A 288,358-nucleotide genomic window follows, 5' to 3' on the forward strand; every position below is an offset into this window, starting at 1 on the left:
TCATCAGAATGTGATGGCTCGCCAAATTTCCATAAGGGTGTTGTCAGAGTATTCAACTAAGACTTTCATGCAAAATGAGTGGCAGTGAGCCCCTAGTGTGAGGTCAGTAGAGATCACATGGGAGGTCTATACTTTTTTTCCCCATGTGTCAGTGATATGTTCCTCCTATCTCCAAAGGGATAGTTTCAGAGGAGGCCTCGGGAAACTCAGGATTTCCACCACTGCTAGCAGTGATATGGTGACCTCCTCCTCTCACACAGGACACTAGCAACAGAGGTCTAGTAGGGAGCATGAACTAGTAAAGCTGTTTCAGCAGCCTACCAGCCACCTGCCCAGCTGTGAGGAGCTTTCTTCTCTATTCAACCCTGGATGTCAAAGTGTTAAAAACTCAAGAAATGGGCTCAGCAGCAGAATGGAGAAGACAATAGAAAGAGTGACCTTGAGATGATACAAAAAAAAAAAAAAAAAATTACCCAATCTGAATAAGAGAGAAAACAGACTGAGGGAAAAAAAAAAAAAAAAAAGATGAATAGATACTCAGAAACATGTGGGAATATAACAAAAGATCTAACATTCATGTTATTGGAGTCTCAGAGGGTAGAAGAAAGATATTGGGCCTGTAAAAGTATTTGAAGAAATAATGGCTAAATATTTCCCATATTTGGCAAATGACATAAAGCTCAGATTCAACAGTTGCGAGAACCCTGAACAGGATGATACAAAATAAATGCAAGCCATTACACATCAGTCACACTTCTAAAAAATAAAGATCGGGAAAAATTCTTGAAAGCAGTCAGAAAAATAAAAAGAGGAAAAGAAAAAGAAAAAAAAATAAAAAACAAAACAACAACAATAAAAACACCTTACTACCTAGAGGGGAAAAAAGAATTTGAATAAAGGATTTGAATAACAGAGGGTTTCTCATGAGAGTCCACTGAAGCTAGAAAGAAGTGGCATATTTTTCAAGTTTTGAGGAAAAAAAAGAAAAAAAAAACCTGTCAAACAAGAATTCTGTATCAAGTGACAATATACTTCAGAAATAAAGTGCTGAGGGAAAAAAAAGGTGCTGAGGAAAGAAACTGTCAAAGGCTTCACACAGACAAACAAACAAAAAAAGGATAAATTAAAGCATTCTCAGGTGAAGGAAACCTAAGAGAAATGTCCTCCAGTAGATCTATCCTAAAAGAATGCCTGAAAGAAATTCAGTGAACAGACAGGAAAAAAGTAGGAGATGTAGAGCAATAAAAAAACAAGAAAGATAAGGAAAAGAACAAAATATGGGAAAATACAAAAGATATTTCTCTTTGTTTTGAGTTTTCTGTAAAGATTACAATGGTCTCTAACATATATTTCAAAGAAAATTTTAAGACAATTAAATTATAGGTGGAGGAAGACAAAAGGACAAAAGGAAGGTAAGGTTCTATACTTAACTTTCAAAATGTTCACTCCATTAAAATGTGATATATTTTGAACATAAAGTATAATACCAAGAGAAACCATGGGGTGCGGGGAGGGAAACGTATGTACAGAAAAGAAGAGAGAGACACACATAAATCCCTATAGATCAAAATGAAAAAAATAAAATGAAATTCTTAACAAATGTTCCACTAACTAGCATGTATGTAGTAAAATATAAACAAACAAACAAAAAAATTCCCTACCCCAGAAGAGAAAGAACAAAGAGAAAATAAAGTGGCAGATTTAAGGCCTAACCCATCAAAAATTACATTTAAATAAACCATGTAAAAGAGAATGACAACACTGATTTTTAAAAAGGATCCGACAATATGATGTCTACAAGAAGTTTTCTTCAAATATAATGATAGGGGTTGGCTGAACACAGGGTAGAAAAAAACATTAATCAAATAAAGCAGGAATGAGCATATTTTTATCAAATAAAGTAGATTTCCAGACACAGAAAGTTACTGGGACAGAGGGACATTACATTAAGGTAAAAGGACTAGTCCATATCTAGCAAACCTAAATGTGTATGCACCAAATGACAGTACTGAAAAATATATGAAGCAAAATATGACAGAAATGAAAGGAGAAATAAACAATTCCACGTTATATTTAGAGACTTAAAAACATTTATCTCCACAATTGATAGAACATTTAGACAGATAATCAGCAAGGATATAGAATAAACCAAAAAGACCAGCTACAAACAGGATCTAATCACATTTACAGAACACTCATATCAACAGTCTATTCTTTTCAATAAACAAATACCAAGATATGCTGGGCCAGAAAACAAACTTCAACAAATGTTAAAGAATTAAAATCATATACAGTGTGTTCTCTGATCACAATGGAATCAAACTAGAAATCAATAACACAAAGATAACAGGAAAATCTCCAGTTGCTTGGAAACTAAACAACACACCCCTAAATAAACCAGGGATCAAAGATGAAGTCTAAAGAATTTTTTAAAAAAATACATTGAACTGAATAAAAAAGAAAACAAACATATCAGTAACTGTTGGAGGCAGCTAAAGTAATTCCCAGAGGGAAATGTAGAGCATTAAATGTTTATAGTAGAAAAGAGGAAAATCTCAAATAATTCAAACCACTTAATGAACTAGAAAAAGAATAACAAATTAAAAATACAAAGCAATCAGAAGGAAGGAAATAATAACAATAAGGGCAAAGAGCAATAGAACTGAAAAGAAAAAGGCAATAAAGAAAATCAATAAAACAAAGGATACCACTACAGACCCTACACAAACACAGCCAAAGCATGATAAGGTCATATTACAAGCAACTACTCACATCTGACAACTTAGATGTTATGGACCAATTCCTGGAAAAGTACAAACTGCCACAATGCACCAAATATGAAACAGATCATTTGAATAACACCATGACTATTCAGGAAATTGAAATTTTAATTTAAAAAAAGGCAATCTCTAGGCCCAGATGGTTTCACTCACAAATTCCACCAAATACTTAAAGAAAAGTTAACATCAATTCTGCACAATCTCTTCCAAAAATTAGAGGGAACATTTTCCTACGATTTTTTGAAGTCCATATCATTTATCAAAACCAGAGAGAGACAATACATAAAGAGAAAAGTACAGACCATATCCCTCAAGACTCTGGATGTAAAAAATCTTAAATTATTAGTAAATATAATTTAGCTATAAATAAAAAAATATGAATTATGACCAAGTGGTGTTATTTCCAGGAATACAAAGCTAACTCAAAAATGGAAAATTAATTAATGCAATCCATTATATCAACAGGCTAAAAAAGAAAACATAATATCAATAGAGGCAGACAAAACATTTACAAAAAAATCAACAACTACTCATGATAAAACAAACAAACAAATTCACTGAAAAATAGGGATAGAGAGAGAGGTCCACGAGTTGATAAGGAACATCTACAAAAAACATAAAACAAATAATCACACTTACTTGTGAAAGAAATTTTTCCACCACAGGTCAGGAACAAGGCAAGGGTGCCCACTGCTCTTCAAGATGTTCTTCATGTTCTAATCAGTACAATAAGGCAAGAAAAGGAAATCAAACACACACAAATTAGAGAAGTTGAAATAAACACCTCTTTTTGCATATGATATATCATCCATGTAGAAAATTCCACATAAAATCTATAAACAAACTTGCAGAACAAATAAATTAATTTAGCAAAGTCACAGGATACAAGATTAACATACAAGAAGCTACTGAACTTCTATATCTTAGAAACAAATACTTGAAAACTAAAATAAAAAAAATACCATTGTTGCTAAGTGCAAGGGGGTGGAAAAGGAGCAAACCGAGGCATCATCAACATAGAAAGTCGATTGTCCACAAACCAAATGCTCCAGAAGGCTGCTTCCTGGAGACTTTACCTTAAGCATGATCATGGCACCTTGTGGACCCTCTGAGAGTGCCTGCACCTGACCATGAGGTTTTCCAGTACATGTAAGCAGCAGATCCTGCACCTGATCGTGAGACCCCAATGGCCGGTGTCTGGAGGAGGCCTCACCTGGACAGCCAGGTGGAGACCCTTCATGGAGGAGCTGTGTGGGCCAAAGTGGAGCTGAGTACTCTTGGCCATGCTAATATCACAGCTCCGCCCCAAGGCAACAAAGAGAGTACGGTAACAAAAAAAATATAAGTACTTTTGTGTAAATTCAACAAAACATGGACACAGGATTTGCATTTTGAAAATTATAAAATACTAATGAAATGAGATCTAAATAAATTGAAACACTATAAATGGATTGAAGGACTCACCATAGTAAAAATAATCAATTCTCAATTAATATATAATTTTAATGAAATTCTCAAAATTTCATCAAGTTCTTTTATAGATATAGACAAGATGATTCTAAAATTCATATGGAAAGGTAAGGGAACTAGAATATCAAAACAATTTTGAAAAAAAAAAAGTATGAGTTAGGAAGATGATTCTACCTGAACTCAAGACTTATTATACAACCACAATAATCAAGACCATTACACTCAGAGAGGAGGGATAGACACATGGATCAGTAGAACAGAATAAAGAACCTAGAAATAGTCCGACATAGTATAGTCAGTTAATTTTTTATAAAGATACACAAGCCATTTAATGGGAAAAAAAAAAAAAGTCTTTCCAACAAATGATGATAGAGCAATGAGAGATCCACAGACAAAATAAATAAATAAACCTCAAAATAATCATAGATTCAAATATGTAATATTGAACTGTAAAAGTACTAGAATATTTTCTGGATCTGGTGCTCGATCAAGAGTTCCTAGACAGAACACCAAAGAAATGATCCATAAAAAAAAAAAATCAATAATTGGATATAATCAAACTTAAAAACTTTTTTTTTAAGAAAAAACAAGAGATGAAAAGGTAAGGTAGCCTTGGTGAAAATACTTGCAAACCTTATATCTAACCAAGGACTCATATTTCAAAATATATGCATAAATTTAGACTCTTGTATTTTTATCTTTTTATAGTATATTATAATCTTTGTTGAAATTAATCAGCTAATTAGATCATGGTTGATGCAAAAGTACTATTTTTATATGAGTGCACTGGGAGGTGAACTTCAGGAAGAAGTCCAGAAAATCGATATTTTTAATCTTTTGTGACTAATAAGTAGGTAAAAACAACAACAACAACAACAACAACAAATGTGTTTAACTACAATGTTGAAACATATCTTCTGCTCAGTAGTTTGGGGCTGTTGTGACTCAATATTCCTGGCAAGTTATTATGTATAAAGGATGTGCACCCATTTATAGTTCATTCTCTGACAAAGCCTAACTCATAGAATCTTTGTTCTTTCATTTTTCCCATATAACTCTCAAGTCTTTGAGACAATGATTTGCTATACATTTTATTTTATTTTATTTGGCTAAGTGTCTAGCTGACTTTTAGTACATGAAATTTTAGGATAGGCAGAAACAATCTATGGCTACAGAAGCCAGATCTTTAGCAGATCAAGGCCAGAGTGTGGGAAGGATTGATTGTAAACTGCAGTGAAGGAAATTTGGGGATGATGGAAAGTTTCCATATCTTAATTATAGTGGTGGCTACATGACTATTTATACATACAAATATATACATACACACACACACACACATATATATATATTTGTTAACATTTATCGAGTTAAAGTTTTAAGCTGATGCTCTATCAAGTTTTGGGCTTTCATAGTAATTTTGAAGTCTCCTCCACTTACTCTCAACACTGGGAAACATTCCAGAAATTCTTTTGATCTTGGGTAATCATCATCAGTAGAAAAATCACTTATATTTCTTCCTTCCTCTGTTGGGCATTTGATACAACGCCATCCAGACTCTTTTTGCTGAGGTCTCACTATGTATTCCAACATATTCTAAGAGCAAGCAGAACCACCTCTTGTTTTGCCATCAGAGGCTGTGGCTCTAGACACAGTCTCTGGCCTTTCACTTCTTCACTGTAAATCAGACACGATCCCACTGCCTCTTAAAAACCAAAGAGGACAAGCTCTTGGAAGATTCACTGAGACCCTCCTCAACTGACTTGAAGTTGGGAGATGGATTCTCCCACCCCTCTTACAACATTTACAATAGTCTTTAAAGAAATTATTTTTCTCATCTAGAACTTCTCCCTTGTCTACATTTGGGTTTTAAAACCAGCTCCTTTTTATCTCTTCTGCAAGTTCTATTATTTATGTGGTCTAGCCCCTCATGTTGGAATTTTCTTGGACTTTTAGTCAAAATTATCATGAAACTTCCCATTTTAATATTGTATTTTAGAGAAATAAAATAGGTAATAATTCAAATATGAAGAAGATACTAAAAAAAAAATGTTTCCACCCCATCCCATACATCCTCCCCACATATAACGACCCTTCACAGTTTCTTGTGTTATGTATGTACAGGTACCCACGTCTGAGTACAGAATAAAGAACAATATGTGTCATGTGCCATAGATTATTTTGCAGCATGCTTTCTTCACTCAAGGATATATTTACCAAATTTCCAGTATCAATACTAAAGATTTATCTCAAATTTTCGGGTCCGTATGGTATTTCCTGGTATGAATATAGCCAGTCCCCTATTGCAGGGTATTTAATATTTTTTTGTCTTTTGATATTACAAATACTGCAGCAATAAAGAACTTTTTATGTATTTTCAAGGACAGATATAGGTTTATTTTATATAATAAAAAACTAAAATTAAAATTGCTAAATCAAAGGATATTGTGATTATATCTTTTGATATCTATATTATAGCTAAATTGCTCTCAAATTTGTCAGGCTAATTTACACTTACAGCAATGTCACCTGTTTTCCTGTAATGCTGTCTGATCAAACATTGGACTTTAACAATGTGAAGAGAAGAAAAGCAATAATTCCTCCTCCTCATTTTAATACAAATCATGTCCTTTGTATTGCTTCTATTTGGCTGTTAGTTTTTTTCTCTTTCTGATTTGTTCAAACTCTGGTTATATTAAGCCAACCACTTAGAGTGAAATTTTCCCTCTATTTTGTATTTTATATTACCATTTCAGGGTTTTTTGCTTTGCAGTAACTTTTGTGTCCTATTTTTAAAAACTTTTTTTGTTCTTTACAGATTCTAGGAATTTCATCTTGCTTATAAATGTTATTACCACCATGAAATAATTATGGTTTTAATGTTTATGCATATTTAATTTTATAAATCACTATATGTCATCTTAAGAAGTACCGAAACTGCACCAGAAGGCATTCCTGCTCCATTCATTTCATATATGTCCAAAGAATACCTAAGAGAAGACAACTTTGAAATAGCCTGCATTTATGGGTAAAATAAAGGTCTTTCTCTAAGTTGTAGATTTCTGACTCAATTCTCTATAGATTTTAGGCTGTTAGTAAAACATAAAAGGGGGGACGCCTGGGTGGCTCAGTCAGTTAAGTGTCTGCCTTTGGCTCAGGTAATGATCCCAGGATCCTGAGATGGAGCCCCACATCGGGCTCCCTGCTTGGCAGGAAGGCTGCTTCTCCTTCTGCCTGCCATTCCCCTACTTGTGCTCTCTCTCTGACAAATAAATGAATAAAAATATTGTTTAATAAAAGAAAAAATATGTAATAATAATTGTATTCTTTATCTCTATAATACTTTGTACATTGAAATTCCTTAAACATGTATTACCTAAATTACTCCTAATAACAAGTATATACCAAGTTAGTCTAATATAATTTTCTTTCTCTTTCTCTCTTTCTCTCTTTCTCTCTTTCTTTCTTTCTTCAGAGAGGGCGTGCATGAGGGGGTGAGGGAGGCAGAGGGAGAGAGACAATCCCAAGCAGACTCCAAACTCAGTGCCGAGCCCAGTGCTGGGCTGATCTCATGACCCTGAGATCATGACCTGAGCCAAAATCAAGAGTTGGACACTTAACTGACTGAGCCACCCAGGCACCCCAACTGTCTTTATTTTTAATTTTTTTAAATTTTGAGATAATTGTAGATTCACAGGTAATTGACAGAAATAATACAGAGAGTTAACATGTACCCTACCCAGATACCCAATCATAACATCTTGCAAAATTATAGTATAATACCACAACCAGATACCATTCTTATATCACAGTGGAAATATACTTAAAAATGTCACATTGGTAATCAATAATCTCCAAATAGGCAGATAACCAATTAGACGAATGCCAGAAAAGTCTATTTGCAAAATAGTGAAAAAACAAACATAAACTTAAGAAATGTGTATGTAAGGAAATGTCTGTATAAGGAAAACTATCATATAGTTCTAAAAGACACAAAAGGAGATTTGAACAAATGATAAAACATGTTATTTTCTCATACTCAAAGACTCAACATCATAAAGATGACTATTTGTAAATCTAATACCAACAAATATGCTACTAGGTTTTTAAAATTTTCTTCCTAGAACTAGTTAGGTTGATCATTAAGTTTATATGAAAAACTAGTAGCAAGAATCATCAAGAAACTTTTAAAAGAGAACAATGAGAACAGACTAGTTCTACCTCTAGCTAAAGGAATATTATGTTTTAGAACATGGATAGATAGCATGAAGCAGAATAAAAACATCCAAAAACAGACCCCAGAAAATTAAAAAAATAATAATTAGAATATGGTAAAGGTGGCATTTCAAACCAGTAAGGAAAAGGTAGACTTTTATATAAATAATATTGTAACAACTTCATATCTTCATAGAAACATTAAAATTTGGTCCATTCCTCACATCAAAAATAAGCATAAATTCAAAATAGATTTTTAATTCAAAAGAAAAAAAATAAAACTAGCAATGTATTAGAAGAAGAAGGTGAATTCCTTTTTAACCAAGAGTTAGAGAAAAATCTCCCTAACTTTGACTCATAACTCAGAAGAAATAAAAAAATGATTGGAAGTTAGATCCAGAGAAATGAAAAAAAAATAAATAAATAAGTAAAGAAACCTTTGGGTAGGCAAAGCAAATGACAAAATGAGAAAAATATCTGTAACTTTCCTTAGAGACAAAATGTTGGTATCACTAATACATAGGGAGGTCATGGAAATTAAGTCAAATGCCAACAATTTGGTAAGAATATGGGCAAAATACATGAACATATAAATCACAGAACAATGAATGCAAATGGATTTTAAAATCATATTTTAAAAATGCCCAATCTTGCTCATAATAAGCAAATAAATAATAATACAGAAAAAAATAAGGGAAAACTTGTTTTATTAAAAGTTTGAAAACATGTTTTTTTTTTTTAATGGGGATTCAAAATGCTGGGCACGGAGCCTACTTAAAAATTAAATAAATAAATAAATAAACAAATAGAGGGAGGAGCAAGATGGCGGAGGAGTAGGAGATGTAAATTTTGTCTGGTCCCAGGGAATTCAGCTAGATAGGGATCAAACCATTCAGAACACCTACAAACTCAACAGGAGATCGAAGAAAATAATAGCAGCAACTCTCTGAACAGAAAAGCGACCACTTTCTGGAAGGTAGGACGTGCAGAAGATCAGCAAGAACAGACAGCAAAGACCAAGTTTACCGATCAATGAGAAGGGCAGAACTCCAGTGCTAGGGGAATACTGCACATAGAATTTGTGGCTTTTTTCCCATGAGTCTTTATTTTTTCAAAGTTAATTTTTTTAAATTTTCTTTTTCTTTTCTTTTTTTGAATTTTTCTTTTTCCCTTTTTCAACCAACATCTTATCAATCCCTTTTCTAAAAAATCTTTTTTATTTGTCATTTTTAGAGTCATATTCTATCCCTTCATAGTAGTTAATCTTATTTTTGGTATATATATACATAAGTTGTTCTGTCTTTAAAATTTTGAGATGGTTTCTTCTAACAGACCAAAATATACCCTAAATCTCTAGTGTATGGCTTTTTTCTAGTCTCCTGCCTGATCACATTCTCTCCCTTTTTTTTTTAATCCTCTTCTTATTTTTTAAACCAACTTCTTATCAATTCCTTTTATAAAATCTTTTATAATTTTCATCTTTACAGCCATATTCCATCCCTACATTGTATTTACCCTTATTTTTGTACATATATGTTTTTCTTTCTTTAAAATTTTAGGAGGCACTTTCTTCTAACAGATCAAAATATGCCCACAAGCTAGTGTGTGGCTCTGAACTATGCACCAGGCTGATTGTATTTGATCATATTCTTTTTGTTTGTTTGTTTGTTAGGTTTTTTCTTTTATCTTTTTCTTTTGTGTTTTTTTTTTTTTCTTTCTTTCTTTCCTGTTCTTTCCCCCTGGTTTCAGGTCTCTTCTGATTTGTTTAATGTATATTTTTCTGGGGTCGTTGTCACCCTGTTAGCATTCTGTTCTCTCATTCATCTCTTCTCTGGACAAAATGACAAGACAGAAAAAATCACCTCAAAAAAAAGAACAAGAGGCAGTACTGACTGCCAGGGACCTAATCAATATGGATATTAGTAAGATGTCAGAACTAGGGTTCAGAATGACGATTTTAAAGATATTAGCTGGGCTTGAGAAAAGCATGGATTATTAGAGAAACCCTTTCTGGAGAAATTAAGAACTAAAATCTAACCAAGTCGAAATAAAAAAGGCTATTAATGAGGTGCAATCTAAAATGGAGGCTCTAACTGCTAGCATAAATGAGGCAGAAGAATTAGTGATATAGAAGACCAGATGATGGAAAATAAAGAAGCTGAGAAAAAGAGAGATAAACAACTACTGGATCACGAGGGCAGAATTTGAGAGATAAGTGATACCATAAGATGAAACAATAATAAAATAATTGGGATCCCAGAAGAAGAAGAAAGAGAGAGGGGCAGGAGGTATATTGGAGCAAATTATAGGAGAGAACTTCCCTAATTTGGGGAAGGAAACAGGCATCAAAATCCAGGAGGCACAGAGAACCCACCTCAAAATCAATAAAAATAGGTCAAAACCCTGACATCTAATAGTAAAACTTACGAGTCTCAGAGACAAAGAAAATCCTGAAAGCAGCTTGGGAAAAGAGATCTGTAATCTACAATGGTAGAAACATTAGACTGACAACAGACCTGTCCACAGAGACCTGGCAGGCCAGAAAGGACTGGCATGATATACTCAGAGCACTAAATGAGAAAAATATGCAGCCAAGAATACTATATCCAGCTAGGCTGTCATTGAAAATTGAAGGAGAGATAAAAAGCTTCCAGGACAAACAAAAACTAAAGGAATTTGCAAACATGAAACCAGCCCTACAAGAAATATTGAAAGGGGTCCTCTAAACAAGGGGAGAGACTAAAAGTAACATAGACCAGAAAGGAACAGAGACAATATATAGTAACAGTCACCTTACAGGCAATACAATGGCACTAAATTCCTATCTTTCAATAGTTACCCTGAATGTGAATGAGCTAAATGCCCCAATCAAAAGACACAGGGTATCAGATTGGATAAAAAAAACAAGACTCATTGATATGCTGTCTGCAAGAGACTCATTTTAGACCCAAAGACACCCCCAGATTGAAAGTGAGGGGGTGGAAGACAATTTACCAGGATAATGGACACCAAAAGAAAGCTGGGGTGGCAATCCTTAGATCAGACAAATTAGATTTTAAACCAAAGACCATAATAAGAGATGAGGAAGGACACTATATCATACTTAAAGGGTCTATCCAACAAGATCTAACAATTGTAAATATCTATGCCCCTAACATGGGAAAAGCCAATTATATAAGCCAATTAATAACAAAAGCAAAGAAACACATCAACAACAATACAATAATAGTGGGGGACATTAACACCCCCCTCACTGAAATGGACAGATCATCTAGGCAAAAGATCAACAAGGAAATAAAGACTTTACATGATACACTGGACCAAATGGACTTCACAGATATATTCAGAACATTCCATCCCAAAGCAACAGAATACACATTCTTCTCTAGTGCCCATGGAACATTCTCCAGAATAGATCACATCCTAGGTCACAAATCAGGTCTCAAACAGTACCAAAAGACTGGAATGATTCCCTGCATATTTCCAGACCACAATCCTTTGAAACTAGAACTCAACCACAAGAGGAAAGTTGGATAGAACTCAAATACATGGAGGCTAAAGAGCATCGTACTAAAGAATGAATGGGTCAACCAGGAAATTAAAGAAGAATTTAAAAAAATTCATGGAAACCAATGAAAATTACAACACAACTGTTCAAAATCTTTGGGATGCAGCAAAGGCAGTCCTAAGAGGAAAGTATATAGCAATACAAGCCTTTTGTAAGAAACAAGAGTGGTCTCAAATACACAACCTAACTCTACACCTAAAGGAGTTGGAGAAAGAACAGCAAATAAAGCCTAAACCCAGCAGGAGAAGAGAAATAATAAAGATCAGAGCAGAAATCAATGAAATAGAACCCATAAGAACAGTAGAACAGATCAACCAAACTAGGAGCTGGTTCTTTGAAAGAATTAACAAGATTGATAAACCCCTGGCCAGACTTATCAAAAAGAAAAGAGAAAGGACCCAAATAAATAAAATCATAAATGAAAGAGGAGAGACCACAACCAACACCAAAGAAATACAAACAATTATAAGAACATATTATCAGTAACTATATGCCAGCAAATTAGATAATGGACGATTTCCTAGAGATGCATCCACTACCAAAACTGAATCAGGAAGAAATAGAAAACCTGAACAGACCTATAACCGCTAAGGAAATTGAAGCAGTCATCAAAAACCTCCCAACAAATAAAAGCCCAGGGCCAGATGGCTTCCCAAGGGAACTCTACCAAACATTTAAAGAAGAATTAATACCTATTCTTCTGAAACTGTTCCAAAAAATAGAAATGGAAGGAAAACTTCCAAACTCATTTTATGAGGCCACCATTACCTTCATCCCCAAACCAGACAAACACCCAATCAAAAAGGAGAATTACAGACCAATATCTTTGATGAACATGGATGCAAAAATTCTCACCAAAATACTAGCCAATAGGATCCAACAGTACATTAAAAGGATTACTCACCATGACCAAGTGGGATTTATCCCTGGGCTGCAAGGTTGGTTCAACATCCGCAAATCAATCAATGTGACACAATACATTAATAAAAGAAAGAACAAGAACCATATGATCCTCTCAATACATGCAGAAAAAGCATTTGACAAAGTACAGCATCCTTTCTTGATCAAAACTCTTCAGAGTATAGGAAAGGAGGGTACATACCTCAATATCATAAAAGCCATCTATGAACAGCCCACAGCAAATATCATTCTCAATGGGGAAAAACTGAGACCTTTCCCCCTAAGGTCAAGAACATGGCAGGGATGTCCACTATCACGACTGCTATTCAACATAGTATTAGAAGTCCTAGCCACAGCAATCAGACAACAAAAAGAAATAAAAAGCATCCAAATCAGCAAAGAAGAAGTCAAACTCTCACTCTTTGAAGATGATATGATACTTTATGTGGAAAACCCCAAAGACTCCACCCCAAAACTGCTAGAACTCATACAGGAATTCAGTAAAGTGGCAGGATATAAAATCAATGCACAGAAATCAGTAGCATTCCTATACAGCAACAACAAGACAAAAGAAAGAGAAATTAAGGAGTCGATCCCATTTACAATTGCACCCAAAACCATAAGATACCTAGGAATAAATCTAACCAAAGAGGCAAAGAATCTGTACTCAGAAAACTATAAAATATTCATGAAAGAAACTGTGGTCTTCCAATCCATGCTTATGGATTGGAAGAACAAATATTGTGAAGATGTCAATGCTACCTAGAGCAATCTACACATTTAATGCAATCCCTATCAAAATACCATCCACTTTTTTCAAAGAAATGGAACAAATCATCCTAAAATTTGTATGGAACCAGAAAAGACCCCAGATAGCCAGAGGAATGTTGAAAAAGAAAAGCAAAGCTGGTGGCATCACAATTCCGGACTTCAAGCTCTATTACAAGCTGTCATCATCAAGACAGTATGGTACTGGCACAAAAACAGACACATAGATCAATGGAACAGAATAGAGAGCCCAGAAATGGATCCTCAACTCTACGGTCAACTAATCTTCGACAAAGCAGGAAAGAGTGTCCAATGGAAAAAAGACAGTCTCTTCAACAAATGGTGTTGGGAAAATTGGACAGCCACATGCAGAAGAATGAAACTGGACCATTTCCTTACACCACACACAAAAATAGACTCAAAATGGTTGAAAGACCTAAATGTGAGACAGGAGTCCAAAATCCTAAAGGAGAACACAGGCAGCAACCTCTTCGACCTCAGCCACAGCAACTTCATCCTAGAAATATCACCAAAGGCAAGGGAAGCAAGGGCAAAAATGAACTATTGGGACTTCATCAAGATAAAAAGCTTTTGCACAGCAAAAGAAACAGTCAACAAAACCAAAGGACAACCGACAGAATGGGAGAAGATATTTGCCAGTGACATATCGATAAAGGGCTAGTATCGAAAATCTATAAAGAACTTATCAAACTCAACACCCAAAGAACAAATGATCCAATCAAGAAATGGGCAGAAGACATGAACAGACATTTTTCCAAAGAAGACATCCAAATGGCCAACAGACACATGAAAAAAAAGTGCTCAACATCTCTCAGCATCAGGGAAATCCAAATCAAAACCTCAATGAGATACCACCTCACACCAGTCAGAATGGCTAAAATTAACAAGTCAGGAAATGACAGATGTTGGCAGGGATGTGGAGAAAGGGAAACCCTCCTACACTGTTGGTGGGAATGCAAGCTGGTGCAGCCATCCTGGAAAACAGTATGGAGGTTCCTCAAAAAGCTGAAAATAGAGGTACCATACAACCCAGCAATTGCACTACTGGATATTTATCCCAAAGATACAAATGTAGAGATTGAAGGGGTACGTGCACCCCGATGTTTATAGCAGCAATGTCCACAATAGTCAAACTGTGGAAAGAGCCAAGATGTCCTCGACAGATGAATGGATAAAGAACATGTGGTATATATACACAATGGAATATTATGCAGCCAACAAAAGGAATGAGATCTTGCCATTTGCAACGATGTGGATGGAACTGGAGGGTATTATGCTGAGCGAAATAAGTCAGTCAGAGAAAGACATGTATCATATGATCTCACTGATAGGAGGAATTTTTAATTTCAGGAAACAAACTGAGAGATGCTGGAGTGGTGGGGGGTGGGAGGGATGGGGTGGCTGGGTGATAGACATTGGGGAAGGTATGTGCTATGGTGAGCACTGTGAATTGTGTAAGACTGTTGAATCACAGACCTGTACCTCTGAAACAAATAATACATTATATGTAAAAAAAAAAAAAAGAAAGAAGAAGAAGATAGCAGGAAGGGAAAAATGAAGGGGGGGAAATCAGTGGGGGAGATGAACCTGAGAGACTATGGACCCAGAAACAAACTGAGGGTTCTGGGTGGGGGGGGGTGGTTAGCCTGGTGATGGGTTTAAAGAGGGCACATATTGAATGGAGCACTGGGTGTTATACCCAAACAATGAATTATGGAACTCTACATCAAAAACTAATGATATAATGTATGGTGATTAACATAAATAAATAAATAAATAAATAAATAAATAAATAAATAAATAAATAAATAAATAAATAAAAAATAAATAAATAAATAAAAATGTTTTGTGATTAATGCAAGTAAAGTATATAATGTGAAAATTTCAGAGAATCATACTTACAGTAGACAAATACAATGTATAATCCAAAACAAAGTACACAAATTATGAAGCATAAAGGAACGTTCCTTATAAACAATAACTTGAAATTCATATGATTGACTTACTTCAGGGCTGGATTTATGGATAGAAAATATTTCTTTTCTTTGGGAATTTAAAATCAGTCTGGATACATTGACCACTGGAACATGTGAACTTCCACTTGAAACTCCATGAACCAATGTCTTCATGGAGCATGTAGTTTTTTAAGTGTCCTGTGCATAGAAGCATAGGTGAGGTTTACTTTCCAGAATCCACCTGATTTTAGTCTACATTTTTAGTTTCAAATATCTAATAAATATTGACTAATAGAGAAAATCTTCGAATTGCAGACATTCTAATTAGTAAAAGTTTTGTCTTATTTTAGCTTCCCCCGATATTGCCTCCTTCTAAGAGACTCAAATATACTTTCAAATGGACCATCTTTGAATTGCTACAATTATGCTACATATGCTGAAATTTTAAAAAGCAGCATTTGGAGATAATTTTAATTACATTAAAACATGGTAGCTCAATGAATCTGACATGTTTTCATTAGATGGAAACTGTCCCCCTTTTGACATTATAGTGTTTAAGCCAGATTTATTAATCATACTTGAATTTGTAGAAGATTCCGATCAATCACTGTTCTAGCACAGGTCAATTACTATACAGCAAGTCAACTGAAGTGTCAAATTCAAAACCCCTAGAGAATTTCAGGTCCCAGAACAACAGAGAACCCTCGAGATACTAAAACTTGTCTAGAGTATATCAGCATTAAATTAGCAATGCTGAAACAATTCTTACAAAACTTACATTAGAATCTGGAGCTTCCTTTCAAAATATGGATAGTAAAGAAATATAGAATTTTTCACATCATCTAATCAGTTATGGCCTTTTAAATTTAATGAACCGAAGTGGAAACTTAATTCTCATTCTATATCCCTTTCCATTTTTAATTCTAAAGACAAGTTTTATAATTTTTATTTCCAAGATAAAGCTTTAGGTCTTCATATATCCTAAGCCACATTTAATGTATTAAGGTTTTGATTACGGGGGCGCCTGGATGGCTCAGTTGGTTAAGTGTCTGCCTTCAACTCAGGTCCTGATCTCAGGGTCCCGGGATGGAACCCCACGTCGGGCTTCTCTCTCTTCCTCTCCCTCTGCCCCTGACCCTGCTTGTGCTCTCTCTTTCTCTCTCTCTCTTTCAAATAAATAAATAAAATCTTTAAAAAAAGATTTTGATTACATAATTTTGGATGTCTGTCTCACTTTGTTTTTCACTTGACTTCGTAGAGATTTAACATTTGTCCCCGCTGCCAAGTCAGATCCTTCTGATGTTTTTCAGGCTCGACAATTTGGGGATTTTTAACAGGTTTTGGATTCGCTTTTTATTATTGAAATTAGAGAGTAGAATTCAGTATATCTAGTAAAGAAGTAAATTTTACTGTCCACATTGCATTTCTAGGCACAGCCATTTTGATGGGAATTTGAAAGCTGATTAGGGAATTGTAGCTGTTGTTAATTGATCTGATTCTCTGATTAGCAGGATAGACATCTGGCCATTGACTTTTTTCCTTTCAAGAATTTTGGCTGTTGGGTAACAGAAGGAACGCACTCGCTATGGGAATGGTAAACATAAATTTTGAGAGCAACTGCATTAGCAGTGTCAAAAGCAATTGTCTCAGAATAAATCGGGCCCTTTCACCTTGCCTGTGTTGCTTTGTGGATCCCTCTCAGGCCTGGTTTGCTAGCCAGAGTACTCAAGTCAATGGGAGCTCTTGGGTAACTAGAGGCAAGGCTATCACTTGCATTGTAATTTTGTTTACAATATTTATGCTTAGAGATGATATTCCCATTCAAAGATAAGAATCATTAAACTGTTTTGCATTTATTTTAATCTTTTCTGTTTTAATATTAAATATATCTAAAATATATTTTGTATAAATTTAGAATTTTATCATTTTTTTAAAATTTTGCTCTGAGATCTTGGAGTTTATTCTTTTTAAGTGTTCATTTAAATCCTAGTTAGTTCACATACAGTGTAATATTAGTTTCAGGTGTAAAATATAGTGATTCAACACTTCCATACAACATCTGGTGCTCATCACAACAAGTACACTCCTTAAACCTCATTGCCTATTTTACTCATCCCTCCAACCCCTCCCTGCTGATAACCATCGGTTCGTTCTCTACAGTTAAGAGCCTGTTTCTTGGTTTGCCTCTCTCTTTTCTTCCCTTTGCTCATTTGTTTTGTTTCTTATACCCCACATTTGAGTAAAATCACATGGTATTTGTGTTTCTCTGACTGACTTATTTCCCTTAGCATAATATCTCTAGCTCCATCCATATCATTGCAAATGGCAAATTTTATCCCTTTAGAAAAACAATCATTGCTGCTCCATGTACAGAACAATGTACCCTTTCTTTAAAGGATATTAATATGAATTGAACTGAAATTTATCTTGTATACTATTAATATTTTAGTTAAACTCATGCCAGTATTTCTAGATCTCCTCATATTTTATTGTTTATAAATTTCAGAATATTTAAAATACTGTTAGTGAGGGGCTCTTTTTTTGTGCAGTTTAATGGAGATGCCTTTAGTTTTGCCTTTAGTTTTCAAAAATAAGTAATATCTTTATTATTATTCTATATACATATTACTTTTCATGTAACAATTTTTTTAATTTTTAGCTTATGGTGAGCTTTTTTTCTATTCTGATATTTTTAGATTTTGGAAATAGTTTTTGAAACATTTATAAAGATGAGATGAAATTTATAACAGATTTCTTTATATTGGCCCATTCTTTCATTCTATTCCACCACAGTGGATTAGACTCAAAATTTCTGTGAATTGGGGGTGATTATTTTTTTAATATGAAGTAATAAGATAGATCAATATTTTTATTTCCCATGTTTTCTTTTTCAGATTTTGGTTCAGAGTTATGCAAGTGTCATGGAAAGAACTAAAAGTGTTCATATTTTTTCTGTTTTAGAAGAGAAATCATGACAAGAACAAGTGGTGCCTTAAAAGTTATAAAATAAAAACTCACCTCTTAGGTTCTCTGGGCAAAGAATCTTTGCTTGAGCAATAAAGATTCAGTAGTATGAAACCCAAAGGGCATACGGTGATGAACTGGATATTTTTTCCCTTGAATCACATTCTTCAACCATGCTCAGATCCACACATTTCAGTCTTCTGAAAGAAGAGGAACAGCAAGGCAGCATAGTGGTTAAAGACAGTCTTTGGAACCGGATACATTTAGGTTTGAATGCCAAGTTTGATCTTAAAAACCTGATTTTACCTTTCTAAACCTCAGTTCTCTCTATGTGAAATAGAATAAAAATACTTCATAGTATACATTTATATTCAATTTATATTCAAATAGTACCTTACATCAAAGATGAGTGAGGGTTTTGGAGAAAACATTTTGCTCTTTGGTATGCTTTTTTTTTTTTTTAAGATTTTATTTATTTATTTGAGAGAGAGAGAAAGTATGAGAGGGAGGAGGGTCAGAAGGAGAGGCAGACTCCCCACTGAGCAGGAGCCCAATGTGGGACCAGATCCCGGGACTCCAGGATAATGACCTGAGCCAAAGGCAGTCACCAAACCGAGTCCCAGGCGCCCCTCTTTTGCTATGCTTTTTAAGAAATCCAAGAATACTATGTCTCCACTAATAGTTTATTTAAAAGTTATCCATCAGGTAATTCTTAAAAGAACTGAATTTTGCTACATTGTCAACAAATATATTTTAAATGCTTGGTCCATACACTTACAAAGATCTCAAATATTTTTTGACCAAAGACTGTCAGTTTTAGACTGATTGAAGATCTCTATATTAATGCAAGCTGCTGTTGTCATCAAAGAAAAATAGGTCATTAATCTTTTTTAAATTTCTATCAACAAAATGGATATAGTCCTTTGAAATCAAAAGATACAATCCAAGTTCAGTTTGGGATACTAAGATACAGTTTCTCCTTTGAAAAATAGCAATACAAATACCATAAAAAGGAAGTTAAAGGAAATCAACAATGGTGCTGATATTGTTATTTAAATATTGTATGCTGACTGATAGCCACGTAAATATTTGAGTGAAGACACAATAATTAGATACTTCCTATCTTATCTTCAATATCTGAAATTTGTGCAAAGAATTCCTACAAATGAGGAAGAAAATAAAAAATGGTCAAAATGATAGTGTAAATGATTCAACAGTCATTGTGTTATTTAGCAGATTTCAGTGAAATGGAGTGTTGCAATTCCACTTCTAGTTTGTAGTTTTGCAATCCAGGAAAACACTTGCAACAGTGCAAAATGGAACATGAACAAGAATACCTATCCTATTATTGTTTTGATAATAAAGCGCTATAAGCAACCTTGATTGCAGCAGATGCTGTTGATGCCCTGACCATCTCCCCTTTATAAGGCTTTTTGTGTACCTGTCCCACACTACTATGGGTATTGGTCACTAAAAACTTCATACCTGCACCTTTCTCCAGAGACAAACCTTGGTTGACAGAAGCTTCCAACTCAGGAGATGCCTACAAGTTTTCCAAACCCACCTTTCCACTCATTTTCCTCTACCTAGTTCTGTCTCAAAAGCCATCCATTTTTCCCCTTCCTGCTATCTTCTTCTTCTTCTTCTTCTTCTTCTTTTTTTTTTTTTAACATATAATGTATTATATGTTTTAGAGGTACAGGTCTGTGCTTCAACAGTCTTACACAATTCACAGTGTAGGGGGGGAAATGGGAGGAGGAGATGAACCATGAGAGACTATGGACTCTGAGAAACAAACTATCTGAGGGTTCTAGAGGGGAGGGGGGGTGGGGGTATTGGTTAGACTGGTGATGGGTATTAAAGAGGGCATGTACTGAATGGAGCACTGGGTGTTATACGCAAACAATGAATCATGGAACACTACATCAAAAACTAATAATGTAATGTATGGTGATTAATATAATAAAATAAAAATAAAAAAGCCATCAATTAGCCTACAGATGGCTGATTGATGTAGAAATAAATAACCCAGACTCTTGGCCTCTGGGTGGGGCAGCCTCTGAAGTGTAATTCACAATCAAGAGCCCCTTGGATCAGGCTGAGACTAGATAAGTCCTGAGACCACTTCTTTACTGCTTTCCTCACTCCCTTGCAAGTTTCTCCTCAGAGCAGTCCCTCATGAAATGATTTACACACAAATTTTTATCCCAAATTCTGCTTTTTGGAAGCTTGAGATAAGAAACTCTTGTATCTGTTAAAGAACAATGCTTAGCTGAAATATGACATATGTGATGATGGGTTACTTTGCAGTGGTAAAAATAAATGAATCTACCTACATAGAGCAATATGAATAATTTGCAAAAACATAATTTTAGGACAAAAACCAAAGAAAAAAACTTACAGCCAATACCATCAATGTAAAATAGGCATGAAAATAATACTATCAGTTTCTAATTAATTGTTTATTTGGAGTCAAGAAGAATGGGGTATAAAAATCAAATTGAGTGTGGTAGATAGAGGAGAGATATAAAATAAAGCAATAAAAATTGTGCATGGGCCAGTGCTGAAAATGAATATGAACTGAGGAATTTTCTACATGAATTTCATGAGTGTCAAAAATAACAACAAAAACAAAATAACAACAACATAGTGGTTGCTTAATGAAAATTTTTACTCCCTAACCTGTAGCCCTCCCTAACCTTTTTCCTTTCCTGATTAATGGATGAAAGTATATCTAAAAACACTGTTTAATATGATGCAGGGCTTTCCAACCTAGTCCAACTTATTTTGGGAGTACACACATATAAAAAAGACAATTATTAATGATTTTCTGAATTATAATATATTTCCTTTCTATTTTTTCTACTTGCTCCCTGCTTTAGTAATCCCTCCTTTAGTAACTTTCTAGATTACTATAAGTCTATATTAACTGGTCTTCTTTTCTTCTTTTTTATTTTTTTATGTGATTGTTTACTATTTCTTTTTTTCATTTAAATTCAATTAGCCAACATATAGTACCTCATTAGTTTCAGATGCAGAGTTCAGTTATTCATCAGTTGTATATAACACCCTTAACTGGTCTTCTTGATATATTATTGGGTAAGAGGCATAAAGATGATTTTGAATGCTAGAGCTGCTATTTTTACATGTGGAAACATAAGTTCTTTGCATACTTTCTCCAGCACTATTCACTGAAAAATTGTCTCTAGACAACATTTTGCTATTTGGCTACTACTGAAGAATTTCACCAATGTGTCTGCAATAAAATTTTCAGAATAATAGTATATTTAAATGTTTATATTTTGAAAGCTATTGATAAAAACTTTGGATGCAGAAAACTTTAATAAAATTTTAATAATTTAAAAATAGGGCTACAGGAATTCTAGAGAAGAGACCAAGTCACTTGTAAAGGAAAGATTTGAAAGTGTTTTATAACTCTGTAGATTAGATTCAGAAAATTAATATTCTCCATCAAAGAAATGAGTAAGAGAAGTGTTGGTTATTAAGACTGTAAGCGAGAGATGAGACAATGTGGAAGAATAATTCATCACTGTCTAATATTGTTAGGTTTTGATTTTGTGCATGCACACTCTCCTTTTCTTAAAAAGAAAACACCTTCCTTTGGAATTTATTATTCAACAAATGATGGCAACACTCAATTCTAATATAATTTATGAGATATGATGGGGGAAATGAAGCTGATTTTCTTGTACATAAGTAGAGACACATATAAGGAATAGAATTGTTGACTATTATAATTCCAGAAACATTCTACATCATCTTAATCACTATCATGTTCAAAATAGCTGATACATCACAGGGATTAAAGATTATTGTATTGGATTCTAATTGCTGACCTTGTATAAACTGAGTATTATCATTATAAATTGATGTCTTTAAAAAGTCTAACACTTGAAGAAATACACTGAGCTTTTAGTAATTCTCAACAGATATAGATTCCACCAAGTACTTTTAATGTTGATATTTTTTAATGGAAGCCAGTCTACATACTTTCTATAACTTAGTCTTTCAAATGTCATTCTTGGGTCCTGAGAGAAGAATCTCAGTATTATTAACTCTGTGGTGGAATTATAATTATAGATCAAGTCAGTAATTAAAGTCTGCTGTATATGGAATAGACTCAGGTCAATCCTGGATCTGACATATCTGACTGAAATTATCCGTGAGTTGTCATTAATAAATTTTCATTAGAACTTGACAAAGAAGAACTGTGAATCTCCAATTGGAAGTGATTGGTTCAGGGATTTTATTCTTTTTAATTTGGAAACCATGACAATTTTCTTCTGGGTGTCCTTGAACTACTAAAATTTTAGGCGAAGATGCACATGGGTGCATTTACCAGGTAGATAGCCTATAGATTTTCATCAGACCCTTCAAGAAGATCTTGATCCAAACAACAACAAAACCCAACACATTTATTACATAACATCCACACATTCTCTGTCTTCCTCCCTCCCTCTCTCTCTTTCTGTCTCTCTCTCAATCTATTTCTCTCTTTGAGTTAAACAAAAGTCCAGAGAGATAAGTGGACTTGTCCTAAATGGGCTTGTCCTTGTTACACGATTAAACAGAGCTGGGACTAAAACTGCATTCTTCTGTTTTCCAGTCCTACACTCATTTCCATTAAATCAATGGTCTTTCATCTCTTGTCAGTATTTTGAAAGCATCGGTCTTGCATTATGGTAAGTACTCTACTAGGGCATTAACAGATATACCAATTAATGATAGGAAATTATACTGTCTTTAGTATTTAAATATGCATTGTAGCATTTTGTTTACTTTGGATCTGAAAAAAATAAATATCTTCCTTTCAACTCTGACTCCTAGGCAAAATTGTCAGGGATAAAATAAAACTGTCCTTTCCACATGTTTGATTAGTTGCCTGACAGGCTTTGGTAATTGAAACTAATTGAATCATTAGCCTACATACACCAAAAAGTAAGTCTGTTTTAATGATAGTCACATTAGAATTTGATGAATGGTTATTAGATGTGACCCTTATGCTTCTTACTCTTAAAAAGCTGTCTTAAAGTAAATAGCAGGCCATTATATCAGAATAATAGTTCAATATATTTTAAACATACCCAATAAAGCCTATACACTGCTAAAGTTCAAACTTTGGAGAAATCTTGTTACTTCCTTGTGTCTTTTAGAATTCCCAACATATTATCATTTTTTACTGTATCATATTCTTTCATCTTTTGTTTTTATTGTATCAGCCACATTACATTAAGACTTCAAAATGATTAACTCATTCAAATCATCAATCCATCTTTTAATAATGTTATATATCAAATTAGTTTTTATCATTCTAATGCATTTGTCATTATTCTTGTTTCCTTAAAATTGAAGTTGTTAAGCATACAGGTAGGTGATATTTAGACCAAATAATCTTAATTCAGTTACATTATTCTTTCCAAAACTATGTAACACTAACAAAAGGACACATATGGCTCAGTATAGGTGAAATTAAATTGTTGGGATGGAAGGACTGGGCAGGGAAACATGTGTCTGAGTTTTTCTATAAACAGTAATTTTAATATCTGATATCCTTTGTAGATTATTTTGCAAAGTTATTTTTAAATGTGTAATATTTTCACAAAATTATAATACAAAGGTACTATTAGCATATTATGCTGAATACGAAATCCTTTATTTCATAACACAGATGGTGAACAAAACAGGGAGCCAAGAACTAAAATATAGAAAGAACCCTTAGAATTTCCAGCATGGCGAATAATTCATATAATGGTACAATGTATTAGCGATTTTTAAAGTTACTTTAAATAAAACTCATAAAGAATTTTCTCAAGATATACTCTTAGAAAATTTCAAGTTACCATACATCATTGCTAACTCTAGTTCCCAACACAGACACACACACACACACACACACACACACAGGGTAAATATGTGTGGTGATAGGTAAATTAGCTTGATTGGGGGCACCACTTCACAATGTATATGTATATCAAAACATCATGTTGTACATCTTAAATATATACAATGATTATTTGTTAATAATGTGTCAGTAAAGCAGCAAAAATAAACTTAAATGAATTGAATATTGATTTAAAAAAAAAGTTTTCTCAACAGTTGGACATATTTGAATTTTCCCAGTCTATAAGTTATATTTGTAGCAGCCACACCTTTCCATGTTACAAAATTTCCTACAAACAATAGGAGTAATTCTCATTATCCAGGCTTGAAAAAATTTGAATACAAAGACAAGGACCCACCTCTTTCCACATATCAATAGAGGAAGATATAGAATACCAGAAAGATGTCTGGATCTTTAATGTGAGAACCTGAAATACTGGAAGATGATCTTGATGCAGAATTGTTCAGTAGCTTCCCGGCCGCACTGGACCTTGCATGAGTCTGAAGAGTGGAAGATTGCAATTAGGTAAACAGTAATGAATATACGGTGATCATAAATAATACTTCAAGGTATCTGTCACAAACATGTGATATGAAAAACACAGATATACTAGCATTACCATGGTTTTTTGTCTATGTTTATAATTAAATGAAATGCTAAATTTCAATTAAAGTTTAGGGAAAATAATATTGTAGTATTTTTCTCATCCAAGTTTAGTAATCTGTCATTTCTTTCCATAAAAACCAGCTTAAGTGGGGCACCTGGGTGGCACAGTCAGTTAAGAGTCAGACTGGGTTTCTGCTCAGGTCATGATCTCAAGGTCCTGGGATTGAGCACCCCCACCCCACTTCACTCCTGCCCCACATTGGGTTCTGCGCTCAGCACAGAGTCTGCTTGAGACTCTGTCTCCCACTGCCCCTGCCTCTCACACCGTGCTCTCTCTCTCTCTAAAATAAATCTTAAAAAAAAAAAAAAAAACAGCTTAAGAAAACCTGGTGGTTTCTCACAAAGTATCTTAAGTATTCTACTAATATGTATAAGAAGAATAAAAGCATAATAAATATTGTGATATTTTCTAGTTTCTCTTTACTTACAAATTACTGATACAAAAGGGGTTTAAAATGGATAAAGAAACTTGCCAACAAAAGTTGAGGAAAATAATATTCTAAATCTATACAGCATCAATAAATAGTAGTTCACAAAATGATGACATACTGAACTACAAGATTATATAAATCTTAATGGTTTCTTCTAATAGTTGGGAAGAGATAATGGAGAAGGGACTTTCTTAAGTAGAAATATTTTCACACAAAATTGGCTAGTTTAAATGAAAAAGTATAAAGGGGATCATCAAAAGTTTCCTTAAATTAATACTCAAGTCTTTTTAATATATTCTATTTTGTCTGATCATATGAAAAACAATTTGTCAGAATAAATTTATAACATTACATATTTTATATTGAAATGGGAATGATAGAACGCAAATAAAAAATCAAAATAAGAATAACCAAACACACACAAACAGCATATCAAGATAATTCTAAAAGGAATACACATATTTCAGAAAGGATTTAATAAACCCAAAAGATACTTTTTACATAATAATTACTCTGCTTAACCATAAAAGTCTTTTTCAATGACATTATCATAACTGTAAAATAAAACTAATTTTTTATAACTTATTCTACTACATTTTAAGTTTTTAGAGATGCTCTTAGTATCTAAACTGGAGCTGGTGGGAAAAGATATTCTAGATTCTACAGTGATTTTCCCCTACTTCTGTAAGATTAAAAAAAAAAGTGAATGCTAATGTTTAAATATGAGGATAAAGTTAAGTCCAACAATTAGATTTATTAGTTGTTTTGTCACCCATGTGATTGGATTTACCACTATGTTGATGTTAAGTATTGAGCTAAGTGAGAGCTAGCAGGCAGAGTAGAAGCTAAGCAAGTATCTAACCTGAAAGTATTTAATGCAAAGTGTAAATACTTGTACCCGAGTTCTGAGAAAACCAGGTGCATATTGTTTCAGAGGAGAACTGCCTAGCCCCTAATGCTGAAGAAAGATCTTGTAAGCACTAAATACTTCACGTTGCAGTCAAGGATCCTGACTGAAACTATTCATTGTTATTTTACAACAACCAATCTGTAAGGTAGGTAGAGCAGATATCTACTTTATATATGAAGAAACTGAGTCAACAGTCAGCCTTGTCCAAAATCAAACATTGATTTACTTCTGGGGTCATGATTGAAATGAACTTTCTGGACTACCAGCCCACCATTCTTTCTTTCATATTGTGTTCAATATCAATAGATATGATGACAATCATATAATTATATAATCCTTTAGCTCAAATGAGTATATTAACATAAAATTTATGTACAGTATAAACATTTTTGCTCAAATGAAAGATACTGGCTTAAACAATGATGACTCTGACTTTTTGTAATGATTCCTTTATACTAGAAATGATTTAACTTACTGCTCAGCATAATAAACAGATCATTAAATACTGTATATAACTGAGATAAAATAAATACTGTATATAATTGAGATAAAATAAATTGCTCTTGTCTGGGTTTCATTGCGATAATTAGCTTTATTAATAAAGACAATTTGTAATAATAGCAAGGATAATGTGTGCAACCTAATTCTTCACCATGAATATTTAACTGATACTTTAATTTAATATTTTGATTTAAGATAAAAATAATTCAAGGTAAACATAATTATCTTATAAATACGCAAATAAAAATAAAAAAAACAGATGGTTTTAAGTGCTCTCCTTTAAAAAATACATAACTGACTGGTCCTCTGAGGCAATTTTGCTTTAAAAAATACACTTAAATATACATACAGAGAAATATCAGAAAAGAAATGAATGGAAAATGATAAGAGAATAATCTTTAGTTACATAAAAATTTATGGAAACAATAGGATAGATACAATGAAACAGAATAGAAAACCCAGAAATGGACTCATGACTGTAAGGTCAACTAATCTTCCACAGAGCAGGAATGAATATCCAATGGGAAAAAGGCTTTTCAATAAATGGTGTTGGGAAAACTGGACAGCCACATGCAGAAGAATGAAACTGGACCACTTTCTTACACCATACACAAAAATAAACTCAAAATAGATGAAAGACCTAAATGTGAGAAGGAAAAAGTCAAAATTCTAGAGGAAAACACAGGCAGCAACATCTTTGACCTTGGCTGCAGTGAATTCTTATTAGACATGTCACTGGAGGCAAGGGAAACAACAGCAAAAATGAACTAGTGGGACCTCATCAAGATAAAAAGCTTCTGCACAGCGAAGGAAACAATCAACAAAACTGAAAGGCAGCCTATGGAATGGGAAAGATATTTGCATATGACATATCTGATAAAGGGTTAGTATCCAAAATCTATAAAGAACTTACCAAACTCAACACCTAAAAAATCAAATAATCCAGTTAAGATATGGGCAGGAGACATGAACAGACATTTTTCCGAAGAGGACATCTAGACCAACAGACACATGAAAAGATGCTCAACATCACTCATCATCAGGGAAATACAAATCAAACCACGATGAGATACCACCTCACACCTCTCAGAATGGCTAAAATTAACAACTTAGGAAACAACAGATGTTGGCAAGGAGGCAGAGAAAAGGGAACCCTCTTACACTGTTGGTGGGACTGCAAACTGGTTTAGCTACTCTGGAAAATAGTATGAAGGTTCCTCCAAAAGTTAAAAATAGAACTACCCTATGATCCGGCAATTGCACTACTAGGTATTTACACAAAGGATACAAAAATACAGCTTTGAAGTAGGGGGGCACATGCACCCTGATGTTTATAGCAGCATTATCAAAAATAGCCAAATTATGGAAAGAGCCTAAATTTTCATCAACTGATGAATGGATAAGTATATATTATATATGCATATAATATGTACTTTATTATTATTATTTTAGTAATACTTTATTAATATTATATATATATATATATATATATAATGGAATATTACTCAGCCATCCAAAAGAATGAAATCTTGCCATTTGCAACAATGTGGATGGAGCTAGAGTGTATTTTGATAATCAGAGAAAGACAAATACCATATTATTTCACTCATATGTGGAATTTAAGAAATGAAACATAATCATAGGGGAAAAATCGAGAGGCAAACCATAAAACAGACTCTGAACTACAGAGAACAAACTGAGGGTTGCTGGAGGGAGGTGGGTGGGGCGATGGGTTAAAGAGGTGGTGAGTATTAAGGAGGACACCTGTTGTGATGAGCACTGGGTGTTACATGTAAGTGATGAATCTCTAAATTCTACTCCTGAAACTAATATTACACTATATGCTAGCTAACTGGAATTTAAATAAAAACCAGAAACAAACAAACAAAAAAGTAAAGAACTTATTCTTGTGTTGTTGGTTGGAGCATTCTACAAACATCCATTAGATCTTGTTGGCTTAATGGTGTTAATGAGTTTTATATCCTAGACAGTTTTCTAATTATTCTATGACTTGTTGTGAAAGGGGTGTTGAAGGCTCCAACTGTACCTGTGGATTTGTTTATTTTTTTTCAATTCTATCACTTCTGCTTCACATATTTTGCATCTCTGTTGTTTGGAACTCACACATTTAGGATGCTATGTCTTCTTGGTTCATTATCATGTCCCACTCTGGCTCTCATTATTTTTTTTGTCTGCTAATTACATTGCTACTTCTGCTCTACTGTGTCGTTTCTCAGTATTGAGGTGCCCAGCCAGACCAAACAAGTCTTAAATTTATTTTACATGTAATACCCATGGGTTTAAATTGTTCCTAGCAAGGAGATATAAGGGAAATTTCAGGAAAAAAAAATATTTGGACATATTTTGATCATTACACAATTATTTAATTCTTGAAAATACTTTGTATTAATTGTAAAAGCTCTACAACCTTTAAACATAGAAAAATAGAAACAAAATATGTCAAATTACACATGCCTTAAAAGGATGAAGGTAAGTATTAAACTTATTAAATGTTAAATTCATTGCCTTGAAATTAGATTATAAGGCCTATAATTTAGTTTCAAAAAAGTACTAACTGAATTTTGACAAAAATTTTGCAAAACTGAAGTATGAAATTAAAAAATGAGTACTGTGTTTGATTATGCACAATTTAGGATACATTTCTTCCATTTGGATTTTTAATTTTTGTAAAGTGTTCTTACTAGTTATGACAGCCACTAAAATCAGATGTAGAAATAATTTTTTTTACCATAATTAAATTAATTCAAGAAAATTTTATTTCAGTTTTGGCTAATAATTTTAATTCCTAACTTTATTTTTTTTTTTTTTAAGATTTTCTTTATTTATTTGACAGAGACAGAGATAGCAAGAGCAGGACCACAAGCCCCAGGAGTGGGAGAGAGAGAGCAGGCTTCCCGCCGAGGAGGGAACCCGATGTGGGACTCGATCCCAGGACCCTGGGATCATGACCTGAGCCTAAGGCAGACGCTTAATGACTGAGCCACCCAGGTGCCCAATTCCTAACTTTATATATGGCTTACAATGCCCATTTTATATAGTGGTAGATACATGTAATTTATATAGTGATATAGTGGTCAGTATATGAAATTGATATGCATGTTTGTGTGTGTGAGTATGCTCAAACAATTTAATGATAGTATTATGTAAGTAAAAAATTTTCACACCACTCTGTTTTAGGTTTTACACCTATTAACTGTTGTCCCAAGCTCCATAGCTCATGTATTGAAAAAGCAATATACAGCCTGATAAACATATATGCTCTAGCAGGGATGCTTGATATCAATTTATATCGGAGTAGTAAAAAATATGTTCAACTTAATAGCCAATGTACCTTGAAATATGTATGTGTGCTTGTTTTATGATCCCAGAGATAAGATGTGTTTAGAAGTTGATAATGTTATATTATTTTTCAAATAGCTACATAAAGCATTTGATCATGTGTCAAGACTTGGAAAGAAACTGAAAAAAAAGGAATTTTATTATTTGACCAACAATTTCTGAATTATGTTTCATCTTTTAATAACATTAAAGGGTAATGCACTCAAATCTAATCCTAATAAGTGCTGCATTAACATTCTAGTCCTAACAGCATGCAATTACTGCTAAACTTATAAAATGAAGGTTTCATAAATCTAAAATTTCAACTGTGTTTTGAAGATTTCAAGTCTGTTTGTTGTTTTATCCCCAAACTGTTTAACACATCACCATGGCAGCTAAATATTAGGCCAAAACCAGATTACCTTACAGCAATCACAAGGTATATACCATTCACATATCTTCAATGCATTATCAGCAAAGGAGACTGGTATTAAACACTGATACTGCACATTATTTTTGACATCATGTATATTTATCACATCTAAATGTGTGAAGAAAAAAATTCAGTGTATATATATTTTAGGGATTTTTGTGCTCAGTTTATAGGCCTGGAAAAATGAGTATAGAATCAATTTCCATGATAAGGCATTTATGGAAAGAACATTTTGGGTCCATGGAATTATGTCTAATATTTTTATTTAGTATTCTTCACTACTAGTAAGTTTTTCTTTGTGGCAGTATAATAAATTTTCACCCCTATTAATACAGGATTATATATGCTTTCCTTTCCATAGAAATGCATAGCTATGACAGGTTCTACATATACACATTACTTTCAGAAGAGGAATCCCCACATAATCTAAGAGCTTGACCCAAATTAAAATATTTATTATCACTTAAAAGTTTATTCTGTAACTTAGGCTATAGTCATTTCATAACCGGGAATCCTACAGGATAACATTTAATCATGCCTAACAAAGTGCTTTATAAAGAATAGGTTCTTAATAAATATCAGCTCAATAAAATGATGTGATGGATATTCAGTTCTCATTCCTTCTATCTACCTATCCTTTCCTTCTTTCTCTTGTATTCTTTCCTTTTTCTCTCTCTCTCCCTCTCTTTAGTTCCCTCTTTCTTTCTTTCTGTCATTTTTTTGACTCAATATACCATGTATTAAGAAAAAGCAAATCTGAAAAGCCCAACTAAATGTAGCAATCTAAGTGTCAGTATTAGGAAAATTGCCATTAAAATGGTTGAAGAAGCATGGTTGTTTCTGGAGCATTACTTTAAATCTTTTAATTGTCTAAGTTGCTATGAGTACATTTGAGGATATTTAATACTTCATAGTTTTTTATGGTTTTGCAGAATAATTGGTTGAATGTGTTACAATCAACTTTATGTGCAGAGAAACCATACAACCTAGAAGTTACATCCCTTTATCACACACTGGATAAATAAATATATTCACCCTATATCAGGAGAGCTCTGTTTTTCACTAAGGCTGCAAATGGTAAACTGAGGCTGCATTTTAATTAGACAAAAGTCTGCAGGGAGGTTATATTCTATTTGGGTTCTATTTATAAAAGGACCATCCTAAGCCCAACTCTATGTTAGGAGTCCTCCCAGAGGCTATTTTCTTAATTGCCCCTAAAGTGATGACTCACTGCTTGAGGAAATGGACAATGGAATTCAACAATGTGAACCAAAATCCCTTTGAAAGAATTAAAATGACTAATCATTGGATGATGCCCACACATTATTTTTTTAAAAGCACATTCTCTGAGATTTTAATTTATTGCAGAGAGTTCAATAAAATACCACATAATGCTATGTGGTGAAACAAGAAATTGTCTCCTTCTGCCCCTTCCATCTTCTCCTTTGTCCCTAGTTTCCAAACTGTGGATTCAATTTGAGGAAAACTCTGAGCATCTCAGTATTTTTATTCTTTTTATAACAGATGGGATATAAGCCAAGGTTTTCAAACTAGTGGCCCAAAGGTAGGTTTATGAGTTCCACTCAGTATTAGAAAAGTCAAAAAAGTCCACATATAATGGGGATTTCCAAATTATCTCAGTAACAAAACTGACTAGAATAAGTTGGCACCCTCCTTTCAATAAACAATTAACTCTTTATTGCTATGGTCACCCACCCACATGTACTCCCCTTTCCCCATGTTCTCTAACACCTGGCTATTTCACATATTTGCATTATCATTACTTGCCAATTTTATGGAAGCATTTGAAAGTGAAAGTCTATATAAACCATGTTAGCCCATTAATCACCCAGAGTCTATTTAGAAAGGGAGGCACAGAGTTTTCTATATTCATGACAGCCATTTTTTTAAATTTTATTTTATTATGTTATGTTAGTCACCATACATTACATCATTAGTTTTTGATGTAGTGTTCCATGATTCATTGTTTGCATATAACACCCAGTGCTCCATTCAATACGTGCCCTCCTTAATACCCATCACCAAACTAACCCATCCCTCCACCCCCCTTCCTCTCTAAAACCCTCAGTTTGTCTCTCAGGGTCCATAGTTTCTCAAGGTTCATCTCCCCATCCGATTCTCCCCCTTTCATTTTTCCCTTTCTACTTTTTTTTTTTTTAACATATAATGTATTATTTGTTTCAGAGGTACAGGTCTGTGATTCATCAGTCTTACACAATTCACAGTGCTCAACATAGCACATACCCTTCCCAATGTCCATCACGCAGCCATGCCATCCCTCCCACCCCCACCACTCCAGCAACCCTCAGTTTGTTTCCTAAGATTAAGAATTCCTCATATCAGTGAGATCATATGATATTTGTCTTTCTCTGATTGACTTATTTCGCTTAGCATAATACCCTCTAGTTCCATCCACATCATTGCAAATGGCAAGATTTTGTGGGGTTTTTTGATGGCTGCATAATATTCCATTGTATATATATATACACCACATCTTTATCCATTCATCTGTTGATGGACATCTTGGCTCTTTCCAGAGTTTGGCTATTGTGGACATTGCTGCTATAAACATTCGGGTGCAAGTACCCCTTCAGATCACTATATTTGTATCTTTGGGGTAAATACTCAGTAGGGTAGCTCTATTTTCGACTTTTTGAGGAAACCCCATACTGTTTTCTGGAATGACTGCACCAGCTTGCATTCCCACTGACAGCGTAGGAGGGTTTCCCTTTCTCTGTATCCTTGCCAACATCTGTCATTTCCTGACTTGTTAATTTTAGCCTTCTGACTGGTGTGAGGTGGTATCTCATTGAGGTTTTGACTTGGATCTCCCTGATGTTGAGTGATGTTGAGCACTTTTTCATGTGTCTGTTGGCCATTTGGGGGTCTTCTTTGAAACAATGTCTGTTCATGTCTTCTGCCCATTTCTTGATTGGATTATTTATTCTTTAGGTGTTGAGTTTGGTAAGTTCTTTATAGATTTTGGATACTAGCCCTTTATCTGATATGTCATTGGCAAATATCTTCTCCCATTCTGTCGGTTGTCTTTTGGTTTTGTTGACTATTTTCTTTGCTGTGCAAAAGCTTTTTATCTTGATGAAGTCCCAATAGTTCATTTTTGCCCTTGCTTCCCTTACCTTTGGTGATGTTTCTAGGACGAAGTTGCTGTGGCTGAGGTCGAAGAGGTTACTGCCTGTGTTCTCCTTTAGGATTTTGATGGATTCCGGTCTCACATTTAGGTCTTTCAACCATTTTGAGTCTATTTTTGTGTGTGGTGTAAGGAAATGGTCCAGTTTCATTCTTCTGCATGTGGGTGTCCAATTTTCCCAACACCATTTGTTGAAGAGACTGTCTTTGTTCCACTGGACACTCTTTCCTGCTTTGTCAAAGATGAGTTGACCATAGAGTTGAGGGTCCATTTCTGGGCTCTCTATTCTGTTCCCTTGATCTATGTGTCTGTTTTTGTGCCAGTATCATACTGCATGACAGCCATTTTTAAAAAGAAACATCACAGTGTTATATTGTTATGAGAAAGGTTTAACCCTAAAAATAGTTGTTAGTACTTGACACTATGTTTTATTTTTATAAATTAGAACAGTGACAATGTTTAGTCTGAATGAAACTTTGAGTGTATATGGCCTTGTGAAATCAACAATGGGTAGAAAAATATTTCTCAGGCTTAGCATCTGCCAAGAAGTAGCTAATAATATATTTTGTGTTATGCCAATAATCAGACAGTTTGTAGATGTAACTAGGACATGTATAAAATATAAAATTCAGGACATTTTATTGTCAAAAGTTATAGAAAGCTTCTGATGATTCTACCACTGACAGTTTTAAGACATTCTGAATTTTTTTAAAGACTAAGAAAATGAATACTTGTACAATTTTCATATGAGCTCCAAAACATCTGAATAGACATATTTTATGTGAATGATCAATTTATGTCCCTGCATCTAAATATGACCAATATATTTTTTCATAATATTTCTAATAGAAATATGATTTATCTCCCTTTTTAATTCTAAAATTGTGGGCTAGACATATGTTTTTTAAAAACAACACAAATCTTAGGGCGCCTGGGTGGCTCAGTTGGCTAAGCAACTGCCTTCAGCTCAGGTCATGATCCCACGGTTCTGGGAACGAGCCCCATTTGGGCATCCTGTTTGGCGGGAAGCCTGCTTCTCCTCTCCCACTCCCCCTGCTTATGTTCCCTTTCTTGCTGTCTCTCTCTGTCCATTAAATAAATATATAAAATCTTAAAAAAAAAAAAAAAAAAACAAATCTTTCTGTATTTCTATTTCCATATATACCTTATCAAAACCAGAATTCTAATTTTAATATCTCCAATTAAATCAATCTAAAAAGCTTCTATAAATGTTTGACATCATTTTGGTAAAATGCTACCAGAATAACCCAAAGATCCAGTTAGTTTGATTTAATTACCTGATAACTATGAATTCAGAAGTTATAAATTTATAGCAATGCTATGGAACATTCAAGAGAGAAATTTATTTATGAATCAAACAGTGTTGGTATATTTCATGATGTGCAGGTTATTAATCCAAATTATTTTGTCCTCCAGCCACAGAGATTATTATCTTTTGGGGAACTTACTACTTTTATGCTTCAAAAATGTATATAACTTTTAGATTGCATTATTATAACATAAAGGTTACTTTTGTCAATACTATACTAAGATAACTATCTTATATATTTACAATTAAAGTTATTTAAAGGGACACCTGGGTGGCTCAGTTGGTTAAGCATCTGCTGTCAGCTCAGGTCATGATCCCAGGGTCCTGGGATCAAGTCCTGCATCGGGCTCCTTGCTCGGCGGAGAGCCTGCTTCTCCCTCTCCTTCTGCCTCTCCCCCAGCTTGTGCGCTCTCTCTGTCTCTCTCTGTCAAATAAATAATTAAAATCTTTAAAAAAAAGTGATTTAAAAATGTTAAGACTTTTGCTATGCCTATTCCTTAAGATGAACGATCATTGGTGCTGCAAATATATCTACTCTAATTTTGTAATTAATACAGCTTTTAAATACATGAACCTGGAAATATAGATATTATCTATAAAACCTTTTGGCCAAAACACAGTAAGACTTACGATATGCATTTGTTATGTAACATTCTGGTTACCAAGTGAAATTATCTAGTCCATTTGAGCTCTTCATGTAAATGTATCTTATACTTCCATAGTTTGTATGGTATACTGAACTAATTATAAATTATCATCATATTGCAAAATGTGGATATAATCCCAATGCCATCTTTTAAAAGCTTTGTTCTTTCAGACTCATATAGTGTCTGTCTCAGCATCAATTTAACAATTATTTTGTCAACAGTTTTATTGAAAAGATCAGGGGAAATACTACGATTAAATTTCTAGCATAGTGATTGACATAGTTAAACTTTGAAAAAAAAAACTGCTTTCAATGTTACTTTGTTTTCCTTTCCTATATTATGCAAACAATCGTTTTCTTTCTTCACTCTGTCTACACAGATGTTATTATCCATCGATTTTTAGAGCTAACCAAGTTTTCTTTAAATAAATAATAAATTTTCATGCTTAAAACTTCATGAAACAAAATGAAATGTTTCTGGTTTATGTCATATAATTTTCATGTTTCTTAAAGCAGAAAGAATGCAGTTTTAGCCTCATGATTAAAAATAAGCACTCTAATGTCAGACTGCTTGGATTTAAATGCCAGCTCTGGGGCGCCTGGGTGGCTCAGTCGTTAAGCGTCTGCCTTCGGCTCGGGTCATGATCCCAGGGTCCTGGGATCGAGCCCCACATCGGGCTCCTTGCTCGGCGGGAAGCCTGCTTCTCCCTCTCCCACTCCCCCTGCTGTGTTCCCTCTCTCACTGTCTCTCTCTGTCAAATAAATAAAATCTTTAAAAAAATAAATAAATAAATAAATAAATGCCAGCTCTAACACACTTTAGTCATGACCTTGAGCTTCATGCCCTTTCAAAGTCTAAATTTCTCACTATGTAAAATGGAGATAATAATGCTAACTGATTTATAGGGTTATTGTCAGGAATAAATGTGATAATCCACATAAAATTTATCAGGACAGTGCCTACAAAAATGTACCAAGTTAGAATAAAGATCAATTTCTATCATCATTACATTATGTGCCAGTCTTTGTGCTGTTATATTATCCAAGTGAAGTCTCTGTCCTCAAAGAATTTATCATTCTGTAAGGGGAACAGATGAAGAAATAAGCAAATCAAATACATTTTTGTGTTCACCATGATGGGGATAACTACAGGAACAATAAAAGAGACGTGTAATTCTCGTCTTGATGGTCAAGAAATTATATGTCTTAGCAAATATATGAAGGATGGAAAATAGTCATCTTGGTCAAATGGAAAATCATGTATTTTTCTGACCAGAGCACCTCCTTTTCCTTTAAGTATCATTTACACTGGCATTTATGACCCACATCATAATCTCTGGGAGTGTGATCCTGTGGTCACACTTGGTAGCATGTGACCCAAACTTTTATGAATTTTTCCCCCAAATTTTGAGATTTGCCATCAAAAAACAGTGAAAGATAGTATCTTTCCAGTGGTTGGAACAGTACGGAAATATAATAGAGTATAATATAATTAATATGATATAATATGATATGATATGATATAATATAATATAATATAACATAACATAACATAACATAACATAACATAATATAATATAAAACATAACATGACTTTTCACCATATTTCCTGCCAGGTTAAGAAATCCAGTCAGCAGAACAGAGACAGTGGTAGTTAAAAAAAGAAGAAACAGCTAAATCCTGGTGGGGTTTGATTCTAGCTTACATGTGTTCCTAAGACTTAAGTCTTTTCATGCCTTTTTGGGGTCTTAGCTTCATAATTATTCCTTAAATTCTTTTTTCTAAAAACTTCATCATTTTCCCTCAGCTAAAAACATAAAACAAATTATTTTATTTTATTGGCAACCAAAATTCAGAGTTTCTGCCAAGAACTGTAGGCAAAGATGGACTTGGTGGGTTCACAAATGTCAAAATAAGGTAATTTCTAATCCTAATTTAACATTTGAGGCCTTCTAACAATCACTCAATACTTCTTTCTGTGAAGAAGACATATGTCTCCATTTTTAGCTAAGAAGTTTTGACTTTGATTCCTCCCCACCAAATAGTTTCTTTCTTATTTGTGTTACTTGAGAAAAATTAATGCTTGCTTTGGTCAAGTTCCTACTGGTTACTTCTAATCACAATTTCACTTTTCTATTTCCCTCACTGCCCTATTTACAATTCCAGGAGAGCTACACCAGGTTTAATGTGAAATCCTTTTGGGTAATTGTCTCTGTAACACAGTGGACCTCACACATGTTCATTGCTTCTTGATCTGCAAGTGTCTGCATAATTTTTCAGCAGCCTTCCATGTTGTGATATTGTACTTTCAATACACCACACTCTTCCCCACCACTCACAGCCATGCAGTGATTTCCACTTATATAGCTCAATATTCTGGGTAAAAATGCTTTTGTCAGTTCTGACACACATGAAAACGAGGCAGGTAAATAAATCAGTATTTTAAAAAATCATAATGAACCTGAAATGCAATCTAAAATGATGACATTCCCAGTTCAAAGTCCTTCAGCAGATTTCTGTTACTACTAAAATAGATCAAAATCATTGCTTTGCCCTACAGGCACCTGCAAGATAATATGAACCATGTCCTATTTCTAGTTTCATCTCCTGTCCATCCCATTGATGTTGGCCTTTATTTACTATCTAAAATTTATCATTTTTCCCAGTTTCTGAGCCTTTGCAACTGCTGTTTCCACTGGTGAAACATTATTCTCCAGACATTCTTTACTTAGTAAACTTATCATTTAACTCTCAACTCAAACTTTACCTTCATAGAGAAGACTTCAATGACTCACACAAAGTTTTAAGTCCTATGCATTCTGTTTTATATTCTCAGATACTCTATATTTTTCCTTCAAAGCACAAGTTGGTAATCATATGATTTTGCGATTCTGCAACATATACACATATATACATACATATATACACAGCACACACGCACATACACACACATTTTCCTTTCTAGACTAGTTCTATGAGGGCATAGGTTATGTTTATTTGACCATCATTGTATCCCAGAACCTAGACCTAGAATAGGCCTGGCAAAAAAAAAAAGGCGGCGGGGGGGCGGCAATAACGCATAGTTGTTAAGATTGTGAGTTTAGGACTAAGATCTATAGGGTTCAAATACAAGTTCTGTCTCTGCCTTGGGGTGACTTTAGGCAAGTTGCCTAATTTTTCTGTGCCTCAGTTTTCTTATCTCTAAACTTGAGATTGACAGTAGTACCTACCTCATAAATTATGATAATTAAATATGTGAAAGAGCTTTAGAATGGCTGTGCTAGTCAACCCTCAGGTGATCAAAGGTAATGGTCCAAATGGATAGGATATGTAAGTCCTCAGAAGATGAGAACCTTCATTTCTCTGAACCCAACACAGTCTTTTCTAAAAACATCTCTTGCCCTGATTGTCCCAAGGGAGTCTCATGAGAAAAGAGCTGGCCCCAGGAAGAAGGAATTTAGCTGCTCACAGTACCTCACTGCAGAGTTTAAGCCCAGAATGGAGTTCCAAATAGCAACCTGGGTCTCTCTCTATGAAGCCAGGACTTCCACTTATCTGGATCTTTTTTCATAATGTCTTGGGGAATAAGAAAAGACTTCCAGCAGATACGGGCATAGAGTTTATAGTCAGACAGATCGGCCATGATAGATTATTTTGTTCACAAATGTTTGGTTTCCCTTGCTGACAGAGAGTTATATACCCCCAACCCTATGCTAGTGAACTGAGACACGGCCTTGGGATTTGCTTTGGTCAATGAACTATGAGAGGAAATAATGTGTGTCACTTCTGGGCAGAAGCTTAAGAGACTATATTGTGTTCATCACATTTTCTTTTCTTCTGACCCTATAACCCAAATACTACAGCTGTGGCCGTTCCAAAGTAAGGGAGACAATGTACACTGTTAATATAAGCCTTTGAAACTGTGAAATGTTCATGTTGTTCTTTCTCTAGCTTAGCACATGCTAACTAATACATCTGAATTTGAATCCTTGCTTCACTGAATAGCTAGTTCTGGATCATGAGCAAGTTACTTAAACTACTTGACTTATAATTTCCATATCTGGATATGAGAATAGGAAAGTCTGTATTTGGTGGCACTATTAATCTTTTTCTACCTACCCTCATTCCTTCCTATACAGAAAAGGCTAAAAAGTTAAAAACAATTTTTCTTCCTTGCAGCTGAAGTTCTGAATGGAAAAAAAAAAATCACTCACTGTAAATTAAGTACACATCTCTGAGTTTTGGAAAGCATAAATGTAGCAGAGGCTATCTTCCAGCTGCTTTGGCTGTTTTCTGTTGGCAAGTAAAGATGTGGAGATGTGTGCATTAAGTCTGAGCTTCGAGGATGTTGAAGGGAGCTATGGCAGAGTAGTAACTGCTTTGGTAGCCCTGTTCTGCTATGGGCTTGGCCTCATTCCTGGAGGCCATCCTGGAGTCCACATTTCAACATCCACAATGTTTTGAAAACATATTTCCTTACATTTACCTCTTTTTTACTACAAATATCTAGAATGGTTCTGGTTTCTGCCCCCAAATCCTGGCTGATTCTGTTTTTGGTTTTTGTGAACATCGAAGTATAGAACATGTGAAACCTTCTTCTGGTCCTCAGAATGTAATTATCTCAATAAATATTAGATGCTATTATTTTTATTGACAGTCCTTTACTTTAGATGCTCAAACACAGAAAATGACACTGTCACTGAGCTATTTCTGCAGTTCATGCATTTGACGGTATCCTAAGTGCTGAGGATAAACAAGGAAATAAGAGAAGCCAGATGGCTGCCCAACCTTTTTTTGATACTTCATGGGGAAAAATAATTTCTTCAGCATCAGCTGCCAGTCAAACTCCTGATAATTTTACTTGTACCACATATTCCTATTGGCTATCCAGTATCTCCCTTTGCAGTTTCATAACTTCAATTCAGCTGCTGGGCTAATACACCCTCCCAGAAAATACCTATGATCACTGCTAACTGTAATAAACTTGCTTATACAAGGCTAGCATCAGTTTCTCTAGCAATCTTTGTCACATGGATATTCCCAACTGCAACAAATGGGAGGGATAGAAAAAGGAATACCTTCAAAGCCAAATGATTTCCCACTAAACTATTAAATCACTTAAATGGCCAACTTGGCACCATTAAATTTACTCATGATGGTACTTCCCAATTAGAAAATGTGTTTACATGTTGGTGAGAGACATACTTAGGATTTAATTGGAATTGATGATAGCACAGTAGTTGGTAAATTTAATGATGCCAACTGGTCATTGGGGTAACTCTATCATTAGTTATACAGGCTGATAAAATCCTTATTTAAAAAGAGTATATTGCATCATTAATTATGGAACAGAGCTTCTCATTTCATGTGGATAGATGTGAAACATATTGAAGAAATTCGGGGGTCTGTTACACCAAATGTCAACTTTGAGTATATTGGTAGAGACAGGGATTCAAATGTACTAACACATATATAATAGATATTAAAATAATAATTATTCAAAATATGGCCAGCATAATTGCCTGATGTCTTTTGTGAATGGAAAATAAATATACCAGGAGATAGAAATAGTAGAGATATTCATAATTGATTACTGGAGGATAATTTATATGATTAGGGTTTGATTTCACAGTTATCATGAGTATAAATATCTATACTATTAATCAAAGTTAATAATCCCAATGGCAGGCATTTCTTTACAGCTTAGTATAAATAACTAAATGTGCATAATGTTGTATACATCAGAAAGCACTTTCACGTGCTTTCTTTCATTTTATTGTTATAGAAATTCTAAAATTATACTGATAAGGAAATTTCTCTCAAAAAATTTCGGTGACTTGCCCGAATCAAAGATAATACAGTACCGGCTATAAATATGAGCTACGTGAACTAACAATCTGGTTTTGCACCCAGAGCTCTGAGTTAGTTTTTTTAACAGTGCTGACACATGGTGAATATTTTTTGGTAAATAAGTGGGTTCGCCATAGTTGTAGCAGCATTTTCGGTAGTGGTCGTAGTGATTGTGGCAGTAATAGAGGTAGCAGTGGTGGTGGTAGTAATAGTTTCAGCAGCAGTAGTAGTATTAACAGTAATAGTAAACAGTAGGTCCTGGTGGTTGTGTTTCCACTGTACCACCTTCCCCATAGCTACTGTGAGAATATATCTGCAATAGAAGGGTAATTTAAAAACATTTTTGTTACATGTTAAACTTTCCATTCAACAGAAATACATGGCTACTTATTTCTTTCCAAGCCTACCATTCTTAATATATCTTTTAGCCACTAATTTCTAATAGATGCTTAGGTTCAGCATTATTAAAAAGATATCTATTTCATAAGAAAACAGGTAAGTTACACATATGGCACTGTTGAATTAAAGATGACATCATATTAAAAATATATGCCATAAAAAGGATCCAAATTTGATATATAATGATCTGGTCAGTGCCCACGAATGCCTTTATGTGGTAAATTAAAAAAAGGAAAACTTCGGCTCAGGTCATGATCCCAGGGTCCTGGGATCGAGCCCCTCGTCGGGCTCCCTGCTCAGTGGGGAGTCTGCTTCTCCCTCTCCCATTCCCCCTGCTTGTATTTCCTCTCTCGCTGTGTCTCTCTCTGTCAAATAAATAAATAAAATCTTTAAAAAAAAAAAAAAAAGGAAAACTAGTGAGGGACCTGGTGGCTCAGTCAGTTGAGCATCTGACTCTTGACCTCAGCTCAGGTCTTGATCTCAGGGTCATGACTTCAGGTCCCACACTGGGCTCCACGCTGGGTGGAGCCTACTTAAAAACAAACAAAAACTATCAATCATGATGAATATGTATCCACATAGAGAAAAATGAGTGAGCCTGCTAAATGAATTAATTCCTTATTAAAATGATCAGTAATTAGATATAAAAGTAATAGCACATTAGACTCGTTGCTTGGTTTGTATTCTAGCAAATTACCACCACATGGTTGCAGATGTTTTTTGAACTGCACAATAGTTTTCTTGTATCTTTCTCAAAATAAGAAAGTAACCAAGTAATCAAATGTACCTTACCCTGAACAAGGAAATTAAAATACTCTTTTGGAGTATTTTAGGAAGTGCACATCTCCTTTGTTTTACATGTTTGCTTCATTCTTCTTACAGATTAGCTCTTTCTGCTTCTGCTTGCAGATGCAGTGTCATCCAACAGATCCCGACTTTATTTCAGGTGAGCTTAATTTATTTGGGGCAAATGAACTGCAATCTCTCGATCCCAATTTCAAATTCCTAACAGAGTATGAATAGCCTAGATGGATTCCAGTGTCGATTCCTGATCTAACAAACTGTACCTGAGAAAGGACTATAACTTGGCAAGCATAACTCATATCTGTTATGGGTGATAAAGTAGTTCTCATAAAATAGGCCCAGTATCCTAGTGGTGACTAATATCACGTAATTTTAAAACAAATTACTTAACCCCTTCGAATCTCAGTTTCTTCTGTGAAATGATTATAGAACATTTTTCAAAAGGAGTATTTCAAAAAATAGTCATCATATGTAAAAATAACATGCCTCAGATAGTGCCTGGTATATGGGAGATGCTCAGGAATGGCAGCTGTTTGGATAGTGGTGGTGGTATTTTGGGAAGAGATCATATGGTGCTCATCTGTGTATTCCTCTCTAGGATTCACCATGATATCTCGATGTAGAGTTGGTTCTTCTTTTTTTTTCTTATGTATTATTTAGTTGTTTAATTGGCATTATTTAACAATCACCTAATAGAACCTTTCACTGAGGTATTTAAAAAAAAATTTTTTTTTGAGTATAGTTGACATACAACTAATGACAAATTCTAGTTTCAGGTGTACAACGTAATGATTCAACTTCTATGCACATTTATGTTATGCCCACCACAAGTGTAGCTACCATCTGTCACCATACAACGCTATACAGTATCACTGACCTTATCCCTATGCCATGCCCTTTATTCCATTACTGGAATCTTGTCTCTCCCACTCCACTTCATCCATTTTGCCCATCCCCCACCCTCTTCCCCTCTAGCAATTTTCAGTTTATTCTCTGTATTTATAGATCTGATTCTGCTTTTTGCTCATTTGCTTATTTATATGTTTTGTTTTCTAGATTCCACATATGAGTGAAATCCTATGGTACTTGTCTTTCTCAGTCTTAATTGCTTTACTTAGCATAATACCCTCTAGGTCCATGCATATTGTCACAAATGGCAAAATCCCATCCCCTTTTATGGCTGTATGATATTCGTGTGTGTGTGTGTGCGTGTGTGCATATTTACACTACAGTTTTCTTATCCATTAGTCTACTGATGGACACTTAGGTTGCTTCTATATCTTGGCTACTGTAAATAATACTGCAATAAACAGGGGTGTATATGGTTGGTTCTTAATTAGTTTTCATTAAACTGTTCAAATTATATGCTCTAGCAAAGAAGGATAAGCAGGTAGCATCTTCTTCATATATATATATAAGTCAGCATGTGATTCTGACTTCAAGAAATTCATCACAACCTTTTAATTCTGTTGGCACATAGAAGTATTTGCAAATCAACTAATTTCATAGCTTAATTTCAAAAGGCTCAAGATTCTGACAAAGGGCAACTTTCCTGATGTTTGGCATATTTTTCATTCTCAATACACACTCATTCTCAGCAGGATGCAAACAGTGCATCATGGAAAATTGCTTTATTTTCAAAGACTGTAATAGAAATAAAACGAATTTTGAAAACTCAGATATATGCACACTTGGCAGCAACAATTATGCCTACAATCATAAATATATCAAATGCCTCATTTGTTCTTGTGTTGTTTCAAAGATTACTTTTCAAATGTTCTCAAAGAGCATTCTTTCAACTTCGCCTTCTGTCCTAAAAATAGCAGTTATTTACATAAATAGAAGCATTCTTCATGAGGTGTGGAAGTTTCTGGGTTTTCTATATCCTTTTCTCTTTCTTTAAAAGGCAGGGGCTTGGACAAAAGTATGAGACCATGACTCTTTCTATGTAATATACATACACATATATACACACATATACATAAAACTATATATTACTATAAAATCATATGTTACTATATGGAGATTGTATTTAATATATATACTGATATGCATATACACACATTTTGAATAAATTAATGAATAAAACTATACGTACTAATTCATTAACACCCACCATTATATGTCAGTATTTTGGCACTAGAGATTCAGTAGTAAACAAGTAGGTAAAAATCTCTACCTTCCTGGAGTTATTCTTAATGAGAAGCTAGAAAATAAATAGGATAAAAAGTCATTTCAGGTAGTGTACAGTGCTAAAGAGAAAAATATGAAGTAAAGAAGTAGGGATATGTAGAAAGTGAATTTTAGAAAAGGTATCAAGAAAAGCTCACAGAGAAATAGTGAATTCTAGGATTTACATATATAGAGAGTTTCCTTTTTTAAAAAAATATGTTTTCCTCCTAATTTCAGAAGTAACGTAGGTTGATTCTCTAAAAAAAATTCAAACACTGTGGACATGTGTAACATAAAACCGAGAGTCTCCTTAAATTCAGGTTATGTATATGTTTACCACAACCCTCCACATAGGCTAACCCTGTATATACTGCTCAATAACTTTCCTCCTACTTCAATATGGTTTATACAGATTCCCATCAATTTTATTTAACTGGCCATGTGATTTTAACTAAAGCCGAAGTAAGCCTTGGGAGGAGAGTTGGAAAATATGAAATCACTTAGGTAGCACTAAACAAGAAGCAACAGCCCACATAGATATCTTTAAAAATCATTTTGAGTTCATGACAGATTAACACTTTAGTATAAACCCTTTCATTTATGAAACACAATTTTAGCTTGTCTGTCTTTACAAAGTTCCTAAATAATGTATTTATTTTGGATGATGGATTATGGAAAGCTTGTTCATACATCTAAAGACTGACATATTAAATCACACGTTTTCATCTTTCAGAAATGAAGTAAGTTAGAAATCTTACTGTGATACATAATATAAAGTCTTTTTTTTTTTTTAACAAATGGTCTCATCCTCATTTTTAATATAAGCCTACATTTTTGGAGTGCCTGGGTGGTTCAGTCGGTTAAGCACCCACCTCCTGGTTTCTGCTCAGGTCACAATCTCATGGGTCTCATTATCTCATGGGTCTTGGCATCCAGTACTGCATGGCATCAGGCTCCATTCTCAGCAGGGAGTCTGTTTGAAGATTTCCTCCCTCTGCCTCTCCCTCTGATCACACACACTCTCTCTCTCTCTAAAATAAATAAATAAATCTTAAAAAAAAAAATCCTACATTTTCAAAAGCATATCTATTGAATGTTATGCCAAAAGGTTTTTAGGGACTAATATTTTCAATAAGAAATGATCAAAATTACTTATATGAATAAGCACTTTGATTATGATTTTTCTGATCAACTCTAATGATTTGTTTGTTGAAATCAAATAATTATGTCTTCAATAGAATCTTTAATGTCAATAAATGATCTTATGAGGACTGGATTCTTTGGCAACAATTCAGATATATTAATATGTTCCCATTAAGAGTGAGGTAAACATGTCACATTGTCTCATAGCAGCTAACAAATTGTTCTTTACAATCAAGATAAGTACTATAGGACCATAATAATTACTGCCCCCTTTGTTCTTTCCTGCTGTTAAAATTATTCTATTCCTTATTTCTGAGTAATTGGTTTGGCAATTCTATCTTATAATTGGAGTCTTGAGGTGCATGAAATCACATCCTTGGTTGAGCCCTGTCCTTCTGCAAATAGGTATCTCCCCAAGCAAATAGGTATCTCCCCTAACAATAGCAAAGATAGGCTCAGTGGAAGTTGTGAGTCCATTTCAGGCTATTTTAAAAATTGCAGCAGGCATTGTAATGATACTCTTACTTAGCAGAGTAAATAACCTATTAGAAAGTACTGAGGCTTTGAAAAGTTTTCTTTAATGAGACATGAAAAACTAACCAAAAAAACAAAAAAAAACAAAAAAGTAACAAACCTAGAAGCTATTTTTATTCTTATTTATACACCGCTATATTGAAAATAGATTTTGATTCAAACATTATTAATTTAAACATTTTATTTAAATAATAGCAACAGATGTTTATTAATTTTTTCTAGAATAAAGTTTAATTGCACAAAAATATAAATAAATAAATAAATAAATAAATAAATAAATAAATAGATAGATAGATAAATAGATAAATAGCAAGATTAGCAGAAAAGAAGTTCAGAGTTATAAGGCTGTTAAACTCATTTTTCTTCCATTTTGATCTTATTAACTTATATATAAATGATAGAGCATTTTGATGGTGGTGGAGCATTATTTAAATAACAAAGAGAAAATATCTTCAGAAATCAGTTGTTCTGAAATACAGTAGTGTTGTGAGTGGAAAAATTCTTATAATTTTTATAGTGTTTGTTCCTTTGCCTTCAAAAATTTGTGACTAGAAATATTTTGTGATTGTAAATAATGGTAAATCTCATTACAATATTAATTACAGTAAAGGTGGCTAACCTTTTTTTTAATTACTAAAGCATTATTATAATTAACATTATCAATATTCAGTGATATCTCCACAATTCCTATATCCAAAGGGAGTGGGTAACATTCTGGTTGGAAGTTGAAGACTTAGGCATTTATCTATAATTTATTACTGTATACTAAACAACTGTTTTTTACCTGGTTTATGTATTCATTGGGGTGACTTCTGAGAGAAATTAATGGAGATAGGGTTAAATAAATCCCCACAACCCAGCCACTTCTCATTCTCTTATTTCTAGAGTCCCCATGCTACCAATTACTGTTGGGCAGTTTGCTAGATGCTGAGTGAACATAAAATAAAAGAGACAGATAATTGACTTTCAAACACCGTAACCATGTAAGGAGGGTGTTTGTGAGAGTAGGTATGTAAGTGAATAATTTCATTAAAAATGTAATGGGTGGTAAGAAGAGGAGAGCTAAGTTCAACATGGTGATTCAGAGAAAGCCTTCTGAATGAGAGGATGCTTTAATTCAATCCCAAAGGATTAGTCAAAGAATCCTCAAGAAGATACCCCAAGTAAGAGAAAAAGCACAGGCCCAGGTACAGGTCCAAAACAGTATGGATTGTGATAAGAAACAAATTCTATAAATTTGATGTTACTAGATTACAGAAGAGAAAGGAAAAAATGTCTAGAGCTGTTGGTATAAGTAGGGGCAAGCTCATACAAGGTCTTACATGCCAAAGTAAGTGATAATAAGGATATTCTAGGAAGCAAGACATTGTGGAAGTCTTGACCTGGCATGTGATGGTCTGAATTCTAGCTCACGTGGGTGACTATACGGATGGATGGTATTTGCACATTCCATGAAAGCAAGCTAGATGAGAAGAGTAAAGGAGGAATTCGGGGTACTGAAACTGTCAGGGATAAAATTTAATTTGGAGAGATTTTCCTGGTAAAGGGATGATGAAGGTGTTGATAATATGGAGAAAAATTGGGGAAGTGAATTGTAGCAGAGACAAGGAACTGAACTCTGCAGATTCACTGTCAGGTGGGTGTGGGATCAACCAAGTGAGTATGTCCAGTGGGAAAGAAGTTTCCAACTCAGAGGAGATTTCCAGCCTAATAACTTAACCTTGGGATTTATCAGTAAATATGAGGAAAAGTAAACACTTTTTAAGTGTCAGAGAGAGCAGGGACTGAACTCCAGTCCTCCCTACCCTGACTGCAAAACCCAGCGCTCTTTGGCTGCCTCCCTAAAAATAAAGAAAAAAAAAAATACTAAAACTCTATGCTTCTTGAGCAGCATATCATGCAGGAATGTGGAAGGAGGATGCTTACAGAAAAGAGGATGCTTACTACAAACACTGGCAAAGACCAGACTGAACCAGTCTGCACCAAGGTGAAACCCAGTGCTGAACTTTTCATGACTTTTCCCCTCATTATAATACTAAAATGCATGCTTGGGTCTGGAGATTTAACATTCTAATTAGACATGTGACACATGAAGAAGCATGACCTTTAAGTGTGCACGTGGTAATAAGTCCCCACTTCTACATGCTTAGACATCACCTTTTTCCCACCTCACTTCCTTTAAAAAACTCTCCCTGACCTCTCCTCGGGAAGTCATCCTGAGATTGTTTCCTTTGTGAGGCTTCCCTTGTGCTCTAGTAGTAAGTCCCAATAAAGCCTTGCCTGAAACTCCTGTTTGGCCTCTTGTCAATTTCTACCACTCAAAGAGCCCAAGGGCCAGGTTAAATATCAAGTGGATGGTATCATCCAGCACAAATGTAAAGATAAAGAAAAAGACTGACCACAAATAGACATCTAAGGAATAAACTCTTTTGTTTGGATTATAAGTCAACACAGGAAAACCTGTAAGAGGATGAGAAGAAATACAGCAACAATCCTGAAAAGTAATTTTATCCTGATTTTTTTCAGGTAAAAACTCTGAGCCTCAGAAAAATGCAACTTGCCCAAAATCTTGTTTTGTCTGAGCCAAGATTTGATCTCTAGTATTTTTGACTCCAAAAATGTGTTCTTTCTACTATATTAGGAAATTACCATGCCAAGCTATAGTGTTATTATAGTAAAAATAATGTCTTCTACTTCCAAAATATCCCTATAATGTGAACAAATAATATATGCTTTAAAGAAACACGTTATTCTAAATAAAAGCTATAATGAATTAAGATAATTGTCCTTTCCTATAATGTTAACCAGATGTATCTGTTAGTTATGTTGCTATTTTTGGTAATTTTTTTCATATTAGCATTTTGATATTGATAGTACAGTTTAAAAAAATCTATGTATTATACAAGCAAATTTAATTAAGTGATCAAATATAAATCTAATTATATTTATATAGTATATCTAATATATACATTATATAATACATCAGAATATTAATTATTATTTATCATATTAATTAATAATTAATAAGTTTCATTATTCCAAAACAAAACTTTTATTACAAAATTATAATATATGAAAAACTTAACTGTCCACTCATGAAACCAAATGGGCCCTCTTCTATTTTTTTTTTAATGTATTTCTTTATTTTAGAGAGAAAGAGAGTGCACTACCAGGGGGAGGGGCAGAGGGAGAGAGAGAAGGGAAGCAGACTCCCTTCTGAGCAGGGAGCCTGACTTGGGACCTGATCTCAGGACCCTGAGATCATGACCTGAGCCAAAACCAAGAGTCAGATGCTTAACTGACTGAGACACCCAGGCATCCCACCTCTTCTATTTTTTAAACATAGCAGGATATTTCAATAATGGATATTCCTTGCATTTGTTCATAAAAATTTTTTTCAAGAGATTGTGTTGGGGAAATATATGTATGAACCCCTAGTCTTATTGGAAATTTATCATAAATTATCAAAGTATCACAGTACCTGCCTCTCTTTACCATGGAGAAATTTTGCTATACTAAGCTATATCATCCAGAATCACATTAAAAACAAATTCAAATCCAATACAAAAATTCATGTTTGTTGACAGTGACAGAAGATTCTGTTTTCTTTGCTATATAATGCACCCAAAAGTTAATTTTTTTCAAAACAAGGAGAGTTAACAAGAACTTAAAGCAGAACCTTAAAATGATCTCATATATGCTTCCAATTGTAGATTCATGTTAAACATTCCCTTCCCCTAATTACTTAGAGATATAAATGATCTTAAACAAAATAGCAGTTATCCCTAAAACATCATGAAATTTTAGAGAGATCTATTGTTTATCCAATTCTATTAGGGATTCAAGAAAATTATGGAGTAAGCCACATCTACATACAAAATAAATTATGTAATATGTTATCTTGTCATTTTAAAAGTTATTTGCTATTTTAACCAATATAATGTAATTTTCTTAGAATTCTAATTTAAGCATTGTTCTGTAGAATGCATGTTTCCTAACTTTAATGCATATTTATTTTGTTTCATTTTTTCAGGTAATTGGACATGTGATGTGCCCAACAATGTGACAGTTTCTGTAAATAAAACAGTAAAGGCACAACTCCTGCTTCACAACTGTACCCTTTCTACAAATGGTAAAAAGCTATTATGATATTGTCATAAGTTGGGTTCTCCAGATATAGATGCTAAGACAGAGTTTGGGGTGCAAGATGTTTATTAGGGGTCAACATATGTGAAATGAAGAGTGGATGGATAACAGGATTGTCAGTGGAGAAAGCTGAACTATATAATAAGGACTATCAAAGCCATGGTCAACTCGTTGAGAGCTTTGAAGCAAGTATTGACATCAAAGTGTCCTAGAAGTGATAGAACCAGGCCTTTGTACCTCAGCAACAGTTAGTCACCAGATGCAGGCTGCATAAGAAAGCATATAACCTTGAACAGGGGTGCTTTCTGTAGCCAGGCAGCCCTTGAGGGTCTGACAGAAATTGTCTCTGAAGGTACTTCCAGTATCTGGACCACAAGTCTTTAATTAAAGGGGGATGTGGGCTGCACATCTCCATACGTACCATACTCCATCATAAAAGCATTCAGTGAATTACTGGGCTTGAAGGTTAAGAGGCCATTCTTATTTTCATCCCCAATTCCTGAGGCCATGTATTCTTCCTATTGCAGTGCAGAGCCAGATAAAATTCTTTAATTCAATGCATATACTGCATCCTGACATATGAAATCCTGTCATTGAAGTACATTGCCCCCTGGCTGCCCCTCCAGCTATGTTTTAAGTAAGTCTTTTTAATATTCTATCATGCTGGAAGCTTGGGTGATGTGGAAATGAAAGACCCGTGTCTGCTCTCCTTTGTATAACTTGAGTTACCTGATCTGACATAACATTATATGGGTTCCAGTGCCAGTCATTAAAACACTCTGTAAGTCTCTTGTATAATACTGCTGCCTGAGATCTTGTGGGCAAGAAAGGCAAACCTGTACTTAGAATATGTGTCTTTTTTTCTGATGAACCACTGGCCCTTCCAGGTTATAAGGGGAAAAATGTTGTTGACACCTCGTGCCATTTGTCTCCTCAGGAAATGGTCCCTATCAAGAACTCAGCATTGGTATCTGATGCTGACTCCTGGTAGACCAAACTTAATGGAGTGTGTGCAGTTTGTTTCACACCACTGTAGCAATTGTTCCCATGTTCATTGTGCTGGGAGAGCAACTGATAGACACAAACTGATGTCATCTGACTGGTCTATTTTGTCCACTTGAATGTTCAGAGTCTCTTCTGTGGTAGATGCTTCCTGGTGGTCACGAACATGTAATACAAAGATCTCACATTGTGTCCATTCTCATAGATCCATTCACATGCCTCTACTCCATATCTTCTTGTCCTCAGTCTCCTAAGTTGGTTATCTTCCTTTCCTTGGTGCAGTTATATGAATAAATGGGTGGGACTTCATAGCATACCTCAGTCAGTCACCAGACAGGCTGTCCCAGGAAAAGGTGTGACCTCAGGCAAGATGACTTTCTGCGCTAAGGCCTATTTTGAAGAAGCTCATAAATGGAGGCCATGTGCTGACCACACTCCTTGAGGCCTGACAACAAGCTTTTCATTCAAGGATGTGGGCAGTACAACTCGTATCTACTACAAATATAATGTGACAGCAGCTTCCTTAGCAGAAAACATGAAATATTTGAGGGGATTTTTAAACACACCTCATAGATATCCCATGATCAAATTATTTGGCAGGAATCACAGATTATGTAGATGCAATAATGATAGACTTTTATTCTATATTTTGATGAAAAATTACCTTTTTCTCCCCTCTCGACCTATTCCATGTTCATGATGGGGCCATTGTAGTTATTTAGTTGTGTATATAGGAGAGGGTGATCACACAGTTGCTAACTGAGGGGGAAAAAATGACTGAGCAGATATTTGAAAAATCCAAACAAAGGATCAGAAGCTAGGTACATAGCTCACAATGGGAGAGTGAGTTAGTGGGTGAGTTGTTAAGGCAGTGGAAAAGGCACACATGCAGAGGCCTAAAAATGAAAGAATATGGTGTCTTGGAGAACTATTAGTTGTATATTATAGAATGAGCAGCACAGGAAAGGCAGGGGATAGTGTGAGATATGACTGGAGAAATAATTTGACACCACCTTTTAAACTTGTAAGCCATGCTGTAGAATTTGAACTTATGCCTAGGAGTGCTAGGAGTCCAAGGACATTTTTAACTAGAGTATGCTCACATTTTGTATTTCAGAAAGATCACTGAAACTGTAGTTTGAAAACATATCCAAACAGCTACTCTTCTCTCCCAAACTGACAACTTCATAGGATCCTTCTCCAGTAAAAAGCTATCCTGTATTTCTGAAAATAACTGTTCACCATCCAAATGTCCAATTACCTGTGCTTCCAAATTTGCTGTAATAGAAGATGACCTTGAAAAATTTTTGATGAGGCCAGCATGTAGAGGAAATCTACTGTTATAGCCAAGAAGGAGGGTTTATGGTAGAGCCATTCTATCTACTTTCAAAATCAGATTTGGTGGCTAAAACCAATTAAAATTTTTATGACATCCATGATAAATGCATACTCTGATTCTGTCTATAGCACTAAGTAGGAAGGAACCAAATCAGGTTGAATTCCAGAATTCTCCACCTAATAATGGAATATATTATACAAGTAATCATGAAAATTGAGGAAAAGTAATGACAAATTAAATATCTTAATAATGCTGAGATAGAATAAAAATTTTAACATATAAAGTTTTAATATATAATAATCTTGCTACAAAGAACAGAAAAAGCTCCTGTCTTTATTCCCATTCTGCATATTGTTTTTCCCAAAGGATAGGATTTGGATTTTATGTTAGGATAAACTATATGCAGGGATTTTATATATATATATATATATATATCTCCTTCAGATTATTATTCCAGCACCCAAATCAAATCAGTTTAGTAAGAAGTAAAAAACTTCAATATGACTAAAGATTACTTTAGCTCAGGAGGGAGGGCCTAAAGTCCATAGGGATATATATGAAAGATTACTGGGTAAGGAGGCAGGTTATGAAATGTGGAATTAAAAGACAATAAGGATTAAGCATATATAATGTAAAACAAAGATTTGGATATACGAATTTCAGTCAAGTGAAAGCAAAAGCAATAAACTCTGTTTGCATAATTATTACAATTACAGACAGTTGATTTGTATATATTTAACCAGGAATATGCTCTCTTTAGTCTATTTATAGAAAAATAGGGGAGATAAGAAAGCATGCAACATCAGAACAGCAATGAAATTTTACACGCCATCCATGGCAATCCACAGTTGAAAAATACGACTAGTAAATGCTCACGTATTTGCTGCCGTTTTGAGATACGGTCTCATTTTTTATTCCACGTGAATTAACTTTTCCCATTCAATTAGAAATTTTCCTCTTTAGTCAATATTTAATTTTCTTTCCCTCATATTTTCCAAAACATAGGGATTTTCTCTCCACTCTTCATTTAGAATTGAGGTTTTGGTATGGTTTTTTTCCGGCTGAATAAGCAAAATGTATAAATCTGGACAGTCTAAGCAGGAGCACAGGTCCCAATGAGGACTAATGACCACATTCTTTCAACTGTTTTATCATTACTATCTTATTTATGTGGGTCAATGAAGAGAACAACGACTTACGAGATCATTTCTGTAATTTCCAAAGAGTTAAAAATGAGACCATTAGAAAATTCTCTTACCTCACTTACTGATTTTTATCTGTTTAATATGACTCAGATTTCTCTGTGTCTGAAAAGAACTTTTCTAACTCTAAGCACAGCTTTCATTGTATCACTGTCTCTAATTGTTTCTGTAAAGCATTTTATATCTTAAGTTAATTGTTATAATAGATTTAAATAAACAGCCAGGCACCGTTCAGTGTGACTTAAATTCAGGTTTGACATGATGATTTATACAGATCCACCTTCTTACTTCGGTGTCCTCAGTATAGATCCTCAATATGGGCCATTAAAGATTTCAAGATTTTATCTCAGTGACTAACCAAGCCAGGTTGTCCAAATATTTTTCAGAATAAGTAGAATTTATAGCTATATTTGATCATTACCTATCTCTGTGAATTAAAATGTTTCTATTTGGCATGACCAAGTTTCAATATATATTTCATGAATAGCTACCAATACCATGCCAAGAAAACTGAAGTTTAATATAGATGTATAGTACGTTTATTTTCACAATTTCCTATATGAAGTCAAATGACTATAATAATGTCAAGTCCTAGATATTTTTCCTTTGTTCCATAAAAATTATTAAAAATGTTGAGCAACACTCTCCAGTAGAATTGGCATTTCTTTATCTATGCCTTCCAATGTGGTAGCCACTAGTTACACCTGGCCATTGTGCCCCAGAGATGTGGCTGGTATGGCTGAGTAATCGAATTTTAATTTAATATAATTTTAAACACTTTATATTGAAATCTAATAATAGCACTTGTGTGTTAAGGCTACCATATTGGACAAAGCAGATCTATGGCAGTAAGGAACAGTTATACTGTATTCCCATTTTCACAATGTTAGGAGAAAACAATTAAGTATAATACTTAAGTATAGTATGAAAGGTATAATATTAGACATAGGGTGACTAAAGGAACACAGAAACTCATATTAGAAGAAATGGGGAAACATCAAGGGAAGTTTTTAAAAGAAAAGGAAAAAAGCAGTTGTCTTGAAGGATGAATAGGCTTTAGAGGCAAGTAGATCCTTTCCTGCACTTGCAAAGAAAACAAATTATATTGATTGTGGCCACACCCATTTACAAAAATAAATTGTTCTATTCACTGTGGTTGGTGTTTGTGTTTCTTCCTTCCAGTCTTAGGCTCCCGTGTGCAAGAAAACAGTTATCAGGAGATCCTGCAAGCTAAGTTTAGAGTATCTGCCAAAATAACAAATCGGGTCCCCATTAGATACCAGAGAGTACAGGTACATATTCCAGAGTTTGAATAATCTACCTTTTCCACACGATATTTGAATGTTTTATTGTAAGCAATATATAATTATCTACTTTTATGTCCAAAGTTAGAAAGTCATTCTTTGTTTCATTCTGCCCTGACTAAAATTTTAAAATAGGTCTTACTAATCATTCATAGTGTAACTAGGCAGCAATATTAGGAAGCTGGTACCTGTTTATGACAGTGAATAATAGTTCTCTTACTTTTCTCCTCCCTTGTTCTCACTTCCTGTTATGTCCCAGTTGAACCTAACCTGCAACATGTAATTTTTAGCTCAATTTGTGAACTACTCCTCACTGTCCATCCAATGGACTTTTAAGCTGACTCCCTCTGATTTCACTCTAAGTTCAGTACTGAGCTCCTATTTGCTCTGTTGCCCCTTCTGCTCCTGACAACAGGGGGTTTATGCACTTGCCTCTCCTTTTTGTACTCCAAAAGCAAGACCTCTGTGCCCATTAGTTTGGCTGACACTCAGATTGATTTATCGTAGTCTTAAAGTGATTTTATAGCTTCCAGAGGTATCTATTTAGTATATATTCAAAGAACCATTTAGAGCACTATCCATATTTTCTGAGTTCTTGAAAGGATTTGATTTTAAATTAGAAGCACACAAAAAACAGTATGGGATATTGCCTAAGTAAGCATCTTTCTGCCCTTTGAAAACACCAGATGTGCAAATTAAGGAAAGCCACAAATTCCTTGATGCTCCTCTCATCAAGTAGGTGGGCTTTGTGACTCTTTTGACTAATAGAATATACTAGAAGTTTTGCTATGCCTGTTTCTGGCTCCAGGCCTGTAGAGACTGGCAGCCTCCACTTCATGTTTCTTGGAACACTCGCTCTTGGAAGTCAGCCACCATGCTGTGAGAAAGCCAAAGCTGCCTCATGGAGGGGACTGGCCTGGCTGAGCTCCCAGCCAGCAGACAGCACCAACTTTCTATTCAATGTGAGGAGACTCCTCAACACCTAAACCTGATTTAGATTATGAAGTCTTGTATCCTGATCTTGAACCTGATGCTGTATTGGAATGAAAATTTGGGTTTAGGGGAGGGGGTGAGTATACATTGCATGTGGGAGAAACATAAATAATTTTTGGACAGAAGGCTAACTGACAGGTTAAAGATGGTCATAAGTTCTTTACACTATGCCTATTAACATTTGTAGTCTGTCCACTTTCCTTGCATCTGTGATTCTCTGTGACTGCTTTGAAGTATGGCAGAAGAGACACATTAAAAGACTAGAAATTTCCACGTCCTGTCTCTTGGAACACCAACTCTTAGATGATAGTCACCATGCTGGGAGAAAGCTGAAGCAAATCCTTGGAAAGATCCACATGAGGAAGAGTGAGGCCCCAAGCCAATAATCCCAGTTAAGCTCCTACCTATCAGCCAACACACATTTATCAGGGATGTGAGTAGATCTCCCAGCCCTATAGAGTCACCATAGCTGAAAATACATAGAGCAGAGAGGTACACACTACAGACCCCATTGTATTTTCTTCATCCACAAAGTCATGAGCAAAATGAAGTTCACATTTCAAACCACTAAGTTTTGGTATTATTTGTTACATAGGAATAGACAATTGGAACCCCAGAGTATTCTCAGTAACATGTTTCTGTTCTCTCCACGTGGAATCCTCTTCATACAAATCTTTGTAGGATTAGTTTCTGTTCAGCATTAAGTACTCACTCACTTAAATGCATTCTCAGTCTTAGGTACCTTTACACTCTCAAACCCAACACATTGCTCTCTCATTGTTTGTTTAAGTGTTTATTATCTGTATATATCCACTCGCTCCTAAATTAGAATACAAGTTACATAAAATAAGGAAATGTTTGCCTTGTTGTTTGTTATATCTCTTTTACCTAAAGCAATAGCTCAACATACATGTTCTTAACATTCAACATTTATTGAATAAATTAATTATTAATTCTGTTCCACTAGCTTCATCACTATCTGAGAGGATATGATTACGTGGTAATGGAGATAGAGAATACTAGAAGCTTGTAGGTTCATGCTCTACTTCCCCAAATGCTATTCTCATTGTTTCTCAAATACTGAGCCACCAAATTAAGAAACTGGATTCTAACTGAATCAGATTTCAATAAATGGTCAATCACAGTGACATTTTACACTTAAAATTCCAATGTCCAGATGGCTGTAATGTCAGCTTAGCTCATTAGAAACCAATGCAATTTGAATTGGCCTGCTTAAATGTGTAGTGATTAATTGGAAACAACATCAAAATCCCTAATTCAATCACAAGAAGGTGTCCAATAGGTGGCCACAGTTGTGTTTTGAGCATCTCTCATGGATTGGCTGCCTCTCTGTGTGCTTTACATGAAAGCTGGTTCCACACATTGTGAGTTAGATAATAGTTTTACACACACGCACACACACACACTCTTTCTTCTACTCTTTCCACATAATTTAAAGCACTGTTGCTGTCACCATCACACTCACTCAGAAACATCTATAACCATGTGTCATCCTTTTGTGATGTATGGTTTTCATTAGTGGAAGATAAAGGGTTATATTCTATTTCAAAGAAAAAAATCTAACTTTTAGACAGTAAATCATGCATGTGGAATCCAGAGGACGTAGTCCTTTACTCGCTTTACTTCCCCTTAGTGTCCTATGTGTCTTCACCAAACTTTTACTGAATGGACATCAGGAAGTCTTTCATCTTCATACCCTTCCCCTTTGTCCTCTACAAAACCCAGTAAAACTTCAGTTAATAACAATGAAATATTAAAGTTCTTATGATGTCCTCAAGGAGACTAGCATTCAGGATTTTAGGTATGGCCGCAGACCAGACCTCGAGTTAGTATCCCACTGACCTGCTGAATATATGATGAAGCATCCCTATACGGCCCATGTTATCTATTGATTTTCTGGCTATCTGTCTTTTTCTCCTTAAATATGGATGTGTGTGTGTGTGTGTGTGTGTGTGTCTATCTGTTGTTAGCTACTCTAGAAAACTCCCACTAAAATTTGGGTTGCAAAAATACTCCTGATTCAGGTCTTACATCCTTGATTGCAAAAATACAAAGAAGAAGGTCTCTTTGTTACTGAAATATTAGAGCAATCATTACAAAACTGTTAAATCATGAGGAAACATGACCCTGATAATTAGATCATGATAGGCAGGATAATCCTTATGAGTACTTGATATGCATTTTAAATATGTCTGAGCACTGCTTCCAAAGTGTTAGTTTTCTGCTATCTGTTACAACACTTACTAAAAACTATTTACAATTTGCTTGCTTGGATTTTTCTCTTTCTCCTCCATGATCTGTGAGTTCATTTCTTTTCTTTTGACATGAAAATGCTCGATGTAAAATTTCAAGGGAACCACATTATTATCTACTAGGGCCCTTGATAGAACCAAAGCAATCACACTAGTATTCCTCCAGCTTCTACTCTCAGACACTTTTGAATCCTGTCATCCAAATCATCATGGTGCTAATACATTCCCAAGCACTGAGGACTCTGAGGAACACGATGCTTCAATGTGTTTATAGAATACACTTCACGTAGACAGGCACGAAATGAACAGTTTGCATAATCATCTGCTAAAAAGAATCCATCTGTCAGAAGAGTGGAAGCTGGTATCAAACAAATTCACATTAAAAAACATAATCTCAATTTCCATTCTATGCACTTCATTTCCTTGAGCCTAATTATCAGTGTGCATATAAATGGGGAAAATACTTCTTCCTGGTTGCAGTTCAAAATTCTGGTCTTGGCCAGAGACAACAATAGCTGCTCATTTCTTTTGGGGCTTTACCATGCAGCTGAGAGCATCAGGGCTGAAAATGCCAGGCCAAATTCCGTTGTTGCCAATGTGAAGCTTTACTTTACTGCTTGTGGCAACTGTGGTTATGTGTGAACAACAGAAATATTGTCTCATTTCCTTAGTGTTAACAAATCCTGGCTTGGCTCCAAAGAAGAAACACGGCCCAGTTTCCCTGAAAAGCATTCATTTTTGTAGTTATTTTCTGATAAAGTTCTTAAATTTCTGCCCAGCTAACTATGGCAGAAACATAAGTCTTCAGAGAGAAAAAGAAAAGTGCAAAGGCTCATTTAAAAGACTATATTAAACTCTAATGTTAGTCAAAAATACAGAAAGAAAATTGAATTATTTTCTTCAAAAAATACTCTTCCCTTAAAAAATTGTTTGTACACATTCTGTAAAAACTAAACTCTCTCCATTTTTAATGTGATTTCAATCACATGCAGCTTAAGAAAAGTAAGGACTTTATGGAGAGGTAGATCTGTGCCTTCTGAAATATAAACTGAAAAATTATAATGCTGAAAAATATTTGAAAAATACAATATTTTAAAAACATTTAAGTGCTGTAGCATAAATTCCTATTAAATTTTCAAAAATATCCCAACAAATTATAAAGAAAACTTATTATTTACAGATTATAAAGGATTCATTCCTTCATTTACAGTTATTATCAAGTATCTGTTCTGTGTTGGACAATGATCCAGGATTAGGTTGTAGCAGTAAACAAAACTAAGAAAACCGGCTTTCATGGTGCTTGCATTTAATAGAATAGACATTTTTTAAGCATGGTATTGGAAGTTGTTTGTTTTATGGAATACATTGCATTTTTTTGAAGGATTTTACACACTTCCTATAAGACCTTATATGTTTTTCAAGTCCAAAATTAACTTTGTCTTCATTAACAATATAAAATACCTGAGTCTTCAGCAATCTCCTAAATATTTCTCTTGATTTCTGGGTAGAATCTGGTGGTTAAAGAGGGTAGTGAGAAGACTTACATTCCTAATGGCTGTCTACCAAATCTCACTGTGAATTGTGTCTGGCTCAAACCTCACCTAAGATGTAAAATGTTTGGTGTCAACTACAATGAAATGAGAATACTCATATAGGAAAGACAAAGAACAAAAGAACCTTCATATAAGAAAAAGTTTTTTCTTCATATAAGAAAAAGTTTTTTACAATGCGAGTACCATCATTATTGGCTAAGTTTTAAAAATTATAAATTATTTCATTTGCTACTAAAAGGATTTTACATTTTGAAATACAATTTGTTCTATTTTTTATTGATGCACATACAAAATCACATATTACATCACTTTGTCTTCCAGATATATTATTTCTGTTGAAATAATCCAGCTTATAATAGCATGTAATTTATTCAGTAGTCATACACTTATAAATAATTAAGATTACAAATGTTTTTAAAAAGCAGTATTACATTAACGTAAGTTGTAAAATGTAGGAAACAGAGTCTCCTAGTTTATGAATCTGTAACTATGTGCCAATGCATAGGTCTGTAATATTGTATACCTTCGGTTTTCTTGATTGACCAAAATGTCTCCATGACCCTCTGGAAAATTTCAATTTGAAAAACAACCAAGTTAAAAAAAAAAAAAGTAAAAGATATATAAAACACCACTGCCTAGGGGACACCAACCTAGGGGGTCTGCCTTTGGCTCAGGTCATGATCCCAGGACCCTGGGATTGAGCCCAACATCGGGCTCTCTGCTCAGCGGGGAGCCTGCTTCTCCCTCTCCCTCTGCTGCTCTACCTGCTTGTGCTCGCTCTCTTTTAAAAACAAACAAAACAACAACAAAAAATGCCACTGCCTATATATTTTTTCAATACTCAAATTATTTTTGCACACATTTTTTGATTACAATGACAGGCCAATGAAACAGACTGTACTTATTAAAATTCCATTTTGTAGTTGAAAGAATTGAGACTCTTAACAGCTTCAATGCTAAGTGCTATGTTGACTATACAGTAATTAATTATTGTGCCCCCCACCAAAATCTGGCACAGAGTTATTATTGGATTTATTTACAGTTATTGTTTCTCCTAAAATGTACTTTGTCTATTACAAATATTTTCTTAAAATCAGAACTTGTTATATTTTTCTATGTATACTTATATATAAGTATCAAACATAGTGTCAAACATAAAATTTTAATTATGTATACATTGAAATCTACTTGTTTTTCACTTTGTTCCATTCTTTGATTTTCTTTTTTTTTTTTTAAGATTTTATTTATTCATTTGACAGAGAGAGACACAGTGAGAGAGGGAACACAAGCAGGGGGAGTGGGAGAGGGAGAAGCAGGCTTCCTGCGGAGCAGGGAGCCCGATGCGGGGCTCGATCCCAGGACCCTGGGATCATGACCTGAGCCGAAGGCAGACACTTAATGCACTGAGCCACCCAGGCGCCCCGCATTCTTTGATTTTCTATTTTTATCCTAATAGCATTTTTGTTCTGATGATTCTTCTTTGTTATAATTATCTAGCTGCTTTTAGGCATTTATTTTTCAAAAAGAATCTGAGATCATTTTACCCAACTAAAAAAATAACTCTGTTGTGATTTAGTTAGAAATCACATTAAATTTGTAATATAATTCAGAGAGAATTGATAATTTCGTTGTATTAATCTTTGTATCAAAAGCATGGCATGTCATTCGATTATTCAGATTTACTCTATATTGCTGAGTAAGATTGAGTAGTTTTCTGTATATAGTGTAATACTTGATATACTTGACTTTCATTCTACTTCTTTATTCAATGTTTGCTTTTGTGTCATTTCATTGTTATTCTGGTTTTCCACTTCTATATTTTGCTGGTTTATTCAAAAGCTACAAATTGTTTTCTTTTATTTTCCCTTTAGGGACTTCTGCTTCCCACTATGATAGACTAGCTTGTATTAGACCAACTTGTTCCTACAAGAATAAGTATAAAAGCTGTAAGAAATGCCAAAAACAGCTCTTTCAAGAGCTTAACAGAGTACACTTATAGAAGTCAGAATTTTTCAGGGCAAAGTTTTCAGAGAGAAAACAAAAGTATTGACAAGATTCAGATATTTTTTGCCGCTTTTCTTTCCAGGTCTTTGCTGATTAATAAGAGAGGAAATTTACTAATTAGTATAAACAAGATCACAATTTATGGTGGTCTCATGGGATCAGGGGGACAAATAATTCCAATTCAAGGCAATAAAGTGATCTGATACTGGAGGAGAAAGATCCTGTAGAAAAGGGAACTGCAGAAAAATGAGCCTAACATTCCATACCACTTTTCTCCTTGAAGTATTACTCTTTTCTTAAAGTTCTGGGACAAAGGCTAAGGAATTGAGGGAATATATATTTACAGTCTAAACTAGATATTGGCAATTTATGACCCACAAGTTACTCAGCCCAACATCTGTTTTGTAAATAATGTTTTGTTGGAACAAAGACATACTCATTTGATTATGTTTTCTCTATGGATGCTTTTGTGTCTCAATGGCAAAATTAGTAGTTAGGACAGAGACCATAGGAGCTGATAATCCTGAAATATTTACTATTTAACTGCTCACAGACAATGTTTGCTGACCTTTGCTCTCATCCAAACACTTTTAATTGTAAAAGGGATTTTCTTGATACTTATGGTCAAAAAAGAGGCATAAACTAGGATTGCCCTAAATAAAGGCCAAGACAGAATTAACTTTCATAAAGACTGAAATATCCCACCCCAATTTGCTCCTATTTCTAGCTGCATTCTAGAATTAAAATAAATAGACTATAGAGGAAGATAGTATCTTGTCCAGCCTCACAATTTTTTTCAAATACAATGCTGACATTAAATAAATAATTTCCAGGATTGTCAGGAGATTCCATAGAAATAACAGAAATTCAAGAGAAAAAAGGTCAGACAAAAGAAACAGACACAGAAATGACAAAGATATTATAGTTTCAGGCAGTATTTTTAAATTATGGTGATTAAGGGGTGCCTGGCTGTCTCAGTTGGTAGACCATGCAACGCTTGATCTTGGGGTTATAAATTCAAACCCCACTTAGGTGTAGAAATTACTTAAAAATAAAATCTTTAAAAAATAAAATAAAATAAAAAATAAATTACTGTGATTAATATGCTCAAGAGAAGAGGGGGGAGATATAGAAATCTGTATCAGAAAACTGGGATAGGATCTATAAAAATAGAAATTCTTGGAAAATTCTAAATCTGAAAAATACAGTAACTGGAATTAAACATTTAATGAATGAGTTTAAAATCAGAATAGCAACCAGAAAAGAAGACCAGTGAAGTAGAGGCCAACATAGAACAAAATATCCAGGAAAACACAGAAAGAACAAAAAAGCTAATGGTCTATCATTCATGCAACCGAATTTGCATTAGAGGAGGACAGAAATAACAGAGCAGAACAATAACTGAAAAAGTATTGACCATGGACTTTTCAAATCAGATCAAAATCATCCAGCTGCAAATTTTAAATGCCTGTGTAAATTAAAATTGTTTAAGTCAAATTAAAATCATTGCTTTTGCTTAAAATACTTCCTCCTAAGAGCAGTATTAATTCATTAAACTGCCTTTTTTTCCCTCTTCTTTCTATCTTCCAGGGCCCCTTAACAACACAATTTTCTCTTGCTTGCTCATTAAGACTCAGTTCAAATATTGAAGTGAGGGGGAGCAATCTGGAGAGAAGAACAAAACATTGTATACCTGGTCTTAGAAGAGGCGACAGTCAAGTTGTCAGCTCCATGCCACTCTAATTTTCCCCAGGCACAGAAAACTCAACATGCCAGGGTCAGGATCCCACAGCTCCTGCAATGCAGAGTGACCAGCTGGCCTGCCATGAAGCAAAATGCAGTCTCTCCCCTTGTGGGGAATGGGATTCACGGATATCTTCAGGCCACATTCTCTCTGGACTCCATCTACACTTCCTAACCCTAAATTTCCCTCTACTTACCCAAAGTGATACCAAGACTAGTGGGAGAAATAACAGTACCAACTCTGTCCTTTAGGATTCCAGTTAAGCCTAAGGCCTTGCTACCAGCCTGCATGCTTCAGTTTAACATGTAGTACATAGGAGAGATAAAGTTGTTTGGTGGCAATTAGGATAATGACAGCAAGGCAGAAAGCGTTCAAGCTGCATCTTTTCCTATTTTCCTGATCTTGCCTCTTTCCAAATGTATTTAAATAATACTGTTTTCTCAAAAAGGCTTATTATTCCAGAAACTTCTTTTAAGCAAATCTAACTGATGGAAATTTAATGCAACTGAAATAAAAGCCCAAAATAGACTCTTATTCTTGTATGGCAGTAAACCAAACAGATCATTAGTGGAAACACCACTATAATAACTTTTCTTTTCATACACCAAACAGTTTTGTGCAGAACATAATTTTACTAACAGTATCTCCTTTTCTATGCACTCCATAAAATCTATTATAAAATCCATTCTAAAATAATTATGTTTATACATTTTAACTTCAATAGAGCGTTATAAAAATAGAATCATTTCTTCTGTTTAGGCATATTGGTAGATTTTCCATATTTTTCAAAATTCCACATAAGAAGATAAAACATGATGGCTATTAATTTCTGAGCCAACTGACTTAGTCAGATAGGTATAGTATTTAATGTCATGTGGAAGATTTTATAGAGATATGTTCAATATTCCCTAATTTTTTTCTTTTTTCCCAAAGAATATATAATAAATAGAAATAAATAAACCTTCAGAAGACTAGAATTCTTCAAGGGCTAAATATACTGAATTACTAGGATGGCATTTTTTTTCTTGTTTTCTGAATTTCAAATGTCCCTGCACTGGCTGCAAACACAGCTGAACCAAATTAACACTGAACAATGAAGAAAAATGAAGGTTGCGTCTTAGCCCAGGGGATCTTGTCAAAGGAACAGAGTTTCTTTCCCCATTTCTAAACTCATTCCACTTTCAGAGGATGAAATGGATCTCTCCTTTTCCACTCTAGTAAAAAGGAGATTGAATTAAGAAATTCTATGGGGCACCTGGGTGGCTCAGTCATTAAGCATCTGCCTTCGGCTCAGGTCATGATCCCAGAGTCCTGGGATCGAGCCCCGCATCGGGCTCCCTGCTCAGCAGGAAGCCTGCTTCTCCCTCTCCCACTCCCCCTGCTTGTGTTCCCTCTCTTGCTGTGTCTCTATCTGTCAAATAAATAAAATCTTAAAAAAAAAAAAAGAAATTCTAATGCTCATGAGGAGAAATGCTAATTATAATCATCCATATTTATATGATAAATGTCATAAATAGGTCTCAGAGTACTATGATTAAAAGCTGCTATTCTTTTAATTTAGCAAGACAAAATTTATATGCAAGGTGGCAGGTGATTATCTGAGACAAACCCAAAATTTGTGGGCAGTATTGTTAGTGGGAGTTCCAATATTGCTAAACTACAATTACTCAGCCATGAGGAGGCACCTCACAGACTTTCTATCACTCACTGAATTAATTATGACCAGTTTCAATGTTAAAAGGGCTGCTGAGAGATACTTCAATAATCTAATTATACAAATGAAGGATGGAGGACCAAAGAGATTAAAGTACTTACTTCCAGTTACCACTTAGTAGAGTTGGAGGAGATCCCAGGTTTCCAGATTTCTACTGACCCAGGTTCTATGCCCATTTAGTAACCATTATTTGATACATTTCAACTAGTTAATTCAATAAAAACATAGAACAGTTGGAATTTTCTCATACCTAATATACACACACATACATATATATTATATATATACACACATATATACACACACACACATATATATATGTAAATCTCACTCACTTTTAAGATACTCAGAGAAGACAATTATGAAACAAATTATCTGAAGGAGAAAGAGGAAAAAGCACCACTGAAAACTTTGGGGTATTTGAGAAATGAGAAATTTGTTGGGTGAAAATAATGAATTTGGTCTTTGACATGTTAAGTGTAAGGTGTCAACAGAATAGCATTTGCTTGGGTGCAATATGGGGAAGAAAAACAAATGCATCTCAGTGTGTTAAAAGCAATGGATTTACTATGCCACAAGGTCTTTGGGATGAAGTAACTCATAACACAATACAAAACCAAAAGCTGGAAATCTGTGAGTAAACCTCAAAAGTAGTGACGATATTGTAACATTAAGAAATGAAATGTGGGGCGCCTGGGTGGCTCAGTCGTTAAGCATCTGCCTTCGGCTCAGGTCATGATCCCGGGGTCCTGGGATCGAGCCCCGCATCGGACTCCCTGCTCTGTGGGAGGCCTGCTTCTCCCTTTCCCACTCCCCCTGCTTGTGTTCCCTCTCTCTCTGTGTCTCTCTCTGTCAAATAAATAATTAAAATCTTTAAAAAAAAAAAGAAATGAAATGTAAGGTGGTTCTTAGATGAGCATAAGTTTCTATTCATTAAGAAAAATGCATTTTAAAAAGTAGATTGAAGATTTATTTATAACTAATCAAAACAACACTAACACCATTTGAATTGCATTAAATTCTAAATGGATTCAACTTTGTAAGACTGCTGCAAATTGACAAATGCAGTGACAATGCAGTATGCAATTATCAAAGACTTTGTAAGCTGTGCATTGGAATTTCCACAACTATCTGTGAAACAGAAAGCAATTTTCCTATTTAATGATAGTAGATAGAGCTTTGAACAGAAATCCCTAAACAATTTATTATTTAAAAGTATTTCTCTTTTAGAAAACATGGTGAACTAATTTTCTCATTTATTGGAAAGAATGTTAAAATATAGATGACATAACTTAATTCTTGAGCCATATGAATTCCTTGCCTTGAAAGTTTATTTCCTTTACTTCATATGATTTTAATTGATTTGAAATAGATTTCAGTGACATTTACAAATTGACTTTGTTTTTTTCCAAAGTTAATTTATAAATCTGTCATTACTTTAAAACTATGTTTTTTAATTACTACGGTATTTTCTGCGAAACATAAAGAGAAGTAATTGTCATTATCCTTGCCCTCATGAAGGTTATGTCCTCGTTCAGAAGGCAGGATTTACCAAATTAGTAGTATATATTTAGTATATCTACTAAATTACTAAAAGAGTTCCTGACTCAGTAATGGACTAAATTGAAAGAAAAAAAAAAAAAAACTAAGACCAAATCATGTAAAAATTACATAAATCAGACAAGAATTTAAATTTACTATGATAGGCAACAGAAAGATATTATAGGATTTTTGAGCAGACAATTGAAATCTTTTTCTTCTGTTACATGTCAAGATAAAACTAATTTGGGGGAGATTAAGCTACCAGTAATATGAGTAAAGAACTAAAGAAAGGAAAAATAGAGGTGAAGAGACTGTTAAGAAAATATTATTGTGATCCAAGAATGAAAACAATTAATCCCTTAATTAATGTTCTGGTTGTGAGAGTTAAGAGGAGATGTGTATGTTAGTGATTTGTGATATTGTACTTCATTTTCATATATGTGAAATCTAGAGTCACAATAATGTGTAGTTAAAGGTGACTCTAACATTTTTGCCCGTAATACTGAAAGGATGATGATCATGCCAAACAGAACTGGGGAAATTAAGAAGGAATGTCTTTGATAGTAAAAGCAATTTTAGATTAAGACTATGAGGGAATGTCTAATATTAACCATTACAGCATGAAGCAAAGATCACCTACTGTGAGGCATTTGGATGAATAAGTTAGTAACCTTGAGACACTTGTTTGCATTTTTCCCAGGGAAATGAAATCCTGCTGAGCATCCATTTACCAACACAGCAAGAAAATCAAGAATGACAAACTATAAGGGAAAGGATTGTGTGTGGCTTGCATCTCACAAGGCACGCGGGAGAAGAAGCAAACGTGGGGCTACGATAAATGTTATGGTATGGTAGTATTTTCACTCCATTTCTGCACATTTTACAGGAACTCCAATCATGCCTATCAATTTCCTCCCAGTTTTGCAAGCTCCTAGAGGCTCTTTTACTTGTGCTCAAAATCTCATCCTCTTAAGTGTAAGTTCTGTGACAGCTATCATTTCCTCTAGTTACTTCCAGCTTTAAAAACCACCAAGCCCTCTGAAGTGAATCATTGAAATTCTTGCCACAGTCTGTTGAAGGGGCTGTTTTTGCTGATAGGTTCTGAAGGTACTGCGAGCGCGGCTAATGCCGTCAGCTACTGTGCCAAGAGTGCTCCCGAGCCATGTCTGAAGACAGAGGCCGGCGGGAGATGGCCCTGGCTCCCATTGTTTCTGAGGTTGTTGGCACCACACAGCTGATGCCCTGGCTTCTCTACGTGCCCTCCAGTTAGAAGAGCTTCCTTTCTTAATTTGACTTTCTTAGTTTTACTAGCATATGAATAATAAATCCATAGAAACTCGACAGGGGAACGATCTTCATGTTTTTGACTTAAAATAACTCTCTCATCCAGACACATTGTCTTTGGACCCCAGAGGTGGGCTTTAGCACTGTTCTTCCAAAGTTCCATAAGCTAAATTTATGGTGAAAGGAGATTATTCAAGCAGAAATAATGGAGCGTGAATTAGAGAGATCAGAACTGAAGACGTGGGTTTTAGTCGAACAGTGAGTGGAGAAAAGCAGATGTTCTTTTCTTAAGCACATGAAGCTAGGGAGGGGGATTTTTTCAAGAAATAAAGGCTGGAGAACTTGGTGGACGTAGTGGCTGCAATAAGCCCCTGTTGAGCTGCCAGGCATTTGGAAAATTGCCAGAGGTATACAAACTGTAAATTTCAAGTGGCACCCAGAGGTCAAGTCCCAGAAATAAAGGAACTATTGCCAATTATCAAAATTCTCTTCTTCCGACCACATAATTTCATCCCCAGTGACTAGCAATACCCTAAATCTCTAGTACAATTGAATCCTGATAAAAGGCAGGGAAGGAGGGTATAGGACACACAAACTGGATAGAGTAATTGTCACAGCATTATAGAGAAAATATTTTGATAATGAGAAAGAGCTTGATGGAACATGGTTGCTTTTGAGACAATGTGCCTACGTGATTTTTTTTTTTACAAGCCACCAGTTTAGACATGGCTGAAGAATTAACACTTTTAATGTATTTTGTTAAGCCTACTATATATCTTATTCAGTGTTTATTGTCAATACTCTAAGGCACATTCCAAAAGTAATGATTTTTCCAGTAGGAGTTTTGATCAATGATACACATAAAAAATGAGGTATGGCTATGCTTAAATATTTATTTTCGACAGATATTCTTTGTAATCCAGCTAAAAAGCAGAAGAGACTCTTGTTCCTGCTTAGAGTAGCTTTCCAAAAGTTTCTGATGATTCCTAATCCCATGACGTTATCAATTAACTATAAGGTAGTATCAATATGAGCTCTAAGAACCCTCAAAGTAATATTTGTGAGAAGAATCCTCAAGGAAACAAAGAAAAAGTTTAAAAAGCCACAAGTTCAAATATTCAAATGGTAGAGAAATAAAAATCCTAATTCCAGAAGAAGAATTTCAGAGTGATCAATATCAAATCAGAATTATTCAAAGAATTAAATTCTCAAAACTTCAAGACTTCATAACTTTTATCAAGTATATATACAATCTACTGAAAAATACAAACCACTTCACTTTGTGATACTGTGATATGTTTAAACATTTACATGCATATAAACACTGTTAAATTTTATATTTGCTCATTTAAAAGGAGTTATTTCAAGTTTTTGTGTCAGAGGACATAGAATCTGAATTTAATTCATTTTGTACCTATTCCTTCTTCCCTTTCCCCAGGCCAGTCTTTCAGAGAGGAGAGAAGCTGGTGTAAATGGATACATAAGATTTCTTCTTTATGTTTCTGAATCTGTCTTTAATTCCTCAATATCCCTAGAACTCATACCACTGTAAATATAAAGATTTTAAAACATATATTGGACTTTGAAGGACCTATTTTAATCCAAATAGCATATATGGAATGCCTATTGTACTATAGGTAGGCACTACAATTATTTGATTTTGCTTTTATTTTTGATCATTTACATTTATCTGTTACTTCTTTTTCTAAACAAGAAAGCTGACAGATTGTTGTAGTAATAGTGAAATGCTACCTATATCATTTGGTGATGAAATCTTTTCCTGAATCCAGTGAAAAAACTCCGATTTATTTCCTGCCTGAAATGCTTACCATCTTTCCCTTCATGAACCCATGAAATTCCTATATCCAGGTGCAGTAATTTAGCCTGCAGCTTAGCTCAAGAGCTGTGGTGATGCTAGGATTTTTACCTTTCATTGCCCTTCTGGTGTCAGTTCATTTCCCATCTTCCTACATGCCCCATAGAGCTGATCTGAGTACAGAAAACCCTTTGAAGTCACTTGGAACTTTGTGCTCTGATGAGGCCTGAAGGACGTGCAGTGTAAGAAACATGGCCATGCTTAAAAAGAAGGTAAAAATTCAATCAGCTTTACTAATGTGATGCTTATACCTCAAGGCATGTCTATGTGTGTGTATATGTTTATCTGCAATAAAAACAGAGCAAAGCAAATTTTAATTTTGCAAAAACAGAATGCTTACATAGATATGCTGACTACACTTAAGCCAAATTATTTCACATATGGAAAAATAGATTAAATAAATTAGTGAAAGAAATGCCTTCAAAGGCGCACATAGAAAGTATTTACTTGCACCATCACATCTAAACCAATACTTAATATATATATATATATATTCCTTTTAAAATAATGTACTTTTGAAGGATTTTGAAGCAAAACACAGTTAATGGTTGTGATATGCTGATAACCTCAACTACACAGGCTCCAATCTTAAAACCACATCAAACATAGTCCCCATTTTTCAGTGTGCCAGTAAGTGAACGGTAAATGAGCATGCAGTTTGGGGGCTGGGACTGCAAACCCCATCTATGCTTTGCCAGTCTGCATTGACAGTGAGGCTCTGCCAACAGGGGAAGCTAGAGAGAGGCTGCAGGGCTGGAAGCTATTTGCTTCCTTTGAGCTTTCTGCCTGCTTCCTGTTCCTGTCAGCTTCACCTCAGCCTAGCTTTTTGACATTTGACAGACAATTTGTTCTAGTGGCTCCGGTAATTAAATCTACTTTGCATTTTTCTTACCACTTACTGAATCAGCCCCATCACAGGCTCTCAGAGACAAGAGCACCTACTAGCCAGTGCTCTTCCTCATATACCCGATTTTCAAGTTCCTGGGATCCATTCCCCAAGCTACTAAATTGTAATAATTTCAATTCCCTCCCTTTGATTACCCAGCTCTAAGGATGGTAGTTGCCACCTGCAATTGCTATCTCTGTGATATCTTAATTAAAACAGTTTTATATTAAGTTCTCTCATGGAAAAATGTCTGGTTTCTGTTTTCCAACTAGACTCAGAATAGAGCACATATTTAGTTTAATCCAGTTATTTAGGAATTTTCTAAAGGTGACCACATAGTTTGAGTGTACAGAAGACTCTTGAGTGCAAACAGCTGTCCCAGACAAGCCAGAACACATGGTCACACTAAGATATATCACTAAATGCAACCCTAAGTGAAATTCTGGGTAGTAATGTTAATGGTTAGAATCTGAATTCTTCCTCGTATTGACCTCACACACCTAAGAGGCTAAGAATGACTACCTTCCCCTTGCCCCCACCCTTGCTGCTCAGGTTGCAATATTGACAATTCAACTCTGAACATGGCTATAAACAGTGGTAGTAACGTTACAAGAATGGTTGACATGTTGCTGATCTGTCCAAACTACACATCTGATTATATTTCTCCTCTGCTTAAAACAATTCAGTGGTTGCCCAGTTATATTGGATAAAGTCTATACTTAGATATTGGTTTCTCTGAGAAACCCCAAAGAGTATATGAGATGATTCTTGTATGAATACTCCTAGAACCCTTAATAACTTAATGATATCATAACACTCAAAATAACATTATAATTGTTTACTTGTATGTATCTCCTATTAGATTTTAAATGCTATGAAATCAGAGACTACATTGTATTGACCATTGCTAGTGATTAACACATTGTCTAGCACTCAGAATAATCTCAATAAATGTATACTTAATTTCTACCATTTCTATGTACAAAGAAATGGATAATGGCAGTACTACAAAGCATTCCCATTGTACTGGATCAGCACAATGTTTTGGGGTGTTTTATCCTGCATCTTTAAGCAAGATAATTGGGAAAGAAGGAAGCATATCATCAGGGAAAGCAAGTTAACCTTCACATAAGCAGCAGAGAGTTCTAAGTAAAAGAAATATGTGATTCCTGCATAAATAATTTAAAGCCATTGTCTCACAAGCATCTCCCTTGTGGTACCCATACCCACACAATGGTATATTGACATATTGGTGGGCTACTTTTGGAAAAGTTCAATTATAATATTTTAAAAAATACACTCAGAAAAGACCTTTTATGTCATAATATGGGAGTTATCTTTTTTCCAATCTGAGTGTTTTGGTTGAAAGGCTTATAAACTAAATGAAGTAGGGGATACTTTCTAACATTGCCTCTGGCATCTTGTAGGCCAAAGGTTTTTAAAATATTTGGATCAGGATAGAATCTGTGGCATATCAAACATGTTCACCTTTCTCTTTTTCAAAGATTTATTTATTTTAAAGACAGAGAAAGCAAGAGAGAGAGAGTAGGGGGAGGGGTGGGGGGGGGAGAATCTCAAGCAGAATCCTGGCTGAGTGGAGTCTGATACGACTAGATCTCAGGACCCTGAGATCATGACCTGAGCCAGAACGAGGATTTGGATGCTAAACGAACTGAGCCAGCCAGGCACCCCTCAAACGTGTTCATCTTGGTTAAACTTGATATTGTTAATAAATTCACCAGCTTCATAAACCATCATTCAATATGAAGAAATATTTAGCCCAAAAACAAAATATAGGAATGCCTCTGCATAGATCTATCAACTTTCCCTAGATTACAGTGATTTCGTATCTTTGCAAGATTTCAGAAAGCATTAATGGGCTAGAGAATCCTTCAAGACTATGATGAAAATTAACCAGCTCGCTCCTGGAAATGTGCATACACATATACATTATGTATTGTTTACCATTTCAAGTTGTTCAAGGATTTTCTAAAACCATCCGTGGTCTCAAAGACTTCAGAGTCATATGTGAATGGCTAAAAATTCTATATTTTATCTCAAAAGCAATGCCTATATAGATAACCAACAGCCACTTCACTTTGGCATGTCGTGAATGGAATTCTTTATCTTCTGTTCACATCTACATATACCAGTTCACATTCAATCTCACTGAATAACAACTACTATCCACCTAGGTTTATAATCCAGAAACATGGGAATTATACTTTACCCATTTTCTTTTAGTTCCCTCACCCAGTCAATTAACGTCATACTGATTCTATGTACCTTCCCTCAAATATGATTTATTCTTTTATCCTCTTATCAACACAATAAGCACTGTTTTCTCCTATCTGAACTCCCTACCTCCAGCCTTGTTTCCTCAAACCAATTCTTTATACAGTAGCTAAAGTGAACATTCTAAAATACAAAATTGATCATATGATTACATGATTTAGAACCCATCAAAGGCTAACCACTGCCTTTAGGATAAGACCAAACAGTTTATTATGATTTAAAGACCTGTTGTAGCCTCATTTCTTGAAAATTCTCTGTAAGTAATATAAGCCCCTGCCACAGTATTCAAATTTCCGACATCCCCTAACCCTGTGGGCCCTTGTTTGAATTCTTTATGTGGAGCCAGTTAGGAAATGCTCTTCACATAGGAGAAATCTCTTGGGCTTAAGGCAAAGGAACAGAACAATCATCAAGAGATCTGGGTTCTAATCTTAAATTTGGCCTCAATTTCCTCATTAATAAAACACAAGTGGAGTTATTCCTTCATCTTCAGTGGTCTATAGTTTCCTTTTCCATCTCTTTTTTCAGAACCCATCAAATATGGCCAAATTAACACGTTGTCATCTAGTGATTTTATTTCAAAGAGATTTATTGAAAATATTCAGTTTGTGAAAGAGAAAAAAGTAGATGATGATGATTACTTAAGTATCTTCATACCAGGTATGAAGATTATACTTTCATTTTTACTGATTTTCTAATAAGCATAAAACATTCATTTTAAGGCATTGAATATAATCATATTTGTAATGTGTATGATCTGTTAATTTTTATTTAGTTTTACATTTTGTATTATTAGTTTTATATTATTTATGTAATTTTATAATATTAATTTTTATTTTATATCACTGTTAGATTTCCTTTATACCCTGAGTATTTTTAGGTGACACTTATAACATCTTTTAAAATTAATGGAACATGAAAAGGTTTAACTAGAAGGGGAAAAAAAATACCCACAACAAAATAAGAAGAATCTTTGTTAGAGAACTGAGATACTTACTTACTTACTTACTTACTTATTTACAACTGAGAGAATTTAATTATTATAGTTGGATAAATAATTTTGTCTGTACATTTCTTACTAGCTAATGCAAACAGCAAAATATATTTAGACATGTCTTTGTTATTAGTGTTAAAGCTTGGACTGGTTTTTCTTCATTTGACTCCCCTCATGACCCACACATTGTCCCACTCTATTCTTCACTCATCTTTGCCCTACTCTATACATTAGGAGGCCAGCATCTACAGATTGAAACCTAATGCCCAATGTGATGTTATCTGGACATGGACCTTTGGACGGTGATTAGGTCGTGAGGGTGAGGCCCTCATGAATAGGATTAGTTTGATTACCAAAGAGATCCCAGAGAGATCCTGTCCCTTCTACCATCTGGAGAGTCAAGGAGAAGAATGCCATCTAGAACCAGAAAGTGGGCTCTCACCAGACACCAAATCTGCCAGTAATTTGATCTTAGACTTTTCAGTTTTCAAACTGAGAGAAATAATTTTCTGTTGTCTACTATAAGCAACCCAATCTATGGTATTCTGTTACTGCCGCCCAAAAAGATTGAGACATTTTGTTTATTTTCTTAATGCTGCTACATCTTTAACCCATCTTTAAAGTACATTTATTTAAACTATCTGGATGGCTTCTATTTTATGCCAAATCCTGCCTGATACAAAAACTTAAAAAACATTTTTGTAGCAAATAACTCATTAAGGTAATAATCTATTTTATTATTCTACAAGTAGCAGCAAAAAATATAATTAATATTTCCATTACTATTGTTTAGAAGTATAGAAATTATATCCAATCACATATTTTCTTACTTTAATATCTTATAAAGCCTGAATGTATACTATTAAATATTAACTTAGTGAAACAATTCTGAGGAGCTTGTGGTGGGATGAAAAATGGTTTCAGGATCATAATAGCATAGATTTGAATCCTAGCTCTATTATAGGCTAACATTAAATTAAGCAAGGAATTTGCTATTTCCAGCTCAATTTTATTACTTGAAGAACTTTTAAGATTTTTGTGAAATTAGAGATAAAATAAGGAATCTGGCACATAGTATTTGCTTAGTAAATGGTAACCAGTTTAAATTTGTCACTTTTTAAATAATGGTCATTGTTTATGCACAAATTTACCCTAAAATCGTATGTCTCAGTTGGAAATAGATTTGGCATTTTAAGATATATGGATAGACAAATTCAGAAATGTATACAGGCTATGTTGGTGGTTGAAGAAGAACTTAATGCTATATATGCCAAAAATACAGGTTGCAGGGCTGCCATTCTATTGAGTAAATTCAGGAGCTTACACTAAATCAACAGATACATGCTCTGCAGGGCTACCTTCTCCCTTTTGGTACATGCTTCTTTTTCAGAGCAATTGAATTGATGCTACCATAAATTCTTGCACCACAGAGAACTCTGATTCAGAAATCTAGGTACTGATCCCACTGATCATTAATTTGGTAAATAACAATAGAAAATTCCAGGTCCTAAAAGGGAAACAGATTCCCAAACAATCCATTAATTAAATTAGTACATTTATTGAATGCTAAAAATAATATCTGCTCTCTGAGGACATAAAGTAAAACAGTCTCTGTTTATGCTTGAGAAGATTAGATTTATATAAGGAATAAAAATCAACCTGAGAGAATTTTTATTAGCTAAGTGAAAATTTGGTGTAAAATATATAATAATATTATATGCAGGAGTTACAGCATTATTGATTATGCCAGATTTCATAGCTAGTGCAGAGGTCTACTTATATAATACCCTTTACTTACCTCCACCTTATCGTATATCACTTTGTTTTTATCATTTTGTTGGGTTTGTTTTTCTTTTCACTGAATTCTGAAAATTTTAAGAGCAGGACTGTGATATGTATTAAGGAATACACAGAATAATTACATTCATTTAATTTATAACAATGACTACATTAAAATTAAAAATAAATAGAAATTCTTCCTGACAACAAACCACCATAACCAGAAATTACAATCAAGCAACAAAAGAAGGCAAAAAGAAAAGTAACTGTTTAAAAGCAAATGGTTAAAATCTACAATAAACAAAATGCTCCTGCAAAGTGGCAAGAAAAAGACCAAAAGCCAATAGAAAAGAGGCAAAGAATATTAAGAAAAGTCACAGAAAATGAAGCACAAATGACTCTTAACATAAAGCAAGGCTAACTTCAGACATCATTTGTGAAATGTCAATTACATTTACCCTGAGATAGCATTTCTCACATTGCAAAATGATAAAATCCCAAAATATAATGCTGATGGAGGGTAATTAGGTAGTTTTTATAAATATTCAAGGGCACATACCTTTGAGCAATTTAAGTTTAGGAAGTTGGCCCATAGATATGCTTGCATATGTGCAAAATGATATGTGTAGAACATTACTTGTTGCGTCACACTGTTTAGGAAGGTAAAGGACAGGAAACAGCCTGAATGTCTATCAATAGGAAGCTGGCAAATTAAAGCATGATACACTAACATGATAAAAAATAATGTATCTGTAAAAAGGGAGTATAAAATTTTTGTAACAATGTAAGGTGATGGATGGTAACTAGATGTGGTGATCACTTTGCAATATATACAAATACTGAATCATGCTGTACACCTGAAACTAATATAATGTTATATGTCAATTATATGCCCATTTTTTAAAAAGATGATAAATTCTATGTTATGTGTTTAACATAATTTAAAATTTAGAAAAAAATAATGTTAAATTATAAAAAAAGTTAAAAGGAGGAAAATAATAGAAAGTTGTATTAGTTCACAAGCACATGATATTATTGGGGCTCTAGTTGTGTTATAGTATTAAAATTTGTCTCTATTACTTTGAAAACAGTGAGATATCCATTTCTTTTTTCAGGGTCTGGTCTAGTCAACAAGGCTTGGCTTTCTCAGTAGAAGGGAAGTGATTTATTTCCAAAGAAAAGGATAATTATCTAAAATGGCATGCCAATCCATTTATTCAAATATTTTCTAAAGGTAGCCTGATATAACAAGGATAATATGATTAATAATATTTAAAGGCCACTTCACCCAGAGTATATTCCTACTGCATGTCTCCTAGGCCCTGGAGGGTTAGGTTAGGCCTTTCTTATGGCCATGAACAACAAGGAGCATGCCAACATCCGCAGCCCCTTGAAGATAGCTTAACACATAGCCATTTCACCTCAACTTTTATCTCTGACACCAGAGGTCAGTCTGACTTTCTCCAATGTAACCTCTTCTCTGCGGCTTTGCTATATTATGGTGTCTTATTTTAAGAAGTATTGTCCCAAGTAACCAACAGTTTCTTCCCCATATAAGGACAGATTCTTTCTGTAAGTTCAAAATCTCAAAAGGGAGTCTACATGTAAATAAATTATTGAATTTTATTGGGAAATGTATAATAGAAACCTGCACAAGAAACAGAGGAGTGACTAACTCTTTTTGAGGACCAGCCAGCGAAATCTCAACTAATGAGAAATTGCACCTAACCTGGGTTTCAAAGAATATGTAGGATTTGGGGCAGGGGAAATAGAATCAAATTATATTGTTATCATGAGTTAATATTAATGGTAATATTAAATGATATTATATTTCAGATGACAGGAAACCACCAAATGTAGATACCATCTATGTAACAAATAATTTAACAAAGTGGCAAATAATCTTTTCTGTCTCAGTTAAGGTATATTCTGCTTAATAAGATACATTGAAAAGTTACTGCACTTCTAGTCAATAACTAATATAGTAAATAATTCTACAGTGAGTAACCAATCACTATAAAGCTGACTTAATACATAATTATTATATCTCTCTTTAGCCATACGGAAATGTTTATAGTAGGCAAGTATACTGTAAATTTCCTCCTCCACATTTTTATAGTCTATACAATGATAATTATATGACTTATAATAGTAAATGCACCACTAGGTATCCTCCCACCTAGCACCCTCACTAATAATATGGAATTTGGTCTATTTCTGTTATTTTTAGGCTATTTTGATAGTTCCCTAAATATTGTAATATCTTTTGATTGTTTGGTATTGAATAACTACACTAACTGGACAAAATTATTCTTAAACTGAATAGATCAATAGATAAATTATCAATTAAAGCCACAGAGCATATTTAATTGGTAGTTTCTCCTCTTATCATTTGGTGTTTGATTCCTTGCTCATTCTGGAAGTGAGAAAGTATTCCTGAAAACTAATATGGCTGATCCTATTCTCTTTTATATACAACTGTGTTCTGGATAAAGGGAATAACCATAGTAAAAATGAATGGAAAGTGACAAGAGTGGCAAAGGGTGACCTGATTTTGTATATGTTTATGGACCTATAAAGTCTAGGATATAGTTTCTTGGTTATTTTCATTATTACAGACTAGACAGGGGAGAAATTATCTTTAGTGTGCTGTTTGAGAGCATGAATCACACTTTACAAGCCATTCTTGTCAGTCTATAATGTAAACTAATCTTCTAATAAGACACTGTGTCCTTTCATATAGTTCAGTGAAGTGCATAGTGGTTTGAGCATTAATAGAAAATTATTATCTTTTCCTGAGGTGACCTTTTAACCCAAAAAACAGTCCAAGTTCATCTGTATGTTTTATTAGTGTGTCTATTAACATTGTTTTCAAGGAGTAGAGAGTATTACACAAAGCATTATTGAGCCAGATTTCCATTATAAAATAACAAGAAACAATCTTTATGGTATAAATAGTCTTTGACTGCCTACAGAGCTAATGTGAATGACTGGGCGTGAGGTAGCATCTATCTTACCTAGAACACCTGTCCACACTGTATAAATATAATAAATAAGACTTTATATTTCCCTTTGTTTTCTTTTTTAAAGGTGAGTCTTCTGTGGTTCCTTGAAAATGATGTTACTACTCCTCAGTGTGTTCGACAAGGAAAATAACTTGTACTCATATTTTAATTTTGTCCTCCCTGTTTTCACATAATCCAATTTGCTATAAATCATACAGCTTTTCTTATTTGCAGGAAATGTAGCTTGAGTCGCATACACACACACACACATGCACACTTACATGAGATTCAAACTCGGCTATACATAGGGGTGGCTGGGTGGCTCAGTCATTAAGTGTCTGCCTTCGGCTCAGGTCATGATCCCGGGGTCCTGGGATTGAGCCCCGCATCGGGCTTCCTGCTTAGCCTGCTTCTCCCTCTCCCACCTTCCCTGCTTGTGTTCCCTCTCTCGCTGTGTCAAATAAATAAATAAAATCTAAAAACAAAAAACAAAAAACAAAACAACTTTGGCTATATATAGTAATGAGAAATGGGATATCTAAATAGTATTTAGAAATATAAAAATTAATTCCTATATAACACAAGAACTAAAATAAATGAGTTTTGTGAAGTGTTCCATATAGTTTCTTCTTTTTTTTTTAAGATTTATTTATTTTAGAGAGAGAGAGAGAGAGAGAGACTGGGGAAGGGGTGGGCAGAGGGAGAGAGAATCCTCAAGCAGACTCCCCACTGAGCACAGAGCCCGAGTTGGGGTTCAATCCCAGGACCCGTTGATCATGACCCGAGCCAAAAATCAAGAGTTGGCTGCTCAACCAACTGAGCCACCCTGGTGCCCCAGGATATAGTTTATACTGTTAAATATTTCAACATATTCTTTAAGATTTTATGTGAACTATTACTATTATTTAATTTTCCCAGGTACAGGAACTTGTGCCCACGATCCTCCATGTTAGTACAATTCCTAATTAAGAGTGCATAAGTGAATGAATTTTGGGGGGCTGTTATGTCACGATATGAATTAGATGACTTTTTTATCTGTTTTTATCTTATTTCCAGGGCCAGGAACACAGACAGTGGCATGAAGGAAACAAAATGGCAACAACATGTTGTTAAATGCTACATAATGGGTTCATAAAAACAATCTATAGTTACTTATTGTTTATAGCTCTTTAACTTTAGAGGGTTTCTATGCCCTCCCCACCTCCTTAGGCTTTTATATTTGATTAAAAAGAAGAATTTTGGGGGTACCTGGGTAGCTCAGTCGGTTAAGTGTCTGCCTCTGGCTCAGGTCATTATCCCAGAGTCCCAGGATCTAGCCCCGCATCAGGATCCCTGCTCAGCAGGGAAGTTTGCTTCTCCCTCTGCCCTTCACCGTGCTCTTGCTCTCTCTCTCCCTTACTTTTGCTCTCTCTCAAATAAATAAATAAAACCTTAAAAAAAAAGAAGAATTCTCATTCTTATTTATTGACTTCCTCTGTACACCTCACAGTAAGGTAGTTCGGCTCCTGAACATAGATCAGAGTTGAAATTGCTGTGTGCCTAATAATGACAAACCTACTTCAAAACCACTTAATTGTCAGAGGCTTTAGTTTAGTGTATCTAGCTGATTATAAAGAATACATTATTTTACTAAAATAACACAGATATATTTTTCTTCTAAAAGTGCTGATTCTCACACAGAGTTGTGAAATAGCTTTGGCTGGTTTACATTCTTCACTCTATACATTTGTTCATTTGAGGCAACACTGAAGGCCTGCTATGGTTGTTCAATACATTTCCCATATCATGCTATAGTTGTTTGAAAAACTCATGCCAAAAGAAAAAAGATTCTCTCAGTACAATCTATGCCAATGAAGCTTTGATAATCAGGCCAATCACCTAATTACAAGTTTGTATTTCTACCCCCAATGAGATGTGCCAATTAAAAGGATTCGACTTTAATTCCAAACAACATATTAGTCCTAATTACCTGATGCACTCACTGCCTACTTTGAATTTTTTAACCCTTTATGTATTTCTGTGTGTATATATATATTTAATCCATGGTCTGTAAAGTATTGTTAATTGCAAAGTATATCAATAGCTTCAGCTACAGACCATGGTTTCAAAAATGAAGCTTGTTCTACCCTTTCAAAACAAGCTATTGTCTTTTTTTTTTTAAGATTTATTTATTTATTTGAGAGAGCGAGAATGAGAGAGAGAGAGAGTACATGAGAGGGGGGAGGGTCAGAGGGAGAAGCAGACTCCCCGCTGAGCAGGGACCCCGATGCGGGACTCGATCCAGGGACTCCAGGATCATGACCGGAGCCGAAGGCAGTCGCTTAACCACCTGAGCCACCCAGGCGCCCCTAAGCTATTGTCTTTATCCAGGTAACTTGAAATTTGAAAATAACCACATAGATCATTGGTCTTGAAGGAATTACTTAAACTGGTTGTCTCATTCTCCCATGTCAAAAAAAAAAAAAAAAAAAAGCATAAACCTCTGCTTCAGTTCATGATTGACACCACTGCCTGAAGTAAATTAAGTCATTTGAAATAATAACAACATGATTCGTGTACATACTGCCTACATTCATTTGGGACATATTGCAGGTTAATCCCATCACTTGTAGAAACTATTGTGTGCTTTAGTTGCATAGTAAGAACTGATTGGCAAGTCACAGTCTAACGGACAGCTATAAGAAATCTATTATATTTCTAAGGTAGTACTTAATGAAGAACTCCTAGGTTTTCAATTCTCCACTGAATTCAAGGTTTGGTGACTTTTCCCTTTGGCTTAAAGATCATAAAATGACAAAGTTGAAGAAGTAAAAATGGTTAGTGAAAGAAGGTCAAGTTTCAAGCAAAGACATTAATGTCTTTTGGAGACCTAGAGTCAAAGTGTAGAAAGAATTTGACTGTGGGGCAGAGAAGAATAAAGCCCCTAATCAAATGAAATAATGGTTCTATGATGTGCAAGCTGATGAAAACTGTAGAAATCAGGGCTGATATTCAGAAGCTAGATGAAAAGAATTGAAAAGGAAAGGGAAAAAAAAGGAAAGAAAACTGCATCCTTCCTTCTTCGAGGCATAGACTCTAAAAGAGAAATTTTAAAATTGAAGATGCTGCTTTCAGATGTGCTTAAGATCCACAGTGTAATTGAATTTTACTCTTTTAAGACACCTGCCTTCCTTCCCTATTGTGAACCTTCCCATAGTCCACATTTTATTCGATATAGTTGGGTATTATCTTATAAAATGCTTGAATCCAAGTTATGATTTAAAATAAATAGTGCTAAATAACAGGAAAAGTGGAACTAGAAATTAAATAAATTGAAACACTGATCATCGAATTAACACCAGAAAGCATGAATAATACTTTGAGAAGAAATGCAACACAGGGAACCAGAGGGAAAAAAGCATTCACCTCTTACCACTGCATATTCTCCCTCTAACCAAGAGATTTCAAAGAAACTTAAGTCCTTCTATGTTCTATAGAATAGTACTGCACAGAAAAATAGTAACCCTCTTTATTTCCCTAGGTAGAGAGCCTCAAGATCAGGTATGTTACACTTACACATTTTTACTTATTATTAAAGACTTGGTTTTAGACATCTCAGTACCAGAACACTGTAGATAAAAGACTTGTAGAGGAAGTTCAGAGAAGTGTAACAGCAATGATTAAGGGAATATAGGTTCTGACTTATGAAAGAAGATTAAAGACTCAAATTCTCTAGATCTGTGCGAAAGGATAACTAAAATGTAAGATGATAAAAGCCTACAAATATCTGAAAGTTATAAGAACAAGGAAGACAAAGAATTATTGAGCATTTCACTGAGGAGATTATTGAGGTATGGAATGAACAAATGGATTGAGTTAAAATGAGGAAATTTGCCCCAAATATCATAAGGAAATAACTCTTCAAATGTGTAATACTTCCTAGACTCCAAAAAGAATGGGAGTTTTCTACTTAGGTTATTCTACTCACCTCTTCTCTGCTCTACATATGCACACTAACATCAACACATAGACAAGCTAAAAAGAAACATATAAGAAAGGCTCATTCATGATTGGATTAAAGCAGCACAGGATTTTTCTTTATAATTTTCATGTTGCTTTTATCTCCAGTTTCACAGATTGCCTCTTAATACATAAGACTTACAATTCTGTGTCAAATAAATTCTGTGTCAGCCTATGACACTGGATGAAAAATGGTGCTAAGTAATACACAGAATCCCAGGATTTCTAGGCTTAAAGGGAAGGCACACTACTGCTAAAGAATCAGCATCCTGACAAATGACTATCAATCTCTGCATAAACTCTTCTCGTAATCAGAAATTTTCAAACAGCAAGATCACCCATGTCACCTACAGATTTCTCTGTAACGCAGGTACTTCATTTTTTGGAGCTGTTTCTGCCTCATTATATTTTATAACCATGGGTCCTAATTCTACTAATTCCATCCTTAAAATTGTAGCACCAAAATGTATTTGAAGGCAGCTACTGCAAGAAACTTAGGCACTGAGATAAATATTTCTATATTCTTCAATTATTTTTCACATCACATTATTTTGACACATCTTTCTATTTCATCATTATTATTATTTGTTGAAGTCTCTCCTTAAATTTAATGCCTGGAACTAAAAAAATACTACAGGTTTACAGACAAAAACAAGGATGAGCACCACTTTCAGATTATATAATTATTTCCATTTACATTTCTAGGAGAATATGGCTTCATAAGACTTAGGCTATCCACTTCCAATGAGATAATTAGTATAAATTACAAAAGGATGGAACACAAGTATGAGATGCTCTTTGAATTTAAATATTTTTATATAACATGAGGGTTTTGCAATTTTCTACTTTGTAATGCCTCTATAAATGATAGAGGGTGCCCACCTCTCAAGTGGGAAAGAAGTTGCAATTGGAAATCATCTGTGTTCATTATCTCAGGAAGGTAGGAAATTGGTGATGGATTTGAGAAAGGCTGACAAAACTTTTTGTGAACTAATCAGTTTTTTCTATATCTCCTAAGATAGTGGGCAGGCAGGAGGAGTCAGTCTCCACTGCTTGTGAATATATATGAAACAGTGTAAAGAAATTTGAATGAATTTCAAATGTAAATGAAATTTACTCAAACTGTAAATGAAAATTATGAATAATACCATATTACATAATTTTTCATGGATTTCAAGAATTCATGTTGAAAAACTTTATTGCTATACATTTCTTAGTGTTTTGCAAATTTCATTTACTGCTCTATTAACTGAGGACTTAGCAAAAAACCTGGAAATTCTCCTGACATTTGGACCAATAATTCACTTAAATTCCTCACATTGAGGTAATTAATGGCTGACTAAAATATCTACATTTTCGCATAAATTCTGGCACTGGTATTTTCAATGCAAACAGAGGGTCTTACACTTATTTCTGTTAAATATTATTCAGATTATTCCTCTTCTCTCTACAGTACTTCTGGATTCTGTCTCTAATTGTATCAACATTATCATCTTGAGATATATTCTTTTTTTAAAAAATATTTTATTTATTTATTTGACAGATAGAGACATAGTGAGAGAGGAAACACAAGCAAGGGGAGTGGGAGAGGAAGAAGCAGGCCTCCCGCTGAGTAGGGACCCAATGCGGGGCTCGATCCCAGGATGCTGGGATCATGACCTGAGCCTAAGGCAGATGCTTAACGACTGAGCCACCCAGGTGCCCCATCTTGAGATATATTCTAACAAAATTTGATACACAAAGCTTTATAAATCCCCATTCAAATTGTTCTGAAAAATGAGTCAGAGTCATGATGAAGCTTTATGCCATTAGAAATATTTTTTTTCCAGGTAAAACATCAGTCAATAAATTTTGGGTATCATTACCAATAACCAGTTATCACTAAATAGTTATAATCCATTTAGTTGCCCTAATGCCTATCATATATGGGGATTATCTACCTAATATATAGGATCTTGATAATATTGAGATAACTAGTGATAGAAGAAACAGTCATGTGTCATTCATCCATTGGACAAATATTTTTTTTAAATATTAAAACTAGTAAACTTATGTGATAAATATGAGATTTTGTAAACATATTTGTTATAACCATAGAGATCCATAGGTTATAAAATATATTTGTATGTATATAGGTATGTTATTTATAGTAAACACATATATTCCATAGTCATAAATAGGTTATCTTCTATATGTTCACAAAAATTTACACATTTATCCTGACATATAAGTATTAAATTTAGAGCTATAAAATATTCATTTTAATCATGAGACGATCCATTAAATATTACTGAATAATACAGATTAAGAGCATAGAGTTCAGGTCAGGTGTTTAGAATCCTTATTCTGACTGCCACAATTAATAATTTAGGAAGAAACATTGATTATCCTTGGCCTCCGTTTATTCATTGATACAATGAGAAAACTTCATTAGATAATTTCTAAATTATCTTCTTTTTCCATATAGTCTATGAGATCTAAACTTACTTAAACTACTCATATGTTGAGTTCATCTGCAAAAAAATTGTTTTGAAAAACATTATAGCATAATTGATAATTATTTTTAATGTAAATACTGCCATTTTGAAATGCATTACTGTGTCAGAGTCTTATTGTATTTTTTTAAATTGAATATGGTGAAATTTTAAGTGCCTTAATTGATTATCTTTCCTTGAAAGTTGAATACTTTATTTTTATATCCACAATGGTTTTCCTTTTTTTTTTTCAATGGACTTTGTAATACTCAAACTTTAAATGCCTTTGGCCTGAGAAAATGATATTTATCAAGTATTGAATTGTGTTATTCCACCAATACTATTTTCAATTGCAAAAATGTCACACCATCTTGGCATCCCAAATGAAATAAGATATATTTGCTTTTGCTGAAATCTCTCTTCAAGTAAATGACCTAGAAAAATGCATGAAATTGTGGATTGGTTTATGCAATATAATCATAAATTTCTTCTGTCTAATCAGCTCTATAAGCTTTGGGGAAATGCAAACTGACACTGGCTGATTCTTACTCACCCCATGAAGACTCCTTCCTGCCACAAGATTTTGATGTAATTCATCATGGTGCTTATTTTCTAGGCAGCTTAGTTTAAGTAACACCATAATGTATTTTGAAAAAAATACAAAGTTTGTTTCTAATCTGATTGCTTACATTATCTCTATTCTTCTCTACCTTAACAACATAACCTTTAAACCATAAACTTAAATAATACTAATGAAGTGAAAACCCACTGCACCTACCTATGATATTCTGAATGACTACCATCCCCAATTAAAACCTTGCATGTTGAGTAGCATCAGAAAGATGGAAGAACAGAAAGTCCTCCACTGATATCCTCTCTGGTATCCAACAATAATTTAGTTGTTCATGGACAAAAATGACTTTGTGGGAGCTTTGGAACACAAGTAGGAGATGGTGAAACCCCAGTGGAGCCCATGACTGAAGAAGGGTGTTTTGAGAAGGAAGGCCCATTCTCTGGAGATAGAATTATAGACTGTGGTCCCAGCTACAGACCCAGAAACAGCTCTGTCCCTCTGTGGACTCAGCTACAGCCCTGTTTGGCCTTGGTCTTGCCACCACACCATCTGCCAAGGAACTTGCCTGGAGTCACACCTGCTCATGCTACAGATAACAGGCCCTCCAGCTTTGGTTCCAGCTGTAGACCCTAAAGTGGCCTAAGGCCTAGCTTTAGCCACCCTTGGTCACTATTCATACCCTCATACCTGCTCAGGGACCAGCCAGGAAAACACCTACCCATGCTCAAAGGCAGCCTCTCTGACCTTAGTTCAACTACAAATCCTGAAATGGACCTGCAATTTGGCTCCAGGTCCTATCAGTCATAGTCCGAGAACACTCCTGTCCACCCAGGAACCCACCAGAAGACATAACCAACCAAATCCTAGATAGATCCATTAGTCTCAGTCAAATTATAGAAATTCAAGTAGTCCTGTAACCCAGCTCTAGTAACTTCCACCCATAGTCACATAACAGTCCTGTCTGGCTAGGGAGACACACTCATCTTTGTCCCCAGAGGTAGGCCCACTGACCTCAGTCCCAACAATGGATGTTAAAGCAGCCCTGTAATGGTTCCAGCCCCTCTCAGTCATATTCCAGGCCAATCCTACCCACCCAGGGGTCTGCCCAGTGATCTGTCAGAAACCCACCCAGAGACTCATCAGGAGCCAAACCCATCCATGCAGTGGGTAACAGACCCACTGTCTGTAGACCCTGAAGTGGACATTTGTACCAGTGGCAGCTCTACTGGAAGTCCTGTCCACCCAAGGACCAGAGAGGATCCATAACTGCTCAGGACCCTGGTAACAAGCCTTCTAAACATAGACTGCACTGTGGAATCAGCCACATGACTTCACTTCAACTCTGCTCAACCAAAACCAGTCTATAAAGACTGGAAGAAGTGTTTGTTCCTTCAAATGCACAGATACCAACACAAGGCTACATGGATCACAAAGAATCAGGCAAATGTGACATTGACAAAATACACTAATATAAAGCTCTAGTAAATGACCCAAAAGAAATGAAAATCTATAAATTACCTGATGTAGAATTAGAAGTAATCATCTCAAAGGGGCTCAGTGAGATGCAATACAGATGCATAAGTAAGCAAAATCAGGGAAACAAAGAGGAAACAATGAAAATAAAACAATGAAAAATAAAGAAATAGAACCACAAAAATGAATCAAATAAAAATTCTAGAGCTGAAGAATACAATGATGGGGCGCCTGGGTGGCTCAGTCGTTAAGCGTCTGCCTTCAGCTCAGGTCATGATCCCAGGGTCCTGGGATTGATCCCTGCATCAGGCTCCCAGCTCTGCAGGAAGCCTGCTTCTCCCTCTCCCATTCCCCATACTTGTGTTCCCTCTCTCTCTGTGTCTCTCTCTGTCACATAAATAAATAAAATCTTAAAAAAAAAAAGAATACAATGATAAAATTGAAAAGGTAAATAGAAAGCTTCAATAGCACATTCAGTCACATAAAAGAAATAATAATAAAAAAACTCAGAAACAAGCCATTAGAAACTAGCTAGTTAAAGGAACAAAAAGAAAAAAAAGAATGTCAACAAGTGAAGAAAGGACAGGGGATCTATAAGATACTACCAAAAAGACAAATTTACACACATTCTTAGAATTCAAGAACTAGAATAGAGACAAAATTTTAGACAGCATGTTTAAAGAAACAATGGCTGAAAATTTCCCAAATCTTGGGAGAAATATGGACATGCAGATACACGAAGATCAAAAGAACCAAGCAAGAGTAATCAAAGTAGATTATCCCAAGATACATTATAATGAGATTGTCAAAAGCCAAAGAAAAAGGGAGAATTTTGAAAGCAGCAAAAAAGAAAATGACCCATCATGTATAAGAGAACCCTCCCCCTGCCACCAAGGATTATGGTAGATTTCTTAACAGAAATTTTGCAGGACAGGAAGGACTGAGAGGATATATTCAATGTGCTCAAAGAAAAAAGAGTGCCAACCAAGAATAATATACCCAGCAAAGATGTCCTTCAGAAATGAAGAAAGATAAAAAAAAAAATCCCCTAACAAATGAAAACCGAGGGAGTTCATCACCACTAGACTTGCCTTATAAGAAATGCAAAAGAAAGGTCTTCAAGTTGAAATGAAAGGATACTAAAAAACAACATGAAAACATACAAAATTATAAAATCCACAAGTAAAGGTAAATATATAGTCAAATTCAGAATAATCTTCTACTGTAATGATGGTACATAAGTCACTTCTAACTCTAGCATAAAAGTTAATGGTAACATATTAAAAATAACTATAACTACACTAATTTGTTAATGGATGCAAAATATAAAAAGATATGAAATGGGACATCAATAGATGAAAAAGTGTGAGGAGGACGGTAAATGTATAGAGTTGTTTGTTTTGTTTTATTTTTTTTGCAGTTGAAGGTAAGTAGTAATCAGCTTGCTATAGACTGTTATGTTTTCCATAAACCTCAAGGTAACCACATAGAAGAAACCTCTCGTAGACACACAAAAGAGAAAGAAAAAGAAATCAGTATATGCTACCACAAACAAACCCCCAACAAATCACAAAGAAAGATGACAATAGAGGAAGAAAAGAACAAATGAATGCTAAAAGCTAAGAAACAATTAACAAAATTGCAATAGTAAGTCTTTACTTACCAGTGATTACTTTAAATGTAAATAGATTAAGTTCTTCAGTCAGAAAACAGAGTGGTGGAATGGATAAAACAAATAGGGTTTAATAATATGCAATCTACAAGAGACTCACCTTAATTTTAAGAGCACACATACACTGAAAGTGAAGGAATTGTAAAAGATATTTTGCTAATTGTAACCAAACAGAGTAAGGCAGCAATATTTACTTATACCAGACAGAATAGACTCTCAGTCAAAATCAGTCATAAGAAACAAAGAAAGTCATTATACAATGATAAATGGGTCAATTCATCAATAGGATACAATAATTTTAAATATCTATGCACCCAACATTGCAATACCTAAATATATAAAGAAAACATTAATAGAATTGATGAGAGAAATTGAAAGCAATACAATAATAGAAAGTGATTCCAATACCCCTCTTTCATCAGTGTTTAGATCATTCAAACAGGAAATCAATAAAGAAACAGACATGAATAATATTATAGATCAAATGGATCTGATAGATATATGTAGAACAATCCATCCAACAGTATTAGAATACTCATTCTTCTCAAATGCACATGGAACATGCTACAGGAGAGATCGTATGTTGGGCTATTAAATGAGTCATAACAAAATTCTAAAAGGCTGAAAATCACATCAAGCTTTGTTTCCTTCCACAATGATATGAAACTAACCAATAACAGGAAGGAAACTGCAAAATGTACATATACGTAGAAATTAAACAACACACTCCTGAACAATCAAAGAAGTCGAAAGAGAAGTCAAAAAGTATCCTGAGACAAATTAAAATGGAAATAAAACATACCAAAACTTACAAGATCTAGCAAAAGCAGTTCTAAAAGGGAAGTTTATCATGATAATCCCTCCATCATGAAAAAGACTGCAACAACCTAACACTACACTTCAAGGAAACAGAAAAAAAAAGTCAGCCCAAAATTAGGATAAGAAAAAAAATAAAGATTAGAGCAAAAATAAATGGGAGGTTAGAAAGACAATAGAAAAGATCAATGAAACTAAGAATTGTGGGTTTTTTTGAAAAGATAAAAATTAACCAATCTTTAGCTAGACTAAGAAAAAAAGAGTACTCAAACTTATAAATGAAAGTGGAAACATTATAACTGATACCACAAAAATAGGATCATATGAGATTACTATGAACAATTACATACTAACAAATAGGATAACCAAGAAGAAATGGACAAAGTCCTAAAAGCATACCACTTTCCAATACTGAATCATGAGGAGATAGAAAAATCTAAGCAGACTAATAACAAGTAGGGAGATTGAAGCAGTAAACAAAAATTTTTAACAAATTAAAGCCCCAAATCAGCTGGCTTCACAGTTGAATTCTACCAAACATTTAAAAAACAATTAATGCGAATTATTTGCAAACTCTTCCAAAAAAAGTTGAAGAGGAAGGAACAGTTTCAAACTTATTTTATGAGACTAGAATTATATTGATAACAACATAAGTAAAAGACAAGAAAATTATAGGGCAATATTCTCAAAAGAATACAAGCAAACTGAATTCAACAGCATATAAAAAGAATCATATGCCATGATACAGTAGGATTTATCCTGGCAATGAAAAGATGGTTCAACATATGCAAATCAATAAACAAGATACATCACATTAACAAAATGATACAACATATTAACAAAAAGACTATATTAATCAGCTCAAAAAACACAGAAAGAGCCTTTGACAAAATTCAACATCTTTTGTGATAACAAATTAGTTATAGAAAGAATGAACGTCAACATAATAAAGACCATATATAACAAGCTTACAGCTAAAATATACAATGGTGAAAAGTGAAAGTTTTTCCCCTAAAGTCGGGAACAAGATAAGAGTGCCCACTCTTACCACTTCTATGCTATTCAACAATACTTCTATTCTTTTCAAAATATCACTGGAAATCCCAGCCTGAGCAGTTAGGAAATAAAAAGAACCAATTGGCATCCAAATGAGAAAGGAAGTAGTTCAACTGTGTCTCTTTGTAGATGACATGATCTTATATAGATAAAACCCTAAAGACTTCACTGAAAATCCTTTGAAACTAACAAACAAATTCAGTAAAGTTACAAGGTACAAAATTAATATACAAAAATCAGGTGCATTTCTATATACTAATAATGAATTATTAGAAAATCAAATTAAGAAAATTCCATTTACAACTCCATGAAAAAGAGTGAAATATTTAGGAATAAATTAAACTAAGGAGGGCGCCTGGGTGGCTCAGTCGGTTAAGCGACTGCCTTCGGCTCAGGTCATGATCCTGGAGTCCCTGGATCAAGTCCCACATCGGGCTCCCTGCTCAGCAGGGAGTCTGCTTCTCCCTCTGACCCTCCTCCGTCTCATGTGCTCTCTCTCATTCTCTCTCTCTCAAATAAATAAAATAAAATCTTTAAAAAAAAAAAAAATTAAACTAAGGAGGCAAAATATCTACACACTGAAAACTTTTAGACACTAATGAAATAAACTGAGGAAGACTCAGATAAAGATATACCATGTTCATAGATTGGAAGAATTAATATAGTCAAACTGCTTGTACTATGCAAAGCAACCTACAGATTCATGGCAGTTCCTAACAAATTTCCAATGACATTATTCAAAGACATAGAACTAATTATAAAATTTGCATGAAACCCCAAGTAGCCAAATAGACCCCAAATAGCCAAAGCAATTTTGATAAAGAAGAACAAAGCTGGAAGCATTACACTTCCTGATTTCAAACTATATTACAAAACTATAGTAATCAAAGCAATATGACACCTGCATAAAAACAAACACATAGCCCCACAGGACAGAAACAAGAACCAGCCCAGGAATAAACCCACACATATATGGTCAACTAATCTTTGACAAGGGCATGAAGGATTAACAGAGAAAAGATAGTCTCTTCAATAAATAGTATTGGTAGGGGCACCTGGGTGGCTCAGATGGTTGTCTGCCTTCGGCTTAGGCCATGATCTCCAGGTCCAGGGATAGAGCCCTGCATCAGGCTCTCTGCTCAGCGGGGAGCCTGCTTCTCCCTCTCCCTCTGCTTCTCCCCCTGCTTGGGCTCTCTCTGTCTCTGTCTCTCTCTCAAATGGATAAATAAAATCTTAAAATAAAGTCATAAAATAAAATAAAATATCTCAATAAATGGTATTGGTAAACTAGATAAGTACATGCAATAGAATTGATTTGGACCCTTCCACCATACATAAAAATTAATTTGAAATGGATTAGAGTTAAATGTAACACTTAGAAACATAAAACACCACGAAAAAATGTAGGGAAAAAAATCTCACTTATTTTGGTCTTGGAAATGACTTGTGGATATGACGACAAAAGCAAAGGTAACAAAAGTAAAAATAAACAAGTGAAACTACATCAAACTAAAAAGCTTCTGTATAGTAGAAGAAACAACCAACAAGATGAAAAAGCAACCTATGAAATCAGAGAAAATATTTGCAAATCATATATCTGATAAGGGGTTACTATCAAACATATACAGGGAACTCATAAAATTAAATAGCAAAAATAAATAAATAAACACAAAATTGAAAATGGACAATAGACCTGAACAGACATTCTTCCAAAGAAAACATGCAAATGGCAAACAGGTACATGAAAGGGTGTTCAACATTACTAATCATCTGGGGAATTCCAATCAAAACCACAATGAGATATCACCTCACACCTGTTAGGATAGCTAGTATCAAAAAGACAAGAGATAATTAGTGTTGGCAAGAGCATGGAATAAGGGAACACTTGTGAAAAATCAATATCTCAAAGAGATATCTGCATTCCCCATTCACTATAGAATTATTCACTACATATATATATATATATGTATATATATATAGTAGAAATATTATACAGTAATAAATAAGAGGAAAAAAGATATCTGCATTCCCTGTTCATTATAGAAATATTCACTATATATATACATATATATATAGTAGAAATATTATACAGTAATACATAAGAAGGAAAGCCTTCCATTTGTGACAACATGGTTGAAGTTGAAATGCATAATGCTAAGTGGAGTAAGCCAGACAGAGAAATAAATATTGTATGATCTCACTTGTGGACTCTAAAAAGTTGAACTCATAGAACCAAAGAGTAGATCAGTGGGTCTTGAGCCTAGAGAGCAGGGGAAATGGGGAGATGTTGGCCAAAGTGTACAAACTCTCAGTTAAAAATGAATTAAGTTCTGGTTATCTAATGCACAGCATGGTGATTATAGCTGTTAACAGTGTATTGAATACTTGAAATTTGCAAAACAAGCATATCCTGCGTTCTTCCCACACAGAAAAAAGTAATATTTCAGGTGATGTATTAATTGATTGTAGTAATCATTTCACATATACATATATATATGTGTGTGTGTATGTTGTCATCATGTTTATACCTTTAGAAGAAAAACATCATGTTGTACAACCTAAAAAAATAAAATAAATCAATAGGTGTTGAGAAAAAAATAAAAATAAAGACCTACATTTTTCTCACTTAGTTCTAAAGCTATCATCACCTGCACTTGTCTCCTATTCTCTATTCGCTGATGCTGTCTTTCTCCTCAGAGTAACTCTGGAAGATAATGGTAATCTTTTTTCATTTAAAACAGAGGATTTTTGTTACACTCCTTACCTCTTTTACTCTACTATATAGCATTATAGGACTTGATTCTGAAACTTCCATTTCAAATGAACATGTTAATTTTGGAAAGAAAGTAGAAGAAAAAAAGAAAAAGAAGAAAGGAAAACATTTCAAAGGGAAAATAACTGGAAGATATTTAATCCTAATTAAGTAATCCTATTAATCCCAGTAATATCATTGCCTTTTCCTTCTAAATATTTCCCTTGAAATTCTGCTGGGCTTTTTAACTCATTAACATTACCATCACAGTATCAATTTTAGGGTTACAGAATGCTTCAATGTGAAAATTGTATCAAAATGATTTTTTACCAGCTGATACTCATTTAACACAACATAAAAATGAGCATACTGTCTATATTTACAGAATATGAAAATAAATAAATTATGTCAAGAGCAACTTTCTGTTAAAATAATTGTGTACCAGAGGAAAAAAAAAACTTGTTTCTTAAAATCAATATATTTTGATAAGCTAAAATGGTCAAATATTCTTCTGTAAAGAACCTCAAAATATGAGCTCTTAGTATCACATTTTTCTTTTCCTATGGCCCACAAACAGTAAAAACTGGCTCTAGTCCATTGTTTCACTGAATTCATCCTTAGATAATTGAATAGAACACAAATCCTTGCAATAAAACATGAAGAACTTTGCATATATTTAAAATGGTTTCAGGTTAAATACATAATTAACTTGGAGAGATTAGCTGTTGTAAATTCACAGTACTTTACAATAAAAATGAAAGTGATTATTTCCTATTATTTTGGAAGAAATAAAGTTGTAACCACATATATCACGTCAAGACTTAGGGCTGAATACAGTGAGGAAATAACAATTTTCAAATTGTTTCGATTAAGTCTTCTATTCTCAGAGCTAATTAAACAGAACTTCTGCCTTAATCTGATGTATAATATATGAAAATATGTTGACAGAGTCTGGAAAATGTGTAATGCAAGAAATTTCTACTATTCCACTTATAAAACATAAAGCTATTGCTTTTTTGATCAGCTTTGTGTAAAAATAAGCCTTCAAAAAAAAACAACTAAGTCCAAATTTAAACATTTTTCAATGTAGATCTTAACTGAAGTGGACTATTTGCCTGTGTATTAGTTTTCAAATGCTACATAACAAATTACCAAGACCTTAGTGGTTTAAACCAATAGTTTTATCTCAGTTTCCTTGTCTAGGGACAGCTTGACTAGATCTTCTAACAGGGTCTCTCACAAGGCTACATGCAAAGTGTCCATCTGAGCTTCACTTTCATCTGGAGACTTGAAAGGGTATGAATCAACTTCTAAGCTATGACTGATGGCCCTAGATTCTTACTGGCTGTCATCTAGAGGCCACCCTCCCTCAGCTCCTAGAGAATGGTCATCCACAATTCCCTGCCATGTGGCCCTTTCCATGGGTATTTCACAACATGACCGTTTGCTTATTCAAGGCCAGGAGTAGAGTGGGAAGAAGACTGCCAGCAAGACAGAGTCTTATAATGTAATCATAGGACTGACATTCTTTTTTCCGTAGTCTGAAGCAGCAAGTCACAAGTAAGGGGATTATGTAAGGCATGAATACTGGGAAGCAGGAATCACTGAGGGTCACCTCAGTGTCTGTTTGCAACTGAAGTTAGAAAAATCATATATATTTCCAGACTTAAAAACAAGTAGATAAATCAGTAATTAGGAAGTAAGAGTTTATAAATACAAAATGCTAGGTAAGAGGTGCAGCGCTGGTCACATCATTTCTTTCAAATCACCAAAATGCACTATTGTGGGTCAATGGTTGCACTATAAAGGTAGAACCTGAATTTAGTCATTTACTGTGTTGATGTGCAGTTAGAAGACAGACATAGACATACCATCAGAGTATCATGTTGCTGTAAACTGGTGTAATAATTGCCACGAATTTATTCAAGTCTCCATGTCTCTCCATATCCCTTTCCCAGAGGAATGTTCATCCTACACTGACCTTGAACTTGGCCATGTGACTTGCTTTGATCAATGAGACAGTGGCAAATAGGTCACAGGCAGAGACTTGAATAGTAATTAAGCATTGGGGTTTGCCTTCTCTCTGTTCTTGATATCTGCCATCATTATGGAAAAAAACGAGATGATGAGAGAGTCCTAACCTACTTGTCTGTTACCCCAGCCAATAGTCCATCAACACTTAAAAGCAGAGCTGCCCACCTGGCCAGTAAATGACTGCAGATGCATGAGTAGACCCAAGTTAAACCATTGTGAGAACTTCCATGCTGATTCCTGCCTGAACTGATCATACACAGAATCAGGAGCTAAACAAATGTTATTCAAATCCACTAGGTTTTGTGGTTGTTGGTTAAGCAGCAAAATATAGCTAAACAAATGATCTACTGATTATATCCAATAATTGTAGACACATACATGTATACACACATATAAATGAGTGTTGTGTGTATGTGTAAAAAATGACAGGTTCATAAATACCACTTGATACTGACTGTATTTTAAAAGTAAATAGACACTCCAGTAAATAGAGTAGATATCTTCTTATAATTACTTCTTATATTACTAAATTATAATTTCCTTTTTTAAAAACTTTTTTAGAACAGAATGACTGTTAGAACTGTGCCCAGCAAAGATCATTGCTAAACAATGAAATATTTTGAAATAGATTTTTATAAAATTTTTCCTCTTTTTGTCAAGAAGAAATTGCTGTTGCCTGGTTGTAGTGAGCAAGTCTGTAATCAAACAAGTTCTAACAAGAATTACATTACTTTAGCCATTTTTAGTAACTAGGGCATTCCAGCTGCATTTACAGTGTGTAAGAAAACAAAAATTTAATTAGCTATATTGTGGAGGGGGACACAGATGGAGATATTAAAAAAGATGCATACATCAAAGAAAGAAAAGTTGCTGTGGTTTTGTTTTTTTCTGCCAGAAAGGAAATGCTACTTTATCTTTTTATATTGCAACTAAAAGCAAAGATGTTCATGGGCATTTTTGAAGTATGTTCTCAAAACAGTAAAAATAATTTAGAAAATACCGAATATGAAAATATTGTTCGATGCCATTTAACTGACTTTACCATTTAAATAAATCCATACTAATTAAATTTAATATATTTATCTTATACTGTTACTATTTTTAAAACATATCACACTGTAGTCTTAACTGCTTTCCTCTCGCTACTCATCAATAAAATATCTGGATGAAAAGTGAATAACTATCTACGTTTCTATTTTAGAAATAGAAAATTTCTAAATCAATTTAGACTAAAATCAATTGAAATCAATTAAAAAATCTAAATCAACTTTTTAATTGATTTGCATGTTTAGTCACGTGTGCACATGAGTAGGGGGAGAGCCTGAGATCATGACCTGAGCCAAAATCAAGAGTCCCCCTTAAACACTTAAGGGCATTTTTTTGTCCTAGTAATTCCCACCATCATATTTATTTAAGGATCAATAAGCCTCTTAAAACAAAGTATTTTAAATATCCCCTATTTCCAATAATCACCAAATCTCAAAGATCCTGTTTCCTAAGTTCCCCTTGAGTCTATTTTTTCCTCTCTAACTTTCTGCCACTAACTTAGATCTGGTCCTTTCAACATTTGCCTGGATTACTGCATTGGCTTCTTTAATTATCTTCCTCCTCTCTTGCTGTATTTTGATCTTTGGACATCAGATTCCAATAATACGAAATTACTAGACTATGTTGGATACACTATTTTTGCCTCATAACTCCATGTATATTTATGTGCTAAAATATCATTTATTATTATTCACTATGTGGATGAATACCTATCTTCAATCTTCTTCAATACCTATCTTCAATATCTTCAAAAACTTGGGCCAGATATTTCCTCAAGTTATATTAAATGGTCTAAATGATTTCATAATTTTTGCTCTCTTCTGCATTTATTCCTTCTCCATATTTCTGTATTTGTATCTTATACAAATTGTTATTGTGATATAGGAAACTATTTTATTGATAATGACAGAAATCTTTCCAAATACCACAGTTAAACCCAAGCCTCAAAAGATTTCAGGAAATGGACAAAAATAAAATAATAATAAATTTATCTTTTCAATGATCTTAAGTTCACACTTGCGTCCTGTCAATAAAATAAATTGTTAACAGAATCATATATTTGGCATTTCCATTGAATGCATAATGACCCCAATTTTCCTCAGCATCTTCTCCATCTTACTTTATGTAGTCTCATTTTTCTTGCTCTCCAACCTGTTATTCTAACATATTCTCCTTTAGAAACCCCCCTGTTAAAAAGCAAAAAGATAAACTAAATTTCTCTTTTTGTGGCTCTCCTTTGATCATGACCATGAATACTAGACCTCTATCATTAAACCAAGTGATAGTGCAGTTCTTTACCTTTATAAATGATTCAATAAACATCTGCAGAGCACCAACAATGTGCACTGAGATAAACCCCTCAACTTTCTGTACCTTAAGAAGTTGCTTTTTAATCTCCTAAGTGAGCAAATACTTAAGGGATGACATTTTTATTTTGACTCTGAGATTTATCTAATACTTCTTTATCAAGATCAAGAACTCATAAATAAGAATTGTAAAACCTCAGTAAATTTCCAGGAGGTATAGAGTTACTTTCTGCTCTATACTCTAATTCACTGCTATCAGGTCCAATAGATCCTATCTTCCCTTCATTGCTGATGTCTTCACAACACAAAGGATAACCAATTGCTTTGTTTATATTTTTTGAATAAAATTTGTATTTTGATGCCCAATAATATGTAGTATAAAAAACAAACACATAACTAATTTTAGGAACATAATGTGAATGCTCAAGACATAATAAATAACAGTTCTTCTATTAGTGTTATATCTTTATCTTAGTTTAACTCCATGGACTAATAAGGAAATATAATGTAATTGCTCTTGTAAATATGGTTTACCAATCTGAACTTAAAAGATATAGGTCAGCAAAAACCACAGAATTTTAAAGTTAAAAGAGATCACTAAGTCCAAATTGTTCATTTTACAGATAAAGAAACTTAGGTCTAAAAAGAATAAGTGATTTTCTAGTGGCCATTCCAATAGACCTCAGAAAGCCAGACTGTGGAAACTTCGGACTCCAGATTCAGTTTGCTATATGATGCTTCTTATGCAAACATACATATTTGCATTTTAATTAATGTCATACATATCAAATGACATTTCTTAGTCATCTTCACTAGTGTTATTAGAAGTTACTTTGTTTCCAATGAATTAAATACTAAAACCCAGCCATCAGTGTTCCAACCTTGGGAGATTCATCTCTGCTTTAAAGACTGTGGGAGAAGTATTTGGATCACTGAGGACATCTCTTTGTTCATCTACATTCTCTACCTTGAGAAATCTTTCTCCATTGCCCTTTCTCAGCCTTCACAGAGTGGTTGCATTATATTCATGAAGTCTTGTTCACACGGTGCTTTGGAGGGATTTTTCTCATCTCATTCTATCTCATGAGGTCTTAATGATTGATAAAACCTTTTATTGAACATATGTGTGATCTAGAGTACAGTTCACATCATTGATTGGCTCTAATCTCATTGATATTAAGAAAATAAACTATTTTTTAAACTGATTAAGCTACCTTGCTATAGCCCAACAAAATTTTTCTTTTTTAAAAGATTGATTTTATTTATTTATTTATTTTAGAGAGAGAGGGAAAGAGAGAAAGCACACAAGCTAGAGGAGGGGCAGAGGGACAAGAAGACTCCCTGCTGAGCACAGAGCCTGACTCAGGGCTTGATCCCAGGACCCCAAGATCATTACCCCTGCCAAAACCAAGAATCAGATGCCCAACTGACTGAGCCACCAAGATATCCCAGTCCAACCAAATTTTCTAAAATGAGAGAGAGATACAGTTCTTCACCTACAGAAACAGTGGTGTTTCAGTGAAGAAATTTTGGTTTGACTCTATGAATTATATTAGTACAAAAATAAAAGCTCCTTTCTCATAGCAACCAAGAATATTAAATGTTCCTTAAAGAAATTAAAGAATATAATAAGCCTCTATTTTCTTTTCAGTTCTCTTCTCTTTTCTTGTAGAAATAAACTTGAGAGACAAACCCTAATAGATGCATGAAAATTCATGATTATTTTAATCTCATCATACTTAAATGTAGATAAATATGCTATAAAACATTTATGAGGAGGTGCAAAATAAAAAAAAAAAAACAGGTCCAAGAAACTTATAAACAAAACTGAGTTTCTATGAGGCTAACAACTTTTATTTAACTATTTGTACTATCAATCTAAATTTTTTAACAAAAATCCTTTGCATATATTTTTCCAAAAGTTATTTCATTCTGCATCCTTTACCATTAATTGACTACAATTTTGAAATATCCAGTGTCTTTAATCATGTCACAATAACATAAAATGAATTGGACCCTAATTTAATTACTTTTTCAATAGTTCATAAGCCATTCATAAGTTGTTTAAGAAGACCAATAAAAACTGTATACCCCAACTCCATCCCATCCCACTAGTCACTATCCTAAATTCTTTTCTCCCCTAAACTTGAGAGTGAAAATTCAAAATAAAAATGAAACTTTAAATGTATGACATGTATTATAAATGTATCTGTAAATGAGAGTGATTTTTGCATACAACTAGAATTACACATTAAACTATAATAATCACAGGGAGCAAAACCAAAGTTTATGATTGACATAAAATAATTTTTCAAATTGGCAACATTAAGAATTTCTGGTGTCATCACTTTGTGAGCAAATCTCCTTATATTTGAATAATTTAAGTATTTTGGCAAGTACTTTTTCTTATTTGACTTGTCACATATGTCAAAAGATGATTGATAATCGTGCCAACAATGAATAAGATGCCACACCCAGAACTCTGTGGCAGAGCCTTCTTATCACATGAATATATTATTTGACAAATGCATATGGATGATGTATCTTATTTATTTATTTAGCCTTCATCTATTCACTCAGTATTCATAGTTTTAGTATGTGGCTTTCAGAGTCATGAAGATACATTAGTTTCACTTATTATTTAATTTTAAAATTTTATTCTTGCTAATATTAATATGAATAAACTGCCAATATAACAGTACTGAAAAAGATAACCTGCCCTGAAAGCTGTTTCAAATCACCTAAAATATTTTCCAGTAAAACATCTGGGACAGTATCTTTAGTAATCTCCTCTTAGTTTACATTCAACTATACCTTATGCTAAATAAAATAAATGAAATATTGGCAACAAATTCCAAGAAATTAATTCAACTAAAAACATAGAAACAGACAAACAACACTAAGAACAGATATATGTGCTTACAAACTTGGGAATTATCTGTCTTAAAATTCTTTTTAACCAAATTAAAAAAAAAATGGAGATCTAAAGAAATGAAATAACTTGACTCAAATCGCACAGAAAGCAAATCCTTCTCAAATAGTTGCTGTAAATTGGTTCTCTTATCTCCAAATCTTGCACTCTTTCTTCTAGAAAATTTAGTTGATTCTTAAGCTGAATTATATTGTAATATGCCTTTACACACAAAAGGAGCAAATAATTGTTGCTATTTCTACTACTTTCAACTATCCTAGCAAATGTTATACAATATTGCATTATTTATCACACTATATAGTTGAGTATGACACTTGTGAATTAAAAATAGGTGACATGAACAACAAGAACAGCCTGTTTTGCCCAGTGTGTCAGTTACGCATTGTTGTATAAGACGCTGCCCTGAAACTCAGCAGCTTAAAAAACAATGATTTGTTATTTTTCACCAATCTTTGGTCTGATTAGGTGATTCCTGTGCTGTTTTCATCTCTGCTCCTTCATGTTGCTGCATCCAGCAGAGAAGTTGGCTGGGGTTGGGTTCAGCTGTGACATCTCGAATATCTTGGCCTCTCCCTAGGTGCCTTTTGTTATCCAGGAGACTAGATCAGTCTGGATTTCCAGAGATGTGATATCCACATTACAAGAGAGTTCAAGGTCTCAGAATTTGCACAGCATCATTTCTGCCACATTCCACTGGTCAAAGAAAGACCCAAGGCCAGATTCAAAGGGGTAGAATAGAACCCACCTCTGGAAGGGAAGAACAGCAATGGCACATTTGTACTAGGGCTTTCAGGTCATAATAGCAGGAACCATGTTTGCTTTACAGCATGAACACAAATGCATTAATAAAACTCTGTATATTTCAAACTGGGCTTTTATGAGGTAAATTTTTCAATATACACTATGCAATTTCTCCTCAACTTCTCTCAACTGTGAGATGTCTTCAAAACTTAGATACACCTCTTTGTATTCTTTCTTTTTCACTTCTTTGGAGACCCCATCCATATTTACTTTTCTTTGAAGTCAATAAAGATAAATTATGAATACATATAATGTAGTTTAATGTCACTGCATCCAACTCTAAATGTCTAAAATTAGATTTATCTCCACAGAATTCCTAACTCTCTATCAGTGCTACCTTTCTTTTCTCAGGTTCCCTTTTGATCAGTAACTCAGAATAGTGGTTTTAAATGTTGTTAGCAAATGAGCACTGTTTTCCAAACAAAATCTTACATAGAATCTCAGTAAGTAAAAATATAAACATGGCCATTAGTTAGTATAAATTTGTTTTTAAGATAACATTTATAACATATATTTCTCTTTTCAATCAATGAGAAAATCGAAAGTGCTTGGATTTAAAAAGTTGAAGACAAAAGCTATTAAATTATGATTGCTGCAGTACATTAGTCTAACATCTAATGTCTTTCTTTTTGTTTTGATTGCATAATATAGATAAAATCCTGATTCAAAGAGATAAGCATCTACAAAATATATCGAGATACTTTTTAACTAGCCTGAAATAAATGCTTACAAAAAGCATAATAGAAAAATGTGTGCTTCAAAGTTGAATCACTATCAATAGTAAAACTGCCGGCAACCTTTCTAATAAATTTGAAAGATAAGCAGTACCTAAAGTTATTATAATACAACAATGTTGATAAGACACTAATTACAAGTCAGGGCTCATATTCATTTATTGTTGATAATGATTATTCTCTGGCATAGATGATCCTAAGCCTTAACTGGAAGCCATTCCACTAATTTACCTAGACGTAATATTCATCAGAATTTACAGAAAATTGTCCTTGCTTCTCTGTGTTGTGCTCAGCATAGGGCATTGTATGACAAACTTCTTTAATTTTACAGTTCTTTCAATTTAAAAACATGTGGAGCACACATGGGTCTATAAGCACACACAGCAAGTACTCTTTCCTAACCTACAGCAATGGCAACAGGTTCTCGCCTATCCAGTGTATCATTTTCCAGACTTACCAAATATAAATATTGGATAAATCAAGATATGTCTTGAATCCCTACTATGGTTAGGGTCAATACAAACCCATCAATCTGGCAAAATCTATATCAGCTAGCTCCTTAATAACTCTCTAATTTCATCTTTTATTGTTCCTAATGCACTGCACTTCTATACAACCCATCTTACAGAACAGGTCAATATTCTGTGATGTTTCTTCCACGTACAATGTTCTTATGTTCCCCTGTCATCTAGGTATACATACTTTTTGTATGTATGTAAGCATGTGTTGTTTGATTTTTTTTATCTACTACATACTTATTTAATGAGAGGTTTGGAAAAGTTGCATCTTATATAGGAAATTAAATTTTAAAGTCAAAATTGCCCTTAAAATTACTTTTAAAATTTGTACTAATTTCTTTTTATTAGTTTCAGGAGTAGAATTTAGTGATTTATCAATTGTATATAACACCCAGTGCTCATTACATCAAGTGCCCTCCTTAATACCCATCACCCAATTACCCCATCCCCCTACCTACCTCCCCTCCAGTAACCCTCAGTTTGTTTCTTATAGTTAAGAGTCTCTTATGGTTTGCCTCTCTCTATGATTTTATCTTATTTCAGTTTTCTTTCCCTTCCCCTATGTTCATGTTTTTTTTTTCTTAAATTCCACATATGAGTGAAATCATATGGTATTTGTCTTTTTTCTGACTGACTTATTTTGCTTAGCATAATACCCTCTAGTTCCACCTGTGTTGTTGCAAATGGCAAGATTTCATCCTTTCTGATGGCTGAATAATATTCCATTACAAATATATACCACATCTTCTTTATCCATTCATCTGTTGATGGACATCTTGGCTCTTTCCATAGTTTGGCTATTGTGGACATTGCTGCTATAAACATCAAGGTGCAAGTGCCCCTTCAAATCACTTTGTATTTTTTCAATAAATACCTAGTAGTTCAATTGGTGGGTCATAGGGTAGCTCTATTTTTAACTTTGTGAGGAACCTCCATACTGTTGTCCAGACTGGCTGCACCAGTTTGCATTCCCAACAAGAATGTAAAAGGATCCCCTTTCTCCGCATCCTCACCAACATTTGTTGGCAAATATCTCCCATTCTGTAAGTTGCCTTTTAGTTTTATTGATTGCTTCCTTTGCTGTGCAAAAGCTTTTTAACTTGATGAAGTCCCAATAGTTCATTATCGTTTTTGTTTCCTTTACCTCCAGAGATGTCTAGCAAGAAGTTGCTGTGATTGAGGTCAAAGAGGTTGGTGCCTGTGTTCTCTACGATTTTGATGGATTCCTGTCTCACATTAAGGGCTTTCACCCATTTTAAAATTATTTTTGTGTATGGCATAAGAAAGAAGCCATCTGGCCCGGGCCTCTTGTTGGGAGATCCCAAAGATTTTGAACAGTTGTGTTGTCATTTTCATTTGTTTCCATGAATTTTTTAAAATTCTTCTTTAATTTCCTGGTTGACCCATTCATTCTTTAGTACGATGCTCTTTAGCCTCCAAGTATTTGAGTTCTTTCCAACTTTCCTCTTGTGATTGAGTTCTAGTTTCAAAGGATTGTGGTCTGAAAATATGCCGGGAATGACCCCAGTCTTTTGGTACCGGTTGAGACCTGATTTATAACCCAGGATGTGATCTATTTTGGAGAATGTTCCATGTGCACTAGAGAAGAACGTGTATTCTGTTGCTTGGGATGGACTGTTCTGAATATATTTGTGAAGTCCACCTGGTCCAGTGTGTCATTTAAAGCCTTTATTTCCTTGTTGATCTTTTGCTTAGACGATCTGTCCATTTCAGTGAGGGGGGTGTTAAAGTCCTCTACTATTATTGTATTATTGTCAATGTGTTTCTTTGCTTTTGCTATTAATTGCCTTATATAATTGGTTGTTCCCACGTTAAGAGCATAGATATTTAAAACTGTGAGATCTTCTTGTTGGATAGACCCTTTAAGTATGATGTAGTGTCCTTCTTCATCTCTTCTTAAAGTCTTTGGTTTAAAATCTAATTTGTCTGATATAAGGATTGCCACTCCAGCTTTCTTTTGATGTCCATTAGCATGGTGAATTGTTTTCCACCCCCTCACTTTAAATCTGGAGATGCCTTGGGGCACTTGGGTGGCTCAGTCGTTAAGTGTCTGCTTTCGGCTCAGGACATGATCCCAGGGTCCGGGGATTGAGCCCCATATCGGGCTCCCTGCTCCACAGGAAGCCTGCTTCTCCCTCTCCCACTCCCCCTGCTTGTGTTCCCTCTCTCGCTGTGTCTCTCTCTGTCAAATAAATAAATAAAATCTTTAAAAAAATTAAAAAAATAAATAAATCTGGAGATGTCTTTGGGTCTAACATGAGTCTCTTGCAGACAGCATATTGATGGGTCTTGTTTTTTTTTTTTTTTATCCAATCTGATATGCTGTGTCTTTTGATTGGGGCATTTAGCCCATTCACATTCAGGGTAACTATTGAAAGATATGAATTTAGTGCCATTGTATTGCCTGTAAGGTGACTGTTACTATATATTGTCTCTCTTCCTTTCTGGTCTATGTTACTTTTAGGCTCTCTCCTTAGAGGACCCCTTTCAATATTTCTTGCAGGGCTGGTTTGGTGTTCACAAATTCTTTTAGTTTTTGTTTGTCCTGGAAGCTTTTTATTTCTCCTTCAATTTTCAATGACAGCCTAGCTGGATATAGTATTCTTGGCTGCATATTTTTCTCATGTAGTGCTCTGAATATATCATGCCAGTCCTTTCTGGCCTGCCAGGTCTCTGTCGATAGGTCTGCTGTCAATCTAATGTTTCTACCATTGTAGGTTACAGACCTCTTGTCCTGAACTGCTTTCAGGATTTTCTCTTTGTCTCTGAGACTTGTGAGTTTTACCATTAGTTGTCGGGGCATTGACCTATTTTTATTGATTTTGAGGGGGGTTCTCTGTGCCTCCTGGATTTTGATGCCTGCTTCCTTTCCCAAATTAGAGAAGTTCTCTGCTATAATTTGCTCCAATATACCTTCTGCCCCTCTCTCTCTTTCTTCTTCTTCTGGAATCCCAATTATTCTAATGTTGTTTGGCTTTATGGTATCACTTATTTCTCGAATTCTCCCCTCGTGATCCAATAGTTGTTTTTTTCTCTTTTTCTCAGCTTCTTTATTCTGCATCATTTGGTCTTCTATATCACTAATTACTCTTCTGCCTCATTTATCCTAGCAGTTAGAGCCTCCATTTTTTATTGCACCTCATTAATAGCCTTTTTGATTTCAACTTGGTTAGATTTTAGTTCTTTTATTTCTCCAGAAATGGATTCTCTGGTATCTTCTATGCTTTTTTCAAGCCCAGCTAGTATCTTCATAATCGTCATTCTGAACTCTAGTTCTGACATCTTACTAATGTCTGTATTGATTAGGTCCCTGGCAGTTAGTACTGCCTCTTGTTCTTTTTTTTTGAGGTGAGTTTTTCTGTCTTCTTATTTTGTCCAGAGGAGAATAGATGAATGCGAGAACAAAATGATAAAAGGGTAACAATGAACCCAGAAAAATATTCACTTAAACAAATCAGAAGAGACTTGAAACTTTCAGAAAGTGGTCGCTTTTCTGTTCATAGAATTGCTGCTATTCTTTTCTTCAATCTCCTGTTGAATTTGTAGGTGTCCTGAATGGTTTGATAACTATCTAGCTGAATTCCTGGGACCAGAAGAAATTTAGGTCTCCTACTCCTCCACCATCTTGTTCCTCAGATACCTCTGTCATTTTCTTTATTGATTGGTATTTCTCCTGGTTATGGGTCTCATTAATTGTTTCTTGCATGCCTATTTGTCACTGTGTACTGGATAGTATGAATACTATATTATTGATTATTTACACGTTATTGCTTTCCTTAATGAAGCATTTGTTTTGTTCTATCTGACAGTTAATTTGTTCACACACATCCTTTACCTTTCCAAGGCTTTTTTTTTTTTTTTTAATCTCTGTTAGTTGAAATAGAGAGCAGGTTTTGAGAGCTAGAAATGCCCTACCAATAAAGCATTACCTCTTTGCTACCTATCATATTAAACAAAGTCTCGCCACACTGGCTCAGTGGAAAGACAACATCTATTCTGTGCCAGCTGTAGCAGTTGTTCAGCTCATGGCCCCCAAATGGCTGCATGTCTTTCGGTAGTCATTACTGATGCAGTCTCTTGGAGTGTCATTTGCACATGCTCAGTTTAGTATGCAACCAAAGACCCAAGGTGAGTTGTATACAGATTTCTGAACCTTCTTCTCTACATAGATATCTTTTCTCCGATATCCTGCTCTAAAAATTCTAGCCATGTCAGTGAGCTCAAGTTCTGACCTTTGTCTCCTCAGTTTGATGAGACTACTTTTGGGCTTCCTCTCCTTGAACTATAGTCAGGAATATGCATTCAGGCAGAAAACCAGAGCAATCATGCAGCTGATCTCATTTGTTTCCTTTTTCTCAGTGATTGCTGTCCCATGACACCTGTTATTCAATATCTGAAAACAGTTCATATATTGTGTCCAGTGTTGCAATTATTTATGGAGGCCGAACAGGTCTAATAGCAGTTATTTTGTAATGACACAGAGTAGAATTATAAAACTATTCTACTACATAGTTGCTGGTAACACAGTAGGGCAAATGTCTCTATATATGATATATGTATATCACAGTAGTACAGGGAAAGGGGAGGAATTTTGAAATATTATCTAACAAAAACTTGCCAAAATTATGCTAATTCCTTTTGCAAGCATTAAATTAGTATTTCTGTAAGTTTGTGGTTACGGGTATCAAAATATGCAAAAAACTGTGTTAATCTCACTCTTGAAAAATATTACTGTGTTCTTGTCTTATTTACGGCAGTCAGAATGAAAATGTTGTGCAGGAATTTGAAAAGCAGAGAGTAAAGAGTATCCATGTTTAAGTCCTCAAGTCTATATAGGTCTTGTATATATCATAGTTCCAGCGAGGTCAGGATTGAGTGAAGGAGGTCAGCTGGCAAGTCTATAGGCAAATAATCTCAATTCAGATTTTATATAGGGCCACTAGTGACTAACACAATAATCACTGTGTAGTTGTTAAATTCCCTGTGCTACTTACTGTATTCCTCTTCTGGAAATGGATACATGACTTTTTTTTTTTTTAAGATTTATTTATTTATTTTAGAGAAAGAGGGAGAGAGAGAGAGAGAGAGAGAGAGCACATGATCAGGAGGGTCAGAGGGAGTGGGAGAGAGATTCTCAAGTAGACTCCACACTGAGTGTGGAGCTAGATGTGGGGCTCAATCTCACAACTCTGAGACCATGACCTGAGTTGAAACCAAGAGTCTGACACTTAACTAACCACACCATGCAGCCACCCCTGGATACATGACTTTTTGCCTACAAATCCTAACAATGCTCAAAAGAAAACTAGAGTCCTGAAGGGAAATATGGCAAGTAGGTAACCAGGGCTAGTGTAAGCAGAAGAGAGCATATATTATTACAGTATTAGATCTTAGAAAGGTTCATTTATCTCACTGAAGAGCAAAGTAGCATTTTATCATAAAAAGCCTGGGAGGCTGACCATCAAGAAGATTTAAAGGTAAATTCAACAAGATCCTCTACCTTACTGTCAACTTGCAGTCACCGAAAATTACTATTTAAATTGACATTTAGAAAAGATTTATGACTGTCTAATAAACACATGCTCAATCTCATTAGTCATTTGAGAGATGTAAATTTAAACCACAGTGAGGGGTCATTTCATAACCACTAGAATGGCTATAATCAAAAAGACATATAATAATGAGTGTTGGTAAGAATGTAGAAAACTGGAACCTTTGTAAATTGTTAATAATAATGGAAAACAGTGCAGTCACTTTGGAAAACCTCTTGGCAGTTTCTTAAAAAGTTAAACATAAATATATCATATGATTCAGCAGTTCCATTCCTAAGCACCTATGCAAAATAAATAGAAATATATGTCCACACAAGGATTTGTATATGAATGTTCACAGCAATATTATTCATAGTGGCGATCAACTGATAAGTTTCTAAACATACAGTGGTATATCCATACAATGGAATACTATTCTGCAATAAAAAGGAACAAACTACTGATATATCATTCTATAACATGGATAAACCTCAGAAACATTATGCTAAGCTAAAGAACTCAGATGCAAGACTAAATAGTATATGACTCCATGTATATGAATGGTTCAGAAGGAAAAATCTTTTTTTTTTAAATTTTTTTTAAAGATTTTATTTATTTATTTGACAGAGAGAGACAAAGTGAAAGGGGGAACACAAGCAGAAGGAGTGGGAGAGGGAGAAGCAGGCTTCCTGCGGAGCAGGGAGCCGGATGCGGGGCTCGATCCCAGGACACCGGGATCATGACCTGAGCCGAAGGCAGATGCTTAACGACTGAGCCACTCAGGCGCCCCCAGAAGGAAAAATCTTTAAAGACATGTGTAGATTAGTGGTTGCCTGAAGATGACAGTGGGAATGAGGATTCATTGAAAATAGGCACAGGGAATCTTTTTGGGTTTATGGAAAGATTATAAAATTGGAATGTGCTAATGGCTCTACAACTCTTTAAATTTACTGAAAATTATCAGATAATACACTTAAAATGGGTGCATTTTATGATTTGTAATATATAACTCAATAATGTTTAAAAAATAGTCAATAAATCTGAAATTTAAAAAAAAGAACTTAAGTGTAACAAATTAAAACTGTATTATAGCACATAATCATGTGCTTAGAGCAGAATTTTTAAAGTCTAATGTTTTAGTACCTGGGGTTTTTCTCTGATCTTATATCCAGGGAAAAGAAATACTCTGAAAACTTCTCTATACAATGGGTGGGGAGGGGATAATTTTTATTCTAAAAAGTTAGGAAATAATCACTTTTTTGTAATAGAATATTTGTTCTAAATAAACATCTTGTAGAAGTAATCACTGGATTTTTATACTAAAATGAGAATCTGATATATATCATATATATGTACATATATATATATTTATGTGTATGTATGTATATATATATACACATACACAACATATCCTGAAAGAATAAAGTAAGAATGAGCATGCTTTGCTAATTTCTCATTAAATATTATTGGTCCCTAAAAGATAGAATGAAAGGAATAATTTACATTCTATGTGGGGTCAATACCTTTCAGACACTCCCAGATTTACATATGAATTCTTTAAGTTTTTCATGTATGAATGACAACCTAGAAAAGACTCTTACACTCCTTGAAGGGATTTGCTACAAATTCTATGCTTCATCCCCCACTCACTACATTCTAGAACCACTTGTTGTGTAATGAGACTGGGAGTGTAGAGGATACAGGAAAGGAAATACAAGAGAGGAGATATAGGAAAAAAGACTAAATATCTCTCTATGCGCTGCTCATGTTGCCACTTCCTTATGTGACGGTGTCCTATCCTTGCTCCAAAATTACTATATGATTTGCTCAAACTAGGTATATATCTTCTCCAATGGAGAAATTTTTAAAAGTTAAAATTAACTTAGTCTTACACTAGAAGAGTTCCAATTAAATCTTGCAATCTTATAAGCAGACATCTAAATCTCTAAAGAAATGTATGGCTCTTAAAAGCATTATTCATTCTTCCTTAGTACAAAACACACGAGGTCTTCGCAGTGGCCTTCAGCATGCATTGCTTAGAATCAATTGTCTAAATGTATTAGTGTTCTCTACCAATTTTCACATGAAAGAAAAACCACTATGTGATTTATGACTAGGAGGATTTTATGTCCCGTGGGTAAAATTTCCTGAGGATTTTTGGTAGTATTATCTCATATTTTCATTGTTTGTTCAGTCATTTATCCCCAAAATGCCATTGCCTATTTCAGTTTCAGGGATCACATAGCTGTGACAATCATGGTCTAAGAAAAACATGGTCTTGTGCATGAATCTTTATATATAAGTATCAGAGACACACCATCAGACTTACAATTTAAAATTGCCATCAGAGGAAAAAATTGGGTTAAAGTGAGAATTTGAACAGAGTAGCATATGAGAAGTCACTGTTAGACATTTATTTTTTTACTTATACAATACCATATTTAAAAAATTACAGTGGTTAGTAGGGATCAATAAGATATAATCAACAATAAATAATAGTAGATGAGACAAAAATGAAATATATTTAAATATAAAAAACAAAATAAAGATTGAAACCAGTATAAAAATTAGTATCACATTATTAGTAAGAGTATACAAAGTTTCTAATACATCAGTAAAGAGCATCATGCTCTGGATAAAGAGGCATTCTTTAGCCTCTAGAAATTAAATCTCAACTTTACTTACCATACCAAGCTGAGTTCTTACAGGCTTGTGTGTGATTTTCTTAACTTGGGATAAGAAAAACAAATGTCAGCAGTTCCTGAGCTGAAAGTACTGTGATAAGTACATAAAAGTAATAACTTTGTACCAGTCAGTAACTGCTGACCACAAAAATGTTTTAGCTTTGGGTGTTACTGAACTTTATATCTCACGATAAAATAGTTGAGTCAACAAGAATTACTCCCGTCTCCACAAAGCAGATGTTATAAATAAATAATGCAAAAATACTCCTGCCTGCTTCTAATGTAAGCCTGTGGGGAGAAGGAAAAACATGCAGCAGACCCCTGCATTGGATGACAGAAAAGGAATAATAACACAAGAAAAAGATGAAGCTTGGGTAACAACCTGAATCTGCTGCAGTAAGGACTTTGTTTGAATGACTTAATAAAACTCAAAAACTTCTTGGTTTCTCCACTCAACTACACTAGAAGACCCAGATACCATGAATCAAAGGTTAAAGATTCACAACCATCACACCTACTCCAACAATATCCATCCAAATGAAAGATGTCTACATCATAACATTGACCACTGGGAACAAGAACTCGGATTATTGGGATGGATGGTTGATGAATGCAAATAAACAGCCCTCTCTTTTAATGGGCTTGATGTGATATCTTTATTCTATTAGCCTGTCAGGATATTAGGGAGATTTTTGACACACTAATGCATTTCCCTCCCACCCCCTTGTTCCTTAAATCAATTGTTCTCAAAGTATGATCTCTAGAACCAAAAACAGCCGGTAAGACCCACTGAGGGGCTGATGAGGTCAACACTATTTCATAATAATACTCAGACATAATTTGCCTTTTCATGTGGAAAATCTATTTCAGTGCACTGAAGAACATGAAAAAAAAATTTGAGAACAGGACTCAAAAAAGAAGTAGGAATTTTAAAAGTACTGTACAGTGTTCAATGTAAGCTCTAACATCTAAACAGTTTGGAACATGTTAGTCCGATTTCATGGCATTACAAAATAACAGAGCTGGAAGAGATCTTAAAGATGACCTCAGTCAGCCCCTTTCGTCCTGTGATGGGGCTTCTGCTATCCAGAAGTTGAGAGACTTGTTCAGGATCACACCATGCGGGATGGCAGCTAGGATCCAGGTCCCTTGACGCCTGGTTGGATGCAGTTTATCCTGATTGTAAATGAAGATATTTCCACAGGACTTCCACGGTTCTGAGGATTGCCTTCTCTAGAGTTTACAAGTGACAGAAGAAAACCTGTCACACTGCTTTGTGGTCTTACTTTATACTTTAAAAGGCTTATCTAAATACAAAAATACTTTCTGTGTCTTTTTAAAACTCTTTGGAGCATTTTGTGAAAAAGTAAGTAAGAATAATCAGGACTTGTAATGTAATGTTAATTAGTTTGGGGAAGTCACTGAATTTTTGTCCTCGTTGGATGGTGCAGTCTTCAAATCTGGTAGTTCTTTTTATTTATTTTTTTTTAAGATTTTATTTATTTATTTGACAGAGAGAGACAAGTGAGAGAGGGAACACAAGCAGGGGGAGTGGGAAAGGGAAAGGCAGGCTTCCCACTGAGCAGGGAGCCCGATGCAGGGCACAATCCCAGGACCCTGGGATCATGACCTGAGCCGAAGGCAGATGCTTAAGGACTGAGCCACCCAGCCGCCCCAAAGATCCTTAAAAGAACAGGGCCTGGAAGCTCCTTGCAGCATTTGTAAAAGCCTATCAGAAACCATAGCTACATTAAAGCTTCAAAAGCTAATAATAAATACCTTGTTTTTAAATATCCAATGCAAATTACAGTGATTTGGTCGGGTAAATAACAAGTTCATTACCTTTGCTGATCAGAATCAAAGCAGTTGTGTCCTTTTGTCTAAGTACCTGAGAAAATATATTGGTAGACAAATTGTTTAAAAATAAAAAATCCCCAAGAAGGACCAATAATAAAAATTATTGATGGGGGGGTGGGGGGGAAAGAAGAATAAAAGGAAGGTGTGCCTGGGTGGCTCAGTCAGTTAAGTGTCTGCCTTCAGCTTAGGTCCATCGAGCCCCACATCAGGCTCCCTGCTCAGTGGGGATGCTGCTTCTCTCTCTCTCCCTCTGCTCACTGTTCCCCCTGCTTGTGCTCTCTCTCCCTCTGATAAATAAATAAATAAATAAATAAATAATCTCTTTAAAAAAGCGCATAAAGGGTTCCTGTTTGAGAATAATTGCTCTAATTAAGTATTACCCCTTTTATATTTTACCCTGACGTTCCTCTCACTTACCAACATGCCCCATTTCTGTCCTTGTGATTATATAACCCCTGTTTCATAACCCTCCCAAACTAGTGCCCCAGATCTAGGATACAGACACTTAGACAATACACCCACAGGTGCTCAGACCTGAAATAATCCCCATTAGCAGTAGCAGCGGCAGTGACAGCATTTTTTTTTCTTTTTTCTTTTTTCTTTTTAGCTAAGCAATTACTAGGTCCTATACTAGTTATTTTATTTCTCATTTCATTTAATCGTCACAATTCCTAGATTCTTGTATTACTTAGTACTAAGTAAATGAAAATAACAAGAGCTTGTCTGAATTTCAGGGAGCACTTTTATATTTAACGAAAAGTTCCAAAGGAATGAGTTCATGATTGATTGAGCAGCTTAACGATGTCATCCAGAACATTGCTCTTTTGCTCACTGATTTGACATTCTTCTGTTCTTCCATCCCCAGTCTGTTGGTTTCCTTCTTCATACTTGTTTCTAATGGTCACAACATGTCTGCTGCACCTCCATGCATCACATCCTCATAAGACAAACTTCAAAATGCAAATAATTGGGAGGGAAATAAGAGTCTCCTAATATGACACTTTCTCACTTACAAGGAAAACCTTTCATAGAACTACCATTGATTTGGCTGACTTCTCCTTTGATATCTTAGGTTATAGTTAACCTAACTCTAACTTAACTGGAGGAAAAGGTGCCTGGTCTATCTAAGCCCATGCTAGCAATTGAAACATGCATCATCCTCTGAGGCTGGGCACATTGCCATTGAACAAAGATTCTAGATTCTCTTAGGTAGGACGTGGAATGGCTGATGTGTGTGTGGATAGAAGATAGATAGATAGATAGATAGATAGATAGATAGATAGATAGATAGATGATAGATAGAAATTGATTCATGTTCTAATAGGATACATAAGTTTTCTGGATCAGAGAATATATTATTACACCTTAGCACTGGTTCCCCAAACTCCAATCTCCACTGGGAAGCAATGGTAAGAGCCTGATGTTACCCTGTGCTTACGCTGGGTTTGCACCAAATAGCAGGAACCCTGAATTTATGAGATTCTGAAGTTGTATAGGACTGTTGACAGATCTGTATCTCCTTTCCTTAGAGATAGATAGATAGAGAAAGAGAGAAAACCTTTAAGCAGGAATGTAAATAAATCTTTTCCTGAGAAGGCAAAGTCCCAGCCTCCCAAAGCGGGAACAGCAAATGGCCTCAGGGGAGAAAAGTCTCTAAATATTTTTTGGAACAATATACCAACTCAAGCTTTCAAAGCATGTTTGCTAGTAATCATCCTTTAACAACGTTTTCCAGTGATTTTTCTTCAGAAAACCCAGACCATACACAAATGTGAAGAAAAAAAGAAAAAAGAAAAGAAATTATGGAGAACTGCTCGCAACAATAGGACACTATCATTATCCCTGCTTTACAAAGGTAAACAGAGCTCAGTGATGGCAAGGAACTTGCCAAAAGTAAACCCCGTTCAAACCTAGATGTTTTTGAAACAAAACCCCTTATTCCTTCATGGATGGATATGCTACTTTTGGTAACATGTGGCAAGGGAAGGGGATAAGAAATAAATAAATGGATTCTGGAATCCTAATCTACAATTCCAAAATATTTGGAAATATAGTTCATCTTACTATTTGATATCTTTAGTTCTGTTTCAGACTCTACTTGGAATGAAATCATGATTTCTAACATTAAATATAAGTGAAAATCTTTTTTTTTTTAAAGATTTTATTTATTTTTTTGAGACAGAGAGAATGAGAGACAGAGAGCATGAGAGGGAGGAGGGTCAGAGGGAGAAGCAGGCTCCCTGCCGAGCAGGGAGCCCGATGCGGGACTCGATCCCGGGACTCCAGGATCATGACCTGAGCTGAAGGCAGTCGCTTAACCAACTGAGCCACCCAGGAGCCCTATAAGTGAAAATCTATTCCTAATAGCAACCAACCAAATACAAGTGAACTTCGAAAAACATCTGTTTTAAAGTTGTGACTATTTATAGCTGGAAACCTTTGCTTCCTTAAATATGACTTGAGAGAATACTTTTGATTATGAAGTCTTAAAGCCCATTTATCAGATATAAGTGAAAAGGGACTTTTTGTTGAAAAAATTGTCACAACATACAAAATACACACACATACAACATCATTTTTCTGCCTTTAAATATGGCTGCTATTGATCATTTACTACAGAAACTCCCACAGATGTTGGTGGTCATGAAATAAAAGATTGCAATTCTTTTCTCTCTTTTTCTTAAGAATCCTTAGGCAGTACAAAGTAATATGATACCAAATAGAATGCCACAAAATGAGATACTTTTCAATCCTTCACAGCTTCTGGGAAATACTGCCCTTTGTACTTCAGTCTGTACTCCATTGACACTCTTTTCATTAAGTCGGGGGGGAGGTGTTCAATTTCATGTCAAATATCTTATGAAAGTATTTCTCCAAGATTACTGTACTGTTCCCTATGCTTTGTATTTAATTTGTAAGTAGGACAAAGTATAAAAAATAAAACTACAAATATGGAAAAAGGAAAAAGAAGAAGGCAAAGAAATAACACAAAGTTGTGTGCAACTCTTTCACCTATTTTTTCAAAAAAATAGCCAGAATGAATCAGGCAAGCTTCATGTAGAGTTGGTTAACAGAAACTGTCTTGCTAATTTATATATGTATTTTTAGAAGTCCTCTTTCAGAAGATTCTTTTAGTTTTCATCTTCAGTTTGGAGACAATTGTGGCCATCAATGGATGATATTTGGATCATTTACATAGAAGAATATTTCCCATTTATCAATTTTAAATAAAACTTCCCTTCCATTGTGCCACCTTGGCATGCTGAAAGCATTTATTGTCACTTACTAGTCTATGATATAAACCACAGAGTAAATTTATTCAGACTTACCTGAAAGCTTAGTTTATTTGAAGATGTTTATGGCCAGAAAATTTCTGCATAAATGCATATGGAAACTACAGAATACTGATACTTTTCTTCCTGATTTTCCTGGTACTGTTTGCCTAAGTTGGTAAAGTCACACATTTAGAAACTCATCAGTTCACAATATGTATACATTTCCTGGTGTATATAAATTGAAATATATTTTGCAGAATAAAGATTTAAAAGTCCAGAGACTTTTACAAGTGTGGAGCATGTGTAGAGAAAAAAAGAAAAACTTTAAAAGTAAGAAAACACAAAGAAATAAAAATACAAATAATTAGAATTTTGAGTAAAAGTGTTTGGACACTTAAGGTGTCAAGTGATTGGAGGGGCGCCTAGGTAGCTCAGTCAATTAAGCGTCAGATTCTTGATTTTGGCTCAGCTCATGATCTCAGGGCCTGGAGATCAAGCCCTGCATGGAGCTCGTGCTCAGCACAGAGTTTGCTTGTCCTTCTCCTTCTGCTCTCCCCCCCCCACCCAGCTCACACTCTGTCTCTAAAATAAGAAGATAAAATCTTAAAAAAAAATAAAAGGTGTTGGGGTGCCTGGGTGGCTCAGTCATTAGGCGTCTGCCTTTGGCTCAGGTCATGATCCCAGGGTCTTGGGATCGAGCCCCACCTCAGGCTCCCTGCTCAGTGAGAAGCTTGCTTCTCCCTCTCCCACTCCCCCTGCTTGTGTTCCCTCTCTCGCTGTGTCTCTATCAAATAAATAAATAAAATCTTAAAAAAATAATAAAATAAATTTTAAAAATTTTTAAAAATTAAAAATAAATTAAAAAAAAATAAAAGGTATCAAGTTGAAGATCAGTTATAGTGTAAAGTCATGGTTGAAAAGTCTGTCCGCATCAGACTCTCTTTGGAATCACTGCACCTTCTGCACACTACACAGGAACATGCAAACCTGCTCTACTGCTCACCTAATTTTCAAATACAGGCTGCCTGACACAACAAAAATTAAACAAATTTGCTTTACCTTCATGTAACATGCTACAGAATGAATTCTTTTCACTCAGTGTTTTCACTATCATAGATCATAAGAACATAGACCTACATGTACTATATATTAGACAATTAAATATAAATATCAATTAACAATTAGCTATAAATCTGAAGCATGCAGAATACCAAAAAATTTATAAGAAAAGCTTATACCTATTTCCATGATTTTAAGATGATGTATAAGGTACACCATAAATTTATTAAGAGATTTTTTAAGTAAAGTGAAACTTCAAATTCCTAACTTGAAAGTTTCTTATGATTTTGATGCATTAATAATAAAAGTCTTAAATTTAAGAATTTTAAAAACAAGTAGGATTGCCAGACTAAGCAAATAAAAATATAGAACACTTACGTAAGTAAGTGTGAATTTCAGATAAACAATGGATAACTTTTTAGTATAAATATGTTCCAAATACTGTATGGGATATACTACACTCAAACAAAAATTATGTGCTGCTTATCTGAAATCCAAATTTAACTGGGCAACCTGCATTTTATCTGACAACCCTAGTGATAAGATGAAACACCTGAAAAATTTCTCTATGACCATTCAACATTGATAGAATTCTCTACTTACACGATCATAAGACCCTTATCCCATAGGCCAAACTGGATAAAATATAATTTTACTTTTATGTTTCATTTGTCCTGCCTTTTTACTTACTTCACTTTTTTCAACTGCTTTTTAAATGAGGACCTTCTCCAAATATCAGTTTTTAGGGCAGTCCCTTCTGCCTTCACATGTTTCTAAAACGCAAATGACTGACTCTCCACACTATTAGTATAAATTAATATAAAGTTAATATGATGTAAAATTTACTTTGGATGATGTATGACTTTTTCTAGCCAATTAATATTTTATTGTACCACTAATAGCATCTGAAAGAAATGCAAAATACCGAAAAATGTTGTATTAGTTTTTTTTTTTTTTTTAATTTTATTTATTTATTTATGAGAGACAGAGAGAGAGAGGCAGAGGGAGAAGCAGGCTCCCAAGGAGCAGAGAGCCCGATGCAGGACTCGATCCCAGGACCCTGGGATCATGACCTGAGCCAAAGGCAGAAGCTTAACCATCTGAGCCACCCATGTGCTCGCTTCGGCAGCACATATACCATCTGAGCCACCCAGGCGCCCTGTTGTATTAGTTTTCTATTTCTGCATCATAAATCATCACAAACTTGGTGGCATAAAACACAAATTTCCCCTAGCAGATTGATAGCAGTAATAGTAGTAGTAACATTAGTAGTAGTAGTACTAGCTACAGTTGTAGTCTGACACTGATCTTGGATCTCAGTGGGCTAAGATCAAAGTGCCTGCATTCCTTTACCCAGGCTCTAGAGGAGAATCTGTTTCCTTGATTTTCCCAGTTTCTAGAGGCTGCCCACATTTCTTGCCTTGAGGTCCCCTCACTCTCACTTCAAAGCCAGCAACATACGTCTCTGAACTTCTTTACTATTCACATCTCCCTCTGACCACAGCCAGGAAAGAATCTCTGCTTTTAAGGACCCCTGTCATTAGAATGGGGGTACTCAGATAATCTAGGACAATCTCTCAATCTCCAAATCTGGACATGTAAGGACTTCCATTTTGCCATGTGAGCTAATCTATGTACAGGTTCTAGGAATTAGGATATGGTCATTTTGGGGAGCCTGTTATTCTGTCTACCCCACACAGCTAAATCACAGCAAACCACTAAAGAGGATTTAACCAGGTCACCAGGTGTTCTTTACCTTGGCTCGGTTTGGCCCCTTATGTAGTCTTTATTACCTACTTCTCCCCAATCTTTGTAATTTTCTCTTGTCTGTGTAACTCCACATCTTTCTTTATACACCTCCCATCAAGCTTTTATTGTTTTTTAAAATGCTTGTTTATGGTACAATTTATTAATTTATTAGGAATTTGCCTTTTTATTTTTATTTATTTTTATTTTATTTTTTTTATTTTTTTAAAGATTTTATTTATTTATTTATTTATTTATTTATTTATTTATTTATTTATTCTTAAAGATTTTATTTATTTATTTGAGACAGAGAGAATGAGAGACAGAGAGCACATGAGAGGGGGGAGGGCCAGAGGGAGAAGCAGGCTCCCTGCCGAGCAGGGAGCCCGATGCGGGACTCGATCCAGGGACTCCAGGATCATGACCTGAGCCGAAGGCAGTCGCTTAACCAACTGAGCCACCCAGGCGCCCAGGAATTTGCCTTTTTAAAAACCTGTCAGTGTTTATTAAAATTAGTACTGTTGGGGTGCCTGGGTAACTCAGTCGGTTAAGTGTCTGCCTTCAGCTCAGGTCATGATCTCAGGGTCCTGGGATCGAGTCCCACATCAGGCTCCCCGTTCAGCGGGGAGTCTGCTTCTGCCTCTACCCTTCCCCCCTGCTCATGATCTCTCTCTTTCACACTCTCTCTTTCTCTCTCTCAAATAAATAAAATATTTTAAAAAAATAGTATTGTTTTTCTTTCTGTTTGTGCTCTGTTTACAAAATTGCAGTTTGATGGGTTTGTCCCCAATTCTATCTTTCATATAAGCCTTCTGTGTAGTGTACAATTTGGCAGAATATAAGGTTTTCCAGGAATACATATGCCACATTATGGAATATGTGTATTTTGCTTTTCTCTTTATTCTTTCCATGAAAGAGAACTAGAACATCCTTTCTTGCCTTATCATATCTAAACTGGAGGGCAATGAATCCCAAACCTATATTTCTATCCTCACTGTTTGTATAAAATCAGTTTCCAATCTTAAATGATATACTTTGTATTTTCACTTTCTTCATTGTTAAGACAAATTTACTAAAACTAACTTTTAATCTTCTTTCTTGACCAACTAGCTTCCCTTCCAGCCATCCCTTTATTTTCAACTATTACTTGTGCCAACTGTGCCCTTCTTACCTAGACTTAGTCATCAAATACCTTGATATTTCTACCTTTGAAATTCTTTCATGATAAATTCTGGCCTCTAATGCCATGGTCCTAAATTGTATTTAAAGTTATAAAACTGGTATCCAAGCAATTACACAATCACATCTTAATCTACCTATCCACCATCATCACTACCAACATACTGTCCTAATCAACCATGCCGACAGCAATGTTTATTGCATGCTTATAATATGCACTGTGCCACGCACAACTGAGAATTATAAAGAAGAATGAAATATGGTTCTGGCCCATAAGAGTTTACTTGATCAGTATAGATTTCATGTAAATTAACATATAAATTGGAGAATAATGTAAAATAAGAACTAGGTGAAGGACACAAACAGAAATGCTATAAAGGCTTGAAAGAAAGATCTATATGGAGCCTTCACATATCTGGAGATTTTAATTGTTACTCTCTCCAATGAAAGAGCCACTCCTCTAGCCAGATCAGCCTCCTTATTTTCATTGAATCATGAATGTTCATACACTTCTAAATGCTGTGCTCATTTCACTTGGCAAAGCACTCCTAAGCTTCACCTTCTTACTAAATTTTAATATTTAATTTCAATTTAATTTTAATTTTAATACTTAATTTCAAGATTTAATTATTTAATATTTAACTTAGATTTTCTAATCTATCAGTCAAAACTTAATTAATTCTACATAGTTTTGCTGAAAGAAGTATATACTGCCACTAAGTGAAACTAGAGATACTCTTCTGGATCAAGCAGCTTATCTTTTCATGCTCATGGTTACCTGAGAGAAAAGAATAATATGCATTTCCTTTGATTTATGCATTTTGCACAAAGTAAAATATTTTACTAAAGCAACTAAATTAAAATAATAACTATTGCTGCTAATTTTTTTTAAGGCTACAACTTAATAAATTATTTTTGACCACATAAATGATATTCTATGAGTCCAAGAACCTAAGCATAACTATCAATGTATCCAACACAGGACGTATCTTATGAATATTTTTTAAATAGAATGGACAATGTATACATATATATGATATATTATCATATGATATATATGTCAGATTAAATTGCTCTTGATCTTAAATTATAAAACCTCTTACAGAAGATTTTAGGACAGGTAACTAATAAACAAATTCTCAATTTTTGAGAAGGTTCCTTTTACATTGATAAGTTTAGAAGTAATGCTTTTTTAAAAAAGCAGATTTTCACATTTCTTAGACTGCAGAGTATAAACAAATGGGAAATCTGTTCGACTGTGAAAACAAAAAAGGTGAGATTCAGAGCTTTTTATTTTGCCATTCCCATGAGCTGTATGTCTTAAACTGTGTATTTTACTAAGACAGAAGTTCTAACATTGCCAAGCATGACCTTTAAATTTCAGTTCCTCTTAAAACTAAAAAATATGTTTTAAGTCTTCCATTTTTTTTCCATCAGTCTCAGATCAAGCATCTAATGGTCCTGTTATGATCACCATCTTCTTCTTAGAATATGGACTTTTCCCTAAACAGAAATAAAATAAGGCTCCTACAAAGCAAGATAGTTATTTGGTATGCTTGCCAATATTCTTGTGGAAGAAGTTAAGTGGCAGGATATCTAAGACATTCAGATTTAAATCCAGAAATAAAAAATTCTTGACATTTCATAAAATTGAAGAGGTTGGTCATGGTTTCATAAAACTCACTGATTTTATTATAGTATTCCCAGCTTTTCCAAAGTTTCACTACTAAGTTTAACTGTAATGGTACTTTGTGGACTGAGTAAAGATAAATTTTAGTGTTTTCATCCTGCTCAAACTTTCTTAAATTTCTACATTCCTTAGCAATGTTAGTTCACAAAGTTGCTTTAAGTCAAATTCTTCAAAGCAATCCCACCTATACATTTTTTTTATCTTGAACTTTTTTTTTTAAAGATTTTATTTATTTATTTGAGAGAGAGAGAATGAGAGAGAGAAAGCACATGAGAGGGGGGGAGGGTCAGAGGGAGAAGCAGACTCCCCGCCGAGGAGGGAGCCTGATGCGGGACTCGATCCCGGGACTCCAGGATCATGACCTGAGCCGAAGGCAGTGGCTTAACCTTTCTTACAAATTATCTTTGCTAAATTATTACATGCAACAGAGCTACCTTTATAGAGAAGTGTAACTTATTCTGAATGCAACTCTTTAGTGATGCTTTGAAATTGGTACTTCCTTTCCCCCTATTTTGGCTTTCAAACAACTTGGTGGGAGTCAGGAGAAGTATGGATATATTACTGAGTTTCTGCTTGGCAACTCCGCAAATGACTCCTACACTAATTTGCCATGCCTTTTGGGCTATTGCTAAGGAGTTATGCTAATGTCAGCTGGAGGCAAATCAACCCAGCCCTCTAATGTTTGACTAGCTTCAACTCACTGACCTATATTTCTCATAGGGTCTCCCTTGAATTAACATTGTCTTACTCAGAGAATATATATTCACTATCTCCTACTGTAGGTCAAATGGGAACTGTTCCCTGGGAAAGAATGTGAGTAATTTGGCTGAGAAATGTGCTGGACTGTGTGAAATTGTTTTGGCCACTGTGCCCCGTTTTCCCCCTTCTGTGGTCTCCTTTTATCATAGGGGCTGGAAGCCTGGGAACTTCAAGAACATTTTCAAGAATTCCTGCCAGTATGGTCCTAGGTTAGATTCTGCCAATGAGAGGAACTAATGTAATTCTGGAAGGCATAGGAAAAGCAACAACAATTATTATTCTCATGGCTGTGGATGGCATTTACCAAGGCCTGAGCATCGAGATTTTGCCAGCAGCTTCCTGGTATCGTCCAAAGAAATCACCTGCTTTAGTGCAGGGGGCGGTGAAATCAGTGGCATTGATTTTTTTATAATCTGAACATTTTCTGATTTCCTAAATGATACAGTGGCCTCCCTAACTTCTTTCCCAAGCCTTCTAATGGTTTTTTAAATCCCCTTTATTAAGCCATTTGTTGTGTGAAATAGCTGGAGTTCTTTCCAGCTTCCTACTGAACAGCAATAGATATAGAGCCTCTGGAAGAAAAGGAATCCAGAATTCATCTCCTTTTTAAAGCAGGTGGTCCTGACTGAGGCAAGAAACCAAGGATCCCAAATAAAAACTCACCAAGAGGAAAAGGTGAGAATAGGCTGGTGATCTGGAATCAGCTTCAAGGCTGTCCATACAGAGTTTATTTGGACATGTGTAAGTAAGGCTAAAAACCACCTGTCCCAGGCAACCAGGCAAAATGACATGCTTTGGAATTATTAGCTGGGCATGCAAATGACAACTGAAAGTTGTAACTTTGAAAGCATGTAAGATACCATCTCTGCTTGTGTAGATATTAAGCTCAGCAAGAACCAGTGTAGCATTAAAGAGAGATGCATCATATCTCATCTTCATCCCTCACAGAGATGGAAAAGTCATCATCAGCGGAAATCTTCCCAGTCTTCCAACAGATCTACAAACAAACCTCCATCTGAAACCTTTCCTTCTTTTTCATAACAATGTAGGAATTTTGTATGAACCAATTCAAGATTAGACCTGCTTTCTCAGTGATCTACAGCTTTTAGTTATCCTGTCTCTGCCTCTTTCTTCAGTTCCTTGCCACCCAAAATAATGTTAATAAGTGTGCAAATGTGTTTGCTCCAGGAACTTAAAACTACAAAAAAAGATCTCTTTTAACCAATATTAAACTCTACTCTACAAAAAGATCTCTTTTAACCAACTTTAAAGTCTACTTTACCTGCCTTATTATTAGCCAAACTTTTCAAAATAGATTTTTATTTATACTGTTTCTGTTTTACTACCCCCAAACATCTGTCAACTCATTCCATTTTAGCTTCTTTAAATTTTCACTATTCCTCAAAACCTTCTCTGGCTATGGTCATTCACTCATTCATGCATTTTTTTCATTTAACAAATATTCACACAGCCTTATGTTAGGAGTTACATATATACATATAACTTATAAAATATATATTTTATATATATATATATCATATATATATTTTACATATATAATGCATATATCTGCTAATATAATGCTGCATGATAGATAGATACATAGATACATAGATAGATAAATAGATGGGGTCATTTCTCATATCCATCTACTGTCATTTCCCGGCCAGTGAAAAAAGGAAAAAAGGAAATGTAGGACAAGCAGGGTTTTTTTAAGGATATAATCTGAAACTTGCATACATCATTCATGTATATATATGTGAAAAAGGGAAAGTGTCCCTGCCTTGATTAATGATGTTTATGTTGCAAATGCAATCAGCATCTTTTTCCTAATCAATTTATTCTTTGTAAAGTAAGAAAAAAAGTGTAACACAAACTTACCACAAGTTAAAAAATATGAGGATAGATCTATAAATGGAAATGCAGTAATCTTTCCCCAACTAATTAGTTAATTTTAGTAGTATGATGTAGATTCTTCCACACATTTCTCTATACTCACATAATTTAGGTTGCAACACATGAAATTGCTGATATTCTACTGTTTTTTTACTTACAGCAGTATCAAATGACTGAACCTAATACATATGTACATGTATAGAGATTAAAAAATATGAATGGTGGGGCGCCCAGGTGACTGAGTTGGTTAAGCATCTGCCTTTGGCTCAGGTCATGATCCCAGCGTCCTGGGATGGAGTTCAGCATTGGGCTCCTGGCTTCTCAGGGAGTCTGCTTCTCCCTCTGTCCCTCCTCCCACTCCTTCCCTCAATCTCTCTCTCTCTCTGTCTCTCATTCTCTCTAATAAATAAATAAAATCTTTAAAAAAATATGAATGGTTATATGAATGGATAATATCTGTGTTCACCTTTGTTGGGGAAATGTAAAAATAAAATCTTCTGCCAACCTGGAAAAATGTTTCCACACAGGTAGGAGAGAAAATACTTATTGAATAAGCATTAAACAAGAATATGATGAGCATAATAGGCAATCCACTAAGAGATTGCAAAGGCAAAAGGAAATCTCACTCTTCTACATAATCAAGCAGATACAATGCATTTCATTTGTGTTGTGAGGATAAACAGTAACTATTGTTTCAAGTAAGAGGACTTGACAGCACCATTTGTCATGCATAGTTCATTCTAAATTCACCTGATAATTGAGATGACTCATTGTGCTAGTTAATTGAATTTACCCAAAGGCAAATTAAATTCTTACCTTTATGACCAGAGATAGTTTTGCAAGTTGGCTAAGTTTGGGCTCCTCCTACCTGTCCACAGAAACTGGGATATAGGAGTGCTATCTTCTTTAATGATTACATTTCAAACGCGTGATTCCCAGGTCCTAGAGAAAGATATTCCTGGATTATAAAAATGACAAGAGGCTTATTTAGACTTTAAAAAGATTTACATACATTTCAAAGAGAATTTATAACCACAAGTTTTCTAAAGTAAATGTTTGAAAAAAGGGAAGGTAGGATATCTCTTCCCTTATTTTTCACAGGGAGGATTAAGCCTCCTAAATTTGTACTTAACCTTCCATCTTACATATCAAGAATCAAAACATTTACATAAAATTAACTACCTTTATTTTTATCACAAAATGTTATCACCCAATATTTGAATAGTTGGGGTCTCTATGGTAGTAACTGTGATGCGCCGAAGAGTGAGGTTCTTGTCTCACTGAGTCGAAGAATGAATCTTGCAGACAAAGGACAGTGAGTAAAGAGATAGAAGTTTGTTAAGCAAGGATACAGAAAAAAAGTTCTCAGGAGTGAAAGGGGTCCCGACAGGGTTGCCACTGAGGGCTTTTAGGGATGGTCTATTATAGAAAGCTAACCAGGGAACTTAAATCTTTTTAACATCTCTATTGATAGCACCATTGAGTAAGGACTAGTGATAACACCTTCAATGGCTTACTTCCTTTTTAGGATCCGGGTAATTCTTGGTTGGTCATTAAGTAGCTGTTATAACAAGACCTCACCTCTGACACCTAGGACAGGATGGTCAGGTTTGTCCCTTATCTCTGGTTTCCTTTCATCTCCCACATTTTGAATTTTGTGAGCCTGATCCCATGGCCCCCTACCTATCTCTCCCTACCTAGCCCCACGTGTCCCTTACTCAACTATAGAAAGCAGAAAAGAGACTATGGAAAATTTGGGTTAATAAATTTATAGGGGCACCTGGGTGGCTCACTCAATTAAGCGTCTGACTCTTGATTTCGATTCAGGTCATGATCTCAGGGTCCTGGGACTGAGCCCCAAGTAGGGCTCCTTGCTCAGTGGGGAGTCTGCTTGAGGACTCTCTCAGTCCCTCTGCCCCTCCCCCAGTCTCTCTCTACTCTCTCACATGGGCACTCTCTCTCTAAAATTAAATAAATAAATAAACAAACAAACAAATAAATAAATATATAGGATAAGAGGGTTAGTCAAGAAAGCAAGTCCCATAGTCAGTAATCCATGTAGGTATTATTTTCAGATAACTGAGCAAGTAAAATTATCTATACACAAGTAAATTTCTGTCAATTTTTATTTTGGGTAAACAATCATGATCAAACTGAATAAATTCTACCACTATTTTTTAATAATTTAGAAATAAGAACATGATTATTGCATGTTTCCCCTCTCCTATTGTAGAAATTCAATTATATATTGAAAAATCACAACTAGTAAAACATGAAGGCATAAATGAAATACATCACACAGTTATGTAGACAAGGAAATAATACACATTTAGCTCATGTTTTCTTATCTGAATAACCACACAATACATTTCACTTTTGCACATAGGCGATACTTTATTAGTATGTTTATCATACTAAACTATATTTAATTTTGTATTCCTGATGCTTGCACATTTCCTGGAACAATGATGACACCCACTAACTGTTTATTAAATTTTAAAATGACTTTATTCTAAACCTAATAACTGTTAATTGAATTAAATTTTAGAATGACTTTACTTTAAAATTCTCCAAGCATTAACCTCTCTATTGATTTTAGGATTACTTCTTTGCCCCCAAAAACTAGGTAATTTAAAATTCTGTCCACAAGAGAGCTAGTATTTGCAGAGTACCACATGCGAGCATTTTACATGCTCTATATCTTTTGACCCTCATAAAAATACTAAAATGTAGGTATTTATGTTTGTTAAGATATAGGTTAAGCTACTTTAACAGAGACCCAAATATACATTAACTTAAAAAAAAAATAAATACATGTTTATTTCTTCCTCAAGGAATATTTAATACCTAGGGTGATCCAGAGTGGATTATCCCAAGAGAGCTCTGCCAGACTCCAGGTAGAGCTTAGTCCAAGATGGGGCTGTTTCCCATGTCCAGCGATTGCCATTTCCCAGTCAGTGGAAAAAGGGAAAAAGTAAATGGAAGACAAGCAAGATTTTTAAAGGATATTATCTGAAAGTTGCATATATTATTTGTGTTCTCCTTTTGGCTAGAACATGGTCAGATGGTCACAGCAACAAGGGAGGCTAAGAAATGTAGTCTCTAGCTGTAGAGCAGGAGCCCTACTAAAATATGTGTGTGTATAATGGAGTAGGTTGAGGTAGATGTACTGGGAATCACTGTGATATTAATGTGGTATAACCTTTAGAGTCCCTCACCTACCCAACCTCCTTCCGAGGCCCTGGAGAACAGGGAGCTAGCAAATTATTCATTTTTTTATTACGTATCTTTTTTTCTTAACACTTCCAAAAGATAAATCTGTCCCTGACATGCAGGGTTCATCTATAAAAGATACACAAAGAATGAATTCTGGAGGAAAATTCACTGTTTCTTCCCCAAAATAATTTCCTTTTTTTTTTTTTTTTTACCATTGAGTTCCAGAGAGGTTAAGTATCTTGCAAAAAGTCACATAGAGCTGGAGCTAAAATTAGAACCTGGGGTCTCTATGACTCAAAGACTTTTGACTATTATATTTCTAGGGCATCAATTGCTCATATCTTTTAGAATTTTATTTCCTCCTGGAAATCGAATAGTGCCTTCTGGCACTATCTCAGAGAAAAGCTGGACAATCTAGAAATTATGAGGTAATTGGTACATTGCTTTGTCCCTATCTGTTCAGATGATCTTGAGAGACAAAGTGAAAGTGAAAGAGAACATGCAAAGCCCAGCTGCCAAGCTGACGTGACAGCCAGTTAGTTGGGGCGATGCCACTCTCAGATCAACCCAAAAGTTAATAACACAGATGCAGTCAAAGATCTGATGGATAGAGGCTGTGAACTCTGTATCAGTAAGTTACAGTGAATGCCTGGAGGTGGCAGATGAAGAGGCCTATCATCAATTAAGCATGGCAGCCCATTTTATAAAATTGTCAGAGGGGATTGTTAAATTTCACATCTTAGTTTGCTTGGGGAAAAAATCAAATAACACTAAAGGTTGCATTTTAAAAACAATGTTTAGTGTAAACTCTTGCTTCTGGCCTCATGTCAAGCCATCAAAGAGGTGCTGTACAATTTGATCCATGCTTTTCATTTTCCATTTCTGAGCCAAGGTATTTCTTCATAATTATTATTAAAAGTTTTTTTAATCTGATTATTAATTTTTAGTGTAATAATTTCATAACTTGGAGAAATATTTAATTATCAAGAAAACAATCTTAACATCTGAATATGAGTGCAAGTGGAATACTTATTCAGCATATTGGCTTAAATGCACAGTACTCAAAATAATATTCCGTAACGACCCTTGGATGCAAAATTTGCTTTTTATAAATTTCCTTATTCACAGTAAATTCAGAAAAACATGCTGCATTAAGTCATGGTGGACTTAAATTGGTCTGTCTCTAGATGTGTTTTTTTTTTTTTTTTTTAGATTTCAAGACTTGATTCAGAGGGTTCCGTCTAGTTTGAGTTAAATTTATTATGGATCAGCTTAATTATCTACCCATTTATACTAAATCTTAAACTTCCTGTAATATGTCAAATTCCTATGAATGCCAAAATTATTTGGTAGTACATTGAAAAAATTTAAAAGACCCAATATAACACTTTTTAAAAGGCAATTATAGTGATAACACAATCGCTATTAAGGTATAACAAGTTTTCAAAGCATCTAGAAACCATTCACAGTTATTTTACCATGCACATTTTCACACTTAGCATTGTGATATAGTTTCAGTCCCTGTTTACTAACTTAATATGACTGGCTGAATACCCTCTTAAGGAAATTATTTTTCTCTAGCATTGGATTAATATTATCCTATGCTTCTTACTTTTTATTGGCAACAAGGTATCCCCAATTCTATATCATGATCCACTCAAATTAATGACCTATTTGATGGACATCACTAAAATAGTTTGCAAATTTGATTCTAACAAAATGAAATGCCACACAATCATCAACTTGAGGTGGTACACTGAAAAGAGCTCGGGGTACCAGAAAGCTGTGGAAATTGTTGAAAATAACTATTCTATATATTGATATGAAGAAAAAGATCATAGAATTCTGGAATTATAAAGCATAGGAGTTATTTAGGCCAACACTCTAATTAAATAGGCCATGGACCAAAAACTAGCTTTGATAAAGTTCCTAAAATGACTTGGCACCTGAGCCAAGGTTTGGACCTAGTTACTGCCTTGCCAAAGATCATACATTCCCCAAAATGGCATGGATACAATGAAAAGAGCAGTATTTGAATATACTTATATGAACTGAACAAATTATGGATCAGCATTTTATCCTATTCAAACTTCTCACCTATTAAGTAATTCTTTGTGCCCTCCTAACCCTCCATATATCATCCTAGATGGAGAATAAAATCATGTGGTTGTGGTGCTGAGAAAGTTTGCGCTCTCTTTTATGTTCCAAAACGTTCCACCTAGTAACAAGGAAATGTAAATTAATTGTTTGACTGGCTCAGTGCCTTATTGGTTGACTTTAGAATAACTGGTTGACTGATTGTCTGACAGACTAGGGCTTTTCAGGGAGGGTCAAGTTTACAATTCTCTACAGGCTCTAGTAAACTTCCAGTGTCAAATGTTATTGACAAATCTGCTATCTGGAATAACTTGGTACTCAATAGTTTTTAGTGAGACAAATTTCTAAAAATAACAGAAATCTCTAAATCTTTCTTAATCCAACCACCATCTTTATGCCATTTTACACAAATGTACTAATTTTTAAAATTAAAGAATGTTCAATGTCTAAGGATGAAATTATATCGAGAGTAATTCAACACCTGATATTATGTGAAAGACAGACATAATATGTGATATTATGATACAAGAATAATATAGCACATATATTTCAAGATTTGGATATAAATGTGATGTCTTTCAAAAGGCAAATTTTCAATACAAGCTTTAAAATTAACATTTATCAACTTTTTCTATTTAAAATTTACTGTAGTAATTTGATGCATTTTGGTCTTACATTTGTGTTTGGGAAACATGTTTTTTGCAAACTTTAGAGAAAAATATTTGGACAAATTAAAAATCATTGCAACAGTATGCATAGATCATGTTTCTCTTATTTTCTCCTTTTCTGATTTCTCCATCTTTCATTTTATGAGAAGACATCAACAGAGGATAAAAATAAATAAATTACTACAAAAGACAACATTGATTGGTTCTTAGGGAGAAATCATAGTGAGAATCATTTCTTCTATGTGACTAAAGAATCTCTTTTTAATGTTCTTATTAATGTTAACGGAACCTAAAAATGTGAACATGCTTGACTACAGTTCACCTGCATTAGGTAAACTGTGTCTCAAATTCTTTAAGGAATAATTTTTGTATGTTCATTTTCTTTCTTCCATTTCCCACCAAACTTCCAATTATTTTAGAGTAAACACTACAGTAAGACATTATATAAATGTGATTATTTTATTTTAAAAGATTTATTTATTTATTTGAGAGAGAGAGAGAGAGGGAGGATGCACCCGGGGTGGGGGGAGGGGCATAGGGAGAGAATCTCAAGCAGACTCCTCCCTGCTGAGCACAGAGCCCAGTGCGGGGCTCAATCCCACAACCCATGAGATCATGACCTGAGCCGAAACCAAGAGTCAGATCTTCAACTGGCTGAGCCACCCATGTATCCTGTGATAATTTTAAAGTACTATAGTAAAACATTGTGTAAATATGAGAATTTTAAGAAATATCATAATTTTAAAATGTACACAGTGCTTGGTCCTTTATATTACCTTAAGAATTTCAAGATTTATACACAAACATAAATGCTAAGATGGAAATGCCTAGGCTTTGTTCTGTTGTTATATGAAAGAGTACTTATAATATCAGATTTTAACTTAACCAAAACCAAACTAAAATGAAAAACACCATCGTAATGAGCCATATGGCTGCTTCATTCTAAACTGGTTATTTTTAAAGAGCCAGCCTCCAATATTCTTCCCCAGAGAAAGAATAAAAATAGCATCACAACTATGCACATCAAATCTACACTATTTAGCCAGTCATTGTGTTAACTGGTACTAAATTCTTGAATAGCATAGTACTACAACACAGGTCATCTGGATGACTGTGAATGGAAAATCTTCATGTGATCAGGGATTAATCTTGGGGACACAGCCTTTGTGGAGATTGCTACAAAACACAACACTAAGTCTGAAGAGGCAGGGATGGAAAGAGTCATCTTTTTCATGTGAACAGTGAATCTTCTTTGAATGTTACCACTGCTACTCAAAGATTCTTATACTAAGAGAAAGATTCCATTTCACCATACAGTTACATCTCATTTTATTGTATTCTTCATAGATATTGAATTTTTTACAAATTGAAGATTCAAGATGTCAGTGGAGAAAGTAACTACAGACGTGATGGAAAAAACAAGGGAACTACAATTGGAGATTGTAGCCTGAAGATGTGACTGAATTCCTTCAATCTCATGATTAAACTTCTAAGAGATGAGGATTTGCTACTATGGATGAGCAAAGATAGTGATTTCTTGAGATGGAATCTGCTCCTGGTGAAGATGCTGTGAAGATTGTTGAAATGACAACAAAGGGTTTAGAATATTACATAAAGTTAGTTGATAAAGCAGTGGCACAGTTTGAAAGGATTGATTCCAATTTTGAAAGTTCTACTGTGGGTAAAATGCCATCATACAGCATCCTATGTTACAGAGAAATTGTTCATGAAAGGAAGAGTCAATTGATGTAACAAACTTCACTGCTGTCTTATTTTAAGAAATTGCCACAGCCACCAACATTCAGCATCCATCACCCTGATCAGTCAGCAGCCCTCAGTATCGAGGCAAGACCCTCTATCAGCAAAAAGATTACAAATCCCTGAAAACTCAGATAATGGCTAGCCTTTTTAGCAAAAAGTATTATTTATTTGTTTGTTTGTTTGTTTAGAGAGGATGCGCACAGAGGGAGAGGCACAAGGAGAGAGAGAGGAAGAGACTATCAAGCAGGCTCCACACACAGTGCAGAGCCCAATGTGAGGCTCAATCTAAGGACCCTGAGATCATGACCTGACCCGAAATCAAGAGTGAGAAACTTGACTGAGCCACCTAGGTGCCCTGAGCCACCCAGCCACCCCTGGCAAAAGTATTTTTTTTTTTTTTTTAGTAGCAAAAGTATTTTTTAATAAAGGTATGTACACTGTTTTTTTAAGACATAATACAGTTGCAGACTTAATACACAATAGTATAGTAAATATAACTTTTATTATTATTTTTTAAAGATTTTATTTATTTGTTTGAGAGAGAGACAGCAGGAGCAGACAGGAGGGGCAGAGGGAGAAGGGGAAGCAGACTCCCCCCTGAGCAGGAAGCTCATTGTGGGGCTGGATCCCAGGACCCCAAGATCATGACCTGAGCTGAAGGCACATGCTTAACTGACTGAACTACCCAGGCGCCCCAACATAACTTTTATATAAACTAGGATACCGAAACATTCATTTAACTCACTTTGTTGCACTATCGCTTTATTGCACTCTGGAACCCAACCCACAATATTTCTGGGTATGTCTGTATTGAAAATCATCCTCTTGGAAAACCACTTTTAGTCTAAAAATACCCTCAAAAAGGGTTCTGTTTCTTGAAGATAACTGTGGTTCAATTTCAGGTGATGTTTGGTAGCCTTTTTCAAATCTTTTGGAAATTTTTAAATTTTCTGTGGAGAGTTGAAGAGTGTGTAGATGGGAGAGTGGGAGTGGAAAAGTAGGAGTAAGCTGATAATATGGTATGATTGAAGGATGTTATGCTAACCGTGAACTTTAAGTTTTTCATTCGGTTCTATGGCAAATGGCAGCAGCTTCTTCTACAGGTTATGTACATCACAGATGTGGGTCCCCATTTGGCTTCATGGGTTGCAGTTTGTCCTCACAGGTTCCAATTTTTCTCTGTTCTCCCCTGCTACACATCCAGCTTTCCTTCTAGACTGATGGCCTAGCTGATCTTTTGAGACTTGAGACCTAGCATGAGATGCAAAGTCAGCAGCCTTGCATAGATTTCTACACCAGCTCCCACAATTGTACGAGGTAAAAGTCTCTATGATAAATCTCTACTCTACATCACTGAGTGATTCTATTTCTTAGGCCAAATCCTGACAGATAAAGCAGTAATGCAGTGACATGAAGAAATTAATCAAAGGGATTAATGTCCAAACACTCTCAAAGGCAGTTAGCAGAAGAACCTAGGAGCCTTTATCTTCTTTGAGTGGATTTCACAGCCCTGAATTCATATGTCTATAGTCCTTATTTTATTTTAGAGACTATTTTATACAATAATACTGAGTTGCTCCAAAAGTAGAAAGAATATAGCTTCTCATAGCTACTCCTTCAGATATGTACTCTCAAGCCCATTAGAGTCTTCAGTCTGAAGTGCCTTGGTTCTCCTTTTCTCTGCCTACTTGCAACTACTTGGAGAGATTGTCCCTCAGGCTATTTTAGCAGCCCTTAAAAAAAACAAAACAAAACAAAAAAAAACACTATCACAGGCTTTCTCTTTGTGTATTAAGAGTGGAATCTTTACAGTTTAGCAATCCACTGCAAACTTGTGAAGGAAGAGATGCTCACATTTTCTTTTCCTTCTTTAAGAGTCAGCCTAGGTGTGATATTTCTAGCAGAAGCACAGTAGAGCAATGACCACATCTTCTAGCACAGCACTAAATCCCCCATAATGTGGAAGAGAGCAGTGGATATTAGCCCCCTGCCTAGGAGCTACCAGACAGCCATTTCCTTTTATTTCAGCAAACCTAGTTTTTGGTAACCTGGGCACTTCATTTTTCTTTCCTGACAGCAGTATCTGAGTCACATGTCCATTATATGGGGCCCTTCTTTCTCTTTACAGTGTTATCAATTACTCTATAAGTATTAACTGAACACTTATCATGCACCATGCACAGAACTAAGCCTAGGCCTTGCCTAGAATAAGATATGTGATGAGGGAAGACTTTTTAGTTTGTCTGAGGACACAGCATACTCTTGGGGATGCAGGCTACCCAAAGTATATATACTTTTTAAATTTGACCTAACCTGTCACTGCTAGAGTTTTGTGTAATGTGAACAGGATTATCATTCTTTTCTCTAGGTTAACCCTTAATGCTTCCATTACAGCACAATATGTAGGTGGGAAGAAGTGATTTATAGTTGACCTCTATAGTATGCTCATTAGATAAACTATGCCCAAGACTTATCCTCTAAACATAGATTCAAATGATTTTTCTATAGATTGCAGTGTAGATTGGGTAATCCTACTTATTACATAAAAAGAAAAATCAATTCCTTTTTGTACTCTTTTCCCATTCATCAGTACATCCTACCACAACACAGTTAAGACAGTCAGCAACCCATTCATACCAAATAGCAACAAAGGAGCAACATGTATTATTAACTTATTACAAATGCAAGTTTAAAACTAAAAGAAATCAAAATAGGGATTATACACTTCACCTAAAATTAATGATGTAATGTATGGGGATTAACATAAGAATAAAAAAAATTAAAAAAAATAGGGATTATATAAATGACTGCAATTTTACTAAAAGACAAAGCTTAGTTGTACACACACATGCAAAATAAACTGGTGTGCACTAAAATACTTCCCAAGGTAGAAACTCATCATTACATTTATAAGTAGAAGACATAGTAGACAATTTCTAAGTAGTATATTGAATTTTGTTAGAGTATCTGAATAAGCAACTGCAAAATAGTGCATTTACCAAAAGCAGTGATACCTAAAATATGTTTTCAAACCTAACAGGGAAAAAAAGAGCTTCCCCACTTCACCATTCAAGTTAAAATACTTTGGATTCATTTTTCAGTGTTGGTCGCTTTTTTCTTACTACTATATTAAGGATACATTAGTGCTTTTAAACCTAAATAATAAATATTTACAACAAAAAAAACTACAAAACTATGCTGTTAAAGAAACCATTTCTGAAAGCATTTTAAAACTATAGACCATGTGAAAAAATATATAAAACGAACAAAATATATGTTGTCTCAGTCACTATTATTATTTATTTATTCATTTATATTTGCACTCTTGGTACTTTTGGAAATGATTTAGGGCAACTTATAAAAAATACACAGTACAACAAAATGCATGAGAAAAAGAAGTGAAGAATTGTGGCAAGGGTAAATAAAGGTAGAAACAGAAGAATAAATTCAAAAGTTACACAAAATGCATGCCCTAGAGAACAGCTAACTAACATCAAGCCTCTAATTTGGCAGTTCACTGTCTGTAACAGTAAAGCCAGACAAAACACAACCAGTTACTTGACCCATTGCTTCCAAAATATGAAGATAGGCTAGTTTCTCAAAGAAGCACATTTATTGTTCATATGGAGACCAAAGGTAAATATCTGCACTAGGCAAAGTGATAGGTTTTGTTTCTGCTATTGTTTTTAACGTGTGTGTGTGTGTGTGTGCTTCTGTAATTTTAACATATTCAACTTAGGCACAATTAAATATGTATGCATTTCTGGAGTACCAAAGTCCAGGTACATAGCACACAGCATTCTGGTCTTTTGCTTAATCCAATTATAGATTTAAAAATATCAGGTGAGATGATTCTTAATGATTTCTTAATTACAAACCATTGTGAATACCTGGTGAAAATAATAGACTGTCCACTAAAATTCATATATATAAAATTCATATATAATTTTAAGAAGCTCTTAAATACTCCTTTACCCAAGGTTAGGAAACCTTGATCAAAAAAAAATTGATGGATTATTTAATTTTCATGAAATCCCTTGTATTTATTTCCACAAAGATTTTCAGACATTGAGCAGTAGTGTTTGAGGTTATTCTCCCCGATAAGCTCTAGTGCATGGATTCTGTGCTATCTCTTAAACCAAAGCCAAAGAGGAATTAATAGTTAAAAGCAGGGAGGAGAAACAACAGACCTTTATGAAAGAGAGAGAGATAAAGATAGAGAATAAAAATGACACACACACACACACATACACACAATGTACCTAATATAATTGAAGGTCTTTCTTTTTCTGCACTGAGGACATACAACAGTTCCTGGGGTCTCCACAGGGCTATTAGGAAATCACACCATTGAATGAAAGCATAAATAGTGAAAGCTTTAAGGTCTGTAGGAAAAATGATGGCAATAATATTATATTATTCTAGAAAAGATGTGCAGCTCATTTTAGTCATACTTCCTGATTTTTTTTAAAGTGTGTATCTGTGTGTGTATTCTTCAGTAAAGCACACACAAATATTTAATAATAAAAGATCATAGTACATACTCCAATATACGTGTCATTGCTGGATACAAAGCAGTAAATTGTTGGAAGACATGTACCAAAAGGCAATATATGCCTTTGGTTTTAGAAGAACTGATGTGAATTTATTCTTTCTGACGTTAATTACTTAATCAATTCAGTTGGCTCCAAATTTAAGAAAATGGATTCCTGTCATTTGCACCAAAGAGAATGTGTTCTATTCTATTTGTAAAGAACATGCTCAAAAAAATGGTAAAAGTGGCAAGTCAAGATTTTTCTTACCAAACTTATTTTTTTAAAAAGTATTAAAATATGAGTTCTGTATAAAATTTAGTAATGAGGTATCTACATCGATCCCAAATAGCTATCATCTTAGGTATTATTTATGTATGAGATAAATTTAGAGATTATTCTGATAAAAACAGACTTGTGATTTACATGGACCAATGAATTCCTTTTTAAAATTTTTTTCAAAGATTTTATTTATTTGTTAGAAAGAGAGAGAGAGGAAGTGCACAAGCAGGGGGAGCTGCAGGCACAGGAAGAAGCAGGATCCCCACTGAGCAAGGAGCCCAATGTGGGACTCGATCCCAGGACCCTGAGATAATGACCTGAGCCAAAGGCAGATGTTTAACTGATGGAGCCACCCAGGTGTCCCTGAATTCCTTTTTTTTATTAAACTGTTTTGAGTTTTGGTCACTTTTAACCAAATAGTATGGATATATATCTGTAAGTCCTAAGTCACTGAGATAAAGGACAAAGTAAGGTTGACAAAAGTTCCACATTATTTAATATTCTTGTCAACAGAAATTTCCACAGTGAGGAATAATATAGAGTTCAGTAATGAAATCATTATACTTTAAGCTAGCCTACTCTTCAAATAAAGAAGTAGACATAAAAAGTCCAGACTAAAAATTGTCAAGAACAGAGTTTACTAAACATTTTATATGGAATATCTATGAATAGGACCATAATATACTGAAAGTATAAGCTTGCTTTAAAAAATGGATAAATTTCGACCAAACTTATTCTACTTTCCCTTGTTACTACTACTCATCTTTCAGATCTATACTTCATGTCTCTTTTTCAGAAAACCTTCCTTCAACTGACAAACTAAACCAGGGTGCTGTTATGATTTCTAGTTTTACCTTTTACTTCTGTATAGCTTTTTATTATGAATTAAATTTCTGTACCTCTCTAGAATCCTTTAATAGCAGTACTCCTCACCCCTGGAAACTGTGAGTCTTGAGAGTGTTGCTTTCTTCTTTCTCTTTTCTTCTTTGCTAGCTCACCTTGTGCTTGCTCACACTCTCACTCCCTCTCTTGCTCTCATTCAGTCATGCTAGCTTGTGTTTGCTCCCTCCCTCTCTCTCTCTCTCTCTCATTTGGTTTGGTTTTGGTTTTGGTTTCCATCATACCCTCAGCACCCAAAATCGTGTCTGAAACTTGAAGGCAGTAAATCAGTATTTGTTAAATTGATAAATGAATGGAAGAATAACTGGACATAAGAATGGGTAGCTGGTTTAACATCCATGCATTATCTTCTCCCATTCTGTAGGCTGCCTTTTAGTTTTGTTGTTTCCTTGACTGCAAAGAAGATTTTATCTTGATGTAGTCCCAAAAGTTCATTTTTGCTTTTGTTTCCCTAGCCTCAGGAGATGTGTCTAGTAAGAAGTTGCTACAGCCCATGTGAAAGAGGTTGCTGCCTGTGTTCTCCCTCTAGGATTTTGATGGTTCCCTGTCTCACATTTAGATCTTTCATCCATTTTGAATTTATTTTTGTGTATGGTATAAGAAAGTGGTCCAGTTTTATTCTTTTGCACGTGGTTGTCCAATTTTCCCAACACCATTTGTTGAAGAGACTGTCTTTTCCCCATTGGATATTCTTTCCTCCTTTGTCAAGGATTAGTTGACCATAGAGCTGATGGTCCACTTCTGGGTTCTCTATTCTGTTCCATTGATCTATGTGTCTATTTTTTGCCAGTACCATACTGTCTTGATGACTACCACTTTGTAATATAGCTTGAAATCCACAATTGTGATGCCTCCAGCTTTGCTTTTCTTTCTCTGGGTTGCTTTAGCTATTTGCAGTGTTTTGTGGTTCCATACAAATTTTAGGATAGTTTGTTCTAGCTCTGTGAAAAATACTGGTAGTATTTTGATAGGGATTACATTAAATGTGTAATTGCTTTGGGTAGTATAGACATGTTAACGTTTGTTCTTCCAATCCATGAGCATGGGATGTTTTTCCATTTCTTTGCATCCTCTTCAATTTCTTTCATAAGTGTTCTATAGTTTTCAGAGTACAGATCTTTTCCTTCTTTAGATTTATTCCTAGGTATCTGATTGTTTTTGGTGCAATTGCAAATGGGATTGATTTCTTGATTTCTCTCTGCTGCTTCATTGTTGGTGTATAGAAATGCAACAGATTTCTGCACATTGATTTTATATTCTGTGACTTTGATGAATTCATATATGAGTTATAGCAAATTTTGGGTGGAGTCTTTTGGATTTTCTACATAAAGTATCATGTCATCTGTAAATAGTGGAAGATTGACTTCCTTGCCAATTTAGATGCCTTTTATTTCTTTTTATTGTCTGATTGCTGAGGCTAAGCCTTTCAGTACTATGTTAAATAGTAATGGTGAGAGTGGACATCCTTGTCTTGTCTAATAAAGGATTAGTATCCAAAATCTACAAAGAACTTATCAAACTCAACACCCAAAAAACAAATAACCCAGTTAAGAAATGGGCAGAAGACATGAATACACACTTTTCCAAAAAAGACATCCAGATGGCTAACAAACATATGAAAAGATGTTCAACATCACTTATCATCAGGGAAATACAAATCAAGACCACAATGAGAAACCATCTCACACCTGTCAGGATGGCTAAAATTAACCACACAAGAAACGACAGGTGTTGGCGAGGATGCAGAGAAAGGGGAACCCTCTTGCATTGTTGATGGGAATGCAAACTGGTGCAACCACTCTGGAGAACAGTATGGAGTTTCCTCAAAATGTTAAAAATAGAGCTACTCTATGATCTAGCAATCGCACTAGTAGGTATTTACCCAAAGGATACAAAAATACAGATCTGAAGGGATACATGAACCTCGATGTTTATAGCAGCATTGTCAACAATAGCCAACCTATGGAGAGATACCAAATGTCCATTGACTGACGAATGGATAAAGAAGAGTGGTATTACATAAAATTATACATACTACATAAAATTATATCTATAATGGAATATTACTCAGCCATCAAAAAGAATGAAATCTTGCCATTTGCAATGACATGAATGGAGCTAGAGTATATTATGCTAAATGAAGTAAGTCAGTCAGAGAAAGATAAATACCATAAGATCTCACTCATATGTGGAATTTAAGAAAGAAAACAGATGAACATATGGGAAGGGGGAAAAGAAAGAAAAGGAGAGAAGGAAACAAGCCTTAAGAGACTCTTAACAATAGAGAACAAACTGAGGGTTGATGGAGGGAGGTGGATGGGAGATGGGGTAGATGGATGATGGCTACTAAGGAGGGCATTTAAGATGAGCACTGGGTATGGTATGTAAGTGATTAGTCAGTGAATTCTACTTCAGAAACCAATATTGTACTGTATGTTAACTACCTAAAATTTAAATTAAAAAATAATAAAAATAACATCCATGCACTAAAAAAAAAAATACATATTAATAATCACTTCCCAGTCCCAGTTCCAGAACATTGCCTTATCAAAATCAAAATAAAGCAATGATTTGACTGCATCATCGAATCTTATTATACATATAACATGACACAGGACTTTATAGTTCAGGTGTTTTCAACAAGTCAACTGCTATGGATCACATTTTTTTTTAAGACTACATTTTTCCTGTTTGCTCCTAAGAAAATCCTTAAATTTTAGTAGCAAGGAACAAGGGCTGAACTGGGAATAAATTAGTTGCCAATCTTATCATTTGTTGAATACAAAATAGAAAGGGAAAATTGCATGGAATTGTTTAAGATTGATGGTAGAGGAATGGGAATAACATTGAGTGTATGCTGTGTGCCAGGTATATTTTATATAGTTTCACAATAAATTAAAAGGTGGGAATTATTATCCCCATTTGGTAGAAAAAGAAACCTAATTTAAAGTTTAAATAACTCACTCAAATAACTAATCACTAGTTAGCATGTGTAATTATAGAATGGTGTGCAACATTCATATGACTTTAAAATGCAAACATGAGCTTTCCACTGTAACAAACAGCCTCCTTAGAAAAATTATAATTTGGGGTGCCTGGGTGGCTCAGTTGGTTAAGCGACTGCCTTCGGCTCAGGTCATGATCCTGGAGTCCCGGGATCGAATCCCACATCGGGCTCCTTGCTCGGCGGGGAGTCTGCTTCTCCCTCTGCCCTTCCCCCCTCTCATGCTCTCTCTCTCTAGTAAATAAATAAATCTTAAAAATATATATATATAATTTGGATGTCTATTTTATTATTCCAACCAGTCTAGTTTAATAAATATATATGTGTGCTAATGTTTGATTGATAGCAAAATTTAAAATGATCTAAAAATTACCTTTATTAGAAATAGGCAAGAAATATAAAAGCATCTGAGGGGTTTTCACTTTTAAGGGGAGGGCAACAAAAATGTATATTATGCAAAGAATATGTAAAAATAAGTGAAAAGTTTATAGAGCTACAGAGAAAGACAAACTCTTTTATGAATCTCTTTAATAAATTTATCCAAGTAATGCAGTGCCCAACATAACCAAAAAAAGACAGAGTTTCAACAATAGACATACACATACAAGATACAGTGTGAATATAAAAAGCTGGGTTATAAAAGAGCATGCATTATATGATCACATTCATTATACAGATAAGGATTCTGATAGAGAAATACCATATTCAATCAATTCTAAAATGTTTATTTTGCTGGTGTTTCCATGTTTGTTCTCAGATCCATTTCTCATCCATCTCTTGCTCTGTTGGCCCTGCAAACACTATTCCCTAGGCTTCTAGCCGGCTGACTTCCTTAGTTTCAACTAATGGAAGGTACGTGTGAGCATCTGGGGGAGGCAAAGGGAAGAGGCAATGCATCTCTCTTCTCTCCCTGTTGTAGAAGGCATCCTCAGCTAGACATCTCCTCTATGGCTCTAGCTCCAGCCAGTTCCTCTTCCAGGATTCCAGTTTTTTCCAGGCAAGTTGGCTAAAGTGCTCAAATAACAACACCTCATCCCTTTAAGTGTCCACCTTAAAAGTGAGAGCAGCTTCCCACAGTGGCTAATCTCTGGTTGTCTTACCTACATCTGTTTGCTCTCTAAAAATTCTCTAAGTAGTTCTCTATCAAATTATTTCTATAGAATTTCTTGGCATCTTTTTCTGACTAGATTCTAACTGATGCTCACATTGTTTTGTTATCCTAACATCTCTGAAATTGGAGTGGATCTTATCATTTTTGTTGATGAGATAGCAAAACTGACTTATCTGCAATTGCCTGTATGTGCATCAAAACTTACAGAATGAGTGTCAGTAGCTTAAAAGAAGAGCTCAGAGAAGACAATAGAACATTCTTTTTTTTTTAATTTTTAAAAAGATTTTATTTAGAGATAGGGAGAGCATGTGAGTGGAGGAAGGGGCAGAGGAAGAGGGAGAGAAACTCTCAAGCAGACTCCCTGCTGAGCATGGAGCCCAACACGGGGCTCAATCCCACCAACCTGAGATTATGACCTGAGCCAAAAGCAAGAGTCAGAAGCTTAACCGACTAAGCCACTCAGGTGCCCCAGAACACTCTTTTAAGAAACACTGCATCATCTATGCCCTTAGAGTCCATCAGATATTATGGGTAAAAGCAGGTACTTGGACCACTCTGAGACAAACAATGATTCAACAGAATTTGTATTTCATGCAAAGACAATTTAGGAGTATCTTAACCAATTTGTTTTGCTCATATTTTCTTCCTTCTGTATGTACAACTGTGATCTGTGACTAGAGATATTTGCTAAATTGCCAAAAAAGACCTTTCAATACATAAAGGTAAAAGTAATATGTCATAGATAAGCATTTTACTATAGTTTGAATTGGCAGCATATTTATTTTCTCTTTTAGTGGTTCATAACATAATGGAACATCTTATAATTGATGGTATCTTACATTGGATGAAATATGTACAGGCCAAGAACTAGAGGGATTATTTCCAAGTTCAGCATAGGGATTTATATTTAGTTTCCTTATAACTTTACTTCCTTAATACTTTCTGACTAAGTTATTATGTTAAAGTATTGTAAAAGTATTTTTTACAATAACAAAAACCTATTTTTTACAGTAAGGATATATGTCAAAGTCTGTATTAAAGCTGTATTCTGGACTCCTTGCTTATGTGCCAGAGTCTGCATTCAAACCTAGTTTCCTAATATTTCTCTGTTACTATCTTGGGTTAACTGACACTATAGGGCTTAAATCATCTGGTGATTCCTTTTTCATTAAAGGACCAATGATTATTGACATTTCCTTTTAATAATAAGATGTTTGGGATGATCTCTTATTTAAAAGGTAGGCTAGGGCGCCTGGGTGGCTCAGTCATTAAGCGTCTGCCTTCGGCTCAGGTCATGATCCCAGGGTCCTGGGATCGAGTCCCACATCGGGCTCCCTGCTCGGCAGGAAGCCTGCTTCTCGCTCTCCCACTCCCCCTGCTTGTGTTCCTGCTCTTGCTATCTCTCTGTCAAATAAATAAATAAAATCTTTAAAAAAAAAAATAAATAAATAAAATAAAAGGTAGGCTATATTTAAATTTGAATATTATCTAATAAATTGATCCTGGCAAAGGGATGGACCTAAAATCTAGAGTGTTAAGGTAATGTTGAGGTAATTCTCAAAAACACAAAGATGTTCATGATGCAGAAGAATACATTCTAGGACAACAAACTCTGGATGAGAAGTGAGGATCACAGGCTGAGATTTTCCTAATAATATCTGTTTGTCAGGATGATGAGCTAATACAGGAATGTGCACATATAGAGTAATTACAAAATTCCAGTCACTATTTGAAGTACTTTACATATAGTTACTCATTTTATCTAACAACCCAGCAAAAGAGAGACTAGTACAAGAAGCTAGAATTACTTGGAGAAAGAAGGACAATAAAAATACTTAATAGCAGATTGTAAACCTTTACAGTTTTTGTAGAGATTGTCCCTAATTTTAGAGCCTGCCATGTATCCTGGACACTATGAACTAAATTAAGATCACCAAAATTATGAAAAACAGAATATAACCTTTTTTCTTTTAAATTTCCTGGATCACAGTTACTGAAAGGGTACATTCCCACTCTATGAGTGACAATCATAAAATGAGAGAATCTTTGTCATCATTTATTTAAAAAAATCATTACATAAAGGAAAAGCTTTGTTCCAGTGTAGATGAAAATAGCCATGGTACCTAACTATTGCTGCATAACAAATTACTGCAAAATTTAGTGGGTTAAGACAAGAAACTTCATAAGGTCACACAGTTTCTGAGGGTCAGAAATCCAGAAGTAGCTTAGCCATGTGTCTCTGACTCAGTGTATCTCATGAGGTTGCAGCCAAGTCGTTGGCTGGTCTACATCTCTATGAATGAAACTGGAGAATCTGTTTCCAAGCCCACTCACATGGCTGTTAGTAAGAGGTTTCAGTTCCTTACCAAGTGGGCCTCTACAGGGCTTCCCCCAGATGGAGTGATATGAGAGAGAGAGCAAAAGAGAGTGAGAGAGGGAGAAAGTTGGAAACTATCATCTTTTATTACTTAAACTCAGAAGTGACTACCATTCCTTCTGCAATATCTGATTCACCAAACAGACCAACTCTGCTATAATTCACGATGCTGGGATTACCAGGAGGCATTAGGGGCCATCTTTAAGGCTGGCTACACAAAGCCCTTGACTTGGAATCTAAAGATTTGGGTTAATAAAATCATTTGGGTAGTAGGGGAGGATGAAACCTCTTCTCTTACCTTCCCCCAAATTTCTATTAGAAAAGATGACCCTTGCCCTTCCCTTAGAGGTACTGGATATACTCCCGATTTTGTCTAATCCTTGGGAGACATAGTGTATTTGAGAAATGATGCACTCAATGCTACCCTAAAATCCTGAATACCCCTGCTTCTGTGCATTCTCTAGTTAAAGCAATGAATTTACTAGAAAAGCCTATTGTTAATCAGAAGGTGAAGCAGTTTTCTTAATGGGAGGAACTGAACAGAATAGCAGAGCAATTGCACCTTTGAGATGCTACATTCTTCATTCTCATCAAAGTTCCCATTTATCCTTCTGGGATCCACAATACAGTTTAGCTCTTTGAGAATTTACGAATTCCTCTTTGATGTTTTCCTGAAAAGTTTTCTATATGCTTCAAGACAGAACACTGAATTAAGTTAGCCCCAAGGTGAACCTACACTCAAGGCTAAGAGTCTGTTCTTTATTCAATCTTAATTAGGCTAGTAGAAGCGATGTAGTCTAGAATGACAATAAGGTGTGTGGCTTACTATTGTATAGAGAAGGTTTTACGAAGTGTAACCTTGCTTTAAGCTTGCCTCTTTAAACAGGATTTTTTAATACGACACACATTTTTCAATGTATTATTAGGTACACCAATGTATACAGTTTTAGAATAGACTCACAATCAAGGGGAATTGAACAAGCAACAAGTATTTTTGTGCTAAGCTTTACTGCTCAGAGTGACTACTTACATGGAACAAATGTAGTTCAAACATCAGCCTGTCTTTTCTTCATTTTTTTTTTTTTTTAAGATTTTATTTATTTACTTGACAAAGAGAGAGAGTTAGTGAGAGCAGGAACACAAGTGGGGGAGTGGGAGAGGGAGAAGCAGGCTTCCCGCCGAGCAGGGAGCCCGATGCGGGGCTCAATCCCAGCACCCTGGGATCATGACCCGAGCTGAAGGCAGACGCTTAACGACTGAGCCACCCAGGAGCCCCTCTTCATTATTTTAAGAGAGAGGCTCTTTTTTTCCCTTATTGATTTTTCTCTGCTCATTACGGATCATTTCATCTCTCTTTGATTTGTTTCTCTTACCGATTTGGTACTTCTTGTAGGTGCTTCACTTCTCACTAATGGCAATTGCTGGCAATTGACCAAATATGACATGATTACTGAATTGAAACTTTTTACATCATTATAGCTCAATACTGGTAAATGCAGTTTTATATGCTCCAAATTAGCTTTTCTAATAGTATTAAAAGTGTAGAGGTTACCAAGGACAAAATCATAATAAAAATGTCCAACAATAAAATCAGAGTTTAGATCTCTCCTGATACACTATAAGGTAAAATCATTTTGCTTATCTAGAATTAAGTAAGGAAGAAGATTCCACAAACATCCCTGTACTTAGTGAATAACTATGTTCAATCACTGGGATTTGTTTTCAACTTGGTAATAGAACTGCAAAAATTAAATTCATACTATATGGTAACTATTTGACCACTGAATAAATAAACCAAAGAAAACATTGATTTTTTTTTTCTCTTTTAGATGTTGCATTTGACAAACTTAGTCAGTAATTGTCAGTAATTGCTAACTTAGTCCATCTTGTCAGTATGGAGTGGCAGAAAACAGATTACATCTACTGTTTCCTAACCTGTTTCTATGGCTTATCAGAGTTACTGACTCTTCATTTTTCCCCAAAGTTTGCATTGGCAATGTAACATTCTACAGAATATGTGCCTGTAGCAGAAAATGGAAATACATTCCCTTGTGAAATGTGCATATTTTGGAAACATGGATAGTCAGATATAAGAGGGATGAGGCATAAGAGATGGTAAGAGGGAAGAAGCTAAAACAAAATCTAAAAAATCAGAGTATCGTGTGATTTTTGCCATACTTATGAGGGCCCTAGAAATGATATATACATCTTATAACAGGACACAATAATAGAAACTGTAGAAAATATAAGATACAGAGCTGTGTACTGAGATTTGAATTCTTATTTGAATACAGATCTTTTTTTCTTTTTTCTGCTTGAGCATATAAGTATATGATCATTTATATGAATGATGTAAGTCAACACCTTCTTAATGACTTCTTTTCCCATTCTCCTCACTGGTTTTGTTGTACTTTACTACTCACCTTGAATCCCTAGCCTGCAAACATGTTCAGTCCTTTCTACTCCTTCCAGAAAATGGACAAAATATCAATGTTTTTCAGCTTCCACTTCTTTCTCTTTTTTTGACATAGACTCTCAAGAGTAAGCTACACCCACTTTTTTCACTCTTCTGCGTCTCAGCGAGTCCTGAATTCACTGCACTGTATTTTCTTCCTCTACCACTCCACTGAAACTACCTGAAATTGACTCCTGTATTGTGAAATAGACTTCACTTTTCACCTGCCTTGATTTCTTTGTGATATCTGTCTTCCTAGATATTCTCTTAATACTTAAAATTATTTATCTGGTGGCTTAGCATTAGTTTTTCATCTGCTTTCTTTGTTCCTGTTACAGTTTTATACAGTCCCTTCCATTATATCCACTATATAAAATTATTTCTCCAGTACTAAACTTTCTCCTGAATGCAAGGCTCATTTTAGTTGACCTATTAAACTCTGAACATCTGTTTAGTTTTCCAATAGAAATCTCAAGTATATTATATACAAAAATAGTAATATTAATCATTATCATATTAAAGTTATGATAGAAATAGTAATATATTTCATATACAATATCTGTTTTAATTTCTATAATAAGCCCTTCAAAGGAATTACTCCACATGTTTTATCATGAACGAAACTAAGAAAGATTAAGTAATGTGTACAGTGTCAAAAACCAGTAAGAGCAAGTGCAGTGATTTGAAATTCACTATTCCATTTGAATTTGACTGCTAAATTCTACTGCTTCTCAAAATAAATTTTATATAGAATGAAACCTGCTTTTCTGTCTTGTTTAAAGCTCAGTTAATGGCTGCAGCATCCAACAATAACTCATACCTGAAATCTAAGACATAATTCTGACCACAATAATACCCACATACAATTTATATATGAATTTTGATAAGCTGGCATCAAAAATGTCTTTATATAAATTCTCTTTTTCTTCCCTACCCTTGTTCAGCCTTTTCTCTCAGTTCTAAGTCATTTTCCACTCATTACCTGAGTTATTCTTAAACTTAAGATTTTCATATCATTCCCTTGAACAAAAGCTTCCAGTTATTCTAATTGCATATAGGATAAAATTCATACCCCCAATCCTCTCATTCGTATACCCATTATCACTGCTAGTTAGATCCCTAGCCACTCACTCCATGCCCTTTTGGATTTAGATTCACTCCATCATTGTTTGGTGTGTGAACATGCCAGCCATGTCACATCTTCTCTTATTCTTTTGCTAAGTTCTTCCTTCTGACCTTATTTTCTTCCCTGACACCAGTTCATCTCTATTCATTACTGATATATTTGGATTTGAATCAGTTGGCTATATATGTATCTTCTAAAATAAACTGACAAGTTTTCAGGGCAAGAGTCAGCTATTCATTTTCACAGAGCCCATCTTTTTCCCCTAGAGACTCCATCATCTGGAATTTCTTGGACATAAAAGCTCAGACTGAAATCGTTGTTTCACAGCGACAGTGGGATAATAAGAGAAAGTTTCAACATTTATATATGAAGTCTTGAGATCCTAGGAAGAATATAAAAGTGAGAATAATCATAACAACTTTTTAATAAATTACAATGTGACAATGATATATGCAGAAATCTCACGATTACATAGAAACATTTCAGAACAGTTATAACATGGAATTGATCTTTAACCATTTTTGAAATAGAAAAATAGAAAAACAGATTATACCTAAAGGAGATCAGAAAAGCATCACATTTCTTAAAATCTACAGCTGTATTTTTTTTTTTTTTTTTTTGAGAGAGAGAACATGATCAGGGGGAGGGTCAAAGGGAGAGGGAGAGAGAGAATCCTAAGCAGGCTCCATGCTCAGTGCAGAGCCCAGAGTGGGGCTCGAGTTCAGGACACTGAGATCATGACCTGAGCCAAAATCAAGAGTTTGACACTTAACCAACTAAGCCACCCACGCACCGCACTATAAATGTTAAAATTAAGGACACCCCTACAAAAATACAAACTTGACACAAACACATTCCAACCATGCAAGGGAAAAATGGAATGAATAAAAGTCTTATTTTAGCAAAATTCATAAAAAAAAAAGAACCCATAACGAACCTAATGACATAGAATGTAAAACCAACCAAGAAAAATAAGATAAATAAGAACTTATTATAGTAAGTGTAAATTAAGATTAAAACCCCTTCCCATATTATTAAAGAAAAAAGGACGGGGCGCCTGGGTGGCTCAGTTGGTTAAGCGACTGCCTTCAGCTCAGGTCATGATCCCAGGGTCCTGGGATCAAGTCCCGCATCGGGCTCCCTGCTCTGCGGGGAGCCTGCTTCTCCCTCTCCCACTCCCCCTGCTTGTGTTCCCTCTCTCGCTGTGTCTCTCTCTATCAAATAAATAAATAAAATCTTTAAAAAAAAAAAAAGAAAAAAGGAAAGTAAAATGCAACTATAGGTAGTTTACACTAGAAAAACTAAAACTAAGCAAATAAATAAGACATAGACAAAAATATATGATAAAGGCAAATAAAAATATTTTAAGATGGCAATTTTATATTAAATGACAGTACTCAGGAAAAATGTCTTACATTGTATTAATGGGACAAACGTAAATCTTTTAATGAGAAAAGCCATAAAATTATAAGCATTTATAAACACTCATTCCTTTAATGTAGGAAAATATATAAAGCAAGAGTATTAGAAACAAAGATTGTCACCTTCCTCCTTTCCAAAACAGGTTAATGTTAGGAGACAATAAGTTATTTACCCCAGAGTTGAATGCTTGAGGAGTCAGAGAAATGATAGAAGAGATTCGAATATCATCCTCAATATTCCTAGACTTTTATACCATAACCTGTATAATCTTTTTAAATTTACAAATATTACTTATAAAATCAGTTATGTTTTTTCCACAAAGAAAATCTCAGTAAAATTTCCAAATAGTTACTATAAAGGCAGTGTTTCCTAACTTTAGTGCAATCACATCTATTTTTAAAATTAATATAAAATAGGAAATTTAAAAAAATCAATCTTCTAAGTAATTTTTCCTAAAAGGGGAAACTAAATTTTAAAAAGTCTGTTTGATATTAATACTGATGAAAACATTACATACATGGAATACCTATAGGATTCAGCCAAAGCTGTACACAGTAAAAAATATGGATCTTAACTTTTATTATTAGAAAGAAGATATGGAAAGCGAATTATGCACTTAAGGTAGATAAAAAGTAGTAAAATATATCAAATAAATTTAGATAGAAATTAAAGTGGATTTTTTTTCAATTAACATCTTTTGGTTTTGGTTTTATGTAAATTCAAGTTAGTTAACATATAGTATATTATTAATTTCGGGGTAGAATTTAGCTTCATTAGTTGCATATAATACCAAGTGCTCATTACATCAAGTACCCTCCTTACTGCCCATCACCCCATCATCTCATCTGCCCCACCCACCTCGCCTCCAGCAACCCTTAGTTTGTTCTCTATAGTTAAGAGTCTCTTAATGGTTTGTCTCCATCTCTATTTTTATCCTATTTTATTTTTCCTTCCCTTCTTCAAAGTAAAACCCTCAAAAAAGTTAGTATGTAGTCCCAGTTGTCTATATTCATTTTTGTTGCCTGTCCTTTTGATGTCATATCCATGAAACCACTGCCAAGACCAATGTCATGAAGCTTTTCCCTTCTGTTTTCTTCTAGGAGTTTTTATAATTTCATGTTTTATATTTAAGTATTTAATCTATTTTGAGTTGATTTTTTGTGGTATTGTGTAAAATAAGGGTCCAATTTCATCCTTTTACGTGTGGATATTCAGTTTTTCCAGCACCATTTGTTGAAGAGACTATCCTTCTTTCCTTGTGTATTTTTGACACTCCTGTCAAAGGTCAAGTGACAATATATGTGTGGATTTATTTCTAGGTTCTTTATTCTGTTGTATTAGTCTGTATGTCTGTCTTTATGTCAGTACTATACTGTTTTGATTAGTGTAACAATATATTTTGAAATCAGGAAATATGATGCTTCTATCTTTGTTCTTTTTCAAGATCAATTTAGCTATTTGAGATCTTTTGTGGTTCCATATGAAATGTAGAACTGTTTTTTTCTAATTCTGCAAAAAATTGCTTTGAGATTTTAATTACATTGAACTTAAAAACTTCTGCAAAGTAAATAATCAAGATTGAAAAATATTTTTGGGGGAAAAATATTTTAAAATTATATATTTGATAAGGGGTTAATCTCCAAAATATATAAACTCCTACAATTCAGTAACCAAAAAGTAATAACCTGAATAAAAAATGGGCTAAAGATTTGAAGAGACATTTTTTCAAAGAAGATATACAAATGACCAAAAGGTTCATTTTCATTAATAATCAAAGAAATGCAAATCAAAACCACACTGAGATATCACCTTACACTTGTTAAAATAGCTATTACAAAAAAAAAAAAAAATGACAAATGTTGGTGAGGATGTGGAGAACTTGGAAGCCTTATACACTGTTGGTAGGAATGCAAAACGGTGCAGCTACTATGGAAAACAGTAGGAGGTTCTTTGAAAATTAAAAAAAAAATAGATCTACCATATGATCTAGCAATATCACTTCTGAATACATATTCAAAAAACTGAAGTCAGGATCTTAAAGAGATATTAGCACTCCTATGTTGCAGCACTACTCACAATAGCAAAGATGGGGAAACCGTAAATGTTCATGGATAGATGAATAACTTTAAAAAAATGTGGTATTTGCATGCAATGGAATACTATTTGGCCTTAAAAAAAGACACTACTGTAATCTGTGACAACACAGATGAAGCTGGAGGACATAAAGCTAAGTGAAATAAGCCAGACACAGAAAGATAAATACTGCATGATTCTACTTAGATGAGATATCTAAAACAGTCAGATGCATAAAATCAAATACTAGAGTGGTGGTTACCAGAAGCTCAGGGGGATTAGGAAAATGGAACAGTTAGTTAAAAGGTATAAAGTTTCAGTTAAATAAGATGAATAAGCTCTAGAGGTCTGCTGTATATTCAATGATAATTTATGTATGCTTAAAATTTGTTAAGATTTATCATCTTGTATCATGCTAAGTATTCTTATCACATTAAAAAAAAGTTAGCATGGGGGCACCTGGGTGGCTCAGCCGTTAAGCGTCTGCCTTCGGCTCAGGTCGTGATTCCAGGGTCCTGGGATCGAGCCCCGCATCGGGCTCCCTGCTCCGTGGGAAGCCTGCTTCTCCCTCTCCCACTCCCCCTGCTTGTGTTCCCTCTCTCGCTGTGTCTCTCTCTGTCAAATAAATAAAATCTTTAAAAAAAAAAAAGTTAGCATGATTTGTAAGACTAAGAGCTGGAATTTTGAAATGACCAACAGAACAAACTTCTAGAGAGCCTGATAAAAAAAGTCAAAGAGAGAAATAAAAAATAAACATTATCAGCTAGAATACAAATATGACAGATAAAAACAAAATTAAAAATTATAATGGAACAAAAGGATATTGTTAAATTTAGTAATATTTTTGTAAGAAATATATGGTAGCAGAAGCTATCAGAGCTGATGGAAAAATGTAAGAAACCTAATAAACCAAATACTATAAAATAAATGGAAAAGCAAGTTAATGATCTACCTTGTTTCTTATTCTATGTTATTTAAAATATTTAAGAGCACAGATTTTTTAAAAATTTGCTTTCCAATTTATTTTAGAAATCTAATTATACCCTGACACCTAACACTGATGAACAGAAAATCATACTCATTTCATTTATAAAGGTGCAATGGATTTGTACTTTACAAGAGAATTAGGTCCTGAAACCTAAGGTGAAAATCTGTTTAATATTTTAAAGTACTCCTTAAAAGTCCCTTAAAATACTCATAATAACATAATATGTTGTTCTGTGTTTGTAAAACAAGTCAATACTGATGTAGGAAAGATGTTATTAGGGTTCGAAGCCGAAGGCCAAGAAAGAATGATGCAAAAAGGTAGTTTTATTAAAGCACCAGGACAGACCTGTGGGCAGAAAGAGCTGCACCAGGGTCATGAGGAGTGGCCCATTATATACTTTGAAGTTGGGAGGTGGTTAGGGATAGAGTATAAGTCTCTAAGGAATTTTGGAAGCAAGGTTTCCAGGACCTTGAGTGGGCTAGCTATTGTTGGAAAAAGGTCATTTATTACCATCTAATAAAACCTTAGTCATGAGACCCTTCAGATGTATACCGGTGGGCCATATGCTTGGGAGATGATTGCCAACACATATCTTATGTATCTTAGAGGATTTAGAGACAAAGAAAGTTTCCAGAGGAATTCTTATATGTTAAAGTAGACTTACAGGATCCTGGTGGAAGGGGAGTTCAGGCTAGGATTGCCTTTTGCCGTTAGCAAAGTATTAACACTGAGGCAGTTGAGTCCCTAGAGGAATGTCACTCTGCCTGTTTCAAGGACTTGTCAGTGGGCTATAGGTAGTAAGGAAATTTAATAATTTTTCTTCTGCCTTTGTTTCCAACATCAAATACTACCCTGTATATACACCAGATTACAACAGGTTAAATATTCACTTTGCATTTAGGAACCCCATTAGTTTAAAAATACATACATTTAAACACTAGAATAAAAAGTCATCTTAGAAGTCTTCCAACAATGAGAGGCAAACAGGAATGGAGTTTATATGAATAGAGAGATTCCTGTCTCCCTATATCATCCTATTTCAGAGGATGTATGCATTGGGTCAAAGGGCAGAAAGAAGTGCCCCTACTAGTTAAGATTTACTATCTAGCAATTTTGCATTTGAAGGAAACTTACTTATCATGATAAAACTATATCCAGAGGGGTCCTGGGTGGCTCAGTTGGTTAGGCCTCTGCCTTCTCCTTTGGCTCAGGTTGTGATCCCAGGGTCCTGATATCTAGCCTCAAGTTAGGCTCCCTGCTCAGCTCAGCAGGGAGCCTACTTCTCTCTCTACCACTTCCCCTGCTTGTGCTCTCACTCTCTCTGTCAAATAAATAAATAAAATCTTAAAAAAAAAAAAAAAACAACTATATCCAGAAAACAAATGCACATTCTGTGATTTAAGTGAGATGGGGGGGAGGATAAGGATGTCTACTAACATCACTAAAATTCCAGAATTTAATATTGTATTAGAGGTCATAATTGGAGCAATATATCAACTGAAATGAATGTTTAAACTTTAAAAATAATGAGGCAATTTTTCATTATTTCCAAGAACATAATGCTTAATGAGAAAAATAAAATTATACTAAGAAAAAAACCCTATTAGATGTTCTAGGAGAGTTTAGTGAAGTTCCAGGCAAATACTGATTTATCTTTCATATACTATATCTTTTTGAAAGTGAAAAAATAATTCAAATTTACAATAATAGTGAAAACTATAAAACACATAGGCATAAGCCAAACAAGAAATGTGTAAACCTATAAAATAAACTGCAAATCTTTGCTTAAATATATAAAAGTTAAGGGAAATATATACTGTACTTTTAGATGAAAAGATTCCATATCATAAAAACAAAATGATTCAACAGTGAATGCCAAACTCAATAAAATTCTCAGAGGGATTTTTGGGGGAGGGAACAACAAATTTATTCGACAGCTTATCTGAATGAGTAAATGTTCAAGAATACCCAGTAGATTTCTGAAAAAGAAGAAAATTAAAATAAAGCTGAAATAATTTTTAAATGTGGTATTGATACAATAATGGACAAAGAGGTCAAAAGAAGCAAGTGAGGAGTTAAGAAAAAAACACAAACATATAAGGGAAATTTGTATATGAAAAGGAGAAAAATTTCACTTCAACAGGGAATAAATAATAGGGGGATAATTCTAGTCTTATGCCATAATGAAAATTAAACTATAAATGACTGGGCATTTTAAAATATTATGTAAAACAGATAGTATTAGAAAAAAATATTTTGTAATGTGCCTAAGACTTTTCTAACGATGATATGAACAAGATGCTGTAGAAGATAGATTTGACATTAAAATTGTAAACTTCTGTATATTACCAGAACTATAAACAAAACTAAAAGAAGTGACACAAGGAACAAATATTTTCAACATATATGAAAGAGTTTATATCCATGATACATAAAGAGATCCCACAAGTCATAGTGGAACAGGCTGTTTAGAAATCTAGAACCAATTTTCACACAAAGTGCAAAGATGAAAGTACAAGAATGCTTATCACTGGAGTGCTTCTAATGAGAACATATTAGAAACCCTCCACATGTTCATCAGAGAATTTACTTATATTTATCATAGTGAGAGTGTTTTAAAGCATAAGTTTTGTGAAAAATCAGCTTGTTTCATATCCTTTCCAAAACTTTGTAAATGTCAATCTTTTTAAGCTTAGCTATTTTGGTGGCTATATAGGGTTACCCCATTATTATTTCAACATGCATATCTTTTATAACTATGGGGGTGAGGTCTTTTCATATGCTTATGGTCATATTGGATACTATCTTTTGTCAAGAGCCTATTCAAGTTTTGCTCATTTTTCTGGGTTATCTTTTTCTTATAGATTTATAGGATCTCTCTCTCTCTATATTTAGATAGGAATTCCTTAATGAATGTATTGAAATATTTTCTTTCAGAGTAAAACTTGCTTTTTCACTCTCTCAGTGGTGTCTTTTCATAACAGAAGTTCTTAGATGTAATGAGCACCAACATCAACAGAAATGAGCACATATCCACAGAGCGACATGTTCAAAAATGGTCCTATTGGTTTTATTCATAATAGTCAAATTTAGAAACCATTCAAATGTTCATCAGCGAGAGAATGAATTAAATTATAAACAATAAAATGGTGCATCAATAAAAAAAATTACAGCTACCTGCAACAACACAGCTCAATCTCACAACCATGGTTAAAACAACATCTACTCTAGCAGCACAGATATAGATCTATACTCCAGGACAGTGATAGATTAAACAAAGACAGAAAAAAAATGCATACCATCTAATCTCATTTATGTGAAATTCAACAACAGGCAAAATTAATCACTCATAAGAGAAGCCAGAGCAGTGTTTACCAGTGGTTCTCAATTAGGAGTGTTTGTGTCCCCAAGGGGGACATGTGACAATGTCTAGTGGTTGTCACTGCAGGGGGAAGGGGTGCTACTGCCACCTAGGATTAAAGGGCAGGGATGCTGCCTATTTAGATACTGTCTTTCATTTTCTTATTTTTTCTGCCTTGGACAGATGCCTAAGAAGCAAGGGTGAATAACTAATTTAATCCATTAATGTCTACAAAGCAAGCATCAAAATTGGGAATGCAAAGAAGGAAGGGAGAAAGGAAAACTCTAAAACAAGACAGAACTAAAACTCTTGTTTCATAATATTAAAAGGGAATATAGACATTGATAAGAAGAGAGAATAGAATGAGGCAAGAGTCCACTTTTTTTATACTTAGTATTTCTGCTTCATTCTTCCTAATAATTTTTTGTTTCTTCTTTATGCTACCAATATTATCTGTTTCCTAAGGATATTTATTACACTTAAATTATTGAAATAGTTTCTTTATTAATTCTGGTTTGTTTAGGCTGCAGTGTTAACTTTTATAGATGTGTTCTTCAGATTTCTGGTTAATTTTTTCCTGTAAACTGTGAGAGTTGGAGAAAATTCTAGGGATGAATTAACTTTGGCCAGTCTAGATCCTTTGAATGATATGGAACGCCCAAGGCAGAGGGTGCCTGCGGTATCTCTGCATTCAAGCATCTCCATTTGCTATCCCATCAAAATGTGCCCTAATGGTTAGCAAATATCGTTATAGCTCTTACAGGGCACTATTCTTCCAGGAGATCACTATGTAAGTGCAGTGGTTCTTAAAATGGACTGTACTTTATAATAACCTTGGATGCTTTACAAAATATGCTTTAGTCCCAGTCCCAGAGAATCTCATTTACTTGGTTTTTTTGGCCCTGACATCAGAATTTTTTTAAGTTCCCTAAATGATTCTAATGTATAGACAAGATTGAAACTAATTTTACAATCAGAAGATTCAATTTACAGAAAATAACTCATCTTATCAATCTGTTTTAACCTTTTCCTAGTAGCCTACTGTAGTGGTTCTTAAACTATAGCATGCTTCCAGATCATGTAGTGGGGTTGTAAAATTACAGATTGCTGGAATCAACCCAAAGTTCCTGATTCAATAGCTTAAACTGTCACCTGAGAACCTTCATTTCTAACAAGTCTCCAGGTGATGCTGATGCTATGGACTCCACTCTCTAAGAGAACAACTGTCCTACCGTTGAATATTTATACTTACCCCTAACTTATAAAAATTTTATAAATTAATATGTTGCTGATAATTACTTTATCACTTTCTAAATAAAATTATTTAAGACAGTAAATACAGCATGAACATTAAGTAAAAATAATTTTAAGTTTACTGAATTAAATTTTTTGTTTAAGAAAATGGCTTGAAACTTTAGGGCACTTATGGAATTAAGTAGAAAAATCCTAGAATGCTGAGAAACTCACATTGGAATTTACTGTTCTGACCTGAAAATTTGGAAACTATAAATAAAATTAATTTATTAACCTTTGTAGTGATCTTAAAGTTTTTCTATATTTTCTTAATTTTCTTAGTACTTGAAAATATACACATGGACACATCATTTCCTCATAAACCTCAATGAAAGATAATTTTAAACATGATATAATAATCACAGCAGAGATTAAGCTATTGGATTTTGATTTATTGTCTGTATTAAATAAATCAAACAAAATAATCACTTTGGAGAATGTTTTGTGAGGAGTATGCCTGAAACAACATATACTGAGAGTTTATTAAATGATCTTGAAGATGTAGGATAATTGTTATTTGTCCTGTTACATCATAACTCTCTAATAATGTTAAGCCATAAATTGACTTAGGCAGTTGGTTAAGTTCAGATCATATAATATAGACGTGTGTGATGTCCTTTAGCACTGCATATTGTTTTTCAGAGCTAAAAGCTAAAAAAATGCTAATGAATATTAAATATTCTAGATGTGACTACTGTGACCTCACCTAATGATTTACTTATGTTTTTTTAAGCTTTGTAAAACAGAAGCTTCAAAGCTACAACCTATAAAACTTTACTTTCCAAAGGGAATTCTGACTTAAGTCAGCCTTACATGGAAGCCTAGCTTGTAAGTACATGTATGGCATTATGCTGCTGACAATCCTGTCTTTCAAGGAGGCTGTCCAAAAATGATAATGAAGACTACAGAGCTAACACAACCATTTTACTGAATCTAAACATAGTGGGCTAGAAACTTGAAATGTTTTTATTTTTTTCTGTTCTTTGCCTTCAACTAGCCTCTATCAAGTCTCTTTTTCTCCACTTTTCTCCTTAAGAACATCTTTGAGTCCCTAGTAGGACAAAAGGGATATTGTCCTTTAAATAAACTGCAAGTATTTGGGTCTCCATGTGTCCCCAGATTTCGTTAGAACACAGAGTATTTAAGCCTCCTTGTCCCCAGTTTTTGTTCCTATTTACCAATTTCCAGGTACAGGAAAGACCTATTCACCACCCTGTTTTATCAGTTTTGGAAAACCAAGAATGTCAATCTCAGAGCATGAAATTCCAATGCAATTCTTTCATTCATTCATTCTTTCTTTCTTTCTTACTGCAAATCTATCTTTTAGATTCAATTAAATATTTTTCTGAAATACACCTGTTTGGAGTTCAAAGTCAGCTGCTCCTAAATATATGAGTTGATCATCTTGCACAGTTTAAAATATTATTTAGAAAAATACAAAATAAAATATTATAGATCTATTAGATTGGAAGCATTACAGAACTGTATAATTAGGGTGTTGAATCTCCCATACCACCATCACAGAGTTATCAAGATTCTCTACCATATAAGTATAAAAGAAAAAAATAGGGAAAAAGAAAGAACTTTATCTTAATTAGATGCTTTCACCAAATCTATGCTCTTCTGTGGAGCCATCTCAATGGTAGAAACTTAATAGTATGTTTGACTTTAAACACCATATAATGAACTTTCAGAAGAGGTGTGGATGACCTAAGAACATTAACATAGGACACAGATAGTGTATGCTCCTATTTACAATATGAAGAGTTAAAATGATAAAAGTTGAGCAAGAGATGTAAGTTGACTAAAGCGTAATTAGGGAAAATACACTAGAGGAAAAATGTTTTAAATTAGATTCCGAGGGAGGAAGAAGCCCAGGGAAAAAAATTAAAGATGGCGTATGCAAAGGGGAAGAGTACATCAGGATTGACACAATAAATATTGAAGTGAGAGGAAGGTCTAGACTAAAATCTCTTACTCTCTCAGGTTGGCCATTAACAATTCATTTCCCTCCCTGGTGTCTCCTCCCAGGTTTCAGTGGTGTTATTTCTAAAATCAAATTCTTCCTTTTCCTGAACATGTTGGAGGATGGAGGTTTGGGAGAATGAGTACTTTGAGTATGACAGATTCATGAATGCAAAGACGAAGTGGGGTTGCTTGGGGCTCAGTGGTTTTTCCCAAGCTGTTGAGACCCAAGAAGACTAATGTCCCAATGTCTGCTCTAGAATTTCTCTCCTCGTTAGCATGAAAAGGATTTTTTAGCTTATCAGGGAAACAGGAAACGTGCGCACACTATGTATATTTCTTAAACTAATATATCTGCTTGTCCCTTAATAACTCAGCTTTTAAATGAATACTTAAAGATGCAAATCAGTTAATAATATACTTTTTCACCATTTCTTATATCCTTTTGTGATAAGCAATTTTCTTCATAGGCATTCTGATTTCAACAGAGTGGTCTAAAATCTAATTCTGAAATTCTCCTAATGTATCTTCTAGACATACCACCTTTACTTTTAACAAAACACTACTCTCTAGTGACCAGAGAAGAATGTCTAATACCTGCTTTAATTTGAACAGGCTAAGATCTGCAGTTTGCAGACACTTACCTCTTTGTCACTTCAAAGTATAAATCTGCAAAATTAAAATTTTCCAGAATGAGATTAAATTTCCCAGACCTCATTACCACTCTTTAATAATACAGTATTCCTCAGAATGACTTTTCATCACTAGGTTGTACAAAGAGCTTTCAACCCAATCTGTACTACAAAAACAAAACAAAACAAAACAAAAATCAACAAAAAGAACAAAAATCGTAGTAGTTTTCTCAGATTCAAATATTTTGAAACTCTAGCTTAACTTGAAGCTGCACTGAATCTCATAAGCATTCTTGTATGAATCTTATTTCAATTTTATCTCTCAATTTAAAACTCTTTAAGAGCAGAGAATTTTAAGAAATACTAAAATCTCACTCATATAACACTGCCCCATTTTGGTAGGAGTAGTTTTGTGTAAAATGATATAAAAAGACCCTGATTTGTCAATACATAATACAGAAGAGTTCTGCACAATTAGACACTCTTGTTTTACCTGTTTGAGGGAATTGTTTAAGGATAAATTTACGTTAGACATAATGGAATTCAGATACAATCAAGTAAAATTAAGATCATGAATTCTTGCAGTAACTTATTATTTTTATAACATTGGGGATTTTCTACCCTTACCATATATAAGCTCATTTATTGTTTTCACTGTTTTTTCTTTACAAAGCCTGGCAGAGAAGTTAGATATGCCAATTGGTGTCCAATAAAAACCAGTAACGCAGTTGAGGTTAACTAGTGTAGATTCTATTACATGGAATAAGTTTTGTGTTATTTAGTCCTATGGATGAATAAATTTTAAAAATGCATTTTGCTTATTGAAGGGTAATTATTTAACTTAATATTTATAAAATTTTAACCCAATGTTATACATCAGCATTTGTATTTCATTTGCTTGAAAATATCTTTATTTCATCATAGTTTTTGGAAGGTAATTTTACCACTATATAATTCAAAATTAATAGCTTTTTGTTTTTTTTTAAAGATTTTATTTATTTATTTATTTGACAGAGAGAGAGAGCAAGAGAGGGAACACAAGCAGGGGAAGCAGGAGAAGGAGAAGCCAGAGAGGGAGAAGCAGTCTCCCCGCTGAGCAGGGAGCCTGATGCAGCTTGATCCCAGGACCCTGAGATCATGACCTGAGCCGAAGGCAGAGATGCTTAACGACTGAGCCACCCAGGCGCCCCCAAATTAATAGCTTTTTAAAAAATTTCTTTTAGCACCCTGAAGATGCCATTGCATTGTCTTCTGGTCTCCACTGTTTCTACTGAAATGCATGCCTCCATTTCTATCATTTTTTTTTTCTTTTGGTATGTAATGCATTTTTTTTTTTTCTATATCTCTTTTCAAGATTTTCTATTTTGGACGCTGATATTTGTGACTATCTATATGACTCTGATATGCCTAAATGTGGTTTTCTTTTTATTTACCTTGCTTACTGCTCTCTGATCTTCCTGGCACTATGAGTGAAAGTTTTTCAGTTGTCATTTTTTAAAAATATTTTATTGCCTCGCTATATTCTGATTTTACTTTTGGAGCTCCAATGTATATATATTAAACTGCGTAATATTGTCCCATGAGGTCATGAGGTTCTGTTCATTTTTCTTCAATCTTTATATCTCTGTTCCAGAGACTATAATTTCTGTGTTCCAAGTCCCTCCAAACTGGAGAGGTTCAATCTCCAAACTCTGTCTCCTCTAAGAATCTTATTAGGGATTGGCTTTAAGCTTTTTAAAGTGGGTCTAGAGTGGGCCTTTCTCTGGGTGTGGCCTTCTTCACACAGCTGTTGTTTGGCCTGATTTCCATGTTGTTAGGAGGTGTTAAGGTCTATTCAGTATGTCTGGGTCAAAATTCCAAAGTCCCCAGCACTCCTTAATATCTTAATATCTCTATTCTGCTCTCACCTCTGTAGCAGTTACTCTCTTATAAGACTTGAGTAGCCATGTCTATGGTTGTCTAGCCCAGCTCTCAGTCAAGGACTTATAGGAAACCCCCATATGAATTGCATGACCCCTCTATTGAGGGAACACTTCCCTCAAACAGGTAAAACAAGAGTGTCTAATTGTGCAGAACTCTTCTGTATTATGTACTGACAAATCAGGGTCTTTTTATATCATTTTACACAAAACTACTCCTACCAAAATGGGGCAGTATTATATGAGTGAGACTCCTTTCCTTAATCTCCTGCCCCACAGATTCCAACCACCTCAACCATCCAGAACTCTCATCTCTACCTCCTTAGATGAGAGAGAGAGACTTCCATATGCTGACTGAATTTCAGGTCACTGCACTGGAGGTGGGAAATTTTCCCTAAGCAGAGGTTCTGAGCAACTGTGGAATCACCTATTTCTTTCCTCTCAGGAACCATAGCCCATTTGTGTGGCCATTTTCTTTTAGATATTTAATTCTGACATTTGTTCATGTTCCTCCTTGGTTATGCAGTGCCTACCCCAATAGCACCATCCTCTTATTCTTGAACTGTTGCCCTTTAGCTGTCTATCTGACATTACAATTCTGCTTCCATATTCTAGCTTTCAGTAAATTCTCTTGGCCTCTTGGTTACATAATCACTTCATATTCTCTTTTTCTGGACTATTTAACTCTATTTCTTTTAGGATTTCGGGATATAGACAGTCCCCTGATATGGAAGTTTCTGCCCCTTAAAATGTAAGGCATTCTTTCTGCCAGATATGACTATGAATGACTATGATAGTTGAACCATCCTCCTACCTTCCCTCACCCTTATGGACAAGCAAGGGGATTTTGACACCAGGAAACACTAAACCTTGTTTGCTATTAGAGTGAACTAAAAATGAAATGCCTATCAATATAAATTTCCTCTTTTTCTTTGCTAACAAATAGAATTTAGCTAGAGACTAGAATACATCCAACTAAATATTAAAATTCCCAGATTCCTGCAAGCCATGCAAGCCAGAAGTGGCCATGTAACATTTCCCTCCAATGATATGCATGTCAAGGGCATCAGGTAGAATTTTGTGTAATGAGCTGCTAAAAAAAAAAAAAAAAAAGACACACATGGCTTCCATAGCCTTTCCACTCACCCACTCTGTTTCATGAAGTTCTGATCTTAGACTTGAGAAGAACATGACCCAGAAAACTGTGAGATCCCAGAAGAAGGAGACGTGCCTGGAGTAAAAATGAACTAAATCTGTGGCCTAGAACCAAGCCTATACAGAGTCAGCTTCTATCAGTCAATCTCAGCTTTACCAAAGATGTGAGAAATAAGTGCTTATTTGCTATATGCCATTGAGATCTTTTGGTATTGGTTATGCAGCACTGATTCCAGCAAAGCTGGTTGAGACAATAAGCTAGACTCAAATATTGGAAACTCCTAGTTAGGAGAAGATAGAAATGTAGGAGGACAAGCCCACCTCTACTGCTAGACTGCCTGCATTCACTGCCCAGCTCTATTTTCATTCAGCAGATTTTCACGACTGATTATCCTGTGTCTCAGTTTCCTTAATTATAAAACAGGCATAATAATGTGTTTTCTGGGCGCCTGGGTGGCTCAGTTGGTTGAGCGACTGCCTTCGGCTCAGGTCATGATCCTGGAGTCCCAGGATCGAGTCCCGTGTCGGGCTCCCTGCTTGGCAGGGAGTCTGCTTCTCCCTCTGACCCTCCCCTCTCTCGTGCTCTCTGTCTCATTCTCTCTCAAATAAATAAATAAAATCTTAAAAAAAAATAAAAAAAAAATAATGTGTTTTCTTTGTGAGGATTAAACAGATAATAGTTTAACATATGATAAGATGAAATCTAGTACATAATAGATGCTTAATTAGTATTTATACCAAACTGAAGGATTTAGATTTTTCCCAGCAGGCCATTGGTTTTTAACTATATTTTCTCAGAAGACTGTTGTATGTCAGCTGAGGTGTTCCTTAATAAATCAGAATAATGGTGGCCTTTTCCCAGTATGCAGATTAATTTAAGTAAATTTATATAAATTCCTTGTTATAAGATTTTTTCTTCCCTATGTGTGTTTTTTTTTTTTTTTTAAAGATTTTATTTATTTATTTGACAGAGAGAGAGACACAGCGAAAAAGGGAACACAAGCAGGGGGAGTGGGAGAGGGAGAAGCAGGCTTCCCGCAGAGCAGGGAGCCCGATGCGGGGCTCGATCCCAGGACCCTGGGACCATGACCTGAGCCGAAGGCAGATGCTTAACGACTGAGCCACCCAGGTGCCCCCGCTATGTGTTTTTAAATCTCTATTGGTTGGCACAATTTTGTTTGCAAGCCAAATGAAAACAAGTAAATGAATATGAGGTATTATTATTAACAGAACCAATTCAGAAACACTAATTATACCTAGTATGATAATGTTTTTTTAAATAGACATGTGTGGCCCAAATTGTCATTTTATATTACACAAGCAAAATACAGTATTTTCTCTCAGGATTCCTACTCCTAGTTCCTGTGATGAAATTGAAAATATTTTTTTTTTCCATTACATTTGCAAATAATAGTGTTCTTCCAAGAACACAATAATTTGTAGATGCTTTGCATGCTTAAGATCACTGTTGCTGAGGACTCAGAATCTCTGGAAAATCTACTTGGTGTTAGTTTTTTGTTTGTTTGTTTGTTTGTTTGTTTGTTTTAGGAGAAATCTGAGCTTGAAAGCAACCTCTTCGACCTCAGCTGCAGCAACTTCTTCCTAGAAACATCACCAAAGGCAAGGGAAGCAAGGGCAAAAATGAACTATTGGGACTTCATCAGGATAAAAAGCTTTTGCACAGCAAAAGAAACAGTCAACAAAACCAAAAGACAACCGACAGAATGGGAGAAGATATTTGCAAATGATATATCAGATAAAGGGCTAGTATCCAAAATCTATAAAGAACTTACCAAACTCAACACCCAAAGAACAAATATTCCAATCAAGAAATGGGCAGAAGACATGAACAGACATTTCTCCAAAGAAGACATACAGATGGCCAACAAGCACATGAAAAGATGCTCAACACTGCTCAGCATCAGGGAAATCCAAATCAAAACTTAAATGAGATACCACCTCACACCAGTCAGAATGGCTAAAATTAACAAGTCAGGAAATGACAGATGTTGGCGGGGATGCAGAGAAAGGGGAACCCTCCTACACTGTCAGTGGGAATGCAAGCTGGTGCAGCCACTCTGGAAAACAGTATGGAGGTTCTTCAAAAAGTTGAAAATAGAGCTACCCTATGACCCAGCAATTGCACTACTGGGTATTTACCTCAAAGATACAAATGTAGGGATCCAAAGGGGTATGTGCACCCCAATGTTTATAGCAGCAATGTCCACAATAGCCAAACTGTGGAAAGAGCCAAGATGTCCATCGACAGATGAATGAATAAAGAAGATGTGGTATATGAAATCTTGCCATTTGCAATGACATGGATGGAACTGGAGGGTATTATGCTGAGCGAAATAAGTCAATCAGAGAAAGACATGTATCATATGATCTCACTGATATAAGGAAGTCTTAATCTCAGGAAAGAAACTGAGTGTTGCTGGAGTGGTGGGGGGTGGGAGGGATGGGGTGGCTGGGTGATAGACATTGGAGAGGGTATGTGCTATGGTGATGTTGTGAATTGTGTAGACTGTTGAATCACAGACCTGTACCTCCAAAACAAATAATACATTATATGTTAAAAAAAAGAAGATAGTAGGAAGGGAAAAATGAAGGTGGGGAAATCAGAGGGGGAGATGAACCATGAGAGACTATGGACTCTGAGAAACAAACTGAGGGTTCTAGAGGGGAGGGGGGTGTGGGAATGGGTTAACCTGGTGATGGGTATTAAAGAGGGCATGTATTGAATGGAGCACTGGGTGTTATACGCAAACAATGAATCATGGAACACTACATCAAAAACTAATGATGTAATGCATGGTTATTAACATAACATAATAAAATTTAAAAAAGGAAAAAAAAAAAGAAAGTTTACCCTCACAGTAATATATAAAGTTTAATTGAAAGTAGAAAGGGCTGGGACCCAAGCAGGCTACAGGACAACCCTAGTAAGATAAAAAATGATTCCTTGTCAGAAGCACAGGAGAAAATCGTTAATTAATGAAAAAGATGTTAGGAAAGTGGATAATTTGACAACATCTGGAGGCAGGTGGCAAGGGAAAGGAAATAAATCTTTAAACTTTAGTGCAAATGAAAATCACTCTGAGACCTTAGTAAAAATGTGCAGATAGTCCTTGTCCCCATTCCCAAGAATTCTAGCTCAGAATTTCTGGAATAGTGACCTAGAACCTACAGTTTAAACATATTCCATTTCTGATTCTGATTCAGGTGGCTGAGAGTCACATTTGGAGAAAAATTAGAACATAATATACTCTAATCATTTGGAAGCATTAGTTTGACTTTGCTACTTCAATTATTTAGCACTTTGTATGTCCCAGTTACTGGCAAGGATTGATGCAGATGGTAAACCGATGGTGAAGGATGACTCCAAGATTTCACGCTTAAGCATATGAGAGAAGAATAATGCCATCAATGAAGATGAAGTACACACTGGTAAAATGACATATTGTAAGGAAAGAAAGATGATGCATTTGTTGTTTTTTTTTTTTTTAATTTGTTGTATATTGGACTTTTTGAAAGGTGGAAGGGAGCATTAAATACCAACCCTCTTCCATATATGGCTCTGAAGAAAGTTGTGAATAAGGGAGATAGAAAATCCAAACAGCCATTTTATTACTGATGAAGGCCAGCTTGGAAGCTAAAATTACGGTGTGTCACTAATGCTCTCTGCACTGCAACCCAGCATTAAGATGCCTAGTCCCTGCAATCTTACCAGGCAGGAGCAATTGCATTACTCTGTTACTTCAAGCTAAAGCATAAAGTAGCTAAAAGACATTATCCCATCCGTGCTAACTAAAATAGCCCTTTATCAAAGTTTTACTATAGACCTTGTACTTGTCATTTATAACACACACTTCAGAGTTCAGAATGAGTACAATTACTTTTTGTGCTGTCTCTATTTGAACTTAAGTGCTATAAGAGCAAGGATCACATCTTATTTGTCTACTCTCAGATACTCATATTTTAGCACACTGCTAAGCAAGGAGTAGAAATTCTAATCAACTTGTTGAATGAATAGGTTTTTTTTTTTAAAAAAAGAACAAATGATGGGCGCCTGAGTGGCTCAGTTGGTTAAGTGTCTGTCTTAGGCTCAGGTCATGATTCCAGGGTCCTGGGATCAAGCCCCCCATGGGGTTCTCTCCTAAGGGGGGAAACTGCTTCTCCCTCTGCCCCTCCCCCTGCTCATGCTCTCGCACTCTCTCTCTCTCTTTAATAAATAAATAAAATCTTTGGGGGGAAAAAAAAAGAACAAATGTTAACTTCAGGTTCTGGTCAGGCGTTGTTTGTTTGTTAATTACCCGCTCAACCCAAAATTCCACGTTACTGATGTCAAAATTAAATAATAAGGAAGGTTTTATTCAAAATTATGGCAATAGAGAGGCCACAACCCTATTCCAGCTTACGTCCTTGGAAACTGCTGGAGATTTTAAAAGCTGCGGTAGGGTGCATCATAAACCACCTGTGTTTACTAATTGGCCTTCCCCAAAGGAAATGCTTCCTTTTTACCCTAATTTCGTGACAGAAGGTAGTTTTACAATTTGGCAAAAGGTGCGAGCCTGAGTCAGGCTCTCCTACCCTTCCACAGAGACTGGGAGAGAGAAGGGTGGCTGTCTTCTTTGATTACATTTCAAAAAGATGTTCTTTTAAAAAGACAGCCCTTGGCTGTAAAACTGGCACGAAATTTTTAAAAAGTATTTCTATCTCAGAAGGACAGAGAATGAATTTACAATCACAAGTGTCTAAAGTAAATGCTCTAAGGAAAGCGAGGTAGTCTTAAGAGGCAGTCAGAAAGAGGTCCATAATTTATACCTGAGCTGAGGGAAAGTCAAGCCCGTCTTGACCAATGATTAGCTGTGTTTCTGCAGTTTTGCACCAAGGAACTCAATTATGAGCTTCCAATCTCTCATGGTTCCCTAAGCATAGTTGCTCTTACTTTACACAACCTTCTTTTGCTTACTTTCTTACTTCCTACTTCTGACCAAAGCGCAGAGCTCGTCCGTGCTTTCTGGCAGGGCGCGTGCGCAGAAGACCGTGCGCGCCTGACGTCATTGAACGCGCCTGCCCCCACTTGTTAGCAACCTAAAGCGTCCGTAGTATCACCGGCTGCTGAGATGTACGAACTTCCGGTTGTCCCGGCAGCTGTCGCTGCCGCTGCTGCTGCTCCTGCCACCTGCTAGGGCCGGGCCTCAGTTCAGGATTTGGTCACTTCTTCGTTCTCCACTGCGCCCATGGTTCCTCCTGGAGCCAGGGCGGCGGGCCCGGCGGCTCCCGCGTGGTGAGAGGGCGGTCCGGGGACGATGAAGGTCCCGCACTGCAGTTGCTGTCTCAGCCACCTCTTGGCCTCCGCCCTCCTGCTGCTGCTCTTGCTGCCAGGTTTGGGAGGGCCTTTGACTTTGCTGCTGCAGGCGGCCGAGGCCGCACCGGACCCTGGGCCTCCGGACCGCGGGCCGCGGACCCGGCCGCCCCTGCCTCCCGGCCCCACTGTCGCCCAGTTCTTGGGCGGCGCTCCGGCAGAAGCCGCAGGGCCGCGGGGCGCTGAGGGCGGCAATGGCAGTAGCCCCCGGGCGGGGCTTTCAGCGGAAGACTCCGGAGGGAAGGCGGGGGAAGAAGACTCAGTGGGTGGGAGCCTTGCTGTGAGCCCCAACCCCGGCGACAAGCCTATGACCCAGCGGGCTCTGACCGTGTTGATGGTGGTGAGCGGCGCGGTGCTGGTGTACTTCGTCGTCAGGACAGTCAGGTGAGGCGAAGCCTCCATGAGCTTCCTCTGCAGGCCTGGGATGGGCTGCCTGGTGATCTAGCAAGGCAGATTTCTGTGACCTGGCATTGCACCTGCTTGTCCCCATTATCAGAGATGCCTGCCTGAGTGCGATTGTGATGTTTGTCTCTAAAAGCCTGTGGTACCATTGGAAGAAGTTAAACCACCAAGTAGTTACTCTCTTTCATTTATAAATTATAAATTAATACCTCACCTCCAAATCTCTTTACCTTGCGCAAAGGGCACACTTTCCTTGAAGACGAAGCAATCTTGTATTGACCACACTATCTTCTAATACTTCTCTCTTTCTACTCTATATATTGTTGTGTACTTTGTCATTTTGCCTATCAGAATGCAAGCCTCCTAAGGACAGGATTCCTATTAGTAGCATCTGTGAGACCTAGAGTTCTTTGTAAAATACTCTCACTTATTAGGAAATTAGTATTATTTGGATTAATAGTAGTGCAGAAAGACCTTATGGATATTTTATAAAATTTAAAATTTATAAAACTAAAAATTTTTAAAAATTTATACAATTTAGAAGAAAAGTTATTCCTTATGAGCAGTTTCTCATATTGGTCTTTAATCTGCCACATAAATAATTAGATTATAATATATGAAGTTTCCCACATTCCACTGTTTTTGACCTGGAAAAGTAACAGTTTTGTATGGTTCAATCTATGCCATGTACCCCATTAATCGGAAAGATTTAGCACTCATTTTGCATGGCACAAAGTATTTCAATGCAAAATGTTAACAATTGCATGATAAGATGGAAAACCTATGCAGCAAAAGAAAAAATGTCAAGTATATTCAATTTTAATATTGGAGCAAATATTTAATACCTAATGAAACTAAACATATCTGACTTCAAATTTACAAAATTTTGAATTCGTAAATGGGTAAATTTGATATTTCACTTACCAAAAAAGCCTTTCTAAAATGAATTCATCTATAAATAATAGTTCTATGTCATTCAAAAGTTTAAATTTACCAAATAAGTCATTTGAGCCTATTCTTACTATAGAATGCTAGATTATGGGATTCTTTAAATTTCAAATTTGGAACATACACGGTGACTTAAATGACACCTTTCACCTTAACTGTGAGGAAAATGACTCAGAGGAATAAAGTGATTTATCTTGTGTCCCATGGGGTCTAATATCTATGATTATAAATTCCACTGTTTGTTTGAATATTTTTCCCTCTTTTTCCCCCTTAACAAGAGGTCTAGGTCTGACATATGCTCAACCTTTGGATTAAGTAGACCAGGTCATTATGTTGTTTAAGTACCAGGTTATGAATACAAGTAGATGATTAATCAATCACTTATTATTCTACTTAATGCCATATAAAGTAGAAAAGGAATTATATAATCAAATTAATGACATTTATTATTGTTATCTGTCACCTTCATTTGATACATTTTTTTTATTACTGAAGTGAAATCGTTTTATGGCATCAGTTATGATATTTAAATATTCCATGTAATAAGATTGACTTGGAAGAAATCTATAATAAGATTATAAGGTTGAGGGCGCCTGGGTGGCTCAGTTGGTTAAGCGACTGCCTTCGGCTCAGGTCATGATCCTGGAGTCCCAGGATCGAGTCCCGCATCGGGCTCCCTGCTCGGCAGGGAGTCTGCTTCTCCCTCTGACCCTCCCCCCTCTCATGTGCTCTCTGTCTCTCATCCTCTCTGTCTCAAATAAATAAATAAAATCTTAAAAAAAAAAAAAGATTATAAGGTTGAAAATCTATAATAAGATTATTAAGTGGGTTAGATGGTGACTGTCTTTCTGAAGAGCTGACATATAGAGCCAAGACGTCACTATTTGAAGGATTCAGCCAAGAAAAGAGCTGAGGAAGCATTGTCTAAGTAGTTTTTACCTCTTGTGGAGTTTTGGTGTAGTATTAAAAAAAAATTAACACTAGTATTTGAGAAGACTATTAAAATGCTCCTCCCTCTTCCAGGTTCATATGTATGGGAACCTGGATTATCTTTATATATATTGCAAATGATTGAATGCAGGAGAAAATATGAACACCTGGCTGTTTTCCTTTTTCTATCTAGTTCTATTTGTTTAAGCTAGACATTAAAGGGATTTGAAAAAGTCTCTATCAGTGCCATTTTTCACCTTTTTTCGTTTTCTTTTTGACAAATGTATTTTTCTTTTTTTAAATTTTATTATGTTATGTTAGTCGCCATACAGTATAGTTTTTCATAAAAAAAGTTATGTTAACATGTAATGGACTTATTATTTTAAATGATAAATATTATAATGTGTCTTAGGTTTCATATATTAAATATTGATATGTATAATCCACAGAAAACATAAGTTCTTTGGAGTACTGAATAATTTTTAAGAATGTAAAGGAATCCCAAGACCAAAACATTTGAGAACCACTAGTGTAAACAGCATTATCTGATCTAGATACTATTGGTTCACAAAGCCGGCAAATCCAGATCTACATTCTGTTAAAGGAGAAGTGAGAACATGTTCATGAGGTGTTAAAGATATAGCCACCATATGAGACTTTCTTCTTGATATAAAGATTAGAAGAAAATTGAAGCAGAAATTATTTTTCTCACTGTTATTTAATACTATCTGTATAGTTCTTATAAAGATCCAGAGTACCCTGAGTATTATGTTTCTTATGCTTGTAAATTATGGGTCTGATGATAACTTTTTGGGGATGATCCTTATCTTTTCATTTTTCTTCTACGTAATTTATAATCTTATATATAAATGTTTATTGCCATTGATTTTCTATCTTCAGTTCTGTAAATCTTGGAAGGGTACAGTCTTCAGTATGATTCCATTGGATGGTTCACTAACATATTTTATGTTAGCCAAATTCTGAACTATAGCTAGGAAAAACTGCACCTAATCAGTTAACCAGCATCTAATATATTCATTTATTCATTTTTTAACCATCATCTGATATATGAACATTCAGTTCAAGTTCTAAATTTAGTTGGCTACCTGATGCCCCAGGCTTGATTGATGCTAACAGTGTTTGGGCAGTGTTCAGAACGCATATATTTGCTTAAAGATTATGGGATAAAAACTATTTATTTTGGTGAATGCCCATTTTGGCTCCCCACGTTGAAAGTACGTGTAACAGCACACCAACATTATAGTTTATTTGTGCCGGGGGGAAAGAATGGCCAAAAATAATTTCCTTAACTCTTAGGTGGTAACACTGAGAATATTTTATTTGTAAAATACTTGAACTCCATGAAACTTATAAGTTGTTTTGTTTTAATCTAATTTAGTTATAATGAATATGTGACTGGAAATAATAATAATTCACTTTGAGGCTGAAAATATTCCAAAAAACACTTAGATTGTATCCATAGAAATTGAAAAATATATACAAGGAAAAGAGTAGGCTTCCTAAGATTAAAATATATAGTCTCTATGAGAAGAGGCTCCTTGTCTGTCTTATTCTGTACTATATCCTAAGTGCTGAACATTATGTACAACATATGATAGGCACTGAATAAGTAGTTGTCTAATAAATGAGCATTCTTTTTTTTATATATATATTGTTATAAGTAGGTGGTAAAGATTTGGGAATTTAATGGTAATTGCTTCTTATTGATAGAACAAGGAGGAATGAGGATCTCAATAATACTTAGATTTCCTTTCTCTCTGTGGGGCATTCTTCTCACAATAAAATGAATAAAGCAAGAAAAAAAATTGCAGGGTCATTATTTTTTTAGCAAGCAATTTTGGTATAACTTTGTGAAGAATAGCCCTTGCCTTTAAAACAAGGAATTATTTCTTTTTTCATGCCATGGCACTGATGCTTTTTCATTTTGTATTCAATATGGTGTATTAGGAGACCAAGGCTTAGATTCCAGTCCTGACACTTTTCCTCTCTGATCTTTAGCAAGTCACTTAACCTTTCTAGTTTAATATCTCCTGATGTAAAATGGGGAAAGAAAGCTATTTTGTGTAGTGGAGATGAGCATGGAATTTAGTATAATAGCCTTCATTCAGGCAGTCAGTATTTATTTAGTTGCTCAGAACTGGGTACTGGGGATCTAATGTGAGCAAAATAGATGTTTCTGCCTCCATGGCACTTACAAACTAGAGGAGCAGAGAGACACTAATCAAACAATCATAAAGAATGTACAGGATGCTCTGGAAAAATAATAAAAGCCAGGTCCTATTAAAACTTAGTTTCTAGCAAATACACAATATTAATTTAATGGTTCCTATAAGTTAAGACACTAAATTGGTTTTCTTTAAAAGAACCTTACTTTGTAACTGAAACATTATTTTTGAAATTTTACTTATCATCAGATATCTAACATTTGTTATTTATGTACCAGATGCAATGCCACATACTTCATGGGCATTTTCCATTTTAATACCTTCCAAAAACCTTGAAAATAAATAACACTATTCTTGTACAGGTAAAGAAATTGAGGTTACATAATTTGTCCAAGGGCACATAAATAGGCCATGCAGAACTGCATTGAAACCCAGCCCTGTCTGAACTTTTTCAACATGCCTAGTTACTTCATGTTATTAAAGTCACGAATTTAAAGTGATACTGCATATAAGGATGACTAGCTTATTTTAGGACAAAAATCAGGTGAATATTATATGTACAGTACCTTTCTGTTTAAAACAATGGTTTTTGTGAATATTAAAAATCTCAAATTTTATTTTTAAAAAGTGAGTTAACCTTAACATTTATTGATAGTGTATCTGTGCCAACCTGAAATAATTTAGCATTCTACCTCAACCCCCTACTTCCCTTTCCTCCTCCAAAGGTTTTCTTTATTTCCTAGACACAGTCAGGGAGTAGTGATATTTTACAGCAACTTCTATTAATCTGATCATACATAGTTCTTTTTTTTTTTTTTTTTTGGATCATACATATTTCTACCTCAGTTCCTCCTGGACCAATTCATTATTGAATTATGAATGTGGGATTGGTAATGATATCTCTCCCATCTGGTTACTTAACAAGAATCTCAGTTACAGAATTTATTTTTTTATACTCCCAGAGGACATACGGTTTCAGCACTATTTATAAAATCATAAGACATCAATAGAAAATCACTCACTTAAGGCAAAAATAGGGAATACTTTGACTATGTAACATTTATGTATTTACTCACTGCCATTTATTCAGTAAATATGCTTGAGCAATTACAATTTGCTAGTGGTAGGCCCTGTGGTGAGAATCAGCAGTGCTCAAGATGAGAAAAGTCCCTGCCTTCTTGGAACTTAGAGTCTGTGTGTTGATACATCACTGGAAAGTGGATTTTTCTCATCAAGTATAAATTGTCCTGGTTTGCCATTTGTTCAGCTAGGTAGGATATATTGAATGTTTTATATAGAGACTCAGAGCTTGGAAATACATTTAACAAGTATACGTTCTTAAAGAATTGATATTCTTTGCACAGATGAAACTTACCTTCCCCAAACGTTTAGTCATACTCTTAAAATATTATAAATTCTAATTTGGCTTTGTGGTCAAATGTCAAAATGTCAAGGTGATTATGTATCAATGGCACATCATTGATACATTGTGAAGGATCATTGTGAAACAAAGTTGCTGGGAGACTCATAGAAACTCTATGAGAACAGAGGCTATTTACTTATTTTATACCCAGGACTAAGTGCAGTGTTTGTACCCAGATATCTGGTAAATGAAGTAGGTTTACCATACAGGGAAAATAAATGTTTAGGTAGGGAAAATAGTTATTAGGTTTTTCAAAAAGAAATAACATCCCTGTCCATCTCATGTATACTTTTCCTTTCCTGCTTCCTTCTAATATTAAAGGATTAGGTTACTGCTTGTATCACTTGCTATTTCGGTTAAATACATGAAAACAGTCCTGCTAACTTAAACTAAAGGGTATTTTTTTAATCTCAAAAAGTCAAAGAGTAACTGAAGAATTAGGTTTTCATAATAGGTAGGAACTAAAGCAGTTTAGGAGGTAAGAAACCAAAACAGAAGTTTATTTCAACTATATAGATATACAGTGGTTTTCAGTCCGTTTGTCCCTCAGTTCAGGAATTGAATTCCATGGAAGGAGAAATAAATTTGGCCTACTTCTTGGCAGAGATGGTTGCAATCTTAATTATTACCTCACCAGACTGTGTTAATTGTGATAGAGATACTACCAATAAAGGAATATGAGTGCAAATAGGAAAAGAATACAGTTACCAAAAACAAGAGATGTTTACCTCCCTGATCCATCTTTGCTCTGGGTTTCAAGGAGGAATATAAATTATTCATACCCATCTTGCTAGATATTTTTTTAATCCAGCAGTTTAAAGTACAAGTTCCTATGACTGGCTAAAAAAGCATACTGCAATTTGACCATCTGTCCGTAGTCACTAATGACCCTCAAACTATCAAGTGTTCTTTGTTCTACCAGAGGAGTCATTATTCTGAACAGTTTGGCTGCATTTGTTACTTATCACTTAATTCTTGAGTTATTTTTGCTTCCTTGACCTCTGTTTCATTATGCTATCCTGATCCCATTTCAGTGTAGCCTGATGATAAGTCAGATCCCCTGAGTTCTAATCGTAGCTTTACATGAGAGTATACTTGCTGTATATCCTTGGGTGAGTTAAATGGCAGATCTAAGATTCAGCCCAGGTTTTGTAAAATAGAGAAAATGATAGGATTTACCAGAAAGGATTGTTTCAAGAATCTATACAAAGTACTTAACACAGTTCCTGGCACATAGTAACTACTCAATGAATTTTAGTGGTGATAATGACTATTATTTTTCTTCTTTCATTACTATTTTCTGATCTCTTCCACTGGTCTTTTCTGTAATAATCTTGGCTTCAGGGAATGTTTTTAAAAGCTATCTCTCCCGGTGCCTGGGTGGCTCAGTTGGTTAAGCGACTGCCTTCGGCTCGGGTCATGATCCTGGAGTCCCGGGATCGAGTCCCACATCGGGCTCCCTGCTCAGCGGTGAGACTGCTTCTCCCTCTGACCCTCCTCCCTCTCATGCTCTCTGTCTCTCATTGTCTCTCTCACAAATAAATAAAATCTTAAAAAAAAAAAAAAAAAAAAGCTATCTCTCCACTCTGTTTTTCTACATGTGATAATAGGATTTTCTCTACTTAAGCAGTATTCATCAGGTGTGGAGTTTCGGGAGATAAATGGTTAATTTGTTGGGGGTATTGGGCCCAGGGTAACCCTTCCTAACTTTTTTCATGTCATGCCACACTTAGAAATTGATATCCATGTGGAGTGAATGCCTGAGACTATTTACCCTGATCTCTGTCCACCTTGGGCCCTGTTAGCAACCCAAGGGCAGAGGGGATTTTTGTTTTGTCACATCAGTAAATCATTTGCATTTATGGCACAGTGGTTGGGGAATGTTTGTAAAATGGTGCCAAATGTGGACTATGCAAAGAAGTGGTTGGAGAAGTTATTGTGTTGGCTACCTTTAAATTCAGTCAAACCCCTGCTCAGCGGGGAGTCTGCTTCTCCCTCTCCCGCTCCCCGCCTTGTGCTCTCATTCTCTATCTCATTCTCTCTCTCAAATAAATAAATAAAATCTTAAAAAAAAAAAAAAAGGGCGCCTGGGTGGCTCAGTTGGTTAAATTCAGTCAAACCATTTCATGATAAGTTTGAATGACTATTATGTCTCTTAATAAACTGTTCTGGGTATTGGATAAGTTTGAGTGACTTAAGAGTCTGGGTATGGGAACTTAAAGGATAAATAAGATGTCTTATTTTTCCTCAAGGAGCTTAACATCTAGTGGAAGAGTATCACTGCTTTTTGTGATAAGAAATTGAACTTTGAGGAATATGGTGGCAAGAGATTAAGCTAGTTGAGGTAGGCTGCTTGGGAGTCTCGTTCCCACAGACAAGGCTATTTGAACAGTCAGTTAATACAGCAAAAACTTTAATTTGTATAGAAGGCTGGAATCTTTATTCCTAATCAACATGAATGATCTCTAAGAACTTTCCCTGTAGCTGAATCTAATTTTCAGTCAGCCTTTTCTCTTTGGATATGTTTTGGTCACTCTTAACAATTTTGGCTATGCCGTCAGGGAGAAGTATTGAATGGGGGGGGGGGGTGATGTTCATTTAAGAATATAATACTGAAGTATATTCAGGTATTAATAGTAGGAAAAGAGCCAATAGAAAAAGAAATATTGAAATGAAAGGTAAGGAAGGTCCTTGAGAAGACATGGAAAGAAAGAATCTAAATAAAGCCCATGTAGTGGGAATAGCATGGGTGAGAGGGAAGAGGTATTCTCCACTGAAATGCTCTTATTTCCACACCTTTCATTTGCTCCTCTGGGTTGTTGCAGTCTGGTTTCTACTTCTACCATTCTAAGTCTTTTTTAAAAAATTTTTATTTATTTATTTATTTTTATTTGAGAGAGAAAGAGAGTGAGAGAGAGATAGAGAGAGCATGAGTAGTGGGGGTATGGGCAGAGGGAGAAAGAGAAACAATGCTGGGCTTAATCCCAGGACCCCGGGATCATGACCTGAGCCGAAGGTAGATGCTTAACTGACTGAGCCACCCAGGCTCCCCTCTACTTCTACCATTCTAAAAGTGCCCGTGCAGGAGATAATTAATAATCTTATCACATCAGTTTCATGGACACTTTCTTATCTTTCCTATATCAATCAATATTTTGTCTCTTCTTTCAGCTTCTGATTTTCTTAACTTTCAGTATTTATTCTCCATGTTATCCATGAACTTCTTTCTCCATGGACTCTTCTTCCTACTATTAGAGTTCTTTTATACCTCTGACTTACTGGAGAAAAGAGTCTGCATCTTATTCATCTTTGGTTCCTAAAACCCCTGCCCCGCTTTTAGAAGACAAAACATTTATTAAATGTTTGTGGAGGAGAATGACTTTCACCTCTTCTATATTTGGGTATTCTCTGGGTCCTTTCCTTAACTCTGCAGTTTGACTGCCCATGTGTTCTGAGTGATTCATCCAAAATTCACTTCTTTAATTACCACCTCTAAACTATTGATTGCCTTCTGAGTTTTCATCATGTATGGCCAGCCAACTTTTACTGGGTATATGATTCAAACTCATAAAGTTCAAACTTGAAACCATCATTTTTGTCCCCAAACTTTCCCTGCACTCTTCTGTAAAGGTAAATGGTATCACCATATACACAGTGTCTTGAACTGGAAACCTGAGCCACCCCAAGTCTCCCTTTTGTTTACCCTCTGCATCCACTCATACAGTTTCATTTTCTAAATAGCTCTTGACTACATTACCACTTGGCCGGCTCCATTGATATAACATTCCTTTAGGCTCACATCATTTGGCTACTGTGTTAGCATTCTAAGTTGTTTCTTCACTTCTAAGTGTTTCTCTCTTTCAACTTACCTTCCTGACTAAACAGCTAGTCTTCCTTCTGAAATGTAAATCTGATCATTCTCTATGCTTACACACGTGGTTTATGGCTGTACAATATGGTAGCCAACTAGCTACATGTGACTTCTTAAAAACTCCAGTAAATTAAAATTAAATTCAGCTTGTTAGGTGCACTAGCCACATTTTAAGAGCTTGGTAATCACATGAGTCTACTGGCTGGCTGCCATATTGGACTGCACAGTATAGAATATTTCCATCATTGCAGAAGTTCTATTGGGCAGTGTTATTCTTTGGCATTTGATGGGATAAGGTTCATATTCTTTAGCTTTAACATTTAAGGTCCTCCTCGATCTAACTTTTTTTTCATCATTTTCCATGTTTATTTTGTTCCAGTCTCAAGTGTGCCATATTTTTATGGCAGTGCGTTTTTCAAGCAGAGTGCTTGCATGCTTTTACCAAACTCCTAGTTGTCTTTGAAGATGAAAATAAAACATCAGCTGTATCAAAAATCCTCTGTGGTAATAGTTGGTTCACTTGTCTGCCCTCTGTACACTATTTATTCCTTAGACTTTTTTCTAAAATAGATATTCAAATTTTCCTAAATAAATAGCAGAAGGAAATAGGAAGAATGTATGGAAAAACTAAAGCAAAGCATGGAAATGAAGATTAGAAATGTGAGGTGATGTGCAACGGGTATTAACATCAACTCTGTAATAATCCACTCATTTTAACTTCACATACTTTCTATATTTGAAGAGCTGTGGACTCATGATCTGTGGCTGTGCAGAAAAGTCAGCTGGGACTGTTTAAAATACATAAATTATTTGCATATTTTTACCCAAGATAATACGCATTATCTAGGATAACTGCAGTCATCAGGATGAATTGTAAAAAGTGTCACTGGGAGATGCATTTGCTGGTAACTAAAAAGATTGGATTTGGGACAAATAGGAGAAACTGGATTGAGATGCATCTGGTTAGTTATTACAGAGTTTTCCTGACAATAAAATAATCAACAAATGTGAATTATGAAACTTTAGTACTAATATTCAGATGGTATATACCAATATACTTCACCAGTATACTTGGGCCATTTGTTAGAGGCAGTGTCTATCCTGAGTAGTTGATTCTTTTGTCTTGCAGTTGTTAAACAGCTGAATACCTTGAAAGTGACCTCTGCATCTCCTACTCTTGAAAGTTTGAGTTGTTTTGTCATGATCGCCATTGCCCATGTTGGTATATACCTTTTATGTTACAACATTTGCCTTTAATTTTATTTTTGGTAAAGAAACTCTGAAATCTATATTTTTCAAATTTTGCTCTGTCTTTTCTCAAATATGAGAAATAAAATAAAAAGTTAAAATTGGGTTGGAAGGTACATATTGATAAGTTGCATTGCTCAGTATGATATAAAACAGCATGAAAAATACTTCAATCATAAATTTGGAATCTTAAAGTTATTTTCTTAAGAAATCATTTAGGTTTTTCCTAGTTATTTTTCAGAGATCTTTACTGTTATTTTCTTTAATACTATTTTTTTCCCTATAATAAGAAATAGGCAGAGACTTGGCAATTCTCAGAATAACATGAAGATACAGTCTTCTTAGGCAATTTTGGTTGGCACATAATGTTATTCCTTCTGTGTAGCCAAACTGTGTTACATTTTTCTAAAGTAAAAATAGTAAAATCTACTGTGGCTTGTCTCCAGTTTATATTGTAATTTTATTTATTCACTGATTTTCTCAGTAATGTGACAAAAGATTGAAAAGATAAAAAATAAACTTTCTGTACTAGTTAATTTACATACAGATGTGTGTATGTGTACTATCCACATAGGCTTCTATTCTTCCAGTTAATGTGATAGTTTTAGTTTTAGCTTTCTTTTATAACCCAAGTCTGTAAATGTCAATTCATGTTAGCAACATACTACATTTTGAATATTTATAACTTTATGTTATCATTTATACACTTTTTCTTTTCATTAGGCATATTAGACACACACCTTCAATTTATATAGATTTATACAGAACTTTTATAAAGTTTTTTTTAAAAACATTATGTTACCTTATTCTCACCTCTGAGGTAGATGATTTTATAGTTACTGGAATGGATATGAGGTTCTGAATATTTTAATCAGGGCAATATAGGTTATGCTGAGGTAATAAACAATCTCAGTCTCAGAGGCTTAATGCAGTAAAAGTTTATTTCTTCTTTATGAAAATTCAGCTGCAGGCATGGGTTGTCCTCCAGGATGGTTGCCCGCGGTGTGGCAACTCAGCAGTTTGGCTGACTTTGATTTTAGGATTTTGCCATTTCAGCCTAAGCCATCTACAGTTGTCAGAGCTTGGTAAGGGAGACTAAAGAATGTACAGGGGCTTTTGACTGCTTCAGCCTAGAAAGGAGCCTAATTGTATGAAGAGCTGGGAAGTAAGAGAGAGAGAGTATGTGTATGTTCCAGATTAGGTGAGCACTAGTAACGTCTGCCTTATGAAGTGATACAGCACACCAAAGGCCATATAGCTGGAAAGTGTCCAAACTGCTGAAGAATCCAGTTTGAATTTGATTCAAATTTGGCATTCCTTCTATATTGTTCAGTGAGTTCTTAAAGTGATTAATTGATCATATTTTCACTTTTTCATTTGGATGAATTTGCATTTTACAGAATAAGAAAACAAATTCTTAATGATACTGAAAATAATAAGCAATTAAATAATGCTTTTGCAGTTACTTTAGTCTGTACTATTTCTTACAAATTGTACACATTATAATGAATGTACATTGATACCCATTGGGAAACTATCCTAACTCTTGAAAAAGTAATGCAGCTATATAAAATTAACAAAATTTAACTTTAATTGCCTTCTCTTTTTTCATCTTGCTTTTGACTGGCTTATTCATTCACTGTGTCTATCTTTTTCTACTTAATAGCTTCTGGCTTCTAGTTTTTACTTAATAAAAATTAAGTAATTTAGGGCTACTGTGACCCATTATTCCCCTTACTATGTATGCCTTGCAGTCTCTCCATGAATTTATTAATCTCCATCACAGCTTCAAATTGTCTCATGTTCTTGTTTGCACCTATGTGCATGTGTTTTCTTCTACATTGATTTCCTATGGTAGATATTCTGATTGGGTTATCTTTATCGACTAGGCCACATCATCAGTCACAATCCAGTCTAGAGATTGACAACCCTTAGAAAAAGTGCCCATCAGAGGGTCATATTAGTTGTGGTTGAAAGTAGGGGATTTTGCACAGTAGAATACACCATTAACTGCTGCAACCCACTCAAAAGAGCTTGTAGGCAAAGTAATTTTTCTTAGAGTAGGGCCGCTTGACAGGTCCCGTGATAGCAGGCCTTGTGCATTATTTTAATGTTAGAGTCCCATCTTTTTTAATGGTAGAAACCAGCTATACTTCCACTGAAAAACCTAGGAGTCCAGTTTAAAAACAGTTGTGTTGGGGCGCCTCGGTGGCTCAGTCGTTAAGCGCCTGCCTTCGGCTCAGGTCATGATCCCAGCGTTCTGGGATCGAGCCCCGCATCGGGCTCCCCGCTCGGCGGGAAGCCTGCCTCTCCCCCCTCCACTCCCCCTGCTTGTGTTCCTCTCTCACTCTGTCTCTCTCTGTCAAATAAATAAATAAAATCTTTAAAAAAATAAAAAAATAAAAACAGTTATGTTCATGAATTTGGACAGCTGAATATCTGAGGAGAGAAAAAAATGAAAAGGTTATGATCTAGATGGAGATACTACTGGGTTACTGAAAAAAACAAGTGTTGAATGAAACTGAAAAGTTTTAGTTGACTTTTTTGTGGCAATGTATTTTTTATTGAAAACTGCAAAGAAAAAAAAAAGGTGATTGTTCAGAATGGAGGGATTGTTAATAGAACCTGCCTAAAAAATTCTTAAAAAGAAGAAAGTTAGAAGCAAATACACATTTGAGTGATGGAAGATTGGCAACCTAACTCAGAGAAGCTAAGATGCTAAGTGCCCTGATCAGTTAAGAAGTTTTTACCTATATGTAATACAATATCCTATTAAAAGTGACTTTAACGTAAGGGCATATTTTGTTGTTGTTATTTACTTAAGAATATGGGCAGACTCAGAGTTGATTCAGTGATTTTGTAAGATTATCAAGAATTCTGTTTTTTTTTCCATCCTTGTCCCTCCATAAGATGGCTACCTCAGCTTTAACAATTCTGTTCCCACACAGTAGTGTCTCAAAGAGGAAAGAGAGGGGGCCTGAAAAGAGGCCTTCTCTTCCTATGTTTTTTTTTTTTTTTTTTTTTTTTAATCAGCGAGAAAACTCTTTCCCAGAAACCACACTGCTAGAGTCATCCCATTCTCTTATTTGTCTGAACTGCTTTATCTGCTCAGCCCTAGACAATGACTGGCAAAAGGAAAATTATATTTTCATGATTGGTTTACACCAATTATTACAATCATTATGTATCTCTTAGGGCTGTCCCCAGTTGCTCTCTAAACAAAATCATGATACTGTTAAAGCAGAATAAGATTTCCTTTTGGATAAACAAAAAGCAAATTCTGCTGTGATCAAAACTAAGAGATGGCTTAACCAGAACATAAATGTACTTGTTAATGCAAGTAGCTACCAGGTTATTACTTTTTATTATGAAAGGATGAACCAGAAAATGCAGTTCACTAAAATAATATATTCATTTTGGTGTAATGTAAGATCATTGTATTGGGGATCAGAAGACTGTTTTGGTAGCTGATTTTGTGACCTCGGTTAAAATTACTTTGATTCATTAGGAAGACAGTCTTGCTTAATGTTTAAGATCCCAGACTTAGGAGTCTAGTGCCTGTGTTGAATCCTAGCTCTACCATGTACTATCTTAAGTTTAATTTTTTCTAAGCCCTGTCTTTCTATATATAAAATGAAGGTACTTACAGGATTGTTGTGAGGATTATATCAGGTAATGCTTGTAAGCTGCTTGGCTCAGTGCCTGACATATGTGCACACTAGGTAACTATTAACATTATTAGTAATTTCATATGTCTAGAGTTGCATTTGTAATATATTTTGGAGTTTTTACTGTATTTTTTTGACACCTCTTCACACCATACTCTGTGTATATAGCATTTGACTTCTGAAAATAGCTGTTATTGGTGAGAGGGTAGGTCTGACGAGTTTAGAGATAGGGTAAGAGCTGGGAAATTGTAAGAGAAATATGCTGGGGAGGGAGATGGTTGATCATAGAGTAAGAGGTGAGGTAGGGAAATGCTGATTTTTAAATAGGACTTTAAAGTTGGTTGGGAGGGGCTCCTCTGGGTAGCTCAGTCGGTTAAGCTTCTGACTTCGGGTCAGGTCATGATCCCAACGTCCTGGGATCGAGCCCCACATTGGGTTCCCTGCTCAGCTGGGAGCCTGCTCTTCCCTCTCCCTCTGCTTACCTCTCCCCCTGCTTGTGCTCTCTCCCTCTCTCTCTCTCTCTAATAAATAAATAAAATCTAAAAAATAAAAAAAAATAAAAAAATAAAAGTTGGTTGGGATATAATTCCATGCTGAATTCTTAGAAGTGTAGGTTGGAAGAATTATCAAGCCTCATATCCCAAGCTTTAGTGCCTGAAAAAGAACACTAGGAAATCCATGAAAAGACCAAGGTGAGAGGTGAACAAGGGAGCTGTGTGCTTTGCACTTTCCTACAGGACACTTCCTAGCTAAGCTATATAATACTTATTTAGGAATTACTTCACCTATGGCTGTCTACCAGTATACCATCAAATAGGAGACAAGTACAATTTGGTACATAACTATCACAGGAACTGATGGTATATACTGAATTGTAGGGAACTGGATGAGAAAAAAGGATCTATCAGAGTAAACAACACTGCAGTATCCTAAACATAGATGAACATGCATTTGATTTTTTTTTTTTTTTTTTAACTTTTGAGTGTTAGCAGTGAACATTTTACTGGAGATGAACAGTGGCAGGGTACCTTGTTGTGGGAGTCTTCTGTTTAGTGCTGCACTTGGTCAACATCATATAATGACAGAGCTTGGTAGCTGATAGGCCAATAGAGAAGACCCAAGAATAATTATGAAAACAAGCCAAAGGAATTTTAAAAAAGCACAGTAGTCAGAGAACTTCAACATGGGGTCAACAGCTCCTGCACTGTTTTACATCAAAGTGGAATAACCCTAATAATCTTGATACATCAAAAAGAGTAGAATTAACTCATTTATTCTGTATAGTAAGACAGGGATATCTTTAGCATTGGATATAGTTCCACGAATGCTGAGAATTTAAAAGAAGACCAATAAATAAATAAATAAAGTCACTTTGGCTTTTGAATGGATAAACTTCAATTATTTAGAGTGTAAATGAAGTATAACTACATGTTAAAACGTGATAATTGTATACCCAAAAGATAAAAATGAAACTGCTCAGTACAGGATGCAAGCTGAGTATTGGTGGTTCTAATTTGGGGATTTGGGTAGTGTATGAGAATCACCTGGGCTTGACCTAAAACATACTAAATGAGTATCTAAGAAGTCCTGGAGTGAGTGCATGTTTAATATGTTTAATTATTCTAGTCCTTTTTTTTTTTCTGTCCTGAGCCAGAAGGATGTTATCCATATTATGATTTAAAAATTGTGATGAATTGTTGAACACTGCATCTGAAACTAGTGATGTACTATGTGTTGGCTAATTGAATTTAAATTTTAAAAAATTTAAAAAAGTAAAGATTGGCTAGCTCCTGTAGGTTTTGCTGTGGTATATTTTTGGAGATGATGTTCTTTTCAGGCTTCTCTTATCCCAGGAGTGATGATTAACATAAAAATTGTAGGTTTTGTTATACATAGAAAATGCAATATATATTGTCAATCCATATATTTTAGTTAGTTCATTTACAGATAGTAGGCATCTGCTTTATGCCATTCCCTGTGTACTGGGGGTATAGTGGTGAGCAAAACACCTGCTCCCATGAAACTAAGTCTAGTAGGGAAGACAGTTTACACAAAAAGTATACAAGTATATCATTAATAAGTACTTTAAAGGAGATGTACGGGGTGCTATGGAAGCCAATAGTAGGTGTTTATTTGTAACCTAGCATGGTAGATTAGGGAAGGCTTCTCTAAGGAAACTGGAGCTGAAAGAAGAATAGGCATTAACACAGCAATAGTGTGGTGTGTGGGGGGAAAGTATGAGGCCAGTGACAGAGAACACATGGCCATTCTAAGGGAATACGAGTTAGAAGGTTTTGTGGCTGGAGTGCAGAAGGTAAAGCAGAATGTAGAGTAAACAGCAAGGTGAGGCTAACAAGGTAAGTATGCCATCCTATGTTGAATTTTATAAGCCATAGTATACAATTGTTACTGCTGAGCAATAGGAAACCACTGGAGATTTTAGAGGATGGTGGGGAGGTTAGTGGGTGACCAGAGCAGATAGAGGAACACGGGTATTAAGCCATATCAGTAGTCAAGGCGATTGATGATAGCAGTGGTGAACACTTTAAATGAATTTCAGTGATTCTCAGGAAGTAAAATCCATAGGACTTTGTGATTATGACGACCATGGAGGTACATTGATTAGACTTCCCTTTAAGAGACCCTGCTGTAGGAAACATAGTTGACAGCCTCCAGCTGTCACAGATTTGGATCCATCATTGCATCCATGCCAGGGCCATAATTCTTAAGCCTTTTCCAGCCAGTGACTGAGTGTGACCAAACCTGGCCATCCTGATTAACAGAGGACCCTCTTCTCTAATGGGCAACCTTTCTTTGCGTGAAGACATCCCATTGGCCTGGTCAAAACTTTCTTAGGACTGCCTTGTAGTCTACTGCTCTTCTTACCCAACCATCCTTTCTTTCCACTCTCTTTCACAGGTCTTAAGCCTGCATTAACCTTTGTAGGATCTCCTCTTCTCCTTTTCCCTCCCTCAATCCTTTGGAGACCTTCCCCCTAATAAATCCCCTATGATCTATTAGTTTGCCAGGGTTTCCTGCCGTAACAAAGTACTATAAACTGGGTGACTTAAACAACAAAAATTTTTCACTTCACAGTTTTAGGGGCTAGACAACTGAAATCAAGATACTAGCAGACTTGGTTCCTTCTGAAGGCTATGAGGGAATGTTCTGGATTGAATGTTTATGTCCCCCCCCCCATTCGTATGTGAACGTATTTGAAGATAGGACTTGTAAGAAATGGTAAAAGTCAAATGAGGTCATAAGGGCAGTGCCCTCATCCAATAGGGCTGATTCCTCTTATAAGAAAAGGAAGAGATACCAGAACTCTCTCCCTGCACACACAAAGAAGAGGTCATATGAGCACACAGCGAAATGGCAGCTGCCTGCAAGCCAAGAGAAGCCTCAGAATGAAACCTGGTACTTTGATCTTGGACTTTATAGCTTCCAAAATAGTGACAAATAAATTTCTGTTGTTTAAGCAATCAATTTTATGACATTTTGTTATGGCAGCCTGAGCAGACTACTACACGGAAAGTTCTGTTCCAGATTTCTCTCCTTGGCTTGAAGATGGTGATCTTCTTCTCCAATTGGTATTCTTTCTATATGTGTGTCTGTCTGAAAATTTTATTTTCTTTTTCTTTTTTTTTTTTTCCGACATTATACTGGATTAGAACCCATTCTGATGACTTCATATTAACTTGATTGATTGTGTTAAGACTCTTTCAAATGGAGCTAGGAGTTAGGATTTCAGCATATGAATTTGGGGGAGACATAGTTCAACCCATGACATAATCTTATCTCTACCGGTGTCTGCTTCTTGAAGAACTTGAAATGACAACTGATGGATTGGGTTTTGGCAATGGGGGATGAAGATGAGAGAGATGTCAGATAAAAGTATTTTTATATATATGTATTCATTGAGTTGGATTTCTTGATAAATCATAGACAACTAAAATTGTGGCTCACTAATTTTTATTTGTATTATGTTGTAATGGTAAAGTAATTAGTTTCAAAGTCATTCTTGGTCACTATTTTACTTTTTTGCCAAAAATAGCCAAGACTAAAAAATGTTTTATCAATAGTTGTACATTTTGTTATTAAGAATTACTCTGCTTTATCATTATGTCTTCAGATAGGAGAGTGTATGTATATAAAATACCCAGTAAATAATATATCCCTCAGTTTAGTTTTGAATGTGCTATAGAAGAAATTCAGGAATTAAGGAAATTAAGGAATATTACTTACATCTTTCCATACTTAATAATACCCTACAGGCTTTCATTTAAAAGAAAACAAAAAGAGTAAAACCAGATGGGTACAGCAAGTTACATTGATCGGTTTTCTCTTTCATAGAGTAGTAGAATGAAATGGAGTTTTATTCTTTTTTTTTTTTTTTTTAAGATTTATTTATTTGACAGAGAGAGACATGGCGAGAGAGGGAACACAAGCAGGGGGAGTGGGAGAGGGAGAAGCAGGCTTCCCGCGGAACAGGGAGCCCCATGCGGGACTCGATCCCATGACCCTGGAATCAGGACCCCAGCCGAAGGCAGACGCCTAACGACAGAGCCACTCAGGCGCCCCAAAATGGAGTCTTATTCTGTTGTGTTTATTTTATGTGGCCTCATACATTTTTACATAAAATTTTATCAAGCTTACTTTAGCAGTTCAGTTTTATTTTTGTGCTGTAGCTTTTACATGCTATTTAAACAGAAATAATTCTTACCAACCTGAGTATAATGGAACATTGAGGAATCTGCAACTATATTAGACAGCTATTTGAATTTTTTTTTTCAAGATTTTATTTATTTATTTGACAGAGAGAGACATAGCCAGAGAGGAAACACAAGCAAGGGGACTGGTAGAGGAAGAAGCAGGCTTCCCGCAGAGCAGGGAGCCCGATGCGGCGCTCGATCCCAGGACCCTGGGATCATGACCTGAGCCGAAGGCAGACGCTTAATGACTGAGCCACCCAGGCGCCCCTAGACAGCTATTTGAATGATAACTTGATTATCTAGAATGGATCTGATCAAGATCATTTACCTGTGCATGCCATGTGATGAGTCAATATCATTCAATATCATCAATCATATAGTTATTTTCTTTTGTCCTTTTAATCTTCCATATTTTCCTCTACACATTTATAAAGTCGCTATTTTTTTTGTTAAGAAGCAACAAAATGTTTTCATACTGCAATATGCATTTACTATGTCTAATAGAAAAGTGTCATATCTATAATTATATGTGTAATTGTCACCACACATAGACAAGATTGTGTGTCATGAACTTAATTAAAACATTCATTTGTGAGAAAAGAACTACAACTGTTAAAATTGTGTGAGTTTTAAAGCCCCCTTACACTTTTGCTTATTCAAAAATAAGGCACATTGCATATTAAAAAATAAAAGTAGCCTTTTTACTTAAAATTTCAGTAGACTTTTATTATGCATATTGTATTTTATTTTTTTAAAGATTTTATTTATTTATTTGAGACAGAGAGAATGAGAGAGACAGAGAGCACATGAGAGGGGGAGGGTCAGAGGGAGAAGCAGGCTCCCTGCCGAGCAGGGAGCCCGATGTGGGACTCGATCCCGGGACTCCAGGATCATGACCTGAGCCGAAGGCAGTCGCTTAACCAATTGAGCCACCCAGGCGCCCGCATATTGTATTTTATGTTTAATATTTATTACTTTAAGTAGATGGTTCATTGAATCAGCTGAGTAATTTTGAAGATTCACTGATGTTTTTGACCTTTCCTGAGAAAAATCACTGCATATGGATATATTTGATGTTTTTATACCCATGTTGCTGTCACGATCATGTAGCCATCAGTGCCTAGATCTTTGGACTTAGAGAATACTTTTTTTTTTTTTTTTTAGAAATTGCATTTCTAAAAAAAAAAAAAAGAAATTGCATTTCAACTTTAAATTCTATTTAACAACACACAGTTATGAATTAGTAACATTTACTAAAATGCTAACTTCATTTAAATTGAACTGCATTCCCCCACTTATTTGGTGCCCAACAATGTACCTTCTATATATACGGAGTAGGTTCTTGTTTTTAAAGAACTTGGATTCACGTTTGGAAGATAGCATTTAAAAAATTATTAAAGGAGAGTGCAAGCTAGAATAAATAACAAAGTGCTCACACTGATGCAAACACTTACACTATACAAAGATAGAGAAAATAGCATTGCTAGCCAGATTAGCCACTCACTGAAAGTTTGGGAATTCATTCAAGAGAGGATGAAGACCTTGGGAGTGGAGAAGAATGTCAGCTGAGATAAAATTGCAAAAGTCCTTAAAGTCTGTGTTTGTATCCTTCTCTTTTTTAAGACTTGCCAGGGTACCTTGTGACTGGCAATGACTAGGTTATTGGCATATTGACTACTTGATATATAGTATATGACCCGGAAGGATCTTGTTTTTTTCCAAAAATGATTCACATGACATTAATTTCTTCTTTGTTCACTGAAAATGTGAGAATGTTTGGAAAGCCATATATGGTGTAAAACCTTGAGTGAAAGCCTGGCAAAAGGGAAGAGGAGAAATTCTAACTCTGAATATCCTTAACTTAGACTGCCAAGTGGCTTCACTCACTCTTGTGTATTCACTTTTTTAAACCAAAGGAATGCTTGAAGATGTTATTCAGCTATGTGGTTCAAAAGGACTAATGGTGAACTATAATCCCCCTGGACTTTTTTATTCCTACTTCCAGGGTCAGTATTTTTATGTTCTTAATTTTTCTGTGAATTACTTTCAGAAGTCTAAATCACAGGTTGGTACACTATGGCCCATCAGCCAGATCTGGTTCACTGACCTATTTTTTTAAGACCTATGAACCAAGATTTTTTTTTTTTTTTTACATTTTTGAAGGGTTGTAAAAAAATCAAACTAAAAACAAAAAATTAAGGTGAATATGTGGCAAGAGACCATATGTGATCTTTAGAGTCTGCAATATTTACTATTTGATCCTTTGCAGAAAAAGTTTAGATTTCTGATCTGCATAGGGTGTGAGTATGTGTGAATGTGCACAAACATGCACACATATATGTACTTGTTAATGTAACAACCTAAACATTTAAGTTCTCACTATATAAAGACTAGCTTATACTTCTTAGTGCCATTTTTTTTTTTAAGTCTTAACATTAGTATTAACTCTTACATTGGTTACATTTGTAGTTTTAAATACTATACTTTAACCTCTTGTTTCCTGTTCAGCGCCTTTGGGTAGGTATATAGATAGATCTATAGGCAGTGACTAGTGGAAGCTTACTTGGTTTTTATCTATGCTTAGTATAATTTTCTAAATTTTCACCACTGAGAAGCTAGCACAATGCCTGATGCTTACTAAAACTCAAATATCTCTTGAGCATGTGTTTATATGTATCTGTGTATTATATGTATATATGTGTAGGACAGTTTATCTCCCAGGGGGATCCCCACAGTCACATATGTAGAAACTTTAGCTCTTTACAGTTGGCCCTGTAGTCATGGTATTTATTATCACACTTGTTACATCGAATAAAGTGACACAGAAACATTTAAGTAAACTTTTATGTTGTTACTTACTGAAATATCTTCTATTTTGTTCTTAATCTCCCATAGCCATTTGTGTAAAATATATTTTCTTGTATGTGGATTTGAGGTTATTTCACTGGAGGTAACTTAGGCATTAATTGTAGGGTCAGATTTGGAGTACTGAGCTAGAATATGATTTCACTCAGAGCCTGAATAAATATTTAAAGAGCATCTTAATCAGACACTGCTACGAAGTAGTAATACAGTGGTGAACAAGATATGCATAGCTGCCCTCATGGAACTTAGGGGGAGAGAGGCAAATAAACACTCAAATAACCATATACATAAGGAAATATAAATGCAAATTGAGGTAAATAATTTGAAGAAAAAAGTTATTTGAGAGAAAAGCATAGAGTATGATTCTAAGTCAGAGAGACTTTGTTATGTATTCAAATAATGATTAATGTTTAGCACCCTAAAATATTTTCATTTCTCTAGAGCAGTGGTCCTGAAACTTCAGCAATGCATCATACTGACAAGAAGTGTTTGTTAAAACACGGGTTTCTGGGCCCCAAGTTCAGTGTTTGTCATTTACTAGGTCTGAGTGGGCATGAGGATTTGCATTTCTAATAAATTCCTAGATGATTGTGATTCTGCTTAGTTCCTTCTCCTTGGAAACTCTGATTTAATTATGTGGAGATAAGGACTAATATACCGAGGGTGATTCTGACATGTAGCCAAGTTTGTGAGCTACTTAATGCAGAATTTGAACATGTATAAACATAATAGTTTCTTAGTGGGACAGAAAGTACCTAATCCTGCACATTGGTAAGAAGGCATGGGTAAGGTAGGGAAAAGGCTGGAATAGAAGGCTTCAGTGAACGTATGGTTCCTTAAAGATTTATTTGTCCATACCATAAGCTGATAGAGAAGGGAGTAGGTCAAATGGAAGAAATGGTACACAACAAGTAGGATAGATTTTGTTTCATAAATAATCCTACATAGTAAATCGTTTACATTTCTGAAATGTAGTCATTCTGATATTGAGTGCCTCTGATGTCAGCAACAGAGGGATAATTTATTTTTAGTTTAAGTAAATATAAAGTAAGGATCATCTATGCCATATTCAAATAATTTTTATTTATTAATACGTTCTATTTAATAGGATGAGAAGAAGAAACCGAAAGACTAGGAGATATGGAGTTTTGGACACTAACATAGAAAACATGGAGTTGACACCTTTAGAACAAGATGATGAGGATGATGATAACACTTTGTTTGATGCCAATCATCCTCGAAGGTAAGTTAAGTGTTGGGCAGTTTCATTCCATGAATTAGGGAGGCAAGTCCTTGATAAGTAAATAAAGTAGAAAAAATACAGTATTTCATTTAGCAGTTTTTATCCTAATAGATTTTATTCAGTTCTATTTAATGAAGTTCTTTGTGCTACCCAACCAATAGCTCACATGCATATTGCTTTGCTAAAACAGGTATAAATAATAGAATACCATTCCAAAAAGAGATCTGTATTATAGATCCTTGCAGAGCTTTGTCCTTTTAACTGCTACATACTGACAAGTAATACGTAGTAAGTTTTTATGTGTGTGTGAGAGAGAGAAATATTAGTAAAATTGATTTTCTTTTTGCATTCTGAAGATATTTTGATTTTAGTCTGTGCTCCTCTATTTGTAAATCATGCTTTCACTCAAAATTGTGGGACTGATGGTCTGCTAGTACAGCTATGATATCTATTCTCAGATCTGTTCTTGCTGAGTGTTAAGACCCTTCCTAAGAGATTTGTATAAGCAAAATTACATGGTTATAGACTTAGTTTCAAAGCAAATGGGATAAAGAAAGGAGGTAATAAAGATTCCACTTAGTAGGGAAAGACATGTTGAAATAGAGGGGAGACTATTTGGCTAAAGGAAAACTAAAGTCCACAATCAGTTACAACAAATACCATGAGTACAGAAATCTTGGCTTTTTATACATGCAAGGTTGGGAGGATCAGCTCTGGCAGAACATAGGGATCTGCAAGGTTTTTTGTTGGTTGGTTGGTTGGTTTGTTTTTGAGGGAAATACATAAGAGTTTTACAATCTGCTAAAGAGTTTGGTATTACCCTGCTGTTATTGGAGAACCATTGGTGTTGTTTGTGTGGAGTGTATCTAATGAGATAATCAGATTTGTGTTGTGGAATAATACTTCTTGTATTAGTGGGAAAGTTGGCCTAGAAGAGATGAAGGATGAGAGGGACAGACCAGGGAATGTAGGAGGCACATAAAGAAGGGAATGATTTCCATGAGATAAAATTACCTGTAGTTATCTTTTATTTTGCAGCCTGCCTCATCACAGACCTTTCTCCAATACTTATCCCTCTCTTATGCCCCACTTTTCATGAATTATGTGTTCTATTAGGGAGCTAGACATTAATCAGAGTGACTTAATAAACAGAATAAGCATAGGGTGATATGAGAACTTGTAGTGGGGACATAGAACAAATAACCAAAAACTAATGGTCCAGAAACACCTCTTGGACATGCTATGTTAATTGAGACCTGAAAAAATGAGTAGAAATTAGCAAAATTAAAAGTGGATATAGGGGTGGGGGTTGGAGAGAGAACAGCAGGCACAAAGTACCAGAAGCAAAAGAGAGGGTAGAGTATTCAAGGAACTAAAAGAAGTTAAATAGATGCTACATTAATATCTGTGAGAATAAATGAATGAGGGAATGAATAATTTTTGAGCTTTGAATGCAAAAATAAGAGTGATGGGTAAGGCAGGACAAAGAATCAAAAGGCAGATCATGATCCATGGCAGTCAGTGAGAAGTCACTCAACAGATTATGAAAAGCCACTTGGAAAATTTTAAGACGAGGAAACATAATCAAAGTTGTGTTTTGAAAATTACTTAGATTGGAGAAAAGCAAGATAAGGAGTAAGGGAACCAGGAAGACCAGTTAGATGGTACAAGTACATGGGGTGGCCAACACCAGAGTGATAGCAAGAGAAATAGAAGGGAGTAAGTTATTAAAGAGACTTTGAACGGTATTATGAACAAAATTTAGGAATTTTGTTTGGAGGGTAAAGGAGGGAGAAATGGTTATAATAGTGGAGAAGCATGTTTCGGGGTAATGATAATTATCAATGATATCAATGATAATGGCATCATCTTCAGATTTTTAGTAGTATGACCCCATATACTTAAAAAAAAAAAAGACTTAGAACTTTAATATAGACATGTTTAAAGTAAGAACAGCAAATAAACAGTGCTTACCTATTCATTCATTCATTCATTCACTCATCCAAGTAATGAATGATGGAGCAGCTGTTTATATAGCAACTGTTGAATGTCTGGCATTGATCTGGCCACTTGGGATACACTACAGCCACAAAACAGAAAAGAAAAAGAAAAACATCCCGGCTTTGTGAAGCTTAACTTCTAGTTGTGAAAGGTGAGATTGGGAGGTTGACAGTTAATTTTCATTTTCACTTGTCCTTCTATATCCTCCTATGTTGATTTTTTTTTTCTCAATTACTTTAGAAAAAAATTGCCTTTTGTTTGGGAATAATTTCAGAGCTTCAGAAAAGTTATAAGAATAAAAATAGTACAGGGCGCCTGGGTGGCTCAGTTGGTTAAGCAACTGCCTTCGGCTCAGGTCATGATCCTGGAGTCCCGGGATCGAGTCCCACATCGGGCTCCCTGCTCAGCAGGGAGTCTGCTTCTCCCTCTCCCGCTCCCCCCTCTTGTGCTCTCTCTCTCTCAAATAAGTAAATAAATAAAAGCTTAAAAAAAAATAAAAATAAAAAAAATAAATGCAGATCGTTCTTTGTTAAAAAATAAAAGAATAAAAATAGTACAGAGAATATCCTTCTATTCTTAAATCTAGATTTACTGACATTTTACTTCATTTGTTCTCTTGTGTGTTTTTTTCTATCTTATAATATAGATACAGAAGAATGCATATTCCTCATTTTATATTTACCTAATGTTCTCATGTTTCCTTATAATTAGATTCAGGTTATGCATTCTTCCCTGAAATACTGTACAGATCATGATATGTCTTTCTCAGGGTATCCTATCTGGAGACACACAGTGCCCTTCTTTCTTAGCAGTAGTAATTTTGATGCACCTGCTTAAAGTTTGCCCAGTTTCTTTAGTATGTTACTATTTTTTTCCCCATTGCAACTAATAAGGCATTTTAAAATCATGAAAATATTCTGCTTTTATCAAAATTTTCCCCTAAGTTTAGCAGTCATTAGTCTTGATTGTTGCCTGATCTAATCTTCACTGTGATAGTTTCAAAATAATGATCTTCCAACTTCAACATTTCCTTCATATTTACCAATCAGCATTGATATTGTAGTATAAGCAAGAGCTCCCCCTCATTCCTTCTGTATTCATTTATCTAACTATTGACAGTATGGAGTCATGATTTTTCTCCTTTTTCATTGCTGTCCTTGCCAGAGAGAGCCGCTTCAAGCTGGCTTCTGTGCCCTTGTTACTTGCTTCCATTTTTTTTTTTTTTTTTTTTAAAGCAATTCCTCACATTCTGGCCTAGCAAGATGTTCCAGGCTCATTTTTACCTACCCTGCCCTAGTGATGGAATTAGCCATTTCTCCAAAGAGCCTTGGTTTCTTTGAGTGGGCACTAAGTGAGCTCTTTATTACTAAGGTGTGTCCTTACTTCTTGGCCCCTTCAGCAGACAGGTCTGTGAAATGTATGTGTACGTGCACACACACACGCATGCCCACGTACATGCATATTCACATATGTATGCATACTTTACATAGTATTTCTTCATACCTCCCATTCTACCTTGCTGGTCTATTGCCACTGTGTTCTTTCTTGCCTTCTCCCTTTTCCATAGTTGCATTCTCTTTGTTCTGTCATGAGAATGACTTCCAACAATCTTCTGGATCCCAACATCAGCATTTACTTATTTACTCAATTCTGTAATAAAACTAATACAGTTTCAGAATCGCTTTGCCTATGGCACTAAAATAAACAAGCCTTCTAAGAAGGTTTAGGATTTGTTAGTTTTCTCTTCACAACACCATCTTGCCCAAGACTGAGATTATATTATTAGATATGTAAGTGATTTGGCCTTGATTCCTCCTCCCTCTTCAATGTGTTTATCATAATTATTTGAAATGTAATTGAAGTCATTTGAACTTGCTTTCTGTTTTAGATTTTTTCCTCCCCTTCCCATTGTCATTATCATTTTTCATATGAAAAATACTAACATGCTTCCAAAATTAAAAAGTATACACATTTTTTTTTTAATATTATACACACACATACACTCAAAGAAGTATCATTCCCTCTTGTATTCTTTCCTCTCCATTCTCACCACCTCACCCTTTGTAGGTAATCACTTTCATTATTTATCTGGTTTATCTTCCCTGTGGTTCTTTGGATAAAAGTTGGCAGAAATATGTATTTCTTAACACTTTTCTTTCTTACACAAGAGGTAGCATACAATATATGTTCTTTTATATTTTTTTGTTGCACTTTGTAATATCTCCTGTAAGTCATGCTGTATAAGTTCAGGGATATTTTTCATTTTTAACAGCTGCATAGTATCCCATGGTGTGTAGGTACCGTCGTTTATTCAGTCCATTGCCTATGCTTTGACATGTAGGTAGTTATCAAACTATATTTCAATGAATAACCTTGTGCATATGTATTTTTGTATTGTTGCAGGTGCATTTTCAGGGTAAATTTCTAGAACTGGGATTATAGGTCAAAAGGTGTGAAACCAGTTTCAACCATGAAATTGAGAGGTGACTATGAGATCCCAGTGGACATAGCAAATTGCATGGATTCATTTTTTTCATTAAAAACAGTGATAAACTGCCTGTCATTTGTCCCCAAATACTCTACTAAGCTATGGGGATATGGTGGTGAACAAAATTGGGCAAAATGCCCATCCCCATTTCAGTTAACAATCTAGTATATATACACAGGACAGAAATACAAAACAAAGATATTTTGGCAAGAGTTGAGATTCCCCTTTACTGGTTTTTGACCTTGCCAAAATCAGGGGTAATGTTCTTCTCTAGGGCAGACCTACTTTTGTCTCTTTTAAAATGAACAATAATATGGATATTTCAGTACACTGAGAAGCAAACAGTTTTTCTGTGTTCTCCTTTTTATTCTTCACCCAGTATTAAACATCATTTAACTAACACCTCCACTGATTCTAGACCTCTGCTTTGATTTTTTTTCATAGTCTGCATTTGCAGACCCTTTTTTCTAACTCTTACTTAGGGGAAGGTATATACATTTCTTTTCTGTGACAGTCTCATTGTAGAAAACAGTCATTTTCTGCTACTGACAACAGTTTCATAGAGGTGTGTTTATATTTCTTTTACCATCTGTAGCTTAGAGATTATTGTCTGTGATAAGATACACAGTCTGAACTCTGCTATTTCATTTGAAGCTGATTCATTGGGCAAGACTCTCTCTGATCTTCTAATGTTAGTATTAGAGATTAAACATGCATTATGCCATCAATTTAGTCAACATTTCAAATTTATCCTGTGGGAAAGATACATATAGATCTTATTGTGACTGTTTTACATAACATTACCAGGGTTAATGCCATTTGTTTCTCCCATTAGTAAAGGGGGAAAATCAATACTTTTATATGGAGAGTGTATTATAAGGTATTTTTAGGCCCTGAAAGAGGACTTCCACCTCAGATTTCCCAGCAGTCCTACCATATAAATGGTAGAAAAAACCAAGGGAATGGATGCTGATATTGGTAGATGTCTTTAGAGGGATAAGATCAGGGGTCTTATCACTGAGCCCAGGGGAGAGCCTGGACATAGTGGGGTAACAGAACTACACTGGAGCAATTATAATAGACACTTGTTAGTAAGTATCTACTTGAGTGCAGAATATACAGACGCTGTGCTAGGCTCCTTACATATATTATGGAATCATCAAGACAGTCATGTAAAGTAGTTCCTTTTGGTCTTATTTTAAAGATAAGAAATCTGAGGCTCAGAGAGTTGAAGTAATTTGGGCTTCTCTTCCTGCTGTAATTTAATTCCATTTTTTAAAAATATATATTTGATTTATGCCTTTATAAAGAGAATAATTATAAATTCTCTTCATTCTGTCTTCTATATCAGCTCTTGCTATTACTCTTTATTTTGCAAATGAGGACCCTAAAAATGAGGAATGTAAATATTATGATATACCTACCTTGCCAACTGCAATGCAGAATCATATTAGTTTATAGTATAATTGCTGGTAATTCTTGTGGGATTAGCTCTTACTGATGCTGCCTTCATTGTTTAAGTGCTTTCTAAAATTAGTTCCTCTTTATTTTCCAGATTCTATCCACAGAATAACAGGAAGCAAGTTATTTCCAGAGAGGCAAATGAATTTCCTTGCTTATAATTTTATCACAGCATAAAACCATCCTTTTGTAGTCAGCTCTTTCTGAGAAGAATGTTTTTATTGTGGTTTTTAATACATTAGAATTTTAATGATTGTTGTTGGTAGTTAGGATTTGGGGTAATTATTTTCACTGTTTCTTTGTATTAGATGGAACCATATGAAACTGCCAATATATGGTTTAATCTAAATTTCAAGGAAATTTATTATTTCATATAATAGTATGTCACAGATAGGGCCAACTCCAAACAGTACATCAAGGCTCTGTCTCCTTTTCTTTGTGATCCCCTTGGTTCTGCACACCATGTGTTGGCTTCATTTTTAGGCTGATAATAGGATGGTGTCAGCAGTTCCTATAATCATACCTAGAATGGTAACGTTCAGTAGAAGATAGGGACTCGCTCTCTTGTGTACCTTCCTTAGGAATGAGAAGAATTTCCCCAGAAACTTTAAACAGAGCTGGGTTTTTTTGTTTGTTTTTGCTTTCCGTATCATTGGTCATATGGCCATTTCTAAATTAAACCCTGGGGAAAAAAATGGAAGTACCATGATTAGCTCAGAATTATCATTTGTGTTTGAATAAATACTGAGAAGTTAACCACCATTATTACCACGATATCTAGTACTTTAAGCACTGAGATTAATGCAATCAAATTGGGAAAATGTACAGATGTGAAAAAAAAATAACTTGAGCAACTTGGTTAATAAAATTTCTCTTAAATTTGCTATTGACATCCTAATTTTGTATTTTAGGGGTAATTTCTTATGTTTGGTTACTGAAACATTTTGCACAAAGATTTTATAAAACTAAAAGACAAACGTCAACTCTTTAACTGTCTTGTTGGGTGTTTTAGCCCTCTTGGATAGAAAAACTGATGAGGAATTAGATAGCATATACTGACTAAAAATTACCTTAATTTTCTCAAAGAAAAATATTAGAACAAATACTCATAACCAGTCCCTAAAACAGTTTAAAACAGTGCTTTATGACACAAAACCACAAATGGGAACAATACTGTTTTGCTATTCTGTTTGATTTCTACTGAACCGTAAAATTATTAGTATTTTATGATGATGTACACTGTAAGACATTTTAACAGTCTTGGTAGCAGCTTCTAAAAGCTGACACTTACAGCATCACTTCAAGGCTATTGTAGTAATTTTTGTCAATAATGTAATTTTTAAAACCCTAAACTTGCTTTTTAGCTACTTTTGTTCTGCTTCATTAAATTTAATATTGTATGTCTTCATTACATTTGTGCTCAATGTTACTTGACCACAAAATATTTTCTGGTTATTAACATCAGCATGTCAGAATTAGAAAGCAGATTTGATATAAATATTTAACCAGAAACACTCATTAAAAAGATCTTATTCAAACAGTTTCCAATTTGAAAATAGTTCTAATTTCTAAAACACTACTTTCAATGTGAAACTTAACATATCAGAATAAATACTAGGGTTATTCAAAGTAAATAGAATGTAGGAATGTGTCAATTACTAAGGTTTATGTTAGATAAAAATTGGTATTTTAGGATGTCTAGTGGTGTGTTACTAGTAGAATCATCTGTACTTTTTGTGCTTAAAGTATATTATCCTGTATTTGTCATTACTGGAATGATAGAAGTAATAAGTAATAAAAGGTAATAAAAAAGAACCCTCATGTTCTTTTTTTGGTATGTTTTACTTTTCTGTGCCTTAGAAGAAAATTTGCCTTGCTCCATTAATAATTAGACATCACAATGTGCTTATTAGTTAAGTACATGAATCATTTGTGTATTATTTTAACAAATGTTGTGTAACCTCAAATTTTATTTGCTAATGCTATTTTCTCATCTCACTGCATGATCTAGAGTTGTCCTGTCTAATTTGATAGCTACTAGCCATATGTGTCTCTTGGGCGTTTGAAATGTGACTAGTGTGACTGAGGAACTGAAGTTTTAATTTTATTGAATTTTACTATAAATTGCCAGATGTGGCTAGTGGCTGTTATATTGGACAGAAAAGACCTGGAGCAAAAGTGTTTGACTGATCTGGTTTAAATTAATTCTATTAAATGAAAACTTATAAAACAGTTAAATCACAAATTCCTGTTTATATAGCAGTTGATCCATTTAATGAAATGTTTACTGCTTTTGTTCAGGATTTATATTCTGTGAATATGGATTGTAGTTTCTCTAAGGTGAGATAGATGGATATGGGAGGCAAAGCATAACTACCCATGAGGTTGATATGTGTGAATAGGGTTAAAGACAATACAGGGACAAACATCTCAACTTTATGGACAGAAAAGTTATAAACACAATTATGTCATCAAACTTTCCCAGTGTTCTCATATAGTATTCTTTAAAATCCACAGGTACTGAGTCCACTAGTACAGTATTGTTTTGTTTCCGAACCTGATGTGATTTGTAGCTGTTTTGATAAAGATCTTCTGAGTGAGCTTTTAAGTTATCCTTTAAAATAGTGTATTTTCTTTTAATCAGTGTATCGTATAATATGAAGAGGCAGAACTTTCTTGAGGTTTGAAAAGTACTCAAACTGAGGTTTCCATAAAATTTATTAAAAACTTCACATTCAATTTACCTCACAGAAAAGCATGGTGATTTTTTTTTTTTATCGTATTAAGAATACTTAACATCAGATCGATCTTCTTAAATTTTTATTTTTTTTTATATATTTTTTTAAAGATTTTATTTATTTGAGAGAGAGAGAATGAGAGACAGAGAGCATGAGAGGGAGGAGGGTCAGAGGGAGAAGCAGACTCCCTGCTGAGCAGGGAGCCCAATGCGGGACTCGATCCTGTGACTCCAGGATCATGACCTGAGCCGAAGGCAGTCGCCCAACCAACTGAGCCACCCAGGCGCCCCCTCTTAAATTTTTAGATGCACAATACAATATTATTAACCATAAGTGCAGTGCTGTCGGACAAATCTCTAGAACTTACTCATCTTGCATAACTCAAACTTTATGCCCATTGAATAGCAACTCCCCATTTCACTCTCCTCTCAAACTTCAGCAACCACTAATCTACTCTCTGCTTCTCTAAGATTGACTATTTTTTTACTACGTTTTTACTTTTGTCTATTTTAATAAAGAATATAGAATTACAAAAGTTTTTTTCTGAATTCAGGAGTTTTTCTCATGTCATAAGAAGTCTGTAGTAGTTGGCTCCTGGTATTGATTCAATGGCTGTTTGATCATAGGGTCTACATTTATGCAGTTTTCTCCAACCTTTCCTCATGCTTGTCTTATCTTGCTTATATGGCTGCTGTAATTTCAGCCATTGCATCTGTGTTTCAGGCAACAAGAGTCTGGGAGGCAAGAACCACTTCACATCAGTCTCTATCAGGAAATCAAAATTTCTCAGAACTATCCTCTTCTTCCCAACAGTCTTTACCCGCCTTGCTAGCAGAAACAAAACCAAACAAAAAGATTTTTATTAGCAAACAAAAAGTAGGTAATAAGTGTTGAAAAGACAGCTTATAATATATCTCCCTGACTATTCAGAATGTTTTCTGAAGGTTAAATTTGGCAGCTGGTAAGAGAGAAATATTTGGGTTTGGAGGTCACTGAATAAAGGTATGAGTTCTAAGGAATTATTGTTCATGAGTAGCAGTTTTACAGAGCAGTGAGAATAGGAATTTAACATTGTAAACAGATTAGCTTTTATTTATTTATTTTTTTGTACAGTGGGAGTTCTGTAAATGGTGGAACAACAGAACATTTGACATCTGATCTAATCTTTAGACTTCAGCGACTAAATCGTCATGACTGAGAAGTATTGTAAAATAAGGAGCAGCAGAATATGATTATGTAGACTCAAGTGCTTCTTGAGCAGAATTCTGGCATTGATAACTGAATCTCCTTACTTCAGTCTCCCGAATCTTGGCTCTTCTTCTTTACCAAGTCACCTGACAAATAGTGTGACTGGACTGCGTCTCTAAATGTTTTTTCGGCTTGGGCTCTAATGGTTTCTGTTTTCATTCCTGAAGACTTCCATAAAAAGACATGCTTAATCTCTTAGAAAATGTTTTATCCCATTCTTACGAAGAAGGACTTATCCAGTAAATAATTGATCAGGATGGTACTAGAATTCAGACTTCCTTTCTAGGCCAAGGTTTTTTGTCCTCTAAGTGCTTTCCATGCTGTATATGTGTCTCTATAATAAGAGCAGGGAATTATGTTTATTGTTTTTCTTCATTTTTCTTTTTTGTCATCACCATCTTCCCCAGTATCAAGCAGTTTTCCTGGCAAATCATAGCTCAGTATATGTTTGGTGATTGAGTGAATGTCATTAAAAAAAAAAAAAATGTACTTAAGTGTTAAACTTAGTAGCACACACAGCCCAATATGTTGCATACCCTATTTTAAATAAATCAAGACATTAAGTATTGTGGTTCCCTATGCCTGTCTTTACATGAGACTATATTTGTACTTTTTTTTTTTTTTTTAGATTTTATTTATTTATTTGACAGAGAGAGACACAGTGAGGGAGGGAACACAAGCAGGGGGAGTGGGAGAGGGAGAAGCAGGCTTCCCCCAGAGCAGGGAGCCCGATGTGGGGCTCGATCCCAGGACCCTGGGATCATGACCTGAGCCGAAGGCAAACGCTTAGCAACTGAGCCACCCAGGTACCCCGAGACGATATTTGAAATAGATTTGTCTGTACTTGTTCTGCATGTCACTACCATAGAATGTGGTTGAGCAAGGATGTGATGTTCTTAGAGTTTTTTAGATCTTAAATTCTAAATGGTGAAAAACTTGAACTTCTTAATTTCAGTAGATATTTCCAGCTTAAAAATTGTCAATTCAAAATTTAAACATAATACACCTTTCCCCTACTCCCTTCACTCTAAGGTGATATAAGTTCTGTGGAGATTTGTACCATTTAATCTAAGGCATTCTTAATTTTAAGCTGTTACACTAAGAAAGAAAAAACAGTCAATTTTATTATGAAATAATATGATATTTTCATGTAATGCAGGAACTGTGCATATCAGCTTCTCAATACCTTTACATTCTTCATTGCTTCTAAAGAATTTGGCAGTTGCTTCTGCCTTCACATGCATTTCTTGGTTTGTAATAGTTTCTCAGAGCAGAAATTAGCAGAGTTTTGTCTACATGGGACATTGGGACCTCTTCTCATTTTTAAAGACATGGTTGTTTCTTGGAAAAATATGGAATTCACACCATTGTTCCAGTAATAAACATGTGCTTCACCGATAATAAACTATAGCCTACTACTTTCTTTTCTTTGTACATATACAGAAACTTTTGCTTCAGTGATGATTCATGATATTATCTTTTTAAAGGCATTCCAAACATTAAACTCATTCCTTGTAATACCAACAACGCATATAATTCTGTTGAAGTGATAACAGTACCAAGAGCTTGATCAACTTTGTGCACATATAGGCAGTGGCTACTATGTAGTAACTACCACCTGTCTGATGGCAATTCTAAGATGCCTGCCATCAATTGGAAGATGCATCTCAAGGTCAGAGATGTTAATATATGAAAAGTGTGTTTTAGAAACTATGAAATATAGTCTATCCATACGAGAAGGTAGCCTTACTCTGTTGCTTGGTTTTGGGGCTTGAGCCTCTGGTCCTGCCAAAAGAGGCTCTTGTTAACAAGTCCATATGGATTATGCTATGTACCCCTGGCTCTGTATCCCAGCTTCTTTGAGTCTCCAGTCTGCCTTATACAATTTTGCCTCTCCTGGTACTGGTAACTCTTGATTATTTTCCTCATACTATGCTAAGGCCCCACATTTTTGAAATTGCTGTGAGAACTCTGAGAAACTGAGTTTGGGGTAGAAAATAGGAGAGTTCACTGAAGAGGTGATATTTGAGTTGTAGTTACTTTTAAAACTAGTAAGTCATTCAAATAAGAGCCTTATGATGAAGGAAAGTTGTATTTGAAGTGAAAGCATGCATCAAGGGATGCCCCGTATGAGAGTGTGTGCATGTGGTATGTTGTGAGCCTCTTTAGAACACAGGCTATGTCCTAGGGTCATGGAAAACCAGTCAGATTTGGGGCCAGATCTAGAAGGCCATGTTAAAAATATATATATTAAGGATATGAATTTTACCATTTGTGAAAATGGTCGTAAATCATCAACTGCTTTGGAGTGGAATGATTCCATGAGATATATGTTCTAGTAAAAGGAACCTGGTGACCCTATGAAAAAATTAGAGTTGGGAAGAAATTAAGGTCTAATATTTTGAAGCTGTTTCAGTTGTTCACTTGAGAGGCATCAAAGCAGAAGGAAAAGCTAGTTTAGGAGGGGAAGAAAATGAAAAACTCTGACAAGACAGTGGTACTCAATAGAATGCAGAGAGGACCTCAGTACCCACCCCTCCCCCAGTGGAATGGTGACTAGATAGGTCGCATTACCATTGTTTGAATTAAGAGGGTTCAGAGGAAGACCAGGTTTAAGGCTAGAGGATGATGGGTTTGATTCTTGATAGGTTAAAATTGTTTCGTATGGGGCATGTAGAGAAAGAACATCTTCAGTGTTGGTGATCTGTACTTTAGCCATGCCAAAGAAATTAGGGAATGGTGGTTCTGCATAGCACATTATAAGTGTTAGGCAGGATGAAATATCTGGGATGGCATTCTGAAGAAATCCCAACTCAAGGAATGCAATATTCTAAGTAGGAAAGCAGGTTGTACAGTCTGGAAAATAAAAAGAGGTTCAATAAAATGTTTGGTATATGAAAAATAATAGACAGGTATACATGTTCACCTGTTTTGGGGTTGATTATGAATCTTAAAATGCATTCCTGAAACTGTACATTAAGAGATTCTTCATGTACTAGGTACTTCTTGATTCCAAAACATCTTATAAACATTGTTAAATGTTGCCTAGGTTCTCAAAAGTGGTCTGAGTTCAAAGGCCTATTTAAGGCTACAGTTGGGAATTAGGTACCTATCATTTTATGTTCTAACTCTGCTAAATGGAACTGCAAGTTTTATTAATCTATTTTTTTTCATACTCCACAAATTCATTATCGAAACGATCAAGAGTTTCAGTCATGCAAAGGACAAGAGTTGTGTAAAAATGAGGACTAGGTTACATTGTTTTTTAATAACCTTCCAATATTTTTGTTAAAAAACTTAAATTTATCCTCAAATTAAAATATATTAGACTTTCATTAGCTTTAGACTGTTTACTAAAGATTCAGATAAAACAATAAATTAGAAGAGAGTATTATTTGTATCTCCAATGAGGTTCTAAATGTTAATGGTGATTATAAAGAAAGATTTATTTAGTTAGTAACATCTGCACAACTTTGCCTGTTCTTTTACTCTACTTTTTGTTGTAATGGTTCTTACTAGCAGAAGTTTCTTGGAAGCTATGGTTTAGATTAACAGTACAGCCTGATGTATAATTAGAATTAAGGTCAATAAAGATGTATGTGATAAAAATATAACGTCATATTACCATAAACTAGTAAGTAAAGTAAGAAAATAGGCAAACCTATGGAAAACCTCTTTATGGATACATTTTGAAACTGTATTATAAATATTAAAAATATTTTTGTGGGGGGGCACCAGGGTGGCTTAGTGAGTTAAGCGTCAGACTCTTGGTTTCGGCTGAAGTCGTGATCTCCTGGTTGTGAAATGGAGCCCCTGCTCTCAGTTCAGAGTCTACTTGGGATTCTTTCTCCCTCTCCCTCTGCCCCTCCCACTGGTGTGTGTGCAGGTGCACATGTGCTTGCTCTCTCTCTCAAATAAATAAATTAAAAAAGCAAACACATTTTTGTTTGTTTGTTTCAGAGTATACTTCCAGGCCCACAGCTTCCATTAAATCCTCATTTCTGAGGGTTTAGAAATAGGATTAGTTAAGAATTGTATTTACAGAAACCATAGAAACAAATAACTATATTGTTTACTTCAGTCAATTAATATTATATGAGGGTATCGCTTTAGTATGACTGAAATAATTTTTAATTACCCACACAAATCTCTTTGCAAATGTTAGAATCATATTTTGAAAGATAGAATCTGATGTAATTAATATAGGCAAAATAATCATGTGTTTTATCAGTGCCATTCATTATAATTCCCTCAAATACTTTCATTACCTTCCTGCCACTTCAAACCTTTGGGAATATTTTTAAATGTTTAAATTTGTTCCAGGATGAGTATTGCAAGTTTTGTTTTATTTATTTGTTTGTTGTTGTTTTTTTTTTTTTTTGCAGATAAGAATGTGCCTTTGATGAGAGGACTTCATCTTTCTACAATGAAGAGCAGAATTTCTATGTTTAAGGAATAAGAAGCCACTTTATCACTGGGGGCGGGGGGTATTTAAGTTACATATATTATGACAAACTTTAATTTGTTGTTGCAGTAAATACTGTATCATTTTGTTATGTCTTTGTATGTATAGAAGTGCTCTTAATGGGCTCAGAGTTGTTGGGAGTGAACTGCACTATAATAGAAATCTGTGTGAAAACTAATTACTTTAGAGCAGGGTGTTCTCTGATCAGTTACTGTTTCTTGCTTACCATATTGTAAACAATTTTATATATTAATCAGTTACTGTTGTTTTGTTTTGCGTTCTTTTTTTTTTTTTTTTTTTTGGAGGGGTTGCCCATTAGTTGTTTTTCTTTTTCCCCATTAATTGTTTTTTGCTGAAACTATAATCCCAGCAACAAACTGGTGTGTAAAAATAATTTAAGATTTCTTTACAGACATGTATTCCCCATTTTTGTGGGAAAAAGAAGCCAAGTTTATTACTTTGCATTTGGTTTTTTTAGATATTAATAAATGAGTTGTATGCAAAAAAAATAAATATGATTTAAAAATGACTTTTAAAGTGGTACAGACAGAATATGTTTACAAAATAAATCCAAAGAGTATAGAATTTATATTAAAAGTATTTTATATGGTTTCTAGAAAAATTTTTCAAAAAAAGGTGATTGTATTTAGCAACTTGTTAAGATACCTACTTTGACTAGATATTTTAGGAAATGGTGAATTTCAAAGCCATTTTATTTATTTACAGTATTGTGAAAGATAGAAGTAATGGCATAACCTTCAAATCATATATTAAGGTGCAGGAGAGTAAGGAATTAAAGTAAGTGTGTAGACTTTGGAGTCAGACAGACCTGGATACAGAGATTGACTTAATAGCTCTGAACAAATTACTTAACCCTGTTGAACTTCAATTTTTCACATTCTAAAATTAGATGGCAACTTACAGGAAAAGCATGGGTTTCAAATTTAGTTGCTTATAGAGGCCAAGGAGGTAATGTAAATATGTGGTGTCTGTCAGGATAGGCTAAGTCATATAGTAGTAACAGATGGTCCGCAAATCACAGTGGGTTACAACAAAGATTTATTTCTCACTCATGCTGCCCATTTGTTATGGACTGTGATTTTGCTCTTCGTTGTCTTTTCTTCAGGGTCAAGGCTAATGGAGAAACCTCTGCTTGGAATATTGCTCGTAGCTAAATGTCCAGCTGTATGAACTGCATGCTAGTTCATAAGCTTCTGCCCTAAAGTGATATATTTCATTTCCATCTACATTTTATTGGTCCAAACAAACCCTAAGGCTACTCCAGAGTTCAACAAGGCAAGGATAGGTAATCTTCTAACAATGAGGTAAGTTGAAGTATTTGACCACCCAAAATGCCAACTTAGTTTTACCAAGTATGCTAACTGGCTTCAACACAGTGAGTCAAGTCCCCCTGATGTCACTGTATTTTTATATGTTGTGTAAGCAGGGACTTAAAGTGAAAATACATTTCCTCTTCTAAAGGGATCAGCCTCTGTTTGGCTTCCATAAGAGTTACTATGAGAAACACTTGCCTAGTGCTACTAAGTCATAGTTTTATATCCCAAGAGAACCCAAGACTCCTGGTTTCTTGTATGAAGTTTCCTCATTTTGAAATGTTACTAAAACAACACATTTTTGGATTTAAGTTTAGCTCCATACCTACCATTTTGTGATATTTGAAGATCATATACAATAGTATCTTAGAAATAGTGGTAATTAATTTACTGACCACTGTTATTTATAAACTGACTTTTGCATCAAAACTTAATGGAGGTAAGAATCCAATCTACTCTAGAATAAGAATTCTGTTTAAGATAAAGTAATGATAATTTTAATAAATGATCTCTAAGTTAGGCTTAAAGATATTACCGAAATGTTCTAAGCAGTGGCAGCAGCTTTATTAGAAATACACAATTTCTCTAGGTGACTGACTACTTTAAAGAGAATATCTTTCAACTGAATATGGAAATTCTGGCATGTTTGTTGAAAATGCTCTTATTTCATCACATTCATATAGTCATTCCTGAACTGCAGATCTACTGTTAAAAATCATCATAATAACCCACACTCTGATTAAAATGCCACATAGTTTACCAGATTTTAGCTTCATTAAGTATGTAACAAGCATGCTGATAAAATGGTTAGAATTTTCATCTACAAAGCTATATGTACATTATAAAATAGCTGGGGATCATAGATGTTGTGAAAACCTGTTACTATTCTCCTTTCCCATTTTGTACTTCTTTGTGGCTATTTTGTTGTTAAGAGCCTAAACTAGGAATTAGAGATCAATAGAGAGTAATATATTTGTGTTCATAGTTTAGGATTAGAGTATATTAGAGAAAGGATAGGTTTAGAATAATTTATAGATCTTGTACACTTGACCTGACCAACCACTGCATGGGGCTAGAAGATTAAGTAGCTTCTTTCTGCCTAATTTCTTGTAATTAGTAGGTAGATAACCACTACAGTACAGTGAAAACGAGCCCTTGGGCTTGGTACTCAAACTGCACGCAGTCAGCATCTAGGTGTTTACCGGCTTTAGTTGCCTGCCTTATAGAAGGTATAATCTATTACCTTGTATCACCTATCCTTTTATTTTTTTTTTCTTTTTTTGCTACTTTAGTTTTAATTTTATTCATTTTTACTTATGTGGTATAGTTTTTTTTTTATTATGTTCAGTTAGCCAGCATATAGTACATCATTAGTTTTTGATGTAGTGTTCAACGATTTATTAGTTGTGTATAACACCCAATGCTCATCACAGCAGGTGTCCTCCTTAATACCCATCGCCCGGTTACCCCATCCCTCCCACCCCCCTCCCTTCTGTAACCCTCAGTTTGTTTCCTGGAGTCCAGAGTCTCTCATGGTTTGTCTCCCTCTCTTGATTTCTTCCCATTCAGATTTCCCTCCCTGGGAAGATACTTATGTAGTATAGTTTTATATAATTTATCTCTCTAAGTGAAACAATAAAGTAAAGATGGTTTGTTTTTCTCATTTTGGGATGTAAAAAGAACTTATATTTAAAAAAAAAAAGGATTGGAGGGATGAATATAGCAAAATAATCTATTCCATAAACATTTAGAATACTTCCCTGAATACTCCTTTGGCTGCCCCACCAAGGCTACCTGAGTCAAAGATGACTTTCAGTGACTTGTAGGAATCAAACAAGAGATATTCTTATTATAGATGCTATGCTTGATTTAGTAAGACAGATGTTTTATATCTTCTCTCATTTTACACTATCAGTCCCTGTATCAGAAATTGAGCATTTTAAATCCACAGACTCCAGTGTTTTTTACCTACCCATGGCAATAACATGTTACAAAGCAAGAAGTAAAGATAGAAGGGAAGAAATTAGGGGTTGCTGGGCGGGGGAGAATCCTCCTCAAAACTTTCATGACTGGGGCGCCTGGCTGGCTCAATCATTAAGCGTCTGCCTTCAGCTCAGGTCATGATCCCAGAGTCCTGGGATCAAGCCCAGCATCGGGCACCCTGCTCCGTGGGAAGCCTGCTTCTCCCTCTCCCACTCCCCCTTCTTGTGTTCCCTCTGTCGCTCTCTCTGTCAAATAAATAAATAAAATCTTAAAAAAAAAAACAAAAACAAAACTTTCATGACTAGCTGTTTGAGAACTCCTGAATGCTATGTGTTCCATTAAAATATTCTCTCATAGAGCCACAGTATAGGATGTATAGGCAGGTGTCTGGCTCTATTTGTTTTTGTTTTTGTTTTTTACATATGACTCTAAATTTGTGTGTTTTTATTTGGATTTCTCTTTATTCCTTTTTTTCCATTTAAAAAAAATATATTTTTATTATGTTCAGTCTTTATTCTTATTATACAGGTTCCTTTAGTGCCCATACTGTATCATCTAGGCTAATAAGGCAAACTTACTCAGATTGCTTTGGTCAAATAGGCATTTGAAGCAAAGTAGGCCGAACATCTCTGATAGTTATTTTTATTAATCTGCCATGGTCCTTTTTGGAGCAAACTGGGTCCCCACCTATTGTTATTACCTAGGAAGGATCAGGAGTTCATTTCATCCTTTGACTCTGCTCATCCCCTTGCCTGAAGAAAGTTCTTGACATCGAGTGCAGCTTGGGCTGTGTTTGTTTGTTTGTCCTTTATCGCCAAAACAGGAAGGGTAGTAAACTTCAGATTTTAGCTCTTCTCCCCTTATATTGTGTATTTTTCCCACTGAATCTGTTGCTACTCTTCATCTGTTCAGGGTCTTATCTCCTTTTCTAAAATTTTTATTTTATTCAGGAAGCTTTTCATGGGCTAATAGTTTCTCGTGGGTAAATCAGCTAAATTTTACGTAGACTAGTACCAGTGTAGTCAGGGAGATCCAGGAAGCCTGCACAATAACTTGTTTCCAAGCAACAGATATGTGACCTTTGATTAGTTGCTGTTTGTCAGATTTGCAATACATCATACCTAAAGCTATGGATTTAACAAATCCTAAGATCTTAGGTAAAATCAATAGGTACAGTCTTTCAGAAGAGATAAATTCTCTATCATTTCTGCTGATGATTATTTCTTTCTTGAAATATGGCAAGCTAGGCTCCAAAAGTAATCATCCCAATTCTTTGGCTTACCCTTTTAATAGATTTCAGTATTTTGTGTCCAAGATATGGATAAATTAATTTTACTTAACAATATCCCATAGTTTTGGGGTTCCCCCCAACTTTCTGTGGTAAAATAGACTTTGACAGATAGGGGTAGATTAATCAGCTTATTTCTTTTTTTTTTTAAAGATTTTATTTATTTATTCATGAGAGACACAGAGAGAGAGAGAGAGAGGCAGAGGGAGAAGCAGGCTCCCAAGGAGCAGAGAGCCCGATGCGGGACTCGATCCCAGGACCCTGGGATCATGACCTGAGCCAAAGGCAGATGCTTAACCATCTGAGCCACCCAGGCGCCCATAATCAAGCTTATTTCTTTTTTTTTTTCTTTTTTCTTTTTTTTAAGATTTTATTTATTTATTTGAGACAGAGAGAATGAGATAGAGAGCATGAGAGGGGGGAGGGTCAGAGAGAGAGGCAGACTCCCTGCTGAGCAGGGAGCCCGACGTGGGACTCGATCCCGGGACTCGATCGCGGGACTCCAGGATCATGACCTGAGCCGAAGGCAGTCGCTTAACCAACTGAGCCACCTAGGCGCCCTCAAGCTTATTTCTTGCATCCATAGGGATCCATTGCTTATTGCTCCTGAATTAGTTGCCTATCAAGGTACTCAACGTTATTCCCAGCAAAAGCACCTATTCTGGATATCTGCTCACAGTTTTATTTACTTTTAACTTTTTTATGATGTACATGGTTTAAAAAACAATTATATCTGGGGATCTGAAAGCCTAAACTGTACTGGAACTCTTCATAGAAGTGTTGAAGAACAAGATTTCTTTTCTGCAGGAAGTGTGATGGTTTCTAGCCTGGGCGGGGAGGCCAAGGGGATGGGGGGTGCTTAAGAACACATGTGCTGGTTCCACACTCAAAAAATTCTTGTTATATCAGCATAGGGGATGGCTTAATTAAGCATCTGTACAGTTAGAAAGCTACATGAGCAATTCTTTTGTAAACTCAGATTAAGATCCTTTTCCAATCTAAAGATTAACCACATTATGATTGAGAGCAGAGCTTCAGAGTCTAACAGACCTGTACTGAATTATGGCTCCATCATTTTCCCCTTGGTATCTTCAGTATTTTTTTTTTTTTCCCAGTTTCCTATTCTCCACATATAACGAATAGTTCAAACTAACTGAACACTTGTGTGCTAAATGCCTTAGATTTGTTTATTCATTCAGTCCTCACACTAATTCTTTGAGAGATTATTATCCTCACTTTGCTGATAAGGATACAAGGCTCAGAAAGATTGGAGAATTTGTTTCAAATCCAACAGCTAGAAAGTAGCAGAATGGCCTATTGAATAGGAGTTGGAGATACTTGTTTTTATTAATGTAAATCTCACTTTGTTTCCAAAGAAAGGATAAGGTTGTTTACAAATGTACGTACAACAAAAAAGATAAAATCAGTTTGCAGAGGTGAGGAAATTGAGGCACAGGGAAAGAAAGAACGGGTAGGAAAATAAGGTCATAATGTGATTTTATTTTCTCTTATCTATACTGTGAAATTCCCTGTACTTGCTATAAGCGTGCCATAAATGTCACTGAAGAGAGCAGCAAAGCTATCCAGTTATTGCTAATACAGGGACTAGAGGGAAATTTTTCCTGGGTTCTCAAGTAGTCATTTAATGAAGGTCCTCTGGGATACAGTAATGAACTCTTTCCTCCACATCTTTACAGTAAACTCACAAAATATATCATGCACATCTTTTTAAATAATGTCTTCTAATATAGACTATGGGCATCACACTCCAATATATTTCAGTTAAATTAATTTCACAGGAAAGTAAAATAATTCTGTTTGTGTGCAACCACCTACTGATTTATATTAACTGAAGGGTAAGTCTTAATGGTATCTAAGGCAGTCTTTCCCAAAATATTCTATAAAAAATTTATAAAAGAAATCACTTCTTCACTTATCTGATATCCCCTTTATTTATTTGTCCATTTGTTTGCTTTTCCTCCTCTCTTTCTCCTTTTGATTGTAGCTCTCTTTACTTTTAGGTTTCTCACAGATCTCTCCTCTTTACACTTTGATCTGTCCTTAGGCATAACTACTCATGACTTCAGTTATTATACAGCCAGTGTCAAATCAGAAATTGCACCAGTCAAGGAAGACTTTATTCAAAGATCTTACAATAGTGGACAAAATAGAGGCCAGAAAAAAATCTAAATACCACTGAAACAAAGATCAGAAGGACTCTTCAGCCCTAAAGTACTGGAGGGATATTGGGGAAGATATAGGCCATATACGTTTGCTAATTAGTTTTATCCAAAGGGAAAATAAACTTCTCATATCTTTATGAGGAGAGATAGTTTTGCATCTTGGCCACACCAAAGTTAGGCTCCTACTCTCCCACAAAAGCTGGGATATAGGGGTACTGTCTCCTTTGATGTTTATTTATGCCTCCAACAGATGGCTCCCAGGTCCCTAAGAAAGACTTTCTGGGTTGTAAAGCTGTCAGGAGTTTTGTTGTTGTTTTGTTTTGTTTTGTTTTGTTTTTAAGATTTACATCTCAAAGGGGCAGAAAATTTATAATTATGTTTTCTAAAATAAATACTCAAAAAAAAAAAAAAGGTAGGTAAGGAATCATGAGTTAGGAAGGGGTCTGACATTTTAATCAAGCTAAGGGGAATGGAATGTTAAGGCCATTTTGGCCAACAGGTTACTCACAGGTGTGTATTTTCTTAAATTACTCTGACATTTAAGTCCCATATATGTAAACAATATATACTTCCCCCTACTATGTGGATGACCCATAGAACCCTCAAATTCACGATCATCCTCACACAAAATAGGCCTTATTCTGTGTTCCTGTTCTCAGTAAAGGACATCAACAGTCATTCAAGTATGCAAGCCAGAAGTCACAGACTCTTCCTTAGCATCTCTCTCACCTCCCATATTCAAATCAATGCCATGTTCACATATATGTGCAATCAAAGAGAGCATTTGGCGGTACACAATTTAATTTTTTCCAAGTTAAAATTACGGGACATAAAAAAATTATGAGGCATATACTATATGAGCTAGATTATTAGCATCTCGGTTTGCCGTTTTTGTTGTAAAATAAACAGAAATGTTCTGTAAGAAAATCCTAACTCTGTTACTGGCTACCATCTCAACTAGTCTGCACACTGAAGTACAGCCTTCCACCCAGGCACATATCCTGATTAGGCTCTTCAGTTTCCATAAGAGAATGTTAACTCTATCTCCATATCAGCATTTGAGCCTAGAGCGTTGCAGTGCTGGATTTTATCAGATTGATTGATCAAAAGCTTACTAACAAGAAGTTTTTAATTTTTTTTTTTTTTTAAGATTTTATTTATTTGCGAGAGAGACAATGAGAGACAGAGAGCATGAGAGGGAGGAGGGTCAGAGAGAGAAGCAGACTCCCTGCCGAGCAGGGAGCCCGATGCGGGACTCGATCCCGGGACTCCAGGACCATGACCTGAGCCGAAGGCAGTCGCTTAACCAACTGAGCCACCCAGGCGCCCTAACAAGAAGTTTTTATGAAGATTGGTGGTAGAAATCACTGGCCACCAATTCATCTACATTTGAATTTTATTCTTGGATTAATTCAGGCTTGCAACAGCTGTAAAACTGGACTTCATTGTTTTTCATTTTGTAGAATTGCTTTGGACTACCTGGCATTATGCCTTTGCTGAAGAGCAATGCTATAAAATATTGAGCTGTGAAGGATAAGGTTATATTTAACTTGTTAACAATGAGTAAGTTGTGTACGACATCACATCATATCTTTTTTTTTTCTTTTTTTTTTGGATATGAGAGGATATGAGAATTATTTCCTTCAATTCAGTGTCAGAGATGTTTGGGTTCCCACTGAACAGCTAGTTTGATGTTTACTTTACGTACTCTGGCAATTTTGTAATTGTATTACTGACTCTTTTTCTTTGCCCATAAAACTTGAAGCTGAACCAACAGCCCTGTTTAGCAAAATACACACCTTTATGGAATCGTTTTGTGTATTCACCTCACTCCTGAAGTATCAGTTTATTTACATGGCTACATGTGACCAAAAACCCAAATAGGAGATTCTTTTTTTCTATTTTCTTGAAGTCAGGAAGTTTGTGGTTGCTAGTGCTTCTTTTATAGCCCAAGGAATTCAGGGTCAAGGTCTCTAAAAATGTCTTGGTATTTCCTTCATGGTCTCAAGATGATTATTACAGCTGTAGGAATCATGCCTTTGATTGAAAAAGGAAGGAAGAAAGAACCAGAAGAAAAATTGTTGGTCCTGATAACAGGTGATTTTTGCCATCTATTATTTCATATCAAACCTTCTCAAAACTTTGTAGCTTAAAATAATTTAGTATCATTAGTATCATCATAGATGGTTCTGTGTAATGACTAGGCTCAACTGGCTGTTCTTACTTGGGATCTCTTGTGTTTGCAGCCGAATTGTGGCTGGGGCTGGAGGCATGTTAGGCTTAACTGGGCTCACTATCCAAAGTGACACATTCCTATGGCTGAGCTGATGCTGGCTGTTATCTGGGAGCTCAGCTGAAATGCTTACACATGGCTTTGGCTTCTCATAGTGTGGCAGCTGCGTTCTGAGATAGTGTCTCAAGAGTAAGTATTAAAAATGAAGACAGCAAGGTTTTTTTTTTGTTTTTTTTTTAAAGATTTTATTTATTTGAGAGAGAGAGAATGAGAGAGAGCAAGCACATGAGAGGGGGGAGGGTTAGAGGGAGCCCGATGCGGGACTCGATCCAGGGACTCCAGGATCATGACCTGAGCCAAAGGCAGTCGCCCAACCAACTGAGCCACCCAGGCGCCCCGCAAGGCTTTTTATGACCTGGTCTCTGATGTTTGAGAATATTGCTTCTAGTCTCACATTCTGTTAGTCAAGAAAATAAGGTGTACTCAGAACAAGGAAAGGAAATTCGAGCCTACCTTGTCATGTGAGAAGCAGCATAGGCATGGAGACAGGGAATCAGTGGTGGCCAATTTTGCAGAGTATCTATCACAATCTGCTCTCTGGCTACCAATATTCATGTCCCTTCCACATGCAAAGTAGACTAATATCCCCCAAATTATGGCATTATGACATTGGTTTAAAGTCCAGGATTCATCATTTAAATCAGGTTCAAGGGGAGATGAGGGTCCCACTTTCTCAGATGCAGTTTCTCAAGCATGATTTCTCTCTAATGAAACATTTTAAACTAAAGAGACAAGTTATCTTCCCAGTAAGCTCAGTAAGTTATCTGTTCAACACACTCAGTATTATAGTGGTGATACACATGTATGAAATTTGCAAAAACAATTTCCCAGTTTTAAAAAGAAATGGGATCTGACAGGAGACACATAACAGTTGCTCACCCACAGGAAGTCTGAAATCTGCCTGAGCACACGACACCACTTCCTTATGTGGGGCCAAGTCCTGCTCCCTGAGAGTGAGGCTCTTCCCAGTTGGTCAGGTATCTAGGTTTCTAGTGCTGCATTCTGAGACTTCCCCTCTTTTCCTTTAGAATTGGCCTATGTTTGCTACTGAGTAGCTTTCTCAGCCTGCTTCCTGCCTTTAGAAGGTTGGAGCCCCCCTGCCCCGCCCCCCAAGGGCTCTTTTTTGTTTTGAACTACCTCTATCACATTTAGTCCAGTTTTATTGGGGTTCAGTCCACTAGAAAAGAAAAATTCCATTTTTTTTTTTTTTTTTTTGCCACAAAGCCTCCTCTCTACTGTGGACTGAGTCTTGGTGGTGTGGGATCATATCTTTAAGATTCTTAGGAGCCCTATTTTCTAGTTAAGAATGTGTGACAGACACTCAATGATACTCATAGAACCCTTCTTTTTTTTTTAAATGTTATGTTAGTCACCATACAGTACATCACTAGTTTTTGATGTAGTGTTCCACGATTCATTGCATAGAACCCTTTTTTTGTCTGGTTGAAGACCTGCCATAAATGCTTCCGAGGTGTCAGGAAAGGGTGTTATGTGTTACCAGCATATTCTGAGTTTGAGTTTTGTCCTGATGCCGTTGCTTATTTTGAGAAACTTTTTGCAGGCTGCAAAGATTGGAGATGATAAACACTTCTATTTTTGAGCCGAATCAAGTCCTAACTCTTTTGTTTGTCCTCTAAATTCTTCTATAAAACATTGAATATTGCCTTTTTTTAGCTCATTCTTTCTTTATCTAGATCTTATCCTCTGCATCTAACAGAAACCAATTGGCACATTCAGTATTCTGCCTGGAAATTTTCTTAGCCTGATGTATCTATTCATTAAGACAAGTTTCTATTTTCTACATAACTATAGCATGCTACCACTAAACTTTGTGCCACTAAAAGTTTTCCTATGACCTAGTTTCACAAGTCCTGAATATCACTTCTATATCCTGTCAGTTAAATCAGTCACTAAGGCCATCTCAGACTGATGGAAAGGGAACTAAACCTCTGCCTCTTGATCTGTGAAGAAGCATGCAGAAGGGATTTGTGGTGGTCATCTTTGGAGATCATCTCCCACATCAGGAAAGTAAAATTTTCCAGAAATCCTTAGCATAGTTCTCTCATTGGCCAGAATTGTTTCATAGTTTGGTAAAGGAATAGTAAAGAAACTAGGCAATGTCGGCTTTTTCTTTTCTGTTATTAAAATTCCTATTTGGGAATAGAGGATTTAAAAAATGCAGAGAAGTAACATTCATAGCCATTTTAAAATCCTGTTGAGTAGGTGTAGCAAAGTCTTCCTGAATTAGTGGTAGAGTAAGCTCTGGGTCAGTCAGTCTTTTACTCTCTCATTCCATTTTTGTGGTCTCTGGCTCTGCCCTCTGAGATGCTACGCAGATCTGATACTTGGGGCTCTTGTATATTTTAAAAAATAATTGCATGTGATTGTGTGTTGGGGGATCCTCGAATAATTTCCTACCTTTTGAGTGGAGCAGTAACAGTTGCAAGAGTTTACAGTCCAGACTGGATGTTTGGGCACCATACAGTTCTGTCACACTAGTATGTTACGCCGTCTAATCACCATCCTGTAGGTACAACTATAGCTAAAGATATTATCTAGTCAAGGTTTTTAACCTTGGATGTTGTCTTTATTGACTGGCCATTACATTCTGCCCTCTCTCCCTGCTTTAACTTAATGGTTGTGGCCTTGGTGTAATTTAAAATCATGTATCTTTTGGGCAAAGCTAAACCCTTTATTTCATTTTTGCCTTCATACTGGCTGCATTTCGCTGGCTGTCTACCAGTTTTATCTCTTACTAAGTTTGCTGCTTCGCTACTCTTGCAATGGCTTCAATTTAGGATGTGAAGCATGTTTTTATTTTTTAGCCTTCTGAGGCTTCAAATTATAGGATTCTCTGACAATGCAGATGTCCAACTGTAAGGAGAGAGTCCTTCTCTTACAAAGTGGCATTTCCTTCTATCTGTGCTTCTAAGTTACATGTATCTACTTCTCACCTGGGTTCATCTAGCTCTTGTAGAATTTTCCTAAAGGTGGTAGTAGAGCCTGTTCTAGCCAACATTCTGATCAGTGCCACTCTTCCCAACAGCACAGACTCAGTATAGTTTGCTTTCAAAGTTCAGATGACTATTTAACCAAGTATTTCCCATTGTGCGTAAAGCATGACCAATTTTCTAGCGTCAAGTATCTAAGACCTGAATTTTCGTCTCCATCATTAAGTCAGTTTCACATTTTAATTCCTGTTACTTACAGCAACTTATTTCTAGTAACAGTTACTGAACCAATCTTAGTACTTCTGTGCAAGCACAACGCATTTTAAATAATTAGTAGTAGTTCATAAAATCCCCAGAAGGACCAGAGAAAAACTGTTCAACTTAAGACATTAGGAACTAGATATCAAACTGTGATAGCTGCCCCAGAAAAATACCTCTGTGATTTTACATGCCATGAGATCAGATCCCCCTGCGCAAAGGCTGACCGAGTGGGTTCCCATTTATTATGACACTTCCGTTTGATATTGTAAAGCAGTCTATGGATTGCCCTTATTAGCTTTATAATCTGTTGTACAGAAAGGCAAGCTAAAAACTATATAAGAATGGGTATTGAATAACCAGATACGTAGTAGAATCTGTCTGTATTTTTCTTCCCTGTTGAGAGCAATGTATCATAGTGACATATGCAACGTAATAGTTTCAGCACTCAGACTTAAGTAGCACCCACACTCCACTAGCTGTGTTCATAGGCGTTACTTAATTTTTATAAACCTCAGTATGCCTATTCTGAGAAACAGGCAATGTAAACTCAGTGTGACGACTATCTAGGATATGTTAGCATAGTGTCTACATGAAACCATTTCTCACTAAGTAGTAGTGACTGCTATTACATATTAGTCCCACTTTGAAGCAATCTCCTACCTTAGTTCTTTTTCTCAATTTGGAATTTTTACTATATGTAGTTTCAAAAGGTACTTTAAGGTTTTGAAGTCTATTTTTAGAATGAGGCATAGCCTTAATAAACATAAATAATTCTGAGTATTAAAATACTGAAAAGTTTGCATGAAAATTTAAGACTTAGAAAGTATCTCAGGATTTTTCAGGAAGAGTTACAAAGGCCTTCTGTAAACTTTTTAGTTTGTCATACTTCACATTTCTCTTTGAATTATGGATGATGTTATTGAGTCTTAATATTTAGTCACTAATTCCAGAAAATATTTTAAGCACATACTATCTGCTAGTCACTCTGCCTAAAGGCGAAAAGCCTGACAAGATCTCCACTGCATAGTTTATATTGCAATAAGGGAGACAATAAGCCAGTACACAGGGCGCCTGGGTGGCTCAGATGGTTAAGCGTCTGCCTTCGGCTCAGGTCATGATCCTGGAGTCCCGGGATCGAGTCCCGCATCGGGCTCCCTGCTCAGCGGGGAGCCTGCTTCTCCCTCTCCCTCTGCCACTGCCTCTGCTTGTGCTCTTCTGTCTATCTCTCTGTCAAATAAATAAATAAAACCTTTAAAAAAAATAAAAAATAAACCAGTACACAAGCATAGGTAAAATAATTACAGATTTTGATAAGTACTCTGAAGGAAATATGGAGTTGCTGTGTTAGAAAACTATTGGTAGGGGCAGGATAAGCCACTTAACATAGAGTTCAAGAAATGCTTCCCAAAGAGGGTACATTTAAACTGAGACCTTGAATGAAAGGAGACGTATGTGTGAAAAACCAGCGGGAAAGCATTCCAGGGAATTATAATCTCTGAGTTCCCTAAATGGAAACTTACTTGAACCATTCGAGAAACTGAGAGAACACCAGGATGCCCAGGGTTTAGTGAGCTAGTGGGAGAGACTAGCACAAAGTTAGAAAGCCAACATGGGCCAGATGATGCAGTTACAAAGGCCTGGCAAGAAGTTTGAGTTTTATTATAACTGAAATTCAAATGGGAAGCTATGGAAAGGATTAAAATAGGAAGTGATTTAATCTAATTTGTGTTTAAAAGGATCCCTTTGGCTGTTATACAGAGACTACACTGGAGTGAGTTCAGAGAAAATTAGAGAAGCTAGTTAAGAGGCTCTTGAAATAGGTGGTGTGTAGGACTAAGGTGGTAAGAGATGAAATGGTTCTAAGTAGGTGATATGTAATACAGTTTAGCCACACAACAAACCAGTTGGAGCTATTGATGGTTTGGGTGAGGGAGATTAAAAAAGGGGGAAGTCAAAATGACTTCCCATTTTCTTCAGTAATATGGTCAGTTGCAGTATTCTAACTGAGGTGGGACAGGTTAACAAAAGATTATGTTTGAGGTAAGTACTTTCTGTGGATGAGCAATAAATCAAGATTTTCATTTTAAGATTTCAGTGAGATGGGCAAGAAAGGGTATCAAGTAGACAGTTGGACTGGTATCTAAATCTGTGGCTCTTGGGGCGCCTGGCTAGCTTAGTCAGTAAAGCATGCAACTCTTGATCTCCAGGTTGTGAGTTCAAGGCCCACGTTGGGTGTAGAGATTACTTAAAAATAAAATCTTTAAAAAAAATAAATCTGTGGCTCTTGGATCGAGATAAAAATATTGTGCATTGTCAATGTAAGACAATATTTATCAAGGGGTAGAAATGAAATCACCTGTGTAGAGTGTATAGAGTTAGGGAGGAGAAGTCATAAGATCACTGTCTGAGAAACCTCAGTGTACAGAGTTTGTAAAGAATTCTTATTTATGTTTGTTCTTCACTCATTATATAGGTTATGGAAAATCACCTTGGACTTAATGGACCTATTCTGTAGTTCGGCACCAATACCTTGACTTTAAAAAATGAATACCATTATCCAAAATTTTTGGTTAATTAAAGAGAATTAAAAATAGTTAAGGATATGTGTCTTTGTGAGTAATATTTGATTTTGAAAAAAAGTCATGGGAATGGACAGGGTTCCCTGGTCACATAGGGAGAACATGTGGATTTAGAAGAGTAGAGGGCCCCACCCTGAGCTCTGAGAAACTTCAACTCTTAAAGGTTTAGTGGAGACTGATATGCAAAAGAATTAAAAAAAAAAAAAAAGAACTACCACAGAAATAGGAGAAAAGTCATCTGTACTAACACCATGACTGAGAGAGGGAAATGGAAAATGTTTTGGGAAAGATGGAGTGGTCAGCTCTATCATATACTTCTGGAAGTTTTAATAACATGAAATAAAAGTATATATTGAGCTGAGAAACATGAATTTCTTGATGGCCTTATTAATTAAATGGTGGAAATTTAACTCAGAAAAAGTAAATTTAAGACTGAATTTGAGATCAAGTTGGAGCACAGAAAACAGTTTAATTTTTTCTTATAGAGAACATGAGTGAAGAAACAGGACTTAAGGAATCGAAGTCCTTTAGAGAGCAAGGATGCTGGAGACTAGAAGCACAGTTTTCTTCAAATGTAACAAAAGGGAAGGAGAAGTTGGATGCAGATACTAATAAGACTGAAAAATCAGTAATTGAAAAAATGAGGGATTTTACATTTGATTTTGATAAGATAATCAATAAGAATAGAGCTAGGAAAATGTTTGAAAGGGAATGGGGAGTACCTATTGTGTAGGTATTGAGCTATTTATGTGATAGCTGGGTAGATCTAGGTTTAGGTTTTGCCAAGTGATTGCAAAAGAAAGAATGGAAGACAAGGCAATTGGGAGGATTTGCAGAAATGTGAAAACATGAGTCTTGATGGATTGTGAGAAAGTGAAGAGATCAGTGTGTTGGCGATTTTGAAGAAATCAGAGAATTGCAGAAGTGATGAGAATATTATTACAAGTAAGCTTTCCAGATGGAAAATAGTCTGGGATTGTAAAATATTTGAAATTATGATTATGAGGATGATAGACTTTCTGGCATTGATTCTGGTTAATCATTTAACATTTATCTTATTATAATAGGATGCGGGTTCAAAAAATGAGTCATTGGGCCAAGACTTTTATTTTTTTCCATAGGTTACAAAAATTGGGCTTAAAGACAAGTTTCAACTATTAAAGAGTTGGTATCACTACTAACATGTAGTTTGTTAAGATTTCAGAGGTATCTCAGTTAATAATAGTTGGGGAATAAATACATATTTCATGGAAGAATACTGAAAATAAAAGGATATGAAGTATGTAATATACAGGATGTTTGCAAAATGTTTATCTTTTGCAGACATAAAAAATATGGTATATGAAGAAATCACCTTGGACTTAATGGACCTATTCTGTAGTTAGGCACCAGTACCTTGACTTTAAAAAATGAATACCATTATCCAAAATTTTTGGTTAATTAAAGAGAATTAAAAATAGTTAAGGATGATATTTGATTGCCCAGATATCAGGAAGGGACCTTTAATAAGTTGGGTTCCTTAGTGAAGATCTAGATTTTATTTTCTATTCATTTATCTCTTTTGTCTGTACCCTAGCAGCATGCTTTTGGTCTTTAGCATGCTCCCTTGCAGAGTGAATACCTATGTATGTTAGCTGAAGCCATGAAAACCTACCAAGGTTGCTGTTAGAGTCAGACTCTACATTACAGATTGTATCTCACAGTCAAAGTTGGCTGACTGACATGATTTAGGTTTATGTTTCCATGGTTAGCAAGCCTTGTTTTATGCAAAAATATCTGTTGGCCAGGCATCAGGGTTCATAAACATAGCTGCCTCCTACTTGGAGGCATGCTTTTCCTTTTTTTTTTCTCTTCCTCTAAAAAGCTTAGAGCTATTATTGCCTTCAAAGCTTAGGGAAAAGTCAGCCTCGTTGGGTAGGCCAGCTTTTGTGTGCATCAGTTAAATTCTAGGCCAAGATGCGTTAATTATTTATGAAGTTTGGGTTTTTAAAATGTTTCACCTTGAAAAAAAATCCATTTCTACTCCCACTGTTCTTAGACTTAAAAAGGAAAGAGTAATAAGTATGTGGCACAGGAAAAATTAAAATAAGGATAAGGCTTCTAAAGCTGAAGAATTTTTAAAAGGTAGTTTCCATACAAAAATATGAACTAGAGAACAAAATATTTATATCACAGGAAGGATAGGTTTTCTGAATTTGACCTTGTCATTTTCCAGATTTATATAATTGTATTTACCACTTTCTTCTTTTGGAAACTTCAGTCAATTCTGTTCAATTCAGTAGTGATTTAATGATCACTTACTACTTGGGGAGTACTAGGCTGATGCATTAGAAAGTAAAAATTATAGTTATTTACCCAACCCTCAAAGAACTTAGATTGTATCTAGTGCTTTAAAAGCAATCAAGTTCAGTAAATTTTTTAGTTGCACAAGCCCTCTAGATTTTGTTTCGAATACATGTTTTTTGTTGTTGTTGTTTTGTTTTGTTTTTTAAGATTTTATTTATTTATTTTTGAGAGAGAGAGAATTAGAGAGAGAGAACACATGAGAGGGGATAGGGTCAGAGGACAAAGCAGACTCCCTGCCGAGCAGGGAGCCCGATGCGGGACTCGATCCCGGGACTCCAGGATCATGACCTGAGCCAAAGGCAGTCGCTTAACCAACTGAGCCACCCAGGCGCCCCTCGAATACATGTTTTTAAGACATAATTCACAACAGAAATTTCTGTATTTTTTCTCTAAACATACGGAGTCAAAAAAACATCTTCCAAAGCTTCCAAACTCATTGTTTCTTAATACTTCTCTTCATTGTTCTCATTTACCTCATTATTTCCCTTAAGGTTTTGTATATTGGCACATTTTCTCTCCACTGATATTTTGATCAATTTGTTTCTTTCCTTTGTATTCAATGAATTTTTCATACCACCATCAACTTAGTATACTTTACACATTTCATTGATGTGCTGATCTATCAGGTCATTAAGGAAACCATGAGGAAGTTACTAAATAATTTACTGCTTTGCTTGTAAGAGCCCAAGTTTTATGACCCGTGGGGCATAATGGAAGATCCATCTGTTTACCAAACATATGTCAGATGAAGCAACAGCCTCAAGATCCCAAATTTGACGGGGCGCCTGGGTGGCTCAGTTGGTTAAGCGACTGCCTTCGGCTCAGGTCATGATCCTGGAGTCCCTGGATCGAGTCCCGCATCAGGCTCCCTGCTCAGCAGGGAGTCTGCTTCTCCCTCTGACCCTCCCCCCTCTCCTGCTCTCTCTCTCTCATTCTCTCAAATAAATAAATAAAATCTTTAAAAAAAAAAAAAAAAAGATCCCAAATTTGAGTCCCAGAGTGTTGTAAAAAGCATTATTTTGGGGAGAAATGATAGAATGAACAGATCACAAGCTAAATAATATATTTTTATTAAATTATTTGTTTTTAGTATATTACCAATACCAACTGTTTTCACTGTGGAAGTCTAGTATTATCTTTAGAAATTGAACATTTTTAATTCTGTCTTCTGAAATAAGGAAATGTTCCTCATAAAAATTTTAGAAAATGCACATTCAGAGCCCACAAATTTAAAATAAACCAATATCCTATCACTGTAACATGTTGTATGTGCACACACACACTCAAACATGTAAATGCTTTATCATACATATATTAACTGTTATATAAATACTACTTTTTAATTTGGGAAATTAATATATGTTCAGCTTTGTCAGTAGTCTTCAACGTAATTATTTTTACTGACTGCACATACTCTATTCTGTGAAATAGTGTACAATCAGACCCGTTTGTCAATCGTTTATTTCATTTTTTTATTTTTATTAATGCAAAAATATCTTTGTATATATATATATCTCTGCATAGATCTCACTGTTCAGAATAAATTATAGAAGTCATGATACTAGATTAAGTATACAAGGATAACTGTTCTCACTTCTACAAATATATGGAAATAGTTTATGAGATGATAAAAGAGTATCACAGTGCTAAAAAAAAAAAGACACAAACAAGAAATATTTTGAAGTTAACAATAGGAAATGAAGCCCTATGGCCCAAGAGATGCTGCGTTCAGAAGCAGGAGTTGAGAATAGAATTTCAACCCTTGCTTATGAAAAGAGACAGCATAGCTCTTGCCTGAGTCCCAAAGCCAGGCTAGCTACATGAATGTAGTTGGTAAAGTTTTGCCCACTTGTAGGACAGACAGACTGACGCAACCTCAGAAAATACTGCACAGATTGGGGTGGCCTGGTGGAAAAGAGAAATATTCCACTGCAAGATGAGTTTTCAAGCTAAGATTTCCTGACTTAAAGGTTTAGAAGTTTCTCACGTAACAGTACAGAGTGGGGAATTTTAATTTGGCACTGGCTTTGACAGATGCAGTTGTTCAGTGACCCGGACTTGTACGTGGTTATTCCATCTTGAGTACTTGGCTTTAGAATTGCTCCTCTCACCATCTTGAAGGCAACAAGGAAGTGGACAGAGCATGAGAAAAAATGGATGGGAGGTTTACTATTCACTTGTGGAAGCGGTACATGCTGCTTTTACTCAGAACCTGCTCACAGACATCTAGGTGTCTCAGAACAGTCGAATGAAGAGTGGAACAAACGCATGCAGTTCTTAATCAATAACAGACTAATATAAAAATTAACCAATTAAAATATTGGAATTAAAAGTTAATAGTTGATACACTATATTTTAATAGAAAAGCTCTATAGTAAACTGGGCACATACATATAATTAGAAATATAAAAGTGAGAAAATCACTCAGAATTTTAGAACCGTAAGAGAAGAAAATTCAACAAGTGTGTAATTGAATTTCTAGGGGCAGCACAGAGAGCTAATTGGAGAGAGATACAATTCAGAGTTTTAATGGCTAAAATTTTTGAGACTAAGAAAGCTAAGAGTACTCAACAAATAATAAAGCAAGTGGGATAAAAAAATATACACTTCATACAGTCTAATAAAGTTACTAAATATCAAGGACAGGTTGAAAAAATTCAGAACTTCCAAAGAGAAAAGAATGATTACTAATGAAAAAAGAATACTGAATTATAGCAGACATCATCCTTAATAAAAAATGTCAGGAGGCAATAGAAATATATTTTAAAACTACTAAGGAGAAATTGTTATAAACCTCAAAGCCTCTATCCAGCTAATCTTTTACCCAAAAGTGAAAATAACATAAATATGTGTTTAAGCAAAACATGACTAAGAGTTTGATAGCTGTGGGAACTCTAGGAAAGAAATATTAAAAGATACACTTCAATAAGGAAATGAATCTAGAAGAAAGGAGTGGAAAGAAAGAAGGGATGGTGAAAAAATTTGTAAACCAAGTTGTTAAATACAAACAAGTGTAAGTTTAGAAGGAGAAGATGGATAAAGACGAGTATGAGAGGAGATGAAATATATTTATATGCTGGTTTTGAACTTTGTGGAAAACCTGTAAAGTTAATAAGTTTGTTCAGTGTTTAAGGCTAATCACTGAGGTTAGAAATAGAATGTATAACTTAATAATGAGTAATGGGGGGAAAGGAGGAACTTACTCATTTAAAAAAAAAATGTAAAAGGAAAAGAAAGCAAAGGCAACATGGCATATATACCAGATTGCAAAAGTTAAACCAAATGCACATTAGTATTAACATCCACACTAAAGATAAATGGAATAAACTTACTGTTTCTAAGAAACACAAAGGTGAGAATTATATAGCTACTTCTCATTAAAAGCTGCACACTTGTCATAAAATAATATCAAAAGGGTGGAAAAGGATTCACTAGATAAAGCCTAGCAAAAGAAAAGCATATGAAAAAGAGAATTTAAGGCAAATTAAAATATAAGTAAAGGGCTTTACTTGATGTTAAAAGGAAAATAATATCAATCGTAAGTCTGTATATATCTAAAGCACAGCCTAGAAAAATACGAAGTAAAACCTGAGGATTACAGGAGGAAAAAAACAAAATAGTCCTATCAGGTTTTCTATATTCATTGCTAAAAACAAAATCAAAGGTAAATAAACCATTTTTTTTCTATCTTTGACCAGTGTTATAGTAGAGTGGTATGATGTGAGAGACCCTCTAACGTGCAAGTAACTATATCGTAGCTGTGACACATGCAGGCATTACTGTCTCACATGAGGTAATAGTGGCCTCGAGGGCTAACCCTCCCAAACAAATGAGCAAATAAGACATGAACTGGTGCTAGAGATGCAGGCAGTGAGTAGAGGCACGGTGTATATGTGTAGCATAAAAGCTGTCCAGATACGGTGCTTTGAGCCAGAATCAAGGTGAAGGAACTGAGGCTGGGACTTCTTGGTGAAACCACTCACCTAAAAGTGGTTCGGTGCCACCCACGTGGGTGGTGCCTCCCAGCCACCCAAAGAAGCAGAAGCAGATCTCTTGAGGAAAGCTTTCCCAGTTTAGACCCACAGGACTCCCCTAGATTAAAGTACAGCAATGCGCTCACAGTAAAGATAATAAAATATAGGAGTTGTCAAGGCAACCTATGTAATAGTCAGAAAGTATCATATTTACTACAGGCTGAACAAAAAGTAATTTAGAGGATTTAGGAAGCCATGCACTAAATAGCAAGATAATCACAAAGTTGAGCAAGAAATAAGTGATTAGTATAAATGTAGAGGCAAATTTGAAAGAAAAGTGGAACTGCTAAAAATGAAAAGAAAAAATATTAGAATTAGAAAATCATCAGCATATTAAGCAGCAGAATACACACAGCTAAAACGAGGAAGTATATTTTAAGAAGTTACCTGATTATGAAGTTCTGGGCACTTTTTAAAAGTATAGCTAACAGGATTTGCTCATGAATTGGAGACAGTTTTTTCAAAGAAAGTGAGGAATCAATAACTCCAAATCATTTTGCTTTAGCAAATGGATAGAATTGCATTTAACTGAGATAGAATTGGTTTGAAGGAGGGCTACCAGTACTTCGTTTCAAGGTGTGTTAAGTTTGATAGGTCTTTTAGATACCACTGTTATTGAGAAGGTAATCAGAAATATGTCTGAAGATCAAAAAGAGGTCCAGAATACAGAGATACATTTAAGAGTCCTCAGCTTATATAGGTGGTGTTTAAAGCAAAAGATGAAACATGATTGCAAAAGGCAAAGATGTAGCTTAGGTGGAGAAGTGAGAAGTTTCAAAGATCAAGTCTTGGAGGACTCCCACATTGAGAGGTCTAGGGAACAGAGGGAGGAAAAGGAATCTCAAACTTTTAGATAGGATGCAGTTAGATGGACAGAAACGTTTTGTGCTGAGAAGAGTAGTCTAGTAAGAATGTCTGAGTTTGAGTTTAGGCTTCACTCTGACAGGGTGACTGACCTTAGGCAAGTTCCTTAGCCACTTTAAGGAAGTCCTCACTCACTGATTTTCCACATACCTACTCAGGTCCAGCTATGATTTAGGTTCAATTTAAATGCCACTTTCCAGGGCGCCTGGGTGACTCAGTCATTAAGCGTCTGCCTTCGGCTCAGGTCATGATTCCAGGGTCCTGGGATCAAGCCCCACATTGGGCTCCCTGCCCAGCGGGAGGCCTGCTTCTCCCTCTCCCACTCCCCCTGCTTGTGTTCCTACTCCTGCTATGTCTCTCTCTGTCAAATAAATAAATAAAATCTTTAAAAAAACAAATAAATGTCACTTTCCCACAGAGGTCTCCCATGTGCATTTTACCCATCATTCAGCTAGTTACTCCTTATTACCATGTCTTATTTCATTTGCTTAATCCCAGTCTAAAATTAGCTTATGTATTTACTTACATGAATTGTATGTCTCTTTTCTCACCACCACACAGATATGTACACTGCATGTAGGTAAGTTTTTGCCTTGTTCATGACTCTGTCTTCAATTCCTAGCTTGGTGTCTGGCACACAGAACAAGATCAATAAATGACCATGATATAAATGAATTTCCCAAGAATGAAAAACACTGAACTGAAAATTTGCTTAGATCCTAAAGGATGTTCCACTCACTAAGCAAATTAATTTAGATCCTCGAGGAGATTTAAATATTTAGTATGTTGCTTAAAAATTCTCAATTTTCTGAAAGAAAACAGTTTTATATTTTTATAAGTACGTTTTTGTGAATTATTTCTGTATCTCTTATCCTTTCTAGCCACATCTACTTGTACCAATTTGTTCCAGGCATTTTTAAATATTGGGCAAAAACTTGCATACCATCTACATCAGAGGAAAAATAGTTCCAGAGAGATTGTGGAGGAATTCTCTGTCCCCCAAAACATGGGCATTTTTGCATTCTGAAACATGTCATAGATGGATTGGTTTGGATTATTTTTCTACTCATGAGGTATTTCCACATGCCTTTAGAAGTGAAATGTTTTTACATGCACCATCATGTCTAAATTCCTAAGAGAAGTTCTTTGAATTATCCCTATCCCCTGACCCCGTTTGCCACATACATTCAGAATCACCTAGAGTTTCTTTCCTTTGACATATAACTATAATAAGGAATCTCTTTCTGTCATCTCTTCTGTTTCTCTTAATCAATCTCTCTAAATACATGGGAAAGGAATAGGAATAACTTTTGAATAATGGGATTTAATTAAATTACAGATATAAGTATGTGTATTTTATTTTTATAAGAACTCATAGAAACAGGAATTTTATCAAGCTATCACAATTAGGAAGCACTAAATTTTTTTTTTTTAAAGACAGTTCTCATAGGAAAGCAGAACATTCTCACAGAGAAACTGCAGTTTCTTAACAAAGATTGTAAATGACATATTTGCAGCTTCCTAAGTGACCGCCCAGTTACATAAGTTATTTACAGACCACCATCTTGACTTTCACAGCTAAATAAACTGTGAACACTGTGCTCTCTTTCATGTCAATGCCATGGATTTATGATCTCTTCATCTCAGAATAAAAGAACTTTTTAACTTGCCCATGAATTTAAGGATCTCTGGTTGTATTGTTTATTAGAAATAAACAAATTCAGTAAGAATGAAGAATCCTTTAGAGTTTCCTTCTGGAATTTCCTTTGAACAGATGTATGACACATGCACTTTTAAAAAATAATTTCTCTTCCATGATACAGATACTGGTTTTCTTTTTTTTTTTACATTAATTTCTTAAAGTGACTATAACTATTATGAAAGTGACATTATTAAGATAAAATTTTATTAAGGAGTTTATGATTTCTATTGAAAATGGAATTATTTCAACAAGTCCTATATACTTATTTCATCTTCCTTTATAGTAATGGGTTTTTATGAGCCAGTATTTATACCATAGGAAATACATACATAACTTTGAATTTCTCCAAAAGTACATGTTGTACATTGTATAATTTAGGTAGCAAAGTTTCCAACCTTTCATTTTTGGCAAAGTAAAAATTATGACAAGTAAGTAAAACCCCTCATATTTATCAGAAAACTAATTTACATATGTAGTTTATCAATTCTGAAAATAGTACAGTGATTTCATATGTATTCAACATTTATATAGTAATGTCACTATTTTCTGATACATTCTGTTATGTAAGTGTATGTTTTTGTTATCTTTTCTCTTTTGTTAGTGTCATGATGGATTCATAGATTCTTATTCAGTGTTTTACCTCCAAGTATAGTCACTTGTGATGCTTTAATTGGCCAGTGAGGGGGCCCTTTCAATTGGACTTTTATGTTCTTTAGACAATTTTTCCCTTTAGGTTTCTTTGTTTTCTTCTACAACAGAAGTCCCAGGCTCATGTTGTGTTTTCTTTGTTCTAACCCTGGAGTGTGTCCAAGAGACCTGGTTTATTTAAGTAGGTATATGGAAACCAAGATCTGGGTTTCTGGGTTTTAGGGCTACTTAGTGCTACTGGATTTCTTGACCTTTTAGTGACTTAAAAACCGTATGTTCATATTGACATGTCTAACTTAAATTTAACATGGCATAATATTTCTTAACTTCTTCAATTTTATAGTTTTGTCTCTTCTATTTGATGAAAAATCTCAGTCACTGGATATCACTAACACACCTATTTGATTTAGCCTGCAATTTGAATACAATTGTTACAAAATTACAATACCAATATACATTTTTTTTTTTACTAACCGTTGTTTTTACTAACAATAAAGCTACTGAGAGAAGTTAAAGATTTCTTTGCAATTCTTTTTATTCTTAAAGATACTTCACTAATGATGTACAGTCTGAGTTGTGCTCAAAGCTAAAATTGCATACCATCTACATCAGAGGAAACCCCCTGATGTTTTTTTTTTACCCCCTGTGGTTGTGTTACTAACTTGGTATATAGTTAAGTTTCACTCAAATAATTCCAGTTCCACTGTTCCTACTTCCCACATTAGTGTTTCGCCCCAGTCTCATTTTGTCAAGATCTATACCTAGCTTGGGTAATCTTGATTATTTGTTTTCTCTCCTTGTGTGACACTGATGATTAAGGGGATAATGTAACCATCCTTTTTAGGTTCAATATATGTTGATGTTTTGGACCTGAACTGACCCCCCACTCATGTTTTATAATTATTTTTATTCATCTGTGGATGACTTCCTATCATGATTTCTAATATTACCTTCTAGACTTTTTCCTCTTTATGGTTCTAGTGAAATTTTTATGTATAACAATGACCCTGTTTTGGTTTATCAAGAAGCCAATAGTGTGATCAATACTTAGAATCTTTACATTTGGGAATTTGAAATGCTCTCTGAATTAATCTTCTTTCCTATATATGCTTAGAGATTTTAATGGGATCTTCCAGCTTAAAGCCAAAACTATAGGGCTACTTGGAAAACCTGGGCTGAGTCAACATGGGCAAGTCTGGTGTCCACTGCCTCCAAAACCCTGAGTGACCAATGAAGCATTGTAATTCTTCCTTAGTGACAGGATGCACATGGTACAATGACTTGCTTTATGCTTTAGGGGGGGATGTACTGGCATTACCAGGCCATTGAATAACTTAACTTGACACCAATGGCAACTTCTTGAATTTTTAGGTTTTATTTCTCACATTCTGGCATGTATCTTTCCAAGGCATCAAGAATACTTACTATTTTGTGCTACTCATTTCTGATTAACATGAGGTAATTACTACAGAGCTACAGTTATGTTCTGTGGAATATCCAGATAATTGAATTCCTTTTGGACTGTGTTATATTAGCAGGAGAGTTAGTAGAACTTCAGGGCAAGACGAGGAATGTATACTATTGTATGCTCTAAGTGAATTAAATTTCTGAGTGTCCCTCCTTGTAAGAGGGACTTGCCAAAATAAAGCATTTGGCAAATTACTAGCTGCAGTACCAGAGGTTGTGTTGATCTGTTCAAGTAAAGATACTACATTTATCCCAGTAGCTGCAATTGGGCTGTCACCTGGTTAAGTTTATGGTAGTCCATCATGATCTTCCAAATTCATCCGATTTTTTTTAGAGACCAGATTGATGAATGAAAAAGGGATATGATGGGAACCACCAATATAATCTTGGCACTAATCTCTGCCATTCTACTTGGGATGCCGAGTTGCTTCTGGTTTTTCATCTTGGTAGAGGAGAGGACAATTTCATGGTGTTCCTCTTGGCTTTTCTTACAATTACACCCCTTACCCAAAAGCCAAGGAATAACATAAGGATTCAGCCAGCTGCTAAACATATACACTTCAGTTATGCTTTCAGAATCTGGGAAAATGATCCCAGGGTAGATTCATAGACATTGAACATAATATGAGTTGAACTTGGGTCATGATTCTACTTACCATATAGCCTCCGTATGCTGCCAAGCTAATAGGAGATCTCCGATGCTGGTTTGGACACTAGTATTCGTTTCAGCTCAAATTCTGAATCCAACTACCTTCAAAAACTCTTGCTGTTCCTCTTGCCTCATTGTACTAGTACTTGGGTACTCTTATGTAAATTAACTTAGTTTGCTTTGGGGAAGTCTTGAAAACATCATCCCATGCACTTGTCATGATGTTGCAGAGTTCTATCCTGCATGATATCTAGGCAGAAGGAGGCGACTATCCTCTAGTTAAGGTATGAGCCACATTTGCATGCTCAGATGATTTAATGTAACAGAAGGTTCAAGGTTAGAATCTACTTCCAGGGCGCCTGGGTGGCTCAGTTGGTTAAGCCACTGCCTTCGGCTCAGGTCATGATCCTGGAGTCCCTGGATCGAGTCCCGCATCGGGCTCCCTGCTCGGCAGGGAGCCTGCTTCTGCCTCTGACCCTCCCTTCTCTCATGTGCTCTCTCTCTCTCATTCTCTCTGTCTCAAATAAATAAATAAATAAAATCTTAAAAAAAAAAAAAAGAATCTACTTCCAGATACTTTCTTCCCAAGTCTCCGTATCTCAGTAATTCCATATTAGGACCCGGATTTTAGCCTAGGAGACTTGTTAAGGCTGTGAATTAAGACTTCTTTGTAATTCTTTTCCTGAAACAATTGGTCTTAGCTTGATTTTCTGCCTAGTCTACCCCCTTGGTGCAGATTATAATATTTTCTTTATAAACATTCTGGCTTTCAAATCATGGCCTAAGTTGACTCTTGACTGGGTTGAGCCTGCCCCTTTATTCTTTCAGTACTCATTTAAGTCTGTAGCCTTTTAAATTACCACCACTTATCCCAAATAGTAGAGAGATTGCATGAATCAGTGCTTCCCTTTTTTACTGTATCACATCCACTTCACCACAGTAATAATGATACTACTGTGTGCCGATGGTATCATCACCCAGTTTACAAAGAGCTGTGGCGGTTTTTTTGCCAATCTGATTAGTGTATTTTCCAGTTTTATAATTCTATCCTGAAGTTCTGATGTTTAGGACAGTTTCTGATACCAGCTATCTTAGGGTTTCCCCAGATGCTCATTCTAATGCAAGGGTTTGAGTATAATAGTTTATTTGGTAAGTTCAGAAACTACTGGTAGGGATTGAGAAAGTGATTCACAGGAGGAAAAGCAGTTGCTAAGGTTCATTTCAAAGTGAGAATACTTAAGCTTAATCTCACAGGGAAATTGTGGGAGAAAAAAACAAAATCAAGATGAGTGGGTCCCAGGCCTTCCTATAAGTAGAATTATAGTATCCTCATCAACTTCCCTATGATACTCAGATATAGTCTGGATGTGAGACAGGATCCCTGTTAGAGTATTAACTAGTATATTCACATGTTTCTATTCATTATTATCTAAGAATAAAAGTAGATCCCACTGTAATTTCTTCACCATATTAATAAGCACATTTATCACTGCATATTTCTGAATAGATACATAATACAAAACTTCTCCCCTTAGGACTGTTTGTTTTGTGACAAAACTTTTGCTAAATATATTAGAATGTTCTAAATTATGTTGACAAAATACTTAAAATCAATACTTTTTATAATATCTCTTACATAAATTTAATCTAATCATTGGTGTTCAGCAATTCATAGATACCTTATGTTTGCTTATTTAACATTGTGCGGGTTTGTAGTCACCTAATATCTGTGTTAAGACAAAATTCGTAAAGTGTATGTGTATGTGGGTATCTGTAATTTATCTAAAATTTAAGGTCTCTTACTTCATAATATGTCTTTTTTAGAGTTAATTCTCTCACTATTCATACAACATGATAGGTCAGCGAAATTGGATTATGTGGGATAAAAGGCTCAAAGGATAACATTGAACAGATTTGCCGCAATCTCACCACATTTGGCAGCATGGTTAATGAAAGAGCTACTTAAGCCACTCAGATATTGTTTTAAATCCCAGTGACATTACTTAAACTCTGTGCCTCCATTTAGTAACCTGCAAAATTGAAAAGCTTTTGTCTACACCACTAGGTTGTTGTAGGATGAAATGAGATTATATATACTTTTATACTTAACTACCTCTTTACTTACCTTTACCTTCTTTCAACATGTGCTCTTGAGACTATTATTTTCCTTTCCTTTCCTGAGTGAGCAATTTCTGAATGAATGAAATAATGAATGAACAAAAGAACTTTAAAGCATTTAGAGGGAGAACTCCCAGAGATAATATCAAAAGACAACTTTTAGATGGGGAAAAATATTGCAATACATCTGACATTATAAAGATTACTTTCCTTAGTATTCAAAATGCCCATACAGATTGAAAACATAAAAATAAACAAATGAGGAAAATGAGTTAAGCAAAAAGACAATTCACAGAACAGAAAATGTATGTTATCAATAAATAGTATCTTTAAAGGGAAATTAAGTAAAAACTTTTTTTTTTTAAATATTTTATGTATTTATTTGAGAGAGAGAATGAGATAGAGAGAGCATGAGAGGGGGGAGGGTCAGAGGGAGAAGCAGACCCCCTTGCTGAGCAGGGAGCCTGATGCGGGACTCAATTCTAGGACTCCAGGATCATGACCTGAGCCGAAGGCAGTCGCTTAACCAACTGAGCCACCCAGGTGCCCCAGTAAAAACTTCTAATTGCTCACCAATTACTATTAATTATCCTTCCTAAATATCTATCAAATATATTCTTTTAGTTTTACTCTCACTTCCAGTAACTGCATTCATTTTCCCTTTATCTCTTTCTTGTTGCTGTACTAACCTAATGGTGTTTCTTTACTCTGGAAACAATGGAACACTTATGAAAGAAATTGAAGAAGATGAAATGAAATGGAAAAACATTCCATGATCATGGATTGGAAGAACAAACATTGTTAAAATGTTTATACTCCCCAAAGCAATCTACACATTTAATGCAAACCCTATCAAAATGCCATCAGCATTTTTCACAGAGCTGGAACAAACTATCCTAAAATTTGTATGGAACCACAAAAGACTGCGAATAGCCAAAGCAACCCTGAGAAAGAAAAGCAAAGCTGGAGGCATCACAGTTCTGGATTTCAAACTATATTACAAAGTGGTAGTCATCAAGACAATATGGTACTGGCACAAAAATGGACACATAGATCATTGGAACAGAATAGAAAACCTAGAAATGAACCCACACCTATAGGGTCAACTAATCTTTACAAAGCAGGAAAGAATAGGGATGCCTGCATGGCTCCATCAGTTAAGCACCTGCCTTCAATTTAGGTCATGATCCCAGGGTCCTGGGGTTGAGTCCCACATCAGGCTCCTTGCTCAGTGGGGAGCCTACTTCTCCCTCTGCCTGCCACTTCCCCATGCTTGTGCTCTCTCTCTCTGACAAATAAATAAAATCTTAAAAAAAAAGGCAAGAATATTCAATGGAAAAAAAACAGCGTCTTCAACAAATGGTATTGGGAAAATTGGACAGCCACATGCAGAAGAATGAAACTGGGCCACTTACACCATACACAAAAATAAATTCAAAATGGATGAAAGACCTAAATGTGAGACAGGGAACCATTAAAATCCTAGAGGAGAACACAGGCAGCAATCTCTTTGACATGAGCAGTAGCAAACTGCTTACTAGACACATCTCCTGAGGCAAGGGAAAAGCAAAAATGAACTCTTGGGATCTCATTAAGATAATAAAAGCTTCTGGGTAGCAAAGGAAACAACAAAATTAGAGGCAGCCTACAGAATGGGAGATGATATTTGCAAATGACATATCTGATAAAGGGTTAGTATACAAAATCTGTGAAGAACTTATCAAACTCAACACCCCAAAAATGAATAATCCAGTTAAGAATTGGGCAGTAGACAGGAATGGTCATTTCTCCAAAGAAAACATCCAGATGGCCAACAGACACATGAAAAGATGCTCAACATCACTCATCATCAGGGAAATGCAACTCAAAACCACGATGAGATACCGCCTCAGCTCTCAGAATGGCTAACATTAACAACACAAGAAACAACAGGTGTTGGCAAGGATGTGGAGAAAGGGGAAACCTCTTGCACTATTAGTGGGAATACAGAGTGGTGTAGCCATTCTGGAGAATAGTATAGAGGTTCCTCAAAAAGTTAAAAATCGAACTACCCTATGATCCAGCAATTGCAGTACTATTTACCCAAAGGATACAAAAATACAGATTTGAAGGAACACATGCATCCTGATGTTTATAGCAGCATTATCAAGAATAGCCAAATTATTGAAAGAGCCCAAATGTCCATTGGCTGATGAATGGATACAGTAGTTGTGGTATAAATATACAAAGGGATATTACTCAGCCATCAAAAAGAATGAGATCTTGCTATTTGCAGTGATGCGGATGGAGCTAGTGTCTTATGCTAAGAAATAAGTCAGAGAAAGACAAATACCATATGACTCCTGTGACGTGGAGTTTAAGAAACAAAGGAGATGAACATATGGGAGGAAGGGGGGAAAAAAAAGAGAGAGGGAAAAAAAACCATAAGAGACTTTTAAGGATACAGAACAAACTGAGGGTTGATAGAGGGAAGTGGGTGGGAGGATCAGATGGGTGATGGGTATTTAGGAGGGCACTCCTTATGAAGAGCACTGGGTGTTGTATGTAAATGATGAACCACTGAATTCTCCTGAAACCGATATGCACTGTATGTTAACTAACCAGAATTTAAATAAAAAGTTGGAAAAAAAAAAAAAGGTGTTTTTCTAGCCTTCTGACTTGCAACCTAGTTTTTTTTCCTATAAAATTTGATCATCTCATCAACCCACTTTAAACTCACTAATGAGTACTTAGTAAACTTAATGTAAATTTATTTCTCTGGATTATTATTTTTTTTACCACATACTCCTACCCCGACTTCCTATCCTTTTTATTTTCTTAAGTTACTCAAACTACCATATGCTGTGCTTCACATAAGTTATATTCTACTCCAGGAATATTTTCCCTACCTTTGCCTACCTAACTTAATTCTCATATCACTTATTCCAGATATGAAGACAGTGACCCCCAGCCTTGAGTTATATGTTTTTATTATGTGTTTCTAGATCACCTATCAAAAGTTACTCCATTAGGTTATTTGTATTATTTCTTATCACTTGCTTCCCTAAAGTGTGACTTTTTCAAGTATAGGGGAAGTGTGCAAGCAGTGCCTGAATCATCTTTAGTGTTCCACTATGTTACATTTCCAACATATTGAATGGCATAATAAATAATCTATTATAATTATCAAATAGATAACTGATGAATGTAATCTATATCTGACAAGTAAGCATCATTCTAACTAATGTATATAAAATACCAACTTTAGTGCCCAGGGAACATTTATATAAATCAGTTATATATCATGCCAAAAAGGAAACCTCAATAAATTAGAGTAGGAAAACATCATATCTGCTATATTTCATGACCAAAATACCATAAAACTATAAATAAAAATTAGCCAGAAATAATCTAACAATCTAAAATTTTAAAAACTATGAGAATCTCTTGAGTTAAAGAGGAAATGACAATTGAAATTACAGGTTCTGGGCGCCTGGGTGGCTCAGTTGGTTAAGCGACTGCCTTCAGCTCAGGTCATGATCCTGGGATCCCGGGATCGAGTCCCGCGTCGGGCTCCCTGCTCAGCGGGGAGTCTGCTTCTCCCTCTGACCCTTCCCCCTCTTATGTGCTTTCTCTTATTCTCTCTCTCTCAAATAAATAAATAAAATCTTAAAAAAAAAAAAAAAAGAAATTACAGGTTCTTTGAAAATTAGTTAATTTTAAATTTCAAAAATTATGGACTCTGGCCAAAGCTGTACTCAGAACAAATTTGTAGCCTTTTTTTTTTTTTTTTTTTTTTTTTAATAAACTACAGGAGAAAGAAGGAGCATGATTCAAAAATAGCATTTGATTCCAGGAGCCTATAAAAAAAAAAAAACTACTCGGGGCGCCTGGGTGGCTCAGTTGTTAAGCGTCTGCCTTCGGCTCAGGTCATGATCCCAGGATTCTGGGATCGAGCCCCGCATCGGGCTCCCTGCTCGGCGGGAAGCCTGCTTCTCCCTCTCCCACTCCCGCTGCTTGTGTTCCCTCTCTCGCTGTATCTCTCTCTGTCAAATAAATAAAATCTTTAAAAAAAAAAAAAAAACTACAAAACAAACAAAAAATAAACAAAAAAACTATAATAAATTTTACAGAGGAAGTTAGAATTAGAAAAAATAAAGTAATAGCTTAATGGGTTGGAAAAATGTGACTTATTAGTACTCTAACATGGATACTTAAAAATAAGGCTGGAAAAAATTTTGACATTTTTAATTTATTCTAAAGGAAACAAAATACTTAAGGATGAAATGGAATATAATCACAGGTAGAGATTAGAATTAAGAGAATGGTGTTTTCAATTTCATGAAATTTGTGTTCATTTCTATATTAATAAAGTTTTGAAAATTTAGATTAAATATATCATTTCATTGGACACTTTTTATTATAAAAAACTAATAGGCTTTGAAGGAGGGCTATAAGATCCAAGATACTGGGAAGGTACTAGAATCAGATAATGTTTATGTTGAATCTTTGGTTTTACCTTTTCTTTCTATGTTAGGTATAGCATGGGAAAAAAACAAAATGGTTCTAAATAATCAAATTAACACAAGCCATAGCATGGAGGATATACTCAAACTGTCCCTATCAGTACCCAACAATTAGATCTCTCTATGTAGATTCAAAAATGTTTGTTATACATTGGACAATCTCATATTTTCAGTATAAGGTATATGTGGTCTTACAACTAGAACAATTAAATATATAGCCCAACATTTCTAAAAGTGAAAAATTGAGAGTACACCTCCTATGAGATCAGAAGGAAAAAATTTAAAGTGCTAGATACTACAGGGCTTCCCAGGAAGTATGTTAGTAGATGTAAAGAGAAATTACAAGGCCTTGTTTCCATAAAGACATATCTATATAAAAATTTTTCCTAAAAAAATAAAATAAAAATTTTTCCTAAGGGGGAAGTAGAACTAAACAAGTAAATAAAATTTGAAGTGTGGCCACACTTGCTAATATTTGTGTTGTTTTATGATTATTGAATGCAGAGAGATGACTGCAGACTCTGGAAAGCAAAAGGGCTGAATCTGTACTCATCCTTAAGTGATTTCTTTTTCTCTTCTCTGAGAGACACAACAGAAATAGTGGACCGCAGTCATTAAGTTTCTGATTTAAAAAGGAACCCAGTGGGCAGACCTTCCCTTCATGTTTCCAAGGCCAAGGGCAAGAGCACAGATGGAACATCCTGGACTCCCACCATTATTTTCCCACCTCCTACCTCCAACATCACTCACCAGTCCTACTAAAGATCCCATAAGTAGGCTCAGGGCTGTTGAGGCAGGGAATATCTGGACTCACGTATACAGAATGTGGTCCAGAAGAGACACAGGAGTGAGGACACACTGACTCCATAGATTTTTTTATCCCAAAAGTGGGTGTGCAGCTGTGGGCCAGAGGTAGTCTCTATAAATTATAAAAAAAAAAAAAAAAAAAAAAAAAATTCAGGGTATTTTGGGAGATAATGCAGGAAAATACAAATCATATTTTAAATGTAAATTTTGACCAGTATGTTAGAGAGGGCTTTCCAAGGAAGTTCCTATTACTCTAAAACTGAATGGATATAGATATTAGGCATAAGAAGGTGGATTAAAGAGAATTCTAGAAAGATTGAGTTATATGGGCAATACTTTAAGATATATCACTTTTACCTCAATAAAGTTCTAAAAATAAATAATATTTTATGATAGATTAGTATAAAAGGTGAGGGAAAGGAAGTTTAAAGAATAAAGCCCTGATCACTGGCTAGAACCTGAAGGAATCCAAATGCTATCAAACTTAGATATACAGAAGCACATTTTGGATGGAGAGAGATCATGAATTTGCATTTACAGATACTGTGTTTCATTTTATTTTTTAAAGATTTTATTTATTTAATTTTAAGAGAGAGAGAGAATGAGAGACAGAGAGCATGAGAGGGAGGAGGGTCAGAGGGAGAAGCAGACTCCCTGCTGAGCAGAGAGCCCGACGCGGGACTTGATCCCGGGACTCCAGGATCATGACCTGAGCCGAAGGCAGTCGCTTAACCGACTGAGCCACCCAGGCGCCCTCCTACAGATACTGTGTTTCAGATCCCTGTGAGATATGCAAGTGGATAGGGCTCAGGGAAGAGGTCAAGTTCGAAGATATTTGAGAGTTACCAGAATTGGAATCCAAAGCCATGAGGAGAACATCTAGGGAGAGATTAGAAAATAATAAAAACAACCAAAAAGAGACCCTAGGACTGAATCCTGAGTTATTCTAACATTCAGAGGACAGATGGAAGAGAAGGAGCTAGTGAAGGAGACTGGAAAAAAAGTAAAGTAAGAGAATTAGAAATAATAGAAGTAGAGTTTAGAGTATGAATGTTAAAATGAAAAAGAGAGGAGTTAGGAGAGACTGGGAAACTTGAATGCTGCCAATAAATCAAAATATGAGGACAGAAAAGTGTCCATTAGATATGTCAACCTTGAGTTGACCCAAGTGGGAAGAGTGTAGAGGTAAGGAAAGAGTTCTGAAGTGAATAATAGATTAGTAGGGAAAGCCAGTACTGTTTGAGGACTTGGATTTGAATGTGTTGGGGTAATACGCATTATTGACTAAATATTCCAGCTTTCCTCTACCAAACCCCTCCTCACTGAGCTTATCCCATAGACATCAGGCATGGCCATGTGATATGCTTTGTCTAATGAAATGTAAGTGGAAGTGAGCTATACTATTTCCAAACAAAACCACTCATAGTCATTAGTTGGCTCCACCATGGCTCCTTTGCCCTGCCACTAACTTGGCATGTATGCACTGGGGCTGTTTTTTGTTGTTGTTGTTTTGTTTTTGTTTGTTTGTTTGTTTTTAAAGATTATTTATTTGAGAGAGAGAGAGAGCACAAGCAGGGGGAGCGGCAGGCAGAGGGAGAGGGAGAAGCAGGCTCCCCGCTGAGCAGGAAGCCCAACATGCGGCTTGATCCCAGGATCTTGGGATCATGACCTGAGCTGAAGGCAAGCACTTAACCAGGCGCCCCCAAACTCTGCTTGTTATATAACTTCATTGTATGTAAATTCAAGTATGTGTGAATTAGTCTAAGTAGCAACTTATTTTTAAGACAAGCATAGATTTTCTCATTTCTATATTTCCCATTCATATGTGACATATTACTGCTTATCACTAAAGCATTATGATTACTGAAGCCTAATTGTGTTTTACAGTAAGAAAATTGACTGGAGATTTATACTTCTTGATAACTTGTTTCTTCTTTAAAGCAATCATATATTTTCCATTGGAAGCATTTTTTTAAATACTACATTTTATTCAAAAGTGCTAGAATAGTAACTTCCTAAAAACATTCATATATAACCTGCTTTCTTTGATTTAAAGTACAATATTTCCAAAATGTGACTCTATAAAGCTGACACATCTCAGTGTTCCAGTTTTCTTCCCCATCAGTGACTTTCCTATCATACTCACTCAGTTACCAAGTTCTTTTTTTTTTTTAATAATGTAGTCAGTAGTGCAAGCTTAACCACTTATTAGAAAATCAAGCTATGTTCTTTGCCCTTCATACATCATCAACAGCAATAAAAATCCTGAGATCAGGATGTTTCTGGCAGCATTTGACACTGCATAGGTGGAAAAAAATCTAACTTGCTTTTCAGAAGTTCACAGCTCAGCATTGATGGTAATAGTGCAATTGTTTTTTCTTCTGTGAAATAGGCAGACCTGATTTTTGTGGCTTCCCAGGCTGCATGCATGAGCAGTGAAAGAGTGTTATTTGAAGTCTGACAGGAAACTTCTCTGATCACAGTCCTACTTCTCAAGTTAAAGAATTTCTTCAAGATCACAGAACTTGTAATGCTATTGGTGATAATGGAGAAATGTTATTTATAAAAATTGACTAGTCTGTGCAGGCTTATTTTCACTTCTTTCATTTTATTTGATAAGTAGGACAAAGTTTTCTGTCCCCCTTGCCCACTGCATTTCTTTTTCTTCTCACTGCTGGTTGAAAAACCTGTTTTGTTGTTGTTGTTTAGAATAATCATATTAAAATCTGTTCACATTAGCAAAAAATATTTTTTTTAATTTATTTATTTATTTATTTGACAGAGAGAGAGATAGCGAGAGCAGGAACACAAGCAGGGGGAGTGGGAGAGGGAGAAGCAGGCTTCCCGCAGACCAGGGAGCCCGATGCGGGACTCGATCCCAGGACCCTGGGATCATGACCTCAGCCGAAGGCAGACGCTTAGCAACTGAGCCACCCAGGCGCCCTAGCAAAAAATATTTTGAGAGGTAGCTTCAAGAGTGTCTTCATGGTTTCCACTTCCCACATCATCCCAAGGATAGCGTCAGGGCATGGGTTATAGGATAAAAATGAGGAAGACAGAAGGATAGAAAACAATAGGAGAACAAAGAGGAGGAAACTAGGCAGAAGCTAAGAGATACTTGGAGACTGGCTTTGAAGCTGTACAGATTAAAAGGTAATCCAAAAGGAAATAATGTTTTGCCTAAATCTGTGGAATTAATATATGTCGATAACCAACAAATAATAAAACAGTTTGCTAAACACTTAGTTTGATTTAGGTAATGGACAATGTCTGTATAATGGAAGGGTTGCATATGCAAGAAAGTCAGATGCCCAGAGTGATAAAAACAAAATTAAATACATATTATATTATGCTTATATGATGTCTGGTTCTTCTGCTTTAGACATTCACAATCTGGGACAGTTTCCCTGACACAAATAAACAGATATGCAGGAATAGAATGAAATGGCAGTATATATTCATGCCTCAAAAATCAGATTAGAAATTGAATGAAAATATAGGTCATAATTATGTGGATCCTTAGAGATCTCTGAATACCTCTAAATATCTTTGTGAAGAAGAATTATGATCTTGAAGAAAAGAATATATAGTTTGTTTTATTAAGCTAGGAAAGCATACCATCCTCAGAGGATTTTTTTTTAGAAATAAATGATATGTATGTATAGTGCCTACTGGAATACATCATACAAAGAAAGTGCTTTAAAAAGGGAGTTATTTTTATTATTTCTTTATAAAAACAAGATGTGAAGAGTGTTGAGCTTTTTAATATGCATTACCGTGCTGTGATCCTATGAATGATGTGTAGTGACTAACAGATATTTCAAAATAATTAGGATTAATATGATTGAGTTGGGGAAATAGTATTTCCCTGGGAATATTCTATCGAGTTTTAGATGACAGTCAAATACAATAGTGCAGGTTGTGCACTGTGTAGAGCTACCCATTTGAAGAGAGTGAGAAAGGGCTGAAATCTAGCATCTGTGCTGTGTATGAGCTGAGCTTTCCCAAGAGGAGTGCATTCTTAAAGTATTTATCAAGTTGCTTTGAAGGCTAACAGTGCTAATCTTTATGACAATATTAAAAAAAAAATTATCTGGACTTTTCAAGTTAAGGCAAAATCTTCTCCTGACATGAATCAGAATCAAGAGAATCTTAGATTTGAGTTTAGATGGAAAAAAATATATAAATATAAAACTTTAGGTGTTTATTTTACACAATTCTTTTTTTCCAGAATGCTAACATTTGGAATGAAGTATGCTTTATTTGCCATATATGAAGTGACAGAAACAAAACCATGTAGGCAGCTTGTTTTAATTTGTTCTGTGAGGGCACTGGGTAACATTTTTGGAGTATGTCAGGATATGAAGGTCTTAATGGGTTGGTCAGCTAATACTTTTCTCACCTACTTTACTTTTTAAGAAATTTTTTAATGTAATTTCTACCTCCAATGTGGGGCTCAAACTCATTAGGACCCCAAGATCAATAGTTGCATGTTCCACTGACTGAGTCAGCCAATGCCCCTCAAGAAACTCTTTTTTTTAAGATTTTTTTTTTTTAATTTTATTTGTCAGAGAAAGAGAGCACAAGTAAGGGGAGCATCAGGCAGAGGGAGAAGCAGGCTCCCCGCTGAGCAAAGAGCCTGACTTGGGGCTCGATCCCAGAGTCCTGGGATCATGACCTGAGCCAAAGGCAGATACTTAACTGACTGAGCCACCCAGGCATCCCAAGAAACTCTTAATGAGCAATAATTGTGTTCAGAAAACAATGCCAATATCATTACAATTATGAGACCACACAAATAACGGGATCGAAAACTCTAGCTGGGAAGAGTCTTCCACATTATGATCATCCTGTACTTGCATATGAAGGACTTATTTTTCACCCTTGCTTATATAGCAGGGTCTGTTGTGACTCTTAGTAACTAAAGTAGCAGCTTTTCCTGCTTACTATATACTGATGTGTCACATCTTCCTCCACTTTCCCTTACGACATTTTATTTCTTGGGTTGAGTGAATTACATTTCAAATAATCTCACACATGTATACATCTTGTTCTTTTACCAACTGATACTTTCTCCCAGTATTTGGCTTCTTTTTGCTGAATGTGGAAAATCCTTTCTCTAGCCTACAAAAGTTATTGATATGTCCTCAACTTTCTCTAGTTAAACAAGCTTTTCCTAACAAATATCCTTGAAATACCATTAAAATGTCTGTTGTTACATAGCTTAATCCCTAATCTTAAAACAGTGTTATTTTCTATAAGCAGGTTTTTGTGAATTAGCCTTGTAACTTATTCTCATTTTCTTTTTTTTTCTTTTTTTTTTTAAAGATTTTATTTATTTATTTGAGAGAGAGAGAATGAGAGACAGAGAGCATGAGAAGGAGGAAGGTCAGAGGGAGAAGCAGACTCCCTGCTGAGCAGGGAGCCCGATGCGGGACTCCATCCCGGGACTCCAGGATCATGACCTGAGCCGAAGGCAGTCGCTTAACCAACTGAGCCACCCAGGCGCCCTCTCATTTTCTTTTTGATTAGTGTATGTATGTGGGTTGGAAACTGCCTGTAGAGATGTTGGTTTCAAAAAGTTTGGGCAAACCCTATGATAAAAAAAAAAAAATCTAAGTGAAACTCCTAAATATGAAAAGATATCTTCTACTTTATGTGGAGAGGTAGTGAAAGAAAAAACAAACAAACAAAAGCTCTGGAACTAAACCCATCAATTATCCACATTCCTGTTTCTACTTTTTGCATTTTATAATTTGGATGTGAAAAGCCTAAGATAATAAAGTCCCAAGAGAAGAGAAATATTTTGGTAACAGAATTCAGATCTTAATCTGACTCACCTCAGTGAGTCTCATTACATTAAAATTCTGGCATTTTCATGGTTTCACATTTGTGATATTTTTTTATGTGTCACCTTGACTAGGCTAAGTGTTGCCCAAATTAAACATAATTTCTAGGTGTTTCTGTGGGGGTGTTTCCAAATGAAGTTAGCATTAGAATCAGTGGACTCAGTAAACTAGGCTGTCCTCCCCATATAGATGGTATCATCCAATCTGTTGAGGGCCTGAATAGAACAAAAAGATGGAAAAAGGAGGAATTCAGTCCTTTTGCTTCCTGCCAGCCTGCTTGAGCTGGGACATCAGTCTTCTCCTGCCTTTGAACTGGGATTTACACCATCAGCTCCCCTGGTTCTCAAGAGTTCAGACTTAGCTTGGGATTATTCTACTCTTTCCTGTGTTTCCAGCTTGCAGAAGGCAGATTGTGGGACTTCTCAGCCTCCATAATCACCTAAGCTGATCCCTCATAATAGATATCTTCATATAAATGCATCCTATTAGCTCTGTTTCTCTGGAGAAGTGTGGCTAATGCAATATCCTAATTCCTTTCTCACTTTGGTCTCCTTTAACTTAAAGGAGACACCTATTTTCTCTCTCAACTACCTCGCAGGAAAATTGTCATGGTACCCAGGTCTAGCACATTAGACAGTTACTTTTGAACCTTGAATTTTGGGGGAATGATTCAAAGGAACAAGCAAGTTTCTGATGACTTTGCAGAGGCTGTGGGAGAGAAGAGAGCACACGGGTATGGCCACAGTTATCCAGTGCTGATGGCAGTATCTGGGCAAAACCTATTTGTTCTCTATCAGTTTCTGCCTGAGTCTCTGTGAGTTTGCTAATATTCCTCTGTATCCCCCAAAGCTCCTCAAATTCCTTCCAGTAAATAACCTTGTAATGAAATATTTTATTGCTAGAGTTCATCTTGTTTCCATTGTTACAATAAAAACCTTGACTGAATAGTCATTTCTCATAAAATTCTAAACGTGGATGGACAGTGTTCAACTTAATGATGGCAACCTAAGTCCCAGATTTGTCACTGAAATTTTTGGTCTTGATCTCAGAATCAAATAATAATTACCCTTCCATTCCAGGAAGAATAAGTATAATTTTGAAATGCTGTCAGTATCACAACATCCTAATGTCGTTTCGGTAAAACCATAAAGAAATAGACATTAATGGGTGGCGCCTGGGTGGCTCAGTCGTTAAGCGTCTGCCTTCAGCTCAGGTCATGATCCCAGGGTCCTGGGATCGAGCCCCGCATCGGGCTCCCTGCTCCGCAGGAGGCCTGCTTCTCCCTCTGCTGCTCCCCTTGCTTGTGCTCCCTCTCTCCCTGCCTTTCTGTCAAATAAATAAATAAAATCTTTAAAAAAAAAAAAAAAGAAATAGACATTAATGGATAATGTTCCATTCTGTCTACTTCAAACAAGTTTTCATGAACACTTACTCAGCTTTTGCCCTGGGTTTAAAAATGATGAAGCAAGTATAATACTTTTTCTCACAAAGTTTAGAGACTAGAATAGACTTATACTATAATATTCATAATAAAATGTAAAAAGAGTTGTAATTGAGGTATTGTATAGCTTTTAGTGAGGGCATGAAGTTCAGGGAAAGTGTAAAAGGAAGAGAAATATTTTCTTCTGTCTAAACTAGAGGCAGTGAAGGACGCTGGAAGAGGTGATAATAGCCTCCACACAAAGAGTCTGAAGGCAGAAGTCGTGAGATTATTGAGCAGAAATAAAAGGATAAAAATTTGAGAGTCTGCATCTGTATTTTTATAGCTTGTATCTGTTATGGTAAAACCAGCTTGTTCAGTATCTGTCAAAGCTACATAAAACAGACCCAGGTGAGGGCAGTCCTGGATTGGGTATGCAGGCAGCAGGTCTAAAGGAGACCCCCAAAAAACAAAAAAGGGCCACCAGCACTACATTGAATAGTTCCTCAATAGTGTCTCAGCTTCCGTGACATTTTTTCTACTCCCCATCAAAATCTTTTCTGTAGTGCTGTACTCTTGAATGGACGAGCCTTGCTCCTTAGTTAGCACACAGAGAAGCAGCCGGGTGTAGTTCAGGGTGACAGCCAGGCTTCCTTCTGTTTCACCAGGCTGATGATGAGCACGAGCGCCTTTTTTATTTGTTTGTTTGTTTATTGGAGACTGTGCTGACGGTCAGAGACATTTTAGAGATAAAAATTGAAGCAGAAGGATATTAGCTCATGAATTTATAAAACGGATTGTCAAGTTTCTAAAATGTGATCACACTCATAATCTTTCTTGAGATTTTATTCACCTTTCCTTTCATGTCCAATAATGTTTGCTTTTTAAATGTTTTTTTTTTCACATTACAAAATCCTAGGTAACATTTGTAAAAATCTTTGAAGCCACAAGAAAGGATATTTACAGAAGTATTATTATTATTTTGCAACAGTGTAGTGAAACCATCTTGCTTGGGACATCATTAATGGAATTTTCAGTGGACTGGCCTGAAGTTTATCTGGGTTGTTAACCTCATTTTGGTAGGCAGCAAAAGTTAATGAATAAGACTAGAGAATGAATTCTTAAAGGACATTATAAAGGAACTATTAGAAATTTTGTACAAACATCTAATTACATGAAATAGTAGTAGCTAATTTATTAAAGGCCATTCTATAATCTTTCCTATCATATACATTTATTAAAGTACATGGCTTAAAGGTTCCTATGGTATTTTATTAGCTTGGTTTGAATTACAGCACATGCTCTGTATGAGCAAATTTGTATTTACTTTATAATAGTATATATTTTATCTCTTCGTAACAACTTTAAATAACCTCCTAGGTGGCATGAATTAATGATATTTCTTTGTAACTTCTGTATTTATTTATTTTTCTATCTGTTCCTTAAATATTTCCTAGAACATTTTCTGGCTGTTTATGAACCTCAAATCATCCGATTGCTCCTGTTGACACAGTGAAATTAGACTATCTGTGCAAGAGCAGAGCAAAATCTTTTTAGCTACATACGTAAACCAAGCTCCCAGTGCACCTCTGAATTTTCTATAATTTTCCGTGACCAGTTACACTAGATGGGAAACAGAAAGAAGAACTTGATTTTTAGTGTGAGGATTGAACTTCAGTGCTGTCAGAACAAAGCAAATCTTGTTTTGACATGTACGGTGAGCACACTGTGTAAGACACAGACGGAAAGAAGACTAGAAATAGCAGAATGTCATCTTGAAAAGTCTTCTTTTGACCAACACCATATGGCAAACCCCATTAGAGCATAACTGTGAGATTTAGAAAAAAAAAAAAATTGTTGATTCTTGGCAGGAGAGAAAATTGAAATTTAATTACTCTTACCTCTTTCCTTTTTGTCATTGCCAGTCACACTGGTGGATGTAGGAAGTAGCTCCAACCTCCAACTAAATCATGTACAATCAAATCACTCCAATATTGGAAATACTCTGGATATTTCTTTATTGTCTACATATAGGAGAGGAAGAAATCGAAGGTAAGAAGAAATATTCAGCTCAATATTACAGATGAGTCGTAGTAGATGGCACAGGGAGGTTAATTGATTCAAGTTCACAGTTAGTCATTCTTTATTCAGAAAATGAAGCTATTATTCCAATTCCCCAATGTTGAGCCTTCTGTAGGCCCATAATGATTATACATTTTATCCTTTGTTTTTAGAAAAGTACCAAAAATTGTCTTACATCTAGCTTTCTAAATAATTTTTGAGCCTCTATTAAAGTATTTCCTAAGTATACATCTGCCTACTTTCTTATACACTTGAACATTTTATAAGCTATGCATAAAAAATATTTTTAGAGGTTACAGTAGAGATAAAATTGTTAAAAATGTTCATACTCTGTCATGGGACTTCAACATTGTGGTCAGAAAGTTAATGCAAAAATTCCAAGCTTATAAAATAAACATATATGCAAATAGGTAGATAAGAATAGGTTTTAAAAATGTTTCATCTGACTCATAGGAGCTAAGTGAACCATGAAATGTGAAAATATAAAACAAATGAAGCTAAGGACCAAATTCATACATGCTCAGGGCAACAAATAAGATTTTTATGTTTTCTGTTTGTTGTGTTTGTTTTTTATTTCTGTCTAGAGTGTGTATCTTCAGTGATGGATGATATGACAAAATAACTCTCACTTATCTCAATAGTCTGAATCTAGAATAAATTAGACATGTGGATACTTATGAAAATTTCACGTGATGTGTTACTGCCCTGCTTCTCTTTGGCCCTTTTCTATGTTTTTCTTGTCTGGCAATGTTCAAATCCCTCCTGCCCATTAGATGTGAAATTTTTGAGAGTAGGTGCTATGCCTTAGTCTATCTTTACATTTTCAGGTACTTCTAACACTGGGTTGGCTCACAACAGTCAGCAAATTGTTGAATGCTTAAGTGACTTAAGAAAAAAAGAAAAAACACCTGAAGACTTGAATGTTAATAAATCTTTCAGAAAAATTACCTTAACTTCATATCTTGTCCTAGGAAACTTCCCCATCTGCCCTGCCACCCCTGTCTTTTTTTTTTTTTAATTTTATTTATTTATTTTAGAGAGTGAGCGGTGGGAGGGGCAGAGAGAGAGGGTGAGAGAGAATCTTAAGCAGACTCCCTGCTGAGTGCAAAGCCTAACTTGGGGCTCGACCTCACCACCCCAAAATCATGACCTGATCCAAATCCAAGAATCAGACACTTAACTGACTAAGCCACCCAGGTACCCCTACTCTGCCACCCCTGTCTTTATCTTAATGGAATGGAAGTCCCACTAGAATGGAAGGGGAGAGAATATACATTTTGGCTTTGGAATTAAAGGAATAAAAGTAAGAGTATCTCTGAGGTAGAAGTGATATTTTGAAATAGAGCTTGAAAGATGAATAGGATCCTGAAAGTACTTAAATTGGAAGGAAAAGCACAAGCAAAACTTGATATCATAACATTAATGTGAGAAACAATAGTAGTAGATGTATTTAATTGGAGCCTAAGGTAGGTATATGGGAAGACCTGTACAAATTTATGCAACAGCCTTAAATGCCCCGGGCAGATGAGTCTCCTTTAATTTGTTAGAGACAAACTCAGTAAGTTTTAAAGGTCATCTTTGGATATGTCTAGTTTCTTTTTATTTGATTTGACTGGATGCTCAGCCTTTATATAAATATTCTGAATACAGGTAATTATTTCCTCATGTACTATTGAGCTAACAGTACATGATCTTAAGTTTCCAGTGTAGGCATACTTCCTTGCCTTTAGAATCTTCTTTTGTTTTAGAAAGAATGTTTATGAATGTATTTTTAAAGAAGGAATCATTATATATCCTCTCATTCGCCCCAATTCAACTTTTTGCATCCTCTCTCCAGGTCCATCAATGTGCCTTTGTTTTACTGCCTGACTGCTTAAAAGTCAGAGCCATTTTTATATTTTAAACCCTTAAACTTAATGAAATATAGATAATACCAAATTAAATGGTTTTATTTACATCTTGGTGAATTTTACCCTGAAATATTTGGTTCCTTTAACCCATAGAGATTTGAGAACCCAGTATACTGAGGTGTGGAGTAGTTCAAATAGCTCTACAGATTTAGAATAATGTGTGGTATGCTATTTTTAACTCTGTAGGCTCAGAGAGGCCAAGATCCAACCTCTTAGGATTTGGAGTAGTCCCTTGGGTCCTATTTTAAATGAATCCCTTTCTTCTATCTCTCCTCAAGACCACTAAATGAGGAATAAAACTCTTGGGTCAATTCCAAACCACTCTAAAATGGAATTAAACTGAGGCTTACTTCTCAACAACGAAAAAAAATAGTGAGCTAGAATAAAGTCATCCTTAAAACATCAGAGTCGGTACCATTGCCCTCAGTATTTTTTTTTTTTTTTACAGGACATGTTTTAAAAAAATACCCATAGGGAGTTAAAATAAAGAAAAGTAGTTTTCCAGTCTCATGATCATAATGCTCTCATCACTTGTTTCTTCGTATCAAAACCTGAAGTTCTTACAGGATGAACTGTATGCAAACAATCTAAGAAAATGCTTTAAACGTTTCACCTTGATGCCCCTCCACTTTCTTGGTCTGGAAATGCCCTTGACCACTTGATGCTGCTCCTCTAGCGAGGTCAGCTCCTGACCCAGACAGACCCCATAGGCCCCTGTCCCCACACTTGGAGCATCAGCCCCTTCCCTCCTCTGACACTTGAGCTTTCACCCTGCATGCCAGCATTTACCAGGCAGGAAAAAGTGAGTCCTCAGCAATGATGGGCGAGAAGCTGCCACTTATATTGAGTGCACTTTGGGTCCTTAGAGGAAAGCAAGGAAATTTCAAGTGAGGGGACATCCTTCTGGCAGCTTTGCTGCTAACTTAGATCCTTCATCTTCACAACTGTTGCTTTTTTCAAATAAACAGGTTTAGGAAAAATAGGGTGAACTAGATCCTGAAGGTTAAAATATTTTTCCTCATTGTATTCTCTGTTTTCTTTTTCTTTGTCTATTAAGATTAAAACAAATTTACTGTGAAGTGGAGTGGACCTCTGACAACACCCTGAAGTTTGAATTTTTTATTATTATTATATTTTCTTCTCCATTAGGACTAGCTCCTTTGTAACTGTGCCTGCAGGGAAGAAGATACTGCTCAAGCAGGCATTGTTATTATTTGGGGTTATAATATATCCCTTTTATGGGTTATTTTGCATTTCTGTCCTGGAGATAATAGCGATATAATTTTGAAATATTCCTTAGTAGGAGCTCCTATTTGCTATCCACAGTGAAATGAAGAGTTCTGCTTGCACTGGTCACTGTTATATTTGCGGTCATATTTACTCAGCAACTGTTTATTGGAAGTTTGGCTGAATTTACTGATATTTTCTCTTAGTGATTTAGATGACAATAATGGTAAGCATTAAATACGGCAGGAAAGGTGGTTTGGGCTTACTGTGAGGAGTGTGGAATTGTGTTGCGTTTCTGTCTGATAGGTCCTTACCTACTGCTACAGCATAGGAGAAAGTCTAACAGACGGAAAGGTGCAACAGGCCTGAGAATCCAGAGCCGATTCTGACCCCTGTTCTCCTGCTGCCTTGCCCATGAACAAGGCATTTCGCTTCTTCACACTTCAGACTCTTGTCTATAACATAAACGAAGGGATCTGCTATTTCTAAAGCCTTTCTCAGAAATGAAAAATATCGCCTCACGGTGTCCAGCATTGAAATTGTGACAGATCCTTGCTTGGGAATATGAAAGTATGATTAAAAGGTTAAATAACTCTGAAAAATGATTTTCCATATCTCTAAAAAACAGAATCCTGTGTGGAAAAGTAAATAAGATGAGTCTGACATAAATGTGGGAATCAGAGCTTCTGTTATCAGTACTGTTTTTACATGAGATGGTTGGATTGAGTGGCCACCACCCAAAGTCAAGTCACCTCTCATATTAAATTCAGTGATGGGAATGAAATGTAGTGTGCTAGGTGAAAATAAGGAAAGTATAAACATTTAGAAAATAAATATCTGAATGGTTTTACATGTCACTGTGACTGGGCCACAGATATTTGGACAGACATTATGCTGGTGTTGTTGGGTGAGGTTAACATTTAAATTGATTGAGTAAAGCAGTTTGCCCTCCCTATGATGTGGGTGGGCCACACCCAATTTATTATTTGAATAGAATAAAAAGGTGACCCCTTCCTAACTAAGAGAGAATTCCTGCCTGACTGCCTTCAAAGTGGGACATCAATTTTTTTTCCTGCCTTCAAACTCAAACTGAAACGATGCCTCTTTCAAGGTCTTGAGACTGCTCTTCAGTCTGGAATTCCACCATGGACTCTCCTGTTTCCTGGGCCTTTGTACTCAAGACTGGACCTCTATCTCTGGCTCTCCTGAGTCTCCAGCTTACTTGACTCATCCTGCAGATGTGGAGACTTGACAGTCCTAATCATGTGAGTCAATTCCTTATACTAAATCTCTTTCTATATATTCTAATGTGTTCCATATTTTAGAATATATTATGCATATTATATATGTGTATTGTATGTATATGTGTATGTAGATCCTGTTGGTTCTGTTTTTCTAGAGAATCCTAATATAATATTTGAGGATAATATACATAGATAAAAAAGAAGACATTCATATATTTTTAAAACTCCTCTAGGGTATTAAGCCCAAAAAGAACAGCAAACTGGTACAATTGATTGTGGTTTTCCCTTGATTCCTCATGAGAAATTTTAGGTTTATCTTATTTCTTCATAACCCAGGAAAGAATATCTAAGAAAGACAGCAAATTAGTCCTTTACATGCAATGTTTTTTTTTTTTTTAAGATTTTATTTATTTATTTATTTATTTGTTTGTTTGTTTGTTTGTTTGTTTGAGAGAGAGAGAGCGAGAGAGGGAACATAAGCAGGGGGAGTGGAAGAGGGAGAAGCAGGCTTCCCGCTGAGCAGGGAGCCTGATGTGGGCTCGATCCCAGGACCCTGGGATCATGACCTGAGCCCAAGGCAGACGCTTAACGACTGAGCCACCCAGACGCCCCTTACATGCAATGTTGAGCCGTTGTGTGGTCACTTTTCAATTTCACTATTGTGTTATGACAAAAGGACAATGTAGATTGATTGTGCCATTATCCCTCACTGTGTGCCTTCAGGCTGGGTGGCCAATTTGGTCTGACTGTTCAGCTTGTCTTTAGAGTTTAATATCTGTTATGTGGACTTACTGGGAAACACAACTGTGCATGTGAATGAAAGTGAGTCAGAGGATGTGAGTGGGAATGTGTTTATCGCTTCACTTTTAGAAATCCTGGAAGGTGTTCTAAATATATTGACTGTTGTCTGCCTTTTTCTGAAAGATATGAATAAATCAAGATATGGAGATTACGGGATAAGGAAGGAGTAGTCAGAAAAAAAGAGATTTTGCTACATCTACCACAAAAAAATTATGGAGTACATTTTCATTTGTTGAATAAGTAACATTGGACTCTTCTTCATCGTTCCTATGCAAGGTGTTAATAGGGCTGCAAGGTGAAAGGAAGTATTTTGTGGTACACTAATCCCCTGCATTGATAGCAAAGGTGTTCTCAAATTGCCATCAATGGAACCCCTAAAATTTTTGAAGAAGAAAAAGCCCTAGTTTCTCATGTTAAATGTGTGGCTCTAGAGTATAACCTAATCAGCAAATCAGATCAACTAGTGGTTATATGTTTTATGTCAAGAGTGAAATCCTGAATATCTAGGGGCGCCTGGGTGGCTCAGATGGTTAAGCGTCTGCCTTCGGCTCAGGTCATGATCCCAGGGTCCTGGGATCAAGCCCCACATTGGGCTCCTGGCTCAGCGGGGAGCCTGCTTCTCCCTTTCCCTCTGCCTCTCCCCCTGCTCATGCTCTCTCTCTAACTCTGTGTCTCAAATGAAAAAAAAAAAAAAAAAAAAAAAAAACCTTAAAAAAAAAAAAAGAAATCCTGAATATCTGCCATGTTTTGCTGTCACAACATGACACAGAGCAGTAGGAAACGAGCTCCTGGCTTTAAATACAGGAGTAATTATTCTGGCATATTGATCTTTTGGATCCTAAACCACTGATGAAGCAGAGATAAGAATCGACCTTTGGACAACGTAGACACATATATTTATTATAATTTCAGAACTGTTACACACCAAGGACTGAAAACAGCGCTAGCAGCAGCAGTATATGCTGCAGAATGAAAGGACAGTGAGAATCATAGGTTCTCAGCACAAATTCGAGTCCGCCCAGGTGAAGCAGTGACATCTAAGATAGCTCCTGCACCTGGCAGAGAGAGTGGTAAGAAAAGTCCCCCGGGACTCCAGGTTGAAAAGGTCAAACTTCTTCTAATTAATATAAATAAATCAATCATTCAGTCAATCAATCTGTTCTTCACTAAGGGGACTCTCAAGCCAGGCAAGTAGGATGTGATGCATCATTTTGGCAAATGTGACCCCAGGTGTCATGAGAGCCCCTGGGCAGCTGGTGCACTTTGGAAACATGCTGTGACACTGTCCCCAGGAATTCAGTAAGTGCAGAAGTATTTCCTGGAAAACGTGGATGCACACAATTAAGTGGAAAGGAGCAGATTCAGCCCAAGAGCAAAGCACAGACCTGGAACTAATGACCATTTGGGTTAAAACATTGGACATAATGGCCGGTGTTCGATGGGTCACATGGTGCGACTCATCAGCTGTAGCAGATCCTGGCCCAGGAGCCAGCTTGCTCAGTCAGTAAATCCTGGTGCTGCCAAGACAGGAGGCACCTGAGCTCTGTCCATTTAATTACAGGGCATCACATATGGTCCCACTTTGTAATTTGGATTTCTTACACTTCTTTCCTGTCTAGCTTTTTAAATGAGCAGTTAAGCATTTGCTGAGGACTTTTGAGCACTAAAATCAGTGCAAGGATATTCACATGGTTTAAGGTATCACCATACAGATCATTTATCAATTACAAAGGGGGAAACTCAGATAACATTCAGGTAAATAATAGTGATCCAATTTCACATTGTCTCACAAATAATAAGATAAATCAGCACACTGACTTTGTATTTACAAAGATGTGATGCAATGGAAAAATTCCCAGCATCATCTATGTAATATTCTTACCAAGAGAATAATTCAATTTAAACATGAGAAAATAATCAGACAAATACGGATTGTTAAATATCTTACAATACAGTTGTTCTAAACAATCAGACAATTCTAAAATGTAGGATATCCTACAATGCAAGTGGCTTAAACTTTTCAAAAATATCAATGTCCTGAAAGAAAATAAAAGTGAAAGGATTCTTGCAGATTAAAGGAAAATAAGGAGACCTGACAATCAGGAAAAATGCACAAACTTGTTTACCTGAGTGGAAGGTCAAAAAAAGATATAAAGATATTTGGGGGATGACTGGATATATTTGCCTATGGAAATTAGAAAATGTTGTTTTTGAACAATGTTAAATTTATGGAGTGTGAAACCAAGTAATATGAAAAAGACCCAGCGGCAATGCATTCAGAAGAAAGACCACCACGGGAGTTGGTGGTGAAGCTCATAAGGCCACAGACTTCTTTCATGCCGAGAGGGCCCTGATCAGTCTCTGCTATTATTAGAATAGTTTCTCCTGCCACCAGGTGGAGGGACCAACTGGCTGGAAGTTTCTCTTGCAAAGAGAGAAGGACCAGATTCAAGCTTTTTTGAGAGTTCTTTTAAGTACAAGAATACAAAATTATGGATACAAAATTAGATAAAACATTTAATATCTACTTAGAATGAGAAACAAAATTTTTTAAATTACAAACTAAAACAAAAAAATAAACATTTTCTTTTTTTTTTTTAAGATTTTATTTATTTATTTGACAGAGAAAGACACAGCGAGAGAGGGAACACAAACGGGGAGTGGGAGAGGGAGAAGCAGACTCCCTGCCGAACAGGGAGCCCGATGCGGGACTCGATCCCGGGACTCCAGGATCATGACCTGAGCCGAAGGCAGTCGCTGAACCAACTGAGCCACCCAGGCGCCCCCAAAAATACACATTTTCTTAAATACTACCTTGAAATGGATTGTGTAAGAAAATTTTTCAGAATTGTACTAAGGAACAACTCCTGAGAGAGGGAGGGTGATGAGAGGAAGAGAGTCTGAGCTGTGGTTCAGCTGCATCAGAGGCCGCCAGAAGCTCTTGAAGTAGAATGGTCCTTCAGCATTGTCCCTGTGTCGGCAAGGGGTAAAGGAGACAGGTCTCTGTACCCTACTGGTTTGAGACGTTGGGTGGCCCTTGAAGGGGGCATAATCTTGGGCAGGGCAGCTGCCTTCATGCAGAGCAATTCCTGGGAGATGCTGAATCTGCGAACAAACAGCAACCACTACCGCCAGCAGTGGGAAATATGAAGGCTTCTCTTCTGAAAGAGGGATCTGGGGATTGTACCTCCATATATTCTACCACCCAAAACAGCACAAAATGCAGGGGGAAGCAAATACATTTTTATTAATTAATTGTCCAAGTTTTATAATACAATATTTTCCTTTACTTTTGGGTTGCACACTTTTTGATTAGTTCTTTATTTGCCAACAATTTCTAATATTTTTTTTCCTTAGAGACAAGAGAAAGATAATTTAGTCTTACCTTTAGGAGAGCTGTTCAACATTACAGCTTCACTACTTACATATATTTTTTTAATTTGGAAAATTATTTTTTAAAAGATTTTATTTATTCATTTGAGACACAGAGATACAGAGAGAGAGAGAGAGAGAGCATGCGCATGAGCAGGGGGAGAAGCAGAGGGAGAGGTAGAAGAAGGCTCCCCACTGAGTCAGAAGCCCGATGTGGGGCTCAGTCCCAGGACCCCGGGATCATGGCCTGAGCCAAAGGCAGATGCTTAACCATCTGAGCCACCCAGGTGCCCCTGGAAAATTATTTTAAAATTTGGACAATATTATCAAGTCTCTTTCATACATGAACTCCAAGATTAAAGGTATTTCAAGATGTCTTGGGCAGTGACTAAGATTAAATACTGTTTGTAATGATGATGCTCATTCGTCAATTAGTATTCAATTATTACTTGTAGTAAGGGTTATGAATTTTATGTTGGACCCTAAACCTACATTTCAGGATATGAAGGAATAGGCACAATGGTGGTAGGAATATTCTGGAAGCTATTTTGACACTGGGATGAGCAATAGCTTAACTATAGATGGAAATGACTGCAAAGCACAGAAATAGACATTTCACTAAACACAAATTAAATTTATCTTAATTACATCTCCATGATGCCTATGGTTACTCAGAGGCAGCCCACGCATAGGGGCTGGTGGAAGTGAGGGCTCTAAAGCTGAAGCCTCAGTAGTCTCAAGGTAAATCTGCTTCCACCCCCAGGTTCATAACTTTCTGAGATTTCTGTCTCTTCATTAGCCCTCTACCCCATGGTGTTTGCTGCTGCCCTTCAGACACAGTCTCCACAGTAAATAAACTACTAAGGTGCAACAGAATCTTGCGTTACAAACTTAGTAATGAGAAGTGAAATAGGAGGATGTAAAGTTTCTCAGATCCCCGTGACCCTAGCTAAAGCATTATACAGTTTCCATTAGGTACTTCCTTGGCCATTTGTCCAACCCCTCCTATAAACCCAAGTTCCTTTCACGTGTCCTTTTCAGCCAGGTTACAATTACACTTTCCCTCCAGGACTATAACTGTTTTGCTGGATTCATCTATTATCTAAGAAAGCACAGCATTTTCTGCCTGTCCCCTGTTCCTCTGTTAGTGCCTCTGGATTTCATAATGAAATTGTTTTCTCAAAGTCACCTGAACTCTAACTCCATAGCATCTTCTACACTTGCGGCAGAATTCTCCAAACTAGCTGTTCTACCTTTCAGGGTGCACCGAATCTCCTGCTCAGCCCCCTTGAGTATTAGCTAAATACACAATCTTTCTCTTCAGTCACTTTTCCTAAAACTCCCAAACACTTTTAGAACTTAGACCTCTAATGCCCATTAAATATAAGTATAATAAATCTTGCAAGAAGCAATCACCAAGATTCCCAAAGGAGAATCTAAGAGTTGCTATAAGCAAAGAGATCTGTGACATACATCCTTTCTATTTTTATTTTTTGACTTACATCCCTTTTAGAATTACATTTATAATCAGAACTTTAAGGAATTTAATAAATTACTCCTCTGACATTAGAGAATAAAAAATGGATCACTTTATTCAAAATTCATCAAATTTGAATTCTGTATCAGACCCTCAATATAATGACACTTTCAACAGTAATGTTTACCAGGATGCAGGTGTTTGATGCATTTCTTTTGCTCACTATGGTAAGATCTTACCTGACAACTTTTTAACATATCTTTCCTTTTGAGTCAACAAATAATGGTCAGTGTCAGATTATTAATGGATGAGATTAATTGACTCATTCCTTCCTCCTCTGGCATTCTGTTCGGTTGCTATTTCTTACCCAATTCCATTTCACACCCTTCTTAAGTCCCTCAATGTGAGTATCAGAAAACTGGATATAGGTTGTTTTCAATGAAAACAATGTAAGATCTCTCATTTTGTCCACCTTTCTTAAGGATACATGCAATGACTATACTTTTCATTTGTCCACTCAATACAAAAATATAACTGAGAGAAAGCAGTTTGTAAAAATGTATTTTATGCTGTTTTAACCAGAACTATAACTTTCTGGATTAATTTAATTTTAATACTGTTATCCTGAGTCAGTTTGTGGGAAAGATGAAAATTTGAAAATCAAAAAAAAAAAGTATAATCTGGTTGTATTATTATTTTGAATCCTTCCTTCACATATCAGTATCATTGATAGAAGATGTTCCTTCAGCCCTGTACTTTTTTTTTTTAATCGGTGTTATGTACTTTATTATTTTTGTTAAGTGGTTAGTTTAGTTCCAGTTAACATACAGTCTTATATTAGTTTCAGATGTACAATCAGCCCTGTACTTTTTTTTTTTTTGACTTTTCAGCAGTTTGCTATTTTTAAGCTTTAAGAAAGGTGATTTAACTATTTTTTTTATTCTTATGTTAATCCCCATACATTACATCATTAGTTTTAGATGAAGTGTTCCATGATTCATTGTTTGTGCACAACACCCAGTGCTCCATGCAGAATGTGCCCTCCTCAATACCCACCACCAGGCTAACCCATCCTCCCACCCCCCTCCCCTCTAGAACCCTCTTTGTTTTTCAGAGTCCATCGTCTCTCATGGTTCGTCTACCCCTCCGATTTCCCCCGCTTCATTCTTCCCCTCCCGCTACCTTCTTCTTCTTCTTCTTCTTTTTTTTTTCTTAACATATATTGCATTATTTGTTTCAGAGGTACAGATCTGAGATTCAACAGTCTTGCACAATTCACAGCGCTTACCAGAGCACATACCCTCCCCAGTGTCTATCACCCAGTCACCCCATCCCTCCCACCCCACCTCCCACTCCAACAACCCTCAGTTTGTTTCCTGCGATTAAGAATTCCTCATATCAGTGAGATCATATGATACATGTCTTTCTCTGTTTGACTTATTTCACTCAACATAATACCCTCCAGTTCCATCCACGTCGTTGCAAATGGCAAGATCTCATTCCTTTTGATGGCTGCATAATATTCCATTGTATATATATACCACATCTTCTTTATCCAGTCATCTGTCGATGGACATCTTGGCTCTTTCCACAGTTTGGCTATTGTGGACATTGCTGCTATAAACATCGGGGTGCACGTACCCCTTCGGATGCCTACTTTTGTATCTTTGGGGTAAATACCCAGTAGTGCAATTGCTGGATCATATGGTAGCTCTATTTTCAACTTTTTGAGGAACCTCCATACTGTTTTCCAGAGTGGCTGCACCAGCTTGCATTCCCACCAACAGTGTAGCAGGGTTCCCCTTTCTCCGCATCCCCGCCAACATCTGTCATTTCCTAACTTGTTAATTTTAGCCATTCTGACTGGTGTGAGGTGGTATCTCATTGAGGTTTTGATTTGGATTTCCCTGATGCCGAGCGATATTGAGCACTTTTTCATGTGTCTGTTGGCCATTTGGATGTCTTCTTTGGAAAAATGTCTGATCATGTCTTCTGCCCATTTCTTGATTGGATTCTTTGTTCTTTGAGTGTTGAGTTTGATGAGTTCTTTATAGATTTTGGATACTAGCCCTTTATCTGATATGTCATTTGCAAATATCTTCTCCCCTACTGTCGGTTGTCTTTTGGTTTTGTTGACTGTTTCCTTTCCTTTGCAAAAGCTTTTTATCTTGATGAAGTCCCAATAGTTCATTTTTGCCCTTGCTTCCCTTGCCTTTGGCGATGTTTCTAGGAAGAAGTTGCTTCGGCTGAGGTCAAAGAGGTTGCTGCCTGTGTTCTCCTTTAGGATTTTGATGGACTCCTGTCTCACATTGAGGTCTTTCAACCATTTGGAGTCTATTTTTGTGTGTGGTGTAAGGAAATGGTCCAGTTTCATTCTTCTGCATGTGGCTATCCAATTTTCCCAACACCATTTGTTGAAGAGACTGTCTTTGTTCCATTGGACATTCTTTCCTGCTTTGTCAAAGATGAGTTGACCATAGAGTTGAGGGTTCATTTCTGGGCTCTCTATTCTGTTCCATTGATCTATGTGTCTGTTTTTGTGCCAGTACCATGCTGTCTTGATGATGACAGCTTTGTAATAGAGCTTGAAGTCAGGAATTGTGATGCCGCCGGCTTTGCTTTTCTTTTTCAATATTCCTCTGGCTATGCGGGGTCTTTTCTGGTTCCATACAAATTTTAGGATTATTTTTTCCATTTTTTTGAAAAAAGTGGATGGTATTTTGATGGGGATTGCATTGAATGTGTAGATTGCTCTAGGTAGCATTGACATCTTCTCAATATTTGTTCTCCCAATCCATGAGCATGGAACGTTTTTCCATTTCTTTGTGTCTTCCTCAATTTCTTTCATGAGTATTTTATAGTTTTCTGAGTACAGATCCTTTGTCTCTTCGGTTAGATTTATTCCCAGGTATCTTATGGTTTTGGGTGCAATTGTAAATGGGATCGACTCCTTAATTTCTCTTTCTTCTGTCTTGTTGTTGGTGTATAGGAATGCCACTGACTTCTGTGCATTGATTTTATATCCTGCCACTTTACTGAATTCCTGTATGAGTTCTAGCAGTTTTGCGGTGGAGTCTTTGGGGTTTTCCACATAAAGTATCATATCATCTGCAAAGAGTGAGAGTTTGACTTCTTCTTTGCCAATTTGGATGCCTTTGATTTCTTTTTGTTGTCTGATTTCTGTGGCTAGGACTTCCAATACTATGTTGAATAGCAGTGGTGATAGTGGACATCCCTGCCGCGTTCCTGACCTTAGGGGGAAAGCTCTCAGTTTTTCCCCATTGAGAATGATATTTGCTGTAGGTTTTTCATAGATGGCTTTTATGATATTGAGGTATGTACCCTCTATCCCTATACTCTGAAGAGTTTTGATCAAGAAAGGATGCTGTACTTTGTCAAAAGCTTTTTCTGCATCTATTGAGAGGATCATATGATTCTTGTTATTTCTTTTGTTAATGTATTGTATCACATTGATTGATTTGCGGATGTTGAACCAACCTTGCAGCCCAGGGATAAATCCCACTTGGTCATGGTGAATAATCCTTTTAATGTACTCTTGGATCCTATTGGCTAGTATTTTGGTGAGAATTTTTGCATCCATGTTCATCAGGGATATTGGTCTGTAATTCTCCTTTTTGATGGGGGTCTTTGTCTGGTTTAGGGATCAAGGTAATGCTAGCCTCATAAAATGAGTTTGGAAGTTTTCCTTCCGTTTCTATTTTTTGGAACAGTTTCAGAAGAATAGGTATTAATTCTTCTTGAAATGTTTGGTAGAATTCCCCTGGGAAGCCATCTGGCCCTGGGCTTTTGTTTTTTGGGAGATTTTTGATGGCTGCTTCAATTTCCTTAGTGGTTATAGGTCTGTTCAGGTTTTCTATTTCATCCTGGTTCAGTTTTGGTAGTTTTGATACATCTCTAGGAATGCATCCATTTCTTCCAGGTTATCTAATTTGCTGGCATAGAGTTGCTCATAATATGTTCTTATAATTGTTTGTATTTCTTTGGTGTTGGTTGTGATCTCTCCTCTTTCATTCATGATTTTGTTGATTTGGGTCATTTATCTTCTCTTTTTGATAAGTCTGGCCAGGGGTTTATCAATCTTGTTAATTCTTTCAAAGAACCAGCTCCTAGTTTTGTTGATCTGTTCTACTATTCTTTTAGTTTCTATTTCATTGATTTCTGCTCTGATCTTTATTATTTCTCTTCTCCTGCTGGGTTTAGGCTTTATTTGCTGTTCTTTCTCCAGCTCCTTTAGGTGTAGGGTTAAGTTGTGTACTTGAGACCTTTCTTGTTTCTTGAGAAAGGCTTGTATTGCTATATACTTTCCTCTTAGGACTGCCTTTGCTGCATCCCAAAGATTTTGAACAGTTGTGTTTTCATTTTCATTGGTTTCCATGTATTTTTTTAATTCTTCTTTAATTTCCTGGTTGACCCATTCATTCTTCAGTAGGATGCTCTTTAGCCTCCATGTATTTGAGTTCTTTCCGACTTTCCTCTTGTGATTGAGTTCTAGTTTCAAAGCATTGTGGTCTGAAAATAGGCAGGGAATGATCCCAATCTTTTGGTACCGGTTGAGACCTGATTTATGACCTAGGATGTGATCTATTCTGGAGAATGTTCCATGGGCACTAGAGAAGAATGTGTATTCCGTTGCTTTGGGGTGGAATGTTCTGAATATGTCTGTGAAGTCCATTTGGTCCAGTGTGTCATTTAAAGTCTTTATTTCCTTGTTGATCTTTTGCTTAGATGATCTGTCCATTTCAGTGAGGGGGATGTTAAAGTCCCCCACTATTATTGTATTGTTGTCGATGTGTTTCTTTGCTTTTGTTATTAATTGCCTTATATAATTGGCTGCTCCCATGTTAGGGGCATAGATATTTACAATTGTTAGATCTTCTTGTTGGATAGATCCTTTAAATATGATATAGTGTCCTTCCTCATCTCTTATTACAGTCTTTGGTTTAAAATCTAATTTGTCTGATAGAAGGATTGCCACCCCAGCTTTCTTTTGGTGTCCATTAACATGGTAAATGGTTTTCCACCCCCTCACTTTCAATCTGGGGTTGTCTTTGGTTCTAAAATGAGTCTCTTGCAGACAGCATATTGATGGGTCTTGTTTTTTAATCCAGTCTGTTAGCCTGTGTCTTTTGATTGGGGCATTGAGCCCATTTACATTCAGGGTAACTATTGAAAGATAGGAATTTAGTGCCATTGTATTGCCTGTAAGGTGACTGTTACGGTATATTGTCTGTGTTCCTTTCTGGTCTATGTTGCTTTTAGGGTCTCTCTTTGCTTAGAGGACCCCTTTCAAGATTTCTTGTAGGGCTGGTTTTGTGTTTGCAAATTCCTTTAGTTTTTGTTTGTCCTGGAAGCTTTTTATCTCTCCTTCAATTTTCAATGACAGCCTAGCTGGATATAGTATTCTTGGCTGCATATTTTTCTCATTTAGTGCTCTGAATATATCCTGCCAGTCCTTTCTGGCCTGCCAGGTCTCTGTGGATAGGTCTGTTGCCAATCTAATGTTTCTGCCATTGTAGGTTACATATCTCTTCTCCCGAGCTGCTTTCAGGATTTTCTCTTTGTCTATGAGACTCGTAAGTTTCACTATTTGATGTTGGGGAGTTGACCTATTTTTATTGATTTTGAGAGGGGTTCTCTGTGCTTCCTGGATTTTCATGAGTGTTTCTTTCCCCAAATTAGGGAAGTTCTCTGCTATAATTTGCTCCATTATACCTTCTGGCCCTCTCTCTCTTTCTTCTTCTTCTGGGATCCCAATTATTCTAATGTTGTTTCGTCGTATGGTATCGCTTATCTCTCCAATTCTGCCCTCGTGATCCAGTAGTTGTTTATCTCTCTTTTTCTCAGCTTCTTTATTTTCCATCATTTCATCTTCTATATTACTGATTCTCTCTTCTGCCTCATTTATCCTAGCACTTAGCACCCCCATTTTTTATTGCACCTCATTAATAGCCTTTTTGATTTCTACTTGGTTGGATTTTAGCTCTTTTACTTCTCCAGAAAGGGTTTCTCTAATAACTTCCATATTTTTTTTCAAGCCCAGCTAGTATCTTTAAAGTGATGATTCTGAACTCTAGATCTGACATCGTACTAATGTCCGTATTGAGTAGGTCCCTGGCAGTCGGTACTACCTCTTGTTCTTTTTGTTGAAGTGATTTTTTCCGTCTTGTCATTTTGTGCAGAGGAGAATAGATTAATGAGAGAACAAAATGCTAGCAGAGTAACCACGTCCCCAGAAAATATACTCTAAACAAATCAGAAAAGACCTGAAGCAGTGGGATAAGAAAGGGAAAGAGAGAAAACAGAAAAAGAAAAAAAAGAAAAAGATAAAGATAAAAACAAAAACAAACAAAACAAAACAACAACAACAAAAGAAAAACCAGAATGTGATCAAATATGATCTATATGGTATATAGATCAGTGCCACACACTAGATTTGGGGTGTATTTTGGTCTTTTAGAAGAAAGTGCCTCCCAAAATTTTGAAGAAAGAAAAACTTAAATATGTACAAAAATAAGGGTTGATATGATGAAGGGATGGAATATGACTGTAAAAATGGAAATTATAAAAAATTTTATAAAAGGAATTGATAAGTTGTTTGAAAAAAGAAAGAAGAGGATTTAAAAAAAGAAAAAAGAAAAAAAAGGGAGAGGATGTGATCAGGCAGGGGAATAGAAAACACCATATACTAGAGATTTAGGGTATATTTTAATCTGTTAGAGGAAACTATCTCAAAATTTTAAAGAGAGAACAACGTATATATATAAGCCAAAAATATGGGTAACTACTATGAAGGGATAGAATATGACTCTAAAAATGAAAAATAAAAATGTTTTTTTTAAAAAAAGGGATTGATAAGATGTTGGTTGAAAAAGGGAAAAAGAAAAATTCAAAAAGAAATAAAAAGACAAAAAGACAGTTAAAAAAAAATTAACTTTGAAAGACTAAAGAATCATGGTAAAAAAGCCGTGAATTCTATGTGCAGTAGTCCCCTAGTGCTGGAGTTCTGCCGTTCTCATTGATCGGTAAACTTGGTCTTGGCTGGCTGTTCTCGCTGATCTTCTGGGGAGGGGCCTGTTGCCGTGGTTTCCAAATGTCTCTGCCGGAGGCGGAATTGCCCCGCCCTTGCCCCCTCCCGGCTAAGTAATCTGCTCGGGTTTGCTCTCCGGGGCTTTTGTTCCCTGCGAGCTTTCCGTACAGCTTTGGAGGCGGAGAGTGAAAATGGCGGCCTCCCAATCTCCGCCCCGGAGGAGCCGAGAACTCGGGCCCGCTCCTCAGTGAGCCCCCAGAGAAAAGCCGCCAGTCACTCCCGTCTCCCCGGTCTGCAGCTGCACTCCGTGCTCACCCGGCCTGTGACCGCGCGTTTCTATCTCTGGCACCCGACCCAGGTGGAGTCTCCAAACCCAGCAGATCCCTGTGGTGCACTCCCGTGCGGCTCCTCCCAGGGGTGGAAGGTGAGTCTCCCCGGATCTGCCGCTTGTTGGGTCCCTGCTGGAGGAGCAGTGGCCCGACTGTGCCGCGGATCAGGGTTTATGGCAACTCTGAGCTGAGAGCCCGCGCCTGGGCTCTGTCTCTGCAGCCGGCTTCCCAGCTCCGATCCCTGGGAGCTCTGCCTCACTCAGGCACCCCCGGTCTTTCTGTGACCCCGAGGGTCCTGAGACCACACTGTCCCGGAGGGTTCCACCCCCCGCTTAGCCACCTGAGTGACGTCCCTCAGCGGAGCAGACTTTTAAAAGTTCCGATTTTGTGCTCCGCGGCTCTATCACTTGCCAGAAGCGGCCGACGGAGGCCCCTCCCCCACCGTCTATCCTCCCGAATATCGCCTCGGATTCACTTCTCCGCACGTCCTACCTTCCAGAAAGTGGTCGCTTTTCTGATGAGAGAGTTGTTGCTCTTCTTTTCTTCGATCTCCTGTTGAGTTTGTAGGTGTTCAGAATGGTTTGATCCCTATCCAGCTGAATTCCTGAGAGGAGACAAAATCCAGGTCTCCTACTCCTCCGCCATCTTGCTCCACCCCCCCAGCCCTGTACTTTTAAAAAATATTCCCATTCATATATTTGGAGGGTAGGGGTTGTTTTAGCAAATTTAGTACTATAATACTGTACTCATAAAAAAGTATTAGAATCGGGGCGCCTGGGTGGCTCAGTCATTAAGCGTCTGCCTTCAGCTCAGGTCATGATCCCGGGGTTCTGGGATCGAGCCCCGCATCGGGCTCCCTGCTCAGTGGGAAGCCTGCTTCTCCCTCTCCCACTCCGCCTGCTTGTGTTCCCTCTCTCGCTGTGTCTCTCTCTGTCAAATAAATAAATAAAATCTTAAAAAAAACGTGTTAGAATCGTAGTTGCTGCAATGATAAGCCCTAAAGCAAGTTGGAAAGTCCTTCAAAAGTCAAATAACTTAATTATTAAGTTACTAAGTTAATAACCAATTAATAATTAATTAAAGTCAATTAATTGCTGTTTCTTCTATTCTCACCTTACCCCAAATCTCCATATGGTGACAATTGAGCTGCCATTTAAAATCCTTAGGACAAACCCAAAGAGGCAAGAAAATTACTGTTAGCCTGTGTTCATCCCAGGGGAGGAGGAGAGGGAGGGGAGGAAACTGCCAGACCTAGTGCCTCTCACTGATAAGATTCATCAAGGGCAAGTACATTTAATGGACTCCAGAGTTTACTCTGTCTCTTTCTCAGAATTCAGTCTACTGGGTCTCCTGTCTTTTCATTTCAGAGGGAAAGCAAGGAATGCTTCCTTTTCAGAGCTTTGCAGTTAAAGAGTCACTTTACAGAGACGGTGTTGGGTAGAGGTTTTAGTTTCAAAGGCAGAAAAAACTGTGTCTTTGTTCATCAACATGTTTAACATTGGGTCACTTTTCCTTGTAACCAGAGTTTACATGATTTGGCTAATGGTAGGCTGGTAAGTTTGTAACAACTGGGCATCCCTCCAACAGAATCCCTTTCTCTTTCCAGGAAAAAGTCCTAATTAGTAGTGTTTATAGATTTCCATAATGTATTTACTACCACTGTGGCTGATTTAGAGATATAATGTGATACTACAGACTGAAATTGGGAAGAGGTGGGTACAGTAAGCTGTCCCCTGGCAATATAAGTTATAGGGGGGTTAGCCCCTGCGGGGAAAGAGAAAGAGAAGCCCTTAGATCTTCCTACAGGTTAGACCAAAGGATTCTTTCCATTGTGCGGTCCTGTGAAACTAATTGAGTCTCTTAACATAGGTATATTATTATTTAAAATTGACATCCATGCAACTGAAAGAAATTCACCTTCTAATAAACAGTTGAACCATAAGTTTCAGTCAAATCAGTTCATGAAGCTTGTCTATACAGCAGTCTTTTCAAATTCTGATTGTGGTTCTATAGAAAGAATGTATTACTTAGTCAAAAGGGAAGATATGTTTGGTAAGATTTGGGGAAAGTTCCACTGCCGTGCAAGAAGATGCATTCTAAAAGAAAGTATTTCTTTTTTTCCCTTCCCAACTTCTATGAATGTTTTGCATTAAATGCCTTAGTTAATTATAGTCACCTGGCTTAAAGCTTTATGTCATAGACCTTAGATCTGGAAAAGAAGGCAATGGTGAGTGAAATTTCAAAAACTCTACAACTATTACATTTCTACTATTTTGTCTTATTTTTGACAATTGTAATAGGTTGTTCAGCCCAATTTTACAGAGATATTAAGTGACTTCCCCCAAATCACACAATCATTCTTAAAGATTAGGGCTAGAACCCAGATCTTCGGACTTCTGTCTTAGGTCGCCTGCCCTACTTTTCACTTCCTCTTTTAAATATTGAGATAAAATTTTAGTATTCTGTGTATTTGAGTGCTCTACAAAATAAACTTCTCTAATTTTTCTAGGGTCTCAAGTTGTTATTGAATTTTGAGACTGTTCTATCACCTCTACTATGCCACTGCCTATGAGAAACTACATTGATTTTGGTGTGGCATATAATACTGCTAATTATAAGGCCTATCAAGGAAAATGGTAGATGTAATTTGTTTTAATTAGGAAGAAAATTTAAATCAAAATTTTTTTCTTATTAAAATGAAAATAAATGTTATGGTCATGTGTATATGGTCAATTCCTTTCCAGATTGTTAATCACTATTACTCTCATATTTAGCAATTTCTACTGATTATTAACATAGCAAAAATCAACAGATTAGCTATATTTGGTTTACCTTTATTTTTACAAGTATACTGTTAGCCTTCATGGCATTGCATATGGGCATATTATATGAATGGGTGATTACAAACTTCAAAAATTACTCATAGCTTCTAATGTTGTCTTTAGTGCTATTATCATCAATTTTATCATATCCTTGGTGACTTTAATTTTAGGATTGCTATTTCACAAATTCTTAGATTATTTCATGACGTAAAAAAGTTGTAAGAAGTTCTAGTGGATTTTTTAAAAAGTAATGTCGAAATTTTGCAAAATAAAAATTACTACCTAGGTCATGACATCATAATTGCAATATTTGATCCCCTAAATTATAATTAAGTGTTTTCCAAAAGTTTGTTTTCCTTTCTCTCTTTCTTCCCTCTGTCTCTGTCTCTCTCTCAGTCCTGAAACAGATATCAGGTTTTGAAAGATGTTGAAATCTTTCACATAATTCTTTTTATGGTATTAAATAATTAATATTTGAGTGATTATAATGATTTGAGGGTATATTATAAATTCTTTTTCCTCTTTCTAGTTTTCATTTCTCTCCTGAGATGCTAAGACGGGCTTCCATAGACATTCATTTCATGACACATGTCCAAGGCATCTCATATCCTGAATTGCTACCATCAAAATATAGCTGAATTGAAGACTATTTTCACCTAACATTTGGGCATCATAGTCCTCCTCTTCAGAAAAGTGCTATTTGATATTTAATACTCAGGTCCCACAGAGAAGACTTTGATGTCTATTAATAATATCACCTTACATTTCATAGTACATGTACATTTTCCAGTGAGTTTCATATCCTGCATTAAGCCATGAAAGTAGCAAGTTAAGGAAGATAGAATAAATATTTTTGTGAATATTTTATAAGGACACTGAGCAAGGGAAGTTGAAATACAGGAAACTGCAAGAAATACAGAAAATATTTAGGCAAAAAGATACCAAAGTTTTAACTAAATGTGTGAATACATTTTAGAGTTTATATGGTATTTAGAATGTTTATTTTTAAAAATTTTTTAATTTGAGTATAGTTGACACACTGTTAAATTAATTTCAGGTGTGCAATATAGTGATCCAACTTCTCTATACATTGTGCTATGTTTTCTACAGGTGTAGCTACCATCTGTCACCATACAACGGTATTACAAAATTATTGACTTTATTGCCTGTGCTGTGCCTTTTATACCTGTGACTTATCATTCAATAACTGGAAACCTATATCTCCCACTCCTCTTTACTCATTTTGCCCATCCCCCAACCTCCTCCTGCCTGGCAACCATTAGGTCTCTGTATTTACAGGTCTGATTCTGCTTTTTGTTTATATGATCATTTATTTGTTTTGGATTTAGATTCCACATATAATGTGAATCATATGGTATTTGTCTTTCTCAGCGTGATTTATTTCACTTAGCATAATACCCTTCAGGGCCATCCATGTTGTCCCAATTGGCAGAATCTCATCCTTTTTTATGGCTGCCTAATTTTCTGTGTGTGTGTATGTGTGTGTGTGTGTGTGTGTGTACATCATCTTCCTTATCCATTCATCTATTGATGGACACTTAGGTTGCTGCATTTCTTGGTTCTTATAAATAATGCTGTAATAAACTTAAGGGTGTATATATATATATATTGAATTAGTGTTTTCAATTAGTGTTTTTGAATTAGTGTTTTCATTTTCTTTGGGTAAATACCCAGTAGTAGAATTATAGATCATATGATATTTCTATTTTCAATTTTTTGAGGAGACTCCATGTTGTTTTCCACAGTGGCTATAGTATTTTACATTCCTACCAACAGTGCACAGGATTTCTTTTCCTCCACATCATTGCCATCACTTGTTATTTCTTGTCTTTTTTTTTTTTTTTTTAGTTTAGCCATTCTGACAGGTGTAAGGTGACATTTCTTATGGTTTTGATTTGCATCTCCTTGATGATTAGCAATATTGAGCTTCTTTTTATATGTCTTTTGGCCATCTCTATGTCTTCTTTGGGGAAAAAAAAAATGTCTGTTGAGGTCCTCTGCCCATTTTTTAATAGGATTGTCTGTTTTTTTGGTGTTGAGTTATATAATTTCTTTATGTATTTTGGATATTAGCCCCTTATCAGGTTTATCATTTGCAAAGATCTTCTCATATTCAGTAGGTTGCCTTCTTCTTTTGTTGACAGTTTTCTTCACTGTTCCTTTTTTATTTTGATGTAATCTCAATAGTTTATATTTGCTTTGGTTTCCTTCACCTAAGGAGACATATTAGAAAAATGTTGCTATTGCCAATGTCAGAGTAATCACTGCCTGTGTTCTCTTCTGGGATTTTCATGGTTTCGTGTCTTACATGTAGGTCTTTAATCTGGAAATTGGTAGTGTTTCTATGTAGTAATAATGAAGTAGTAGAAAGAGAAATTATTACAATTCCATTTATAATTGCACCAGAAAGAAAAAAAACTACCTCAGAATAAACTTAACCAAAGAGGTGAAAGACTTGTACCTTAAAAACTATAAACATTGATAAAAGAAATTGAAGATGACACAAAGAAATGGAAAGATATTCCATGCTCATAGATTGGAAGAATTAATATTTTTAAAATGTCCATACTACCCAAAACAATCTATAGCTTCAATGTAATCCCTATGAAAATATCGATAGCATTTCTCACAAAACTAAAACAAACAATCCTAAAATTTCTATGGAACCACAAAAAACCCTGAATAGCCAAAAGCAACCTTGAGAAAGAAAAACACAGCTGGAGGCATCACGATTCCAGATTTCAAGGTATACTACAAAGCTGCAGTAACCAAAACAATATGATACTGGCACAAAAATCTGACACATAGATCAATGGAAAAAAAATAGAAAGCACAGAAATAAACCCATGCTTATATGGTCTATTGATCTATGATAGAGGAGGCAAAAATATACAACGGGGAAAATTTAGTCTCTTCAATAAATGGCGTTGGGAAAACTGGACAGCTATATGCAAAAGCTACATAAAACTGGACCACTTTCTCACACCATACACAAAAATAAACCCAAAAAGACATTTAAAATGTTTAAATCACTACTCTATTGATTTCCTTAGATAACGTCTCTATTTATAAGACTGGTTTTAAATTGTATTGAAGGAGTTTTGTCTGTGTAAATAGTGGAGTAACACATTCTGAAAATTGTAGCTTCCATAAAAGTAATAGAGAAACTGGCAAAAATTGTTGGAACGAATTTTTTTCCGGATTCTGGTTATTAGCTGAAGGCTTATTTTTGAACTCTATTCTGTTTCTTTGAATTTTCTATCCTGAGCTAGTAGCCTACAGTTTAGTTATTGTAGTGCTAGAGTATATTTTGGTAACTAGCTTGGCATATCTCACCTTACTATTCTCTTCCAAATGTTCTTGGATTTTTATTAGATTTACCTTAGGTTATATTAAGTTCACAGATTATTCTGAGAATTAATACTTTTGAGATCTTAGATTTTCCCACTCAGAAATAATACATAACTTCCTATGTGTTTTGGTCTTTTTTATATACTTCTGGAATGGTTTATACATTTTTCATATAGTTTTGCATAGATCTTATTAAATTTATTCTTTTATTTTATATATTCTGTTATGGAAAAGATTTATTCTTTTTATTATATTTTATGTTTGTTATTTGTAATATATGGAAAACTCTTATTTGCTTATTTAGTTTGCAGACCTATCATATGTAGATTTTATGTATCTTTTTTCTTGATTCTCCAAGTAAACATAATGTCTGACAGTACATATTTTTATTTTTTCCTGTTTGAGTTGCATATTTTTCATTTCCATTTCTTATGCTATCATTCAAGATAATAAAATCCTTAGCATGATGATTAATAACTGTGGTGATTGAAGAATTCTTATTTTATGAATTTGATATTATTCACAGAATGATAAAATGGTACAATTTTTGGCATACCATAGAAAACATCTAATCCAGTCCTTTAAATTGACATATGTAAGAACAGGGAACAGAGTAAAAAAGTGACTTACTTAAAGATTTTTATTTATTTATTTGAAAGAGAGAACATGAGCAGGAGGGGCAGAAGGAGAGGGAGAGAAAAATCTCAAGTAGACTCCACACTGAGTGTGGAGCCCAATGTGGAGCTTGATCTCAGGACCCTGAGATCTTGACCTGAGCCAAAGTCAAGAGTCTGATGCTCAACTGACTGAGCCAGCCAGGCACCCCTAAAGTGACTTACTTAAATTTATACAGTTCATTAATGGCATAATTTCTACTAGAATTCTTCCTTTGTCTTTCATTCCAACTCTTTACTACTGTAGCCTGCTTTTCTTTACGGGACAATCAGTGGGTCCACTTTGAGTAGGATATCACTTTGATTTTTCAAAATATTGTCATTTAATTGGCACTCTGCTCGAACCTGCCAGGTATATAGCTGAAGTCTCACTTTCCACCACCAAACTACATGCTCCTCAGGGCTAAAAAAAATAAATGAATAAATCAAGGTAATATACACTTCTCTCTGGCCTGGTAGTCATTACATGTATTTATTTATTATGCATGCAGGACTATAGACATAGTCTTTGATTTACATATATTCAGAAGCATGTGAAATTATTTGATCAAGTTTCATCTCTAGGAGATTTTCATATTATAGCTTAAATTTTAATTATTTTGATTTTCATTAGTGTAATTTTTTGAGGAGTCTGGGTTGGTTAATATGACATCATCTTTACTTTCAAGGAAACAGGTGATTTGACTGCAAGAAGTCTTATTTTTGAAGATGTATCTAATGATTTTTGAAATTCTAAAGACAATATTCTGCCTGTGCCTGTGTGTATATTTTGTCAGAATCAATTGTATGGGTGTTGACTAATTAATGCAAAACCCACTGGAACTACCAGAGGGTTAAACAAGTTCTCTCTAGTACATAAAGACAGTTGCTCTGGTAGATCAAGTTTCATTAAACTAATGATGTCAATCATATGAAGGGTCTTAGGTAAATTTAGGTGGTATTTACACATTATAGACCATGATTCAAACATCATTCCATATCATCAAAGCTACACTTCACTGTGGCAGAGAACATGTGTTCCAAGCTACTCAGCAATTCTTTCAGTACAATTATGCAACATGATGGGACCCAGCAATCAAAGGGGCTATGTTTTTATTCAACTGGGCATTTTTATTGAAAGGTTTTATTTCATGATCATAATTCACTGGTGTGAACAAATTCTAATAAAGATAACTGTAGTCTACTTGTTCCCCATATCAGGGGCCATGATAGTTATCTATTAGGGTAGAGTTCAGAAGCACAAATAGAAGGGTCATGAGCATAAATCTTTTCTATTTCTCTTCATGTATACCATTTTCTAATCGGTTAAGCCAGAAGAATTGTGATGCTGCCACACTAACTCTAAATTCCTTGGCAGTAGAGACATTTTTTAAAGTATGCTGTTCATCTCTCTGTCACCATCACTCAACCTAAAGTCTGTCTGGTAAGAAGCAGGTGCTCATATTGCACAACTTCCAGAGAAAAGCCAGAGGACAGTATTGTGATGAGAGTTAAGCTAGGTTAGCGTCCATAAACTGTATCTTTATAGAAAAATTTCCCTTTATATCCCTAAAAGAAGTAGCCACAGAAGAAAAGCCAGGCTATCTGGGGATTGTGTTCTTCCCCGAAATCATGCCTGACCTCTGTGTAGAACATATCTGATACAAAAGGATTCTTTTTGCCTACCTAGTCCATGTCAGCCTTTGTATTTACACAAAAACTTGTCTTTTTGGCATGTTGCGGGACCCTCAAGAGAGGCTTGGAAACATGGACTCAAGAAGATTGTCACTGACTCACTTATATATTTTCTAGAATTCTAAGTTTATGATTCTGTAACCTGTGTAAAGTTCCAAGAGTAACAGAATCCCAAAGAGAAACCAGACAAGGGTCATCATTATGAAAAATATTTTTAGTCCCATATATAAACAATTAAAAATTATTTGCTTATTCCTGTGATTGTTTCTCCAAGAGCATCATGGTCCATAAATGTTGGCCTGGGTTCTTACCTATCCCAGCACTCCTCAGTGAATTTTAGAAATCGGGCCTGGGTCTTGAAAATGGAATACACCAGTGGCCTGACTGTGGCACTAAAAGTTAATAGTGGCCAAATTCCTAAGAGTAAGTCAGGGAGGCTGGCTGGTTCAAGGCAGATGAATTACTAAGGAATTCCTAGCCTTTGTCTGCTCAGCTCTTCTTATTTTTAGCAACACTCATCCATAATATTTCCAAGTGTTATTTCCTCTGGAGGAGTAGGAAAGAAGTACTTCTTAGCCCTTTCCCCTATTCATGTGCATAACCACAAAGACGTTTATGTAGCTTTCTACACATCTTAAACCTGAAGGAACCATTAAGAATAGAAGGTCACTATAAGACCATAGTGGTAAACATGCTCTTTTAGGAGTATTGTATTTGATGAGTATTATCAGTATTTACTTCTCTTCTATATGTCTATATATATTTCTTCAATCATGCTTAAAACTTATAACAGTCAACTACAACTAAGCTAATTTGTATTACAGTGCTATAAAATTAGGTGAAATTTTGCTACCTATAAGAAATACAGTGAGTTAGCATAGTGAAATGCACATCTGGATGTTAGGTTCCATGACAAAATACTGATTTTGTTAAAAAAGGACTTTATTTATATTTTAGTATTAGACTGAGTAAAATAAGAAAAATGGGTCATTTCTTTATCCCACCCCCTAAAGATACCACTAGGAGACAGATCTTGGATTACCTTTCTCTATTAAGTACTTCATAGTTGTACATTTCTTTCTCATCTCACTTCTGTTCTCCCCAGGCACAGACACATAATGTTTTGACCTGTCAAAAAACTGAAATCATTACTAACTGCTCACCCATTTTATTTTACAGATAGGACATTTTAAGGTAAAGAAGGTTAATCTTAGTTTTCAGATTCTAGGTCTGGTTTTGCTCATCATTTTATCTCTTTTACCCAGCACAGTGCCAGGCATATAGATGATCCTCAATTAATATTTGTGAAATGAGTAAGGAAATGAATAGAGGTACATTAAGTAAAGATATAGGAATAAAACAAAATTTCCTGGTTCTTTTGCTCAGAATTTGAATAGGATCTATGAGTCAGAGGTTGTTAGTGGTAAAAAGCATTGCTGCCAATACTGTGGATGTTAGAACTTCTGTCAGCTACTGTATCTTTCTCAGTATTATTACCTGATAACCTTAATAATTTTCCCTGGGAAGACATCTTTTAGCACCATTGAATTGTACTATATAAAGTGCAAAGATTGTCATTGATTAGAATAATTATTATCTATTAAAAGCATTAGGTCAGCTAGACCTGTGGAAAGAAACCCTGCTCTGCTTTTATTCACACCAGGTTAGTAATCATGGTACATTATTTGATATTAAATGGATTTTTTTTAGGTTCCTCCAAAATTATTACCCATTGAAGACTTATACAGGTACCTATTTAGCGCACATCATATGTCAGAACAATTCTTGTCTGATGCAAATTTAAATATTATGGTTTTTATTGTAACCGTACCTGTGGTAATAGAGCTCTCTCAAACTTACTGAGTAGTGTTCATTCTCTCAGTTCAGGTCAAGGCGTGAAGATAAAAGCAGAATGCCAAACCCAAGAAAGAGCATGCGAGAGTAATGGTGATAAAATGAAATCTCTGGGAAGGTTTATACCCATTATGTCAATCTGCACACACACACTTAACTGCTTTTCAGGTGTTTATTTAGGATGGTATCACAAATGGCACTCATCCTCTGAGAGGTTTGTCAATTCCAGCTCTCTAGTTACCTGATGAATTTGTCAGTTTAAACTTAATGTCTTTAACTGTTTGACAAAATTCACTAGTCTACATTATTGGAAGCTAAGAGGGAAGAAACCTCTCTTCTAACTGTATAGGAAAGCTTATCTCTTTGACGAGCCCTGTATCAGTGGATCAGTGGATCTTAGTCTATCAGTGGGGTGTGTGAAACCTGAGAGACGGTTATGTTGTTTCAGAAGTTTATAGAATTTGTTTATATAGAAGTCTAATAACAGCCTCTCTATCTGTTCATGTATGTCATGCATGTAGAAGCTTGTCATGAATGGCTTCCCTAGCATTATGCAGTACACAGCTTAGACCATTCTGCAAAGCAGCCATGGGTCCAATTCACTCTGTCCTTTACTTCAAAGAACCAGGGATATTTGTTTCTTATGAAGATAACAGTCGTAGCGAAAGAAGGCAATCTATGCCTTTCTGCACTTAGAACTGCTAGTTCAGGTACAAACTTTTTTTGTGCATATATTTTTGATGCAAATGAGAAGCATCTCATTTCCATTTTCACCTTTCCCTAAGTCTCTTATTTATGGAAACTTAAAAAAAATAAGTTTATGGGCTTTCAGAAACACCTAGACCAAGACCTAAAATCTATCTGGCCAACTCTGTATGGTGACATGAATGCTAATGAGAGAACTTTCTAGGACAATAATTGCTTTACATATCACATACTTTTTAAATTAATTTGTGAATGTCTGTTTCCCCCACAAGACCAAAGTACAAAGTAGTTAGGAACTATGTCTCTTATGTTTACCATATCTCTAAAATGTCTCACAAAAACTTGCTGAGAATGTATTTGAATGAATTTTAAAAAATACCGTAAAGATACATAAGTTGTAAATGAAACAACATTGATACTTTAACAGAACATCTAGCATGTCATGACATCTGAAAGCTAAAAAAAAGTAATGAAATTATTGAATTTAAATGGAGGAGAAGAAATTCACTTTTGTTGTATACTTTCCTTTTGCATATATTATCCACTTATTTTTACAGCTATCTTAAGGAGTAACTCTCATTGGAGGGTTATTAAACTCTCTGACTATTGTTTGGGGTTTGATCATAGGCTTAAGTCTATCATCTTTTCATTAATTTTCTCTTGATCCCATTTTTTCATTTTTATGTTGTTCATATTTTCTGCCTTCATTTGCATTAATTTTTTTATGATTCCATTTTATCCTTTTAATTATCCAAATTACTATTATTTGTTAACTCTTGTGTTTTTAGTGGTTGTTTTAGGGTTTTTAGTATACATATTAAATTATCATAGCCTATATTCATCTACATTTTATCTATACTAATTCTAATGAAATTATACCAATTTAAATACACTTAAAGAAATTGACAATAATATACCTTCATTTCTTCCCTTTTCGCCTTTGAGCAATTTTTTGTCATAATTTTACATTATAAGCCCCTAATATACAATTATTATTATTGTTTAAATAGTTATCCATTAAATAGATTTAAATAATAGCAATAAACATTTCTCACATATTTACACATGTAGTTACACTTTCTAGCCCTCTTAATTCCTTGTGTAAATCCATATTTTTGACCTGACATCATTTTCCTTCTGCCTAAGAACATTCTTCAGTATTTATTGTGGTGCAAGTCTTTAAATATGAATTCTTTCTGCTTTTTCATGCCTTGAAAATGCTCTATTTCATTTTTGTTTTGAAAGTAATTGCAGTGGATATAGAGATCTAGATTAACAGTTTTGTTTGTTTTTCCTTTAGCACTTTGAAGATGTTCTACTGTCTTCTGATTCTTACTGCTTTCAAGAAGAAGTTGGTTAATGTTCTTATATTTTTATTCTCCAGTGGTATATCTTTTTTTCCTGGGTCTGTAAAGATTTTCTGTTTATCTCTGAGAAATGTGGTTATTATTTTACTTTTTTATTGCTGGTGTAACAAATTACCACCAACTTAATGATTAAGAGAGCATAATTTTATTGTCTCACAGTTTTATAGGTCGGTAATTCAGTATAGATCCATTGACTAATTCAGAGTTGGCAGGTAGCATCCCTCTCTAGGAGAGAATCCATTTCCTGGTCATTCATGTTGTTGGCATAATTCAATTACTTGTGGTGTAGACCAAGGTCCCCATTTTCCTGCTGTCTATAAATTGAGGACTGTTTCCAGTGTCTAGAGTCTACCACATTCTTTGAATCATGGCCTTCTTTATTTTTGTATTTTTATAAATATTGCTGAGCTTTGTTCTGGAACTTGGTTAAGTAACTGGTAATAATTTGATTCTTTCAGGTCTTGCTTTTAAGATTTGTTAGGTGAGACCAAAAAGATTAGTATGGTTTAATCATTCCAATTGTGAAGCACAATGTTTCTGGATACCCTACTACTCAATGCCCTATAAGTTATGCGTTTCCATTCTGGCTGGTGGGAATAGGCGCTATTCCCAGCTCCATGTGAGCTCAGGCAGTATTTCTTCCAACCCTTTTTGTGACTCTCTCCAATCTCAGGTAGTTTTTAAATATGTATTTGTTGATAATACTCTGCTGAATATCCAAAGACAATCTTCAGAAGATAACTGGAGCTCTCTGTTTATATAGTGTTTTCCTGTCCAGTACTCCACCATGTGAATTCTAGCCACTTTGTTTTCTCCTTGTCCCTCAGTTCTGCTTTCTCTACAGTGAGTGCACTGGGATTCAGCTGGTATCCCTTTCCTGTGGTCTTGGTTTATAAGCTCTCCAAGCACTAAGCTGGGATAATTATAAGATCGATCTCTTTTTTTTCTTGTGTCCAAGAGAGCATTCACTTTCATCACCTAATATCCATTATCTTGAACACCATTATTTCATAAATTCTGTTCAGGTTTTGATTGTTAAAGACAGATGAATCAATTAGCATTCATTTACTTCACGTTTGTTAGAGAAGTCTCTCCAGAGAATCTATTTAGAACTGTAGAGCACAACTGAGAACTTAAAGCATCATGTCCTTGTTTTTTGACTCAATAATTTCTTTTATTATTTTATTTAAAAATCTAGTCCTAGTCATTTTTTAAAAAGGTAGGAGGACTCCTGCTAAAGAAAGAGAATATATGTATGAGAAAGAATAATTCATACTTCAATAGCAAAGAAGATAGATAAACTAAATCTGACACAATGCTGAGTGACTGTATCTATGTTGGACATAGTAATAACAATAATAATCTAAGATGGCAAGAAAAGTTTCAATTTTAGTCAATACCCTCTCTTTATAAAATTGAGAATGTGAGATCATCTGTTTTTTAAAGATTTTTAAATCAGAATGACTAAAATAAAGGCTTATTTTACTTTTTATCATGATAGTCTATACTTCAGTTACCTGAAGCATTTTTCTGTGGACTAACTCATTTTGTGTGATGCAGTGTGAGTAAAGTTGTGCCTTGTCTGTCTGAGGTGCGAGCAACCTGTCCATTTGTATCTATCAAGCAGATATTCCCCTTTGGTCCTTCACTAACATGCACAAGAGGACTTTAGTGGTTTATATTTTACTCATCATTTCGGCATTTTATTCTTTAATTGGGGCTTCTAACCAGAGGACCCAGGGTGTGCTGTGTAATGTATCCCTTCAGAAAATAAATAAGAAAATTTGCCTAAAAGGAATGTCAAGCTGTGATCACTCATTCCTCAATCAGCACATACCAGAATCTCCTTTACAATGCCCAATAATTAGAATGGTTAAATTACTTTCTCAAGGCCATACGTCAATTTAGGGGAATATTATAATTGCCTCTCAGATTGTCCAAGAACTCTAATAATAAAACGTGACTATGGAAGCAATTTGTAGTCCTCATTAAAAAAAGAGCTGTACAAAAACAAACTTAGACATACAAAGAATTTTATTTCCTTTTTTCAAAAATTCTAATTCAACAGTTAAAAAAAGTTTCAATCTTTTTTTTTTTCAATTTTTTCCATCACTCCAGTGAAGAGTACTTTGTGAAGAACAAAAGTTCATGTAAAGTGTTCTACCAGCCCAATAAAAGGTGGGCTTTTATTCTTTGAGGTTAAGTTGAGATTAAAACAATTAATCATCTGAATCTAACTTAAATGATATCAAAAACTGAGATAATAAGCAGCATTATACTACCCATGGGATTCTGCTCTGACTGCAAATGGTAAATATCACCTTTATTTTAGATTCATTTTTTATCTTTAATTTAGTGCCATGCAATCACCCAGAAATGAATGTATGCTAATTTACTACACTATTTGAGGCATACATGAAATGTGCCAAGGTTGTCAATCTCATGTCACTTGTTCACCCATCCACTTTCAGGAGCTGAAATAACTATACCTGCCTCATCACAATTCTTAGACATCGTTTCATCTTCATCAGAACCGTCTTATATGGTGAAATTATTTAAGTAATTAGAGAAGCTATCACTTAATCCATATGAGTCACAGAAAAATCAACAACAACAGTAACCAACAGTTAACAATGAACTATTCTCCTTATAGTAGAGGGGAGATGATTAATTAGAGAAGGGAATTAATGAAATCATCCAACTAAGCCCCTGTTGAGAAGGTTTACAGAGGGTGGATTCACAATTGAAATATATTATCTTGTGCTGGAGCAATTATAAGCAATTAGATACCAAAAGAAATAATTGAAATCTAAGATGAAACAATAGTCTTTTTATGATTCTGTAATGTACACACCCAGAACTGTTAACTACAACAGTGATAATGGTTTGACTCTAGAATTAAATTATACTAGTTGCTAATATTTCTCATCTCTTAAAAGATTTGTGGCAACACATATTGGGGCCATTTTTCTCCTTTTCAAATTGCCTTTATGCTCAGCCAGTGAATAAATGAAGCTGAAAATTAATTCACATAGCATTTTAACCAATAGTCAGTAATTTCTGTTCTGCAAGCAAGAAACAGCCCAATGCACTTAGGAATGATTTTCCCAAAAGCCACTCTGTTAGCTGCCACCTGAAGGGAACAAATCCATTTCATTGTCATACCTTTTTGCCAAATGAAATTCTTGTTTTTATTAAGATGCCAGTATCTAAGCTACATTTTATTCAGTATAGAGGCCATTTGTCTTTTATTTTTGGCCAAACTGCATCTGAGCATCTTCCAATAGTTGGGGATCTCTCTACTTTATAGATCTTGTTAGTTGGCTGCCTTCTATTAATAAAGCAAAAAAGGCTAGTCAAATGCTTTCTTAGCCCTCTTACCAGCCAGGACAAGAGGCTGGATCTACCAGTGAAATGCACCCAGCCCAGAGGTTCAAGGCCCACAGTAGACTCTAATTTTTGTAGTAGTAATAATTGAAAGATGAAAGAAGGTAACCAGAGCAAACTTCAAGGTCTAGTGTTTCCCATTAGTACCATTCGTACTGATATCCTCAGCAGATCAGTTCTGTGGCATGATTTTTGTCATTGCCCTTTATTGCATCTACCCACCAAACAAAACAAAACTGTTTCGCTAGTTCATGATACCACTGTCTTTCCAAAAAAACCTTCCTGTCTCCCACCAGATTGGTCTAGTGAAAAGAACCTGGCCTTTGCAGTCAGATACACTCAGGTTCTGACCTCAACCTACTCAGTTCTCTAAATTGTATTATTAAGCTCTAGTCAATCTGAGGCCAACTTTTCTCTTTGTAAAACTGGATTGCTATGCATATCAGATTAGTGAACACATGTACAACACCTAGCATATGTCAGGATAATTTACTGATATATTAATTGCTAATTTGTTTTTACTAAAGTTGAAAAATTAAAACAAACTGTGAATAACATTTTGTGCTCTGGATGTTTTTTCCCTCTCATTTTGTGTGGTGTTAGTGAGGCTTCTGTGCTTTTTCATCTCAGAGTAGTTCAGGCTAAGAGATTACCTGAAGATATTTCCAACTGCTTTAGTATTTGTAAGGTTGAGTACACAAAAGGGTTATTTTAAGAACAAAGAGAAGTAAGTGCAAGCAACAGATGGGAGGAAGTCTTCCCAAACAGGCAAAGAAGCTTGTGAGGTTCTTAGACTGGGAAGATGGAGTAGCCCCACAGAGTGGAGGTGCCTACACTGCACACCTAGAGAGATAGAAACCTGTCATTGGCTGTCCCAGCTTCCACTTGGAAGAGCAGCAGAGCTACTGGCCAGCAAGGGACCATACAACTATACTAAAGAACATTTTCTAGTTTTGTCTTTGTTTTTGCACAGCTTTTATATGTGTACGTGTCCAGAGGAGGAGTAAAGATCTTACCACGGATCCATTAATGAACTTAAGTTTCCTCATAACCCAACAGAATGAGGATTCAGTGTCATCTTCGGTTTACTTTGAAAGAAATGATATATGTCTTGCTTGTCTTTGTCGACTATGATTCTTTTGGTTATAGTCACACAGTGGTACCATAGAGAATATCAGTTCTATATTTTTTGGTCCTTTTTTTTTTTTCTTTATCACTTCCAGTTATTGTGAAGTACCTAGTTCAGGACCTAGCACACAAAAAGTTACTCAGTATATATTAGTTTTGTGCTTTCCTTGAAGTTACTAAATCTTAAACTTGTGAGGTCATTTCTAGATCTAACACATTAGCATGGGCTTGAAATTTCAGCGGCTTGAAGTTAAGTTCATTCAAATATGCTTTATCTTGCAATTTTTGAAAAAAATATTTTATATTGATTGTTTTAAGGGAAGACAGAAGACAATCATGCTCATTACAGGGCCCGCCTTGCCTTGTGATATATTTGGGATGGGGATGAAGAGGGAAGAATTATACTTTATTTTGAACATCAACAAAAACAAAATAGAAAAACAGTAGGAATAAATTGGAGACAAAGGGTGCATTTACAGGAGGAAACAATGAACCAAAACTTACCAAGATTGAGCATATATATACACTGGGTTAAGAACAGACATGGATAAAATGATTAGAGATAATAATTGTCAATTGTATATGGATTAGCTGTTATCCTAGGTATTTTTTCATGTATTACCACATATAATTTTTACCTAAGTTATGAAATATGTCTTATTTTCATTCATTTAACAAATAAGGAAAGTGGGGTACTGAGAAGTTGAGGTTTATAGTTACTCAGTAGAAAAAAATAGTCAAGGTTTTAAACCAGCAATTTGACTTGATATTCCACATACCCACCACACTATATTAATTTCTATATTTTAAAAATATATCAATCTTTGGGATGCAGCAAAAGCGGTCCTAAGAGGGAAGTTTATAGCAATGCAGGCCTATCTCAACTAATAAAAAAAAATAAATAAAAAAATAAAAAGCTACAAAAAAAAGAAACAAAAATCTCAAACAACTTAACCTTAAACCTAAGTGAGCTAGAAAAAGAAAGAAAAACAAACAAAACCCAAATCAGCAAAAGGAAGGAAATAAGGTTAAAAAAAAGGGGGGGGGGGGCTTAAAGAAACAAAATTACTAATGAAAGAGAAGAAATAACACCATAGAAATTCAAACGATTGTAATAGAATATTATGAAAACCCATATGCCAACAAATTGGACAACTTAGAAGAAATGGATAAATTCCTTGAAACATATAACCTACCAAAACTAAAGCAGGGAGAAATAGAAAATTTGAACAGACAGATTATTAGCAGTGAAATTGAATCAGTAATCAGAAAACTCCCCAAAAATAGAAGTCCAGGACCAGATGGCTTCACAGGCAAATTCTACCAAACCTTTAAAGAAGAGTTAATATCTATTTTTCTCAAACTATTCTAAAAAATACAAGAAGAAGGAAATATTCCAAATTCTCTCTATGAGGCCAGAGTCACCCTGATACCAAAATCAGATAAAGACACCACCAAAATAAAAGAGAACTACAGGCCAATATCTCTCATGAATATAGATGCAAAATCATCAACAAAATATTAGCAAACCAAATCCAACAATACATTAACAAAATCATATGCTACAATCAAGTGGGTTTTATGCCTAGGCTGCAAGCATGTGTGGTTCAGTATTCACAAAATAATCAGCAGGATACATCACATCAATAAGAGAAAGGATAAACATTTCAATAGATACAAAGCATTTGACAAAGTGTAACATCCATTCATGATAAAAACCCTCTGCAAAGTAGGTCAAGAGGGAACATTTCTCAACATAATAAAGGCCTTATATGAAAAACCCACAACCAACATCATACTTAATGGTTAAAAACTGAGAGCTTTTTCCCTAAGGTCAGGAACAAGACAAGGATGTCCACTCTCACCACTTTTATTCAATATAGTACTGGAAGTCCTAGCTACAGCAATTAGAAACAAATATGAGGCATCCAAATTGGTAATGAAGAAGTAAAATTTTCACTATTTGCAGATGACATGACACTCTATACAGAAAACCCTTGGGGTTCCTGGTGGCTCAGTTGGTTAAGCGTCCAACTCTTGATTTTGACTAGGTCATGATCTCAGAGTTGTGAGATTGAGCCCCTCATTGGGCTCCACACTGGGCATGGAGCCTGCTTAAGATTCTCTCCCTCTCTCTCTACACCTCCCTCCTGTTTTCTCCCTCTGAAAGAAAGAAAGAGAGAGAGAGAGAGAGAGAAAGAGAGAAAGAAAGAAAGAAAGAAAGAAAGAAAGAAAGAAAGAAAGAAAGAGAAAGAAAGAGAAAGGGAAAGGGAAAGAAAGAAAGAGAAAGGGAAAGAAAGAAAGAAAAAAAAAAAGAAAAGAAAGAAAATCCTACAGACTCCACCAAAAAACTACTAGAACTGATAAATGAGTTCAGTAAAGTCACAGGATACGAAATCAATGTACAGAAATCTGTTGCATTCCTATAATAAAGAAGCACAGAAAGTGAAATTAAGAAAACAATCCTATATTCAATTGCACCAAAAACAATATAATATCTAGGAATAAACTTAACCAAAGAGTGAAAGACCTATACTCTGAAAACTATAAAACACCAATGAAAGAAATTCAAGACAACACAATATAATGACAAGACAGACATTCCATGTCTATGGGTTGGAAGAACAAATATTATAAAAATGTCTATACTACCCAAAGCAATCTACAGACCTCATGCAATTCCTATCAAAATACCAACAGATTTTTTTCACAAAACTAGAACAAACAATACTAAAATTTGTATGGAACCACAAAAGACCTCAAATAGCCAAAGTAATCTTGAAAAAGAAAAACAAAACTGGAGGTATCACAATTCCAAATTTCAAGTTGTATTACAAAGCATTAGTAATTAAAACAGTATGGTACTGGCATAAATGTTGACACAGAGATCAGTGGAATAGAACAGAAAACCCAGAAATAAACCCATAATTATGTGATCAATTCTTTGACAAAGGAGGAATGAATATCCAATGGGAAGAAGACAGTCTCTTCAGCAAATGGTGTTGGAAAAACTGGACAGCTGCATGCAAAAGAATGAAACTGGACCACTTTCTTACACTACACACAAAAGTAAACTCAAAATGGGTTAAGGACCTAAATGTGAGACCTGAAACCATAAAAATCCTTGAAGAGAGCACAGGCAGTATTCTCTCTGACATCAGCTGTAGCAACAATTTTCTAGATATGTTTCCTGAGGCAAGGGAAACAAAAGCAAAAATAAACTATTGGACTACATCAAATAAAAAGTTTCTTCAAAGAAAACAATCAACAAAACTAAAAGGCAACCAGGTGCCTGGGTGGCTCAGTCATTA

General features: G+C 35.4%; 1 protein-coding gene and 1 long non-coding RNA gene across 3 annotated transcripts; one reads left to right on the top strand and one right to left on the bottom strand.

Annotated features, from left to right (window-relative positions):
* Window positions 1-3,401: 3,401 nt before the first annotated feature.
* Window positions 3,402-169,122, bottom strand: LOC123860777 (uncharacterized). Its single transcript, XR_006794866.3, has 6 exons — window positions 168,853-169,122; window positions 126,505-126,630; window positions 24,899-25,040; window positions 18,693-18,838; window positions 15,726-15,872; window positions 3,402-3,496 (listed from the first exon to the last, which is right to left on the bottom strand). It is a non-coding gene; the product is annotated as an uncharacterized LOC123860777 (long non-coding RNA).
* Window positions 169,123-169,186: 64 nt separating this feature from the next.
* Window positions 169,187-216,117, top strand: FAM174A (family with sequence similarity 174 member A). 2 transcript variants are annotated; one of them, XM_045899238.3, is made up of 4 exons: window positions 169,197-169,780; window positions 192,758-192,892; window positions 207,214-208,618; window positions 215,232-216,117. In XM_045899238.3, the coding sequence occupies exons 1-3, from the start codon at window positions 169,341-169,343 to the stop codon at window positions 207,215-207,217; spliced, it is 579 nt and encodes a 192-aa protein (XP_045755194.1). In that variant the 5' UTR covers window positions 169,197-169,340; the 3' UTR covers window positions 207,218-208,618; window positions 215,232-216,117. The 2 variants fall into 2 exon arrangements, with proteins under 2 accessions (XP_045755195.1, XP_045755194.1); XM_045899239.2 differs by lacking the exons at window positions 207,214-208,618; window positions 215,232-216,117 and having other exon boundaries at window positions 169,187-169,780; window positions 192,758-192,896.
* The last annotated feature ends 72,241 nt before the right edge of the window (window positions 216,118-288,358 follow it).

This window comes from Mirounga angustirostris, unplaced genomic scaffold (assembly GCF_029215605.1).
Source record: "Mirounga angustirostris isolate CCGP_5_RB_7025 unplaced genomic scaffold, mMirAng1.0.hap1 SCAF_7, whole genome shotgun sequence".
NCBI classification, from domain to species: domain Eukaryota; kingdom Metazoa; phylum Chordata; class Mammalia; order Carnivora; family Phocidae; genus Mirounga; species Mirounga angustirostris.

Excerpts from the sequence above, each read along its gene's own strand:
- FAM174A (XM_045899239.2), top strand. The coding sequence starts at position 169,341 with ATGAAGGTCCCGCACTGCAGTTGCTGTCTCAGCCACCTCTTGGCCTCC. Across the intron at positions 169,781-192,757 it reads TTCGTCGTCAGGACAGTCAG|GATGAGAAGAAGAAACCGAA; the intron begins GTGAGGCGAAGC and ends TCTATTTAATAG.